The sequence below is a fragment of the Heloderma suspectum genome, chromosome 7 (genome assembly GCF_057233095.1).
Source record: "Heloderma suspectum isolate Gila_16-S chromosome 7, 16-S_ref, whole genome shotgun sequence".
Classification (NCBI taxonomy): domain Eukaryota; kingdom Metazoa; phylum Chordata; class Lepidosauria; order Squamata; family Helodermatidae; genus Heloderma; species Heloderma suspectum.
In genome coordinates this window covers 14,104,974-14,356,635 of record NC_139464.1, presented here as the reverse complement: position 1 = coordinate 14,356,635, position 251,662 = coordinate 14,104,974, and the positions used below count along the sequence as shown (strand labels likewise).

At 45.9% G+C, this 251,662-nt stretch overlaps 5 protein-coding genes and 1 long non-coding RNA gene across 18 annotated transcripts; 3 read left to right on the top strand and 3 right to left on the bottom strand.

Annotated features, from left to right (window-relative positions):
• Positions 1-11,320: 11,320 nt before the first annotated feature.
• Positions 11,321-26,209, bottom strand: SPX (spexin hormone). 3 transcript variants are annotated; one of them, XM_084811690.1, is made up of 6 exons: positions 26,018-26,209; positions 19,572-19,652; positions 17,641-17,698; positions 16,779-16,841; positions 14,276-14,368; positions 12,054-12,302 (listed from the first exon to the last, which is right to left on the bottom strand). In XM_084811690.1, exons 3-6 carry the CDS (start codon positions 17,660-17,662, stop codon positions 12,241-12,243), a joined length of 240 nt encoding a protein of 79 aa, XP_084667816.1. In that variant the 5' UTR covers positions 17,663-17,698; positions 19,572-19,652; positions 26,018-26,209; the 3' UTR covers positions 12,054-12,240. The 3 variants fall into 3 exon arrangements, with proteins under 3 accessions (XP_084667815.1, XP_084667816.1, XP_084667817.1); XM_084811691.1 differs by lacking the exon at positions 26,018-26,209 and adding an exon at positions 19,830-19,908; XM_084811689.1 differs by lacking the exons at positions 19,572-19,652; positions 26,018-26,209 and adding an exon at positions 18,277-18,444 and having other exon boundaries at positions 11,321-12,302.
• A 24,598-nt stretch (positions 26,210-50,807) lies between these two features.
• Positions 50,808-124,874, top strand: IRAG2 (inositol 1,4,5-triphosphate receptor associated 2). Its single transcript, XM_084811870.1, has 39 exons — positions 50,808-51,401; positions 52,635-52,641; positions 52,788-52,898; positions 55,250-55,430; positions 57,044-57,090; positions 57,900-58,028; positions 58,667-58,745; positions 59,399-59,557; positions 61,084-61,201; positions 62,455-62,505; positions 62,615-62,692; positions 64,232-64,288; positions 72,538-72,597; positions 72,706-72,770; positions 72,868-72,970; positions 74,571-74,684; positions 77,100-77,201; positions 77,817-77,980; positions 80,975-81,089; positions 85,145-85,307; positions 88,064-88,125; positions 90,536-90,607; positions 92,691-92,796; positions 95,006-95,147; positions 98,324-98,402; positions 101,076-101,113; positions 101,200-101,416; positions 104,042-104,282; positions 104,656-104,722; positions 105,750-105,777; positions 107,235-107,375; positions 109,086-109,217; positions 112,627-112,774; positions 114,505-114,542; positions 119,400-119,474; positions 119,568-119,629; positions 121,187-121,288; positions 122,278-122,379; positions 124,134-124,874. The coding sequence occupies exons 1-39, from the start codon at positions 50,808-50,810 to the stop codon at positions 124,375-124,377; spliced, it is 4,593 nt and encodes a 1,530-aa protein (XP_084667996.1). The 3' UTR covers positions 124,378-124,874.
• Positions 123,916-155,011, bottom strand: DNAI7 (dynein axonemal intermediate chain 7). Its single transcript, XM_084809131.1, has 16 exons — positions 154,856-155,011; positions 151,192-151,209; positions 147,704-147,788; positions 147,350-147,441; positions 144,496-144,597; positions 143,641-143,778; positions 141,358-141,504; positions 138,866-138,969; positions 137,238-137,523; positions 136,480-136,588; positions 135,187-135,350; positions 133,315-133,465; positions 130,339-130,553; positions 128,397-128,567; positions 127,315-127,428; positions 123,916-125,160 (listed from the first exon to the last, which is right to left on the bottom strand). Exons 1-16 carry the CDS (start codon positions 154,856-154,858, stop codon positions 124,885-124,887), a joined length of 2,175 nt encoding a protein of 724 aa, XP_084665257.1. The 5' UTR covers positions 154,859-155,011; the 3' UTR covers positions 123,916-124,884.
• A 2,058-nt stretch (positions 155,012-157,069) lies between these two features.
• ETFRF1 (electron transfer flavoprotein regulatory factor 1) lies at positions 157,070-175,190 on the top strand. 3 transcript variants are annotated; one of them, XM_084809143.1, is made up of 5 exons: positions 157,070-157,127; positions 158,090-158,182; positions 158,274-158,482; positions 162,242-162,354; positions 174,829-175,190. In XM_084809143.1, exons 2-4 carry the CDS (start codon positions 158,138-158,140, stop codon positions 162,351-162,353), a joined length of 366 nt encoding a protein of 121 aa, XP_084665269.1. In that variant the 5' UTR covers positions 157,070-157,127; positions 158,090-158,137; the 3' UTR covers position 162,354; positions 174,829-175,190. The 3 variants fall into 3 exon arrangements, with proteins under 3 accessions (XP_084665269.1, XP_084665268.1, XP_084665270.1); XM_084809142.1 differs by having other exon boundaries at positions 157,113-157,170; XM_084809144.1 differs by lacking the exons at positions 162,242-162,354; positions 174,829-175,190 and having other exon boundaries at positions 157,113-157,170; positions 158,274-159,560.
• On the bottom strand, positions 166,702-224,946 carry KRAS (KRAS proto-oncogene, GTPase). Of its 9 annotated transcripts, none has more exons than XM_084809134.1 (6): positions 224,863-224,916; positions 210,544-210,665; positions 192,462-192,640; positions 184,249-184,408; positions 175,147-175,232; positions 166,702-168,494 (listed from the first exon to the last, which is right to left on the bottom strand). In XM_084809134.1, the coding sequence occupies exons 1-6, from the start codon at positions 224,912-224,914 to the stop codon at positions 168,467-168,469; spliced, it is 627 nt and encodes a 208-aa protein (XP_084665260.1). In that variant the 5' UTR covers positions 224,915-224,916; the 3' UTR covers positions 166,702-168,466. The 9 variants fall into 9 exon arrangements, with proteins under 9 accessions (XP_084665260.1, XP_084665258.1, XP_084665263.1 ...); XM_084809132.1 differs by having other exon boundaries at positions 175,109-175,232; positions 224,863-224,915; XM_084809137.1 differs by lacking the exon at positions 224,863-224,916 and adding an exon at positions 223,405-223,508 and having other exon boundaries at positions 175,109-175,232.
• LOC146339345 (uncharacterized) lies at positions 197,321-209,354 on the top strand. The gene is made up of 3 exons (XR_014784231.1): positions 197,321-197,517; positions 200,260-200,349; positions 208,609-209,354. It is a non-coding gene; the product is annotated as an uncharacterized LOC146339345 (long non-coding RNA).
• Positions 224,947-251,662: the final 26,716 nt, after the last annotated feature.

Sequence of the window (251,662 nt, the reverse complement as noted above, 5' to 3'; positions counted from 1 at the left end):
AGATCCGCCCAGGTAAGTCTCGTCCCGGGGGAGCGGGGGGGGCAGACTGTTCTGCCACCGATTTCGGGGGGCCGAATGCGCTGGCATTCGGCCTCCCCAACATCCGTGGCGGAATTCTCTGACATCCCTACCTGATTCCCAGGCGGTCGCCCATCCAACTACTGACCGGGGCCGACCCCGCTTAGCCAAGATCAGACAAGCGTGTGCACATCCAGCCCTTTGCTTGTTTCTGAGGAAACTAGGGATGTATGAAAGTGACTTACCTTTCCGCGGATTATGTTGATGGTGGGGGGGAGGCGTTCCGTCCCTCCACCCGGAATCCTGGCCGGGGGGGAGGCGCTCCATTCCTCCCCCCGGAATCCTGGCCGGCTGGCTGTGGTCCGCAGCAATTCTGCGGAGCCGCCGGCCAGCTCCGCCAGCAGCCGGACATCCAGCCGCTGGCTAGCAGGGACACAAATGGCGGCGGCTGTAGCCGCTGCTGTTTGCATCCCTGCAGTCAGCCATGATAGGCTACGTAAATGTTTACGTAGCCTATCACGGCTGATTAAAAAAAAAAAAGCGCGTACGCAAATGGCGGCAGCCATGGGCGCCGCCATTTGCGTTCCTTATTTTGGCACGTCTTAGTCTACGTAAACATTTACGTAGACTAAGACGGCGAAAATAAGGGGAACGCAAATAGTGTAGCGTCTACGCTATTTGCGTTCCCCTTATTTTCGCCGTCTTAGTTGTTTACGTAAATGTTTACGTAGACTAAGACGTGCCAAAATAAGGAACGCAAATGGCAGCGGCCATGGCCGCCGCCATTTGCGTACGTCTGTTTTTGGTCTTTTTTAAGTCAGCCATGATAGGCTACGTAAAGATTTACGTAGCCTATCACAGTGTTTTTTTAAAATCTAGCTGTGATAGGCTACGTAAATCTTTACGTAGCCTATCACATTTTTTTGTTTTTTTTAACCTGGAAATGGCGGTGGTGGCAGCCGGTCAGAAGACTGGCCGCCGCCGCCGCCAGGAAGATCCGCCCAAGGTAAGTCTCATCCCGGGGGGGGCAGGGGGGCAGGCCGTTCCGCCACCGATTTTGGTGGGCCGAATGCGCTGGCATTCGGCATCCCCGAGATCCGTGGCGGAACTTTCGTAGATCCCTAGAGGAAACAGGGGCTGCTGAGGAAGCTATGTGATCAGTAGCTGGAAGAAGACATGGGGCCGTCGAGAGCTGTGATTGGACAGGAGGGAAATACCAACATCGCTGTATATGGACAGGCAGGGGAGCGGACTACGACCGGATACGGTAGCGAAGATGGAAAATCAGAGCACATTAAGGGGAAATACCGGGATATTAGGGTATTGAAAGTGAGAGCACGGAAGTGGGAAATTCCGGTTCCAATTCGAGGTGGGTACTGCGTAGTGTGAAAGGCGGGCAGTGAAACCTCATTCGAAGCGAAAAAAGGGGGTAAGTGTAGATCCAGCCTCTCTCTCTCTCTCTGTCTCTCTCTCTCACACACAGCCCTCTCTAAAAATAGGTGATATTCATTTTAATGTTAAATTTGAATTTTGTGTTGCTTTCCATTTGCCTAACTCAAGATTTGAGAATTGAATTTGAGGAAGAATGTTTTTCCCCCTCAGATAAATTGTGATTCATTAGACAGGATCTTATCCACTCACTTCTGCCCAAACAATTTCTGCATGGTGTGTGAGGTGCTAAGGGTAGGAACATAGGAAGCTGCCTGATCCTGAGTCAGAACACTGCAGCGGCTTTCCAGGTTTTCAGGCAATATTTTTTCCTGTCCCACTTGGAGATGCCGGGGATCAAACCTGGGACCTTCTGCATTCAAAACATGTGCAAGACATGAAGGCTCTTGAATCAGGCCTCTGGTAGCCAGCCCCAAGCACTGTATTTTCTGCACTAACATGGCAGCTTGCCAAAAAGAGGGAGCCATGGTTAGGTGTCACTGTAGCAGATGGTGGTACTGTAGCTATTAGCTCAGTGATGTTCAGGTGACACAAGGAACCAACGGAATTCCACCTGGCCCTATAAAGCCTCTGATTGTGGGGTCTGGCTCTTCAGGCTAAGCGCGCTGACTTCAGTTATAAAGCCTTGAGGGAAAACCTGATGATTTGGGAAGTACATGAAGAAATGCACTTAATGCACACAAAACCTGTTTGTATAGAAATGCCTACTCACTGATTTGAAATCGGTGAGCACCATTGACTCGTTCATCCCAACTGTAAATATACTGTAATTTTCCCCCGCAGAACTTCTGAAAGTTCTGAGACAAAATATTTACAATTGAGATGACCAAGTGCTCGCTTGCAAATTCTTTGTTACCTGATACAGGTATCCTGGCAGCCCTCCTTCCCCAAAACTAATTGCTTGAGCCTCTGTGATGTCATGGAATACATACAATCATTCCGATTGGTCAGGGTAAAAGCAGTTAGAGTGTTGTCAAACAGTGCAGTTTCTGTGAAATGTGAAAGGTCACTTTGGAAGGAAGGGACATGTTATATGTGGCCTAGGGACAGGAGGAGCTGTGTGCTGTGACCAGGGATGGGGAACAGAGAAAGGGGTGCTGGGGAGGCCAAGGGTGAGAAAGCTGAGTAGTAAGATGGCTCAGGAGGAAGGGGAGCTAAGGAACAGTAAGTGCCATTGCAGAATAGCTAAGGGAAGGAGGCAGAGTAAAGAAAGCCCAGTCTATACATGTAGTAGAATGAGGTGACAGAGTTTTGAGGTGGTAGAATGGACTGTACCACATCAGACTGCAGGTAGGAAATACCATTTTTGAAAGCTCTCTGCAAGTAGAAAACATCCCTGCAAGTAGAAAACTAGCACAGCACTAGGTGAAAACATTTCTCCCTGATGTGCTAGTTTTCTACTCATAGGGAGTGTACTTTTCCTCTTTTTACTCAAAACTATGGCACCTCCTGCCTGCTACCTGTTCACCCTACTCCTTCAGGATTCTACCACCTTGTTCTGCCATATGTTTAGACCAGGCCTAAGTTGGTTGATAAGCAGAAACCAGAGGAAACAACTGCTGACAAAAAGAGACAGAGCCTGACCGGAAAGGGAAAGGAGAGGATAAAGGGATTCGAGGAAAGGAAGGGCCATCGAGAAGGGGGCTGCCTGGGCAGCAACCTCACACAAGGATGAGACATTGTATGCTGTCGGCAGAAAGGTAGGAGGAGAACAGTACAGCAGTGGGCAGATAGGGAGATTTCAGTTTGGAAGCAAGGTAGGAAGAGAAAGCTAGGAGCCTGTGTGATGTAGTGGTTAGAGGGCTGGAATGGGACTCGGGAGACCCGGGTTCAAGTTCGCACTCAGCCATGAAGCTCACTGGGTGACTTTGAGCCAGTCATGGACCCTCAGCCTAAGCTACCTCACAGGGTTCTTGTTGTTGTGAGGATAAAATGGAGAGGAGGAAGACTATAAGCCACCCTGGGTTCCTACCTCCATTATCAGAAGCAGTATGCCTATGTACACCAGTTGCTGGGGAACATGGGTGGGAGGGTGCTGTTGCACTTGTGTCTTGCTTGTGGGTTCCCGGTCAACAGCTGGTTGGCCACTGTGTGAACAGAATGCTGGACTGGATGGCCCCTTGGTGTGATCCAGCACAGCTCTTCTTATGTTCTTATGTTCCTTACAGAGGAAAAAAGACAAGATATAAATGCAATAATAATGAAAATAAGAGGCAAACAAATGCTACCCAGGCATTCAGTGAACGTGTGAGGGGGGCAGGACTGTCTGTAACTCTGCTCTAATGATGTACCCACTAGACGTCCCTACAGCAGACAGGTACAGGTACAGCATTCATCTGAAGGGGTCTTACTCGCAGACACGTCTGTGTACGTAGGGCTCTTTCAGACCGATGCTGGACGCACAGCCTCAGGAGGGGCATGTCTAGTAGGTTCACCTGCACTACAGGTGTGACTAATGGGCGCAGTTCCGCCCCCCCCATGAGTGTTCACTGAACAGGAGGGAGGCTTTCCTCTGGACAGCCCAAGGCCCTACAGTGAAGGGGACAGAAAAGGGGCAAGCAGTAGGCTGAGAAGCTAGGACTTGGGAAACGTTTGAGGAGGCAGAGACTGGATGGATGGATGGATGGATGGATGGATGGATGGATGGATGGTAGAAGCAAGAAGTTGTGGTAAAAAGGGACCGAACAGGAAACAGGGCAAGTGGAAATCCCTCTGACAGAGCCTAGGAGAGGGGTGGGGTGGCCAAGTGTTCAATTTTACAGAGGACAGTCTTCTATTTTAAAGGCATCCTCTGAAGGGCTGGCCAGTCCAAGTCTGGTTTAATGGTGAAGACTCATAAGAAGAGGCCTTGAAGTTGCCCATCGAAAGTTCACATCTGGACAGCAGACTGAGCAGGCAAATAGGTCACCTGTTTGCCGTCGTCCCCACTACGGTGAGATGTGCTTCTATGTCAATTGTAGTCATTATTTTTAAATTTGCATCTATGCATATACATGAGCATATACAAAGTTTATGCAAAGCTGTGTCCTTGTTTGTCCTCCTTTTTTGATCATGCCTTTCCTCTTCTTTAGTGATGTATTGAGCACAGCATGTTGAGAGCAGGAAGAGAATTGTTCAGTGCGTTAGGAAGGCCAGAGGTTCCTGGTCGGGGAGGATGAACCTGACAAAACTTTGGCTGCTCATAATCATTTGGAAATAACTATAACTGTCCACTTCTATGAATTACTTTGAAATGAAACACAGAATCCTAAGAGAGCTCTTTAAGAAGCATCTTGATTTTTTCATACTTCCATATATGGCCATTTTTTCCCACAGCTTCTCCATCTCTGGAAACATAAACTAGAAATATCTGAAGAAACTATTCCATGTAAGAAACCCTTTAAAAGGTGATGTAAGCTAAAATGCTGAAGGAAAACTCCCAGCCTCACACTTCTTACCTTTTATTCCAAAACCACCACTACCTAGTATATAACTTCCCTGGATATTTTGTGGTAATCCAGCAGACTACAGAATGTATGATTGTTAACTGGCGACATCCAGTTTCAGGCAGTATTTATCCGTCTGAGCTTCTCCAGGTCACAATAAGTCTCAAACTATTATTTCTTTCTGATTTGTGTGAAAGGAGTGAATTAAAGTGTCAGAGGAACAGTTACGGTTGTTCTAGATCTTGTTAGGATGTTCAGAGCTGTCACAAAAGGGCCATTGCCTCTTTAACACTGAAATCCTAAAATACAGTTAGGGTGCAATCCTGTGGGGATAGGTGGCCACCTCTGAACTTGGAGGTGTCCACCTATCCAATGCAGGGCAGGAGAAGCACAGAGGGGATCGTTCCCTCTGCACGTCTTCTTTCCTGCATTTGCGGCTAGACAACCGATTTCAGCTATCTAGCCGCAGAAAGGCAGAGCGGGGGAGGAGGCTGCCAGAAGACACATAGGATGTGTCGTGCACGCATTCCCGCCTTCCCCACCCTGGAACGCCCCTCCAGAACACCCTGTTTTGGTCGCTCCGCATTCCTCTTCCGAGCGTGGAGCTCAGAGCCATTCCGCACTGCCTGTGAGGCAGCGCAGAAGGGGGGGAAGGTCGGTTCTCCGGGAACCGACCTTGGAGCACAGGATCCAAGGCCGGTTCCTGGAAAACCACATATCTTATGGCTGTCTAGCAGCTGTCTAGCAGCCATAGGATTGCTCCCTCACTAAGGCAGTAAGTTCCATTGAACACAGTGCGACTTTCTTCTAAATCAACATTTATAGGATTGTGCTGTAATCAAGAAATATCCCTAATGTACAGCATCCCTGAGAACAGGCCATCCAGCCCTTGCTTAAATGGTTCCAGCAGAGGAGAGTCCACCACCTCCTCAGTTGTCAAGACTGTGCTGGGTTTCTACTGGGGGCCAAAACCAAACATGCATGTTCCTATTAAACGTGTGTGACCCTTGGGTCAGCGGCCAGGGCCAGGTTCAGTATCTAGGCCAGGGGTGTTGAATTCCATTTTGGAGAAGCTCTCAGGGGCTGCATTCCAGTGGCGAGCAGCACCAAAGGCAAAAACAGCAGGGCCAAACTATCAAAAAATGCCAGCATAGTTTAGCTTCAGGTCCTTGCTGCCAGTCCTAAGCCTTAGGAGAGGCATTTCAACTAGCGCTGTGCCAAGCATTTCTCCCACACATTTTTCGACCTTTTTCGTTCAATTCGATAGAAGAAAATTTGTTTTAGAAAAGAAGTTCAATGGTGAAGAGATTTTGGAGAAATTCTCATGGGTTGGGTTGGGGTTTCTTGGGCTTAGCTTACTTAGGAGGTGGCCAAGGAGTGAGCACAGGTGTCCTGCTTTTCATTGTACAGTCCTCTCTCTGGCAGCCTGTAGCCTCCAGGTAATTCTTCTCATCAGGTTTTTCAGGAGGTGCAGGCAGCCTGGGAGGCTGGCTGTGATTAGGTATGCTCAAAAACACCACAAAAAGATATTATATAACATCCTGGATGAGGCAGAACAATGGAAGCTTCTTTCATGGGGGGAGAAAACTTTCTGGAAATTGGAGGACAGATTTTGGCAGAGCACGAACTCCACCTCATCTTTGGAGCTAGACACAACACTGCCCCCACCTACATTGCGGTGGATGCTAACTGGGGGCCAGCCTGCCAAGACAGTGGATGCTGTTGCAGCACGAAGACCCCCAAACCTCTTACCATAAAAGAAAGAAGCTGTGCTACAAGCCCTGCCAATGGGAGCCCCACCTGGGAGAAACTGTGGAGAACTTCTCCACCTCCTGGAGAAATTTGGTGAAATTGTCTCCCAAATTTCTCTGTCCATGAGTAAAGTGGAGAATTACAAGAGGCCACTTGTGCACTGCTCTAGTTTCAACCTTTTAGAAGGGCGAAGAATGGCACAAAAGCCGAGAAAAACCAAATGATTGGTGATTGAGGGGGAAGGGGTGAGGCCAGTGGAAGAGGGTGTGGCCTTCTGGGGAACCCCAGGAGGGCCAGATTTTGCTCCCAGCCCTGAGGTTTTGCACCGTGGTCTAGGGCTTGCTCTACTTTTATGTTAAGCTTTAAACATGCACCCTGGTTCAGCAATAAAAACGCTGTGGGAAGATTTACTTTTAACAACCAAAGGAAGAATGCAGTGGATGGGAGCAAACCCCACCCCTTGTCTTGTCTCCCTACAGCTCCTGGAGAGAAAGCATGCTTGTTTTAGTTATCCCCACTTTATAGATCAACCAGCAAGTGTAACCCCCTGGTATATTTTTTGTTAAGAATTCTGAAGAAATATTTATGCTCAGTAAAGGAGTGAGATAGGGAGCGGCCACCATTTTAGGCAGTAACCAAAACTGCAGTGTAGAAGAAGCTTGTTTTCTCCTCCCTGTAAGACCCGGAACCCTTAAGGCAGGGCTGTTTAACAACGTTCCTGTATTGCTGGATCCTGATCAACCATGAGAAGATTGCTGGGGAGCTGGAGTGACTGGAATACAGGCTGTTTTCCTTCTTCGGCCTCAGAGAGAAGTTTTATTTATATTTTTGTTGTGGACTCGAGTGGAAAAAAAAGACAGAACTTGGAGAGGGCTGTGCTCTGTTTTATTGTTTTGGTGGGCTATGCATGTAAAATTATTGTATGTGCATTATTATTGCTTTAATTAAGATATTGAAATATATGTTAATTGTCCCTGTACAATGCTTTTGCTGTGAGTCCCTTCAGAGACCCTGAAGAAAAGTATTACACGAGCACATACGTGTGCATTTGGTCTGGCCCTTAGAAGGTTTATTTTTAAAAAATCATCCATGCATAATTTGAGTTTATACTTTTGGCTTTTGAGCTGTTTCGAGCTGTGCTTGACTGTTCTGGTTAGGGTGGAATGCAAGTCCAGTGAAACAGAAGCAGTTGTTTCCAAACTTTTTATTGAATTACTCATCAGTGGAGGTGTCACCCTAAAGCTTTCACTTAGGTGTAATAAGAATAATAATTTCCCCTGGTCTGAAGGCCATGGTACAACTCATGCTTAACCAAAATCGATAATACCAAGACAATGACAGAGCGGATAAGTAACAAAGGCAAAATAGAAACCCAGAAATGCAGGAGCATCAGTCATATAGAATGAGACTGCAGAGTAAAAAGCAAAGTAAAAAAACAAAACAAAATCAAAACAGAATAAACACAAGTTTAAATGCATAGAAATGCAAGAGGTTGAGACTTAAAATTTGCAAAGGAGTGCTCGTTAAAGTCTCTTAACTGTTTGCCAAACCATGACCTGCAAGGTTAGACAAGAAGAAGAACCATTTGACCACTTCCAGATGCATCAAAGTTATCTTTGATGGGGGGTTGGACTCTATGGTCTTATAGGCTCCTTCCAACCCTACTATTCTATGATACCTGCATCCACCCAGCCCATTTTGTTTAAAGAGGCTCCACACTGAAAGAAGCCTATCAGTGCTTGTAGTGGCTGCTGGTTTCCAAGTAGCTGTACTCAGCGACACCTCTAGATCCTCCCTCCATCTACCTCCTTGCCCACGCTCTGCTCAGAGAGAGGGCCTCACTGTTTCTGGCCAGAGGGAACAAGGAAACTGCTATCCCAATTTCTTCCCCCTTGTTCTCTGATGCATCAGCTACTCTTACCAGCATTTAAACAATAGGAAAAATCAGCCAACCCAACCAGAAAGGCAGGAAAAGTCCTGGAGCAAGAATTTCCTCCCATCAGCAAAGCTAACTGAGTGGAGGCCAGGATGCTCTCCTGACCTCGAGTATAGGCTTAAGAGAGACTAAGGAGGGTTACTCTAGGCACAGATTCCTGTAGTGGCTCTGGGAACCAGCAACAATTACAAGAGCTGGCAGGCATTGTTCCAAGTAGTTGCTCATTCAGAGGCACACATATGAACCACTCCTGTAGGTACTGCTTACACTGTTCAAATTTCAACTATAATTCCAGTAAAACCAGTAGAGGGTGGTGGCTCTGATTTCGGTGGGGCTGTGAATCCATTTTGGGTTTTAGTCAGAACCAGCCAGAACTATAAAAGTGGTGAGCCCTAGCCCCAAAATAGGTTCAGCACCTTGGATAGCTCCTTTAGAGTTCTTCTGGCTGGTTCTGACTAAAACCCAGAATGGATTCACAGCCCCACCGAAATCAGAACTACCAGCCTCTACTGAGTAAAATGCATGCACTCTTAATTAGAGTTATGGATCCTCTTAAACAAGATTCTGAATTCTGCATCAAAGAAGTCCAGATTCTGAATGCAGAATAAATTATGCACATGATAAGCAACTTTGTATTTCTTTGCTTAGGGCCATAGTAGAAATGGGAACAGCAGACCCAAACTCACATCTGGTCCAATCAGCTATAAAGTGTGTGTGTGTGTGTGTGTGTTTGTGTGTAGGTTGAGCAAAGAGTAGGGATGGGAGACTTTGAACACTTGAAGCACTTTGAAGCTCACTTTGGCTCCTTCCTTCGTTTTCAACATGTTTTTCATATCGTTCAAAAACGTTCATTTCGAATGGGAAAAAAATCACTTTTCTGTGCACATTTTTCAAACGTGCACTCTTCCACCATTGACTAAAGCATGAAAATGTGTATTTTTGAGAAAAACATGCATTTCAAACTGCACATTTTTTTTTAAAGCATTTTTCAAACAATCACAAGTTCGAGAATGTGCAAACATGTTCTGGAAAAATGCACTTCTGTTAACCTTCAGGGTTGTGAATAGGTCAAGTCTGGATGATTTGCAAACTCAAATGAAATTTTCATGCATCCCTAGCAAATGGAGTACTGGGCTGAGGGAAACTGAACCCATCTACCCTTGTCAGCCATTTAGCTCCTCTTAGGCTCTCCAGGTCAGATGCTCCCCCACCCTCAGCTGATCTTACATCAGGTTTTAGAAAGAAGCAAGCAGGGTGGGCCTCTTGTAAGAAAAATGTACGATGACTAAAGAGACTGAGAATAGGTGTAGTGACAGAAGCCACTAATAACTATGGGGAAGGAAGAAGTGATATGCAGGGCAGGAATACTTCAACCACTAAACACAAGCAGCAGTTTCTTGCATCTCTCCGGCTTTAGTGCCACTTAAAATTTTTATCTGTTTTTCTTCAGGACTAGATACTTAGTTTGCAGTCCTGAACATGCTAGGGAACAAACCCCTTTGAACACAGTGGCCCAATCTGCACCATAATGCTGAGCCATGGACCTGGTTTGCACATCATGGCCACCCAGAGTTTTGTTTTTTAAACCCTGGCTAGATGTGAATGAGCAGGAGCAAGTGAGCATGCTGGCTGCCACCTGCCTGATCTCTCCTACTGAGCTAAACAACCCAGGGATGCTGTGTTCCTGGGTTGTTTATCATAGGAGCATAGAAAGCTGTCCATCTAAGCCCAGTATTGCTGACACTGGCTGGCAGCATCTCTTCAGGGTTTCAGGCAGGATTCTTTTCTTGCCCTACCTGGAGTTGCTGGGGATCGAACCTGGGATTTTCCCACTGAGCTATGGCCCCTATGGTGACATCTGAATGTGGAGCACTGAGTTGTTGGGGAGAGACAAACCAGAGTCCTGTGTTCAGACGTCATGATAAACAACTCAGGGATGGGGTGCCTCTGGGTTGTTTAGATGCTCCCCCACCCTCAGCTGGGAGCGATCGGGCAGACAGGATCTAGCACACTCCCTCCTGCTCATTCATGACTATTCAGGGTTTGTGCTGCTGTCTACCCTGAAACAGAGGCACCCAGCCAGAGCAGTCTGAAAACAAAACTGCTCTGCAGGTTGGCAAAATGTGTGGCAGAGAAACAAGCCACAGTTTGTTTGCTTGTCCGCAAGAAAATTTATGGTTAAAGCAACAATCCATGGTTAACATAAACCATGGCTTCATGTTGTGTGTGAACGCAGCCTGTAGGAGTTCTGAGTAAACATGCGAAGGACCATACTGTTGTTGTTTAAACCCTTCTGTTTTTGTGAAAAAAACAAACAAGTAACACTTTATTAATCTGCTATTTGGTTCAAACAGATCCTAATTTTATATTTTTTAACAACCAATGAGATATATTTGCCTGTTTAAAGAGAGCCAGTGTAGTGTAGTGGCGAGAGTGACGGACTGGAAGCCGGGAGATCCGGGTTCTAGTCCCCACTTGGCCATGGAAGCTCACTGGGTGACTTTGGGCCAGTCACAGACTCTCAGCCCAACCTACCTCACAGGGTTGTTGTTGTGAGGATACAACGGAGAGGAGGAGGATAATGTAAGCCGCCTTGGGTTCCTTGCAAGAGGAAAAAAGGCGGGATGTAAATGCAATAATAAATAAATAAATAAGAAAGAAAGAAAGAAAGAAAGAAAGAAAGAAAGAAAGAAAGAAAGAAAGAACAGGGGTGCAACAATACAGGGATGGTGTCTGGAGTCTGTAACGAATCCACAATGTCAATTTATTTGCATGTTCTCCTTCAGTCCAATGCCTCCTGGAGATATGAATAAAGTTTAATACTGAACGATTAGCAACTCCTCATTTTAACTGCTGCATCAACATGAAGTATCTATTTTATGTTGCTAAATTAGACTTTTCAACAGGCTGGGGTCAACATTTGGCGAGAAATTCATTTGGGTTAACAGTCATTCTCTCACCCCAGAAAACCTTGGAAGCTCTATTTTTGTAAGAGGGACTAGGGAGCTCTTATAGAGAGCTCTCAGTGCCCACACCAAACTACATATCCCACCATTCCTTGGGAGAAGCCATGGCAATTAAGGGCACAAGCCAGCAAAGCTGGCTGGGGAATGCTGGGAGTTATAGGCCTTTTCTCTGTCTAAACATGCATAGGACTGTGCCCTAAAGTTGAATAAAACTTGTATATGCATACCATGTAACTAAAATATGCCTTATGGCATCCAGAATTGGCTATTGCTGGAGAAAGGATAAAGAGCTAACTGGGGAACTGACCCAGAACTGACGTCTTACGGTGAAAATACTATTTCATTACAAATTTTCAGTTTTCATAGGTTCAGAAACAGCTTACTTACCTAGGCATGTATGGTTGTTGTTGTTTTTCCAAAGGCACAGAAAAACGTAAAGGTCCGTGATATACAATATGAGTGCAAGCTGAACATTATAATAATAATAACTTCATGGAAGAATAGGTTCCTAAGCTGGAAAATGGCCTTTAATTGTTTAGTGTTGATACTGTGGGGTGATTTGCATTAAGACAACACAGAGGGGCCACTGAGGTGGGAAGACTGAACAGATGAGTGGTAAATGTTTTCTCATACAGAACATGTTTTCTTTTCAAGTGCATGCCATAGGATGTTTCCACCCAAGGTCGAAAATCTTTCACCAGTTTAATAGGCCATCAGCAACATATCCAGGTTTCTCATCGGCTTCTTCTTCATTTGCTAAAATAAAACAAGAGGAAGTATTCATGATAGTTGCAGCACAAACTGGAGAAGGCTTGGCACTATCATACACATACACACACACATACACACCCTTTTAAACTATCAATGGGCCCTCTCATTCAGTGACTTTACCCTCTCACCACCATTGTCACCAGCTTCTATTGCTCCTCATCCTCTTTCTCATCATTACTACCATTTGCTTGCTTCATAGGCAGAGAGCCAGTGAGCATTGCAAGGAGGCTGTGGCATCTCCTGCTCCTCCTTTCACCAAAAACATTGCCTGAGCCAGAGCAAGAGGCAGGGGAACAAGCAGGCTGCAATGATGATGAAGAGGAGCAGGTCCAGGGGACTCTTATCAGTGAGGCCCCTGTTGGGGTGTGGGCCCTTAGCAGGAGCCCAACTAAGTCTACCCTTGATGCTGACCCTACCAAGGCAGAGTGAAATGGCCACCTGAAATAGTGGATGCTGGGGCGTGTGCGGACCACCCGTTCCTCATGAATCATGATACTCGTAGAATCGTATAGTGGGAAGGGGCCATTTAGGCCATCGAGTCCAACCCAACTGTGCAGTGTTCCTGATTCCAAGCATGTTCAGCTGAACATGTGAAGAATCCCCCTTCAGACTTTCGTGCTCAATGCAAAAAGCTCATGGATGGAGACCATAGACACAGGGATGTTGGGAATGGGGTGAGAGGTCCCCAACATTTTTGGGTTGGCAGACACATTGGGAATTTTAAGAGGTTGTCATGGGCACTCTCACAAAACGGCTGCCGTGAAGGGCTCGCTCATTCATAAAATGGCTGCCATGGTGGACACGGCCGGTCACAAAACACTCATTCCCAGAAGGCGAATGGGTAAGACTAAAAAGAAAATAACTTGCCCAAGAACATAAGAAGAAGGCAGAGTTGAGGTCTGAGCTCCAAAAACACAAAAATATTCTTTTGAACTGAAATACAGATGGTGCTGGAGGGCAGAACTTTGTTTTGCAGCATGCTGGCCTCCCAGTTAAAAATATTATTTAAACAAATCTTAAGAAATAACGGTACTATCAGAAGGGGCAGGGAGCCTGGTGGGCTCTGAGAGAGGGGTCTGTGGGCACATTGGAGCCCACAGGCACCATGTGGGAGACCCCAGGGATAGTGTGTTGAGGTAGAATCATAGAATAGTAGAGTTGGAAGGGGCCTATATGACCATCAAATTCAACCCCCTGCTCAGTGCAGGAATCCAAGTCAAAGCATCCCTGACAGATGGCTGTCCAGCCTCATCTTGAATGCCTCCAGCATGGGAGAGCCCCCCACCTCCCTAGGTAATTGGTTCCATTGTCGTATGGCTCTTACAGTCAGGACATTTTTCCTGATGTTCAGCCAGAATCTGGCTTCCTGTAACTTGAGCGCATTAGTCCGTGTCCTGCACTTTGGGCAGATCGAGAAGAGATCCTGGCCTTCCTCTCCGTGACAACCTTTCAAGTACTTGAAGAGTGCTATCCTATCTCCCCTCAGTCTTCTCTTCTCAAGGCTAAACATGCCCAGTTCTTTCAGTCTCTCCTCATAGGGCTTTGTTTCCAGTCCCCTGATCATCACTGTTGCCCTCCTCTAAACCTTTTCCAATTTGGAAAAGGTACATAGGTTCACTCCATGCACATTCACTCCATCAGGTCAGACAAGAATGCCTGAATAGGGTGTATCAGTCCTTCACTATGACTCTCGCAATAGCTCCAATCCAGCCTTCCCCAACTTGGTGCTTTTAAGATATTCAGGACAATCTCCATTCAGCTCCAGCCAGCGCAGTGGGTAGTCACCTGGGGGTTGTAGTCCAAAACATTTGGAGGGCACCAGGTTGTGGGAAGGCTGCTTGAATCAATGCCATAAATGAGACCCCAAATATTACAAATATAATAAATGAATATGATGAAACTACAATGGGTTTTGCATTTGCAATAAGTTGCAAAGAAACTATAGGAGCAAAACAAACCTTTGCCTTCCTCTTGCACTTTTCGCAGGGTGGAAAGGAACAATGCCGCAGCTTCGGAAAGGGTTAAAGGGTTCACATTTTGGCTGCGTGTTTCTGAAAAGAAAAGAAAGGTCCAAACGTATTTTTCTGATTTCAAACATCAGGGGAATATCTCTTTGAAGGTTAACTAAGAAATGAATGAAGCTAGTTTATGCTTGCAACAGGAAGACGGTCATTCAAAAGGGGGGGGGAAATGAAAGACTTGCCTACGCTATGTTAACTTTCAGCATGATGATCTGTAAAATAGTTCTTGGCTATGTTATTTTAGAGCAGTATTGGAGAACCTTTGATCTCTCATGGGCCACATTCCCTCAGAAGTAATCTTTTGGGGGCCACATGCTGTCGGCGGGCGGGGTCAGAGCCAGCAGTGGGTGGAGTTTGCAGCATTGCAGAATTACATAACTCTGTCTTGCTCCTTCCCTCTATGTCACCCCATCACACACACACACACCATCACCATCACTCCACCTCTCTCTCTCTCTCTCTCTCTTAAATCCCTGTAGGTTTCATAAAAATAAAGTGACATGCCAAGAGCCATAGCTTTGCCACCCGTCTTTCAGAGGGCAGTGATGCACAATAGCTTGCTACAAAATCTGTCTCCAACTTCCACTATAGGGGTTTTCTTAGCATGTAAACAGTCCAGCTCCACCCTCACGGTCCTGACCTTTAAAACCCGTCATGGCTTGGGAATGGCTCTTCCTTTATAATCCCCCATCCCAGCTGTTTAAGATTTGCTATCTGGCCCCACTGCAAATTCCTACAAGAAAGATAGTCCAGAAAAGCTCAAACAAAATTATCAGGGAGCTGGAGCAACTCCCCTATGGAGAAAGGTTACAACATTTGCGGCTTTTTAGGTGATTAGAGCAATTCATGGAGGAGAAGGCTATCAATGGCTACTAGTCCTGATTGCTATATGCCACCTCCAGGGTCAGAGGGAGCATGCCTCTGAATACCAGTCACTGGGGGGGGGGAAAGAGTGGGTGAGGGCTATTGCCCTCATGTCTGGCTTATGGGGTTCTCATCAGGATCTGGTTGGCCACTGTAGGAAACAGGACACTGGACTAGATGGATTTTTGGTCTGATGTTCTTAATATCCACAGAAAGAAGCAGGGTCTTTACTACGGTTATCCTGTGATGTACTTAGGGATGTATGAGAAATTCATTTCAGTTTGTTTTTGATCAGGATTTACCCAGTTTGCACCTTCCAGACCAAACATGAACTTGGACGGAATCTGTGGTCGAAGTCCGTCCATTTCTGAACTTCCAATGTGATTCATGGACCCAAAAAATTGCATTCAACTACATGCATACATTTGAAAAATGTGCATGAAAATTGCATACTTTTGAAAAATGCACACAAACACACTTTAATCAAAGAGAGAAGAACGTGTCCATTTCAAAGATGCGCACAATGGATGCGAACATTTGGAGAAATACGCACGAAAATACGCATGGATTTTCATGTGAAAAGGAAAAAAACAGGATCCGCAATACGATACAGACTCAAGTCAGAACGAACTTCAAGATGGAATTTGGAGAACTTGGGTGAGCTCAGGTTTTGCTGATTTGCACGTTCTTAGATGTACTGGAGGAGGCCAGCCTGCGGCTTTTTTCATATGTGAGATGCATATAGCATGACCACATGTCAGAGGCACCAGGCTTCGCATCCTGACTGACTTCCATTCATTTAAAATTACTGGGCAGAGCCCTCATGTATTCAGGCATTCTCATGAATATGTGCAAGTCAGGGGAGAAAGCTGTCCCTCTCTGCAATGTCAACCCTGCTGCTATGCACATTCCTTCTATGAGCATAAAATATAGCCTTCCCCAACCTGGTACCCACAAGACTTGTTAGACTTCAACTCCCATCATTCCCAGCCAGAATGGCCATTGGCTGGAAATGATGGGAGTTGTAGTCCAACACATCTGGAGGGCACCATAAGAAGAGCCCTGCTGGATCAGACCAAGGGTCCGTCTAGTCCAGCATTCTGGTCCCACAGTGGACAACCAGCTGCTTCTCTGTGGCCAACCCACTAGCAGGACTTGAGTGCAACAGCACCCTCCTCCCACCCATGTTCCCCAGCAACTGGTATCCATAGACATACTGCCTCTGATGCTGGAGGCAGCATAGAGCTATCAGGACTAGTAGCCACTGCTAGCCTTCTCCTCCATTAATTTGTCTAATCTCTCTTTAAGGCCATTCAAGCTGGTGGCCATCAGGCTGATATAATCCATAGAAAGAGCTCTCTTTCTTCCAGAAGTAAATGTAATAAGCTGTTTTCCCTGGTTCCACCATGACAACGGTTTTTAATATCAGTTTAACAGAAAGATTTTAAAGTTAAGCTTTGAAGATGTTTATTTTTAGCATGGACAGTTAACCGACTAGATCTTTTAGAGCGGCTTCTTATACCTTTGCAAAAGATGGCGCCCCATCTCCATCCATTTCACACCTAGAACGGCTTACCTAGCTGCAACCTATCGTAAAGATCCTTCCTCTGGTTCTCCTCTGAGATGAACCGACGACCCTCTGAAATGCAAGGACACAAAAGCTGAAAGAGCTGGGCCATCTTGGGCAACATTCACGGCCCTAAAGAATGTTGACTGCATTTTCACACAGAGGGGTTTAAAAATGAGTCAGCAAAGCTAACATAAAACCTATACAGAGTGGAGGCTGGTGGCTCCGATGTCAGTGGGGCAGTGAATCCACTCCAGGTTTCAGTCTGCACCTTGGATAGCTCTTTTAGAGTTCTGACTGAAACCCGGAGTGGATTCACTGACATCGGAGCCACCAGCCTCCACTGAAGTACGGAGCAGGTGAAGAGTGGAATTGCCTTCCATTGTTTCCAGTGCCTGCAGGCCTGGGGCCGGCACCTGGCATCCTGGGGCAGCTGCCAGGGTCCCAGCACCCCTATAGGGCCCACAGCTGATGTTTGATTCAGGCCCCCTTTTTCTTCTGGCCTGGCACTCTGAGCAGCTAGACCGAGCCATGGTTTTACTTTCCCACAATGCCCCTGGCCTAGTGTCATATTGAGGCATTATGGGAAATTAAAAGGGTGGCTTGACCCGGTTGCCCAAGACTGCTTAGCATGCTGCCACCACAGCCAGGTAAGCCCACCCGGGCCCATGAATAGTGGAGGGGGGCCGCCGTTTGGCCGAGGGTCCCCTCAACTCTGGAGTGCCACACATTTTCCTCTGAAGTGGATTGATATGTTGGCCTGGCAAAAACAGAGACAGAGGGCCCGCAAAGAGGGCGGGTCCACTCCTCACGTGCTCTCCTCCAGAAAGAGAGGATTTCTCCTCAGAAAGAAGTGGGTGTGGAGACTTACGTGCACCCTTTAAATAGAGCATAGCCTGTGGAGTCCAGTTTCTTCTTTGGAAGCGACCCTTTTGAACCCAAAATGAGAAGAAAAACAACAACAATGAATACAGCTAAAGAGAGCCCAGGCACAGAGAACAGCGGGGCTCTTCCTTCTGCCCAATGGCAAGCCCAGGGCCAAAACAGACATGACTTTAAAAGTGCATTTAGGGTGGCCAGGTATCCTAATTTACAAAGGATGGTCCTCTGTTTTTGAGAGCTGCCAGAGGACAGTCCCAGATTTGATATTGTCCTCTATTTGATGGACTGTGCAGTCCAAGTCTGGCTTAAAGTCCAAGAGCCGTAAGGAGAGGGCCTTGAAGTCTGGGCAGCAGACTGAGCAAGTACAGAGTTCACCTAGCCAGTCTTCTCCACTATGGTGAGATGTATTGCATTCCCATTAAAACTATAGGTATTATTTCTAAGTTTGCATCTATTGTTGTTGTTGTTGTTATTGTTATTCTGACAAAACACAAACATTACATAGGAAATCCAATTAGAGTCAACTGGGATCACAGGAGTTTCAATATATTAATAACCTCATATTTATCCACAGAAGTTCTCTAGGGGTTTAAGATTCAGTTATAATTATTGAAATGTATCTCACCATATCTGTCCATGACGGTCCCCAATTTCTCTTTCCAAGAAAACTTCTTTCCTTCCTCCTTTTAACCACTTTGTATATCTTTCCCTATGAGCCTCTTTCTCTCTCTCTCTCTCTCTCTCTCTCTCTCACCAACCAGTCTTCCTCCCTCTCTCCCTCCCTGCCTCCCTCCCTCTTTCCAACTATTTTGCAAATATATTTGCCTACCTACCTCCTATCCCCACTCAGTTTGCATCTATACATATACAATTGCATATGCAAATTTTATTTATTTATTTATTTCATTGCTATACCACCCAACAGCTGAAGCTCTCTGGGCAGTTCACAAAAATGAAAACCACAAAGTACAACGTAAAACAATATAAAATAGAAAAGCTTAAAACTACAATATAAAAGTGCAACCAGAATAAAACCTAGCAGCAATGCAGAGATTTAAAACACAAGAGCTAAAAGATTAAGAAGCTAAAATGCTAAAATGTTGGGGAAATAAAAAGGTCTTTCCTTGGCGCCGAAAGAAGTACAATGCAGGTGCCAGGCGAACCTCTCAGGTGAACCTTTTGTCCTCTTTTGGGGTTATGCATTTCCTCTTTTGTGGCAATGCATAAGTGGCCAACTTATAGGTACATCTCTCTCTCCCCCACCCCCCATTTTTAACCTAGAGCAGGCACAGGGAACCCAATCTAGATCTGAACCCAAGCATGATGGGGTGTGTGAAATAGCGGGGTGCTTTTAAGATCTAGATTGGCCCCTTGCGTCCACTCTGGAGTAAAAATAGAAAGAAGACATAGCTGCTAGACACACATTTAGGGCACAATCCTATGGGGACAGGTGGCTGCCTCCAAACTTGGAGGCCACTGCCTATCCAATGCAGGGCAGGAGAAGCATGGAAGGGATTGTCCTTTCTGCACTTCTCCTGCCCTGCATTTGCAGCTAGACAGCCAATTTCATCTGTCTAGCTGCAGGATGGCAGAGCGGGGGAGGAGGCTGCTGGACGACACATAGGATGTGCCATACCAGCATTTCCACACTCCCTGCCCCAGAACATCCCCCGGAACTCCCTGTTTTGGCCACTCTGTGCTCCTCTTCCGAGCGGGGAGCGTGGGGTCATTCGATGCTGCCTCGCAGGCAGTGCGGAAGTGGGAGAAGGTCAGCTCTGAGGTCAGTACCTGGGAAACCACATCTCCTATGGCCGTCTAGCCACTGACTAGAGGCCATAGGATTGCTCCCTTAAAGTAACGTCTCTTTTGGCTCTCAGTCTACACAAGCTGAGCAAATAACAAACCCAAATCTGTGCTTACCTGAGGAACGCTCCAGGAAGAAATTATGAGCGAAGCTGAAAGCAACAAGGCCAGGGCAGCGGCCGTCCCCCCGTGGAGTCCCTGAAAGGCGAAAAGCAGCCAAGAGGACATAGCAACATTGTCTCCATTACCAACAATTCTCCCTGCTCACCCCATCCTAGGAGCATGGAAAAACCTGCAGTGCTTTCCAGAACTGTTTGGCTCCTTAATCCGCCTGCCCCACTCCTACCCTTCTATCACGGACAGCATCTGACGTACCCACTTTTTCACAGGCCTTATGTAGCCTCACCTGGCAGGGCTCTTTCATGAGTCTGCCTCTTCTCCTCCCTTCATTCTTGCCCCCCCCCTTTCTCTGGAAGGTAAGAAGAGGTGATCCGGCTAGCATAGCTGTTGCTCATGTGAGGCTGCACCAGGCTTCCCCAACCTGGCACTCTCCAGATGTGTTGGACTCCAACTCCCAGCATCCCCAGCCAGGATGCTGGGAGTTGTAGTCCAACACATCTGGAGAGCGCCAGGTTGAGGAAGGCTGGGCTGGTGGATTCCACCACTTTCCACAGTCCCACTGCAAACTTCATGGACATTTCTAGAATTGACATGGAACTGGTTGCCTCACTAACTGCCCGTCTAAGGTATCTAGGGCTTTTGCTACTGAGACAAAGGAAGGGACAGAGGAAATGCCAGTCTATTTTCCCATAGAGGATCTTGGACAATGCTGGTGTTGACTTTAATAGTAGAAATTCAGGCAGTGTGTAACTCTCGTCTTTCTTTCTCTGTGACAGCTCTAATAACATCTGGAAAGAGGTTCCACGTGGCTCAAGCAAATTATTCCGACCCCTCCTACACCTTTAGCTCAACTACTGTAGTTCTATTTTGCAAATAGTACTGGAGTAGTATGGGTATCAGTACTCAGTGTTCTATGAATGGTGTTCTGAGAACACTTCAGTGTTCTATAATTGTTGTAACTGTCATCATAATCAACAACATGGTATCTCTTGCTTGCATACACACACACACACACAGTATAATGTTTAGTCCAGGGGTTAGGGATGTTGGAGAAATCCATTTGGGGGTGGAGTTCAATGGGTTTTCCTAGGCTTGGATCCCTGGGCTTTTTTTTTAGTTCCCGCTGCCACACCCAGGTCAATCTGCAGCTAGTTGGGCACTGTACAAGCTTTTCCAGGAATTTTGCACGGAGGGGGGGGGGAGCTGCCATTTGCAAACATTTCTGAGCAATTTGCACAAATTACAACCAAATTGTGCACATTATGGCTGAATTAGTGTAAAGATTGATGTAATCTTTTGCAAATGGCAGAACACTGCCCCACACTCAATGCACATAAAGTTCCTGGAGTTCAGGGAACACCCCCAGCTCGGCTCACTGATATTTAGTGAGTCATACACACCGCAGAACTTCGTCGAGCCAAAAAAGAAACAGATTCCCAGCAACGGGCATCCTTACTTTGGCCTTCTATATCTGGGTGGACTTCAAGGTCCTTCATCGCTGACTATTGACTCTGCTAGCTGGGGTTGATGAGAGCTGAAATCCAACCCTTGGAAAGCCACAAGTTTCCTGCCTCTGGTTTAGTCAATTATAAAATTGAAGCTGCAATCCTATACATGCAAATCTAGGGATAAGCTCCATTGAACAGAATGGGACTTAGAAGTAAGTCCCATTATGTTCAATGGCGCTTATCCCCAGATTCATGTTTTTCCCAGATGCATGTTTACTCAGAAGTAACATGCACAGGACTGCATGTGTAACAATTAACAATGTAACCCTGTGCAAGTTAAACTCAGGAGTAAAGTTGCCAGATGCAAAACAGGAGAGGGGATTTCAGCAGGTGTAGCTAGTAGAGGATCCTCAGAAGTAAATCCCACTGTGTTCAGTGGGACTTACTCCCAGGTAGGTGTGTGTAGGACTGCAGCCTAGGAATCCTTGATTTCTTTCAAAGAGGGTTGGGGAATCTTAGTGGACTGCAGCTCCCATCAGCCCTGGCCAGCATAGCCAATGGACAGGGGTGATAGGAGCTGAAGTCCAACAATATCTGGAGGTCACCAGGTTCCCCAGCCCTGATTGAAAAGGTAGGGTTCATAAGGCAGGAGGTTCTTGATTTGTTTTTTAATAAAAGATAATTAATAGTACAACATTCATGGGTGGTAGGTGTAGCTCATAAGAGGCATTCTCCCTTCCCCGGAACAGCATGGAAAACCTCTTAGATGGCACTTACCGTGCACAGCCACAGATGGCCTCTCAAAATTCTCTACCTTGTGGACAGAGAAATTTGGGAGATAATTTCCCCAAATTTCTCAAGGGATAGGAGAAATTCTCAACCGTTTTTCCCAGGTGGGGCTCCCCATTGGCAGGGCTTGTAGCACAGCTTCTTTTGGTTTTAGTAAGGATTCTGGGGGTCTTCATACTGCAACAGCATCAACTGTCTTGGCAGGCTGGCCCCCAGTTTGCATCCACCGCAAACTCTGCCAAAATCTGTTCTCCAGTTTCCAGAAAGTTGTCTTCCCCCATGAAGACAATGTTCTGCCTCATTCAGGATGTTTTGTAATGTATTTCTGTGGTGTTTTTGAGCTTGCCTAAGCCCTAATCCCAGCCAGCCTCCCAGGCTGCGTGCACATCCTGATCTGAAAAAGCCCCATGGGAGGAATTAGCTCATGATGCCTTAAACTGGGCTTTAATTGAAGTGGAGGGACCTGAGGAGGCTGCCGGCTGCCAGAGAGACGACTGTACAGTGAAAAACAGGACATATTTGCTCACTCCCCAGCCACCTCCTAAGTAGGCTAAGCCCAAGAAACCCAAACCCAGCCCATGAGAATTTCTCCAAAGTTTCTTCACCATTGAATTTCTTTTCAAAAGCAACTTCTCTTCTATCAAATTGAATGAGAATGGCAGAAAAACACATGGGAGAAAATTTTGGCACAGCAGTGACAGCACTAGTATATATACATCATTTAGTAGCTTTATAACCAGGTGCTCTACCACTGAAATGAAAAGGCTGAAATCTTATACACATTTGCCTGGGAGTAAGTCCACTTGAGCCCAAGGAGGTTATTTCTTAGTACACATGTATAGGATATCATTGCATGGCTGCAATCCTAAACACACTTACTAAGCCCTACTGGACACAGTGAGACTTACTTCTGGCTGAACATGGATATGACTGAATGCTTAAAAGTGACCAACTGTGGCTGGATCATGCCTCATTTAAATAAGTATACATCATATATAAGTGCTCATCCGCAGGGATGTCTTCTTACAGAGTAACAAAGTAACATAAATAACACACACACGTGCTACTGGCCCCTACTGATCAACGATTAAATTATGTTTAACTGCTAATTGGTTAAGTGCAGAGTTATTAATGTAGGGGGCTTTTTTTAAGAGCTACATCTCCCTCAGTCCCTTCAAATGACAGCAATTACACTGAAGGATACAATCTAGGTACACAGTTGATTCAGGCAAAATGTTTAGGCTGACTTTCAAATCTGTGAATAATTAAGCATTTATTTCAAACCATAGCCTTCATTAAATTCTTTTCAACATCTTCCTTGTATATATATTTTAGCCAATCTTAATTTTTAAAAAGAGTCAGTTTCAAAAGCTTTGATTCAGTTAATAACTGAATAATATAGAATTATTATTAGTTTATTATTTCAGAGGTTTAGCTTTAGATTGAGGGACGTAATAGAGTTGCCTGCATCAACTCCTGTAGAGATCAGAGGAAATCCTCCTTTGGATTTTGTATTTTCTATACTGAAAATCATTGATCAATTGGAGAACAAATGATTTATTTAAATGTGGCTGCTGAGGAAATTTTTGGACCCATTTTATGGGCACCGCAACACTCACATCTATCACATGGAAAGCAAATGATTTTTGCTCATTTCAGTGGGGCTTCTAAACACAGCCTTCGTTCTCACTAGACTTTTGATTTAATCTAAGAGTTTACTATATATTAACAATTACTGCTACATTTCTAGTTAAACTGTTAGAAAAAAGCATGACACCCTTTGCAATTCTTAGCAATAATACAGAGTCTAGAAATTGAGAATAAATGTTATTCTCACGTACCTTCATTCTTCTCTCTCCTGCTGATCCAGTCTTTTGTAGGTATAGGCTGCCTGATATACAATATGTAATGTCGTGTAGGAATCCCTATTTAAGTCTTCCAGGTGGAGCTGCCCTCCCCCTTGGAGGCAAGAATGGAGTGTTCTAAAGGGACCTCTTGTCAAGCACGGACATGGAACAGCTGACATCTTCTGGACATGGGGGAGGATGTTCACAAAGCTTGAGGGGAAGTCACCAAAACTTCTGACATATACACTCACCATATTAGATGAATGTATCAGCTACAGTTCCTGGCAATAAAGCTTTTGCCCTAACGCTGAAAGATCAAGTCTCACCACCATGGCAGGTCTAAAGGAGCAACGTTATCTTAGGAATTATCTTGTTGTTGATGGCGGCAATCAAATAATGTGGCCCCGAGGAAAAGGTAGCACATTATCCTGACCAGGACCCCAACCATACAGAGGGAAATATGATTCAAAGCTAATTGGGAATGAGCACCACAAATATCTCAACCAATTTTTCTGGGGCTTTTCTTTCTCTGCCTTTCTATATGTTCCATTACAGAACTACTAGGTGGTGCTGTGGTATAGTGGAATTGCGCAAATACAGTATAACGCCATTCAGAAAAATACCAGACTTGCTTTGTTAGGGGAAAAAAACCCATGATAATGCTTGCAAAGCATGGGACAGGCTCTGGAGGATGACGATGTCGTGTAAAGGACCCGCAAATTACCATGAGTGAAGAATCATGAGCATGCAATAAAAGTCTCGTGTAGAAAGGCTCTTTGTCACTTATGTGGCTCATTCTGAATGCTGGCACACTTCTCGCAGCCACTGGAGAGCTTCCCTTCCTTGAAAAGAGGTTGGTTCAGATTAGAACTGTGCACAAGTGGCCTCTTGAAATTCTCCACCTGACTTGTGGGCAGAGAAATTTGGGAGACAATTTCACCAAATTTTCCTAGGGGATGAGAAATTCTGCACAGTTTCTCCCAGCTGTGCTACAAGCCCTCCCCATTGGCAGAGCTTGTAGCACAGCTTCTTTCATTTTTGGTCAGGGGTCTGGGGGTCTTCGTGCTGCAACAGCATCAACTATGTTGGCAGGCTGGCCCCCAGTTTGCATCCACCATAATGCAGGTGGGGGCAGTGCTGTGTCCAGCTCCAGGCATGAGGTAGAGTTAGTGTTCTGCCAAAATCTGTCCTCCAATTCCCAGAAAGTTTTCTCCCTCCATGAAAGAGGCTTCCATTGTTCTGCCTCATTCAGGATGTTTTATAATGTATTTCTGTGGTGTTTTTGAGTGTTCCTAATCACAGCCAGCCTCCCAGGCTGCCTCCACGTCCTGATCTGAAAAAGCCCTAAGAGAGGAATTACCTCGTGGTACCTTAAACTGGGCTTTAATTGAAGTGTAGGGAGCTGAGGAGGCTACAGGCTGTCAGAGAGTGGATTGTACAATGGAAAACAGGACCCATGTGCTCACTCCTCAGCCACCTCCTAAGTAAGCTAAGCCCAAGAAACCCAATCCCAGCCCATGAGAATTTCTCCAAAATTTCTTTGCCACTGAATTTCTTTTTGGAAGTAATTTCTCTTCTATCAAATTGAATGAGAATAGTCGGGAAAAAAAAACTGGGAGAAATTTTCAGCACAGCGCTAGTTCAAATGTGGGATGATGAATTCCCACACCATTCTGGTTCCTCTGACATGTGATTTGGCTTGGTCAGAACTAAAACACTGCTAGCATGAGGGAGAGTCTGCGCTGTGCGTCTCGAAGATGGACAAATCTGTCAGTTCCACTTTTTCCCACACTTGAGATTTTTAAATCTCAAGTTCTTTCCATCCCATAAATCAGGGGTGTCGAACCTCTTTCAGCCCAAGGGCAAAATTACTTTTTCAAAAAGAGCCAAAATGCCAGCATGTTTTTAGCTTAAAGGAGCAATCTTATGGTCCCTTGATATTGTCCTGGGGGCTGTACGATATTGGGGATTCCCTTCTCTGAGGTCGGAGGCAGCGCTCCGACCTCGGAAGGGGGGTCGGTGATCCAATCCCAGAGGGGCCCCCCCCCCGAAGCTGATGCAGAAAGAACTGAGCTGGCTGCCTCCCCAAGGTTGGAAAACCAACCTCGGAGAGGGGGGAAAGGGGGCATTCTGGTGGGCAGGGAGAGGACAAGACTAGAAAGGCCAGGATGTGAGTTATCCTGAGCCTCCCCCAGCCTCCTTCCCTCCCCCCCTGAAGCTCCCTTGCTCGATGGGCTGAAAAGCAAAAACAAAGGAGATATGGCTCCCAGGCCTGAAGTGCTGCAGCCCTGCCACATATGAAGACATGTGTGGGTTTGGGGAAATTCTTATCAAAAGCAAACTGAAATGAATGTCTCACCCAGCTGCACCAGCCAAATCCAATAGCTACAGCTGTTCTCAGTGTGGAGAGGACCGTGTTCCATCACAAACAGGTTTGAAGAAATACACGGGGATTCAAGCCCAGCATTTCAAGAGCCATGCACTCAAAGTCCTGCTGGGCCTGGCCCTGGATGGATGGATCAATTGGTCAGTTTCACTTTCTTCCATGTTCAAAGTTTTGAAATCTCAAGTTCTCTCTGCCCTATTTACGAACAATTTCGCCAACGTTGGCACGTTCTTAACAAAAGAATTGAACAAAATTCTTACCCATCCCTAGTTAGACAAAACTGCCAGTCTCCCAACACCCTCGCATTAAAGACTTACCAGCTGGTGGCAGAGGGAATGAACAGAGGTTTGTCTCTTCCCCCTCCGTCCTCAGTGCCCGGTGCACTTCGTAGCAGCAGAGGATGACAAGCCCAGTATTTCATGGGAGATTTATTATTATTATTAGCAGCAGCATTTATTACATTTATATCCCACTTTTTTTCATCTTGCAAGGAACGCAAGGCACCTTACATGGTCCTCCCCCTCTCCATTTAATCCTCACAACGACCCTGTGAGGTGGGTTAGCCTGGGAGTCAGAGACTGGGCTAAAGTGAGCTTCATGGTGAGCTTCATGGCTGAGAGGGGACTCGAACCCAGATCTCCTGAGTCCCAGTCCAACACTCTAACCACTACACCACACTGTCTGTAGTCACCACACCAGAAATGGGGAACCTCCATCCCACGGGCGAAATACAGACTGTAGAGATCTTCATCAGAGATCAGAGTTAAAGGAATTTCTCCTCCTTCCTCCCATGCTGCAAAGTGAGGCTTTAAAAACCTAATTACACCCTGGGGACATTTTTTTGTGGGGAGGGGGTTGTTCCCAGGGAGGAAAGAGCCTACCCTGTCATCCTCCTGAAAAAGCTCTGTGACTTTCCCCCACTGCATTTAGCTTTTAAAAGAGTCTCCATTGGCACCATTTAAAAACAGTAAACAGTAGCCATGGGAGGAACAGGAAAGAGGAAAAAAAAAAAGGATTAGCTCCAGACTTAGTCATGCCTAGAGTAGACCCATTGAAATCAATGGGACAAGTTAGCCGGGACTAACATAAATCCCATTGATTTACTATCTAACTTTAGGAGCCATTGAAATCAATGGGATTTACGTTAGTCCTGGCTAACTTGTCCCATTGATTTCAATGGGTCTACTCTAGGCATGACTAAGTCTGGAGCTAATCCTTTTTTCCCCCTCTTTCCTGTTCCTCCCATGGCTACTGTTGATGAGTTCCGAGAAAAAAAGAAAAAATGAAAGAAAAGAAAAGAAAAGAAAAAAGGCAAAGGACATCAAACATGCCATTTCCTATTAGATACAATGCCGACGAGACGTCAGCTTTGTCACATAATCAATAATTCCAAAGCCAGCCTTGAGAAGAGAAGATCACCAGAGCAGCAGGACCCCTTGTTAAGGCCAACTCCACGCACGCTTTGTTCTGACTGAAAGCCCTCTGAAAGGGCAGTAGCACATCTGCCTCTTCATGGCCCATCACATCCTCTCAACGGCTGGAGTGATCTGTTTGGGTGAGCTCATTCTGGCTTCCTCTAACGAAGGCCAACCTTTTTGGCAAAGAGGCCCCAAGCCGAATCAAAGGAATGAATCAGTATCCTTCTGATACAGATGCAACCTTTCCCCCAATGCTTTGGTGCAGCTTTGCCTCTTGTTTATTGAGCCAGGTGGGGTGGCCACATGTTCTCTTTTACAGAGGTCCGTCCTCTCTTGGAAGGGCTGCCAGAGGATTGCCTTCTATCGCCTCTCTGCACTGAGAGCCAGTGTGGTGTAGTGGCGAGAGTGTTGGGCTGGGACTCAAGAGATCCGGGTTCTAGTCCCCACTCGGCCATGGAAGCTTACTGGGTGATTTGGGGCCAGTCACAGACTCTCAGCCTAGCCTGCCTCACAGCAGGATTGTCGTTGTGAGGATCAAATGGAGAGGAGGTTCTGTACGCTGCCTTGGATTCTTTAAGGAGGAAAAAAGGCAGGATATAAATGTAATTAATTAATTAATTAATAATTGGCGGCGTCTTCTACTTGAAGGGCCATCCTGTCCAATTCTGGTTTAATGATAAAGAACCATCAGACTTGCTGCCCATCAACTTGCTGCCCATCAACTTGCTGCCCTGTACAGCAGGCCAAACAGGCAGGCATAGAGGTCACTTGGTCACTCTGGTGAGATGTATTGCATTTCTATTTCTATTATAATAATTATTTCTGTGTTTGGACATGCAAATTTTATGCAGATCACTGTCCTCTTTTTTAGTGATGCATTTCGCCTTTGGGGGCAATTCATACATGGGCAATTCCCTACAAGGGAGTGGGCAGCAGTGCATTGTGGGAGGATGGAAGTAGCAATACAGGCCTGACTGTGGCGTTCTTATAGCATTTGCATCCCCGTCCTTCCTCCAAAGGACTCAGGATTGTGTAGATGGATTTTATCCTCACAACAACCCTATGAGGTAGGGTAGGCTGAGAAAGTGACTGGTTCAAGATCGCCCAAGGAGCTTAATGGTTGAATGGGAAGAAATCTCCAAAAGCCATGCATTATGCCCACTCTCCTAGCTTATGGTTTATTTATGTTAGAGCTGCACGCAAATGGCCTCTCAAAATTCTCCAGCCTATTTGTGGGAAGAGAAATTGGGGGGACAATTTCACCACATTTCTCTTCAGGGAGAAGACATTCTCCAACTGTTTCTCACAGATAGGGCTCACTATTGGCAGGGGTTGTAGCACAGCTTCTTTCTTTTTTCCTAAGGGTTTTTTTTTATTTATCGCACTGCTCCTGCAAGTGGCAACAGCATCAACTGTGTTGAGGCTTCCACTTTTCTGAGGCAGAATTTTGAATTTCTTTTGGTTTTTGAGCTTACCTAATCACTGTGAGGTGACGGAGGGTGCTATGTGTGTTTTCTCGATACACATCTCTCCATCACTCTGCAGCCTCCCAGGCCACCTGCACTTCCAGAGCCGAAAAAGCGCCATGGGAAGAATCACCTCATGACATGATGTCTTCCTCACGATGGCTTTAACTGAAGTGTGGGAAGCCGAGGAGGCTGCTGGCTGCCACAGAGATTATTGTATGATGACAGACAGGATACTCATGCGCACTCCTCAGCCACCTCATAAGTAAGGTAAGCCCAAGAAACCCAAGCCCAACCCATGAGAATTTCTCTGAAATTTCTTCACCATTGAATTTCTTTTTGGAAGCCATTTCTTTTCTATTAAATTGAATGAGAATGGTCAAAAGATGTGGGAGAAATTCTCGGCACCGCACTAATTTATGTGGCTATCATTTAAATACCTTCTAAGAACAATTCAAGGTTCTGGTTTTGACCTTAATGGCATGGGCCCTCAGGTACTTTGTGCCTTCTGGGCTTTGTGCCACCAGAGCTATTAATATCAACTGAGACTTTTTACTCCACTATTAGAACCACAAAGGAAAGAATGGAACAGAAGTGCTCAGGTATTATGCCCCTTGCTTGTATACAACGTTTTGATATGCATCTAGATGTCTCTCTGTGTGTGTTTTAATAAATGCAATCCACTGCCAGCAATGTAAGTCAGGTGGAGTGGAAAGAAAGGGTTTTATTTAAGGTGCAGTCCTATGCATATTTAGACAGGAAAAAAATCCTACAGCTGGTTAGGGAATACTGGGAGTTGTAGGGCTTTTTCTGTCTAAACATGCAAAGGATTGCACCCTAAGCCAATTTAAATATTCCACTGTTAACATCAACTGTTCATAAAACATAGCACTCTGTTTGAAAGAAAATTGGACTGACTTTTTGAAAGAGCTATTAAAAATGAATGAATATCCTATGGCCCTTTTGAAAAAAAACAAAATAAAAATGAATCTGAAATTGTGGGGCAATTTAATCGCAGCTCTACTTAAAATATTCCAGGTCAGTTTGGCTGACATTCTATTGCTGTGATCCCACAATGTTCTGTGGACATGGGAGAACCTAGATGATGAAGATGGAGCTCCTGCAAGTGCTAAAATGTCCCCCATTGACTGCAGTGTGACTTGTGTGCTCTTGATGTAGAGATCCCCATATATGCAGGAGCTCCATGTGTGCACTGGAACACATGTGAAGCTCCAGATCAGTGGATATTTCTCTCTCCTCTTTCCCATTCGACTTCATTCCTACAATGGCAGATCTCCTTAAGGCCAGACATCATTTGACCTTTTCTGCCGCCTCAGTGAACCTGGCAGAACCAAGAGTTTCCCTCTTCAAGGAAGACACAGCCACCTCAAGGGACACGGATGAGGCTCAGCACTACAGACAACATGGTTCCCCCCTCCTCAGTTAAGTCATGCCTATGTCATGTGGCCTCATCCACTGAGCCTGTCAAGAAAAGAGCAGTGCCACTGGGCGAGGTGCTATAGATGCTTGAGAATAAACAGTGAAGCCAAGCTAAGGTGAGTTCTACAAACCCCACCATTTCACTGAAAGGCAGAGTTTTGTTTTGGAAAACTTCAGGCATCCTCACCATTGTATTGTTATGTGTGTGCACCTGTATTGCCCCAGCCGTGGGCTGCTAAGGTTTGGAGGTGCTGAGATAACGATAAGCCAGATCCAAGTTTGCTTACAAGGAGACTTTATTGAGTACTTACAGCACAGAGGCAGACCCAATGGTTGGCTCACACAGCTTCTCTGAACTCAGAGCCATGGGTATAATGGGGTTTATGCCATACATGTTAGCAGTGAGGCAGCATGACAGCAGCAAGCGTTAATTAGTGTTCATCTGCAACTTTCCCAGCATAGACTTGTTCAGAGGGAAAACAATCGAACTTTCCCAGCACAGACACCTGTAACTGACATAACACAACATAGCCTCACTTCTCAGGTACATCCTAGGCCCTGATAAGATACTAGCCTTCATTAGCATGGAATGTGCTGAGGCTGCGCTCTTGACCTTTGACTCATCTCACATGCTCGGAGGCCCGCTGGTAAGGAAATTGCACTTATAATGAACCTAAGCCAAGCATTATGGATCTCTAGGCCCCTCTAAAACTACAGGTGACTTGGTTACACTCCTGGGGCCATTACAGCACCCCACTTCTGAGTTAGAAGTTTCAGGGGTTCCAGCACCCACTCAGGGTTCAGGGTCATTAACAACAACAACAACAACAACAACAACATTTCTATGCCACCCCATAATTTAAGCTATCTGGGCAGTTTACAAAGGTTAAAAACATAAAAATGCAATATGCAATTTTTAAAAAACATACACACATATAGTATACAGAGAAACAGCATATATTTAAAAACAACTTTGAGCAATGAGCCAAGCCATAAAACAAATATAGGATCAATTAAAACTCATCACATGCTGCCAAATGCCTGGGAAAAGAGAAAGGTCTTGACCTGGCTCTGAAAAGATAACAATGTTAGTGCTAGGTGAGCCTTGTTGGGGAGATCATTCTACAATTGGGGGGCCACCACGGAGAAGGTCCTCTCTCTTATTGCTGTCTTCCAAGCCTTCCTTGGTGTACATACCACTAGGTAGCAGAAGTAGGTCCCAGTAATAACCCAATAGGTCCCAGTAGGGGAGGGAAGGTCCCAGTAGAGGATGTCCCAATAGGTCCCAGTAGTAACCCAGTAGGCCCCAGTAGGTCCCCTCAGAGTAGGTACCAGTAGGTACCTCTCCCTTGTTGCCATCTTCCAAGCCTCCCTTGGAGTAGGTACCCAGAGGAGGACCTTAGATGTTGAGTGTAGCATACAGGTATGTTCGAGCCAGGAGAGGCACTCTGTCAGTTATTGTGGTCCCAAACCGTGTATGGCTTTATAAGTTAAAATCAGCACCTTAAATCAGGCTTGGAAACATATAGGCAGCCAATGCAAGTGGGCCAGAGTTGGTCTGATATGTTCGGACCTTCTGGTCCCCATAATCAATCTGGCTGCCTTAGAAGGAGGTCACTAGAGACGTACTGTATGGCGTTTCTGTGACACAAGGTTTATTATTCGCACATCTGTACAGGCTGAGCATAAGATGGGGGTTCATAGCATTAACACTCCCACAGATTCCTCCTCCTCCTCAGATTTTTAGGGGGACCCATTGTGCAGAGGTACAGAACCTCTTTCAGCCTGGGGGCTGAATTTCATTTTGGAGAAGCTCTCAGGAACACATTCTAGTGGTGGGTGAGGCAAAGGAGATTCCCCAGCCCTTCCCTAAAAACTAGTAGTTTGATTGTGGCAGGCATATTTTGTAGGCAACCTTTAGGGCACAACCCTATGCATGTTTAGACAGGAAAAGGTTGTACAACTCCCAGCATTCCCCAGCTGGGAGTTGTACAACTTTTCCCTATCTAAACATGCATAGGGTTGTGCCTTCATTTAGTCAATTCACAGTGCAATCCTATGCATGTTTAGACAGAAAAAAAAGTCCTACAACTCTCAGCATTCCCCAGGCATCTTAGCTGCCTGGGGAATGCTGAGAGTTGTAGGACTTTTTTCTTTCTAAACATGCATAGCATTGCACCCTTAATCTAGTGATTTAATCCAATGAATCTAGAGTTGCCAGCTGACCAGAAGGAGAAAAATGGCCTAGCCTGTTCTTATGCTTTTAACCCCAGAAAGGAGCAAGCAAACTTCTTTAGAGTAGGGGGATAAATATGACCACCTGCTAATGTCTGCACATCTGACCACTGTTAGAGGCACAGCTACAGAGATCGATGGAATAACTGTCAACACTTGATGTGAGAGACAGAGACAGTCTAGGGACCACCTGAAATGGTGCCGTCTCCAGGTTTTTGAGGTCCATTAGGCAAGACATCCCTCAGTGGTCCCCCTCCCTCAGTGAGTCAACCTTCTCACCACCATTGTCATGAGCTGCTATTGCGCCTCATCCTCTTTCTCATCATTGCTGCCACTTGCTTGCTCAACAGGCAGACAGCCAGTGAGCAAGGAGGCCGTGGCATCTCCTCCTCCTCCGTTGTCTTGGGTCAGAACTACAGGCAGGTGAACAAGCAGGTTGAAATAGTGACAAGGACAAGCAAGTCCAGGCAGCTCTTGTCAGTGGGCTTCTGCTGGAGTGTAGGCCCTAGGCAGGTGCCCAACCATGCCTACCCGTGATGCGAGCCCTGACCTGCTAAATAGGGATCCCATTTTAAGAACCACTGAAACAACACGCTGTAATCTTATGTATTTTATTTATTTATTTAAAATGTTTCCTAGCCACCTTTCAGGGCAGAAGCCCTCCCAAAACAGCTTACAACAATAAAATACATAAAAACAATTAAAGTATTAAAAGTGGTAAAAATATAAAAACAATAAAACCAACAATAAAACCAACAATGATCTTAAAAGCAGCAACAGTGATGTTAGCAGCAGCAGCAGCAACAATAACAGTCATATCAATAGAAGGCCAAAGTAAAATAGTATGTTTTCAAGGCCTTCTTAAAAGGCCTTGACAGAGCATGGCAGACCTCTGATGGCACCTTGTTCCAAAGGTATGGGGCCACTGCAGAGAAGGCCCTCTCACGTGTGGTCACCCACCTGACTGCTCTCACGGGTGGGCAAATGAGAAGGGCCTCCCTTTTTGATCTTAAAGTGTGGCCAGGCTGATATGGGTGAAGGAGGTCTTTCAAATAACTTGGTCCCAAACCATTTGAGGCTTTAAAGGTCAAAACCAGCACTTTGAATTGGGCTCAGAAACACACTGGTAACCAGTGCAGCCGGTGCAGTATAGGCGTTATATGATCGAATCGAATTGCCTCCATCAATACTCGGGCAGACACATTCTACACAAGCTGGAGTTTCTGAATCGTCTTCAAAGGCAGCCCCATGTATAGCACATTACAGTAGTCCAGCCTGGATGTGACTAGCATGTAGATAACTGAGGCAAGGTCTGCTCTCTCCAGATAGGGTAGTTGGTGTACCAGCCAAAGCTGGTGAAAAACACTCCTGGACACCGCAGCCACCTGGGCGTCCCCAGTTAGCTCAGAGTCCAGGAGGACTCCCACACTGCGCACTTGGTCTTTCAGGGGGAGTGCAACCCCATCTAAGACCAGTTGTAAACTTCCATCCGAAGTAGTTGGTTTCCCAACCCACAGTACCTCCATCTTGTCTAGATTAAGTTTCAGCTTGTTCACCCTCATCCATCCCAAAACAGCCTCCAGACACTGGTTCAAGAGTTCCACAGCTTCCCTCAGATGTGCAGATGGAAACAAGAGGTAGAGCTGGTACCTTATGTACAGAGTGACTGGCTGATAGCATAAACCATTTTAAGTTGCTTTATTGCTGGCTTATTGATTTGCTGCTGTTTTATGGATTGTTGTTTTCATTGCCGTTCTTGTTTGCTACCTTGAACTATATTTGAAGGCAGGGAATAAATGGAATAAATAAATAATACAATCATGGCGTCAAAATGGGGTCTTGGAGGTCATCTAGTCCAACCTCCTGCTTAATGCAGGATCTGCAGTGCAGGATGCAACTTCAGTGCCCCTGACAGATGGCTGTCCAGCATCTGCTTAAATACCTCCAGTAAAACTAGCCACTCCTGACGCAGACCTCTCCACTACCCAACAGCCTTTACCATTAGTAAGTTCCTCCTGTTGTTTCGCTGAAATCTGCTTCCCTGCCATTTCCAACCATTGGTTCTAGTTCTGCCCAGTGGAGTAACAAAGGTCTGCTCCATCTTCTGCATGGCAGTCCTTCAGATCTTTGAAGACCGCTACCATGTCTCCCCTTACCCTGTTCTTCTCCAGGCTACACCTACCCAGCTCTGCTTTCCACCATTCCTCATAGGATGTAGTTTCCAGATTCCTCACCATTCTGGTCATCTTCCTCGGGACACGCTCCACTTTTTCAAGGTCCTTATTAAAAGGTGGTCTCCAGAACTGGACACAGAGGCAAATGTCACCATTACAGGTTTGGACACCCATATTTGAACCAGGCCCTCAAATCCCAAGTTTGAGAAGGAACCAAAGATGAACACCCTGCTCAAAGGCAAGATCATTTATTGTTCAACTTCTCTCCCCCTGCTATCAACCTACATAATTCACCCCACAATGCACCAGGGGCAGAGAAAAGATGCACTGTAGGAGAGGCTTACATAGCAAATAGTTCTAGATCAGCCCTCCCGAACCTGTTGAACTACAACTCCCATAATCCCTGACCCCGCATGGTCACTCCTGGCCTGGGGATGATAGAATTTGTAGACATCTGGAAGGCACTAGGTTGCGGAAGGATGTTCTTGATTATTCTTGCAGGGGAATGCAAAAATCAAACAAACCCAACAACAGCAACCACTGTGACTAATATTATTTCTGTCTGGGGGCAGAGGGGGCGCTTCCCAATCCTTAATGTTGTTGTTGTTCAGTCGTTAAGTCGTGTCCAACTCTTCATGACCCCATGGACCATAGCGCGCCAGGCTTTCCTGTCCTCCGCTCTCTCCCAGAGTGTGCGCAAGTTCATATTCACTGCATCGGTGATGCTATCTAGCCATCTCATCCTCTGCCGTCCCCTTCTTCTGCCTTCAATCTTTCCCAGTGAGTAATCCCTAATATAGCAACCAGCTAAACCTTCACAAACATCATTTTGGTACACTTCTTGCCCTTCCAATAAAAATAAGGTTCCCTCCATATTCCTGGCAAGGCTCCTGCACTTTTTAACAAGGCTTATCACAATCAGAAGCAGAAAGTCAACAGGTGAAGCCTTTCCCCAAGCAGTAATTCCGAAAGCGTCTCCTGCTGAATTCCAGCCTGATGTGAGGCTGTTACAAGGACAGGAAACTTGCTTGGGGGAAAATATGTGGCTGCCTAATTTGCCCCCTAGTTGGCTTGATAACAGGTATTTTAACCACAGGGCGCCTTTGAAAGGGTGGCTTCAGAATTACGCTATGGCAATGAGGGCTGGTGGCTCTGATTTTGGTGGGGCTGCGAATCCATTCTGGGTTTCAGTCAGAACCAGCTAGAGCCTAATGGAGCTATCCAAGGCACTGAACCTATTTTGGTGATAGGGTTCAGGACCTTGGATGGCTCCTTTAGAGTTCTGGATGGTTCTGACTGAAACCCAGAATGGATGTATAGCCCCACCAGAATCAGAGCCACCAGCCTCCACTGGGCTATGGACAATTTGAAATGTGCACATATTCTAATTAAGGAACCTAAACAAATAAGTGTTTCCCCCACTTTATGAGAGAAGCAGAAATCCTACTAGGGGATCATAGCAGGAAGTAGAAATACTTTTACTGCCTCCCCACCACCACCCGGCTTCAACAGTTGTGTGGCAGGCAGAAATGCAATAGATGCAGTTTTCCCAGTTGCCTAAAAATCCATTGATGGAATTTTTTTACAGATCTGACAGATGTTAAAAGCACAGGAACAGCGCCGGAAAAGGGGGCCTGTTATAATAAAGAAAAATGTGCTTCTGGGCACCTAATGCAATTAATCTTGAAATGCAAAGAATCAAGGTACTGCAAAGATTTTCCATTGTGTGGTCAGAAGTCTTGCTAACTTGTGAATAGACATGGAGAGCCTTGGTATTTGGGATGTTATTTGAAAGTGCTGCTGAGTGATCCAGTCCTGCTTACTTCTGAGTAGAAACACAGAAGCCCGGCCCTCATTACTCCTGAGTAGACTTAAAATGGTAATAATCACATTTGGCCCTGCCCACAGATGTAGCCTCTGAGACTTTTCCAATTTTGGAATTTGGCCCTCAGGCTGAAAAAGGTTCATGCAAAGAGGACTTAGGGCACAATCTCCTGCATGTTTAGACAGTAAAAATTCCTACAACTCCCACTTTCTCCTGTGTAAACATGCATAGGATTGCACCCTTAAAGCACTTTTTCCAAAGCAGTCCTACTGAAACAAGCAATTACTCTGAAATAAGAAGAGTGAACAAGATTTGTTTAGAAGTAAATAAACTGACTGATGCACTTTAATATATCCTTCTTTCCTTTCTCTTTTTTTTTTTAAAGCAAAAGCTAAACAATGCCAGAAAACCCTCTGTGCAAAGCTAACAACTGAAGACAGGAATTTGCAGGCAGAAATGGAGGAAATGGTAATTTAGCAAGCATAAAACAAACTGCAGGTGCTTTAAGTCATTGATTTTCCACAGCTGGGGCTGCAGTTACCTCAGGCCCCCAAGAAACTGCTGCCAGAAATGAGATATAGGCCTCATCATCTTCTTCGGTGAAAGAGATTAAAGTGGTTTTTCTACAGTGGTTTTAGTTAGGGGTAGGGGTTTTTTTTTTTTAAGAAGAAGAAAGTTAGACGAAGGGCTTCCTTTTCATGTCATTCCAGGTATGGTACTGAGAAGTTTCAAAAAGGTCTCATTTTCATATCATATTTCTTGGAGAAAATGGGAAGGTCTGTTTTCCTTTGTTGTTCTGGCCTTGATATGCTGTAAGCAAGTTGTGTTGTTTGAGCAACTGAACCTCTTTAGAATATACTAACCTATTTGTTACTTATTTGATTTTGTTGTAGCTGTAATTGTTTCTTAATTGAGTACTTTTAACAGTGATTTTTAATACTTTGTGTTGCAAACTGCTTACAGTTTTTGTTGTATAAAGTAGTATACAAGTATTATTAATACATTTGTTGTTGTTCAGTCTTCAGTTGTGTCCAACTCTTCGTGACCCCATGGATCACAGCACGCCAGGCCTTCCTGTCCTGCGCTCTCTCCCGGAGCGTGCTCAAGTTCATATTCTTTGCATCGGTGATGCTATCTAGCCATCTCATCCTCTGCCGTCCCCTTCTCCTTTTGCCTTCAATCTTTCCCAGCATCAGGGTCTTTTCCAGGGAGTTTTATCTTCGCAATTATTAATACATAAATAATATTTATTCTTCTTAAAATATTTATATTGCTACAAGCAGACGCTTTGGATCAGGTTTATTTTCTTTCTTTCTTTTTCTTTTTTACTTCAACTGTCCCATACTTGCAGGGGTCATCCCTATTTATTTATTTGGGCCCTATCCCTGGCAAATAATTCCTTCTGCTTTTTCCCTATTTTATATTTTTGGTGAGACCTTGGTAAAATGTGAATAAGATGCGTTGGCTGTTAGAGCTGTCATTCCTCTTCTTCTCTTTCTTCTTGCTACTTTTGTATCCTGCCTTTCCACTGAATGGTGCTCAAGGCCACCCACTCAGCAAGATAATTTGGAGGGGCCACAAATCCAGCAGGGCCTAGTTTTCCACATTTTGAAGTAAGTGAAGTAATACACATTTATCATCTGAAGAGTGGGGTGTGTAAGACCATGAAGTCTGGAGCCTAAAATTGCCTAACTCTACCACTGGTGTGGGATGGATCTAGCTTCTTTCTAATACACATATGTGTAAGTGTACATGTATGAATACTGAGATGTCCTAGTGAACATAGGAAGTTGCTTCAGACTATCTCAGATTCTTTATTCTTCTAGCATAGTCTGGGAGTGACTTTGCAGGGTCTGCAGCAGAGCTCCCTTTGCCATCACCTGCTACCCAAGATACTTTTTTTTAAAAAACCTGGAAATGCCAAGGGATTGAACCTGGGACTTTCTGCAGGCAAAGTATAGAATCATAGAGTAGTAGGGTTGGAAGCGGCCTATAAGACCATCAAGTCCAACCCCCTGCTCAGTGCAGGAATCCAAGTCAGAACATCCCTGACAGGTGGCTGTCCAGCCTCATCTTGCATGCCTCCAGTGTGGGAGAGCCCACCACCTCCCTAGGGAATTGATTCCATTGCCGTATTGCTCTAATAGTCAGGAGGTTTCTCCTGATGTTCAGCCAGAATCTGGCTTCCTGTACCTTGAGCCCATTATTCCGTGTCCTGCACTCTGGGATGATCGAGAAGAGTCCTTGGCCTTCCTCTCTGTGAGAACCTTTCAAGTACAGGAAGAGCGCTATCATATCTCCCCTCAGTCTTCTCTTCTCAAGGCGAAACATGCCCAGTTCTTTCAGTCTCTCCTCATAGGGCTTTGTTTCCAGTCCCTGATCATCTTCGTTGCCCTCCTCTGAACCCTCTCCAGCTTGTCTGCATCCTTCTTCAAGTGTGGTGCCCAGAACTGGACACGTACTCCAGATGAGGCCTAACCAGTGCTGCGTAAAGGGGAACTAGTACTTCACATGATTTGGAAGCTATACTTCTATCAGTGCAGCCCAAAATAGCATTTGCTTTTTTTGCAGCCCCATCACATTGTTGGCTCATATTCAACTTGTGATCTACAACAATTCCAAGATCCTTCTTGCGTGTAGTATTGTTGTGCCAAATATCCCCTATCTTGTAACTGTGCATTCAGTTTCTTTTTCCTAAGTGTAGAACTTGGCATTTTTCCCTATTACATTTCATTCTGTTGTTTTCAGCCCAGCACTCCAGCCTATCAAGATCACTTTGAATTGTGTTGCTGTCTTCCAAAGTATTAGCTATCCCGCCCAATTCTGTGTAGTCTGCAAATCTGATAAGCATTCCCTGCACCTCCTCCTCCAAGTCATTAATAAAAATGTTGAAGAGCACTGGGCCCTGGACTGAGCCCTACAGTACCCCACTCATTACAAGGTGTGACTCCCCCCATGCAGTGCACAACCTGCCATCTCATGCCATATGCAGCTGAACCTCACTTTGAATTGTTATTGCTGTCCTATGACCCATTCTTATTTTTCTCTAGCATCTCTCTAACCCGGGTGGACCTGCAGTCTGTTTGGAGAGGAGAGCCTTTAGTGCAGGTGTCCCTAACAGTTTTGGAACCATGCGCACATTTGGGAATTTGAGAAACTGCTGTGGGCACCACCACAAAATGGCTCTAATGGAGGATGTGGCTAGTCACATAAAGGCTGCTGTGGGGGCCTGGCTAGTCAAAAGTGAGCTTAAGAGGGGCTGGGGAGAGAAATAGTGAGTCTGGGAGCGAGGGAATAGCAAGGCAGAGAGGAGTGGAAGAGCAAGGCTAAAGGCTAGAAAGGGAGAGAAAGAAGACTGCCCCATCATTTTCCAAGGCTTTTCTTAAAACAATCTTTTTGAAGGGGGCAGGGAGCTTTGTGGGCACCATTAGAGATTCCTGCTTTAGTGTATTGGCTTCTTCTCTATGGAACTCCCTGCCTCTTGATGTCAGGCAGACACCAACATTGTTGCATTTTCGGTGCCTGCTGAAGACATTTTTCTTGAAACAGGCCTTCCCTGACTAACCAGCCACAGTTTTATTGTTACCATCTGATTTTTAAGTTTTTAACCCTGAATCGCTGTTGTTATTTTCTTCCCTTTTAATTTTTCACCACTGGGATATTTTACTGGATGTAGAGTGGCAAAAATGGGTATGATCAAAAACAAAGATGGCAAGGACCTAACAGAAGGAGAAGAGATCAAGAAAAGGTGGCAAGAATATACGGAAGATCTGTATAGGAAGGATAATAATATCGGGGATAGATTTGACGGTGTGGTCCGTGAGTTAGAGCCAGACATCCTGAAGAGTGAGGTTGAATGGGCCTTAAGAAGCATTGCTAATAACAAGGCAGCAGGAGACGACGGTATCCCAGCTGAACTGTTTAAAATCTTCCAAGATGATGCTGTCAAGGTGATGCATGCCATATGCCAGCAAATTTTGAAAATACAAGAATGGCCACCAGATTAGAAAAAATCAACTTATATCCCCATACCAAAAAAGGGAAACCCTAAAGAATGTTCAAACTATCGAACAGTGGCACTTATTTCACATGCCAATAAGGTAATGCTCAAGATCTTGCAAGGTAGACTCCAGCAATTCATGGAACGAGAATTGCCAGATGTACAAGCTGGGTTTCGAAAAGGCAGAGGAACTAGAGACCAAATTGCCAATATCCGTTGGATAATGGAGAAAGCCAGGGAGTTTCAGAAAAACATCTATTTCTGTTTTATTGACTATTCTAAAGCCTTTGACTGTGTGGATCATAACAAACTGTGGCAGGTTCTTGGGGGTATGGGGATACCAAGTCATCTTGTCTGCCTCCTGAGGAATCTGTATAATGACCAAGTAGCAACGGTAAGAACAGACCACAGAACAACAGACTGGTTTAAGATTGGGAAAGGAGTACGGCAGGATTGTATACTCTCACCGTACCTATTCAAACTGTATGCAGAACACATCATGCAATGTGCTGGGCTTGATGAATCCAAGGCAGGAGTTAAAATTGCTGGAAGAAACATTAACAATCTCCGATATGCAGATGATACCACTTTGATGGCTGAAAGCGAGGAGGAGCTGAGGAACCTCATGACGAAGGTGAAAGAAGAAAGTGCAAAAGCTGGGTTGCAGTTAAACCTCAAAAAAACCAAGATTATGGCAACCAGCTTGTTTGATAACTGGCAAATAGAGGGAGGAAACGTGGAGGCAGTGACAGACTTTGTCTTTCTAGGCACAAAGATTACTGCAGACGCTGAGTGCAGCCAGGAAATCAGAAGACGTTTACTTCTTGGGAGGAGAGCAATGACAAATCTTGATAAAATAGTTAAGAGCAGAGAAATCAAACTGAGAACAAAGGTCTGCATAGTTAAAGCAATGGTATTCCCCGTAGTAACCTATGGCTGCGAGAGCTGGACCATGAGTAAGGCTGAGTGAAGGAAGATAGATGCTTTTGAACTGTGGTGTTGGAGGAAAATTCTGAGAGTGCCTTGGGCTGCAAGAAGATCAAACCAGTCCATCCTCCAGGAAAGAAAGCCAGACTGCTCACTTGAGGGAATGATATTAAAGGCAAAACTGAAGTACTTTGGCCACATCATGAGAAGACAGGATACCCTGGGGAAGACGCTGATGCTAGGGCAAGTGGAAGGCAAAAGGAAGAGGGGCTGACCAAGGGCAAGATGGATGGATGATATTCTGGAGGTGACGGACTCGACCTCGGGGGAGCTGGGGGTGGTGACGGCCGACAGGAAGCTCTGGCGTGGGCTGGTCCATGAAGTCATGAAGAGTCGGAAGCAACTGAACGAATAAACAACTAAGAGTGGCATATAAATCTTTTCAATAAAATAAAAATAGAGACATAAAGAACAAATTCCTCCTTGGCTTTTAAAATGATGCAAGACCTGTTATCAAAGCATGAATGAACTCGGAGTACAGTAGCCTTTCCCAACCTGGTGCCCTCCGGATGACTTGTACTGTTGCTGTCATCATCCCCAGCGAGCATTGACCATACTGGCTGGGTGTTATGGGAATTACAGTCCTTCATATCTGGAGGGTGCTCAGCTGGGGGAGGTTGGAGTTTTCATCCATTATCATCTTTAGAGCTTTCTATAGGTTGATAGCCTGCCGAGTACCCTTGGTATAGGTTGATAGCCTGCTCAGTGACCATCCGTTATTCCTAGAATTGTGGCTCTAACTACTTGCAAAGTTTGTGTTTGAAAGCAGTTACCTCTGTATGTGTGGTAGGAGAGGAGAAACATTTCAGTGCAGTCATACAATCCATGTTCTACTGCATCTTTACCCCCACATTGCTACTCAGTGTCTTGTGACAGAACACTTGCTTTTTGGAAGAGTTTGTGGGGCTCAGCTAGGCTTGATTCCTTATTTAGCATTTCTAAACTAAGCCACTGTTCCTTAAAATGAGGACCAAGTGACAAGCTTTTTAGGACTCTCAGTTCTTACAAGGAAGGGAGCAAAAGTGGCAAGATCAGTTCTGATACCCAACGTAGAATAGGCTAAAACAATCTCTTGCCTGTGAGAGGGCTCATAGAATCATAGAATATTAGAGTTGGAAGGGGGCTACAAGGCCATCAAGTCCAACCCCCTGCACAATGCAGGAATCCAGGTAAGAGCATCCCTGACAGATGGCTGTCCAGCCTTGTCTTGAACGCCACCAGTGTGGGAGAGCCCACTACCTCCCTAGGTAATTGGTTCCATTGTCGTATTGCTCTAACAGTCAGGAAGTTTTTCCTGAGGTTCAGCCGGAATCTGGCTTCCTGTAACTTGAGCCCATTATTCCGTTTCCTGCACCCTGGGATGATCGAGAAGAGATCCTGGCCTTCCTGTCTGTGAGAACCTTTCAAGTACTTGAAGAGCGCTATCATATCTCCCCTCAGTCTTCTCTTCTCAAGGCTAAACATGCCCAGTTCTTTCAGTCCCCTGATCATCTTTGTTGCCCTCCTCTACCCTCTTCAGCTTGTCTGCATCCTTCTTCAAGTGTGATGCCCAGAAGTGTGTCAAGTGTGGACACAGTACTCCAGATGAGGCCTAACCAGTGCTGAGTAGAGGGGAACTAGTACTTCCCTGGATTTGGAAGCTATGCTTCTATTGTTGTTCAGTCGTTCAGTCGTGTCTGACTCTTCGTGACCCCATGGACCATAGCACACCAGGCCTTCCTGTCCTGCGCTCTCTCCCGGAGCGTGCTCAAGTCCATATTCATTGCATCAGTGATGCTATTTAGCCATCTCATCCTCTGCCGTCCCCTTCTCCTTTTGCCTTCAGTCTTTCCCAGCATCAGGGTCTTTTCCAGAGAGTTTTCTCTTCGCATTAGGTGGCCAAAATATTTGAGCTTCAACTTCAGTATCTATCCTTCCAATGAGCACTCAGGGTTGATTTCCTTTAGGATTGACTGATTTGACCTCCTTGCAGTCCAGGGGACTTGTAAGAGTCTTCTCCAGCACCACAGTTTGAAAGCATCCATTCTTCGGCGCTCAGCCTTCCTTACAGTCCAGCTCTCACAGCCGTACGTTACTACTGAGAAAACCATAGCTTTGATTAGACGGACCTTTGTCGGCAAGGTGATGTCTCTGCTTCTTACTATGCTGTCTAGCTTTGCCATAGCTTTCCTCCCAAGGAGCAAGCATCTTTTAATTTCATGGCTACATTCACCATCTGCAGTGATCTTGGAGCCCAAGAAAATATGTCACTGCTTCCATTTCTTCCCCTTCTATATGCCAGGAAGTGATGGGGCCAGATGCCATGATCTTAGTTTTTTTTAATGTTGAGTTTCAAACCAGCTTTTGCACTCTCCTCTTTCACCCTCAACAAGAGGTTCTTTAGATCCTCTTCGCTTTCTGCCATTAGGGTGGTATCGTCTGCATATCAGAGGTTGTTGATAATTCTCCTGGCAATCTTAATTCCGACCTGTGATTTATCCAACCCGGCGTTTCTCATGATGTACTCTGCATATAAGTTAAATAAGCAGGGCGACAATATGCAGCCTTGTCGTACTCATTCCCAATTTGGAACCACTCGGTTGTTCCATGTCTGGTTCTTACTGTTGCTTCTTGACCCTCGTACAGGTTTCTCAGGAGACAGGTAAGGTGGTCTGGTACTCCCATCTCTTTCAGAATTTGCCACAGTTTGTTGTGATCCACACAATCAAAGGCTTAAGCGAAGTCAATGAAGCAGAAATAGACGTTTTCCTGGAATTCTCTTGCTTTCTCCATAATCCAGTGAAAGTTGGCGATTTGCTCTCTAGTTCCTCTGCCTCTTTGGAACCCAGCTTCTACTTCCATAGATTCATAGATTCATAGATTCATAGAATAGTAGGGTTGGAAGGGGCCTACAAGGCCATCGAGTCCAACCCCCTGCTCAGTGCAGGAATCCAAGTCAGAGCATCCCTGACAAATGGCTGTCCAGCCTCGTCTTGAAGGCCTCCAGTGTGGGAGAGCCCACCACCTCCCCAGGTAATTGGTTCCATTGTCGTATTGCTCTTACAGTCAGGAAGTTTTTCCTGATGTTCAGCCGGAATCTGGCTTCCTGTAACTTGAGCCCATTATTCCGTGTCCTGCACTCTGGGATGATCAAGAAGAGATCCTGGCCTTCTTCTCTGTGACAAGCTTTCAAATACTTGAAGAGTGCTATCATATCTCCCCTCAGTCTTCTCTTCTCAAGGCTAAACATGCCCAGTTCTTTCAGTCTCTCTTCATAGGGCTTTGTTTCCAGTCCCCTGATCATCTTTGTTGCCCTCCTCTGAACCCTCTCCAGTTTGTCTGCATCCTTCTTAAAGTGTGGTGCCCAGAACTGGACACAGTACTCCAGATGATGCCTAACCAGTGCTGAGTAGAGGGGAACTAGTACTTCCCGGGATTTGGAAGTGATGCTTCTATGAATGCAGCCCAAAAGAGCATTTGCCTTTTTTGCAGCCACATCACATTGTTGGCTCATATTCAGCTTGTGATCGACAACAATTCCAAGATCCTTCTCACTTGTAATGTGGTTGAGCCATGTATCCTCCATCTTGTAACTGTGCATTTGATTTCTTTTTCCTAGGTGCAGAACTTGGCATTTGTCCCTATTAAATGTCATTCTGTTGTTTTCTGCCCAGCGCTCCAGTCTATCCAGATCACTTTGAATTTTGTTTCTGTCTTCCAAAGTATTAGCTATCCCTCCCGAATTTGTGTCATCTGCAAATTTGATCAGCATTCCCTGCACCACCTCCTCCAAGTCATTAATAAAAATGTTGAAGAGCACTGGGCCCAGGACTGAGCCCTGCAGTACCCCACTCGTTACCTCTCCCCAGCTTGAGAAGGTCCCATTGATAAGCACTCTTTGAGTCCGATTCTGTAGCCAACTGTGGCTCCACCGGACCGTTGTTTCATCTAGCCCACTTTGAGCTAGTTTGCTCATCAGGATATCATGGGGCACTTTGTCGAAAGCTTTGCTGAAGTCGAGGTATATGATGTCTACAGCATTCCCACGGTCTACAAGGGAGGTGACTTGATCAAAAAATGAGATCAGATTTGTCTGGCAGGACTTGTTTTTGACAAATCCATGTTGGCTTCGAGTAATCACGGCATTGTTGTCAAGGTGCTTCCAGCTGGATTGCTTTATGATCTGCTCCAGAATTTTCCCAGGGATTGATGTCAGACTGACTGGTCTGTAGTTCCCAGGTTCCTCCTTTTTACCCTTTTTGAAGATAGGGCAACGTTAGCCCTCCTCCAGTCATCTGGCACTTCCCCCGTCCTCCATGATTTCTCAAAGAGAATAGACAGTGGTTCTGAGAGTTCTTCTGCCAGTTCCTTTATTACTCTAGGATGCAGTTCATCTGGCCCTGGAGATTTGAACTCATTCAAAGTAATGAGGTGTTCCTTGACCATATGCCTGTCAATCTCAAGCTGCAATCCTGCCCCTTCAGCCTGTACTTCGCCTTTGCCAGGGGGGTTATAGACCCTCTTTTGGGAGAAGACTGAGCCAAAGTAGGAATTGAGCACCTCTGCCTTTTCTTTGTCATCTGTTATTGTTTTGCCATCCTTATTTAATAGCTGAACCACCATTTCTTTCCTCTGCCTTTTACTATGCACGTAGCTGAAGAAAGCCTTTTTGTTGTTTTTAACATCCCTTGCTAACCTCAGCTCATTCTCAGCTTTCGTCTTCCTGACGCCATCCCTGCAATTCTGTGCTATCTGCCTGTACTCTTCCTTTGTTACTTGGCCTTCTTTCCACTTCCTATATGTGTCCTTTTTTGTTTTCAGGTCTGTGAAGCCACATTGGCTTCTTCTGTTGTCTTCCACCTTTTCTTCTTGTTGGAATTGCTTGTGATTGTGCCTTGAGAATTTCCTTTTTTAAAAGCTCCCACCCATCTTGGACTCCTTTTCTCGCTAGCATCGCTTGCCATGGGACCTTACTGATCATTGTTCTGAGTTTATGAAAATCAGCTTTCCTAAAATCCAGGGTACGCGTTTGACTACACTCGGCTTTTGCTTCCCTTAGAACCAAGAACTCAAGTACAACATGGTCGCTTTCCCCCAGAGTTCCTGTAACTGCTACTTTATCCACTAAGTCATCTCTGTTGGTTAGGATCAAGTCAAGGATAGCCGATCCTCTAGTTCCTTCCTCTACTTTCTGTAGGAGGAAGTTATCCACCACACAAGTCAGGAATTTCCTGGAGGGGCCATGTTTTGCAGAATTTGTCTCCCAACAAATATTGGGGAAATTGCAGTCCCCCATTACTACTACATCATGCTTCCTTAAAACATTGGCTATTTGCTTTTCCAAAGTTTCATCCTTGTCTTCTCCTTGATTGGGTGGCCGGTAGTAGACTGCGACCACCAGGTTCCTTTTATTCTTTGCTCCATTTATTTCAACCCAGATGCTCTCGATGGGGCTACCAAGCTCCTCCTCCTGTATTTCTGTGCAGAGATATGTATTTTTCACATACAGTGCAACCCCACCTCCCTTTCTGTTCCTCCTGTTCTTTTTGAACAAGTTATATCCTTCCATTGCTGTATTCCAGTCATGAGAGTCATCCCACCAAGTCTCAGTTATACCTATCAGGTCATAATTTCCCTCTTGTATTAAGAGTTCAAGTTCGTTCTGTTTGTTTCCCATACTCTGGGCATTAGTATATAGACATCGAAGACCATGTGCTTCATAGTCTGGCTTTCTTCCGGTAGTTCTTGGTTCGCAAGTTCAGTGACCGCACTATCATGGCTATCAGGGACATTCAGATCTTTCCTGTATAGTTCTTCTGTGTATTCTTTCCACCTCTTCTTAATCTCATCTGCTTCTGTTAGGTCCCTGCCTTCTTTGTCTTTTATCATGCCTGTCTTTGCACAAAAAGTTCCCTTGAGATCTCCAATTTTCTTGAAGAGATCTCTAGTCTTTCCCATTCTGTTGTTTTCCTCGATTTCTTTGCATTGTTCATTTAAGAAGGCCTTCTTGTCTCTCCTTGCTATTCTCTGGAACTCTGCATTCAGTTGGATATATCTTCCCCTTTCTCCTTTGCTTTTCGCTTCCCTTCTTTCCTCAGCGACTTGTAAAGCCTCCTCAGACAGCCACTTTGCTTTCTTGCATTTCTTTTTCTTTGGGATGGATTGAGTTGTTGCCTCCTGAACAATGTTACGGACCTCCGTCCATAGTTCCTCAGGCATTCTGTCTATCAGGTCTAATCCCTTAAATCTATTCCTCACCTCCACTGTATTTTCATAAGGGATATGATTTAGGTCATACCTGAATGGTTTAGTGGTTTTCCTGACGTTCTTCAATTTAAGCCGAAATTTTGCAAGAAGCTCATGATCTGAGCCACAGTCAGCTCCAGGTCTTGATTTTACTGAGTGTATAGAGCTTCTCCATCTTTGGCTGCAAAGGACATAATCAATCTGATTTCGATATTGACCATCTGGTGATGTCCATGTGTAGAGTCGCCTCTTGTGCTGTTGGAAAAGAGTGTTTGATATGATCGGCGTGTTCTCTTGGCAAAACTCTATTAGCCTTTGTCCTGCTTCATTTTGTACACCAAGGCCATGCTTGCCTGTTATCCAGGTTATTTCTTGACTTCCTACTTTAGCATTCCAATCCTCTATGATGAAGAGGACATCTTTTTTTGGTGTTAGTTCTAGAAGGTGTTGTAGGTCTTCATAGAACCGATCAACCTCAGCTTCTTCGGCCTCAGTGGTTGGGGCATAGACTTGAATTACTGTGATGTTGAATGGTTTGCCTTGGATTCGTACTGAGATCATTCTATCATTTTTAAGATTGTACCCCAGTACTGCTTTTCCCACCCTTATGTTGACTATGAGTGCTACTCCGTTTCTTCTAAGGGATTCTTGCCCACAGTAGTAGATATGATGGTCACCTGAATTAAATTCACCCATGCCTGTCCATTTTAGTTCACTGATTCCAAGATGTCGATGTTCAATCTTGCCATCTCATGTTTGACCACCTCCAGCTTACCTTGATTCATTGATCTGACATTCCAGGTTCCTAAACAATATTGTTCTTTACAGCATCGGATTTTCTTTTCACCACCAGATGCATCCACAGCTGAGTGTCCTTTTGGCTTTGGCCCAGCCGCTTCACTCTTTCTGGCGCTACTTGGAAATACCCTCTGCTCTTCCCCAGTAGTATATTGGACACCTTCCGACCTGAGGGGCTCATCTTCCAGCGTCATGTCTTGTGATACGTTCCATGGGGTTTTCTTGGCAAGAATACTGGAGTGGGTTGCCATTTCCTTCTCCAGTGGACCACATTTTGTCAGAACTCTCTGCCATGACCTGTCTGTCTTGGGTGGTCCTGCACAGCATAGCTTATGGCTTCACTGAGTTACGCAAGCCCCTTCGCCACAACAAGGCAGTGATCCATGAAGGGGATGCTTCTATTAATGCAGCCCAAAAGAGCATTTGCCTTTTTTGCAGCCACATCACATTGTTGGCTCATATTCAGCTTGTGATCGACAACAATTCCAAGATCCTTCTCGCTTGTAGTGTTGTTGAGCCACGTATCCCCCATCTTGTAACTGTGCATTTGGTTTCTTTTTCCTAGGTGCAGAACTTGGCATTTCTCCCTATGAAATGTCATTCTGTTGTTTTCTGCCCAGCGCTCCAGTCTATCAAGATCACTTTGAATTTTGTTTCTGTCTTCCAAAGTATTAGCTATCCCGCCCAATTTTGTGTCATCTGCAAATTTGATCAGCATTCCCTGCACCACCTCCTCCAAGTCATTAATAAAAATGTTGAAAAGCATTGGGCCCAGGACAGAGCCCTGCGGTACCCCACTCGTTACCTCTCCCCAGTTTGAAAAGGTCCCATCGATAAGCACTCTTTGAGTCCGATTCTGTAGCCAACTGTGGATCCACATGATCGTTGTTTCATCTAGCCCACTTTGAGCTAGTTTGCTCATCAGGATATCATGGGGCACTTTGTTGCTGAATGGCCTTTAGCCATTGGCTGGGCTGCCCTGTTGTCATGGAATGTTCAAACACCCTCACTGCTCCAGGTGAAGGTGTCTTCAAACGAACGTGCACAAATTGTGCAGGTTTTTGTGAGGGAAGTAAAGTGTTAATTTCAGTTGTAGTAAAAGCCTTGTACAGGGGACTGGAGACAGTGTGTGATGTTGAACTGACAAGAGAGTTTTGAAGGCTGGAGGACTAGGTCAGTGAGCTAAGAAGGTAGGGAGGATGAACTGGCTGTGGTAGAACGTCACATTGACTTGAATTGGCCAAATCTTTGATTTGAGGTAACATAAGAACATAGGAAGCTGCCTTATACTGAGTCAGAGCCTTGGTCCATCTAGCCCAGTATGGTCAACACTGGCTGGCAGCAGCTCTCCAGGGTCTGAAGCAAGAGTTGTTCCACTGTGTTTTTTAATTCAGACTTCAAAAGAATTGTGGAGAGTGCTCAAATAAAGTGCTGGGGTCGAAGAGACCCCTCAGGGATCTAATGTTAGGGGTGGTGTGGTAACTTCAGACAACTTTCTTGTAGAGTTGTACCCTTCTACTATAAAGAATCACTGCTTTATTTTAAAGAATGAGCTGCCCAAAGAGCTTCAGCTATGGGGCGGTATAGAAATATAATGACCGAATGAATGAAAGAAAGAATTCTTCTTAACATTGGCAAATGCATCTCTTTTTTTCTTCTTTTTTTGAACTAAGAGTTTCTTTGGGTACAGTTGGCCATAGTATCAGACTATTAAAAGTGCATAGGATGGGGGTCCCCAACATGGTGCCTGTGGACATCTGAGTGCCCACAGAGACTTCCAATGGCACCCCTGAAGATCTCCCCTCCCTGCCCCCTTAAAAAAAATGTTTAAGAAAAAACATGGAAAATGTTAGGGGAGTCTTCTTTCGCTCCCTTTCTAGCCTCTAGACTGGCTCTTCCTCTCCCCTTTGCCTTGCTATTTCCCTCTCCCTCCCAGCCTCCAGCCTTGCTATTTCTCCCCACTCCACCATTTGGCTCACTTTTGACTAGCCAGGCCTCCATGGCAACCATTATGTGACTAGCCACATCCACCATGGAAGCCATTTTGTGGTGGCACCCATGGCAGTTTCTCAAATTCCCAAATGTGCCCATGGGACCAAAAAGGTTGGAGACCCCTGGCATCGAATTCACATTTCCCTTTCTCTCTCTCTCTCTCTCTCTTTTTTTCCAGATAACTTTCAGAAAAAAGGGGCAAGATGTCCTCCAACAGCAGTCATGGCAAACGCCATCATCACCCAGTGGACAGCCTTTGCCGGAAGCTCCAGACGATCAGCATGATGGATCAGGCTTCAAATCCTGCACTGCAGATTCCAAAGTTCCAATCAAAGAACTTTGACAGCCCACAGAGCAACGTGAAGAAAAATCTGGAGGAGATCTTGAAGAAAAGGACCCTGAAAACGAGCAACAACAGCAATCCGCTGGGCAGTGACGCCGGTCTGCTAAGCCCTTTCAGTGACAATGTCTTCTCCCCATGTCCGCCAATGGCAACGCCAGGTCACAGGCGCATCTCCGATATCCGCTCGGAGACTTTCTCAGTTAGCAGAAATAAAGAGAAGGCCAGCAAACCGTGGCTCCTGATAGGCCAGGCTGGGAGCTCTTCGCCATATCTCTTCAAATATGGGGACTTGGCCACCGGTCAGCTCTGCAGCACCTCCAGTGCAGAACAGAAGGGTACACCTTCTCAGGAATGTAGCTATTTGACATCGAGCCCTGATTTGTTGACCCGGGAAGTGAAACCTGCACAGCATGTGTTCCACTCTCCTGTGAGCAAAAGGCTCTCTTTGGGTAAGGCTGGTTAACTTAAGACCTGAGAAATGGCCTGGATCTTTCTAATAGGTTGGGCAAAACCAGTTGTTGGCCAAGTCTTGAGCTCAAAATATAAGACTGCAGAAATAAAATACTGATGTGTAATAGACTGTTACAAGTGGGACCTGTGACAAAATGTTGCAGTGTGGAGTGCTCCTGTTTAGGTTTCCAGCCAGCCATCCCCTCTTCCATGATATTCCATTCCCCTCCCCCTAGTTTTCTTCTCTCCAACAATCTGTCACCATCTCTAGCCACTGAACATACTCAATACTCATTGTGCTGTTTGGGAGTTTTATCCCCCATCCCTTAGGGCTTTTCCCCCCAAAATACTTTTTTTCTGTACTTCAGCAAATGCTAGGGTTCTCCCAAGCCTCCTGATAGCTTTTTTTTGTGCTTGGATGGTGCTGTTCTGCCTACATAAGGACTGGCACTTGGAGAATGGATTTGCTGTTAGTATATAGTATGGATCTGTTGCTGTAGCAGCTTCAATCCTACGATGCTTTAGAAAGCAAAAAGTATAGCAATAACTGTTTGGGACCAGGTTATTTGAAGGACTGCAAACCTTGTCTGGGCCTCAGAAGCTATGTTCTCCAGTCTGCCAGGAAAGATCAAGTTGACGGCTATATGAGGTGGTCTTTTTCGTGGTGGTCTCCCAACTTTGGATCTCAGTCTGCAAAGATCTTCATTAAGCCCTCTCTTTGGTTGCTTGTAAAAGGGCTCTAAAGACTCATTTGTTTCACTTAGCCTTTCGTGAAGGATTTCATTTATGCTGGCTTTATACCTTGTGTTTTGTATTTTTATTTTATCTATTACCAGAATCTGCCTTATGAGGATGTTTGTTTGTGTGTTTAAAAGTAATTTTAGGATAAACCCTCTCAAAGCAGTGTACAATGTTAAACTCATCCAAAACATGCCACCCTTAAATTCAGGGTACAAATATTTAAAATAAAAATATAGGTCACAGAGCCATGGAACTTACAATCTAAATAGAAAGAAGAGGGGGTGAACTTGGGAGAAGGCACGGGTACTTTTTAAAATATCCCTCAAAGGTGTTCTGTTCTTTATAATTCAAACAATGTAAAACCCTGCTGGATATGTCACTTTTGTTTCAGGTCTAGTGTACAAACCGTGTAGAAAACTTGATAAAAATGTATGCTGAGGCCAAACTCCTTTGTGTCAATTCCTATAAGGGCACAATCCTATGCAGGTTTAGACAGGAAAAAAGTCCTACAACACCTAGCATTCTCCAGCCAGCAGTACTGGCTGGGGAATGCTGGGGGTTGTAGGACTTTTTTCCTGTCTACACATGTGTAAGATTACACCCTAAGTGCATGTGGAAAGCCAGCCACCAATATCCTTTCCCGTTGTAGGATGGAGACTGTCAACGGAGGCCAAAGATGATGAAAGCTCTGAAGTAAGCCTGATCTGTGAGGAAGACCTGTTGACGACTATGTTCTCTGCATGTGACGTGGAAAGAAGAGGTAAACAATCTCTCTTCCCCTTCCGTAACTGTCCGGGCCAGTCCTACCCTTAGGCAGAGTGGGACAGCTTTCTCAAGTGGCAGATGCTTGCATCTGGGTAAGGGGCCCTGGCAGTTCCCCTCTGTGGGAAGACATAGCTGATGTGCAATATAGCCGAAGGTAACCTTCTGCCCTTACGTGCTGCAGAGGATGCTCTCCCGTTGCCACGGTTTCAGTAAGATTCAACTGCCAGTCCAGTCGGCTTGGAATGGGGAGGGGGTGCCATCTTGTCCTGCACCTCAGGTAGAAAAATGCCGTGGGCTGGCCCTCGTAATGGTTGGAAACATTCAAAAGAAATGCTGAGTGCCATTTAATACTAGGCATTTATATAAATTCTAGCGCAGGGTCCCCAACGCAGCACCCACGGATGCCCCCAACAGCACCCACAAAGCCCTCCCATTTCTGCCCCCTTAAAAAAAAAAGTTTTCAAAAAACTTTGCAAAATGTTAGAGCAATTTTTTAAAACAACAACAACACCTAATTAAATGAATAAATGAAAGCACAATTAAAAGACAACAATAAAATAAATCTATGATTCAGGGGGTAGTATCCAACGTTAGTCCTATGTAGAAAAGAACCATTGAAATGAATAAAACTTAAGTTAGTCATGACTACGTTAAGACCCATTTCTTTCAGTGGCTCTACTCTATGTAGGACTAACATTGGATACTACTCTATGAAACAGCAGCCGATAGACCAGCTTCAGCAACAGCAACACATCAGCTCACATGCCAAGGGCCTACCTGAATAAAGTTCCGCAGCCTGGGAGTAGCCACCAGGAAGGCCCTGTCTTGCATCTCCTACCCACTGATGGTGGCAGAACCAAGAGAAGAGCCTCCTCAGAACATCTTCAAATAATGCTCATATTATTATAATATTGTATTAAAATACTATACAATAATTCAGAGAGACATTGCTGTTAATGGTGCAATAGACTGTAAAAAGGACATAATAAAATATAAAAATGCTTATACCAGAAGTTCAGCTTTAGTCACCAGTTCCATATTCCATACTACAGGCTTAAAATGCATACTGGTGCTGAAACTCAGCATATATTTGAGAAAAATATTTTTAAGTTCCTAGCCCTCTTGATTGGAATCTTGAAGCAGGGTTTAAAGTCAGCATAGGATGGACAGGTCTTCTATGAAGGAGAACATCAGTGTTTTATATCGTTCTACATTGCACTTCAATGGGTAGTATTTTCTGTCCCCTCTGCTTACTGCTCACCTCTCTACAATATCTGAATTAATAAATGGTTGCTCCATTCCACTGCTTAGCCCAATCAAGATGTATTTTTACATGAAGCTAACCAGGAGCTTGACTTTCTGTTGATGTTTCCTTAGTGAGGTCTGCCATCTCCCCTGATAGATGTAAGCTGATGGATGTAAGCAGCCTTCTCCTACCAGGTGCCTTCTATTTTGGACTTCAGTTCCCATAGCTAATGGTCAGGAATTCTGGGAGTTGTAGTCCAAGACATCTGGAAGTCACCAGGCTGGGGAAACCTACCTTAAGAGCAAAATATATCAACCTTAACGTATATCTCTTTATAAACACTCATAACTGGTGTTGAGCCAAAAATTTCTCCCAGAATTTTTTTCAACTATTCTCATTCGATTTGATAGAAACAAAATTGATTTTGCAAAGAAATTTAAAGGAGAAGAAATTTTGGAGCAATTCTCATGGGTTGGGTTTGGGGTTCTTGGGCTTACCTTACTTATGAGGTGGCTCAGGGGTGTACATGAGTGTCATTGTACATTAATTTCTGTGGCGGCCTGTAGCCTCTTTGGCTTCCCACACTCCAGTCAAAGCCATCATGAGGAAGACGACATGGGGCAATTCCTCCCATGGGGCTTTTTCAGTTCAGGAAGTGCAGGTAGCCTGGGAGGCTGCAGAGTGATGGAGAGATGGGTAATAGAGAAAACACACCCAGCACCCTCAGCTACCTCACAGTGATTAGGTAAGCTCAAAAATACCACTCAAAAGAAATTCAAAATACTGCCTCGGAAAAGTGGAAGCCTCAACACAGTTGATGCTGTTGCCTCTTACAGCAGCAGAGCAATAAACCAAAAACCCTTAGGAAAAAAGAAAGAACTTGGGCTACAACCCCTGCCAACAGTGAGCCCTATCTGTGAGAAATGGTTGGAGAATTTCTCCTCCTCTAGGAGAAATTCAGTGAAATTGTCCCCCAACCCCCAATTTCTCTACCCACTACCAGGGGTAGAGAATTTTGAGAGTCCATTTGTGCACAGCTCTACTCATAACTCTAAACCCTGGTACTTTGACTATATGTTAGCTGTCCCTGTTACCTTTAGGCAAAGTGGCTGTTTCCAAATTAGTTGACTTCCTGAGGTTTACAACAAGCCGGAGTTCAGAAGACAGCAGTCTCGAAGAGTTATGTAACATGCTTGATCCTGATCAAAGGGATATCTCCATGGACTTGGAAACCTATCATGCCATCATGAAAGAGTGGATTGAAGATTGCAGAAGAAACTGGTAGCTGACAAATTTTGCCTTCTTTTTATGGTGCAAGTAGCATTGGTGTACATCTTACGCATGCTTCCACTATATGCTTTATGTGACCTCATTTCCTTGGGACAATAATTTCCTGTGTTTTGTAGCTTGTCTCATGTTTTGCTATACCTTCTGAATTATCTGAAGGCTGTCTTGGAGTACTTTAAAAATAGCTTGTCAGGCAACGCATGTATTCCCTTGATCTTGTATTTAGCCATAAGCATATTTGGGGAGGAGGTGAGGGCCTTAGAGTGGAGAGATGGTGTAAAGCATGTATTCAAGAACTGGATTTTCTCAGTTTCGGAATCTCATCTCATTGGCAGGCTTAGCTCCAAAGGAGAGTGTAAAGCCAGGTTTCCTCCGTACACTTGGGTCAAAGGTTCTCAACTTTGGGTTGTATTTGATGTTGGTTCTGCTTAGAGTAGACTTGTTGAAATGAATAGGACTTAAATAAGACTAACACTGGATACATCCCTTGGTGTGATGTATGTGTAAGCAGGATTATGATAACAGAAATGTTCAAAGCAGGGAAGGGGAGATATTTGAGTAAAGTACTCAGCACAAAGTTGCTGTCTCCCATTTTGTATCTTGGTATTAGGCCAAATGTAATTCTGAACTGGGCTTCATTTTTATTTATATTTGTTAGTCAAATAGGACACAATCCTATGGTCCCTGGAGAACATCTTGGGGATTATAGGATTTTTCAGATTCCCCTCCCAAAGCTGTAGATACTGTTATGACTTTATGCGGGTGACTTAAAGATCTGATCTCTCACTCTAGCCTGCCCCCTCACAGGCTCCACAGAAATAACCACAGTGCCTAATTACTGAGGTTGCAAAAGCAGCATTGGATGACCCTGTAGAAGTCAAAAAGGCAGAGTTCCAGTGGGCAGGGCAGGGAGAGGAAAGGATATGCAATATCCTATGCAATATCCTCACCAGCCCCATCCTCACTCTCAGCAGCACAACTCCTCTAGATGGGTACAGAGGGCTGTCGGGGGGGGGGGGGACAGAGTGACAAAAACTGCCTCCATCATTCCTTCTGCCTTATTATCTACTTCCAGTTTTTGGATTGAAACCAAAAGCATCTAGATGGTGCCAATATTCATTTTTTAAAAAAAATCCTGCTTGGTGTAATTAGTGATCTCAACCAAAAAGGGAACATCTAATCAATGGGACGATGTCATGATGCTACACAGCTACATTGGCTAACACAGCTCTTTGATTAGCTTCCGTCGGGCTTTAAAAACCTGGCTGTTCAGGCGGGCGTTTGGGGTGGGTTAGGGTTTTTTAGAGCAGTGTTGTTTTGTTATCTTTTTTGTTCAGTTGATTATGTAAATTTGTTATTCGTATTGTATGCTGCCTAGAGTGGCCTGGTAGCCGGCCAGATGGGTGTCTTATAATCAAATAAATAAAGGCATGGGGACTGATTTTTACAAGCCGTGCCAAACATTATACAAAATGGGAAAGTCTTTCAATACCGTTGAAATCCATTTGCAAAAGAAGTGCAGAGGTTTGCCTCACCATAATAAAAAAAACACCAATTTCTGTTAATATTCCAAATTCTGAACACAGGGAATTGAATCTTTTTTTCAGGAATGAGCAGTCATCTTGGGACACAACCAGAGAAGGCATTCTAGCAGGTATCGGACACCTTTTGTATTAAAGAAGACTTAATTTAATGAAAGGCCTACTAGAACGTGCATAGAACTTAAGCCATGTGGATCTTTTCCAGTGGGGTTAGTCCCACATGGTGATAGTGGAAAGACACAACAAACTGTGAACTGGGAAATGCATACCTTGTGGTCTGGAACATGTAGGTATATCGCTAGGCAACGCAACAAGGCGATAGAGCACATGATTTGCATGCTGAAAGTCCCAACTTCAGTTCCTGGCATCTCCAGGTAGGGCTGGGAAATACTCCTGCCTGAAAGCCTGGAGAGCCACTGGCAGTCAATGTGGACAATACCGAGCTACATGGACCAATGGTTTATCTTGGTCTAAAGTAGCTTCTGATGTTCATTCTATGTTGGCTGAGATGAACTGCTGAAGTGGTGAAGCCGCTATACCAGAGTTGCAGAACCCAAGGGCTGAATCCCATTTTGAAGAAGCTCTGGGGGCCACATTCCAGCAATGGGTGGGGCTGAAGGTCAAAGAGAATGGGGGCAAAAAACCCCAAAATGCCAGCATACTTCAGCTTAAAGCTCTTCCTGTCAGTAACTAAGCCTTAGGAGAAGCATTTCAGCCTTTCAGACTGAGGGAAAAACTGCATAAAAGCAGGGAAACCATCAAACAAGTGGTGGCTGAGGAAAATGGCTGGGGCCAGAGGAAGGGGAGTGGCCTTCTGGGGAACCCCATTGGGCCAGATTTGGCTTCCAGGCCTGAGCTTCTGCACTGTGAAGTGGCGTATGGCTTTCATGACATTTTGAGTGCTCTTACCTCTTGTCCACAGCACAACGTATCAGGCTTTATGAAGCCAGCGGTGCTGAGCTGACTTCTTGCCATGTGTCAGATATTCGCACCATTAGACTCACTCTCAAGCATCCCCTCATGGCCTTACCGTATCAGGATCCACCCGCTAGTAGATCAAAACCCACTCCTATGAGACTTTTTCTCATAGCCAATTAGATTTGGCTGCTTGACATCACTGAGGGCAGCAAAGAAAATACTTTGCAAGACGTGATGAAAAATTGTTTAAAAGAGGAGATGTCTTTTGACATTGTTGAAAAACAGGGCCGGCCCTACCATTGAGCAGAGTGAGGCCATCACCTCAGCTGGCAGTTGCTTGGACGTGGGAGCAAGGTGTTGGAGGAGAGAACCACCCAGCCTTCCCTGCACACCCTAAGCTAGCCTGCTGGAAGATGTTGCTCCTGGCTAGTGTTGAGGAAAGATTCAACTGCCAGTCCAGTCAACTTTTGTATATGGAGGGGGAGAGGTGCCATCTTGTTCTTCACCTCAGGCAGCAAAATGTTTTGGGCTAGCTCTTCTTGAAAAGGTTCGCAAACAACCAGTGCATAGGCAGAAAGTAAAGAGAATTAGTGAAGGGGATATAAAGAAAACGTGCTAAGAAGAAGGGATGAAGGAACCTTCACTCACAGTGCTGGAGAAGTGATTGGGAGAGGATGTAACGACTACCACTAGGAAAACTTAAAATACTGTGTACACCCATAATAAGACTTGTCTGTCCCTTGGCCTCTAACTGAAAACCTCTCTTTGCAGCCAAAAGGGCTCCTGTGAGGATGAATGTAACATCTGGAAGCCTAGAGGCCCTTGGTGGAGATGTGTCTAGAGGAGACTTGTGAGTCCCTTTTTAAATATTTCAAACAGAAAAAGAAAAGCTTAGCTACAAGATGCTAAATGGTCACTTTCAGGAGCATGTCTGTGGGGAAGCTTCTAGAATTAGCTATGTGGGCACCGTGTTGGGAACCCCTCCTATACAGGGCTAGGTAGGGCAATGGCAGTGTACTGTAGCTGCTCGCCACATCATATGCTGCTTCTCCATTCCATTTAAATCAGTAGCGCAGGTATCAAAGAGTGTGCAATATGCAGTTTGCTGGTATTTGTAGCCAAGACAGGAGCATGCATGTAAGATGGTCCTTTGCTGATGGGGAAAGGAGGCTTTAGGGGATGTTCATTCTGGCAGGAGGGTCAACTGTTTTAGCTTCTGAGAAGATTTTGGAGGTCAAGCAGTAACATATGGGGAGGGGACTAGGATGGAAGAGGAGAAGCATTTGGGTGCTCAGGGGCCGGGGGAAGCTGGCATTTGGGGACGGGGTGCTGGTGAAGGGACTGGGGCAGGAAAGATGCAGAAGGGTGATACACAGGATTTGGATGGTGGACGGTATTCTGTGAAGCCAACGGCCAGTCCTACGTCTGAGCTTCCCTTCCATCAAAACACAGAAGGTGCAGAAAGGGCAGCTAATAAGGTCCTTGTATTCCTTGTACACCCAGAGAAACCTCAGACTTGATCTCTTGCATAGCGGATCTTCAGTTCAACCATCAAAAACTTCAAGAGGAGAACAACCAGCTGAAGCTGGCACTGGATGCCATGGAGGAGGCCAATAACAGACTGACAGAAGAGAGTGTGGAACTTCACAATCAGATAAAAAGGTTGAACGCTTTGAATTTAAGTTAAGTTTTTTGGCTGCTTGGAATTGGGAAGGGATGGTTGTGCCCTTCTTTCTGCTTAATTCCACGACATGGGGATTTAGTGGCCTTGGTTTAATGCTGAAATCTCAGACTATGAAATCTACTGAATTTGGGTATCTTGAGAATTCTACCTCTTTCCCCCAAATCATTTCACTTTCTCTCTCCCAAAAAACAAACCCAGCAACACTCAAAGTAGATAGCAAATCATGCCAGAGCCCATGACTATGCTACTTCAGTTCATGCCATTCAAGGTACTGAAAAGGAGCTATTGGATGCGATAGGGAGCCCACAAATGGGGCTGGAAGGCAATACTCCTGCCATTGATCCCTGCAGCTGGTATTCAGTGGGATACGGCTTCCAAGCATGGATTCTCCATCTAGCCATCCTGAATAGTCACCACTGATAGAATCTCCCATGAATTTAGTCCTATTCATGTGTTATAATAAGCAGTGAAACTCACCATGTGAGCTGGGATGGGGTCATGCTGAGCAGCCCTGCCCCCGACATCATGGCCTCACCCATAGGCACCTCGTGTACAGCAGAAATGCCTGCAGTGGGGAGGCCTCAGCTGCTCATGCATAGGCTTGCATGAGATTCAGAACCCTGCACAATTGGGTGGGGCTGCAGTAAGTCATGACGTTGGGGGGCAGAGCTACTTGGCACCACCCAGTTCCAGCTCATGTGGTGAGTTTCACTGCTTACTACAACGCATGAGTTGGGCATCTGTCTGACCTTGTGAATGTCTATTGGAGAGGGAGAGGTCACAGGAAGAACTGCAAGGCTGGAGAAGAGTCCTGGGCACCTGCAAGCGAAGGGGGTGTTCTTAAAAAAAATAAATTAAAAAAAATAGAAAGAAGATCCCCTCAAGAATTGCCTAAACTTAAAAAGGTATGTGGAAATCCTGTCCAACCCCCCGCCCCAAGGAGAAAATTCTCCGAAATTCTCACCTCTCCCAGCCTCTTTCACCAGAGCTTTTGTTTTGCCCCCACCCCTGAAATGCCAAAAATGAAAGAATCTAAATTTTCGGCACAGCACTAGGCGAGACTTCTCCTGCCAGAGTTGATGCCATTGCTCTAAATCAGGGGTGCAGAACCTCTTTCATCCTGAGAACCAAATTCCTTTTTGGAGAAGCTTTCAAGGGCTACATTCCAGTGGTGGGCGGGGCCAAAGGCAAGTGGGGGTGAGCCATAATTACCAAAATGAGCAGCATATTTTAGTGCAAAGCTCTTACTTTTGGTAAATAAGCCTTCGGAGAGGCATTTCAACCTTTTTGAATGGGGAAAATAGGCGAGAGCCAGGAAGCTACCAGATGACTGATGGTTGGGGGAAAGGGGGGATGTCCATCTGGGGACCCCCAGAGGGCTGGATTGGGACCCTGTTGGTCTAAATAATAAAATCCTGTCAACTGTTTTGTTTTTTAAATGACGTATGACGCAACCCGGTGTTGCTCGTAACACTGTTGGTGGTGTGGCTTTGGCTCTCCTCAGCTTCCAGCAGTCTGTGGGTCAGGTGAAAACATTAAAAGAGGAATTGGAAGAATCAAAGAATAACCTCAGTACTGCTGAAGAAAAGAGGCTAAAGGTGGCAGCCCAGAATAAACAGCTAGTAGGTGGACTCTACCCATTCCAGTTCCTGATCTTCATTATACAGGCCTGAGGCATGTCAGTAGATTATAATCCTGTAGTTCTCCAGGGTCCTGTTTCCATGACAACGGAAGGAGGAGTGGCTCACCCGCATTTTTGTAGAAGCCGCTTTTGGTCCAGGCAGGGCACCACGAGGGTGTACATCGCACCAATATAAGTGGGTTTCACATAACTTACTTCCGGGTAGTGGGGTGGGGTTGGAGTGAACATCATCTGAGTGGCAGAGGCTGCTCAACCAATAAGAGAGTCTCCCCCCCCCTTCCAGGCCCCATAAGGGAAGTGCAAAGTAGTTACTTCCTCTTGTGCACATTTGTAAGACAAGACTCCCAACGAGCCCCCTTTGTAGCCCGTTGCTGCGCTTGATCATGGTGTGGTGAAAGACATCCCCCGCTCCCCCGATGTGCGCATTTGGAAGACAAGCCTCCCAATGAGCCCCAAGCATCATTGAACACAGTGGGTGTTACTTCTGAGTAGACACTATTTCGTTTGTGCTGGGAAACAAAGGGATGGGAGACAGGAAACACTCCTTGACCGGAGTTATACCTGAGCTAAATGCAGGGGCTGGGGCACACAGCAACTATACCGCAGAGAACCCGACTTCAGGAAAAGAATTGGACTTTAAGCAGTCTCAGGAAATCCAGTTTTTCCCTGATAAGTTCCGGGGTGCCTGCTGGATGGACGTCATGTATCCCTAACGACTGCGACACGCAGCCGGCTCAGAGTAAATTGCTGGTGGAAACACCACCCTGGAGTGTCAAACAAATGCAGAATGTGATGATGAGTATGCAGTGCGATTTCTGGAGAAACTCTGCTTTTATTATTTTGGGGTTTTTTAAGTGTCCAGCCTTCATGGCTGAAAGCATATATGCTTTTAAAAAATGTAGACAATACCTGCTGAAATTTCAGAAGGCAGAATAATGTTTTCAAATGGAGGTACATTGAATAGTGCCTTGCCCATCCCCAAATTACTAGCAGAATTTGCAGAATAAATTGTAGAACGTGCCACAAATTCAGCTGTTCAGGTTGCCAGCCGCCCCTGCCTGCTTCCAGTATACTCCATTCCATGATCGCTTCCAGTTTTTCATTATACCCATCAACAAATAAAGCAGTTGATATTCCCACGGTACTTGTATAGTTGACCCTAAGTAACTCTGTGTGTGCTGGCAACATCTCTTCAAACAATCTCCCCACCATCACCTTTACGTTTTTCATCAGGAAAAAGAGAACCAGTCCCTCATTCTCAAGATCTCATCTCTACAAGAAGAGGTAAGTGTGTAATTAATTGTGTCTGAAATGTTTGTACCAGTTTTGTACACTGACAAGGTTTGCTAGCGAGTTTTGCTTTGCATAATAAATAGTATGTGCTTTAATGCAGAACATTAGGAATGCTCTGGATTCAGATGGCCTCCAGAAGAAGATCTCAGAGTTGTCCAGGAATACGGCTGAATTCCAAGTAAGTGGCTTCTCCAACTTGCTTCAGTGTCATAAAGGAAGGGCTCAACACAGTGCTTTAAATGCCAAATGTATCCACAAACATCCATCATCTAGGCAGCAGCAGGCCTGAGGTCTCCCTGCCAAGCATAAAGGCAGTGGTGCCCAAACTTGGATCCCCAGATGTTATTGGACTACAATTCCCATCATCCCTGACCATTGGCCAAGCTGACTGGAGATGGTAGATTGCAACATCTGGGGACGCCAAGGGAAACCCCTGGATTAAGGGGATGTGTGCCTGCTAGTGTCTAAACATCTGCATGGCTGAGGTGGGGTCTCAGCTCAACATCTTTCATGCAAACTTGAAACCTGTGACACTGCAAAACCATGTTTTATTTTACACGGTGGTCTTTAAGAGGCACTTTAATAACACAATCTTAAATAAACTGCAACTGCAACTGCTGTTTTTAAGATCTAATTTGCCAAATTTAATGGGTCAGAATCATAAATGTAAGCCTTATAGGATATGGCAATGTTGTACCACAACACAAAGATATATACTTTGGAAAGAAAGGTAGTGGAATGTCCTATAACGTCCCATGAGTTCATAGGGGTCTTTCAACTAGAGCTGCTCCCCCAAACTCCTCTTTGTCAATTGTGATGTAAAATCTTCTGACTGCGTGATTATTTGGGGTTTTTTTTTAATTTATTTTGGTATTTTTTATCCTGCCTTTCTATGCAAAATTGCTAACAGCATGATATATGATTGCGATTATTTGTTATTAATAATGATGATAATAATAATAGTTATATGTTGTCTGTGTGTATGCTATCTGTTTGTATGTTTTTATGTAAATGGTTTTTGTACTTTGTGTAATGTATTTTAATGTGTTTTTTTTTTTAAATTGTGAACTCCCCAGAGAGCTTTGGCTATGGGGCAGTATAGAAATACAATAAATGAAATGAATGGAATAATAATAATATAATAATGTTACAAAAATTTATAAAAATGTAGCCTAAGGCAACAGTAAAAAAAATCAAGATCAGAATAAAAATGGCAACAATTGGATAAACAATTTAAAGAAGCAACAACAGGAAAAAAAACATGTTGGAGGTGTTCCTTCACTGCTTGTTGAAAGGCGAGTAGTGCCAAGTGGACTTCCTCTGGCAAGACACACCACTGTCTTGGCCCCACATCAGAGAAGGCCCTGAGATAAGACACCTTGCAATATTTGATTTCAGTTACTCTGTGACAGTTGATAGCTAATTATCAATGGCCGTTTGATGGTGGCCAGCTTGAGCCTTCTTATTTCAGGTCTTTCAAAATCCAGAGAGGCTAACACAAGCATTCGAATTTCATAGCGTTTGAAGCAAACTTGCAAAAGTGGGAAATAACTTGTTTCAGCTCACTCACTTGGCCTTTAACTCCTGCTCTAGACATGAGCATATTCTTGTTGTTGTTGGCTTTGCCGCCATTCATTGGTGCTTCTCCTTTAGATGTGGCTGGTGTTGTGCCAAGGTAGGAAATGCCTCTTGTTGTTGTTTTGTTCTCCCCTCCCAGATGCAAGTGCACCTATATGAGAACATGGTGGGGAATAAAGACGCATCCCTCCTTAAGGTTAGTGGCTATTCTGCTGCTGCAGAAACATTCTTATTAAGGCAAATCTTTAACAGGCTGAAGGTGAGAACAAAGGTTTTACAAATCTCTATGCTGGGTGGGGCAGTATGGGTTTATGATTTATCTACATATCATACTCCCACCCTGACAGCCATTATCCCCATCAAAATGTTTGTGTTTTTGTTTGTTTGTGTGTGACAGGGGGGACAACAACACACATTGAACCAGAAGAGGGATATGGGTGCTTAACTCTTCATCTGCCAGACACTTCCTTTGAAACTCTTCCCCAAACTTGCTTTTGCTTCCCAAAACAGGTCTGGAACATTGATGAGGTGAAAGAAGCAGGGGCAGGGGGGAGCTTCAGGGTGAAAATACAGAGGGAGGGGGATAACATCCCTCCGTCCATGGTCCAGACCATGTATGATCACATTTCAGGAATGCTAAGTGTGGCCTGCAGATGGGCTCTACATAAAGAGTGGCTGAACCCTGCACTTCTCCCTACTGTCTGAAATCATGTACCTGGCTATAAATAGTAGGGTGTAGTTTTGGCTGTGATCTACAAGAATTGGGTCAAGGTCCCACCTTGGCCCAAGAGAGAACAGAATGAGTGCATGGCAAAGCACACAGAGTCTCCCTCTCCCTCTGTGCGTGCGTGCGTGCGTGTGTGTGAGTTTCCCTTAAGTAAAAGGGGTGAGAGAATCTTACCCAACAGGGTTGTGTTGAAGCAATCAAAGCACTTTGAATGAGCAGGTATGATTTAACAGGTGCAAAATGAACGTTGCTGGCTAGCATTTGAACAGAATCACTTTACAGGTGGAATTGTGGTTCCCTCTCTCACTCTCCCACACTCACAGCCCAGGCCAGTGAAATCTCAGGCAAGATGGTGGTTAGAAATGTTCCCTAAAGTCCAATCCTTTCTTCCATACGTTCTGCACTAGTTGTTTGTGGCTGTGGTTATGGTGTGATTCCACTGAGAGACAAAAGGCCTTGATGGTGGCACAGACTTCCCCAAAATTCCTGTTGATGTATGTTCCTGGTTGATTTTGATCAACCAGCTCCCAGAAGGGAACACAATTATCCCAACATGTTGACATCATGTGCCCCATTTTAACAAAGGTGTGCTAAAGTTGGCAATTTTTTTTTAGAATTCTGGTACGTTGGTCAGAGACATGAGGCCTATGCATGGCATGTTTTCCTGTCTGACACAAAGCATGAACAAAAAGGTAACGTTAGTTCCTTTAAGCATGTACAGAGTGCCCTCTCACCACATCCACTTAATGTTTATATATAGGAAGTAAGGTAATTACCCAGAAAAACATTTGGGATCCCTAATTTTAGAAAGCTTGTTCTAGCAACTGGCCCTGAGGACAAAATTCTGGCTGTTCAGCAACCTTCCCTAAGGCTACGAACCTACAGCTTATCCAAAGCCACCCCGGGTGCAATCCTATGCATGCTTAAACAGAATTAAGTCCTACAATTCCCAGCATCCCCCAGCCAACCATGCTCTGAACGATAGGACTTCTTTCTGTCCAAACATGCAAAGGATTATGCCTTTGTGTGGCCAGCTAGGGTAGCAATTTATATCTTGCAATGTTACCCCCTAAACTTGTAACAGAGCAGATTTTGGTGAATACCAATATCTCCCTCTTAGCTGTACTTGGATGGGAATGGGAGCTGATTGATTGCAGAGGATTACACGCAAGCCTCGTTTAGCTGGGGTCGCGTGTTATTAGGAAGATGCTGTACTGTCGGCAGCAATGGCTATATTAACAGTTGGAACAAAAGGTTCTTAGATACGCATCACGCACACTTCATTTGTCTTTTAGTTTCTAGGGAAAAATTGTATTTAAAATATTTAAACCCTGCCTATCGACCATATCTTCCAAGACAGCTCACAGTTGTTTTGTGGTAGTGCTTTTCTTTTAAAGAAAGAAGTTTTTCATAATTTAAGTAAACAGAATACGTAATAACAAAACAAAACTCACAGCCGTCAACACAATAAATGGCAACAAGGTTGCATCCTAGGCCATCGAATGCCAAGTTGATAAAAACAAGCTGACCTGGTTCGGACATCAAGCTCCAATTCCTGGGTTATTTAACCCAAGCATTGCCATGGGCAAGCAAAGTGACAAGTGCACTGCCTTCTGCATGCTCGTTACTTGTGCTTTCAATTAACAACCCACAAATCCTGGGCTGTTCTGTGAAATGCAGACCTGGAAACTGTGGGTTCTTTATGGGTTAAACAGCCCAGAACTAACCCAACAATTGCCCATAGTTTGTTGGTGGGGTGTGAATTGAAAGCGGAAACCATGGTGCACAGGAGGCAGCATGCTCATCACTTTACTTGCCCCTGGCAATTGCTGGGTTAAACAACCCAGGAATTGCAGCATGTCATGGGAACTGAGTCACTGCCTTCTTACCTGGTGCCTGAATACCACCAAGACAAGGCATTGGTTCCACAAACATGATGCTACCACCAAAAAGGTGCTGCCTCTGGTACCCGTCCCCCTCACCACTTGAAAGTGGGGGCACTTGGAGCTGGGGCTCTGGCATGGATCTTAACAATTGGGCAGTTCTCTATGGTAGCATAGCTGTGACCTCCAAAGCAGACAATTAGGCAGGGTGCATTCTACCAGAGTTAATGCTTGAATTTGGATGTACCAAACGGGTCTTGTGAATGCTTCAATTAGTGATAGGTCAACACATTTTGCTTCCTGAATTAGACCCCTTCTTCTTTAACATTACTTCACATTATCATAAATTCCACAAGTGGCTTTTTACAAGGCAGTGGAGTTTTCTTCCTTTTTCAGGGTGGGGCACTATATGCCAAGGAATCTGATTTAATGTAGAAGTGCTGGGGCTCAAAGTTTTGCAGGACCCCCTGTCTGGATGTGATGGAAAGGCACCCTGCTTATGCTCAGGAACACTCTGTCCAGGCAATTTTCAAATAAAATACTCAACTGATTGTGATTGGAAGCCAGAGCAGGGGAGAGGGAAGAAAGAGGAGGAATCCCAAGGATTTATCTGCGGAACGACACTGGGAACTCAGTGACCTGATTCAGACGACATGACAGCCCATTGTGGGTAAATTAACCCTCTGGGTGCTGCAGCACATGTTGTCTGCCTTTTACTTTATTTATTACATTTCTATACTGCCCAGAAACTCTCTGGGCAATTATGAATATACAGGCCTTTGCTGGGCATTGCCATGGCTTGTTGTGTCGACCAAACCCAGGTGGTAGGAGTTATTTGAGGGTTACACAACCCTTACATAAGCCATAGTCTGTTTTAGGGTTATGTGAGGGTTGTTAACTCTCAAATCACTCGCGCTGCCTGGGTTTGGACAGTAAGTAACGGTAACCCCCATCCAGGGCTTGCATTGGCCGGCACATGCCACAGTTCCTTGGGGGTAAATTAACCCACGATGGGCTGTCATGTTGTGCAAACTGGCCCACACTCTGTGTGTGTGTGTGTGTGTGTGTGTGTATATATGTAACTCATTTAACATATCAATTATGGAAGTTATTTAAAAGCAAACCAAAATTATTTAAAAACGAGAAAGAAAAAAAAGGAAAGAGATGCCTCTGATTGTTGGTCTCTGCTGAAAATGTCAATCTGCTGAATTTCTCCACACCTCCTGAGAATGTGGAGAAAGTGTCCCCTACCACCACCACTTTCACAACCCTGAGAATGGGTCAGAGAAAGTAGAAAGGCGCTCTCTGATCAGCCCTACGTTGGGTTGCATCTCCTACATGTCCTTGCCCTGTGTGGCGTCTATGCTTGGCCCACGCTATGAATTGAGTTGGGAGCTGACCATAGCCACTGCAATCCCTGTGGAGGAAGGGGCCAGGTTGGTGCAGGAAACCACAAGCAATGTGTTTTGCTTTTCTGTCTTGGTTACGGATTCCTGTGAAAAGCGCTGAGTGGGGAAATGCAGGGAGCGTCCGTGCAAAGTTGGTCTTGGAGTAGTCAACTTGCTGACATCAACAGTTTTCAGAAGCCTTTCTCTGGTTGACTGTTTTGCATTGGTTTGCCTCACTTCTGCTCCAAACTCCTGCAGCTAATTTGCATTTATGTAAACAGGAAAAGAACAAATGAGCAACCTTGTCACTGAAGACATGGTATTTACTGCTGCACCCTGTTTTGCGGTAACGAACTTTTTATTGATCATGCAAGTTAGGGTTCAGCCATATGCTCACACTCGCCTCTGGCTTGTTTTGTCCCTTGCTGTTCTTGTATTGATGGATGCATTTCCTGCATTGTGGAGGGTATGTTGGAGAAGGCTCTTGAGCCGCCATAGCTAAATGGAACCTTCATGTTCAGGAGCAGTTTACATCTGAATACCAAATGCTGGTTTCAAAGAAGGGTGGGTTGTGGCCTTATCTTGCTTCTGAACTTCCCAGAGCAGTAGCCCTTTGGATCCAGATGGATCTCTCTGATCTGTGGTACATTGGAAAGAGCCACATCTCATTAGAAGGGCACATGCTTCGCCCATGTATTATTTATTTATTTACTTATTTCATTTATATCCCTCCTTTTTTCCTCCTTAAGGAACCCAAGGTGGCATACGTAGTCCTTCTCCTCCATTTTATCCTCACAACAACAATCCTGTGTGGTGGGTTGGGATGAGAGTCTGTGACTGGCCCAAATTACCCAGTGAGCTTCCATGGCCGAGTGGGGACTAGAACCCGGATCTCCCAGCTCCCAGTCCAACATTCTAGCCACTACACCACGCTGGCTCCCTGAAATGTAGCCAATTCTGGTTTCTTTTTGCCAAAGGTTTCAAGTAGCAAGACTGGGTAGGATGTTTGCCTGAGACCTTACAGAAATTCTGCCCATTGAGGGTGGAGAGATAGTATGCTAGGTGGATCATTGGTACTAGGGGTCCTCCCGGATTTAATTTTGTCCGCAGTTTTAAGCAAACAGTCCTGATTCGCTTAACACAGATCGGAACATGGTTATGATTTGTTATTTCGCATTTCTACCATTTTTTAAAATATATTTTTATTTATTTTATCGTTATAAATGAAATAAACAATACCAAAAATACCAACAACCTGATCAATACTACAATTTCCCAACAATACAATATTCTGATAAGGACACTACAATAACAAAAAGAAGGAAAAAGAAAGAAAAATGGAAAAGGGAGGAGGAAAGGAAGTGAAGAAGAAAAAAAGGAAGATTCTTTCCCCTCCCCTCCCCCTCCCCTTTAAAGAATTAAGTTTAAACTCCAATACCCCCTGGCCTCCGATGCCATTCTATTTTAAAAACTATATCTATAACCTTAACAATCTTACAGTGAATAAACAACCTTACATTTCAATATTATATCATCAATCTTATATCAAAGAAACAGGTCTACAGTTCATTCCCTGTAGCCTATATTATTATTATTATTATTATTAATAATAATAAAATAAAAATATAGGGTTATATAATAATAGAACTTAAAATAAAGCTTCAACAGTCAGTAAAGTATTTTATACTAGATATATAAGTGCACAATATACCCTTAAGCAATAAATTTAAATACAGAATATCATATCTATTTTGAAATAAAAAATATAAAGAAAAGCAAGAAAAAAATGAAAGATGAAAGAGAATAAACAAATATATGTATAGTCATTTATCTTCTGGCCTAGCCTGGATCATGTAGACTTAACACAAACAGTTAACAAAGCTTGTTTGAAGATTCCAGTTCATGGGGTTGTAACAGAAATCTCACGCATTTTTACGTTCAGCCATTCCTCCGCCATTTCATGATTTAGAAACTTCTTCATCTGACCTTCAGACACAATACAAAGTGTAGCAGGATATTTTAAGTAATATTGTAAGTTCATTTGTTTTGCCATATTTTTTGCTTTGATAAATTGCCTTCTTTTATTCGCCACCTCTTTGATGTAATCTGGAAATAACATAACTTTATCTTGTTTCCAGGAAAGACTTCCACCTTCTTTTGCCAAACGCAGGATATAATAATTTGTGGAGACTTTTGCAAACTGGACTATGATCATATAGTCAGTCCCTTTCACATTTGGCACATGAAATGCCTGCTCAATATCGATTAAATAATCAGATGTGATAGGGATTATCTCATGCAAAAGTTTATCCACAAAAATAGGCAATTTTACATCATTAGACAGATTTTTAATCCCAATAATACGTACATTGGATCTTCTTGTGAAGGCCTCCAATTGAGAAATTCTGTCAGAGGCATTTTTAAAACAAATTTGTGTCGTAGTTTCTTTCCCTGCCACTCAGTCTTGTAGCTCGTTAATTTCCGTCTCCATTTTTTTGCCATGATGCATTAATTGTTTTGGCTTGTTCCATAAATTGCAAAGATAAAGTCTTTATCAGAGTATATAATTCCCCTGTATCTTCTGTTTTTGAAACTTTTGACACAGGAGGTACAGGGGGAGTTGGTGGTCATGCCAGCCCCTTTCTTCTCCTCGGTGTAGTCATGTTTCTCTCAAACAGATCTTGCAGGTCCTCAGATGTTCTCAAATATTGTTAATATTTCTTAAATCATCCCTCAGGAGTAGGGGTGCACGAAAGTCACTTACCTGGTCTCGCAGCTTTTCGCGGTGGGGGGAGGCGCTTTGCTGCTCTCCCCGCGAAGTTCAGGCCGGGGGGGGAGGCTTCCCGCCTCGCCCAGCCGAAATTCAGGCCGGGGAGGAGGCTTCCTGCCTCACCCGGCCGAAATTCAGGCCGGGGAGGAGGCGCCTCGCCTCGCCCGGCCACGAAATAAAAAGTTTTTTTAAAAAAACGCCCCCGTGATAGGCTACGTGACGATTAATGTAGCCTATCACGGCTAGATCTGCAAAGTCAGCCGTGATAGGCTACGTAAATCATCACGTAGCCTATCACGGGTGACTTTAAAAAAAAAAAGTGCGTACACAAATGGCGGCCCCCATAGGGAGCCGCCATTCGCGTTCCTTATTTGGTCGCTGGAGTCTACGTAAATCTTTACGTAGACTACAGCGACCAAATAAGGAACGTGAATGGCGGCTCCCTATGGGGGCCGCCATTAGCCGTACGCGCTTTTTTTTTTTTTTAAAGTCACCCGTGATAGGCTACGTGACGATTTACGTAGCCTATCACGGCTGACTTTGCAAATCTAGCCGTGATAGGCTACGTTAATCGTCACGTAGCCTATCACGGAGGCGTTTTTTTTTTCTTTTATTGGAATGGCGGTGGCGGTGGCAGCTGGTCGAAAGACCGGCTGCCGCTCCCGCCCCTGACGAAGACCCGACGAACCGCCGGCTGGACCCGCCGCCGGGAGGGACATTCGGGAAAGGTAAGTCCCCTCCTGGGGGGGGGCGGGGGCGGGGGGGCAGAGAATTTCTCCCCGAAACTTCTTCGGGGGGCCGAACACATTGGCGCTTGACCCCCCGAAGTTTCGGGGAGAAATTCTCCGCCATCCCTACTCAGGAGATGTTGATATTTCTTAAAGCATATATTATTATGGAACACGTCAGCCCTGTTTTCTCCTATGAAATAGGAGTCTCAGAACAGCTTTTTGCGTTGGTAAAGGTCTGGGGAGATAATCCTGGAATCCAGCCCCCCTCACTATCTTGAGGGGGGTACTTTTCTCCAAGATGTTATCCAGATGCTGCCTTGCCCCCCCTTTTAATTCCAGGGGGGAGTGAAAAGGTTTTTCAACCTTTTAAAAAGCTGTTTGAGAAAGCTCCTATGGAGAGCCCGTGGGATGCTGCCAGAGTGACATTGGTTCCAACTGGAAGTCCACATTTCTACCATTTTTGTAATGAAGTTCTCAGCTCAAAACAGTGCACCAAAATTATTCTGGTAATGCGGATTTTAGGATAAAATACATTAAAAATGTGCAAGTTAAGGAAAATGAGTACAAAAATGCATATTTTATGAAAAATGTGTTTTAAATGTGAATTTTCATGCACTTAAAAAAAATCATTCATTGATGTGATGTAGCAAAAAGACAGAACAAACCTATGAATCTACACATACAAAAGTGACCCAGACTGGAAATCGACTGATTGGCCCATCTCTGCTCTGAACATGGAAGGTCTTGTCCTATGCAGACTGCTTTTAACCATCCAAATTACATTTCAGGGAGAGTGTTCCTCTGGGCAGATGTGCCCCAAATGTGCTGGCCATGTTCCAGCCCAAGTGAATTGGGAATGTTTTGTATGTGGGTTAGGTCAGCTTCAGAAAATGGACTAGGTGACTGCTCTTTGGGTCCTGTATTTCTAACACTTCATCCTTTGCAGAAGGACTTGGATATCCAGGAACTGAAGTCTACCCTTAAGGAATACACCTCAGTAATAGAGGTATACTTCTAATGCTTTGTGGGAGGGGGGTAGGAGGAAGGAGGAGCTGCATTTTCTTTGCCTGTAGATCTTGTGTTCAGAGGGATTTGTCTTGGACGTGAATTCTAGGCTCTGCGTGTAGAGAAGAATAAATTGGTGAACAACATTCAACAGATGCAGCAGGAGCTGATCTCGTGAGTATTTCTGGGCTACAGAGGGGAAAGTTTCAATACCCTTAATGGCAATTCTTTTTGAGCAACAAAGATTCTAACTCCAAATATTTCTTGTTAGGAATGGCATAAACTTTCCTTTAATGTACAAGTTCAACAGCAGCATCCTTGAAAGGACCAATTCATTGCATTTTGAACTGGAACTTGCTGAACAACAGCTGGAGGTGAGAGGTGGCATTCAGAAGACAGGGAAACTTGAAACGCAAATATAACCTTATGTTCACTTTTTTAATGGGTGATGCTAACAGAGTTCTTTCTTTCACAACTTCTCTTGCTACTCCAGAGCTGGTTTCTTTTATGGGAATGGGGAGGGGCCATGCTCTTGCAGTGTTCCTGTCTTTGGGTGTGTTTCTTGTGTGGATCTTTGGGCAAAGGTGGATACCAGTGGAGGATGGTGGCTCCAATGTCAGTGGAGCAGTGAATCTGCCCTGGGTTTCAGTCGGAACTCTTAAGGAGCTATCCAAGATGCTGAAGCAACCTTTCTCCTTCTCATATCATATGAGAAAGCAGGATCATCCCATGAAAGGTGGGAGATTCAGGACAGATAAAAGGAAGTACTTCACAAAGCGCCGCTGGAATTCACAACCATGAGATCTAGCGATGGCCATCAACTTGGATGGCTTTAAAGGGGGATTAGACAAATTCATGGAGGAGAAGGCTATCAATGGCCACTCACTGTGATGGCTATATAATGCTTCCAGGATCAGAAGCAGAATGCTCTGAATACTCGTTGCTGGGGAACACTTGAGTGACTGCTGTGGGAACAGAATGTTGGACTAGACAGGTCTTTGGTCTGATCCAGCAGGGTGCTTCTTATGTTCTTATTGTCTGTGCTCTTAACCTCCTTGGGTCAGGGACCTATCCTCTTGTCCCCTTTAAAACATGTTGTGCACTTATGGTGTCTCCCTCTAGGGTGCCTTCTGCCATAGCATAAAACAGCCTGTAAGAGATGAATATATTCTTGTATTGACAACTTCCAGAGGGATAGCCCTGTTACTCTGTTGCAGCAAGAATGAGTGTTCTGGGCACATGAAAGACGAACACATGTATTATGGTAGAAGTTTATTTATTTATTTAAAAATATTTTTAGGGAGTGTTTAAGGGTGGAACCCGCTCAGAGTGCACTTGAGAATGTGAGCTGTAGTCTGCAAAACCTTATGCCATAATGAACATGTTGACCTTTTCAGATGCCACAAGACCTCTGTTCTTACAGTGTCCTAGATTAAAACTGGTTGTTCGGGATCAAAAATCTACTGAAGGCAACACTAAAAGCTTCTGAAGATTCTTGTTTAATGTTCTTTGATGCCTGGCCAAATTGTTTCAGATAAAGCTTCTGCCTTTGTTTTAGCATGGGTGGACAGTAGCTCTTTGAGAAACAACCCATCAGGGTGTGGAAACTTGTTACGTGGTTTTCTGGATCCTGGCCTATGTTATACTTTTCTTCCCCATAACACTCCCCCATCCCAGCTCAGGAAATGTGTGGGATGGAGCATTGGCAGCTTGGGGAGTGTGGCAGGACCATGTACCATGATTGTCCAAGGCAATGCCAGTTATCAGTTTACATCTAGATGGCACTTTAGAGAGGGAGGGAGGGAGGGAGGGAGGGAGGGAGGGAGGGAGGGAGGATGTGTATGTTAGCTCCCACTTTTTCAGCACCACTGGAAAGCCAACATTTTAAGTCCAGGGTAGCCTTCGGCCAGTGCCTGTAGTCTATAGTGAATTGTGCCACGTGGCTCTTTTTTTTTTCTGTCTTTTGTTTTGAAGATCCCAGGAATTGAATGGACTTTGCTGGATGAATCACTGGATAAGGAGGTCTTGCTGCTCCTACAAGGGCCAGAGCGAGTGGGAGAAAAGTTTAAGGCTACCCTCCAAAAACTGGTATGGAAAAGGCTGATGTTGGCAGTGGGGAATTGAATGAAACAGACCTTGAAATCTTTTCTAAGCTTTTGCCCACTTCCAAACTTGAGCAAGATGCTTCCTCTTCTTTCTTCTCTTCCCATTTTATAGCTATTGATGGTGTTTATTCTGTTGGTAGTGTTTTAATGTTCTTAAATTGGTGTTGAAGTTTATAAAATAGTTTGACAGTTTTTATATCGGTTTTAAAGTTTTAATTTAAGTTGCCTAGGGGGGCCGTATTGGGGCCAAAAGGCAAGTAATACATTCTCAGTTTTCATTGGATGGGCGGCTGGTTTATTAGGAGCTGGACAGTAATGAAATCAACAGGGATCAGATTTGTTTTAATTCAGATGGGCAAACTTCATCACTTCCTGGAATAGCTATCCTGGATTTGCTCAACATATCCAGCGAATTATATTGTATATTATTTTTTTCTCTAATTTAACATTGGCGGGGGGGGGGGATACTGGAGCTTTGCATGCTTACAAAACAAAACTGGCACACTCTATGCCCAGAGTGGTTATGGTCACAACAGATGTGCAAGAAGGATAGAACACTAGGTGGGTGCAAAATAGAGTTCTAACAGGAGAGTTGCCATGTCTGCCTTAGGATCATAGGAAGCTGCTTTACACCCAGTCAGTTCATTGGTCCATCTGGTTCAGTATTGTCGACATTGACCAGCAGTGGCTCTCCAGGGTTTCAGGCAGGAGTTTTTCCTGCCCTACCTGGAGATGCTGGGGATCAGACCTGAGACCTTCTGCAGGCAAATTAGGTGCTCTACCACTGAGCTACAGGCCCACCCTGTCCCTCACCCATCTCAGTGAGGGCTGGATAGCTGGTAGGAGTTCAAGGAAAGCCTTGAATGGCTTAGGAGCCAGGTTCTTAAAGAAGCCCCTGATCCCAACAGTGGGGGGCTGGTGGCTCCAATGTCAGTGGGATGGTAAATCTGCTCTGGCTTTCAGACCAAACCAGTCAGAACGCTAAATGAGCTATTCAAGGTGCTCTTTTAGAGTTCTGACTGAAAGCCGGAGCGGATTCACTGCCCCACTGACATCGGAGCCTCCAGCCTCCACTGCCCTGGTTCTGTGGCCTGTGTTCTCCCAAACAGAAGATGAGGTAGCACTCCTGTTTCCAGATTGTACTGCTTTAGACCTCCACTGGCTTTGATACCAGCCTGCCCATGTGTTGAGGTAAGCCTCAGAGGCTCTCCTCCAGGTGCTGCCTCCATCTGAGGTAAAGTCAGCAGCAACCAGGTGCCCTGTCTGTGGAATTCTCTCCTCAGAGAGGTCCACCTGGCACTGACACCATTATCCTTCTGGCACGCAGGCAAAGACTTTTTTTTAAATTCTCTCAGGCTTTTTAACGTACTTTAAAAGCATTTTTAATTATGTGTTTTGTTTTCATAAGCTCTGTGGAGGGGCGGTGTGGAAATCTTTTAAATAGTCTCCCCATCACTAAATCTCTATGGCAATGGTGCTGCGCCTGTTGATTCCTGCCTGTCATGCAAGGCCCAGAGAGCTAGGGCATGGGGTCAGGGAGCAACTCTTATTATTGCAGGGGAAAAGGAATGGCAGTCCCGCAGGCAAAATGGCCTGACCCTTTCCTGTTCACCCCACAACATACATGGAAGCGGCAGCCGTTTAAATGTGCATGAGCCACTCGCAGCTCAGGGGACCACGCATGCATGCATGTGCGAGTGAATTAAGACCACTTACAACTGGGTGCTTCTCAAGTTCTAAAAGTTAAAATGTGATTTGCCTCCTTCTTTAAAATTATTATTACATTTTTCAAAAATTTCCAACCCACTGTAGAGCACAATATAACCAGGTAGCATTTCAGTGAGAATTTTTTAAAAAAATGATCAGATGATGTTGCCTCGAACGTCTCTCCAAAGTTTGAGGGGGTTGCATATCCCCTCTTTTTTTTAATGAAATTTTATTTTATTTCGAAACAAGATTAACAAAATAAAGGCAAAAAAAGAAGAACGTACATAATAATAAATCAAAATCACTAAAGAAACAAAGGCATTCCCTAATTATATATCTAATGAAATTAAAAATGTAAACCACACGTAAAAGGAGCATGCATAAGTGCATATCATTTTGTGCATTGTGCATATTAATCAGAAAAAAATATAGGCAACTGTATTTTGTTGGAACTTTATCAAAAGTTTGAAATGCGTCAACATGGGAAATGATTGAATGGAAACCATGGTGCCATAATATCATTCTTCAGGTTAGGATTCCTTGCTCGCTGTACCTACTGAGTAAGTTTATACGTTCTCATAAGTCTCCCAAATTTTATTAATCCACACTTCTTTAGTTGGTTGCTTTGGGGATCCCTTCTGTGAGTGCTGGTGAATCTGATGGGTTGACTCCTCCCCCTTTTTTTCCCCAGCAAGAAGAACTTTTTCAAGTGGAGGAGTTAGCAGGTCTGTCTCTGCTGTGGGGAGTGGGCTCTGAGACAAATATACCAGAAGCCTATGAGAAGAAGCTGGTGGTAAATATACTGGAGTGGCAGGCTCTGTAGGATGGCTTATTTGAAAGGACCAGGCTGTTTCCTCCTCTGATCTCTGCGCATGGTATATTCAGATGACTAGCTAATTCAGAGGCTGGCCTTATTTTATGCATCTCCTGTTCCTTCTCATCCAGACACTGCTGTAAGGAAAACAAGAGAGAGTGACAAGCAGGCAAAGTGTGGGTGGAGGGATGGATGGGGTGTGTGGGAGGGAGGGTGGGCTGGGGAGAGGGTAACCTTAACTTAATAACATTACTCCACACTATTTCTTTCTCTCTTTCTGCCTTGAGATTCTGAGAGAGAGAGAGAGAGAGAGAGAGAGAATGAGAGAATGAATATGGGATGGAGATGATCTTAAGAGAAAATGTGTGGGGTGGCCCTGTTCCCACCACCAGCATATCCCCCCACCATGAGATTACCTCTTAGGGAACATGGTCCTTGATAGAACAAAGGTTGACCACTCCTAAACTAACTGAATGAGTGTGTTTGTGTGTGTGTGTGTGTGTGTGTCTGTGTGCTGCTGGATGAAAAGGATATTGGTCTAAGCAAGGGAAGCAATTACTGTGTTCTTCACCCCGGGTTCAAATGTCAATACAGGATCTCCAGCAAGACCTGGGGAATAAAAGAACTCTCTGGATTCAGAATCTTGATCTCTTGGAAGCTCAGAAGGAATCCCTGGACAAAGAGCTTATTAAAATGGCAGGCAACTTGAGGAGAATGAGAACTGAACAGTTACACTTGAAGAAAACGCTGTCGTCCAGGTATCCTCCTCTCCCATTTGTGTGTATGTAGGAATATTTAGTATCTATCCATATCCGGGGTAGACGACAGGTGGTCCACGGACTGTGCGCAGGCTCCCTCCCACCCCCTGGTACCACCAAATTCGGTGGAGGCAGGGAAATTTTTTCAACATAAAATGGCACTTTTAGTGGTACAAAGCATTAAAGGGGGCACATTTAGCTTGAGAACAAGCTAAATTTAACCCTTTTAGCACTATGGAGTGCAAGGGAGCGGTTTGCCACCACATTTCATCAGTAAACCATCATCCCCGCTCCCCTCCCAGTACCTTGTGGAGTGCCCAGTGGAGTGCGGTCCATGGAAGAGACCGGGGGGGCAGGCAAAAATGGTCCCTGGATCTCTTGTAGTTGCCCAGCTCTGATCTATGTTGTTATTTATATTGTTTCCTATCAGAGTTCTGTGAGTATATTCTTAAGACTTGTCAAAAGGCTGTTTTTGACCTCTAATACTCAGATGATGTGTCTCAGTGGGAGCTAAGATGGCCCAAAAAGGTGGAGAAAATGCAAAGCGAGGAGGGGGGAAATGAGAGATGTTAGTGCTGGAGGAAAGTGTGTTTAACACACGCCCCCCCCCCGCCCCCGCTATTAACCATGGAGGGGAAAAAGAGGGTTACAATGTGTGCAATAGCATTTTTTTTCTCTTTCCCCCATTCTATGGTGAATAGCTGATCTTGGCGATATTTAAAGTTGGAGAAAGGATTAAACACTCCTTTCCTCCAATACTTGGCAGTCCCTGCCTCTCCTGCAGCTGCTTTTAACGGAAGGAAACAAACGTCAGATCTGATCACAGATATCTCATGTCTAGTAAGATGCTGAAACTTCACCTGACTTATTCACTTCTTCAGTTTATTGAAAGGGCATGTTTTTGCTATAGACTTATGCTTGGCTTCCTACCAACTGAACCATTGTGGCTTCCCCCAAAGAATTCATGGAGTTGCAGATTTGTTGTGGGTGTTGAGAGAGATCCTTATCCTCTCTCCAAATTATTACATCTGACAGGCCAGCCTGAGGTGGTTGCATGGCTGTCAAAGCAATTCAGGTCTGTAGCCCAGATATTACCAATGGAAGATAATGCTTGGCCAGATCATAAGCAGTAGTGTAAAGATAGGCATAAAGGAGTTTTCTTTGAACATTTGTACATGAATAGGCACTTCTTAACAATCTTTTTCCCCCATATTCCATAAACTACCCTTCCCCAACCTGATGCCCTCCAGATATGTTGGACTACATCTCCCAGCATTCCCCAGTCAGCCATGCTGGCTGGGGGATGCTAGGTCCAGGGGCAGTATCCAACTGTGTCATTCTGTTAGTGCAAATGATGTTGTGCTAATGGAAAGTAGGTTATGAACTATGAGGAATCCAACTAAAGTTACATCTTCACAAGCGCATTTGCGCAAGCAGTTGGGTACTATGCTTGTGCAACTCGTTATGCAACCCGTTGCACATAACCCTTATGCAACCTGTTGTGTGACCAGTTGGCATGACTCTTGTGCTACCTGTTGCACAACAGGTCGCACAAGACGTACGTGCAACAGGTTGCGCAATGGGTTATACAAGCATAATGCACAACTGCTTGCACAACCGTGCTTGTACAAATGTTACTTTAGATGTTGCACAACTGGTTGTGCAAGTGTAATGGGCAACTGCTTGCACAATGAAAAGATTCAGCAGAGCTCCACTACCACTATCCAAGTTTTCAGCATGACACTGTCAGATACTGCCCATGGAGTCCAGCATGTCTGGATTGCACATGGTTGGGGATGGCTGCCTCTAACAGTGAACATTTAAAACAAGGCAAGGTACCCAATTTACTAGTCTTTCCCCCTACACCCCAGCTAGGATGCCCACTATGCCTCACCAAAAAAAGAAGACACATTTGCATATGCTGTTTTATGTATAGATGCAAATTTAGAAATGATTCCTAGGATTTAAGTAGACATGCAATACATCTCATCAGAGACATGAAGACTGTGACCAGGTGACCCATGTGCCTTGCTCAGTCTGCAGCCCAGGAGGTGCTGATGGGCCACTTCAAGGCCCTGCTCTTCCTTCTGATGGTTCTTTATCTTCAAACTAGACTTATCCTGGGCAGATCTTCCAATGGAGGACACCTTCAAAGAGAGCAACTGAAATGATCAAGGGGCTGGAGAAACTCCCGTATGAGGGAAGGTTACAACTGCTGGGATAGTTTAGTTTAGAAAAGAGGAAAGATATGGGGGAGATGATAGACGTGTACAAAATAACACATGGTGTGGAGAATGTGGATATGGAGACATTCTTCTCCTTCTGTCATAATACTAGAACTTGGGGTTATCCCGTGAAGCTGATTGGTGGGAGATTCAGGACCGATAAAAGGAAAGACTTCTTCATATGGCGCATAGTTAAACTATGGGATTCACTACCACAGGATGTAGTGATGGCCACCAATTTGGATGTTTTTAAAAGGGGCTTGGACAAATTCCTGGAGGAAAAGGCTATCAATGGCTACTAGTCCTGATGGCTATGTGCTACCTCCAGTACCAACGGCAGTGAGCCTATGTACACCAGTTGCTGGGGAACATGGGTGGGAAGGTGCAGTTGCACTCAGGTTTGGATTGCGGGTTTCCCATGGGCAGCTGGTTGGCCACTGTGTGAACAGTGCTAGACTCGATGGACCCTTGGTCTGATCCAGCAGGGCTCTTCTTATATTCTTAAGACAGCCCCCCAAAGAGAGGACTGCCCTCTGAAAAGTAGAACACAGATGGCCACCCTAGACGAGGGGTTAGGTGGGAGGAGAGAGGCATTTGATCTGAAGGAAAGAAGGTAGATCTTCACATGGAGGTATAGGAGAGGGTACCTCACAATGTTTCTAGGTCTGGGGTGTGTGTGCATATCATCTCATTAATAGAAGAAGAAGCACCTGAAAGTTGGAACAATGGTGGTCTGTATGCCTCAACCTCTTGCCGTAATGTCTCTCAGGCAGTACGAGCTAGCATCAGTCAAAGAGCTAAAAGAAGATGCTCTGGCAGAAGCTGACATCTTGAGATCGGCACTTCAAGAGGCCACCAACCAGCTAGAGGATGCCAGCAAGAGAGTAAGTGTAGTATGTTGTATAACCGTGTCAGTTTTTGGGATGGAGCATGGATGATAGGCCTTTGGAGGCTGTGAGCTAGCAATGGATGTTGTTGTCTTGTCTGGAGTCTCAAAAAAGGAAGGCCTGATGATTAGGCAAGAAGCAAAACTGCCGTCCTGTTCGCTGAGGTCGAAGGGGGTATGTGTGGCCTGTTTTCAGTGCCTAGTTCCAGGAGCTCTGCTCTGATTCCCTCAAAAGAGTTTTGGATGGGAGAGGGCTTACTGTGGCAGCGATGGGTCTGTATTTCCTCCTTTCCCCTTTACTTTTACAATACTTAAATGTTGCTGGCTCTAGAGCAGGGATGAGATGACTAACCTCTGGCCTGCAGAGCCTCTGAGGTCTCCAAGTCCCACCCACCTGGACAAATCTTTTCTCTTACCTCCAATCAGTGATCAGAGATAACAGGGGGTATTTGGCATTGCATGCTGCTTGGCATCCCAGTTGGGATGATGAAGGGTGTGTGAAGCCAGGGACTCACCTGGTGATCAGAGGAGCAGCTCCTCCAACTGCTCGCCAAGTCCTTTTCTCCAGGCAGAGAGAGCTTCAGAGCTCTATGCCCCTCTCTGCATGAAGAAAAGCAAAATGGGCTGGGTGGCCAGACTAGATGTTGTTGGGCCCCACCCCCTGACATAAGCTGGTCCGTGGGAGGGTTCTGGGGGGCAATTCAGCTGCCGACTCAGCCATGGCCACTTTGGCTGCACACACCCCATCCCCATCGAGGAAAGCTCTGTGCAGGCAAAGCACAATCTGTTATCTCCAATATGTGATCAGAGATAACACTGGGGATTCCCCAAGGAGGTCTCCATGATGGCTCCATAGGCCAGACAGGGAACCTCTGCAGGCCAGAGGTTCCCCTTGCCTGATCTAGTTCCCTCCAGATGTTCTGGACTACACTTTCCATGAGCCCCAGCCAGTATGGCAGTGGTCAGGGATGCTAGGAGTTGTAGTTCAAAACACATGGAGGGCTCCAGGTTGGAGAAGGCTGATCTAGCTTAATTTTGTCTACTCTTCTGGCAGCGGCTGTCTAAGGTTTCAGGTAGGAGTTTTTCCTAGCCCTTTCTGGAGATGCCAAAGGTTGAATCTGGGGCCCTTTGTATGCAAGCAGGAGCTCTGCCCTTCCTTGTCATTGAGATCCAACTGTGCATCACCAGCACCTTGCCTGGTTTTGATCCTGAGTAATGATGGCAGAGAGATTTGTTTGGTTCACATCTGAATGCAAACTTATCTAATTTCACACTTTTGAACCAAGACACAAACTGAAACTCAGCTACCCTTTGGAATTTTCATTTCTCCAAATTTTCCAGTGGAATTCCCTGATCAAAAAATTCATACCAAATGCATATATTAGGGGAATATGCACACAAAAGTGCATATATTAGGGTAAATAACATTCAAAATGTTTTGCACAAGGCAAATTGCTTGCAAGAAGTTGTGTATATTAGGCAAAATTGCATACAAACACGCATGTATCAGGAGAAATGCGCACAAAAATGTGTGTGAATTTTCATGCAAGCTTTTAAAAAAAGTTCTCAACGTTCGGGATGAATTGAACATCAGGCTGGGAAAATGAGAAACAGAGAAACTGGAACTGACAGATTCACCCTTCCCTAGTCCTGAACTAGTGGGGGAGGGGGAATGCATCCCAACTCCAGTATGTTTAGTCAGACCCTTTGGAGCATGTACTACTCAAGTCTGTCATTTCAGAAAATTTGGGAGCATGTAGTACTCCCATGTAGTATGTAGTAGTAGAGCATGTAGTACTCCCTTTGGGAGCATGAAGTACTCAGTCTGTCATTTCCGAAAATTTGGGAGCATGTAGTACTCCCATGTAGTATGTAGTAGTAGAGCATGTAGTACTCGCTTTGGAGCATGTAGTACTCAGTCTGTCATTTCAGAAAATTTGGGAGCATGTAGTACTCCCATGCAGTATGTAGTAGTAGAGCATGTAGTACTCCCTTTGGGAACATGAAGTACTCAGTCTGTCATTTCAGAAAATTTGAGAGCATGTAGTACTCCCATGTAGCATGTAGTAGTAGAGCATGTAGTACTCCCTTTGGAGCATGTACTACTCAAGTCTGTCATTTCAGAAAATTTGGGAGCATGTAGTACTCCCATGTAGTATGTAGTAGTAGAGCATGTAGTACTCCCTTTGGGAGCATGAAGTACTCAGTCTGTCATTTCAGAAAATTTGGGAGCATGTAGTACTCCCATGTAGTATGTAGTAGTAGAGCATGTAGTACTCCCTTTGGCGCATGTAGTACTCAGTCTGTCATTTCAGAAAATTTGGGAGCATGTAGTACTCCCATGTAGTATGTAGTAGTAGAGCATGTAGTACTCCCTTTGGGAGCATGAAGTACTCAGCCTGTCATTTCAGAAAATTTGGGAGCATGTAGTACTCCCATGTAGTATGTAGTAGTAGAGCATGTAGTACTCCCTTTGGGAGCATGAATTACTCAGTCTGTCATTTCAGAAAATGCAGCTGCTGAGATATTTTGATGTGTCGATAATTGTAGAGGCTTCAGCATGTTATGGTGGTGGGGTTTCTGGTGGTGATTTAAGGCACAATCCTATGCATGTTTAGACAGAAAATATCCTACAACTCCCAGCATTCCCCAGCCAGCCATGCTAGCTGCGGAATGCTGGGCATTGTAGGACTGTTTTCTGTCTAAACATACAATAGGATTGTGCCCTTATTTATTTATTCGTTCCATTTCTATACCACCCAATAGCCAAAGCTCTCTGGGCAGTTCACAACAATTACAACTGTAAAATACAGCACGATCAAACATAATATAAAAGTTTAAATACAGTATAAAAGCAAAATGAAAAGTAAAAACCCAAATAAAGGTTTAAAATGCAGTAATGTCTTTAAAAACAACAGAAACTGAAAGACTAAAATGCCTGGGAACATAAGAAGGTTTTCACCTGGCACCAAAAAGAGCACAGCGTAGGCACCATGCGAGTCTCTGAGGAGCTCATTCTACAACTGGGGTGCCACAACAGGAAAGGCCCTCTTCTTAATAGCCAGCCACCACACTTCTTGTGGTGGGGGCTGCCAGAGAAGGACCTGTGAAGATGATCGTAGAGTCTGGGCAGGTATATATGGGAGGTGATGATCCTTTGGGTAACCTGGCCCAAGCCTTAATTGTTATATCAAGGCTATTACCCATGGGAAGGATGGACAAGTCTGTCAATTTCAGTTTCTCTCAGTTTCTCATTTTTCCAGTCTGAACTTCAGTTTGTCTTGAGTTTCGGGAATTCCTCCAGTTTTAAGTTTGGTTTGTGCCAAACACTGAGATATTTTTTTTTTAAGTTTATGGGAAAATTCATAAGCATTTTTGTTTCCATTTCTCCTAATGCTTGTGTTTTTGTATGCATTTTGCCTAATATACACATTTTCTACAAGCAATTTTCCTAACACAAAGCATTTTTGAATGTTATTTCCTCTAATATATGCATATTTGTATGGATTTTTTGATTGGAGAACTCCATTGCAAAATTCAGAGAAGTGCAAATTTTGAATGATAACCGAGTTTCAGTTCACATAGTGGTTTGAAAGTACCAAATTAGCTAAGTTCACTTTAAAATGAGACCTGAATCTTCCCCCATCCTTACCTGTGGGTCTTTCTTTCCATTTCTGAATTGCTGGGGCGGGGGGTGAATTTTGTGCCCGTCGGCAAGGTAGCCTTGGTGTAGTGCATCCTGTCTTAGCAAAAGCAGAACTTTTGTGTTTATCGGTCCCTTGCAAACATCTGACTGCAGAGGAAGTCTAAGCTGAGGAGTGGGGGTGGCAGCTTTAAGTGCTTTGCACAGGAAAGAAACTGCTACACACATACACACACATCCGACTTGAGAAACGAACAGAACCTGTGAGTGTAAAAATGCAGAAGCACATCAGGAGCTGACAGCTTCCGGAAAGAGAAGGATGTGTGTTTTGGTTTTGTCGGTGAGAAGTCTACAGAGAGCTTCAGAAGGAGCCGCTTGAAACATTTGTTGACCTGGTGCTGTTCCCTCAGGTAAAGGATCGGGAGGACGACTTTCATGCTGCCCGGGAGGAAGCAAATTCTTTTCAAAAGAAGCTAGAAGAGAGCATCACCGAGCAAGGAAACCTCTGGGGTATAAACCTAAATTTAACACAAACTTGCCAGCTGCTGGAACTGAAAGTTAAAGAACAGAGCAGTAAGTACTGCAGATGCTTTTGTTATCTCTCTCATTCAAGTTAGCATCTCCCTGACTTGGGACAGCTGACATGTCTGAATTCTTTTAATCCAAATTAAAATCACACGTGCCCTTCACTCATTTCCGGGGGGGGGGGGGTGACTTCATAGAGGATAAGACTATTGATAGCTACTAATCACAATGGCTATCTTTTTCCTCTACGCTCAGATGCCTCTGAATACCAGTTCCTGGGGATCAAAAGTGGGGAAGGGGACTGCCTTTCATGTCTTGTTTGGGGCTCTTCAGAGGCATCTGGGAAATGGAATGCTAAGAACGTAAGAAGAGCCATGCTGGATCAGAGCAAAGGCCTACTTAGTCCAGCCTTCTTTTTCCACAGTGGCCAGCCGGCTGCCTGTGGGAACCCCACAAGTAAGACATGAGTACAGTAGCACCCTCACGCTCATGTTCTCCAGCAACTGGTGTGTATAGGCATACTGCCTCTGCTGGAGGTGGTAGCATAAAGCCACCAGGACTAGTATCCAAAGCTGAACTAGATAGCTCCATGTGTGTGTGTGTGCGTGCGTGCGCGCGCGTGCGCGTGTGCACACACCCCTACACAACTCACTTTTGCCTAGGACGAGACTTGCTGTATCAGAACAGCAGTCTATCATAGAATCATAGAACAGTAGGGTTGGAAGAGGCCTACAAGGCCATCGAGTCCAACCCCCTGCTCAATGCAGGAGTCCAAGTCAGAGCATCCCTGACAGATGGCTGTCCAGCCTAGTCTTGAATGCCTCCAGTGTGGGAGAGCCCACCACCGCCTTAGGTAATTGGTTCCATTGTCGTATTGCTCTATTGGTCTATCTTGTTTCCAGCAGTTCCCCACCCCATCTCCAGGTTCCTCCAGGTAGCCCACAAGCAGCATATGAAGGTAATAGCCCTCCCCTATTGTTGCTCCTCAGCGACTGGCGCTTGGAGTCATACTTCCTCTGAAACCTGGAGGCTGCTTATACAGTAGGTCTCATGATTAGTAGCCATTGACAGGTTTTGGTAGCTTCACTACATCTCTGTACTGGAAGTGGCTGTGTGATCCAATCACCCCCAGCAGAATTGCCCACCTGCAGCAGAGGAATATTGGAGGGGGACAAGGCCAAAGTAGCCACTTTTTCAGAGAGAGGCTGCCGAGAGCGGGTAGAAATTGTCGAGTGTCCCTGTGTTGGGAGTGATTTGAAAGCTCTAACCATACCCCAACGTAGAGACAAGGAAGAATTACCTGGCACCCTTCATACACCCAGCAGATTGCTTTGACCTTGTCTCAGTACAGTGATGCATGCAGAGGGGCAGTGGCTAGACTCCCTTGTGGATGGTCACTTGGGGCTCACAGGAGACTCTAATTTTGTTTGTTGGTGTAATTGTTCTCTTATGTTACACAAGGAATTCACGTGGCATACACCTGAGGGGAACTAGTGGCTTAAATGCGGTTTCTTGGGAGGTGACAACATTTTTGTGCTACCTTCCCACATTGTCCAAATGTGTGTGTTTTGTAAAATCTTTTCTCCTGCCTCTAGGAGAGCTTGATGCAGCCTTCCTGGCACAATGTAAATGAAATAGTGCCATATCTTTGGGTGCTTATTCCGAATCTCAGTCTCAAGTCCAAGCTTGTCTGTTCTTGTGTTTTGACATGCACGTTGTCTTTCGGTAGGGCAGGACGTTCCCCCAAACACTACCGCTGATAGGGCTGGCGTCAAGGGTCAGCATGGTGATGAGTCCTCTGGACCTGCTCCTCCTCTTCACTATTGCAGCCTGCTTCTTCATCCTCTGCTCACTCAGCAGCGGCCATGTGAAGAAGGAGCAATAGACGCCCTTGTCTGTTTGCTCCTTGGCTCTCAGCCTGGCAAGCAAGCAGGTGGCAGCAATAATGAGGAGCAGTAGCAGCTGGCAGTGATGTTGGTAAGAACATAGACCCACTGAGGGAGGGGGGCCCATCAAAGGTGCCTCGCCCAAGAGCCCTCCAAAACCTGGAGCTGCCACTGACCACTGAGAACATTGGCCTCCCTCCACCTGATCCCTGCCACGGCCCCCCAGTTCCTCTGTTCCTTTGGCAAGGTTTCCATCTCCATCCAGCTGGGGATCACACAGTGAATGACATGATGCCATGTTTAGCCAACTGGATTTGGCTGTGTGTGAAAGTCTCAAGAGGCAAATGAAGGGCATGTCGAGTGGAAACAATGTGCTTCCTGGGCTGCCATTATACATGGTCCTATCCAATCAGGAATGTGAGGGTAGATGAAACCTACTGAGGACAATGCTTCCTGGACAGGCGTTCCCTTTTTTTTCACTTGTCACTTCTGCAGCAAATCCTGTCCCCCAAATTGTGCTTCTTGATGATGATGAAATTGTTTGTGGAAACCACACACACACTACATTCTATCTCCCTCCCTCTCTGTCTCTCCCAGATCAGCCTTGGTTTCATGCTTTTTAATTTAATTTAATTTTTCAGCCATAATAATGGCGCTCCACATTTTTTAGCGTTCATAGCACAAGTAACTGCATTTAAAATACACACAACATAATTGAGCTCCTTGTCATTGTTTGTTTTGTTTTTGCTCCAGGTATCTTGGCTATCAGAACACAAAATCTCCCATGGAGAGCAGTCTTAGGTTTTGTAGGGCTTGTCGCTTTTGCGCAGGTTTGATTGGCTTTACTTTGGCTAAGGAAGACAAACTCTTCTATAATGTGGACAGTTGTGACTAATGCTTTCAATGTCTTTTTCTTAGCTGCTCTTCACTTGCTCAGAGAGAAGTATTTTAACGGGCTGTTGTGTGGAGTTCTTTGTCAGGTATGTTATCCATTTTTATCATTAAAGAAAACTAGTCCCTCAATTTTTAGGTGGGTTTGTGGAGATACAGAATAACTAAGCAGCATTTACACTGCAGATCTGAATGGGTTTAACAAGCCTTCCCTCTTCCCGAAGAATACTGGGAAATATAGTTCTGGGGTGAGACTAGGCATGTCCTAGAGAATTCCCAACACCATCAAATTACATTTTCCAGGATTCCTTTGAGGAAGCCCTGATGCTTAGATGGGTGTAAAACCAATGTGTTTGTGTAAAGCGGTCTTTGTTGTGAAATGGATTTTACACATAGTAAGCTTGCCTTACACGAAAGGCACACTGGCCCATATAGTTCAGTGTTGTGTACTCTACACTGATTGGCAGCAGATTTCCAGGGTCTTAGATGGGGTCTATTCCAGCCCTACCTGGAAATCTCAGGGATTAGGGATAGACAAATCTGTCAAGCTCAATCTTGTTAAGGGTGCAATCCTATGCATGTCTGGACAGAAAAGGTCTACAATTCCCATTCTCTGTTTAAACATGCATAGGATTGCGCCCTAAGGTTCTCATTATTCTACCGCCAAGCCAATTCCAACTTGAGTCTGTATTGGATTGGGAGCCTCTCTTTTTCCCCCAGATGGAAACTTGTATGTAGTTCTGTACATATGGTTCTAAATGTGCTCATTATTTGTATGTATTAAATTTACACATTTTTCCCATTTTATTTTTAAAATTTCTTGGCCGCCGTTCAGGGCAGAAACCCTCCCAAGGCAGCTCACAGCAATAAAGAAAAGCACTTCTATGAGCATTTTTTAAGTGTGTGCATTCTTTGTGTGCACACTTCAAATATGTGCATTGTTGGATTTGTGTTTGTTTTTTCTCCGAAACTCATCGCAAGCCTTGAAAAATGTATGGATTGCGTTAGCGAGATGCATTCTGTTCTATGTTCAGTTTGGGAGATATGAATTGTGTATTCCCACATAAAAAGAAATATGAACGCAACAAATTTCTTGCCCATCCCTACCATTCTGCATTCAAACGATGTACTCTACCGATGAGCTACCAATGCCCCTCCTCTGTGGGAATTGGTATCTTTCTTCCTCCTTGCTCCAAGCGGTGGCTCTTAACATGTATGTATGTATGTATTTATTTCAGAAACGTGTATACCACTTTCCAATAAAATTATCAAAGCAGTTAGCATAATAATAAAAAAATAATCGAATAAATAATCGAATAATGCAACAAAATAATCAGTGTTCAACAACAGAACTAGAACTATACTGGCTAGGTCACACCTCAGAGAAAGCCTGCATGAAGTGAAAGGCCTTGAGCAAATGTGTAAAAGTCAAAACTGTAGATCCCTGACTAATCTCAGTGGGGAGCACGTTCCAGAAGAGAGGTGCTACAACACTAAGGGTGCAATCCTATGCATGTTTATAGACAGAAAACTGTTAGAAAGGCAATTAGTAGAGAAGAAAACAAAATGGCAAAACAGAATGAGCATGGCTAGCTTGGGAATGCTGGGAATTATAGGGCATTTTTCTGTCTAAAGTTGCCCAGCATGGCTGGCTGGGGAATGCTGGGAATTACAGGAAATTCTTCTGTCTAAAGTTGCCCAGCATGGCTGGCTGGGGAATGCTGGGAATTACAGGACATTCTTCTTTCTAAAGTTGCCCAGAGTGGCTGGCTGGGGAATGCTGGGACTTACAGGACATTCTTCTGTTTAAAAATGCAGAGGATTACACCCGGAAGGAGCAATCCTATGGCCGCTAGATAGTGGCTAGACGGCCATAGGATATCTGGTTTTCTAGGAACCGACCTCGAAGCCCATGCTCTGAAGTTGGTTCCCGGAGGACCAACCTTCCCCCACTTCCCACTGCCTTGGAGGTAGCACAGAACAGCCCCGTCCTCTGCACTCGCAAGAGGAGCATGGCTGGTCAAAAAGGGGCATGTCTGGGCGTTCCAGAGAGGGCGGAAATGCCTGTATGACACCTCCAGTGTGTTGTACAGCAGCCTCCTCCCCCACTTCACCCTCCCATGGCTAGACAGCCACAATCAGCTGTCTAGCTGCAAATGCAGGGCAGGAGAAGCACAGAGGGAATGATCCCCTCCATTCTTCTCCTGCCCTGCATTGGATAGGCGGTCACTTCCGAGTTTGGAGATAGCCGCCTATCTGCATAGGATTGCGCCCTTAATGTCCTACTGCTAGTACACCTGAAGTGAACCTCAGGAGCATGTGATACCATGAGATGTGCCCCTTCTGAGGATCACAAAGACCGGGCAGAGATACACAGGGTGAGGCAATCCCTACTTTTAGCCCTGTACCGAAACCACACTTCCAAAATACTGCTTGCTTTTGCCTGTGATGCTAGGACCAATGGGCCAGATTACTAACTTGCTGTTAAATTTGAAACAGAGCTGTGTAGATTGTGATGGGAGGCCTTTGTCCACCTCAAATGTAAATGAAGAGATAAGAACACAAGAGAAGGTAAGCATAGACAAGTTCGAACTCTTCGCCCAGGACAATGTATGCTGTAGGAGAAATGGAACAGGAACACATAACTTCCTCTTATTTTACTTACATTTTTCACACTTGCCGTTGCAACGTCCCTTGGCCATGATGGTAAATTACTGAACATCTGTGTACAAAGACGTTGGGCTCTAGACACCTGTCTCAGTGATGGTGAGTCAAGGGTTGCTTCTGATGGGATTATTTAGTAGTTACTTAATTATTTAGTTAGTAGCCTCCTGTTAGAAAGGCAATTAGCAGAGAGAAAAACAAAAAGGCAACGCAGAATGAGCATTTACCAGTCCCGCATGCACACAAACTATCTTAGAACAGTAAAATGAGACCACACCCTTTTTCAGTGAAGGAAAGAGAACAGTTTTGCTCACAAATCTTCCTGCATATACAATGCAGGTACAGTGTAGAGTTTTAAAAAGAGTTTGTTCAGTCCACTTTGTGTTCCATTACACTGCCAGGAGTGAGGGAGCAAACACGTGTGTTCCTAGCAATGGTGGAGGTTCGAGACAGAGGTGGGGTAGAAGGAAGGAAGGGGAGGAGCAAAAGGAAGAATTCACAGGAAACCACATTGTAGGCTATAGAGATTCTAAGGCTAGCTGTGGCCAAAATTCCCATGAACTAACTAACTAACTGCAACACTGTCCCCTTCCAGTAACTTCCAGATGAGGTTGCAATATTCCCAGCAGTTTCCACAATGGGGCCCTTTAGCACTGCTGAGGTGTTGATTTTCTGCAGTTAGCCAGAACTGGAACTAAAACAATGGTTCTGCACAACACTTAATATACTGCTATATCAGCCTTCCCTAACCTGGTGCTTTCCAGTTGTGTTGGACTACAACTCCCACCATTCCCAGCTGTGGCCATCAGATAAAATCTCACAGTTTGGGGGTATGAGTGCAGTCCTGTGCATCGTCCTGTGAGAATAAGCTCCGTTGAACCCAGTGGTGGTTACTTCTGAAAGCAGAGGCTGAACTTGTAAAATACATTGATCTTTAACTAGGGGTGTCCATCACCAGGAAATTCAGCCCTTTCGGGGCTCACTAGATTTCCATGGCACCCCTGACTCAGCTTGCATTGTGAGCTGAGCCGTGGGTTTCTTCCCAAAATCTGGGAACTTTTTCAGTGTTTTTTTAATTTGCGTACATAGCAATTTGCACAAATTGCAGCTGCAATTTGGGTAATTTGTGTAAATTTAAGCCTCAATTTCTGTAATTTGCACAAATTGCAGCTACAATTTGCACAGATTACCCAAATTAAAGCCCAGATTCATGCGAATTACTCAAAACATCTACAGACTGCTGAAATTTAACCTTTAGCTTTTAGTTGAGAATGCAAACAACATCCTTGAAAAGAAGTGTTACCTTTTAACTGCTAGCATGAAGTAGGAACCCAATCAAAAAATTAAACAAGGATAAAGAATCCAGCCTCACTATGATTATGTTCCTCATTCTCTCACTTCCTCTATGCTAATCTGTCACCAACTCTGCTAAAACTTGAAAGCCTCATTATCACCTCATTCATTTGCCAGAGCAAGGAGGATCCATCAATTAGGCTGTCACTTTGGCACATGACATCACTTCTCCTGTTCTGAAAAGAGTCCTGGAGCAGTGCTCCACTGTGTTCCTCCTCTACTACACCACTGATTATGAGAGAGAGACAAATGTCCCCTTCTCCCCTTTCTCCACTCCATGCATAATATTATAAACCTCTATGTCCTCTCTTACTTACCTTTTTTCCTAAACTAAGTAGCCCCAAAATGTTTTAACCTTTTCTGCTAAGGGAGATGCTTCCTCCCTGGGGCTTACACACCATTCCCATTTCCTTGAGAGAAATGGAAACCTCACAACACCCCATTCTGAGACTAGTGATGTCCTTGAATTAATGCCCTGTTATTAAAATATAGGTGGGGATGGCAAACAGCTCTGAAAATCAATTCAGTAGCCAAGTCCTTGATTGGCCTCTGGTGAACAAAGGTCTATAAATTGAGGATGGCACTGAGAGTTCCAGGGCGACAGACTGTATGACTTGAGTTTCTTTTCTCTAATTAGGAAACCTGCTGCTATCAAAGATTGGGAGCCCAAGACAGTCGGCCCCCTGGCTCGCCCTGGTCTCCCATCTTAAGATGCTGGTTCTCGCAATATACTTCACTACTAGGTAAGACTGAAGTACGACAGCCCTTCTGAAATGGTGCAGGGATGGTGCAGGCTTTGCAGCTGGAGATCTGACAAGAACGCCGGAAGCTGCCTTATACCGAGTCAGACCGTCGGTCCATCCAGCCCAGTATTGTCAACACTGACTGGCAGCAGCTCTCCAGGAGTTCGGGCACGAGTTTTTCCAGTTTGCCAGACCTAGCTCCTCTGGTGCCACTGTGGGCCCTACAGTTTTGGAATCGGACTCTTATTCAGACTTAGTGCAGAATGATTTAGAGTCCGGCCCAGTTGTGGGAAGCTTGGGGCCAGAGAACCTGGCTCTGCCTGGCTTCCCTTCTGATTGCAGGCCGAAAGAGGGTGATGCTCTCTGTCAGCCACAGCTGCAAGAGTCAGCCTTGAATGAGGCCTCTGATTTACAGTCTGGGATTGTGAGAACTGAGCAGGAGGAAGAGGGTGGCTCAGGGGTGTCACCCTGAGGGCAGAACAGAGATGCCTACTTGTTTATGGGCTGTCGGGATAGATTGTCAAAGGGGGGGGAGCGCCCCTCCCACATATGTAAGGAGGTGGTCTGGCTGAAGAGCCTTTGCCGAGAACGTCTTGAATGCCTGAAATGCTTTCTTGACTAGAATTATTGTGAATCTTGGACTCTTGTCTGCCTGAAACCTATATTATAGAGCCTTTATCTGGGGATACATTGCAGTATGCCTATGTACACCAGTTGCTCTGCAACATGGGCAGGTGGGTGCTGTTGCACTCATGTTCAGTTTGCGGGTTTCCCGTGGGCAGCTGGTTGGCCACTGTGGGAACTGAATGCTGGACCAGATGGACCCTTGGTCTGATCCAGCATGGTTCTTCTGGTGTTGCTGTGCTAGACTTTGGACTCCAGCTGTGACTCTGTGACTTCTAGCCTTGGGAGTTGGGACTGTCTCTTGAACAAAGTAATGTGCCGATAGCCTTTTGCCTATCCTATCTGGTTTATTGGGGCTGTAACTGTGTAACCATGGCTGCAATCCCTGGAAAGCTGGTCTCTGTAACCTGATCTGCTGTAATACGGGGTTTTGCTGTTCTTAGTGACCTGTGTCAGCATGCCAGATGGCTGGGGCCTGATGCAGTCCTACCTGGAGATGCCAGGGATTGAATCTGGCACCTTCTGTATGCAGTGCTCTACCACTGAGCCATAGGCCCAAAGATTTAAAGTCCTTACTTGGCCATGAGTTCTCTGCATGGCCTTTTGAAATTCTATGCTCTCCTATCTGATGAGGAGGAAAATCTTGAGGTTGGCTACACTGAATCCAGCAGCGAGGTCCAAATGACAGTTCACTATAAAACAAACTTTTTTTCTTTTCTTATTTTAAAGGCGTGCTCAAGAGCCACTTCTTACTTTGAAGTCAAAACATTTGTGGGCCCTGATCCAGAATGTGCTCCCAAGCCAGATCAGGGCTACGCAGCAGTTTCCTGATGAAACTCACCCCCTCCCCTAAAAGTTGCTCTTAACCTATGTGTAGTTTCTAACTCTGAGTGAAACTCTCATAAGTGAATAGTTAGTTCAATCCCATGCACTTTGGGAGGCCTCTAAAAATTGGGGATGTCTGAGAATGTTGTTTTTGCTCACAAAATACGCGAGCATGCCCTGTTCAAAGCTCCGAGTGCAAGTGCATGTCTGCCGAAATTATTCACAGATCGTTGAACATATGCCCGTGTTCATCTTGTTCCCGATTCCCAGTTTAATTCGTGCAAATTTCCTAATTTGCCCAAATTTTCTCAGTAGACTGAATCAGCCCCCCTTTAGTCTATGGAGGAGATTTGCACACATTTTGGGAGATTTGTGCAAATCTCCCATTCAATTGTGGCTCGATTTGCACAAGTTTCCCATTTGCGCAAACCGAGCAGCAACTGCAAACAGGAATTGGGCACGAGACGAGTGGTGAGACAACGTTTGGAGAATCCTAGCTATCTTGAACATTGCTCGCCTGCCCATCTCTCCTAAAAACAGCCTGCCCCTGCAGGGCAGAGAGAAGAAACCCTAACCCACCCCAAATGCCTGCCTGAACAGCCAAGTTTTTAAAGCCCGGCAGAAGCTCATCAAAGAGGGGGCATGGCAGAGGTCACTAGGGAGGGAATTCCATAGAGTGGGGACCACCAAAGAAAATGGCCTCTCCCTAGTTTTCACCAGCCATAACACTGCCAGTTGCTGCTTTGCGTGTTTTTGGCAGATGCGCTGGCGCTTGACACTCTCCAGTTGGTTCGGAGAAGCTCTGTGCCCAGGGCCCCTGAAAATACTAGAACGTGGTCTACTTTTGAGGAGCCACATCTGCGAAATGGATCCCTCTTGGATGTGATGTTGGAGGAGCAAAGGTAAGACTAATGGCCAGATTTTTAAAGCATGGGCGAGGGGAAATAATGGCCTCCTTTCAGGATGGAGGCTACATATCACTCGTGTTGCCTCTCTCCCCTTGCCCCTCAAAAGATGAACTATGTTTCCAGTATCTTCCCATTTGCTCCTCAGAGTTCTTCTTCTCTCCCAGTGGTTCCTGATCAAATAAGTAATAATATACAACTTCTTCAAGGCCTTACTTGGTGCTTTTTTGCACTGGTGCAAAACATGGCAGCTGGGTTGCTAGAACCAATCATGCCAGTGCCTCGGTGCCTCTGCTAGCTTCCTGTTATATTCCAGGAGCACTCTTCAAGGTGCTGGATTTGGCCTCTGAAGACCTTGTGGGCTTGTGCCTGACATCTAAAAGCCCACTTTCTCCTCCGTTTCCTTGCGGTCTCTCTGGTTTTTGGAAAAAGCCTCTTGGACTGCTCACGCCATGTCAGAAAAGCAGGCTAATCCATAATTGTGCACCTTTTTCACCCCTGGAAACCCATCAACAGGGCCCCCACAAGACCTCCCACTCCCTGAGATGGGAGAACACACTGCTGTCCTCTGCCTCTCTCCCTACCTGGCCACCACCTGCCTCCCTCTCAATGCCTCACTCTCAGGGCTCCTTCCTCAGTGTGCCATTGGCAGGGAGGGGCTCCTGGAGAGTGCTTGTGCCATGGCAGGACAGGCGATCTCCAGGGCCACCTCACCCACAATGCCTCACTCTGAGGAAGAACCCCTCAGAGTGAGGCATTTGGGTCAGGTGGGCTCCAGGAGAGCTGTGCTGGCGGCTGTCCTACTGCGGCACTCTGGGGTTCCCAGTTGCCCTATGCCTTACACTGTGCTGGCGGCTGTCCTACTGCGGCACTCTGGGGTTCCCAGTTGCCCTATGCCTTACACTGAGAAGTTCTCTGAGTCAGTGAGGCATAGGGGAGGAGTGGTGGCTGCTCCAGAGAGCTGTGCTGTCTGCTTTCCTGCTGCAGCATTTGCCACAGCAGCCAGTGGGGCTGTCCAGAGCAGTTGCCCACCATGTGCCTCTCTCTGAGAGGTCCTCAGAGTGAAGCATAGAGCAGTGGCAGGGCACATGGCATTCCTGGCAGTGGGGGGCACGTGCAATCCACTGCCTGACCTGCGGGTTTCACCCTGTCTCCTGGGAGAGCTGGCCCTGCCCAACGAGCATCTTTTACATGTGTTGCCAGATCTTGTAATGGGGGTGGCTCTCATTATATTTTTATGGGCTGTTCTTTGGAGCCATTGATAGCTTTTTCCTCAATGGCTATCAATGGTTATTAGTCTCAATGGCCATGTGCTGCCTCCAGTACCAGAGGCAGTATGCCTATGTACACCAGTTGCTAGGGAACATGGGTGGGAGGGTGCTGTTGTGCTCATGTCCTGCTTGTGGGTTCCTGGTCGACAGCTGGTTGGCCCCTGTGTGAACAGAATGCTGGACTGGATGGACCCTTGGTCCGATCCAGCAGGGCTCTTCTGGTGTTCTTAACTTCTTATGTAGTAGTATCCACAAATGCTTTTGAGAGATCAGCCGGGATTGAGCACCTCTACTAATTGCAAGGTGATCTCATCTCACAGGATCTATTTTAACAATTCATTATTTCTAGTACCTTACTATTCTGAATGGCTGGCATCTGGCTCCCAGAAGGTCCTATGGGGCCATAGCTGCTTAGCTGCAGCAGCACACTTGTATGGAGCGTCATGCTTAGAGAAGCAGTTGCTTCATGGGCAAAAGTAACAAAGAGGCACCTATGATAGTAGCGTTGCTCCTTCAAGCAGGGCTTGTTGTACTGCTAGGAAAGGTGTGGTAACCTACATAAGAACAGAAGAAGAGCCGCTCTGAAGACCCAGAGTCCACCTAGCCCTAGTCTGTTCACATAGTGGCCTACCAGCTGTCGATAGGAGACCCACAAGCAGGTCATGAGTGGAACAGCACCATCCCACCCATGTTCCCCAGCAACTGGTATATGTAGGCATCCTGCCTCTGATACTGGAGGTAGCATATAGCCATCAGGACACTTTTTTTGTTGTTCTGGTTGTCTTTTAATGTTTTAATATCTTTACAATTCTAATATTGATGATTTAATTATATTTTTAACTTTTATACAGTTGTATTTATATTTCTATTTATAGATTTTAATTGTAGCAGTTTTAACGTTGTAAGGCTACCTGGAGTCCCAGTATTGGGAAAAAGGCGGGATATAAATAAACATAATAATAATAATAATAATAATAATAATAATAATAATAATAATAATCAGGACTAGCAGCCATTAATACCATTGAATTTGTCCAATCCTCTTTTAAAGCTATCCAAAGCCATCACTACATTTTGTGGGACTGAATTCCATAGTTTAACTATGCACTGTGTGGAAAAAGTACTTCCTTTTTCCTGTCCTGTATCTCCCACCAATCAACTTCATGGGATGATCCCAAGTTCTAATATTATGAGGGAGGGAGAAAAATGTCTCCCTATCCACATTCTCCACACCATGCATAATTTTGTACACCTTTGTCATGTCTCCCCTTACTCACCTTTTTTCTAAGCCAAACAATCCCAGCTGTTGCAACCTTTCCTCATAGGGGAGTTACTCCAGCTCTTTGATCATTTTAGTTGCCCGTTTCCACTCTTCTTCCAAATACACAGTGTCCTTTATTAGGTGCGGCAACCAGAACCATACACAGTATTCTAAATGTGGTCGCACCATAGATTTGTATGCCTACCTCGGGTGGCAGAATGTACATTAAATGGCAGCAAACTGTCCTTTATTACTTTTTAACCATTGAGTAGCGCCCATTATTTGGATTTTTCTGGCTCACTCCTGAGATGTCCCACGGCTCTCGCTCTCTAATGTGAGCCTGTGTGTAAATTGCTCTTAAGGTTTTGGCATTTCTTCTCTGAATGAAGCTGCCATCTTGAATATAAGCACCTCCAACTTCACATTTGGTTGTTATGGCACCTGAAAATGGAAGGCCGCCTGGCTGTTTTCCACTCTGGCCTACAGCCATTTTTCTAATGCTTCTTCTGTGCTGCAGCTGGTGAACTGTTCACCTATGTAAATGCTGTGGATAAAAATACCCCAGTGTCTTACTTGAGGGGAAAGGATGGTGAAATGTAATGCTTTGGCTGCCACATGCAAATAAAACTTTCTGCCGTCAGGTGCAATAACCGCTGTGTTGGTAACCAGACTGATGCAGACTTTGCTTCAGGCACAAGGATGGATGCAGACTTTACCAAGGTTAGTTTTCTCTACCTGTTTTACAGTGCAGCCTCTCCGGAAGAAAACTGTCTGGAGCAGTGGCACTTTGTGTTGGCTACGCTTCTGGGCAGTGACTGTTTACCAGGTGGAGAGAGCTTTGCTTCCTCCTGAGCTGTGGCAGAGGCCCTTGCCGCCAATTTTGTCAATGGGGCAGCACTACAGATGCATTCTAAGCCCAGTAGGTGGTCTTAGGTGAGCCTCCCCTCTCAAGCCGCCATTGATTCCTTTCTGCCCTGCTAATTCCCTTCCAGAAGTGATGTGCAACAAAATTGGTGGGACCCAAGTGGGACCCACCACTTTCGCAAGGGAGATTTAGCGCTTCCAAGGGGGAGCCCCGGAATCAGCGGAAGGAGGCAGGTTGGTGGCGTTCCCTTATGTGACCTCTGCCAACCTGCCTCCTTCCAGAAATGAGAATTTCCACTCCTTTCAGGGTGCCCCGGAAGCACTAAATCACCATTGTGAGAGCAGTGAGGGCTGGTTGCACAACGGAATTGGTGGAACGTAAGAGAATCGGCAGGAGAGTAAGCACCCCATTGTATTCTGCCTATTGCTGCCCTGTCTTATAGGGTTGGTGTAAGGATTACGTGTGTGTGTGAGAGAGGGAGAGGGTGAGAGAGGGTGAGACAGAGAGTGACAGACAGACAGAGAGTGACAGACAGACAGAGAGTGACAGACAGACAGAGAGTGAGAGAGAAAGTGAGAGAGTGAGAGAGAAAGTGAGAGAGTGAGTGAGAGAGAGAATCATTTTGACACTGATGTATGGATTTGTCTTGTTTTCTTTTTGTTAGCTGCTTTGATTTTCCTTTGGGAAAGAAAAGCTTATGATGTTGATGTTGATGAGCAGCACCTCAATGTACTAAGAGCACAGTCATGCTGCTGCTGCTGGTGATGATGGAAAGCAGAGTCTACGGGTGGTAGTAGGAACGAAATGTCGCTTTAAACCAGGGGTGTCCAACCTGTAACCTGGGGCTGCACGTGCCCTCCCATGGCCTATAGGGCCCCCCCCCCCGCTGCTATTTTTTGCCCCAAGTTTGCATACTGGGGCAAAAAATCCCAACTTCAAGTATAGCCTGATAGGACCTGAGCTAGTGGTGACTGACCAGGAAAGAGATCTTGGGGTTGTGGTGGACAGCTCAATGAAGATGTCAACCCAGCGTGCAGCTGCTGTAAAAAAAAGACAAACTCCATCTTAGGCATAATTAGAAAAGGGATTGAGAATAAAACTGCCAACATCATACTGCCCCTATACAAATCTATGGTGTGACCACACTTGGAATACTGTGTACAGTTCTGGTCACCACAACTAAAAAAAGATATTGTAGAGCTGGAAAAGGAGCAGAAAAGGGCAACTAAAATGTTCAAGGGGCTGGAGCATCTCCCCTATGAGAGGTTACAACAGCTGGGATTGTTTAGCTTGGAAAAAAGGAGAGTAAGGGGAGACATGATAGAGGTCTAGAAAATTGGAGAATGTGGACACGGAGACATTTTTCTCCCTCTCTCAAAATACTAGAACCCGGGGTCACCCTATGAAACTGATTGGTGGGAGATTCAGGACAGATAAAAGGAAGGACTTCTTCACACAGCACATAGTTAAACTATGGAACTCACTACCACAGGATGTGGCGATGACCACCAATTTGGATGGCTTTAAAAGGGGGTTGGACAAATTCCTGGAGGAGGAGGCTATCAATAGTTACTAGTCCTGATGGCTATGTGCTACCTCCAGTACCAGAGGCAGTGAGCCTATGTACAACAGTTTCTGGGGAACATGGGTGGGAGGGTGCTGTTGCACTCATGTCCTGCTCGTGGGGTTCCCCTGAGCAGCTGATTGGCCACTGTGTGAACAGAATGCTGGACTAGATAGACCCGTGGTCTGATCCAGCATGGCTCTTCTTATGTTCTTATCCCCACACTGCTGAAATTCAGAGGTGCAGTGGCAAGAAATCGGCAGTTTTCCACTCAAGTTCAGCAGCAAACCATTGCAGAGACTCAAAAATGCTAGATTTCAGCAGCAAACCACCAATTTTCTTGCCACCTCCAATTTCCAGCAGGAGTGTGGCTCCTGGGGGAGTCCGGGCTCTGGAAATTGGGCCCTACACTGTCCAAAGCTGCCCACCCCTGCTTTAAGCATTCTCATTTTGAGGGATTTTCTTTGGAGTTACATAATGAAGGCCTGAAGGCCTGGATGATAAATGCTGTGCACAGCTGTGAAAGTGGGAGAGAGAAAGCTAACTGGCTCCTTTTTAAAAAAAATTCTTTTCTTTCTTTCTTTTCTGAGGCTCTCACGGCTTCTTGAGATAACTTGGTGGCCTACTATACAGATCTGTGGTTATTTTTATAACATTTTCTTGGTGCTGTAGGAAACAGCTGCTGCTAAAACGGCTTAAACAAAATAGCATAGTTTCCTCCAAAGCAAAGAGAATGCAAATAAGGAGAGTTTAGCCACTAAAGATTTGCATGTCGAAATGGCATCTTGTCATGCATCTCCCAAATACATAAGCAGCCCTAATGCTGACTTAAAATGCTTCTAGGATTGATCCAGGCAGTGTGTTGATAGTTGGGAGAGTCTGTGTGACTGGAGCTTTCAACTGTTAATGTGTGCACCTTTTTGTGCTTGAATATAAATGCTAAAAGGTTTCTTCTCTTTGCAAGCAGGGTGATCCTGGGCCATTGACAGACATCCTATCCAGGTAGGAACATGTGTGCAGGCGTTTCATAACCCATCTCTGTTTTCTGGTGTTGGATAAGGCACTTAAATGGGTCCTTGTTGTCTCAGCAGTGAACAGACTCAGGAAGTCTCTTCCCCTGCTCCAGAATGCACTAAAGGATGGCATGGTAAGCTGCAGAGTGGTTCTTCTCTTGGATGCTTGAGCATTTTCTCCCTAATCTGTACATGTGGAGTTTGGAGTGGGGAACAGATGTGTGTATTCCATGGCCTGGGAAGACCTTTAGGCTTCTTATCTGGGCTCAAATACAGGGAGCCTGTTTTGCCTTGAATGCACATGCCTGATGCGCCACCATTAGGGATCTGTACCCACAGCTTGGTGGGAGAGCACATGCTTTACATGCATAAAGCCCCAGGCTCAATCCCCAATATATCCAGTTTTTTTTTAAAAAGACCTTGGGTCAGAAGGATGTGAAGGATCTTTGCCGAACACATTGGAGGACCACAGAGAGCTGAAGGAGCCCATATTGGGCCAATGGCCTGATCTGATGTAAAGCAGTTTTTTTCATATGGTAGGCAACTGTATATAATCCTATAATGTCAAAAGGCGGCCCTCTGCAGGAGATTTATAGCATTTGTGGCTCAGCCGTCTATGTTAAGTGGAGAATGCTAACATATTTTGTTTTTTTAATTACTAAAACTAGTGCTGTGCCAAAAATTTATCTGACATTTTTTTTCGACCATTCTCATTCAATTTGATAGAAAACAAATTGCTTTCAAGAAGAAATTCAAAGAAGGAGAAATTCCGGAGAAATTCTCATGGGTTGGGTTTGTGGTTCTTGTGCTTACCTTTCTTATGGGGTGGCCATGAAGCTTAATTTATTTATAGGGGAGCATGGGCCGCGGTGGCTTAGTAGGGCCGCGGTGGCTTAGTGGTTAAGACGCTGAACTGCAGACTGGAAGGTCGGCAGGTCAACAGTTCGAGACCCGAGTGCTGCGTGACGGAGTGAGCTCCCGTCTTCAGTCCCAGCTTCTGCCAACCTAGCAGTTTGAAAGCAAGAAATTGCAAGTAGATAAATAGGTACCGCCTCGGCGGGAAAGGTAACAGTGTTCCGTGCACCTCGGTGTTCAGTCATGCCGGCCACATGACCACGGAAGCGTCTTCGGACAGCGCTGGCTCTTCAGCTTAGAAACGGGGATGAGCACTGCACCCTAGAGTCGGACACGACTGGTTGGGGACACCTTTACCTTTACCTTTTTTTATGGAATGTACAGAGATTCATTGTACAATAATTTCTGTGGCAGCCTGCAGCCTCCTCGGCTTCCTGCACTTCAGTTAAAGCCATCATAAGGAAGATGTCATGAGGTAATTCCTCCAATGGGGCTTTTTAAAGTTCAGGTATGGCAGGTGGCCTGGGAGGCTGCAGAGCAATGGGAAGATGTGTAACAGAGAGAGAAAACACACACAGCACCCTTGGCCACCTCGCAGTGATGAGGTAAACTCAAAAACCAAAAGAAATTCAAAATTCTGCCTCAGAAAAGCGGAAACCTCAAACACAGTTGATGCTGTTGCCACTTACAGAAGCAGAGCAGTAAACCAAAAACCCTGAGGAAAAAAGAAAGAACCTGTGCTACCCCTGCCAATAGTGAGCCCTATCTGTGAGAAACTACTGGAGAATTTCTCCTCTCTTAGGAGAAATTTGGTGAAATTGTCCCTCCAATTTCTCTGCCCATGAATAGGCTGGAGAATTTTGAGGGGCCATTTGCACACAGCTCTGGAGAAGACTCTTACAAGTCCCCTGGACTGCAAGGAGGTCAAATCAGTCCATCCTAAAGGAAATCAACCCTGAGTGCTCATTGGAAGGACAGATACTGAAGCTGAAGCTCAAATATTTTGGCCACCTAATGCGAAGAGAAAACTCCCTGGAAAAGACCCTAATACTGGGAACGATTGAAGGCAAAAGGAGAATGGGAGAGCAGAGGATGAGATGGCTAGATAGCATCACCGATGCAATGAATTTGGACTGGAGCACACTCCGGGAGAGAGCGCAGGACAGGAAGGCCTGGCGTGCTGTGGTCCATGGGGTCACGAAGAGTCGGACACGACTGAACGACTGAACAACAACAACTAACTAAAACCAGCTGGAGCCTGGTGCAGAGGACATATACTTGGATCGAGAGAACTCTGAGCCCAGGAATTCACTTTGAGTACCAGAACTGACCGGCTCTCACAGTTCTGCCACACAAAAATTCACTCCTGGTCACTCCCAAGGTTTCTTCATTTCAGCAAGACAACTTAGAGGAGGGAAGGGAGAGGCAGTTATTGTGTAACTGCTATTGTTAAATAACTGGGAGTTAGAAATACTTGACTATCTACTGCAAATCACACAGGGACTGTAGCTCAGTGGTAGAGCAGCTGTGTTGGATGCAGAAAGTCTCAGCTTCAATCCCTGGCTAGGAAAGTATCCTGCCCGAAACCCTGGGGAGCCTTTGCTGCCGGTCAGTGTCAACAATTCTGGGCAATATGGACCAGTCGTCTGACTCAGTATAAGGCAGCTTCCTATGTACCGTCCACCCACTCCTGCCCTGGAGACCGCATCACCTATGTCTAACTAGCATCTTGTTCCTTCACAGTTCCTGACCAAAGAGTTCTGCAGTTTGGGTCTAGGGTTGGGAGCTCCACTAATATCTGAAGGTCTTCCAGCACAGCATCTTATTGCTCATTTTTGTAACGCTCTGACAGCCTTTTTGCTAGAGGATGGGATTAAAAGTGCTACGAATATATAATGGAGAACTGTGTTTTCCTCTAATGTAATACATATGCAAGCTTTTAGAAGTCTAAGGGTGCAATCCTATGCATGTTTAGACAGACAAAAGTGGCTGGGGAATGCTAGGAATCGTAGGACTTTGTTCTGTCTAAACATGCATAGGATTGTGCCCTAAGGGATGTTAGATGGATACTGCATGTTACTTTTTTCTGTTCTGTTCTGTGTGTGTGTGTGTGTGCGCGTGCGCGCGCGCCCGCGTGTGTGTTCTCTCTCTCCCCCTGCCCCCCCCCCCCCGGTCTTTAGATATGGATTCTACACTACTGCATACCACGGAGGGGAAGGTTTGTGAGGCTACTGTGGTGCCAGTTGAAGAAGCTGCTGCTGTGAAGGAGGAAGCCAAAGAGGAGACTTCATGCAACATGGCTGGTACTGTAGCTGCTGTTTTTCAGATGTGTGAGCTACTCAGAGTCCCTTTGGGAGCAATCTCTTCATGCCCTGTGAGACAGCCAGGCCAGGAGGACAGAAGCATTTGAGTCATTCTTACTCATACTAAACCAGAACAGGCAGAGACTCTAAATAAATAAATAAATAAATATCTATCTATGTAACGAAGATCACTATCGCAAGCCCAAATTCTTAATCCACCTCGGCTTGTAAGTCATTGGCCTTGCATCATAAAGCTAGGTCTCCTGCTATAGACCTGTGGCATTCAAACTATTTTAATGGATGAGGTTGTCTCCTCTGGTTGCATGCATTTTGGCATGTGTATTTTTTAATCCTTCTGTTTCCTAAATTTCAGCAGGAGATTCTTCTTCGACTGAGGATCTGTCTAGCATTGCACTGTGTAGAAACAGGCAGAAGGGCAAGTGAGTACCAGATTCTATGGAAGTCATTGTTACCAGAGAGCACGATGCTTTTGTCAGTATGCTTTCACCTTCTGTCTTGGCTCTCCATTTTGTCTGGAATATTCACTGGCAAAGGCTTTTGAATGAGGACAGAGTATATTTGCAGTTAGCAACATAACAGCCATGCTGGATCGGACCAAGGTCCATCTAGTTCAGCATTCTGTTCACATATTGGCCAACCAGCTGCCCACAGGAAACCCACAAGCAAGACTTGAGTGCAACACCACCCTTCCGTCCATGTTCCCCAGCAACTGGGGTTAATAGGCATCCTGCCTCTGATACTGGAGGTAGCATATAGCCATCAGGGCTAGTAGCCCTTGATAGCCTTCTCCTCCAGGGATTTGTCCAATCCCCTCTTAAAGCCATCCAAATTGGTCACCATCACTACATTCTATGGTGGTGAATTCCATAGTTTAACTATGCACTGTGTGAAGAACTCCTTCCTTTTATCTGCCATGAATCTCTCACCAATTCCACCTCCCATCCAACAGAGGATGTTCCAGTCAACATCCCCTACTACAGCCTTCCCCAACGTGGTGTTGTTGAGATGTATTGGACTGCAACTCCCATCCTTGTTAGCCAGCCTATCCTCTGGCTGCAGGAGAAAATGGTTCCTGTAGCACTAGACTAATCCCCCCACCCACCCACCAGCTTATTCTTGTTTCATAAGACTGTAGGAAGCTGCTTTAAGAGTGAGATCATTGGTCCATTGAGCCCAGTATTATCAACACAGGGTTTCAGGCAGGGGTCTTTCCTAGCCCTACCTGGAGATGCTGGGGATCGAATCTGGGACCTTATGCATGCAAAGCAGGTTCTCTGCCACTGAGCCATGGCCCTTCTACTCCATTCTCCCCTTCCCATTTCAGAAGGGCATATTCTCTAAAAATGGAAAAGTAGATTTTGGTCACAGAGACCTATGCCCTGAACAAGCATGGTAGCATCTTCTGTATAGTGGTGTGCTAATATGTTTGTTTGTTTCTGGTTTCAGTGTGTCTCCCAGTGAGAAGGAAGTGGAGGTAAGCGGTGAAGTATTCAGTATTCCTTTGTCTTCTTCACCCCACTCCACCCCACCCAATGCTATCATCTTTCTTGATATCCCATCATGCATATCTCTGTTCCTTAACCTGCATATTTGTGAGAAAATTGCCTTGCAAAGCTGCCATAAGCCTATCTTGGACTTTCTCTTGGGAGGAAAACTCACCTTGTTGAGGCTGTGCTAAACTTTCTATCCACTCAGGAAAAGGGCAGCAAGACTTGCCCTGTGAATGTCAAGCAGACGTGAAACAAAAATGGTGGGCCTGTCATTCTCCTTATCCATATGCAAATTCCCGTGTATGTGTTCATCGCTCTAAGATCTGCTGTAGAGAATCTTTGGCTGATCCCACAATCTGCTAAACTGGTGGCCATTGCTGAACAGGCATCCATGCTAGCACTTCCTCAGTTGTAGAACCAGCTACTGGCTGAACCTTTGCCAGGTTCAGGATTTTGGCCCTTTCAAATGGGCATCAAAGACTCGCTCACGTGGATTTCCTCTGGCTCATTTTGTCTCATCTTACTCTAGGCTACAATTTTATTTCCTTCTCTGCCATGACTGCATTGATTTTCGCATTGCACTTTTCTCCCAGACATTTTAGAGATCTAGTTCTAGGATATTATGACTGTTAATAAAACAGTCCTGTGCTGTTTATTGTTTTATTGTTTTATTTATTAAATTTTTATACCACCCCATAACCAAAGCTCTCTGGGTGGTTTACAAAGGTTAAAAACATTTAAAAAATACAATATGCAAAATTCAGAAACATAAAAAACATTATATTATGTTGTATTTTATTCTTTTCAATACTTGTATTGTATTTTGTATTTTTAACTGTGCTTTTAAATGAAATTTTAGTTTTTAACTTGTTATAATCTGCCCAGGGAACATGAGTTCCTGGGTGGATTAGAAATGTACTAAAGAAATAAATTATACTTTTGACTGCAGTGTTCCCCACTTTGAGAATTTAGTTGAAAAGTGGATGATAAATTCCATATATACAAACATAATTGATTTAAGGGGTGTCTAAGAACTCTAAACATATCTCAAGAGCCATTTGACCATTGTTGCCTTTGTGGTAAGAGCTTCTCCCCTACCCCTCTTTGGCAGCGGCGGGGGCAAGGGGAACCTGCTGTGACTCTGTCCAGCTGGGCAGGATTCAGATACAGAATGTGGCTTTTTATAAATTAACTTTTGAGTGTTTTTGACATCCACCGTAACTTTAGGACACAACGTTACCCCCTCCAGACTGCATTACTATTGCATATTGATAAAGGAGGTTACCTTTTAAGGGAAACCCTGATTTGCTTGGTTTCTCTCTCTTCACGGGGAGTGGCTATAGCCTTGGTGAAAGCCATTAACAGTGAAAGGCTTTTGATCAAGAAATCCGGTTCAGTGGTAGTCTGCTTAGGGGACATGTGCATTTCTTCCCTTCACCAGGCAGAATTTCTACGTCTGTCTCTGGGGTTCAAATGTGACCTCTTTACTTTGGAGAAGAGAGTCAGGCTGGAAGAGAGGTCCCGGGATCTGGCTGAAGGAAACCTGAGGAAGGAGATTGCCAGCGCCTTGAAACTGCTTGACGTAAGAAGGGGGAGGATGGGCTACGTCATGTCTCCTCACTGCTCACTGTTTTCTTGGCTTTGTCTTCAAAGAGTGAAGACAGATCAAACATTTTTAGCGGGTCGGGTCTATTTGTTTATTTACTATGTATGTTTATTTGTGATACTTCTGTACTGCTTAATATAATAACATCCCTGAGCTCTTCACATATGAATATTAAAATCACATTTAAAAAACAGAGAAATCCCACTGCGACCAGGTACCTTTGTTCCAACACCCAGCCTGCAGCTGCCAATTGTCTTGCATGATCTTCTACTGCTCTCCTCCGACAACCTCAGTAGAATATTGTGTATCTGCCCTGTCCTTTGCCCCATCAGCCGCAATGGGCACCAGCTGCCACTGGCTTTAAGCCAAAATATGGTGGTATGAGGGAGGGGGGAAGAGATTTTGCCCCTTTGCCTTTGGCTCCACCCCTTTTGCCTTCAGCCTCATCCACTCCTAGAATGCAGCTCCTATGAAATGGAAATAGGCCATAAAGCTACAAAAGGTCCTGCAGTCTTGCCCTAGATGCTGCTCTGCTATAACATCTCTACTCTGCATCTCTACTTACCACTACCAGTGTCTAGGGAGCCTTTCCCAACTTGGTGCCCTCCAGATGTGTTGGATTGCAATGCCCATCGTTCCTAGCCAGCATGGCCAATGTGTTCCACCTTTTTAGAGGTGAAGCTAACCTTCCTGGGAACATGTCTGAGCTGAAGGTGCAGGCTAAAAAACGGAATACATTGGTAACTAAATAAAGTGAGATGTTGATGATGAACACAGGCTTGCTGCTGAGAAGTACAGCCCTGAGTTGAGTTTTCATAAGTACAAGTTTGGGGGAGAGGAGGAAGAGCTTGGCAAGGGGTTGCTCGCTGGCCCACCAATACGCTCAATAAGGTTAGCAGGCACTAGAGAGGGGGTCTTCTCGACGGTGGCCCCTCCCTTATGGAATTCCCTCCCAAGAGATAAACGGCTGAGATATATTCCCTCCCAAGAGGCACGCTGCCCCTGTGGTTAATTTTAAGAGGGCTTTAAAAGCATATCTCTTTCCTCTGGCTTTTAATTGATAAGGTATTATTATGTTTGCTGTTGCTACATGTTTGGACATTTTTCTGTTTCATTATATTTTATTTTATTATGTTTGATTTTTACTGGCTTATTTTTAAATTGTCCACATTTAAGGTGGTTTTATCATTAGTTGATATTGACTTTTGCTGTTGTATATGGTAAGCTGCCTTGGGAAGACTACAGTTTTGAGAGGCTGCTAAGAAATCTATCAAATAATAATAATTGTCCCACTGATGGCATCCCATATGATCCTAAGTACCTTGTATTTCATCTTCATTTGTAATAACTGCAGTTTTCGTCTCTTTCTCTGTGTGTGTTTGGGGGCAGGATGGGGGATGTGGTCTTTTTATTTTAATCATGTTTTGAAACAAGGTTAACAAAATAAAGGCAACATAAAGAAAAAGAATGTGCATAATAATAAATCACAATCAATAAAGAAACAAAGGAATTCACTAAAACTAAGTAGGAGCTCAATTTTTAATGAAAGTAAAAAATGCAAGTTCTATACATATGAAAGGAATATATGCAGGTGTATGCCATTTTGTGTGTTTGTGCATGTTGTTGTTGTTCAGTCGTGTCCGTTTTTGTGCATAGTAATCAGAAAAAATATGGGTCCTTTTCCAGTCTCTGGCCTCTCTAAGTGAAGACAACCAGGTACAGGAGATAGCGAAGAAACTGCAGAAAAGTCTGGAGCTCCTGAACCAGCATGCTACCAGGGTTGCCAGCAAGGCAGAAATGCTGGGAGCCATTCATCAAGTAAGTTGCCTCATTGCAGAAAACATCAAAGTTGGCTTCTTTTAAATATATTAGCTGAAAACCATTGCTAAAAATGGGTTGTTCCCTTACTGCTGGCTGACTTGGTGTGATGCTTGTACCAATCCATGGATGTTTGAACTGCTGAGGAGGAAGGATCATTTATAGAATGATGAAAACTGGTGCGGTTGCAAAAGAAGAAGGAGGTCCATTTGGGGCGCGGGGGGGGGGGAGTTGGCTCTGTCCTGCAAACTCTGTGCTGTAAATGGAGCTGGGAGACTGGAGAGCTGGGGTGGCAGGGCAGTTGATGAGCTAAGTGGAAATGGGGGCCAAGGAGAGGAACCTGAAAGGCAGCACTTACTTAGAGTCCAGTGCCAGGAAGCACTCTGTGTTTCTGGCTTTGCATTGATTAAAAATGAGCAGTTGAATAAGACCATAAGAGCCCTGCTGGTTCAGACCAAAGGCGTCTCTAGTCCAGCATTTTGTTTCAACAGCGGCCAGTCAGCTGCCTATGGAAATCCCACAAGCAGGACATGAGTGCAACAGCACCCTCCCACTTGTGTTCCCCAGCGACTGGTATACAGAGGCAAGCTGGCTCTAATTCTGGAGGCAATGTATAGCCGTCATGACTAGGAGCTTGTAGGTTTCTAATGAATCCACAAATACATTTTGGGGTACAACCTCTATGTTACAACTTTATCTAGAAGTTTATCTTTGTCATGCTGCTTCATACAATCTGCCAAAAAGCTTGCGAGAATAAAAGATGGTGCCATCCTTTTATTCTGAAGTTCCATGTATTGCTGCTAATGTTGCTTGCCCTGATAGTCATCCATTCTCTTCCCCTCCTTAAGCCAGTGTGTCTTGGTCCAGGTGGTAGGTCGGTCTCTCTCTCTTTCTCTCTCCCAGGGATAGTCCCAGTTATTTGGTACCTGTGTATGAAGTTGGAATTGTTGTTGTTCAGTCGTTCAGTCGTGTCCGACTCTTCGTGACCCCATGGACCATAGCACGCCAGGCCTTCCTGTCCTGCGCTCTCTCCCGGAGCGTGCTCAAGTTCATATTCATTGCATCCGTGATGCTATCTAGCCATCTCATCCTCTGCCGTCCCCTTCTCCTTTTGCCTTCAGTCTTTCCCAGCATCAGGGTCTTTTCCAGGGAGTTTTCTCTTCGCATTAGGTGGCCAAAATATTGGAGCTTCAGCTTCATTATCTGTCCTTCCAATGAGCAGTCAGGGTTGATTTCCTTTAGGATGGACTGATTTGACCTCCTTGCAGTCCAGGGCACTCGTAAGAGTCTTCTCCAGCACCACAGTTTGAAAGCATCAATTCTTCGGCGCTCAGCCTTCCTTATAGTCCAGCTCTCACAGCCATACATTACTACTGGGAAAACCATAGCTTTGATTAGACGGACCTTTGTCGGCAAGGTAATGTCTCTGCTTCTTACTATGCTGTCTAGGTTTGCCATAGCTTTCCTCCCAAGGAGCAAGCATCTTTTAATTTCATGGCTACAGTCACCGTCTGTGGTGATCTTGGAGCCCAAGAAAGTAAAATCTGTCACTGCTTCCATTTCTTCCCCTTCTATATGCCAGGAAGTGATGGGGCCGGATGCCATGATCTTAGTTTTTTTAATGTTGAGTTTCAAACCAGCTTTTGCACTCTCCTCTTTCACCCTCAACAAGAGGCTCTTTAGATCCTCTTCACTTTCTGCCATTAGGGTGGTATCGTCTGCGTATCTGAGGTTGTTGATAATTCTCCCGGCAATCTTAATTCCGACCTCTGATTCATCCAACCCGGCATTTCTCATTATGAACTCTGCATATAAGTTAAATAAGCAGGGTGACAATATGCAGCCTTGTCGTACTCCTTTCCCAATTTTGAACCAATCGGTTGTTCCATGTCTGGTTCTTACTGTTGCTTCTTGACCCTCTTTGTATTTTGCTTTTGGAGGAGTTGTTGATGTCATCTTAAACTTTAGCATTTAAGTTTAGCATCTTAAACTGAAATTGTGAGGATTTGGGGTCCTTCCTTGGGGTTTCCAGAAGTTACATTTGAGGGTGGAGAGAAGATGCATTTGACTCCTTTGCATGGGTGCAAGTGGATACAAAACGTCATGCACTGCTTCCCTTCCCACCTCCCATGCCGCTAACACTGTACTATATGTCAGGCCACTGGGCCATGTAGGATCTTGTTTCCTTTTGGCCGGCAGTGGCTCTCCAAGGCCTGCCAGCCTTCCCCAACCTGGTGCCCTCCAGATGTGCTGGACTACAATGCTCAGCATGGGGGAATGCTGGGAATTGTAGTCGAACACATCTGGAGGGCCCCAAGTTGGGAAGGCTGCCCTAGACAGAAGGCTTTCCTAGCCTTAGGAGAAGTTAACAGTGGAGTGGGGGAGAGAAGTTTGTAGAGGCTAATTGATTAAATCCTTTGCTGGGCTGTAGCTGCTGAACTTCTGCGGAAGCCAAACGTTCCAGTTTGGGGTGGTAAAATCAGATGCTGCATGAAATATCAATTCTGGTATTTTAAAAGGAGCTCTTCCTGACCTTCCTGCTCCCTCTTGAGCTGTTCATTGCAGGCAAGCTCCCAGCAGTGGGCATGTAAGAGTAGAAAGATAGGGAGAGAGAAAAACTATGAGCAGACTAGAAGGAAAGGTGCCAGTGTCTCCTATAGTGTAGAGGGCTTCTGCCTTTGTGCTACACCCCGTACTGCTCTGCTAAGGGAGTGAGCCTTAAGGTCTGCTAGGCAATGCAAGTCTACTGAGCTCAGAGGGAAAAGGCATGTTTATATTAAGGCAAATAATGTCACTGGGCCATCAAAAACAACGCCCATGCCTCCTTATGTAAAACTTCCTCCCTCCCCCCTGAAAATAGAAAGCTAACACAGCAGAGGACAGACCAAATAGAACCTCTGATATGCAAGATTTTTATTTGCATGGAGACTTTGTAGATGGGTATCTTTTTCAATGCCCCACACTATGGTGTCCGAGGTTGTGCAATCCACTTTACCATCATAGAATATTGTCTCTTGTTGCATGTGTAGACCATGTTGTAGAATCCAATGGTTGCTGGAGAAGGCTGCGGGTATCTCTTATAGTGCAGAGGGCTTCTGCCTTTGTGCTACACCCCGTCCTGCTCTAAGGGAGTGAGCCCTAAGGTCTGCCAGGCAATGTACATCTACTGAGCTCAGAGGGAAACGGCTCTCTCTTTCTTTTCCAACCCCTTAGGGTGATTGCTGATCCCACACGATTTAGCCAGTTCAAACTGTATGGACAATACCTTCTCCAAAGTCCCAGCTTACTCTGAGCATTAAAAAAACAAATGAGAGAGTGCTCAGAATGGCTTTGGTGCCACCCTTTGAATCCTTCTGCACTGATGGAGTCACCAGCTGGTCTCGGCCCATCCCTGACTTTTCTTTCTTAGGAGAGCCGGGTCAGTAAGGCAGTAGAGGTGATGGTTCAGCATGTGGAAAACCTGAAACGCACGTATGCAAGAGAGCACGCGGAGCTGGCGGAGCTGAAGGAGGTGCTGCTCCGGAACGAAAAGTCCTTCAGCTCTCTTGGCGACCGAGGTAACAGCTGAGGAGATGCTGACAGAGTCCTGGTGGCGGCAGCAGTGATGGCCGCTGCTTTCTTGCTTCCCTACAGTGTAGAGATGGCTTCCTAACATCCGTCAGTTGCTGAGCATTTTGGTGGTGCTTAAATCGGGGTGGTGGTGGTAGGGCGTGATTAGTGACATGCATCCCGGTTTGTTTGCTGTGCGTGACTTTATGTTCAAGCATGGTTCCCCGGGCAATTCCTGGCACTGGGGAATAATGGTGGGGAGTCCCTCCCATGATGTGAAGGTAAGCTTCCTCCCCCTCTCTGATAGATTGCTATAACTATGCTAACCATCTGGGAATGAAGAATTGTTCCCTTCATTTATTTAAAATATTTCTAGGCCACCTTTCAGGGCAGGAGCCCTTCCAAGGCAGTTTACAGCAATAAAATAGATACATGATTTAGATGGTTAAAACAACCATCTAAAATACAACAACAACACACACGCACATACACGCACGCACGCACGCACGCACACACACACAGTCAAGGGAAGGCCAGAGTGAACAAGTAGGTTTTCAGAGCCTTCCTCAAACCCTGCACTGTTGGGATCTGATGGATGCTGAATGGCAACCCATTCCAGAGGTGTGTGGCCACTGCAGAAAAGGCTCTCTCTCATGTACTTGCCCACCCAACTGCCCTCAAAGGTGGGCAAATGAGAAGGGCCTCTGTTGCTGTTCTTCAAGTGTGGGCAGGCTGATATGGGGGAGGGCGATCTTTCAAATAATTTGGCCCCAAACTGTTTAAGGCTTTAAAGGCCAAAACCAGCATTCTAAATTGGGCTTAGAAGTGCACTGGATTGGGACCATGGCTAGGGAAGCAGGAGCGGGGGGGGGGGATTAACTCTTCCTAATAGGGTTTCTGATTTTTATTCTCCCTCCACCCATCCCCAAGCTACAGTTTGCCCCGCAAAGAAGTACCCTAGCAGTAGGACAGGTGTCTGAGGTGGCATCGTCGGGCACCTGCCAAGGCCCACTCCTGACTTCCAAAGTTCTCTGGGCCGCCGCCTCCTCGCTGTTGCAGCCTTCTCAACTTAGGGATGTGCAAATCCACCCCTGTCCAGGCTCTCTGGGTGCCCGCCCAGCCCCTGCCCCCGCTCGCTGCTCCCCAGCCCATGCTCAAGCCCCTCTCATGCTCGGCGAGTGGCCTGCACTCACATTTTCATGCATATGCAAATATGCACATTTTTGCAATCACCGTTTTATTTTTCAAAACTGGCAACCACGGGGCATGGTGAGGCTGCCGGGGTGAGCGTGGGCCACTCTCCGAGTGTGGGCAGGGGGCGAGTGGGAGCAAGGGCTTGGCGAACGGGGCTTGGGGGTGCGGGTGGGGGGGTCCGCCATATTCCCAGATGGAATCAGGCACCCGCACATTCCCTTTTTCACCTTCCCTGTCTTAAGCATGTAAGGAGTGACAAGGAGAAGGAGCAGCTCCTTTTAACTGGGCAGGGGCGACTGGAGGAAGAGGGCAAGCCAATGACAGTGGCAGGGAGTGGGCCCAGCCAGGGCATCTTCCCCCAGCTCCCTGCCCCCACCAAATGCCAAGCAGACAGTGCACGCTGGTACTTCAGAGGTATCTCGGCATCTCGTCTAGTTGCACCCTTCTCACAGGCATGGCAGGGGCAGGCTTGCCAGAGTCTGAGGCCGTTGCTCCCTTCACTGTGCCATAGAATCTTATTTTCCCCCTTCTGTTGCTCTTACAGATGAATCTTCAATTAAAAAGCTCTCTGGGTCTCTAAAGGTACAAGTACTGCTGCTACTGCCCCTCTAAGAGTTCCGCCTTCTGCATACTTTAGCCCTTGGTGTGCCCTTCTGTGTGCTGTGTGCCACTGTGATCTTGAACTCAGCTCTTATTGAAGCCCCTGCCTCCCTGCACTTCCTTCCCTCCTCTGCTCTCCCTCCCACCCCTGCCAGTGCTGCGAACGATCCAGATACAAACGCTCCAGTGATGTGACTGATAACTGGCATGGTTTCCTTCAAGGGTGTGTTGAAGTCCAGTTCTTGTGTGGTGGTGTCTCTTGATCAAGGAACTCTGTGCATTCTTTCATTGCCCTGTGCAGACTCCCAGATTGGTGACTTTCGTGCTGTACGTTCTGGCTCTTAAGGCAGTTTCGAAATTGGAGGCAATGGATGGTTAAAACCGGTGGATGCTGGTAGCTGTGAAGCCAGTGGAGTGGTGAATCTGCTCCGGGTTTCAGTCAGAACCAGTCAGAACTCCAAAGGAGCTATCCAAAGTGGATCTCACTGAAACCCAGAGCAGATTCACCGCCCCACAGACCTTGGAGCCACCAGCCTCCACTGGTTGTTCATAAACAGTGGCTGAACATAGCCAGGACTCTAAAGGGGCTATCCAAAGTGCTGAACCCTATCCCCAAAATGGGTTCAGCACCTTGGAGAGCTCCTTTAGAGTTCTAACTGGTTCTGACTGAAACCCGGAGCGGAATCACTGCCCATTGGCATTGGAGCCACCAGCCTCCACCGGTTAAATGATGATTAAATCTCAGAAGCAAGGAAGGCATGATCAGGAATTGCAGTGATCAAGGCTGGGGGAGGATCAGTGCCTTGCATTTTTCCCCTCTCTTTGCCATCATGCCCCCCACCCCACAAAAAAAACTGATTGAAGCAAAATAGAGCTGATGCATATGAAGTCGTGTGCAAGTAGGATATACAGAACAGAACATTATCAGCTCCAGTACTGGATTCAAGAGCTAAAACATAGCCCACGGCCACGGGTTCTGATGAGCATATGCAGAAACATACAGCACGCTGGTCTAGAACAGAATGCTGGCTCCTGCAGTGATTTCATTTTTTCTAGTCCTTGTGGTTCAAGAGAAATGTGAAAATTGTACAAATGGTTGGTGGAATCCAGAAAAGACTGGTGCTATTGACACCGCTGGGAGTTGAAACACCACAGGGGGTTGGAGTGACACACCTGGTGTTAAAATAGACCTTGAAATCTATTTTATTTATTCAGTGCATTTCTTTGCATAATAGAGGACTTGCAAATAAACCTAGTTAGGTATAGGCAGAAAAAAGTCAAGTGAATGCTATGCAGGAGCTGTTGATCAACAGGTAAAGCTGCTGTGCCTTGCTTGAACTTCCCTCTGTGCTTCTTCTCCATCTGCCACCCAATTCCTTGTTTAAAGATCTTTCTGGGGAGGGGGGGCACCCTTAACTATGGACAAAATTATGGAAACTTAGCACATCTAATCACAAATATCAAGCACTTGGGTTTCTGAAGTGCAGAATGTAGGACTGTTCTTCTCACGTGTAACTCTAAATGGATGGGGGGGGGGTGCTTTTTAAGAATGAATCCTTCAAAGGTGGCTAGATGGTAGCCAGCACATTTCAAGGACCTCTGTAGTGGAATTTACAGTTGGGCAGCATCTTGAAGTTGCTAATCTTCAAGGCAGACCTTTCAAGGAACTGGGTGGAAGAGATGCTCTTTGAACTGGCGACAGCATAGATGTGTTCTTCCTTATATGTTCACGTGAACAGTTATTCTGTGTTGGTTGGGTGGCTTTAACTTGATTTTTAATATTCTGCTAGTGTTTGCACATAATAAAGCCCAAAATAGTGGCACATTTGCTGGTCCAAAAACACAGCCACGTGTGCCTTTCCCTCTCTTTAATGTCTAGTAGTACTTACTTACTTGTGTCATGACATCACAGTGATGTCTTGATATGGATAAATGCTACTATGGAGAAGGGAGCATGACCCATGATGAGCATCTTATCTACTTTGGTCTTATGTGGATTTCTGTTGCTTTTTGTTGAGCAGGACATATCATCTACCTATTTATACACTTTTGTGACGTCATGTGCTCCTGCACATCTAAAGAGTTGCAAGTGTGGTGTTGGAGGAACCCAGGATGGTGGTTCTGGGTGACTTCAACTTCCATGCTGAGGCTGTCTCCAGAGTTCCAGCTCAGGACTTCATGGCCTCCATGACAACCATGGGGCTGTCTCAGTATGTCATCGGCCCAACACATGAAGCAGGGCACACCCTTGATTTGGTTTTTGCTCCAAGTTGTGAGATGGGTAGTCTGAAGATTGGGGGGCTCCAAGTAACCCCATTGTCATGGTCAGACCATTTTCTGGTGAGATTTGAGCTTACGGCATTACTCTCCTCCGGCAGGGGTGGGGGGCCTATTCAGATGGTCCGCCCTAGGAGACTGATGGAATCTAATGGATTTCTGAATGCTCTTGGGGATTTTCCAGTGGAGAGAGCTGGTGATCCAGCCGAGACCCTAGCCTCACTGTGGAATAGTGAGATGCGGAGGGCCGTTGACATGATCGCACCTGAGTGCCCTCTCTGGCACTGTGGAGCCCATTCTGCTCCCTGGTATACTGGGGAGCTGTGGTCAATGAAACAGGCTGGACATCGGCTGGAGTGCAAATGGCACAAGACTCGAAGTGAAGACGACCGAGCACGCTCTAGAGTGCATAATCGTGCCTATTGCGTGGCAGTGCGGGCAGCAAAGAAGATTTATTTTGCTGCCTCCATTGCGTCCTCAAGTAGCTGTCCAGCGGAGCTCTTCCGGGTGGTCCGGCGGTTGTTAACATCTTCCCCAGTAAATGGGGCCCTGGCCCCATCGAGGACCTGCTGTGACCTTTTTGCATCGCACTTTGAGAACAAAATCGCTTGTCTCCGCAGCGACCTTGATGCTGTTGTTAGTGCAGCACCAGTCGAGGTGTCTGATGCCACCATCTGCCCGATTTTGTGGGTTCAGTTCCAGTTGTTACGGCCTGATGATGTGGACAAGATGCTTGCAATAATGCGACCGACCACATGCCCTCTTGATCCCTGTCCCTCCTGGCTAATAAAAGCTAGCCGAAGGGGTATGACTGGGTGGGTCCAGGGAGTGATAAATGCTTCCCTATGGGAAGGGGTGGTCCCTGCTGTCCTTAAGGAGGCAATAGTGCAGCCACTCCTGAAGAAGCCCACCCTGGACCCAACGGTATTAGACAACTACCGCCCAGTCACAAATACCCCTTTTCTAGGGAAGGTACTTGAGAGGGTTGTGACGAACCAATTGCAGGCACTCTTGGAGGACACTGATCATCTAGACCCATTTCAGTCTGGGTTTCGTTCTGGTTATGGGACTGAATCAGCCTTGGTCGCCCTGATGGATGACCTTCATCGAGAGAGGGACAGGGGGAATGCAACCCTGTTAATTCTGCTCGATCTCTCATCCGCTTTTGATACCATTGACCATGATATCCTCCTGGATTGACTCCGTGGGATAGGTATTGGAGGCACTGTGCTACAGTGGTTCCAGTCCTACCTATGGGGCCAATTTCAGAGAGTAACATTGGATGACTATTCCTCGGCCCCTTGGCAATTGAGCTATGAGGTGCTGCAGGGTACCATCCTGTCCACCATGTTGTTTAACATCTGAAGCCGCTGGGAGCGGTCATTAGGGGATTTGGAGCTAAATGCCATCAGTATGCTGATGACATGCAGCTCTGTCTCCCTGTGACATCTGAATCAGGAGAGGCTGTGCAAGTCCTGAATCAGTGCCTAGACTCAGTGATGGGCTGGATGAGGGCCAATAAACTCAAGCTGAATCCTGGCAAGACGGAAGCCCTGTGGGTGAGTGGTTCCCGGGTCCGGGAGATAGGCTCATTGCCTGTTCTGGATGGGGTTGCACTCCCTCTGAAAGATCAGGTCCGTAGTCTGGGGTACTCCTAGATCCATCATTGTCGCTGGAGGCCCAAGTGGTCGCGGCGGCTTGGAGTGCCTTTTACCAGCTTCGGCTGGTTCGCCAGCTACGGCCTCTCCTGGACAGGGATAGCTTGACCACGGTGGTACAGGCATTAGTAACCTCAAGACTGGATTACTGCAATGCGCTCTATGTGGGGCTGCCCTTAAGGCTGGTCCAGAAGCTGCAGCTAGTGCAGAATACAGCAGCTCGGCTGTTGTCGGGAGCTGCCCCTTTTCAGCGTGTAACTCCTTTGCTGAGGGAACTGCACTGGCTGCCTATTCGCTACCAGGCCAGGCTTAAGGTATTAGTACTAGTGTACAAAGCCCTAAACAACTTGAGACCAGGATACCTGAGAGAGCGCCTCCTTCCCTACCAACCTGCCCGGTCACTGAGGTCATCAGAGGGCATGTTCCTGGTGGTTCCACATGGACCTATGGCCCAGTTGGAGTCCACCAGGAGAAGAGCCTTCAGTGTGGTGGCCCCCTTCCTATGAAATTCCCTGCCTTTAGAGGTTAGGCAGGCGCCAACATTGTGTTCTTTCCGGCGCCTCCTGAAGACGTTGTTCTTTCAAGAGGCCTTCCTTGCATGACCAGCCGTGGGTTGTTGAATTCCACTTCGTTGGGATTTGTCTTTTTAAAAATGTTTTAACTTTTAAAACTCTTTTAACCATTGTTTTATTCTTATGTTGTTCACCGCTCCGAAATCTTCTGATGAGGAGCGGCATATAAATATTGTAAATAAATACATAAAATATGGTTGGTCCTCTTGAGTGATTGTTTAGATAGCTGCATACATTTTGTTCAGATGAGTGCCACCTTTTGCTGAGAAACTCCAGGACTTGTAAGCTGTCAAATGCATAACCCACCAAGCAGTATCTCTTATTTTATCTAGCAATCATCCCTACGCAGAGTTAGCATTGCAACCTTGCCTAGGAATACTGGAAATGCTGTCACTCTTTTGCCATTGGTATGTACGTGTTTTCCAGTACTGATGGTTTATTAGCCTCATTGTATCGGGTAAATATATGCTGAACTCTTCGTCTCCCTCCTCTCTTCAAAGGCCCAGTCAAACGAAACTGATGGAAGCGAGAGGAATGACAAATTCAACAGACGCTCGAGTTGGTAAGGACGATACACGTGTGTGTGTTTGTCTAGACAAGGGAGACATGAGTATAAAGCAGCCTTTCCCCAACTTGGGTCCTCCAGATGTGTTGGGCTACAACTCCAGCACTGGCAATACTGGTTGGGGACAATGGGAGTTTTAGTCCAACACATCTGGAGGGCACCAGGTTGGGGAAGGTTGATAAAAAAGTACATTTTGTTCACTGGCATGTTTATTATTTTTAAGCCACTGTTCAGAATCCAAATGCTCCAGGACTTTAAGAACACCAGAAGTGTCCAGTAGGGTAGTTAGCTCTGTTTGAAATCTATTTCTGGAATGTTGCCCTAGTACCTGTCATCTCCCCTGGTTCTGAGGCTCCGCACTACCCTGAGGAGGACTCAGATTCAGACAGCTCACAGGTTACCCCACTGCATTTTGTAGTGGTGCCCATAGCAGTTTCTCAAATTCCCAAATGTGCCTACAGGTCCAAAAAGGTTGGCAATTCCTTATGTGCCTGATCCAAACTTATTTTTTTTACTTTAGTGTAATTGTGGATTGGGACCATCATGCATGGTTAAGGGGTTAAACCTTCCCACCAAGCCACTTCCCCTGCTCTAAATCCCTCCAATATATGGGGGCTAAAGGAAACCCCCCCACACACAAAATTGGCATCAGTGTTGTTCTTGGCAGGTAACAGAACTGTCTAAACATTCCTAACATGTTTGTACCTTTTTTCTATCCCACAAGCTCAGAGATCATTTAGAACAAGTGAGGACAAATTCTCACCCCAGCTTTAACATCTGCACTTAAAATATTACCTCTCTTCCTACCCCCACCCCTGAAATAGTTGTTTAGGTTTGCAATGTAGTGGCGAGAGTGTTGGGCTGGGAGTCGGGAGATCCGGGTTCTAGTCCCCACTCGGCCATGGAAGCTCACTGGGTGACTTTGGGCCATTCACAGACTCTCAGCCCAACCTACCTCACAGGGTTGTTGTGAGGATAAAATGGAGGGGAGGAGGATAATGTACACAGCCTTGGGTTCCTTGAGGGGGGAAAAAGGTGGGATCTAAATTAAATGAATGAATGAATGAATGAATGAATGAATGAATGAATGAATGAATGAATGAATTATCAATCCTGCCATTCCTCCAAGGAGCTCAGATGGTACACAATGTTCTCTTATCTCTCCCCACCCCCCATTTTTATCCTCACAAAACTCTTGTGATGTTGGCTAGGAAGAGCCAGTGATTGTCCCAAGGTCACCCAGTGAGCTTCGTGACTGAGCAGGGGTTTGAACCCTGGGCCTAGCAAGACACTCCAGCAACTGTATCACACTGCTCTCTTGGTACCAAGTTAAATGTTACGCCCGAGATCTGTGGTTAGCTGCCCTACAATATATTGTTCCGCCCTCATGAGATGGCCCCAGACGTTCTGTGTTAGCATTATGTGATGACCCCAAATGCTTTATATTCTCCACCCCTGCTACCTGAACACATTCCTAAAGGCGTGCTGGGCACGTCCGGTGGCAGTCGGCTCTGCCAAAGCAAAGCAAGCCAGTTCAGCTGTTTCTTCCAACAGGGGCCTAATAGGAGCCAAAGATGGCAAGCAGCGGCCATTGCTACAGCGGTACATTAGCTCTCCTTCCTGGACAGAGTCGGAGGAAGACCAGCCTGAACCGGAGTAAGGGCCCTGTTCACCCGCAGATGGGGGAGGGAGGTTAGGGTAACTATGGAGGGGGTGGTTGGCAAGACAACAGACTGGGAACCATGTGGCACCAGCTAACCCCCACTCCCCCAGTGACCTGGCGATCTTACCGGAGTGGTTAGCGTGTGTCCTGACATCCTCCGCGGCGCAAACGGGCTTCCGGCGGCTGCTCCAGCATCCCAGATGGCCACGCAACCACAGAGAGAGTCTGTGGCAGCTAGAGCCATCCCAGGGCCCCTTAACCCTTTCGCAGGAGGTGGATAGTCAGGGTGGCTTATTAACCACAAGCAATGTGGTTTTCCCCACACACACAACACGCTAAGCCACCATGGTTAGCAGAAATTCCCTAATAACCATGGCTTAGCGTGATGTCTGAATAGGCCCAATGTCTCTCAGTCTGCTGCTTGTGTGACATCTATGCAGGCATCTAGCCCTAAATGGAAGCTAGCACCAGACCTCCAGCTGATACCGTTTCTCCTGGGTGTTGCCCACTGATGAATAGTGGTAATTCAGGGTTAACGTTTTCCTCCCAAGTTTCTTCCCAACACTCTACCTTTCTACCAGCATGCCTCTAAATACCAGTTGCTGGGGACCAACACTGAAAGAAGGCTATTGCCCTCAAATCCTGCTTGTGGCCTTCCCCAACCTCATGCCCTCCAGATATTTTAGATGTTAACTCCCAGCCACCAGAGCCCATGGTTGGGTATCCTGGGAGTTGTAGTCCAAAACATCTGGAGGGCACTAGGTTGGGGAAGGGCAGCCATGGGCATCTGGTTGGCCAGTGTGGAAAACAGGATTCTGGACTCAATAGGTCCTTGATCTGATCTTGCAGCGCTCTTCTGATGTCCTTACGTGGAGAACGCTTGAGAGGGGTTGCGGGACAAACCCCTTTCCAAAACATTGGTGTATGTGCACATCAGCTGACCGTGGGTTTCTCCGGCCTTAAATCAAACTCTCCCTCACAGAAACACCCCTTTGGACCTGCCAGCTCCAGAGATGGGAGGAAGCAAGGCACGGAAGCTGAGCGAAAAGGAAAGCAGTTCACCAAAATGGCGGCTGCTGTCACTGTAAGTGGTGAAACAAAGTGCATGCTTTGAATGGGGAAAAGCAATTGGATTTTTTAATTCTCGAAATTGAGCTGGCAGCAACAAATCAGAGGCAGCTCGTGAATTGCATGTGTTTTCCACCATCTGGTGCAAGCGGTCTTGTGAACAACAGCAAAGATCTGCTAGAGTGGGGCTGGCGGATTACAATTCTATAGAGAAATAATAATCGGGGTCCTGTGAATGAGCCAATGGACGCTGGGATCCAAAAGTGACATGCATGTACCGAGAGTTCACTTCCTGGGTTTTCTTTTCCAAAGCTTGCTGCACAACGTCTCCACCCCAGCCCCGTGCAAAACTGCTCTTTTCAGTTCAGAAAGCGGTGTGGGAGTTTGGGCCACAGACAAGCTTAAGAGGAGAAGGAGAACTTTTTCTCTCTCATAATACCAGGACTCAGGGTCTTCATGTGGAACTGACTTGGCAGGAGATCCAGGACCAACAAAAGGTAGTTCTTCATGCCACACAGAGTCAGCCTGTGGAATTCGCTGCTGTGAGGTGTGGTGATGGCCACTAGCGTACAGGTGGCTTTAAAAGGGGATTAGACAAATTCATGGAAAATAAGCTATCAGTGGCTACTCATCATGACGGCTATATATTCCTTCCAAGATCAGAGGCAGTGACCTGGTTTGCATGACGCACTGGCATCATCAAGAGTTGTTTTACCCATGATGAGCAAGGGTGAGTGCCGGGTGACATTTTGAATATGCAACTCCCAATTGGGAGGGCTGCCATGTTGTGTGAGTGACTGTTATTCATGGGCTGTTTAACCCTCAAATAACCCACGGTGGCTGGGTTCGCAAGACACAGTAAACCCCCAATTGGGGTTGCATAAGCGAAATGTTGCCTGACTCATGTTGCAGCTCAGCATGGGTTAAATAACCCTGGATGAGCCCAGCGTTTTGTGTGAACGAGGATCAGTATTTGACTGAATAGTAGCCACTGGAGAGCAACACACCAGAAGAGGGCTGTTGCCTTCATGTCCTGCTTCTGGGCATCCCGGGGGCATCTGGTTGGCCTTTGTGGGAAATGAGATACTGGACTTATGGACCCTTGGTCTGATCCAGCATGACTTTTCTGATGTTAGGCAGTGGCATTAGGACACATGCAGAAATAGGCAGGGTGACTTCTTGGTGGCTGGCCCTGACTATGGAACTGCCTCCCCCAGGAAGTACATGTTTAAAACTGTACGTGGAGTTGAGGAAGGTGAGTCAGAAATGTTTTATTGTAAATGGAACCCCCTTTTCTTGCAAACTTATGGAGTGGGTGAGTTATCCAAAGGTTCTGGGCATGCATGTTTAGATTGAAAGATGTTCTACAGCTCCCAGCATTCCCCATACAGCATTGTGCCCTTAGACATGTTTAAATTGCTAAATTGTGGGACTTCAGTGCTATACACAGAGCCAGGTCCATCTTCCTTGAGCTTCTGTTCCCTGTCAATCTACCACTGCAGCCCTTCTCTTCCAACCCTCTAGGACTTGAAAAAAATGACAACTGAATGAAAACTTTCAAAACCCAAAATTTTAGAAATGGAAATAAAGCACATTTTGGCAGGTTTTCATTGTGTGGTTTGTCGTAATTCTGGTGAAGTAATTTCGATGTTGCTACAAGTCTCTGTTGAATATCCTGTTGGCATCTGTGTTGCCAGTAAAAGTGAATCATAAGAGTCGTAGAGCTGAGCACCAAATGTCCACTTCTTCCATGCCTTTTCTTTCCTACAGGTGTACCAGAGTTTTTTCTTGGGCCTCGTCTGTTAGGACTTCCTTCTGCAGGGCTAGCAAAGCTCTCTACATTTCCGTCATTGCAGTTGTGTTCCTCGCCGTTCTTTCGACGTTCATCATGGGCTTGTCATTCCACAGATCTGCAGAAGCGGCTCCTGTTGGAACTGGGGATGCTTGGACTTCAGTACAGCAGCTGCTGTGGCCATATACTGGTCTTCAGCACCAAGGTCCACCACCTGTATAATTAACTGGTAGAGTGGAAAATGGGTTTCTCTGGACCCGTACCTGGGGAACCAGCTTGGTGTAGGTTCTTAAAGGGCTGGTGGCAAAGAGGTTCAAGCATCTTACCTTCAACATGATTCAAGGTCCTGTATGTCGAAGAATGCAAGTTTGGGACACAACATCTTAGCATTTTTGAGACTTTGCCATGAGCAGTTAGTTTTGGGAAATGCAGTTCAAAATGAAGTGCAGTTCAATTCTTCCTGGCACAGCAAGTGTATCTTCCAAATTACTACTTTTTAAAAATGTCCTTTTGCCCCCATCTTGCTGAAACTCTTGGAAAATATATTTGAAGAAATATTTGGGAGTGAATATAGTGGGTCCATACATGGCCTAAGAGTAAGGTATTTATTTTGTTTTATTTTTTTAAAAAAAATCTCTGAAATGTGAACCTATTGCAGACTTCAACCTCTTTATTTTACTGATGGGAGTGTCTTCGACTCAATAAAGTTCTTAAGTGGCACATGACGTCTTAAGCATATGTTAGCACCCTGGTAGCAAGGAGCAGCTGGTACACCGCATCTATGAAAAGGTAGTGGGTGTGACTAACTCTCTCCATCCCTGCATCACTACTAGCATCTCGGATCAGGTGGTAAAGAGTGGAGTGGAATTCTGTGTCTTCTGCTATGTTCTTGGAGAAGGCATCACTGTCTTCTGTGATCTCGAGCCTCTGAGCTCTTAGCCCGTTGAACATATAAAGGGCCCAGGTTTCATTCCTTACCGGTTCTTGTGTCAGGTGTTCACAGCCCTGCAACAGGATGGGAGAAAGTTAGTCACAGCTAACCCCCAAACGGTAATGCTGATAAAGCACACAACTGGGAAATGATCAGAATTACAAAACAGAGCGTTTATAATTAGGGGACACTCAAAAGAAACAAAAAGCAATTATTGAACTAATGCATAACAGGACATGAGATACAAAAATATAGATGTGGTGTACAAAGATACAAACACCAAACTTGATGGAATAATAATATGTGAATCATGGTATAAACGTAGATCTTGATACCATGATTCACATATTATTGTAACATCAAGTTTGATGAATATGTGTTTGTATACCACATCTGTATTTTTGTATCTAATATCCTTATGGTTGTTATGCATTAGTTCAGTAATTGTGTTTTGTTTCTTTTGAGTGTTCCCTAATTATCAGCTCATGGTTTTTGTGATTCTAATTTTCCAGTTGTGTGCTTTATTAGCATTGCTGTTTGGGGGTTTTGTACAGCTGGTGCCTTATTTTGCTGTGTAGTAACAGCTAACAGCCTGCTGGGCTTTGAAACATAGTTTAGTTTTTTAAAAGGGGGGTACCTAAACCTGCTGTTTTCACCCCATTTTTACCAGGACTGTCTCGCAGGCAGGTGAAGCCAGGGGTCTGCTAAGAACCCCAACCCTGAAAGTTCCACTTTCCAATAAGCATCACCATTCTTGCATTGACCTTCCTGGATGATCTGTGCAGAGTTCCGTGCACATTCTTCTTCCAGGTTGTGGGAACCTTCCCTGAGCTCCCCCTTCCACAGTCCCCTAACAGTGTGTATGGCACACTGTCGAGAAGTTACTCTTTTCCCCTATCCCCCACTCAGTTCAGGTGGTCATGGTTCTGGGGCAGTTCTCTCTGGCCTGGCCCAGCCCATTGCAGAATGAGCATGGTTCTTGCATGGCAAAACAGTTGCTCTGCAACCTTCTTGCCAGGCTGCTCCTGGCTTATGGCAGCACCCTAGTATGGATTGCATAGAGTGATAAGTGGGGAAGTGTCTCTCAGCCTCCCCCAAACTGCATCCTGCACAGAGCTTCTAACGGATTTGACCCACCTAGCCGTTACCGAGAAGTTCTGCCACGACTGCTTGTTAGCGTCACCCTCATGCTTCAACAAAGCCATTGTATTGTCTCCGAAGGCTGTGAGAGCAAGAGGTTTGAAGGCAGCCAGGGGGTGAAGAGCTGTTCATATGCAAGTTCCAGAAGTACCTAAAGTACTTGAACTTCACAACCTGGGTTTCCTCTATCCAAGATGAATTAAGAGGAGTTGCCCTTCTGCGGATTTGAGATAGCAGTGGGGGTGGGGGACACTTGGACTTGCCTGTGCTGGGCAGAGCGACCGCTCTCCAACACATGAGTGAGTCCCACCGTCTCTCATCCTTGCTGCTATCTCAGGTTGGCCTGGGCCTGGATTTGTTTCTCTGTGCTAGAAGGAAGCACAGTTCTGTGCCTCCTTCCAGCATGAAGAAAAAAATGAAAAAAGGGGGGGGGTGATGTCAGGGGGCAGGGCAGTGGCCCCTGATGTCATCTGGCCCATGGTGGGCCTGATGGGGGACAATCTCTCCCCCAACCCCTAAACAGTTCTGCACCCCGGGGTAAAGTATGGGAACTCCGGATAAAAAGCAGATGCCTTCCGGGCCACCACCCAAGTCAAGCAACCCACTGTGGGTAGTGCTGATGCAGGCGCAATGCTACACTATGGTTGAAGCAATCCGAGGCAGGGAGAGGAGGGGACAGTGCAACCCCACAGAGCCGTTCCAATCCCTTAAGCAGCGTCAGAGGCTGGAAATTTGGCATCAACACCAGAATCCCGCTCCTTGTGTGCTCCAGAGTTTGGGAGGGCACAATACCCACAGTGAACCCCTTTCACTATGTGGGCCTGTCCTCTTTGCCACTTTTTGCTTGCTCAGACGAAGAGGACAAGGCAAGTGGAGATTGCAAGTCCTTCTTGTTCTTGTCGCTGCTTGCATGTATGCGGTGGGAGCAGGTTGCGATGCCGCGACAGACAAGGAGGATCAGGGCCAGGGGATCATTGGTGGGCTTCCTGGGAAGGTGGGGAGGCCTTGGCAGATGCCTGATGACACTGGCACCAGCCCCAGTTACATTTGGCCCACAGAGACAGGATTTTGGAACAATCCACTCGCACCTTAAAGACCACGTTGTCTTCTCCACTCTGCGAGTTCCACTTGCTCCAGCTGAAGGCAAAAGTAGATGCAACGAGAGCCATTTGCTGGTAAGCAGTAACTTCTGCTAGAAGTGTCTAGATAAGTAAGATGATAAAACAGAAGGCTGAGAGTGAATAAATCTCTGCACCTGAAAACAGCATGATCCCAATCGGAAGATTCGCTCTGTTATGGCGGATGTCCCCAAACCAAGGAAAATTACTGCGGGTGCATCAGCCCATATAAGATGAAACGGGCCTTCAATGTTTATGCTGATCCCTGGCTTAAGAGCAAGCAAATCCAAAGGCAAAGAGGGGGGGACAGCTTGATCCTATACAACCTTTCTCAGATGTGAGACCCACTGAATTCAGTGGGGCTTACTTCCTTGAAAGTATGTATAGGATTTATTTATTTATTGCATTTATATCCCACTTATTTACCTCTTGCAAGGAACCCAGGGAGGCTTACGTGGTCCTCCTCCTCTCCATTTTATCCTCACAGCAACAACCCTGTGAGGTAGGTTGGGCTGAGAGTGTGTGACTGGCCCAAAGTCACCCAGTGAGCTTCCATGGCTGAGGGGGGACTAGAACCCGGATCTCCCAGCTCCCAGTCCAGCACTCTCGCCACTACACCATGCTGGCCTTAGAGGGGGTCAGAACTTCTTTTCGGTATCCTGGTGCAAGGGGCACAAAAAGGAAATGCTTTGGAGAAAACCCAGATGGTTAAACCACGGTCTTTCAAGGGGTGAGGCTAAAAGCAACTTGACCCTTAAGTCTCCTTGGGTTGGACTAAAGGTCCAGCCAATCCCGCATTGTTTCCAACAACAGCCAGAATGCAGGATGCCTTGACAATGGAGGGGATGACTTCCAATTATTTCACAATGCTGCACTGAATTTAGTTCTTGCAAACTGGGCATAGGATTGTTCTCTCCTGGGCCCAGTAAAACAGCACTGGGCCCCTTTCTCCCACCCCATCCTTAAGGTCATGGGTAAATAGGCTGTTGTCTTGCTCAAGGGCTGAAACAGACAATATGGAAATGACTGAAGATTTTCCATGGGTCTCATACCTTTTTGTTCACGCTGACATACTTTGGAGAGTACTCAGCTGGAAATATGTTCATTCCAGCCCGCTTCAGAGCCATCATAAGGGCCAGTGGAGTCAACCATATCCCCCTCATCTCAGAAAGGTGAGCAACATCTTCCATGGTGGTGACTCTTTCTAGCATGCACTGATTGGCCTGTTTCCAAGAGCAATAGACGGACAGGTGAGCTGCTAAACATCCATTTCATGGTTTCCTAAACTCCTGACACCCGAGGTACACTTCTACCCCTAAATTAAAGCTGGAGGGACATTTCAGCTTTACATCTGAGGAGGGTTACATTTTTGGAAGGTGTGAAAATAAAGATTAGCTACCCATAGAGGCACTCAGGCCCTGTGCTTCTCCAAGAGTCGTTTGGGGGGCATGTCTGCTGATTGGAAAGGTGCAAGCCCGCAACAGTGAGTCTCAGAACAGATTGTGCTGTGGCATCTCTGTATAAGCAGTAGCTGAATGATAATATGCAAATTCATGTGATGTCCTTTTCACTGAAATGTGAACCCTAAGAACTTAATTTTTAAATATATATATATATATATGTGTGTGTGTGTGTGTGTATTTATTTAATTACTCTTAATTACTCTTGACTTGGTAGGTAGTACAATGCATCCTACTTATTTATTTATTTATTTATTTAATGAATTTTTATACCGCCCAATAGCTGAAAGATCTCTGGGCAGTTCACAACCATTTAAATGATAAAATACGAAACAATACAATATAGATGATAAAATACAATACAAACGTTTAAAACCACAATGTTTTTAAAAAATCAGAGCTATCAGCAAGAAATTTAAAATACAGCACCAGATAAAAACCAAGTAAAAAACTAAAATGCCTGTGAGAATAAAAAGGACTTCTAACCTGGCGCCAAAACGAACACAATGTGGGTGCCAGGTGAGCCTCTCTGGGAAGTTCATTCCACAACTGGGGTGCCATTATAGCAAATGAAAATGGTGACTTAATTGTTGTTTGTCATTCCAAAATTGTTTAAGCCATTTATTTTATTTTATTTTAATTTTATTTCTTGCATTTATATCCTGCCTTTTTTCCTCTTGCAAGGAACCCAAGGCAGCTTACATTATCCTCTTCCTCCTCTCCATTTTATCCTCACAAAAACAACAACCCTGTGAGGTAGGCTGGGCTGAGAGTCTGTGGCTGGTCCAAAGTCACCCAGTGAGCTTCCATGGCCAAGTGGGGACTAGAACCCGGATCTCCCGGCTCCCAGTCCGTCACTCTCACCACTACACCACACTGGCTCTCCATTCTTGTTTCCATTCTTGTTTGAAACTATGAGCACTTACTCCTTGACTGGCTGGGATAACCCAAGTTAATTCGTTTAGAGTTCTCATATTCAAAAATGTAATGTATTTTATTTTGGTATTTGATTAGATTTCAAGTGTGCTGCATATATTGTTCAATATGCTACAGTCCTATGAAAAAGGGATTTATTTTGCCCTGTGCTTTTGAGGAAACATATAGTATGTTTAATATATATTATTATACAGCTTTCCCCAGCCTGGCACTCTCCAAATGTCTTGGACTACAGCTCCTATTATCCTGATCCAGCATGGCAAACATGCTGTTTTAGGATGATAGGATTTGTAGTCCAACACATTTGGAGGGTGCCAGTTTGAGGAAGGCCAATGTAGCACATAGTTAAAGAAACTGTTTGACCATATTGTTTAGCTAAGTAATTTGGTAGAATTCGCCCTGCCCATTTCACTTTGTTTTTTCACTAGTGAAGGGGCTAAAGACACACTTTAAAAAAAATGAAAGCTAAAAAGCCGAGGGGCCTGGCGAATCCTTAAACAGAGGCCACCCACACACCCCTTGCAGTGGCTGCAGCCACCACACTGAGTGGGACCTACTTTCAAGTGACCACACTCAGGACTGGGCTGTAGCAGCATACCTTGATGTGAATCTGCACCTCAGCAAAGGTAGTGAGGATGCTAAGAATGGCTTCGTCGGTGGCATTGGGCCGGAGCTCCCATGACTGGTAGGGCATGTTGAGGTGGGCATCCTGTAACAGCGTTACAGTGAAGAAGCCGTTCATTTTGAAGGAGATCTCCTTCTCTTTCATGTTGTAGACCACTTCCCCAATCTCATCCGTTCTCCAGTATTTGCCTTTTACATGGAGGAATGAAAAGGATTTAATTTGGTGTACGTAAGGACAAGTAGGAGCAGTAGGGCCATGCGAAGCTGCCATATTTGTCCATCTGGTTCATTACTGTCTGCTCTGACTGGCAGCAGCTTTCCGGGCTCTCAGGTGGAGAAAGGTCTTTCCCAGCACCTGTTAATTCCCCCTTTTTAACAGGAGAGGCCAGGGACTGAATGTAGCTCAGTGGTGGAGGTTTGCACGCAGAAGGTCCCAGCTTCAATCCGTGGCATCTCCAGGTAGGGCTGGAAATATTCCTGTCTGAAACCCTGAAGAGCCACTGCCAGTCAGTGTTGACAATACTGGGCTAGATGGCCTGACTTGGTATAAGGCATCTTCCTTTGTTCCTAACCTAAGATCTTCTGCATGCAAAGCAAGTACTTCACCACTGGGGGTAGGGTACATTTCTAACCTGCCTGACTCCAGGATGCACTGGCTATGGTACATAACATGCCCCCCGTCCCCTTATCCTATGTGAGATGGTGTAATGTTGTTAGAGGGAGAAAAGCCCCATCACATGTTGTAATAATAATTTCCAATCATGGGAGCCCAGAGTGGCTTACATCAATATTAACTATAGATCCTTGAACATTCTAAAATCCTAATACAAGAAAAGGCTAAAGTGATATACTGCACATCTGTAACAATGACAACAAACAAAAATGAGTGGCATTTAAAATAAACACACCTCAAAAATCCCTCTGAAATAAGGTCTGACTTAAGTATTTTAGGTATCTAGGTGATCAGAGGCATCTGCTACTAATGATAGTCTCTTTGATTATTTGAAGCAGAATCTATTGAACCTTCTGTTCTAATTCTACAACCCTACAAGTATGATTGCCTTCCTCTCCTGAACTGCTCTGGCAGTGTGAGCAGGAGAGGTGCTATCAGGAAAGCAAGGGGGAAAAGGTATGTAACAGACTCTGTCTGCAGAAACTGCAACTATTCACATGGGAGAGCCCCAAGAATTGCATAGGAAAATATCCCTGCTGGAGGGAGCAATCCTATGGCCGCTAGACAGCGGCTAGATGGCCATAAGATATGCTGTTTTCCGGGAGCTGACCTTGGAGCCCACACTCCGAGGTCAGTTCCTGGAGAACCGACATGCCATCATGTACACGGTGCCTCCAAGGCAGTGCGGAGAAGCCTCGTTCTCCGCGCTTGGAAGAGCAGCGTGGAGCAGCTGAAAAGGGGGTAGGGCTGGGGGCGTTCCGGGGCGGGGAGAGGGGATCTGCCTGTACAACACATTCTATGTACAGCAGCCTCCTCTCCCGTTCCCCCCCCCCCACGGCTAGACAGCTGAAAACGGCTGTCTAGCAGAAAAAGCAGGGCAGGAGAGGCACAGAGGGAACGATCCCCCCCGCCCCCCGTGCTTCTCCTGCCTTGCTTTGGATAGGCTGTCACCTCCAAGTTCGGAGGCGGCCACCTATCTAGATAGGATTGCGTCCTCAGGGAACCACTGGTCCCTTTGTGACATCAGTAGCCATTGCACCAATCCCTGCCCTCATCTCAGACTTATTTGCATGCTTAGTAACAAAAGCACAAAGACAACCATGCTTAAAATCTGGGAAGCAAGTTTTTAAGAACTAATGTGGACGAAAAGAGTTGATGAACACTCAGCACTCATGCCCTTCGATATACCCCTCCCTGAGCCAGCTGCAGTCAACATTAAGACCAAAGTTCCATTACTGTTGCTCTAATTACTATTAATTACTTCTACCCCACTGTTCTATTCAAATAAATACACAAAGGATGACAAAGGAGATGTGTGGGAATTTCTATTTTAAGCACCTCTAGCTGCCAGGTAAACTCTATCCTGTTTAATGGGGCAGGGGGTAATTTTGAAGTGTTTATCAACTACTTTTAATTTGGTTTGGTTTTGTGTTCTGGCTCTGGAGGTACAATGACCAATCCATTGTATTCATGGCTCTGATCTTTGATTTGGTGTGTTTTAGTATGGCTGTTATGTATAGGTAATTTTGTACTTTTATGCTAACCTGGTCATATTGTGGCTAATTTGCAGAAAGGTGGCATATTATTTTGTAAAGTAAAAACGTAAATATAAAAAAACATGGGAGCGCTATCATTTTATGCTCACACTTCTTCCTGATAGATCAGGGCCTGTGATAGAGCAGAACTAATACTGGTAAACAATACAAAGGTGCGTTTGTATTTTGGAAGAGCACATCTGTCATGACACACCAGAAGTTACAAACTGTCTTCTGGAACTGAACTGTCTGTAAAGGAAATAATTTTGTTTTATGTCACATCAATAAAAATAAATTAAAAAATCACACAGATGATACCACTGGATTGGACTGATGTTAGAAAAGTAGCCAACTTTCTAGTTACTCAAAATTGTAACTTGGGGTGGGCCTGTGTGTTACTTGGACAAACGCATGCTTGCTGGGTAAGTGTAATATGGTGCCGGGGAAGATTTGCAGGGGAAATTTGGTGGGCAGGTGCTTTGCTCTGATCCTGCCTGACGTTTCCTCCTCCCAGGGCTTTGTTTCCCCCAGCTGGCCTTATTTCTGGTCTTGGAGCTGACTGGGGGAAGTAATGATCAGGGAAGGCATGTCTGGGGAGAACTGATGAGCAGGGGAAAGGTTAAGTCATCCTCCTGCCCATCTGTCAACTCCCCCACACAAATCCCCTGCCCTGCCCTGCCCTCCCCTCCCATTAGCATCAGAAGGCCAACAAGCATGAATCAAGTCAAGCAACTTGTTGTACCTTCAGGATCCCATCTTGCAATCAGAGGTTCTTCAAAATAGATCACACTGTCAAGAAGCCGGGCAGTGATTCCTACAGTCATGGCCAAGGGATCCTCATTTTCTTCACACAATGCAATGTAGGGGTAGATCTCTAAGCCCGTATCCAGCACCTTTTGGCAAAGAGTAGAGAAAAATGTGACATTGTGGGTTTTTTTATAGAAATGACTCGGTTCATTGCTTTAGTCTTTGATTTGTCAAGGTCAAGCATCACACTCTGAAAGTAGAATGAACCTATTTCACCCAACGATGCGGACCCATTTCTGCTTCTCACACACACGTAGCAACGTTGCTGAATTTTGAGCATCTCTACACCAGCCTAAAATCCCACATTTAAAACAGGGCTTTCTGCTTCCATTTTAAATACAGAATCACAGTGGACTCCTTTTACACACGCTTCCCTTTCCCCCTCCTCCTTCCACTTATCAGAGTCTTATTATTATTATTATTATTATTAATATTTGATACATTTCATTATACAGCCGCTAGATGGCGCTGAGGTCCAGCACCTCTTATTGTGGCTTTTCATGAAGGAGCTCAAGTGGAACTCAAGCGCTGTAATTTGATAGCTCATTATCTCTGATCTTTTAAAAAATGGAATAAATGTCATTTAGTGCAGGATATGCCCTGGAGCTTGAGGACGTCATCTACAGGACCCACAAACGTCCGTGAGTAACCAATCTCAATAGCAGGATTAAAGCTCCGTGTGGAGAAGCCCTTCATATTTCCTGTCTTGGATATACTCATTCCAGCAGCTCGCAATGCTCACTTCAAATGCGGGGTGAACATTATAGCCCCAAACATTCTTCTCCAGCTCAGATTTTCATCCAAGTCAGAGAAGAACTGGAGTCCTCCCTACCTGTCACCTCTCTGCCCAATTCTCTCCTCCCACCTGCACACTTGCTGGGCTTGCTGCTCCAATGGCAGGAGATACGTGCTATCATCAATGCCTGGCTCACAGGCACATGAGCGTGCCTGCCGCATGCCAGAGAGGGAAGTGGGGAGAGAGACCTCTCTCTACTCCAGCACGGGTAGATGTTTTAAAATATTTGGGGGGTTACTCCTTCTCCCAGTGGGAAGGGGGGAAAGGAAGGTTGCTGTCTACTTGCATGAGGGCATGAGCATCTTTCAAATGGCCCAGTGACTTGTGCTCAGAGGAATTTATCCTGACTAGATGCTCTTGTGGCTACAAGCCAGTCACTGACTACAGAGCTGCTGGACTGCCAACAAAGCAGTACTTTCAATCACTACTTTGCTAAGCTAACTTTAAAGTACATTTTTTGGAAAACTTCAACAGGGAGGATTCTTGCTCCATGCTTATTTAGTATGTAACTGGATGCAGTTGTGAGACTGACACCGAAATCTGATTGCTAGGGGAAATCTCCCTCTACCCCTAACACATGTTGCAGTTGTGGAATCACACTTTTACATACATGCATGGAATCGCAGCATAAACTCTCTGAGCCCCACCCAGACCACTTTTGTTTTCCGAACTGTTCAACAGAGATGGCATGTACCACTTTAAACTTTTCTTGGCAAGCATGAGGACTGGAAGCTTCCATTTTTGCTGAATAATTCAGCATTACTTTGCCCATCCATAGATCTGTAGCTTTCTAGACCAGGGAGGTCTAGACAATCTCTCTTGGTATATTTTATTTATGTATGGATTCTAGAGCGACAGATATAGGATTTTTTCTTAATATTACACATACTTTGTGCCTCTCAGCCTGCTTCCCTGTCCCTTCCATGCAAAAAAAGGAAATGCCTGGGAAGACCAGCCCACTGGGCAAGTAAAATACATTTTTCTCAACGTTCTGTTTAAGATGAAAATTACTTCCACCATGGTCCATCCTTTGACCTGCTTGGCTTGAGGTGGGAGCTTCAGCGCATCGAAGTGGTACACGCCACCCACTGGCATGAACTGGTGCAAATCCACCACATATTCCTGAAGTGGCTCCCATTCTTGCGCATCAACGTTCCTCAACGATGCAACGTGAGCTAAAAAAACACACAAACAACCAAATGTGATGTGTTACGTTGTTTCTCGGTGCTGGTTCCAGGTTTCGGAAGGCTCTTGGGCAAGACTTCCCGCCCCCAGTGGACCCCACCCACAGTGAGTCTACCTTCTCGCAGCCATTGTCACCAGCTGCTCCTGCTCTTTCTCACCAGTGCTACCACTTGCTTGCTTGATCATCCAGAGAGCAAGGAGGCCATGGCATCTACTGCTCCTCCTCACCACCACCACTGTTGACTGGGCCAGAGCGAGAGGCAGGTGAACAAGCCGGTTGCAGTGGTGAAGAGGAGGGGCAACTCCAGGGGCCTCTTGTCAGTGGGCCCCTGCTGGGCTGCGGGCCCTCAGCAGGTGCCGGACCAGGCCTACCCTTGATGCTGGCCCTGCTGTTTCTCATTTAAAACAGTCAGGCATAACTCATTGCTCCCAACTCCAAACAGCCCAGGGTGATATGGCGCATGGTTCCAGGCTATTGCTCATTGTTTCCTTTTTGTTTAAAAAAAGGATCAGGCTAAGCAAGGCAATTACAAATCACTCCCAATTCGAAATGCCCATCTTCCCACTGGGCATAGTACTGGCCTATTGCTTGCACTTCCCAGGGCAAAACACTTCACTAGCTAATGGCCGTGGTGCCAAGTTATTGCCCATCACTGCCAGTTCAAAACAGCCACCTATTATCGAGTATACTACTGAGCAACTGGCTCAGTATACTCTTGCGCAACAGGTCACCATTTTGCTCTCATGGATCGTTTGGGCTTCAGGACCAGCCAGCATGGGAGTTGTAGTCCAAAATATCTGGACAGCACCAGGTTCAGGACAGCTGCTCCAGGGGAGACAGGGAGAGGTTTCCCATTCACCATAAGGGCAGGGTATGCCTGTTTACCATGGCCGAGAGGCAGCACGAGAAGCGGATGGGGCAAGGGAACAGAGCTGCATAATACCCTTTGAGGATACCCTTGCATGCACATGGGAGGAGATGGTTTGTAGCCCAAGATTACCCATTTTGTAGCCCAAGGTTTATGCTTGCACGCACATGGGAGGCGACAGTTTGTAGCCCAAGATTTTAGATGGATGCCATTATTCAACCATCAGCGCACAGAAAGTTGGGCTGGGTACCTCTGGAAATGGATCGAATGATGAGGGAACTCTTGCTGCAGGGCTGTTTTGCATTTTCAACCTCATGTATGATGATTTTCACTTCGTGGTTGGACAAGGGAGCACTGTCCTAGAAACAGAGATGGGGGAAGCATCCTGTCATGAATGCTGGCCAGGCATATTCTTTTATTTATGCGTTCATGTATTATAAGTCTTTATATGCCACCTTGAAGGGCTACACAGCCCTCCCAAGGTGGTTTACACATGCAAATCATGGGGGGAAAAACAGACAAAATACAGAATCAACACAATATCCACAATTCACCAATGCCATCTAAAACTCACAATAAAATATAAAAAAAATATATAGGAAAGCAGCAACAATTGAACATATTTCATTTAAAAAGCCTGGAAACTTCAAATCAATAAGATAAAAGATGTGGAAGATGAGGTCTTTAAAGCCCATTTAAAACACACACACAATGAGGGGATGCATGGGGCCATTAACAAAAAGGCCCTGTCTCTTGTGCCCACCAGCCTGACAAACCATACTGGTGGGCCTGAGAGCAAAGCCCCCAAGGCTGATTTTAATGACCGGGCAGTTTTGTATGGGTATAGGTGATCCCTCAAGTAACCTGGCATGGCCACCTGGGGAACCCTGGAGGCCTGGATTGGAACCCCAGCTGGCCTGGATTTGGCCCACGGGCCTGAGGTTCAACACCCCTGCTTTACAACTTTGCTTGGCTATGATGCTGCCCTTTTCCTCTACCCTGCCTTACCGCTGATGTGTCGGTGGTTTGCTCAGTCTTATGTCCCAGTCCACTCTCTTCTGAAGGCTTTTGAACCTTTCGCCCTCTCTTCTCCGCACTGCTTTCAGGGCACACCACTTTGAGTGCCGAGATGTCCAGCTTGGGTGGCTCCTTGGGAAGAGTCCGAAAGGGGGATACATGATCGTAATGAGTATGCAAGATGCGTACTGCAACATCGCAAATGGCCAGGGGTTTGGGGAGTTCAAACCCATGGCACGGCTGCTTCTCTTCATCATAAAAGACTTGGCTGCGGAACCTGGTTGTGAAGAATTAAAACAAAATGATGTTCTAGGGAAAGCAACACTACTGGTGGTATATGTATTTATGCATTTAAAATCTGAATAACCCTTCCCATTCCCAAGAGCTTTATATACCTTATAGGCCCCTTTCAATCCTACTATTCTATGATTCTTTCTAAAGACGAATAAGCTGCCTTTTAGGGAAAAAGCTTTGCATGGCTGCATACAAAATTTAAATGTGTCAGGAAGAAGAGGAAACAATGCCTCAAACCAGCAAATCAGAAAGGAGAAGATGACTCCAGTGGAAACGTTTAGGGTGGAATCCTATGCATATTTAGACAGAATAAGGTCCTAGAACTCTCAGCATCCCCTATGATGGGAGGTGTGGGACTGTTTTCTGTCTAAACTTGCATGGGAGTGCATCCTAAATGTAGTAAAACTCCTTCCTCAGGAGCTTGGGAGAAAAATGCAAAAAAATTCAGACTTAAGAAACTGCCTTGCTTGTTTTCTAGGTATGCAGAAAATCTTGCAAAACCAAAGGAGCACAGCTGTCTTCTCTGCACTTCTGTGTGGTGGTTCTTCACAGGTGCAGGGAACAATAAAGCTTTGCTCCTTTGGTTTTGTAATATTTTCTGTGTACCTAGAGAGGAAGCCAGTTTCTTACGTCCAAAATTTAAAACAACAAAATACAATACACCTATGATAAAAATAATATAATAATAAAATCAAAAGTAACAATTATAACCAGAATTAATAATTAAAGCCAGGTAACATCATATACACAATGGCAGCCCGAAAAAGTCCTGACTCAATTATAGGCCAAGGTAAATAGATAGATCTTTAGGGTTTGGTAGGCATCAGTTGGAGCAGAATTTGACAAGTGGGGGGCCACTACTGAGAAGGTCTTATCCCTCATGCCCACCAGCCTACTTGCTTTGACAGGTGGGCACACAAGTAGGGCCTCTGATGTTGATCTCAGAGTACAGGCAATTGTGGGGATCAGTTAGGGAATTGGGGTGGAGCACAAAAGCTGGAGGCTTGGTCCCAGTGTATCCCCAGGGACAGTGTTAGGACTGGTGAAGAAATAATAAGTTCTGAATTAGTGGTGGGGAAATGCCTTCCAGCACAATGAGGTGATAGCATGCAGCCTTAAAGAAAAGGGTTGGACTGCAAAACGCAAGGCTGGAATTATTTCCCATGTCACCATCATCTAGCAAATGTTGCACTCCCCTTCTTCTTGGCTTTAGTATAAACATCATCTGATCGTCCCACGGAACCAGATTATGTTACAGTGGTTCCCATGCCACAAGAATGATGCTTCGACAGGCCCCAAGACAACCACCTCTTCAAACACCATACCTTGGGTTCTTCTTGAGATTTGCCCAAATGCACAAGGTGGCCTTCTTCTCTTTAATGACCACCTCCATGTTTCCACTTTCGGATTCGGCATAACTACTAGCTTGCTATATATAAAGAGCATTGAAAGAGAGGTGAAAATGTGTTAAGCTAAAAGTAGCACAAATCTGGTTTATTTGCAGACTGGTGGTAAACATGGGTTAGAATTAAATGTTGCTCTCAACAAGGGTCCGCCACTGAAAAGTACATCCCTGTTTCAAATTCTTCCCAACACCCATAACATTTAGGCATAGTTACATGTATTACATCAACCCTGAGTGCTCATTGGAAGGAGAGATACTGAAGCTGAAGCTCAAATATTTTGGCCACCTAATGTGAAGAGAAAACTCTCTGGAAAAGAGCCTGATGCTGGGAAAGACTGAAGGCAAAAGGAGAAGGGGACGGCAGAGGATGAGGTGGCTAGATAGCATCACTGATGCAATGAATATGGACTTGAGGACGCTCCGGGAGAGAGTGCAGGACAGGAAGGCCTGGCATGCTATGGTAAATGGGGTCACGAAGAGTCAGACACGACTGAACAACAACAAACATGTATTACAATGCCATCGTGCTCTTTGTCCGTGCCCCACCACCAGCGGCACTCAGTGATACGGAGGGTGGGCCGGGGGGAAAATCATACAGTGACCAGAAGATCCTCTGGCCCACTTGCACTGGCTCCCTATATGTTTCCGATCCTGATTCAAGGTGCTGGTTTTAACCTATAAAGCTTTACACAGCTTGGGACCACAATCCCTGACAGAGCGCCTCTCCCAACACAAACCTACCCGTATACTACACTCAACATCTAAGGCCCCCCTACGGCTGCCTACATCAAGGGAAGCTTGGAACACGGCGACAAGGGAGAGGGCCTTTTTGGTGGTGGCCCCCAAATTATGGCATGATCTCCCCGACGAGGCCTGCCTGGCACTAACATTGTTTTCTTTTCGGTGCCAGGTTAAGACCTTTCTATTCTCCCAGGCATTCGGCAGTATATGGTGAGTGTTTAATTGATCCTGGAATGTCTTATGGTTATGGTTGTTTGTTTTTGAAATTGTTTGTTTGAAGTTGTTTTAGATATATGTTTCTTTTGTTTATATTGTCTGTTCATGTGTTTTTTTATGTATATGGTTTAATCTCTGTATATTGTATTTAATGTTTTTAATCTCTGTAAACCACCCAGAGAACTCCGGCTATTGGGTGGTATAGAAATGTTAATAATAACAACAACAACAACAACAACAACAATGCATTGATGGCCCAACTACGGATAGGCAAGTAAACACTTTTTGTGATGGCCCAGGTTCTCCAAAATCCAGTTTGAAGCTCGTCTCGCCACATTTCCCATGCTCATTTGCGCGCTTTCCCCATTTTCGTGAATGGGAGAAGTGCACATTTCGAACATGGAAAATGCACATTTTTTAAAGCATGCAAAACATGAGCACTTTCCCCCCATAGAGTAAAGTGTAAAACAAAGCGAGTTTGGGAATTTGCAAGCATTTTTGGAGAACATGCTCCCCTGCTCATGTGCACAGTTGTGATCAGGGCATGTTCGCGTGATTTGCAAACATTAATGAAATTCTAGTACATCCCTACTCACAACACGGGTCAGTAAGAGGAAGAGAGCAGGGAGAACTCTATACAGGGCTGCTGTATTTAGCTGTAACATGTAAGCCCTCCCACTAACTATTGCATCTGAACAAATAATGACATTAGAACATAAGAACATCAGAAGAGCCATGCTGGGTCCATCTAGTTCACCATTCTGGGCACACAGTGGCCAACCAGCTTCCCACAGGAAACCCACAAGCAGGTCATGAGTGCCACAGCACCCTCCTCCCCATGTTCCCCACAACTGGTGTACATAGGCTCACTGCCTCTGGTACTGGAGGTAGCATGTAGCCATCACGGCTAGTAGCCATTGATAGCCTTCTCCTCCACGAAATTGACAACCCTTAACAACTTGAGACAAAATTTTATTTAACCAGATCTATGCATAGATAGCCAACAGAAAGCACAGAATGGTCGTACTCTCTCTGGCCCCGTCTAAACAGGGGATTTACTCCGGTTCTACTGCACCTCACAGGCGTTCATGGCACATGACATTCCCTCCTGGTCTGGTGCTATTCAAGGTGCTGAATCCGTTTGGGTTCCAGCACCTTGGATACCATCTTTAGAGCTTTGGCTGGTTGTAACTAAAACCTAGAATGGAAGCACAGTCCTCTGCAACTGGAGTCACCAGCTGCCCCTGCCATACGATAACACGGGTTTGTGAATTCATGTGTATATTTAGTGTAATTACTAATTAAAACCAAACGATCATGTGGTGGGCAACTTGTGATCCTCCGGAGATTTGGTCCTATAGCTCCCATCAGCTCTAGCCAGCATAGCCAATGGCAATACATTAATCAATCCTCAATATAATCTGAGGACTAGAAACAATACCGGTGTCTGGTTACCTTCAGCAGTAGTTCTGTTGCTTCATTATATTTGTGATGAAGAAGAGCCTGCAGTTTCAGAATAGTTTCTTGGTACTGAGCGACCTCATTTGAAGATACCTCATAGAAAGGCGTGTCCAGAATGCAGAACTCCAACTTCTCAATTAACTAGAAGACATCAAACTTTCTCTGTTAGTTGATAAACGAAACCTGAGGAATTCAATAGTCTATCTGCTAGGGATTAAGGGCGTAATCCTATGCATGTTAGGCAGAAAAAAATTCGTACAACTCCCAGCATGCCCCAGCCAGCTGTGCTGGCTGGGGCATGCTGGGAGTTGTAGGACTTAAAAAAAAACATGCATAGGATTGCACCCTAAAAGAGATGAGGTAGTTTTGCTCTCTTCTTGCTTCTAAAATGAGCAATGCCATTCAACCAGGAGCTTGACACTGTGAGAATATTATACCTATTATTCAAGGAACTTGATTCGCTTCCCGGCTGCTTCTGGGCACAATTTAAAGCCCTGCTCAGTGGTTTGGGAGCAGGGTACATGAAGGGCAGCCATCTCCCTCATGAATCTGCCCCTACAGCTGGGACCGTCGCTGGAGATGGGTCTCCAGAACCCACACCTGCAGAGGTTGTGTGAGTGGCTACTGGAGAGAGGGCAGGCCTTTTCTGTGTTCGTGCCCCAACTGTGGAACTCCCTACCATGGTATCTTCACTCACCTGGTACCATCATTACTGTCCTTCAGGGACTTACAAAGAATATCCTGCTTACTCGGGCTTTTAGTAGTTGATTTTGGAGGCTGAATTAAGCATAGCTGGCTGGGGCATACTGGGAATTGTAAGACTTGTTTTCTGTCTAAATATGCATAGGATTGCACCCTTAATTTATTATAGTACTTGATTTGCCTCACTTGCCTGCCCAATTTGGTCTCCAGATGGTTTGCAGGATGATTCCTGCTTTTATCTATTATTTTGTATACAATGATGCGGTTTTATTCTGTTTGGTGTTCTCTTTTATAATGATTTTAGGTTTTTTATGGAATCTTGTTAAAGCGCCTTGAATGCCTTTTGGCAGAAAGGCAGCATACATATCTTTTTTATAAAATAAACAAATAAATAAATAATATAATTATGAATGAAGAAGTAGATTCCAATTAAAATGGGAAATGCCATAAACAAAATGCCTGTTTATTCAGTCAGTCAGTCAATCAATCAATCAGGATTTATTAGTCAACTAGCCATAATACAGAGCAAACATAGGACAAGTCAATGGAAAACAATTAATTCAACATAACATTTATATCCTGCCTCTCCATCCCACAAAGGCAGCTCCCAACCAAAATTTAAAAGCATAACAAATAAAATTACATTCAAATAAAACAAAAGCAGCAAGAAAATAAACATCAGTGAGCCAGCAAATAACTAAGATCTTGTTTTGGTGTTACTCTTTATACCAAAAGCACAACTCAACAAAAAGGGCCTTACTGGGATGTGTAACTCAGGCCTAGTGTCAGCAGCACTGCTCACTCTGAGGCATTGTGGGAAATTTAAATGGCAGTTCTCAGCTGCCCAACACGGATCGCAGCAATGGTGCTGCCCACCACCATGTTGCAAGCCAGGGTCCATCAGTGTAGGGGCAGGGCACCAGAGGGCTCTTTGTCAAGGGCCCCCTCAAACCTGGATCCAGAACTTCTCTAAATGTCAGTGGAGAGGGGTCCAAATGAGTCCTTCTAAGATAACAAGTTCCATAGTCCTGGTGCCACAACTGAGAAGCTCCTGCCCCATGTATTCACCAACCACACCTCTTCCAGTAGTGGAACGAATTGGTTTGCTCCAAGCCTTGTAAAACACCACGTATCTCTTTGGTCACAGGTTCCTTCTTAGAAGGTGGTGGCGGCATCTGGCCACTGCTAGACCAAAGGTCCAGCCACAACAATGGTCCTAGAAACAGGCCTAAGACTCTGCCCCTGACCTCAGCAACCAGGGGAACCAGAACCCCTTTACAATTCCCTTCCCCACCCCCTAATCACAAGGTTTGCCAACCACTCTTAAAGTTTCGATTTCAATTGTGCCTGGATCTCCCTTCAGTCATGCCAGCCACATCTAGTCACCCACCGGTGGCCCCACCATCAATGGTATATGTATGTACAAGCAGTGCCTTTTCTTTCAAATAACACCTTCCTTGGGTGCACAACAAGTTGCTTTTCACATTCCTTTTGATTGTCTTCTATTCCACTTGCTATCTGGCAAAGGACTAGCAAAGTGCATGAATACTACGGAAAACCATTACAGAGACTTACTTCTAGTACTCTGTTGCTCTTCTCAGCTACAGTCTGGATACTGTTATTTTTTTCTTCTTGCCACAAACTCATGAAAGTATTAATTTCTTGGGGGACTGTGGGGTCTGGACTCCCATCACAGCCAGTGTAATGTTCCCACTAGGAAGAAACAAGACACAGAATACTCACTGCAGTATTAGAAAGAAGGGAGGTAAATTTGATCAATATGGTTTATGCTCTTTCTGACCTCATATGACCACTTACTTCCACCCCTATAATCTTATAGTAGCCTTCTCCAACCTGGTGCCCTCCAGAGGTGTTGGCCAATGGCCATAGTGGCTGGGAATTATGGGAGCTGCAGTCTGGAGGGCACCAGATTGGGGAAGGCTGTCCTATAGGGCTTTTCAACACAAGGCATTTATCATGAGCTTGTCATTCCCTACTCATGATTGTTTACAGGTTCTTTAGATGATGTCATGACCCTCCAGTTTCATTTCTGGGTCTAACGAGCACTTTTGGTGAGGGTTTTTTTTTAGAGCAGGGAAAATGCAGCATTTCATCATGAAAGCGAAAGAAACCGCTTGATTCACTTGTGTATTTATGCTATTCTGCCATACCACAGTGCCACCTAGAGGTTATGTAGTGGAAAAGCTGGAAAGGAAACACTCTTCATGTAGTGCTCGGATCTCCATTCTCTGACGAAACCAAAAGGAGATACAGCAGATTAACAGCCTTGTGTAGAAAGGCTCATCGTCTTGGGAAGCTGCACGAGATTTCCAGCACTTAAAAATACATTTTCCATTTTTTCCCTTAAGGAAACCAAAGCATAAGCATTTTATGGCTATGTATATAAGATGACTTGAAAACAAAGTGTACCTTAGCAAGGGCTCTAGATTTCATCTTCCATCGGCTCGCGGTCAAAAAGTTTTCTTCTAGCACATGAAGATCGGCAAGTTCAACCCCTCTGCGTTCTTGATCCTGTGTAGGACAAAAGTGGGTAGCTTGGTTTTGTTTTGTTTTAATATGGACAGTAAATAGCAGCAGTTGAAAGATTAAGGTGTAATTTATGGTGCTGTAAACAACCTGCTTACTCCAGAATGCTCCTGCTGTCTTAAATTAGCATATTTTCTGTAACAGGATTAACAATTCCACCCAATAGCTGCCTTTATTTCTTTATATGTCATCTCTGTCAATGGTCAGTGTAGTTTATGGCGCAATCCTATGCATGTTTAGACAGAAAAGAAGTCCCACAAGTCCCTGCGTTCAATGCTGGGAGTTGTAGGACTTTTTTCTGTCTAACCATGCATAGGATGTGCCCTTAAAGACTTAAAAAACAACAACAAATGCATTAAGGAGTGAAACAAAATGCATGCTACATTCACCGCCCCATTTTTGTGTGGCAAACATGGAAGGATTTCAGTGATGTGAGGGGGGACAACAACATTTTTTCAAACGTTTTGGGGGATTACCGGTGGAGGAGGCAGGAGCAGGCCCCTTCTTGTTGCTACTCCCTGTGGTGACAGCAGAGCGATTTCTAGTAGCTGCCATTTTGCCCCACCCACCCAAATGCCTCTGGAATCATGACCTACTAGCATCATTTTAAGGCAGGGGTAGGTAGACATCTTGCTGCCCTCCAGATGTTTTGGAGTCCAACATGCAACAGTCCCAGCCAGCATGGCAAATGCTCAGGAATTATGGGACTTGTAGTCCAAAACATCTGGAGGGCACCAGGTTGCCTATACCTGTTCTAAGGGGCTTCTAAGAGGGGAAATGCCCTCCCCACCTCCCCCCATGGATAGCCACCATGTCTCCCCAGAAGCCTGCTTGTAACTACACTAGATGAAGATGTAAAGTCTTCAGCTACAGGGCAGTATCGAAATGTAAATAATAATAATAACACAGTCATGCCAGGGGCATCTGGGCGGGACAGGCGGGGCGGGGAGATAGTGGCCGCTGAAAGATGCTTCACTATCACCACAGGGAGCGACAAAAATAAGGTTAAAAATTAAAAGGAACTGCTACCACCATCAATATGCATTTTAAAACAGACTAAGGGTGCAATCCTATGGCTGCTAGTCAGTGGCTAGATGGCCATAGGATAGGTCGGTTCCTGGGAAACGACCTCGGAGCCCACGCCCCGAGGTTGGTTCCCACAGAACCGACCTCCACCCCCTCCTGCACTGCCTCATAGGCAGCACAGATCAGCCCCATCCTGGTAAGAGGAGTGTGGAGCAGTGAAAACAGGGCGGTCCTGGGGACAGGGAGGGAGGAAGTGCCATTCCGACACTTCCTCTGCATTGTCCGGCGTCCGTCCCCCACTCCAACTTCCCGCAGCTAGACAAAGTCGGCTGTCTAGCCGCGAATGCTGGGCTTCTGCCCTGCGTTGGATAGGTGGTCACCTCTGAGTTCAGAGGTGGCCACCTATCCCAATAGGATTGCGCCCTAGGAACATAAAAAGAAATCCACCGGATGGACCAGATTAAAGTGCCATTTCATTCAGCAGCCAGTTTACAACACTGGCTTCTCTGATGGCTCCAAGAAGTGGAAATGACGCAAAAGCCTTTCACCCATCGTTTGTCCTCAGCATCTGGTATACGCACTCTTACTAGGGAGTAAGGTCTACTGGAATCAATAGGAGTTACTTCTGAGTAGATCTGCTTAAGACTGCACTGTTAAGCACTCTGATGTTGTTGAGAAGTATCCAATGGTGTCATTCTGCAAACTGAAATAGAGCTAGGGGAGCTCTGCCTAATCATTCAGTTGCACAAGTGGTTGCGCAAGTATGGTGTGCAACTGGCTGCACAACCAATTGTGCAAGAGTACGGTGCAACCGGTTGCACAACTATGCTTGCGCAAATGTAAGTTTTCATTAGATTCTCCTCTCGTGCTTGGTCCGGAACCTAGGTTCCGCTAGTGCATTGCCATTTGCACTAGCAGAATGACACAGTCGCATACTACCCAGTGTTCATTTTGTAGGATTTTTTTCCTGGTGCAGTTCAAGACACACTGGACTCTTTAGTATCATTCTCCACAATAAATTTGCTTTTGCTCTGTCATATACTTAGCATCATTTCTGTCTACCCAAGAGACCTTTCATTTCGGAATCACCCAGCTAATTGTCTGAGCTGCTAGCAGTGTTCAATCAAAATGAATTTTGAACTGAACTGAATACTGAAGCTAAGAAAAATGAGAGGACACTGTTCTCACAGCAAGCTGACAATGGGTTATAAGGCTAGTTCAGATGTAACAAGAAACCATGGTTTTCCATTAAAAGAGTGAACTTGCACAAGCTTTGGCTTCACACACTCCAGCATCCTCGCCTTCAACTTGCGTGGCTCTGAGAAGGACATCAGAAGTTTCCCCTTCTGCTTTTAAACAAAACACAGCTCCCCACTACATCTGAACTTGGGGAACTGCAGTTTGCCTGATTTCAGGATAAGGCATGATTTGAAACCACAGTTTGATCCGGTCTTGTTCTAACAAACCACAGTTTCCCCAAGTTCAGACATGGCAGGGAACTGTGGTTTGTTTAAATGTGGAAGTGAAGCCTTCCAATTTTCTCCTTGTTGTTGCACAAGAGAAGAATGGAGGGGAAACATGCAAACCTGAGGCTTGTGCAGCTCATATATGTAGCAGGAAACCATGACTTCCCATTTCGTCTGAATCGGCCCATTTTGAAATAGGGCCACTAATTTGCAGTAACTGTTTGGCAAGGTGCGTGTGAACTAACTTTGGCCTCCAGACGTTCTCTCTTCTCTCTTTCAGCCCTCTCCTTTTCGAGCCTTATAGCTTCTTCTTGCTCAGCGCGTAATCGGGCTTGCTCTGGAAAAGTGAGACATTGTCACCAGGGCAGCTAAAATAATCTAAATAATGTGGGCAAATTGTTGCAATGACTAGCTCACCATTATTATCATTTTGTAGCTAGCAAAACCAAGGTGATTGGACAAGGGAAACGTGATCAATTTGGCATTTCTGTGTTTATGTCAGAAGATCTGCAAACAGTGACCAATTCACATGCAGTCCAATAAAAATAGACTGTAAATCTGTCTATTTGATAAGGGGTATAGCATGAAATGTACCCTACCTTCCTCTAGCAGCCTTCTCTCTTCCTCTTCTCTCTGCAACCTCAGCCTTTCAGCTTTGCTAATTTTCTTTTTACCACCAGCAGACTGAACGCAGGTAATAAATATAAAAGGAAATAAATATTACACGCACGCACACACACACACAAATATTCATAGCAAATCTGGGACTCAACACATTTATTCCCAGAATAACAATGTTGGAATAAGGACATTCATTACATATAGTCAGACTGCACATTTTTCAGTATGAAATTGAAGAAGGTAAAGTAATAGCCACGATTTATTTATTTTTAAATGATGCATTTATCACTTTGGTACTCTTGTCTTTTATGCCAAGGCACTATATTTGATTTTAATCATGTCAGCATTGATTTGAACCCTCATGCCTAATAGTTGTCTATTTTTCTAGACATAGGAGATAAAATGTACTCTCAATTTTAGAGGGTTCGGTGGGGAAATATAAATACAGTTGTACTGAGCCTCCAAGCTGAGGTCTCTCTCTCTTTTGCTCACTCTCTACAGTATGAGAATTTTCTTTCTTGATATACACTAACATGCAAGCAAAAGTTCTTGTAATATTTATATATATACACACACACACACACACATACACAAGACATATTTATATATGGTCACATGGAGGTAAAATGAGAGGCTGAATCTTGCCCACCAGAGGCTACCGCTGAACTTGTCTCTTAGAACCCACTTCCCACTCAAGTGTTCCCAACAATAAACTCAAGATAAAATCTACCACCTGCAAAGTTCAAGTCACTCACTCTACGATTGTCCCAAGGAACCCCAAGTGATTATTCTGGCATTGTGTATGTCTGAACCAACCCCTGCTCTAAATTCCTGGAGTCTTCTCCTGCAAGCTGGTATTTTCAGCTGCATTAACGCAGAGGAGCAGGGAAGGCAGTAGCTGAACAGCTTAGTCCAACCCACAGTCTAAAGCCTTGTTCAAATAAACAAGCGAAGAATAGTAAGCCTACTTCTGGGCTGTACTTCTCCAGGTGGGAGCCCACAGGACTGAATGCTCCACCATACAAAAACAACCCTCCAATAATGTTATGTATTCCTCTCATCCATTCCTTCATTCAGGGTTTCACCACATCAGGCTTTTTATTCTGAAATTTACCAGGACGTATGCTTCCGGATTCTTTGCAGGACAGATCGGCTCCTTTACATGGGCGAACACATGCTTTGAATCAAAGACTTCTTCTCTTGGTAAATTCTATATGTTTCATTAAACAGCCCCTAGATGGCGCTGCTGATATATCGCATTAACGTCTCCTATAGCTTTATCTCCAATCCTTTTGAAAGTGGGATAAAGGTGGAAAGTGCGAGAGACATCCTGCATGTTGACGACATTGTGTAAAGGACCCACAAACTTCCGTGAGTGGCCAGTCATGAGTGTGCAATAAATCACTGGTGTAGAAATGCTCTCAGTCCTGGTATTACCAAGGGCCCAGTGCCCCAGCAGGGCCTACTGCCATGCTGCACTAGGTGGATAGGTCTTTTAATTTCCCACAGTGCTCCCAAGGTAGCGTCTCTCTGGGGCACTATGGGAATTTAAAATGGCAGCTCAGATCCAGCCTGACTATACCAGTGCTACCACCAGCACCCAACAGCATTGGCGGAGACTCATCAGAGGGCACTTTGCCTTGCACCTCCCCCCTACACACATACACACAAACTTGGAGCCAGCCCTGCCCTTACTCATGGGCCAACAACCACAGTGACACTGAGAGAGCACCTCGCTTAGGGAAAACAACAAAGCGTCTTGTGGCACCTGAAAGACTAACACATTTATCTAGTGTAAGTCTTCGTGGACCCTGTCCACTTCACTTCTGCACTAGGCTCTCTAGGCATTGGAAGACGTTATTTAGAAGTTGCCCTATACCCAAAGCTCTAGCCAGGGCTTGGGGACAGGGATGCATACATAATAAAAACAAACATAATAAAACCAGAGCCCGTCTGAGCATTAATGCTGCTGCTTCCATCACATAGGCTAAGTGGGGAGAAGAGTCTTTCCCCATAGAAGAGTCATTCTATGGGGCAGTGGCAACAGCATCAAGAGGTCCCAGTTCCAGTCATGATGCAGTTCTATTCAAATGTCTTGTTTCCAACTGAGTGAGACCATATGGGTGGCAACCCATGTCAGGCGAATAGGGCTTACCCAGATGCAGGGGAAAAGCAACTCCCTGCTCTGTGTCATGGTTCCGCCACTGAAATGGCAGCTTTCAAATGAGATCAGGGAGTGAGGGCTGTGTGTCTCTTTATATTTTCTTAGCTCTGCAAGTGGCAGGGAAAAGATCCTGCAAAAGCCTTGCCTAAAAAAATGTCCCTCACAGCATCAGCTAGAGCAGAGACAGGGAACCTGTGGCTCTCCAGATGCTGTTGGACCACAACTCCCATCAACCCTGCTGGCTGGGGCTGATAGGAGTTGGAGTCCCTCCACATCTGGAGGGCGACAACTTTCCCACTCCTGATCCAGCACTTCCATACAGGTCAGAGGGAGCCCTTTCCCTCTCCACCTGCCCCATGCTGTGGAAGAATTCACAGCTTAGGTCAAAAGGAAGGAGCTGGAGGAAAAGCAATGGGGCTGAAACAATGCTGAAGTTGGCTGCTAGTTCCCAGTTCTATCATTTATCTTGTATCATTGTTGATCTCGAAGGAGACAGTCTACAGATCCCAGAGGTATATGATATAGGGTAGTCCTAAGTATATTTTGGGGTGCAGGGGCATATAAACTGTTGGTCCTTCTTCAGTTTATTGATGGAGATCTGTTTCAAACTTTCATGCAGATAAGGAACTGGGAACCAGTAACCAATTTCAGCATCATGGGGGGTGGAAGATATAGAATACAAGGTAATGGGGAGGAAGGAGCTTGACCTTGCAGAAGGAAGTGGGGAAGGGAAGAAAAACAGACAACACACGTCTTAGAGCAAATGAAAGCAACCCTTCCAAGTCTTCAACCCTCACATACCTTTCAAAATGGAAAGCTCTGAAAAGCAGAGAAAAAAACAGGTGCAGGAAAATGTAGAAGAAACACACAGCCCATTATCACTTCTGGCTGTAATCTGAGTATCACCAGACCCCAAATTACCACAATATCCACCTAGGAAGGAACCGCAGGATTGAGGATCTACCCTCACCAGGTGGAGGTAAAACAAAGATTTTTGGCCAGGTGTTTAGGGACAGGCTGATGGGAGCTGGGACAGCAGCAACAATCGTCTATGCTTGGAATAAGTCCCACCCTATCAGTAATAACCATAATATTTACCCTAATGGTTCTTGGACTGAAATATATTGTTCACCAATATCTAGGCTACTTTTAATACAATTCCTTATAGAAAATCAGGATTCCAGTTCAAGTAAGAATATTAATAACACTATTTAGCATTTGAACCAGTGTACAAAGTTATGACAAATATACAGCTGATCCACTGGTCTATCTACCTACGTACTAACCTACCAACCTACCTACCTTTTTCTTTTTTGGACCCTAAATGTTGAAAGGAAAAAGAACACAGAAAGTCAGAAAAGTGCAATAGTTATAATTAAATCATCAAGGCTGGGGGGTGGGGGGAATCAAATGCCAAGGTGCCACTGCAAAAATATCAGGCATCTCGATTTTTTAAGCTAAACTTCTGTCTCTCCAGAGGTTTTGGCCCACAACCCCTATCATCCCTTACCATTGGCTATGCTGGCCAGGGCTCATGGGAGTCATAGGCCAAAACATCTGGAGGGCCACAAGTGGCCCACCCCTGTTTTAAGCTTTGAAAAAAAAGCTTATTTTAAAATTTTGCTATAGAAATTCAGGCAGTCCTAAGGACTTTGAAACAGACAAAAGAGATGATAGGCTGATTCTTTGACATATGAAATAATTGTTTTGTTCCACTCTTTAACACTTGCTGTGCCAGAACACAGATAATTTGGGTGGGATGCTAATTGCTAGATGAGACATAAGCCACATATCCAGAAAGGGGCATGGCAAGAATTGGGCATGCAGATTTTTGCTGCCTTTCTGCGATCAGGGGCTCCTGTGGATCATGCTGGAAACAGTTTCTACAAGGAGGATGGGGGCGGGAGTACCGAAGCAGAGGCCTTGCAGCGAGTGATGCTCAACTGACCAATGAGATCCACATCTCAGCACAAATTAGTTGAGCGCTAATCGCACATCAGTGCAGAATTAAGCCACAGACCCAAGAGAGTGGTTTGCATTGCTGGCGTGTTCATGCCGCTGGGATCTGCAATGAGTCTGAGCGGGCAACTAGGGATGTACGAAAGCCACTTACCTTTTCAAAGGGTGACATTGGCGGTGGGGGGGAGGCGCTCCGTCCCTCCACCCGAAATTCTCTCTGGCCAGCTCCGCTCCGCAGACATTCCGCAGAGCTGCCGGCCGGGGCCACCCACCGCTGGACATCCAGCCACTGGGCAGCCTGCAGGGACGCAAATGGCGGCTGCCATAGCTGCCACCATTTGCGTCCCTGTATTTTGTATACAGGTATAAAATAAATAAAAACTGTATAAAAACAAAAACAAACAGCAAACGCAAATGGCGGCCACTACGCCATTTGCGCCCCTCTCTTTTGCCGTAATAGCCTACGTAAATATTTACGTAGGCTATCACAGCAGAACAAAAACAAAACGGGAACGCAAATGGCGGCCACCGTAGCCGCCGCCATTTGCGTCCCCTTTTTTTTTGTTGCCGTGATAGGCTACGTAAATACTTACGCAGCCTATCATGGCTTCCGCAGGGACGCAAATGGCGTCCCTGCGTTAGCCATGATAGGCTACGTAAGTATTTACATAGCCTATCATGGCTATAGTGATGAAGCAAATGGCGGCCGCAGACGCGGACGCAGCCACCATTCACAAGTCAGCGTGAACAGCAGCAGCTAGGTGTCCCGTTTCGCATGCCTTTCGCAGGGTGGGGGGGTGGGGGCGCTTCATTCCGCCACGGATTTCGGGGGGCCAAATGCAGTGGCATTTGGCCTCACCGAGATCCATGGCGGAATTCTCTGACATCCCTAGGCAACACCCTCACACTTCACATATGGATTCTGTCAGAGCAGGGGCAAGCAAAGTTTTTAGGTCCATGGGCACATTTGGTAATTTGATAAACTGTCCTGGGCACCACCACAACATGGCTGCCACATGAGGCGTGGCTAGCCACGAGGGACAAATAACCTGCCTAAAAGACTGAGTACAAGGCAGAGAAGAGTTGTGAACCCCAGCACACTAAAGAAGCGGTTTGAACCCATATTTTTCAGTGCCAACAGAAACCTATTTTACAGAAAGCAAACTCTTTTTCTTTCCCCCTGCTTGCCAGCCAACACATTCCCTCATCTCCTTTTCTCTCTCACTCCAGCTCACTACCCATAGAATGTTTCTTTTCTTTTCTTTTCTTTTCTTTTCTTTTCCTTTCTCTTTTCTTTTCTTTTCTTTCTCTCTCTCTCTCTCACACACACACACACACAGAATGTCTCGGCGACCCATGTGTGGCTCAGAGGCGTTCATGGGGAAAGAAGACGGCAGCAACTGGAGGACTTCACTTTGCTTTGAAGTGATCCCAGCTGCTGGTAAGAAAATGGGTTCTTAAAAAAAAGATTTTTTCTTAATCTAATAAAAAGTGGGAGGGGGAAAGTACCTCACTGAGCACCGACAAAGGTGACCAGGGGTGCACTGGAGCCCATGGGCATCACAGTGCCTACCTGTGTCAGAAGTAACATTCACTTGATTCCTGGAGGGGTAATTCTGCTTGGAAACAAGGAACGAGCTCCCCACAGACCTCCTTTCTCTGCAAAATTGCTTTAAATTTTGCTGCTGCAGCAAATTGGGCAGCGCTGGAGGGTCGCCTCCGGTGGGGTCAAGGATGTGTGTGCAATACAGCTCCCTGACCCCTAGAAGTTGCCACCCCTGGTCTAAAATCTCAGGATAAAGTAGGGGTGGGGAACCCGTAGCCATCCAGATGTTGTTGGACTCTTGTTCCCATCTTCCCTGAGCATTGGCCATGCCAGCTGGGGATGATGGGAGTTGGAGTCCAACACCATCTGGATGGCTGCAGGTTCCCAACCCCTGGGGTAAAGGGACAGACCAAAGGCAACAGACTATTTTCTGCTTGGCTTTTGCTATTATGCTTAGAGGCTCCATCCTGATCCACCTGTCTCTGCTTCCTGATAAAAGCCATTCATTCTGGTCCACCCCAGCTCTGATAGATTCTCAGTCTCTATGCCTGATATACATTAGCAACCCAAACAGTACAGAGGTTGGAGTACTGGAGGAAGGCTGGAGAGTCCCAGGTACCTTAGGGCCAGTAAACCTCTCTCTCTCTCTCTCTCTCTCTCTCTCTCTCCCCCTCTCTGTCTAATCTACCTCACAGGGTTGTTGTGATGAAAAAATGGGGGGGAGCCATGTGGTGTAATGGTTAGTGTTGGATCAGGAGCTCTATGTGCTAGTCCCCACTCTGCCATGAAGCTCAGTGGGTGACTAGGCCAGTCACTGACTCTCAGCCTAATCTACCTCACAGGGCTGTTGTGAGGATAAAATGGAGAGGAGGAGGAGGAGAATGTAAGCCTCCTTGGGCTCCTTGCAAGATGGAAAAAGGCAGGATATAAATGTAATAATAAATATATTCTGCTTTGAGCCTCTTGGGAGGAAGGGCAGGATGAAAAGATAATAATAATACATAATATATTATTTGGATTTATAGCCTGCCTCCATCTCAAGGGCACAGGCCAGTCAACAATATGTCAATTATCCCACTGTGACCTAATTAATGCATTTCTTACATTTGATGAAATAAAAACCTAAAATTAAAATTACGTATTGCACATAAAAGACATACAATTCCAATTTTAAATAAGTATTTGATTTAACGCGCTTATAATTTAAAATATGTGGAATTATGTATTTCATATAAAATTTAAAAAAAAACAGCAGTTGTCCTTTGAAAGCAGTTTGGGTAGTGTGGGCGTGGGAGGGGGTGTGGAGGTGACCAAGCAAATGACATTTAACCCACCAAACAAAATGGATAGTTTGCATATGCAGATTTATGCTAATCAACCCCGCCCCTTTCCACTTTGCGGGAGGCAGGGGGGGAAAACCCCCAGGGGAGTTGCGGAGCACGTTGCAACCGCGCAGCTCACCATGACGCCTCTTCCCTCGGAGCTCCAGGCTGCAAAGTTGTTTACAGACCCCGCCCCCCGGTTTCCTAGGCAACGAGCCCCGCCCCCGGCTCCAGAACTCCCCCCGCCCCTACAGGCTCTGTTCACATTTCGCCCAGAAGAAAGAATTCTCCCAAGGGGAGCGGGTGGAGCTGCACCGGCACTTCCGGGCGCGAAATGAAGCATGCGGGGGAACGTAGCCATAACGACACTTCAGGGAGGCATTCTATGCCTGTTTGGACAGAAGAAAGTCCTACAATTCCCAGAAACCCCCAGCCAGTCATGCCGGCTGGTGAATGCCGGGAATTGTAGTCCTTTTTTTTTTCTTTCTTTCTTTCTGTCTGAACAGGCATAGACTTGCACCCGCAGATCAAGGAAGGCTGGTGGCTCGGATTTCTGCGGGGCTGTGAAGCCATTCTGGGTTGCATTCTGCAACCCAGAATGGCTTCACAGCCCCGCAGAAATCCGAGCCACCAGCCCCGCCACTGCTTCAGATCTAGCTGAACTGCAGACCTCGTGGCTGCAACATCTGGCCGAGGTTTTGGGCTGTGCTGTTTCTCCTCTCCGCCTGCTTTTTGTACCACCGAGCCTCATGAAGAGTTCTGGAGAACACACTATTTTGTAGCAGTCTATTTATAGTATATATATATATATATATATATATATAATATACTAAAGTATATATATATATATATATATATATATTTATATACATATATAAATATATAACATCTGTGGCAACCTATGCACAGAAACACGGCAGGACTGCCTAACGGTTTGGGAGGGGACGGGGGCACAAAACGACCTCCCTCCCATTCAGCAATATGTTCCCGATGCCCCGCATATCGGAGCGCTTCAAATGGAATCCGGAAGTGATTGCAGGCTGTAGCGCGTTGATTTCATTCCCATCTCTATGATTTCATCCACTTGCTCCAACCCCGGGCTTCCAACCCACGTTTTCGGCGTGTTTGCGCGAGGCTCTCCCTGTGCGCAGGCGCACTGGCCCCCTCCGGTAGCCTGCTGTAAATAGGTCCTTCCCCCTTGCCTAAGTCTACGGTTAGACCAATGCGGCAGGGTTCTTTTGTCTGCAGCCCAGATTTCCGAGTTGCTTTTGAAGGCTTGGCTCCCTCTCCTTTAGAGGAGAGGAAACGCGGGCGTTGGAGACATCCGAGACTTCGATAACTGCAAGCGGCTTGGCAGCTTCGCGTCCTTCTCCCCCGACTCCGCCCCAGAATGTAAAAACCAAGACAGACGTTTCTGCTCTTTCAAACTCAGGTGTATTGCGGGGCGGGGTTGAGATATGTTCTCACATTGGAACTACAAATGCTTCCTGTGATAATAGGGGACAACTAAAATGTTCGGTATTATTATCTCCATAATGCCAAGGGGCGGCGCGAGGCTAAGAGATATCACGCTCGTTTTGGAGGGGAGTTCTCAGAACGACAGCCCTGCAATGCAGCCCAGTGTTCCTTCTGCAAGCAGCTGTGGAACTTAGAGCCACTCTGCTCCAACGACTTGCATGCAGGCATTTTTTGGATTTCATTTTTTATTGTGCAATTTCAACAAAGCAGAACGAAAAAGAGGAAAAGAAAAAAAAAAATCTGGCTACATAAATATGAATATAACAGTTTCAATGCATGCATGTGAAACGTCTCTGTGTGTATATATAATGCGGTTTGCATGAAGACAGGTGGTGATCTGAATCTGACCACTCTAAAACTGCAATGGGACACCCACTTACCTGGGAGTAAGTCCCCAGTGAACTCAGTGGGACTTACTTCTGAGTAGACACGTATAGGATTGTGCTGCAGTGCTGTACCCTGGAAGGCTGCAATACGTGGGAGCAGGCAAGTAGATAACAGTATTGCACTGCAACGGTTGCAATCCTAGACATCATACACACTTCCTTTGGAGCAAATCCCCTTTTAACACAATGGTTAATCCTGCGCCCACTGTCTAGGAAATAAATCCCACTGAACACCGTGGGACTTCTTCCGAGTAAACACGCATCGGATTGCGCTGTTAAGAGGGGCCGAGAGGTCCGAACAAGAATTCAATAAGAACTCGGAAGTCAGCGGGCGCATGCCACTCTATTTTTCCTATCTCTACATGCCCTGCTCCCTGCCTTCAATCCTGCGCAGCCGCACTAAGGGCCTTTGAGGAACCAGGAGTCCTCTGTCCCCCCCCCCCGCCGCCGATCTGATCCCGCGCAGCCGCAGTAGTCATTCACGCCCCCTGCCTCTCCAAACAGCTGGTGAGCAGGTTGGGGAGCTGTGGGCAAGTCATGCACTCTGGAGGTACTAAATCTTTACCCCAGGCTTCTGTAGGGGTGGGCTGGTACAGCCCTGCTTGGCTGGGGCAGAGAGAGGGGACTGGGGTTTCCAGTGGGTCTCCCAGACTCGGAGGTCCTTTGGGTCATTTTTTGTCGCACTTCCCAGAAGTTATGGGGAGAGCAGCAGAGTGGGTGCTCTGAAAGTTTCCACTTCTTCAGCAGCCTCTCTCAGCCTGGTGCACTCCAGCTGTGTTGGACTACAACTCCCAGTGCTGTACTGGCTGTGGGTGATGGGAATTGTAGTCCGACAGATTTGGAGGACACTACACTAGTCTGGGGAAGGAGTGCAAAAGGGTTCCTGCACCTTTAAGATTGAGGTGTGGGGCGGGACTTCGCTTGCTTATTTGTGTTTTTTTTATTTATTTTTACATGCATACAATTTTATAGGCCGTCCTGTCACCAAAGTTCTCTGCATGGTGTACAGGGATCCTATGCACGTTTGGACAGAAAAAAAAGCCCTACAGCTCCCAGCGTTTCCCAGCCAGTGCCAATACAAGAGCACTGTAAAGTCATAACATCACTTTAAAACAGAACAGAGGAAATAAACCTCACATTAACAAATCAGTTTAAAACTGAGGATGGCGTAATAGAAAAAAATTATGGAGTAATAGAAACTTAGGGAAGTTTCTATTCTCCCATTGAAAAATATAGTCATGGAAAAATGTCCACTCTGTAACACTGGAAAACACTGCTTTATTCAACGGGGGGCGAGGGGGCTCATCGATGACTTCAAAATAATTGCTAATGCTGAAGGAAGAATGACAAGAAATGAATAGGAATCTAAGCAGGCCTGGTAAGCAATTGCTACCTGGTAAATGAAGAACAGGTAGCTGTTTTAAGTCAGGCCTACTCTTGCAGCTAACATTAAAATGATTGTTCTTCAGGTAAATACCAGTACGTATGAACAAGGCATATGTACACGAACTGTGAACATGGCCAGCCCTTTAAGATATGAAGTGCTGAATCTTTACAAAAACGTAAGTTCTAAGGAGTAACCAGAAACAAACAAAACTCTTTGCCGTCTTCCGTGGCATGTGTGACACTCAGTTTTTTGTGTGTGTTTTGAAGCTGCTGTATCTCGGAAAGGAATATCCCAAAGGTGCAGACTACTTTCGAATCCGACTGAAAGCAGCTTTCTTAAAAAACAAGGACGAGAAGGATCCTGAACAAATCAGACAGCTCATTGCCCGAGGAGAGTTTGTAATGAAAGAGCTGGAGGCTTTATACTTCCTCCGAAAATATCGAGCTCTGAAACGTTACTATGAGGACGACAGCAAGTGAGCTACAGTAGTTTGAAAGGCTTGCCCAGGAGTAATTAATTAAAGTGTTGGTGATCCATCTGTAATAATAATAAAACCCTGCCTGTGGAATGAAAGTAACTTTTCTTTTTAACTGGAGATCAGCATCTCTGCTGTAGGGAGATCAGGGGCAACATCTTGTTTCCCAGTGGCCAGCCAAATGCCTCTGGATAGCCCATAAGCAAGGCTAGCAGTCAATAGGCCTCTCCCTCTGATGTACTCCAGTAAGTGGTATAAAATAGCAGATAGCCTTTGGACACAGAAGTTCATCTTGCCCACAGATGAACTTCTAGATGATAGACCTGTCCTTTTTTGAAGCCATCTAAGCAAATAGCCATCATGTCAGACCTAGCCTGCAGTAGGGCTGGTGGAAGACGACCTTGCCTCCTCCTCCCTATACGCCCTCCAGACCCCTGAAAATGCTACACAGACGGTCAGGCCAACCTGCTGAATGGGTTGGGTTGTGGTGCAGGGGGAAGGGAGGGATTTCTGAAAATCAGATGGAAGCACCTTCCGTGAGCCTCCGCCCCTATCCCGTTCAGGTTCCCCCCTCTGTGTAGCATTTGGGGAAGGGGGACTGGAAGGGCGGTTCTTGAGGAAGGAAGGTGGGGAAGTCTTCTACAAGATGAATGCCTAAAGCTGGATCTAACCCAGTATCTTGTGGCAGCAAATTCCATATATTAACTATGGGCTGTGCAAAGCCCTTTGTGACTGTCCTGAATCTGCCCTTCGGCTTCACTTGATGACACAGCGTTCCAGTGCTATGAAGTGTACTGGAAAAAAGGCAAACTCCATGTTAGGCATAATTAGAAAAGGAATTGAGAATAAAATTGCCATTCTCATACTGCCCTTATACAAATCTATGATGTGATCACACTTGGAATACTGTGTGCAGTTCTGGTCACAACTAAAAAAAGATATCGTAGAGCTGGAAAAAGTGCAGAGAAGGGCAACTAAAATGATCAAGGGGCTGGAGCATCTTCCCTATGGGAGACGGTTACAACACCTGGGATTGTTTAGCTTGGAAAAAAGGAGGGTAAGGCAAGACATGGAAGGAGTACAAATTATGCATGGTGTGGAGAATGCAAATAGGGAGACGTTTTTCTCCCTCTCTCGTACTAGAACCCGGGGTCACCCTATGAAGTTGATTGGTGGGAGATTCAGGACAGGTAAAAGTAAGTCCTTCACACAGCACATGGTTAAACTATGGAACTCACTACCACATGATATAGTGATGGCTGCCAACTTGAATGGCTTTAAAAGGTTGGACAAATTCCTGGAGAAGTCTATCAATGACTACTAGTTCTGATAGCTATGTGCTACCTTCAGTATCAGAGGCAGTATGTCTATGTACACCCGTTGTTAGGCAACATGGGCAGAAGGGTGTTGTTGCACTCATGTCTTGCTTGTGGGTCTCCAGTTGACAGCTGGCTGGCCACTGCGTGAACAGAATGCTGGACTAGATGGACCCTTGGGCTGATCCAGCATGGCTCTTATGATGTTCTTAAGTGGGGGTGGAACAGATATGTCCCTCTACATCATCCACACCATGCATAGTTTCATAAATATCTATTATATCTCCACCCGGGAGCATGTGGAAGGGTAATGGCATATTTGAAAGATTGTCACAGAGGAAGGCCAGGATCTCCTCGATCATCCCAGAGTACAGGACACAGAATAATGGGCTCAAGTTACAGGAAGCCAGATTCTGGCTGAACCTCAGGAAAAACTTCCTGTTAGAGCAATATGACAACGGAACCAAATTACCTAAGGAGGTGGTGGGCTCTCCCACACTGGAGGCATTCAATATGAGGCTGGACAGCCATCTGTCAGGGATGCTTTGACTTGGATTCCTGCATTGAGCTGGGGATTGGATTCGATGGCCTTGTGGGCCCCTTCCAACTCTACTATTCTATGATTCTATGGCACCCTTGTGATTATTTCGGAGGATCTCCTTGGCCAGTTCACCAGCTGTACACACTAGGCATCCATTGTGATAAGCCTCTGCATCAGAGGCATGCCAAAGGCACACAAACCTTTCTTTAAAAGGGGAATGGCAATGACCTTTGATCAGTTCCAGTAACGTTTCTACAATCATATTTGCTGTTACACTTTTTTTTACAATTCAATTTTAAATTTATGAACAGCAAGCATTTAAACCAGGGCTGCACAACCTCAGGCTGGTATTTTTGGCCCCACTGGCCACTGGAATGCAGCCCCCAAGCGCTTCTCCAAAATGGAATTCAGCCCTGGAGCTGAAAGAGGTTCAACACCCCCACTTTAATCCATGGTGGAAATCTTCCCCCCCACACACACACAGCATGGTTTTGTTCTGGGAAGGAATAGGGTGGCCAAAAAATGTAGTAACCAGGAAGCGAACTAAGGGGGACAGAATGAGAGAATAGCATCTGAGGCAAGGAAATGTATGTGGAGTGTGGAGAGCAGGTATTTGACTGACTGTAAATTATGCAGTGTAATCCTATGCATGTCTACTCAGACATCATTCCATTGAATTAAAGTGTGCGTAAGATTGCAGTTTTCAGATACCTTGAAGGGACTTAGGAAAAGGATGGGGCTCTGGGCTAGGGTTGTGTGTCAAACTAAAGAAAATACCACATTCTGGGCCAAACAAAGCTGAACGTATGTATGTGCTTATATTATTTTCAACCTTACTCTTACAGAAAGCCCACCTTCAAAATATTGTAAGCAGCTATGAGCCTAGAGTGTAGGAAACCAATTTCTGCTTTTGAGGACAAACAAAACAGCAGAAACACACAAACTTTTTTTATTAATTACAACAGGAGCAGTATTGTTTGTGACAAATAGATTTCATGTCACTTCACAGCACGTGCTGCTAATAAAACATTTGTAAAGGCTTAAATGAACAGTGGTCATTCTTCAAATGTTCGTGTCAGTAACCAACATCCCGAGGTCACTTGACTGAAATAAAATGAGCCCCCCACCCCCCAAATCAATCTCCTGGATCATTGCATATGTTCTGCCTCAAACAATAAAAACAAAAAGCACAATGTACAAAACATGTATGTTTAGTTTATACTATACAAAAATAGTTAAAATACATTCTAGGTAAACACATTGCATTTTAAGAAATAGTCCTAGTAAGAGATTTGGCACTCGAGAGGGAGGGAAAAAACGACTTAGTTTCAATAGAAAAATTCAGGAGTAGAATTTAATTATTAAAAGGTACAACAGAGGGGTACAGTTCACTAAACACTAAGGCTAAGTAACTGCTGTTCATTTTGATGTTGTCTTCTACAAGGCAAAGTGAAGAGGAAGTCATTATCACCTCGGTGCTTTGTGAATTTCTCCCTATTGAGGTTATATGTTTGTGCTCTTTCCATTAAACCTTCTTCCCAAATGGGTCTTCATTAAAAAAAAAAAAAAAAAAAACTTTTGAAGGTAATGGGTACTGGTGTGTGGGGGAGTAAGTGTACACGTACACGTACACACACAAACACACACACCCTGCAGAGCCAAATCTGAAGCATGAGAATGGATTAGCCAATGTTTGCTACTTCCAGCTGGGTTTCCACATGCCAGCTTTTGATGTGGTGAAGTCACCACCACGTATGTTTTACCTGACATCTCCATATGCTGATAAAAGACATCTTGAGATGACCTTACCACCTCAAAAATGCATGTGGGATGGAAGGGAATCCAGGCTGAGGTAAACTATTCTAATGTTTTCTATTCTAATGTAAACTATTCTAATACTAGGCCTGTACAACCTGTGACCCAGAAAACACAACCCAGCAGCCATGGATGGTGGAGTATATTAGTCTTTCTTGAGCAGAAATGTTCAGAACCTACTTTATACTATGGAACATAAGGTAGGTACCTGTAATGTATCATATATAAAATACAGTTCATTTAGTAATTAACTTTTCACTGTTTAAAAAATACGGATGTGAAATAAGCAAAGCTACTATAAGGCATTGCTATCTGCTACATGGAAAATTGAAGGATCTACATTTAGCTGTAATGAGTTTAGTTTTTTTTACTGCCCTGTCCACCACAGAGTTAAATCAGAATTTAAGCAAAAAGGAACCCTACACCTAAGTGTTTGCGGTTATAAATTACTGCAGCCTAATCATAACACTATATTTGGGGCATCATAATACAACAGTTGATGTGTCAACCTTCCAAGAACTTTATTTTTTTATTTGGTAGCACCAGCTTTGGGGTGGGTTGTTTCTCCTGTTTGCCTCAGTGGGAGTGACTTCCTCTTCCTGCAGCCACACCAGGGTTTGCTGGTATTATTGGCACAGCATCATAACTGGATGAGATCTGTGGAAAGTTTCATCCACCCAGTACAGCTTTGCAGTGTGGACTATTTTGACTGCTCATTGCCAGCGCCAATTGGTAACAAGCTTCCTTTCATACAAATCCTGTTAAAGTCACTTCTTCACTTATCTAAGCTCACTTCAGATTGACTCTTTCATATTCAACAAATCAAATTTAAGTGACAGCATTATCAACAGGAAAAGGCTTTGGGAAAATAAAAAGTCAGCCGAGGCCCCATTCTCAGATGCATTCTTGATAAGGCCTCTTGTGAACAATTCAAAGTGTGAGAGCGCCTGACATTTTGGAGGACTTTGGCTTGCAGCGGATCTCTAGGTCTAAGATCTAACCAACTGGGGCTCTAACCTTCAAAAGAAATGCCTGCCACATAATGACTTTTTAAATGACCAATAGACAAGACATAAAATGATTGAGAAATAACGCCTCAACCCATTTGCAGCCCTCCAAATTATTACAGAACTGGAAACTGAATATCAGTATTAGTAAGAAGGGTGGAGAGCTTAGGGGAGAAAAGTCCATCTGTATGTGATTCAGGGCAAAGGAGATCGTTACCTTGTCGTGGTGCTGGAGCTTGAGCACCTCAATGACATCGTGAGCTAAACCGTGAAGGGACACCCAAGCCGGGACGGTCATGGCAGAGAGGTCAGACTAAATACGATCCCTGGGGAAGGAAACGGCAACCCACCCCAGTATTCTTGCCATGAAAACTAAATGGATCAGTACAACCAGAGATATGTCAGTATACCATCGGAAGATGGGACTCCCAGGTTGGAAGATGGTCAAAATGCTACTAGGGAGGAACAGAAGATAAGTTCAACTAGCCCCACATGTGATGACGCAGCTAGCTCAAAGCCGAAAGGACGGCTAGTAGCCGATGGTGCTGGTGGTGAACAACGAATCCGATGTTCTAAAGATCAACACACCATAGGAATCTGGAATGTAAGATCTATGAGCCAGGGCAAATTGGATGTGGTTATTGGGGAGATGTCAAGATTAAATATAGACATTTTGGGTGTCAGTGAACTGAAATGGACTGGAATGGGCCACTTCACATCAAATGACCACCAGATCTACTACTGTGGACAAGAGGACCACAGAAGAAATGGAGTAGCCCTCATAATTAATAATAAAGTGGCTAAAGCAGTGCTTGGATACAATCCAAAAAATTACAGAATGATCTCAATTCGAATTTAGGGTAAGCCATTTAACATCACAGTGATCCAAATATACGCCCCAACCACAGATGCTGCAAAAGCAGAAGTAGATCAGTTCTATGAGGAACTGCAGCACCTACTGGATAGTACGCCAAAAAAAAAGATGTTATTTTCATTACAGGAGACTGGAATGCTAAGGTGGGTAATCAAATGACACCTGGAATTACAGGCAAGCATGGTCTGGGAGAACAAAATGAAGCAGGACATAGGCTGATAGAATTTTGCCAAGACAACTCACTATGCATAACAAACACTCTCTTCCAACAACCTAAGAGACGACTTTATACATGGACTTCACCAGACAGTCGACACCGAAATCAGATTGACTACATCCTTTGTAGCCAAAGGTGGCAGACATCTATGCAGTTGGTAAAAACAAGACCTGGAGCTGATTGTAGTTCAGATCACAAACTTCTTATTGCACAATTTAGAATCAGACTCAAGAGAATAGGGAAGACCCACAGATCAGTTAGATATGAGCTCATGAATATTCCTCATGAATGTGCAGTGGAGGTGAAGAATAGATTTAAGGGACTAGATTTAGTAGATAGGGTCCCGGAAGAACTATGGACAGAAGTTCGCAACACTGTTCAGGAGGCGACAACAAAAAACGTCCCAAAGAAAAAGAAAACCAAGAAGGCAAGATGGCTGTCTGCTGAGACACCGGAAGCAGCCCAAGAAAGAAGGAAAGCAAAAGGCAACAGTGATAGGGGGAGATATGCCCAATTAAATGCACAATTCCAGAGGTTAGCCAGAAGAGATAAGGAATTATTTTTAAACAAGCAATGCGCGGAAGCGGAAGAAGATAATAGAACAGGAAGGACAAGAGACCTCTTCCAGAAAATTAGAAACATTGGAGGTAAATTCCAGGCAAAAATGGGTATTGAACAAAGATGGAAAGGAACTAACAGAAGTAGAAGAGATCAAGAAAAGGTGGCAAGAATATACGGAAGATCTGTATAGGAAGGATAATAATATTGGGGATAGATTTGATGGTGTAGTCAGTGAGCTAGAGCCAGACATCCTGAAGAGTAAGGTTGAATGGGCCTTAAGAAGCATTGCTAATAACAAGGCAGCAGGAGATGACGGTATCCCAGCTGAACTGTTTAAAATCTTGCAAGATGATGCTGTCAAGGTGATGCATGCCATATGCCAGCAAATTTTGAAAACATAAGAATGGCCAACAGATTGGAAAAAATCAACCTATATCCCCATACCAAAAAAGGGAAGCACCAAAGAATGTTGAAACTATCGAACAGTGGCACTTATTTCACATGCCAATAAGGTAACGCTCAAGATCTTGCAAGGTAGACTCCAGCAATTCATGGAACGAGAATTGCCAGATGTACAAGCTGGGTTTAGAAAAGGCAGAGCAACTAGAGACCAAATTGCCAATATCCGCTGGATAATGGAGACAGCCAGGGAGTTTCAGAAAAACATCTATTTCTGTTTTATTGACTATTCTAAAGCCTTTGACTGTGTGGATCATAACAAATTGTGGCAAGTTCTGGGTGGGATGGGGATACCAAGTCATCTTGTCTGCCTCCTGAGGAATCTGTATAATGACCAAGTAGCAACGGTAAGAATACAATGGAACAACGGACTGGTTTAAGTTTGGGAAAGGAGTACAGCAGGATTGTATACTCTCATCCTACCTATTCAACCTGTATGCAGAACACATCATGCGACGTGTTGGGCTTGATGAAGCCAAGGCTGGAGTTAAAATAGTTGGAAGAAACATTAACAATCTCCGATATGCAGATGATACCACTTTGATGGCTGAAAGCGAGGAGGAGCTGAGGAACCTCCTGACGAAGGTGAAAGAAGAAAGTGCAAAAGCTGGGTTGCAGTTAAACCTCAAAAAAACCAAGATTATGGCAACCAGCTTGATTGAGAACTGGCAAATAGAGGGAGAAAACGTGGAGGCAGTGACAGACTTTGTCTTTCTAGGCGCAAAGATTACTGCAGACGCTGACTGCAGCCAGGAAATCAGAAGATGTTTACTTCTTGGGAGGACAGCAATGACAAATCTTGATAAAACAGTGAAGAGCAGAGACCTCACACTGACAACAAAGGTCCGCATAGTGAACGCAATGGTATTCCCCGTAGTAACCTATGGCTGCGAGAGCTGGACCATAAGGAAGGCTGAGCGAAGGAAGATAGATGCTTTTGAACTGTGGTGCTGGAGGGAAATTCTGAGAGTGCCTTGGACTGCAAGAAGATCGAACCAGTCCATATACTCCAGGAAATAAAGCCAGACTGCTCACTTGAGGGAAGGATATTAAAGGCAAAACTGAAGTACTTTGGCCACATCATGAGAAGACAGGATACCCTGGGGAAGATGCTGATGCTAGGGAAAGTGGAAGGCAAAAGGAAGAGGGGCCGACCAAGGGCAAGATGGATGGATGATATTCTGGAGGTGACGGGCTCGACCTTGGGGGAGCTGGGGGTGGCGACGGCCGACAGGAAGCTCTGGTGTGGGCTGGTCTATGAAGTCACGAAGAGTCGGAAGCGACTGACCGAATAAACAACGACATGTGATTCAGTTACAAGAAATCATAACCAGCCTTCAAAGCTTTCTTTGAATGACACAGTAAAGCTATACAGCACTGTCTGGCCTTCAGTTACTTCTTCACCCTCCAACAAAAGCAAAAGTATTTTCCATAATGATGGGGAGTGGGATTAACTGGGACAGCAACAGACATGTTTCCCCCTCTTAACAAAATGGGTGTCAAAATATACCATATGGGACTGAAGGATGAAAGTCTTCCAGAAATGATAAAATGATGAAGTCTTCATCCATGGAGGAATGAACCTTTTTGAGAGCGACAAAGGGCATAATCCCCAAGGAATCTCTCCCTTGCATGTCCCATTGAAATGAACAGACCTGCACAAGAGTAGCATGCTCCAGTGCATCTCTGACTTCTCCCTGTCGGGTTTGTCCTAACTGGATTATCCCCTCCCCGCCCGCATGGCTTCCCTTGCATACAATCAATCACCAATCCAATTAGAAATTTTGCTTTTGCCTCTTTTTTTTTACATTTTCGTTTTTAATAGAAAAAATAGTTACTTTGTGTGATCCAGGACAAACTGCTATGGAAAAAAAAAGTCTTTGTGAAAAGTCTTTTTTTTTTTTTTTTTACATTCATTCAAGTTGACTGGAAATGCTACAAGAAAAGGTGCCTAAGAGCAGAAATTATAGGAAGGCTAAAAAGGCTTCTGGTATATCAATATTGCAATCATCAGAACCAAAACTTTTTCAAAAGTGTCTCCGAAACCAGGATCTCTGTGCTGACCAGTCCTTTTAACCGAACCACATCACAAACATGGAAGCAGGAATTGGAGATATTAGTTTACCTTTATACAAAGATTCAGGCCCAGCTTTAGGCAGTGTGGGGTCCTAGACATGTCACATTCAGCTGTGGCCCTAACGCTTGTCCTGCCCTCTTCTTGCTGGGGTCCTGGGCTCTTTACCTGATCTGCAGCAGGTCTCCCACAATCCTCAAAACCACCCTCCTGCCTCTCAGCTATGCTGCTCAACTCTAGTCCCTACCCCTTCCCCAGCCCCCCGGTTTGGTCCCCACATGCTCAGGATGCCCTGGTCCTGTGAGTTACCTGGATCTCATGAATGCTGTACTTCAAAGGATCCCAACACAAGATCTCCACTATGTCTCTGAACAAAGCACAAACACTGTTGCCTGTTGGTCTAGCCCACACCAAACTCTATATAACTCAAGTGGGATACCTCCTCATTCTCCTCCAAGCTCTACTCAGGTGTATGGGATTGCAAGTTCCTCTTGACCTGACGAAGGGCAGGGGAGTTCCACCATAAGCATAAAGCCCTCCATTCCTCCCTCCTGCTCCTGGATGAAGGAACATATGCACCAAAGCACTGCCAAAAAGGGGAAAAAATCCATCTGCAACTACAGCTGAAGTGCCACCCCACCTTGGGAAAGAGGTGCCCAGGTAGCATCACCTAGTAGAAAGGCTGGTCCTGCAGAAGACAGTCACAACTTTTAAAGAAAAAAACCCAGAAGACATTAGCAAGTTTTGCATGCACCAAAATAACCCTGAAGAAAAAGTTTTCAGGTATTTTTGTTTTTCACAGGCATTGCTAGGTTCAAAAACCAACACTCAAAGATTACTGGCACTTAAGAGGAATAGCTTCCACTGTCATTTAAAGCAAGCATCCAGAAAAGAAGGCTGACAGGTTCAAAAAGCAGAGAGGAAGCTTTAACATAATGCTTAAAAACATGTGTGATAATAATTTAGTGTAATGGTACAAAAATTAATCACGTTTACCAACGTACACCTTAAGGATAAAAGCTAAATTGCATTTACATAATTATACACTTTGTCTTCGACTTCTTTTTCTTCTTTTTTCCATCTTTGCTCATCTTCTCTTTGTGCTTTCGGATTTCCCGAACTAACGTGTAGAAGGCATCGTCAACACCCTGCAAAGCAATGTGGCACCTTTAATATCAAGTGAGACAATTTAATTAAATAGGCTGGATTTTTTCCAGTGATGTTAGCTAGCTCACTGTGCAGTCTCCTGATAAGGCAACCATCTTTTATTAGCTCTGGGACATTTACCAACAGCAGTCACATAGGTCATATCTGCACTTTCGGCATGTAAACTGTTTTATGTTCTTCTCGTTATACTCATTTTCTGAAAAATGTAGAGAAGACACGTTCATTTTGCAGATAGTTCCGGGGGGGAGGGGGGGGGAGTGAGTGTTGCTCAATAGGTCTGCTTCTCTCTGAGGATTTACATAGCCAATAGCCCTTCTCACTTTAGGATAAAATGTTAACAGCATGATTTCCTGCCATTTGGTCAGGATGCCGTTTTAGAAAGGCCACAAACAAATGTTTGCATTTTTGAGAATCCGGGGCTATACCTTCCATAATCTTTAGCTAATTTGGAACTAAGAACTTCAAAATGATGAGAAGAAATCCATGATATATTCAAATAATTAGTGGAAATATTGCACCTACAAAACGCTAAGTAACCAGTGCAAAATGTGCATAATGTGCAATTGGGAGTATTTTTATTCAGATTTTGCTTATGGATAAAAGTGTTCATTGAGCTCAGTCTTTTGGTTTGTCCACTATACATTTTAAACCAATGTTATTTCTTCCTCTGTAACAATCAGCCACCTCTCTACTGAAGTAACATTTCTGCATCAACACATTAGCCATTTTGTATGTGCGAGTGCAAATACTGTACAACCCAAGATAAGCATTACCACCTTGGATTGTTTGGTTGGTCCCAGATGGTGGAAGAACTTTGGTCCCATGAATGCATACTGCTGGCATGTACAGAAATTACACTGCTCATGTATAACACAAAACATGGCAGCATCAAAGAAACTTTCAAATCGGTCATAATTACATGTGTAAACCTGCCTAGAGGCCTCAGATGTTTTTTTCTAGGCAAAATCACTTTAAAAAAAAAATAAACAAATTATCAAAGGAGCAATTCATTCCACCAGTCTAGCAATTTGTTAAGAAAACTGCAGAAATTCTGTATTTGACCTGGTTTTTAACTAGATGAAAGGAGATAAAAGTTGTAAGGCTGGAAATTACACTAAAGACTATCCAATTTAACCCTTGGCAGTGGAGTAGGATCCTCTGTATCCAAGCAATCCTGCTATCCTATTCCATAAACCTAATCAGAATAGTGTCTTGCAAGTAAAGAGCAAGCAAAAATCAAAGAATATAGAATCAAAGAATAGTAGGGTTGGAAGGGGCCTACAAGGCCCTCGAGTCCAACCCCCTGCTCAATGCAGGAATCCAAGTCAGAGCATCCCTGACAGATGGCTGTCCAGCTTCATCTTGAATGCCTCCAGCGTGTGAGAGCCCACTACCTCCCTAGGGAATTGGTTCCATTGTCACATTGCTCTAACAGTCAGGAAGTTTTTCCTGATGTTCATCCGGAATCTGGCTTCCTGTAACTTGAGCCCATTATTCCGTGTCTTATAGACAAATATATGTCTATAAGACAAAAAACATATTTAATTTACAGTGATGGAGCAAACGAGCAAATGAAAGGAAGGCTAACAATAAAAAGTGAAAGAACCAGTGAGTGGGAAAGGCACTATCCAAAAACAGAAAAGAAAGTGTTCTCAAGTGCCTCAAAACACTGTAATAAGCTCAATGCGTTTCAAATATTTCCTTCCTCAAGGGCTGCAAATAAAATTTGATTGTAAGACATTATTAACATTTTAAAAACCATACTAAAACTATTAAAATATATACAAGGTTCTAACGATTAATTCTAACAACTCCATCTAAAGTTCCTATTTTTAAAAAACTGTTATGGTTTATCACTGGTAGGAAGTTTGGATGCAGTTGTTAAAATTAACTGTTGCAACTTTCTTACAATGAAGTTTTATTTGCACTCCTTGAGGAAGGAAATATCTTTCTGAAACACGTTGGGCTTATTAGAGCTTTTTCTGGCACTTGAAAATGTTTTCTTTTCTATTTAACAATAAAAAATGACACTCCTCCCCCACTTAGAGCTAAAAACAAAAACCCACACGATATCATTTGTCTTCTAATATATCAATGTAATTGTGCCACCAAGAGCTTTCCATTAAGTATAACCCCTTCTTGAACCTGTTCCACAAACTAGTTTTTAGCACTTTCCAAGTCCACCCCTTCCAATATCCCATTCTTCTGATGTTACCATTTCTGATACCTCAAACAAAAATTATGAAAGGGCAGGGAATACTTTTTCACTGCCTCATTAATCCCATTACCAGCTAACCAACCAAAAAATCACTAGCCAATAATGATTCTCACAAATTGTCCAGTACTGATTACAGCAAAGAACAGGGATCATACATACACGTTTCTATCAATTTGTTCTTCAGCTTCTAAATTAGCCTCTTACTCACCTGATCTTATCATCTCAAGCGACACCTAAATTATTAGGCTAAATTATTTCCCTCCATGCAATGGCTGCTCTAACTATCTGACCATCCCAATAGCCTTCCTTGTATTTGCTCCTTTCTTCAGCTTCCCAGAACATGGATGACCAGATATGAGCACAAACTGGGGTCCTGTTGTAGAGTGAGGTTAATAGTGCCCACCTTCCTAGGAAATGCCTCATCCGATGTATCATGCAAACTATATTTGCCTTCCTTGCAAGTGGGCAATACTAGTGGCTCACACAGCATAAACCTATGCAGGTTTACTAAGAAGCAAGCTTCACCAGTCCAGTTCATGAGTTCAGTGGGCCTTTCTTAGCAGGAAGCAAGCAAAAAAGATGGCAGACGTACAGTGCAATCCCATACATGTCTACTCAAAAGTAAGTCTCAGTGAGTTTAATGGGGTTTACTCCCAGGAAACTGGATACAGGCTGCAATCCTATGCACACTTAACCTGGCAGTAAGCCCCACTGAACTTAGTGGGATTTACTTCTGAGTAAGCAGACATAGGATTGCATATATTATTTGGTTCACATAATAAACATAATAAACAAAATACACAGTACATTGAAATGTAGAGTTTGCCAGCAAGCATCGCTTGCATCATTAACCCATCCCACCCGCTGTCGTGACATGCTATGTCTCTACTTTATCTAGCTGATTGCAAAACTGGTTACATTTGGAGTCACATATACACTTAAGATACATTCACAGAATCATAGAATAGTAGGGTTGGAAGGGGCCTATAAGACCATCGAGCCCAACCCCCTGCTCAATGCAGGAATCCAAGTCAAAGCATCCCTGACAAACGGCTGTCCAGCCTCATCTTGATTGCCTCCAGTGTGGGGGAGCCCACTACCTCCCTAAGTTATTGGTTCCATTGTCGTATTGCTCTAACAGTCAGGAAGTTTTTCCTGATGTCAGCTCATTTCTTGGGGCGGGGGGGGGGATATATATATAACTATACCTATCTGACTTTCACTGTCCCTTTGACCAACTCTCACAGGTGTTACTCCTTGATTTGATCACTATATTCCCCTTTCAAAGGCAATCAGTCAGCAGTTACTTCACAGTTTTTTCCCTGGCTGACAGAGATAAAACAGGGAAAAGAACTATGTACACCACTTGCAAGAAATAGGGAAATGAAGAGCAAAGGATTCTAATAGTTTTACCCACACAGGCTCTGGCTACCATTTTCTGACTTTTATTCAACCTGAAACTGTCAGAAGAATAAAGGTGTTACATACTAGGACAGCAGTATGATTTGGGTCTCATTCTCTGGAGCTGATTCTTCTCCATAAGCCTTACGGGAGCATCTCTCTAGGTGCCATTAACATATTTTTACCCATTATGTATGCCTGCCTTGAATTATCTGAGAGGTTGAGAGCTTGCATTCCTTTGGATTAGAAATGTCCTTCTACAGGCAGTCCTCCAGAAAAAAACACTTGACTACTATTGTGTTGGATTGGTTAATGGTGCTAATTAGTAAATAGTCAGCAAAAGTTGGATGGATACACACATATCTATTGTAATATGATAGGCTTAAAAAGTTATTTCTTCTTTGAATCCGAGATAAATAAAGCTTTTCCAGAATTGCCAGGAGCACCACTTAGGCTTACTCCAACCCATGTATAAGTAACTAGGGACGTCAGAGATTTCCGCCATGGATCTTGGTGAGGCCGAATGCCAGTGCATTCGGCCCCCCGAAATCCGTGGCGGAACGAAGCCCCACCCCACCCTGCGAAAGGCACGCAAAACGGGACACCTACCTACTGCCGTTCACGCTGCTTTGCAAATGGTGGCCACGGCCGCCATTCGCTTCTTCACTATAGCCGTGATAGGCTACGTAAATACTTACGTAGCCTATCACGGCTAACGCAGGGACACCATTTGCGTCCCTGCGGAAGCCGTGATAGGCTGCGTAAGTATTTATGTAGCCTATCATGGCAAAAAAAAGGGAACGCAAATGGCGGCGGCTACGGCGGCCGCCATTTGCGTTCCCTTTTTTTTTTTTGGCCATGATAGCCTACATAAATATTTATGTAGGCTATTACAGCAAAAGAGAGGGGCGCAAATGGTGTAGTGGCCGCCATTTGCACCCATCTCTTTTGCCGTAATAGGCTACGTAAATATTTACATAGCCTATAATGGCCAAAAAAAAAAAAAGGGAACGCAAATGGTGGCCGCCGTAGCCACCGCCATTTGCGTTCCCTTTTTTTTGCTATGATAGGCTACGTAAATATTTACGTAGCCTATCACAGCAAAATACAGGGATGCAAATGGCCGCAGCTACGGCAGCTGCCATTTGCTTCCCTGCAGGCTGCTCAGCGGCCAGATGTCCGGTTGCGGGTGGCCCCGGCCAGTGGCTCCGCGGAATTGCCGCGGAATGGAGCCAGCCGGAGAGAATTTTGGGGGGAGGGACGGAGCGCCTCCCCCCACCGCCAATATCACCCTTCGAAAAGGTAAGTGACTTTTGTACATCCCTATAAGTAACCCATTAACTGCACATCTCAACGTACTCCTTTCTTCAAGCAATTCAGTAAAGAGAACAGAGGTGGGGCATTCCAGCGCATCCCAAAGTCTTTCCCAATCCCAAATCTCAACAGAATGGAGTGGAACCATAACATCATTCTGTGCCCAGACTGAAGCCCCATTCCTGCATTGTTGCTCGTTGCTTGATGACTGCCAAATCAAACAGGAATGTCTGCATGCGAAAGAGCCACAGAGAGAAATTCTGTGTTGCCTGAAGTAAAACACATGAAGGCTGTTCGCACATCCAGCTGCGAGTCGTCAAGTGTCAAGAAATCAAGTATCAAAGGATGTGCAGCTTTCTGTGAAATGACTCAGAGAGAAGTCCTTCAAATCATTTCACAAGTGCTTTGTCAGGAACACAAAGACTAACACTGCAGCTACTTATTAACAAATGCTAGTTACTCAAAACTGATTTCATCTTAGTGGGGAAGGCAGCATTTGAACTGCGGAAATACAGCAGCCACGATCACAAGGGCAAGTCCGCTGGTGCCTTCACTATATAGCTAGAGGGAACCTTGTAGAACAGAAACACCAATAAATCTGACCATAATATGAGAGAGAGAGAGAGACAGAGAGAGAGAGAGAGAGAGAGAGCAGCTCAACCATGAGAGAGCCTTTTACATGAAGAGAGCATTTGCATGCGCTGGAAACAAAACTTCCACAGGTGTAGCTGTAAGAGTCTGCTGCAGCAAAACACCCAGGAGCGTTGGAGCATCTTAAGGTCTGATACATTGCTATAGCATAAGCTTTTGTGAACTGGCCTATTGCTTCTAATGAAGCAGACTCCAGTCCAAGAAAGGTTATAATATAATAAATGTATTAGTCATTAAGGGCACAATCCTATGGCTGCTAGCCAGCGCCTAAATGGCCCTGGGATAGGTCAGTTCCCTGAGAACCGACCCCCACCCCCTCCCACGCCGCGTCACAGGCAGTGCAGAGCAGTCCCGCACTCTGCACTTGGAAAAGCAGCATTGAGTGGCTATAACAGGGTGTTCCCAGGGGCAGGGAGGATGGAAATGCCAGTACAACACATCGTATGTGTCATCCGGCCACCACTTCCCGCGTTCCGAGGTCCCGCAGCTAGACAGCCGAAACCAAAATCAGCTGTCTAGCCGCAAAAGCAGGGCAGGGGGAACGAGGAGGAGATCCGCTCCTCACCACTCCTCCCACCCTGCACTGGATAGGCAGTCGCCCCCAGGCTCAGAGGCAACCGTCAATCCAGATAGGATTGCTCCCTAAGAATCTGCAAGACTCTCTGATGTTCTGGAGAGCACCCTCACCAAACAATCACCTGCCACAATAACTGGCTGTTTTGCCTTTACAGATTTTCATGAAATTTTCTTGCACAGGAGGGGAGGATGGGGAGAAGAGAGAGATACAATCTCAATGAACCGGTACATACAATGTTATCCGCTACAGCGACCACAGCAAAACCTGTACGTTCTGAAAGGAGGACGCTGGCAGTACAATGGATTAGTTCGTACTTACAATCATTGTGAAATTATTGGAATCACCATGGAGAAGTTGCAAGTTACATTTGATTCGTATTGGTGATCAGATTTTTCCGCCAAACGCTTTTTTTTCTTAAACAAAAACAAACTTACCCTGTTACATTAAAAGGCATTTTTTTATTTTCACGCACCCAGGAGTCTTTTCTTCTGTGCTGATTTTTCTCAGTCTGTACTGATGGATCTCTCGCACCAATGTATAAAAAGCATCCTCCACTCTCTGCATTGTAAAACACAACTCCTTTAAAGTCGGCTTTTGTAAACTAGGATGGTGAAGAGGGGGCCCTGATAAGAAAGCTGAAATTAGCCACTACACTTTTGAGAAAAGCAGCTAATGGTGGGGCACAGGAGGGTGCCTAACCTCACATGGAGGAAGGCTTTGGGTACAGTCCCATATTAACTATTGTCAATGGCAAAAGATGGCAATGCTTAAGGTCTAATCTTTTATATACACACTTCTTTAGAAGATACACATTTATTCATTTACAAAGACTTAGAGCTTCACCTGTGCCCAATGTTCGGAGCAAATGGCAACCAATGTCCAGTCTCACAAACACCATATGAGCGAGTGAACTGGTTTTAAACTTTTTCCCTTCAGGGAACGCTTTCAAATCAAATCATCTGCTGAAGAACCTGAGTGAATGGCGAGGATTCTGGGACATGTTCTCAAGAAGTCTTACCCAACCTGGCACCCTCCTGACGTGTTGGAATGCAACTTCCATCTTCCTCAGCCATGCTGGCTGACGATGATAGGAGCCATAGTCCAACACCTCTAGAGGACACCAGGTTGGGGAAGGCTGTTCTAGGGGCAAACACACACAGCTAATTCAGGACACTCACCCGAGTTGTTGGGTCTTCTGCATCACATGAATCCAAAATGTGCCCTAGAATAGGTCCAATTTTCTCTTGTGGCTGCACAATGGGGGTGGGGGGACAGGGTGGATTGGTACCAGTGGACAAGCTATCTTTCAGGGACGGTCATCTACTGTCTCGTATTGAAGAACCCAAGGGCACCTCAGAAAACCATCTGAAAGCCACTAAGCTAAAATTACTCTTATTCCCAAGGTACCAGACGTTTTCCATTAACATTGCTATGGCAGAAATGCTGCCCACTTGATGCATCACAATCATGATCTGAGATGCTCTTTCATTCACTTTCTAAAGGGGCACAACACCTGGGAATATCTCCTTCCCGAGCCCCCACTGAAAAAATGGGGGGGGGGCTCATTTACTGTGTACCCTTCAACTCATCTGAACGGCTTCACTTCAAGACAGCCAATCACAAAGAGGAGTTTCACAACATTTGTTTCAGCAATGCAGACAGATGGAGAAAGATATACTGTTATCAGCACCGCCACCGCAAAAAGCCAAAGAACTACCAGAGAAGAGCCCATTTTGGGGCAAAGCCATCCACCACAAGAAGCAGGAGGGTTTGGGGAAATGCTTTTAAAGAGCCAGCCCCCACAGGGAGGCATTTACAGAAATTGTTGAAACCTTGCTCATCTTTGTATGAGACTCCTCAGGAACCGCAGATGTTGCTATAGGTAAGCAATGGGTGGCCACCCTGTAGCCCTAGGACTGCAGACAGCCTTTGTCCTAATTTCAAAAGCCCTCTGCAAAGGATCAGTTCAGACCACTGGCAAGAGCAACCTGCACAGGGAGGAAGAAAAAAGTGGGTGGCGGAATGCCCAGAGATTTGACATTTTTTACGAGCCCAAAAGCCTCTTTTCAGAGGAGATGCTACGGAAGGGGGAGTTTACCTTCTACTGTGCTGCTTCCATGTAGGCTGAGCTCATTTAGGATGGGCCAAGAACGGGATTCACTTCAATACACAAAGCTGATTTTGACTTTCCTTTACAGAAAGACATCACTCTCTCAAGCAAGGCAACACTTCAGCAGATTTAAAGGGGATTATGACCTAGGGGAGGTTAGCAGGTACGCTCAGAATTCACCAGCCAGGCCTTATCATCTGGGATTCACAGTACTAGTGTGCGTTCCCCGCTAAGTGGCAAAAGTGAGCAGAGTTGTAGAGGCACGCAGCACTTGCAGATCATTTCATCCTTGTTTGTCAATGGAGTTTAGGGCTGCAAAATTTTATTATGGGAATTCTTTAGTAATTTTTTTAAAACTCAATTCTTCTTTCCAGCTGCGCATACTTGCATTATCCCCCCTTTTAGCCCCTTCATCCACCCACAAAAAAAAACTGGACTCTCAAATTTGCTTACATAAGAAGGCAATCCAAAAATAAAACCCATTGCAAATTAAAGTTTCAAAATAACAATGCCACATCCTAAAAGCTGCAGAGCACTCTTGCCATACTATAAAACAAGAGGTGGCTTTATATATGAGAAAGCCATTTAAATATTTTGTTATGCCTTATCTAGCTATGCTTTGCTGCCTCCTGTCCTATGAGTCTATTCTTCGGCACAGGGCGTGTCTGTCTTACCCCTTCCAGCTGGTAGATGAACACAGACCAGGCCTTCAGGTTTTTTAAATGCTCTGCAGGAAGTCAACAGACAGACATTCTACTGGATTCCTCAAAGCCATGCCTGCTTACAAGTTTTTCCTGCTACGGTAACTTCCAGGTTTCTCCACATGAGGGCTCTTTCACACAAAACACCTTACCATGTAAACACACACACACCGCCACCGCCCCACAAAAGAGCAGAAGTCATCCTACTGAGGACTTCAGCATCAGTATGAGTTCTTGCTGTACAAGACGCAGGCGGAAATGACACCTGAACCAAATTCTCTCCCTTTCCTCTCCCAAAAATATTGGGACTGCTGGATTGTTGCGACATCATTACATGTCTGCTTTCAGCAGCATCTCTGTGCCCAATGTTGTTTCAGCCACAGAGTAAGATAACTACTACCATCTGATGTTAGACACCTTAAAACAGAAATTGTACTTCAGAAGAATGGTTTCTTAGCCATACCACTGCTAAAATAATAGGGAGAGATACAGGCTGGGGCCCAACAAGCAAATGGACAAGAGCTTGCATATCCCCAGTAAAAGTTTGTTTTAAAATATTTTTTTTAAAAAACAAGTGCCACCGCCCCCCTGACTTTGCCATGCCGGGGGGGAGGGGGCTGTCTGAGAAAAAAACCAAATCTCAATCTCCCTTTGACTCAAAGACTACTGGCATGACAATTTGATCTTTGCCATAGAAGAGAGTAATTAATACACATATCAGGGAATGGGGTGCCAGGGAGAAGAAGAATCTTTCACATGTGTTCTGTCTCCTCAAGTCCAACTGGTGTAAGTCACTGGAAACCTTAATAGGGATCAATGTTTTGTTCCAGTAGTGCACAGAATAGCAAAGGAGGACCAATGAAATAATGTTTCTGACCCGTGGTGAACTCTGCCACCAGAACAGGAGCCAGTGTGCACATTTCATGCCCACCAATGCCCCTGCATTCTGAACCACACATTTCCCCTGGCTGGCTTTCACTCATAGTTAAAACATTACCTCAGCACAGACATTAACCACAGTTAAGAATAACCAGGCTCCCCTCTTGGTTTCAAACCCACATAAAGAGGGAATCCTGATTCGCCTTAACTGTGGTTAACAGTGGTACCACTGAAATACTCAAGTGCAGTTAAAGCTGGGGGTGGGGGGCGATTTGTGTTCCAAAAGGCAAGGGGAACTGGAGGGAGTGTGCGATCACACAGCCTGTGCCTTACTGCTTCACCATGATTAAGCAATCAGGAATATTACATGCATTAGTTATAGCCAACAGCATAACTGGCATGGTTGTGTATGTGGTTTAGTTCTTTATTTATTTATTAAATTTATTAATCGCCCATCTGACTGGTCACCCAGTAGTTCTTTTTAACAGGTTAGACAAATTCAGGCATAGCACTGCCAACATGCTTTTGGCACCATGCCCAGGACATTCCTTGTCGGCTTAAAGTAATTCTAAACGCTAGAAAGCAGGAGAGGATGACAAGTAAACGGTCTCTTCAAGATCTCAGGATCTAGCCACCACTGGAGACGGAATATTAGGCTCTAAGGGTTGTTAGTCTGATCCAATAATAATAATAATTAGTCTGCCCCCTTACAACTAAAAGCACCAGAAATCCAAGATATGAGAATGTATAATGGGTGCAGGAAATGGCTGAATTGCACACAGCAAAGGACCCACCACACTTCAACAGGGGTGGAGGACCCATTAAAATGGTCCTCCCCAGGCGTCTTATGGATCCAAATGGATTCCTGAACGCGCTTGGGGATTCTCTGGGGCACGCCAACGGCCACTCGGTCGAGACCCTGGTGGGTGGCTGGAATGCCGCAATCACTGGGGCATTAGATTAGGTGGCTCCGAAATGCCCTCTCCCCCTGAACAGGGCTCGGACTGCACCATGGTTCAATCTGCAGTTACGAGCTCTGAAACAGGAGGTGAGACGGCTAGAGCACCGGTGGCGGAAGTCTCGCTCCAAAGACAGTCAGACACAGGCTAGAGCTGTATCTTCAGCCTATCACGTGGTGGTGAAGGCAGCAAAAAAAGGAATATTATGCTGCCTCTATCGCGTCTGCAGAGTGCTGTCCCAGGAGGCTGTTCCAAGTGGTCCATGAGCCTGGTCGGTTCTGTGGCTCCTGAACCACTGGAGCATTCTAAGGCCTCCTGTGAGGCCTTGGCAAGGCACTTTGCAGATAAAATTGATCGGATTAGGAGTGTTACTCCGCACGCTGTGGATAGTTAGTGAGCAAGAGGCGGCCTGTGGCAAACTGGTTTTGTCGGATAGGTTCCAGCTTCTTCCTCCTGATGAAGTGGACAAGCTGCTTTCATCTGTAAGGCCGACCACCTGCTTACTTGATCCTTGCCCATCTTGGCTCATTATGGGCTGCAGAGAGAGACTGGGTGAGGGGATCAGGGCGGTGGTGAACGCTTCCCTTGAGGAGGGAGTGATGCCATCAGCCCTCAAGGTGGCAGTGATAAGACCGCTCTTAAAGAAGCCCTCCTTGGATCCTCAAGTTCTGAACAACTTTCGCCCAGTCTCAAATCTGGCATTTTTGGGCAAGGTGATTGAGCGGGTGGTGGCGATGCAGTTGAAGGCACACTTGGAAGAAACTGATTATCTAGACCCATTTCAGTCGGGCTTCAGGCTTGGGCATGGGACAGAAACGGCCTTGGTCGCCTTGGTGGATGATTTGAGGAGGGCTCTGGATAGGGGCAAATGCTCCTTCCTTGTTCTCCTCGACCTCTCAGCAGCTTTTGATACCGTTGACGACGGTATCCTCCTGGACCGCCTGGAGGGGTTGGGCATTGGAGACACCGTATTGCGGTGGTTCTGGTCCTTCCTCTCCGGCAGGTACCAGAGGGTAGCACTGGGAGAGGAGGTTTCGGACCCGTGGCCACTCACTTGTGGGGTGCCACAGGGTTCCATCCAATCCCTGATGCTATTTAACATCTATGTGAAGCCGCTGGGGGCTATCATCAGGAGGTTTGGGGTGCGGTGTCATCAATATGCAGATGACACGCAGCTCTACCTCTCGTTCAAATCTTCACCAAGGTTGGCCGTAGAATCCCTGTCCAAATGTCTGGAGACGGTGAGTGGCTGGATGGGGAGGAATAAGCTGAAGCTGAACCCTGACAAGACCGAGGTACTTTTGGTGGGAGACAAGAGGAGGCTGGGGGATGTTGACCAGGTGTTGAATGGGGTACGGCTACCCTTGAAAGACCAGGTCCTCAACCTGGGGGTCATTTTGGACTCCCAGCTGTCCATGGAGGCTCAGGTGACAGCTGTGAGCCGGACAGCGCTGTATCAACTCCATCTGATACGGCGGCTGCGCCCCTTCCTTCCTGACCATCTGCTCCCATCGGTAGTACATGCCCTGGTCCCCTCTCATTTAGACTACTGTAATGCACTCTACGTGGGGTTATCCTTGAAGATGGTTCGGAAGCTGCAGCTGGTACAGAACGTGGCGGCTCGCCTGATTAAAGGCAGCCGCCGGCGAGATCACATCACTCCAGTGCTGAAGAAGTTGCACTGGTTACCAGTTGTTTTCCAGGCCAAATTCAAGGTGTTGGTTTTGACCTTTAAAACCCTATATGGTTCCGGGCCAGCCTATCTTAAGGAGCGCCTCCAGCAACACCAGACAGGCCGCTTAACAAGATCAGCCTCGGATGGCCTTCTCTCTGTCCCATCAGCCCCAACAGCTAGACTGGTGGGGACGAGGGAGAGGGCCTTTTCAGTGGTGGCCCCCACTCTGTGGAACTCCCTCCCTAGGGAACTCCGCCATGCCTCCTCTTTAATGAGCTTCCATCGTGCATTAAAAACGTGGTTGTTCAGGCAGGCATTTGGGGTGGGTTAGGGTATTTAAGAAAACGTTTTTATTGTAGAATTTTATTGTTTTAAACTGTTTTGTTATATGCTGTACATCGCCCAGAGTGGCTGGGTGACCAGCCAGATGCGCGATTAATAAATTTAATAATAAATAATAATAAATAACAGAATGTCTTCCTTAGGCACTCCAGGGCATTGTGGGAGATTTTAAATGGTGGATGATGATAATGATGATGATAGCAAAAGCAGCCTGTGGTCTGGCAAGGGGGACCCAAGGCGAACATCAGCACCTGGCAGTTGCCTAAGGATACGAAGAGCTGGCAACAGCCCTCGGGAATCTCTTCTTGTGCTAGTCCCAAACGACAAGCAACTTCACCCACATACCACTGAGCTGGTAAAGTGCTATTTGAAGAGATTAAATGTTTGGTGTAGCTCTTTAAAAGGCCTAAAGGAAATGAAACATCTAACAGTGTGAAGGTGGGAAGGGAAAAATCACACATTCTTAGAAGAGCAGAGCAAATGATTCTAATACTGAGCAAAATCAAGTGACCATTTTTCAGCAAGCAGCGCTTTACGTTAAGCTCCACGATGATGGAGGAAACAGAATATACATAGGAGGCTAGGCAGCCATAGTCATATGAAATATAGTCAGGGCTGGTTTCTACACTGCAAACAAATCTGAAAATGATGAATTCAGCACAGATGATGCCAAGTAAGGAAGCATAGATGTCAAACTTTAGATTGTAAGCCCCTTTGGGCAGGGCTCTGTCCTTTTGTTTTCTGTAAAGTGCCATCCACATTACACTAATGCAGATGACATTATATTATTATTATTATAACTACAGCAAAAATTCATTTATTTATAAGTTTGTGTTTTATTTACCAGAACTTGGAGGAAGGAGGGTAAAGAAAGAGGAGAGGAGTGGAGTGGACATTCAAGGAGCAAAGGATGTGTGCCCTGAACCAGAGTCCTGTATGTCAGGAGCACCTGAGCAAATGGAATTCCCCCATCCATTCCATACCAATATCCCTTTGTCTCCTCCCACTGTAGTGAATATGAAAACCCTTGGGGGAGGTGAGCTCTCTGCCCATCAGAACCCTGGACAGAAGTCAGAGCAACTATTGCAATCCATCCCCATTTTATTTTATTTTTTTACATGGGCATTTGCAGCATCTCAATGCCACACTGCAGACTGTTCCTGGGCTTCCTAGTTGGTATGGAAGTGTGGAGAAGGGACTCACTATGTGCAGGAATCTAGCCCTGTGCTTCTCTGGAACATGGGCATGCAATTATGCAAGGCAAAAAAGGCCCACTTTTGATTTCCAAGACTTAGGCACTGCCCACAGCTTTTCAGGTCTTCTCCGAAAACCACAAGGTCTAGATGCTTCTGCAAGTTCTCACACTTCCAATCCTGTACTCACAGATCAAACTCAGCATTTGTGCAGTGTGTATATGCAGCCTTGGACACATTCCCAATATGCCGTAGTTGAATACACCATTTGACAGTTTAGTTTCAGTGAAAAGGAATACAGGAACAGAAATGAAAGTGATTTCTGTATCAAGGTCAGGTAATTACAGAGTCAAGGAAGTGAAAACAATTAAGCACAGTTTCAAAGTGGCTCTTGTTACTGTTCTCTCTTTCCCATTTCCAATTTTACCTTCATATCTTATGAACGGTGAACATCAGAGGAGCCCACACAGGCAGTTGGCAATACCAATATTACTCAGCATGTTCTTATACTTGTCCAGTGATGTTGCTAATCTAAAACACTTTTCCCTACAATCCACTATGTATGCAGCTGCAGAGAAACATTGAGCTTACTCTTGCTGTTATGAAAATTCCTAAAAATAACTCAGACAAAGCTGCAGCTGTGACATCCTGCCACTTGAAATGTGCCAGATGTTCTTATGACTCGACGCCAGACAATGATTTCAGGGATTTAAAACAAAACAAAAAAAGCTCATGAAGGTTGCGAAGTCAGACCTCTGAACCCAACACACTTCTGATTTTGTAGAGAAGACAGAATGCAACCCAGCAAGCACTGTTTGGGTACTGGCTATTAAATAATTTCTGCTTGTGGGGTTAGATTGTGCATGCACACACCCTGCCCCAAATTCTACTCATAGGGCTAAGGTTCAGGGGTGTGTATCTGAGGTGGTAAAGTCCATGTGCACGGCTGTTACTGCCTCCATTTCCCATAAGGAATTTGTGTGAAGTCACCCCCTGCCCCCCATGCAACAGTCCAATGCATGTGGAAAGTGCAATTTTAGAAGACAGGAGCCATGTAGGTTACATGACACTGAAATTGGACCGAGGAGAGCAGCTGTGAGATGTGGTCTACACAAAAGCAAATCAGGTGCCAAAACTGATACTGCATGTGGCTGCGGGGGGGGGGGGGGACGGGACACAAGATGTGTCATGTCTAACTACTCCCCCACTTGGAAAAAAATATCACTACACATAGAAAACTAACAGGTTAGGGAGAAAGCTAAGCTTAGAACCCTTTCCTCCCAGCATCTAGTTCTCTGGGTGCAAGTATCTTTTTCTTTTTTAAAAAAAACCCTGGTGGAAGTATTCAGTTATGAGATCTCCCACCTGAAGTGGGGCAGTCCAAGAAAAGCTTTACCATCTCTTCTGCTGTTTGTGTGGGCCAGGCCTTGGGCAGTAAAGTGGCTGCACAAGGACTTTGGTCACCTCAGATATATAAACTGGCTCTCAAAGTCAAATAAAATGGAACCTGTCTCTACCCATCTTCGAGCACTCAGTTGCATCTCAACAACCTCAGAGAATGACTATCTCTGAGAATTAGAAGTTGCTGCTACTAAAATCCTACAAACACCAGTTATTCAAGCAGAAAATTCTGTTCTGTGCCTCAGGCGAAATAATTCATTCTCATTCTCTCTCTCTCTCTCTCTTTTACACAGACACACCACAACCAGTGTTACCTGTCTTGTTTTTGCAGAAGTTTCGATGAAAGGAATTCCATAACTTCTTGCTAAGTCCTGAGCTTGTTTTGTGTCTACAGTCCTGGAAGGCAAGTCACATTTGTTTCCTACTAGCACCATGGGGACATCTTCAGAATCTTTCACTCTTTTTATTTGTTCCCTGAAAAAGAAGAAAGGAGTGAGAGAACAACTTTGGCGCAAGAGAATTTTCATGGGAGCCATAAGGTTTCATATTTTAAAAACAAAGGGAAAGGAAGAGATTCTAAAAAGCAAAAGATACAGGCCCTTTTAATTCCATCTGTTTTGTCTACTGCAAAAATTCTCAACCACGTCCCATGACAAGGCCAGTAAACAGCACAGCAGAGCTCAGTGGCAGAACACATGCGTTGTACATGCTGGAAGTAGGGATGTCAGAGAATTCCGCCACGAATCTCAAGGAGGCCGAATGCCAGCACATTTGGCCCCCCGAAATCGGTAGCGGAACGGTCTGCCCCCCCCCGCCCCCCCGGGACGGGACTTACCTTGGGCAGATCTTCCTGATGGCGGCAGCTCCGGCGGCAGCGGCTGGTCTTCCGACCGGCTGCCGCCACCACCATTTCCAGTTAAAAAAAAACACCAAAAAATGTGATAGGCTACGTAAAGATTTACGTAGCCTATCACAGCTAGATTTTTAAAAAACACCGTGACAGGAAAAAAACATGCGCGTACACAAATGGCGGCGCCCATGGGCGCCGCCATTTGCATACGCTTTTTTTTTTCTTTTAAATCAGCCGTGATAGGCTACGTAAACATTTACGTAGCCTATCACGGCTGACTGCAGGGATGCAAACGGCGGCGGCTACGGCCTCCGCCATTTGTGTCCCTGCTAGCCAGCAGCCGGATGTCCGGCCGCTGGTGGAGCCGGCCGGCGGCTCCACAGAATCCCTGCGGAGTGGAGCTGACCGGCCAGAATTTCGGGGGGGGGGGAGGGACGGAGCGCCTCCCCCCCCAGCCAGAATTTCGGGGGGAGGGACGGAGCGCCTCCCCCCCACGACGAATGTCACCCTTCGAAAAGGTAAGTGACTTTCGTACATCCCTAGCTGGAAGTCCCGGGGTCAGTCTGTCATCTCCAATTAAAAAGGGTGTCAAGTAGCAAGGCTGAGACTTCCATCACGCAAGCCCCCAAATGAAGGGGTACATTCAAGAACAGCTTTATCCTCTCATCTGCTTGGAGACTCTCAGAAAGCAGCCTCTCCCTGTCAAAGTAGACAGGACTGGGCTAGATGGACTCCGTTATCAGGCAACTTCACACGTTCATAAGCCCCCCTGAAAGTAACAGCTTCTTTCCCGCTTGCAATCTTCCCCAGTAAGTGAGTAGCCAGAGGACAGTTATGGAATGCGAGTCTGCCACAGTCTTGACTGGCCTTGCTCCTGTGCCTTTCGGTTTGACATGCCGGAATTAACCTGGTAAAGCTTTTCTCAGTATGTTTTTGTCTCCATGATAGGAAAAGCTTTACCTCCTTAATTTCTGCATATTGAAGTGCAAGAAGCAGAAACAGTTAAAAAGGTGGCAAGCCGTTCCAGGCCAAGATGCACAGTCTGTTCAGACAAGGCACCGATGAAGCTTAATGGACCCCACTGGTACCTAGTGCCATCTGAACATGCCTTCTGGAACAGGAGTTAACTCTGAAAGGCACAGGAGTTGTTCTGAGGGCAAAAACAGGGTTTTTGAGACAGGGTTCCTTGGAAGGGGTCAAAACCACCAGCCTAAACCTAAGTCACCTACACAGATTACCGCACTTTCTCATTAGCGAGCACTGAAAGGCTGCTATCCCTGATTCCACGCTTAGGTCAAATTTGTGTGGTGCTGGTCAGGTGCGGTTGCCGCTTCACAGGGTCTACAGCGAACATTTCACTTCGTCATGGTTGCATGACAAAACCAGAGAACTCACATAAGAAGAGACATGCCGAATCAAACCAAGGGTCCATCTAGTCCAGCATGCTTGTTCACACAGCAGCCAACCAGCTACCCAGTGTACATAGCAACTTGTGTACATAGGCATACTGCCTATGATACTGGAGGTAGCATATGGGAAATTAGGAAGCTCCTGCCCTATAGCAGATCCGGCTATTCATCTGTCTTATTTATTTATAGTAAGTAGTAGTACCTTACTATATTATACGGTTACAGACCATTTGGGTAACTTATTTATAACATTTTTATACCACCCAATAGCTAAAGCTCTCTCAGCAGTTTATAAAACATTAAAATCTTAAAAATACAATATAAAACATATTTTAAAAACATTAAAAAAATTATTAAACACTTAACATTAAAAATCCCAGAACCAGTTAAAACCTTATCATATACTGTCAAATGTCTAGGAGTAGAGTCTTCCCCAGTCGTGCCTCCTTTGACTGTCCATAGCTCTCCAGGATCACCCTTCATGGATCACTGCCTTGTTGTGGCAAAGGGGCTTGCGTAACTCAGTGAAGCCATAAGCTATGCCGTGCAGGGCCACCCAAGACAGACAGGTCATGGCAGAGAGTTCTGACAAAATGTGGTCCACTGGAGAAGGAAATGGCAACCCACTCCAGTATTCTTGCCAAGAAAACCCCATGGAACGTATCACAAGGCTAAAAGATAAGACGCCGGAAGATGAGCCCCTCAGGTCGGAAGGTGTCCAATATACTACTGGGGAAGAGCAGAGGGAATTTCCGAGTACCGCCAGAAAGAGTGAAGCGGCTGGGCCAAAGCCGAAAGGACACTCAACTCTGGATGTGTCTGGTGGTGAAAAGAAAATCCGATGCTGTAAGGAACAATATTGTTTAGGAACCTGGAATGTAAGATCAATGAATCAAGGTAAGCTGGAGGTGGTCAAACATGAGATGGCAAGATTGAACATCAACATCTTGGGAATCAGCGAACTAAAATGGACATGCATGGGCGAATTTAATTCAGGTGACCATTATATCTACTACTGTGGGCAAGAATCCCTTAGAAGAAATGGAGTAGCACTCATAGTCAACAAAAGGGTGGGAAAAGCAGTACTGGGGTACAATCTCAAAAACAACAGAATGATCTCAGTACGAATCCAAGGCAAACCAGTCAGCATCACAGTAATTCAAGTCTATGCCCCAACCACTGAGGCCGAAAAAGCTGAGGTTGATCGGTTCTATGAAGACCTACAACACCTTCTAGAACTAACACCAAAAAAAGATGTCCTTTTCATCATAGGGGATTGGAATGCCAAAGTAGGAAGTCAAGAAATCACCGGGATAACAGGCAGGCATGGCCTTGGTGTACAAAATGAGGCAGGACAAAGGCTAATAGAGTTTTGCCAAGAGAACACGCTGATCACAGCGAACACTCTTTTCCAACAGCACAAGAGGCGACTCTACACATGGACATCACCAGATGGTCAATATCGAAACCAGATTGATTATGTCCTTTGCAGCCAAAGATGGAGAAGCTCTATACAGTCAGTAAAAACAAGACCTGGAGCTGACAGTGGCTCAGATCACGAGCTTCTTGTTGCAAAATTTCAGCTTAAATTGAAGAACGTAGGGAAAACCACTAAACCATTCAGGTATGACCTAAATAATCTCCCTTATGAATATACAGTGGAGGTGAGGAATAGATTTCAGGGATTAGACCTGATAGACAGAGTGCCTGAGGAACTATGGACGGAGGTCCATAACATTGTTCAGGAGGCAGCAACGAAATCCATCCCAAAGAAAAAGAAATGCAAGAAAGCAAAGTGGCTGTCTGAGGAGGCTTTACAAGTAGCTGAGGAAAGAAGGGAAGTGAAAAGCAAGGGAGAAAGGGGAAGATATATCCAACTGAATGCAGAGTTCCAGAGAATAGCAAGGAGAGACAAGAAGGCCTTCTTAAATGAACAATGCAAAGAAATCGAGGAAAACAATAGAATGGGAAAGACTAGAGATCTTTTCAAGAAAATCGGAGATCTCAAGGTAACGTTTTGTGCAAAGACGGGCATGATAAAGGACAAAGAAGGCAGGGACCTAACAGAAGCAGATGAGATTAAGAAGAGGTGGAAAGAATACACAGAAGAACTATACAGGAAAGATCTGAATGTCCCTGATAGCCATGATAGTGCGCTCACTGAACTTGAGCTGGACATCCTAGACAGTGAAGTCAAGTGGGCTTTAGGAAGCATTACTAACAACAAAGCTAGCGGAGATAACAGTATTCCAGCTGAGCTATTTAAAATCCTAAAAGATGATGCTGTTAAAGTGCTGCACTCAATATGCCAACAAATTTGGAACACTCAACAGTGGCCACAAGACTGGAAAAGGTCAGTTTACATTCCAATTCCAAAGAAGGGCAATGCCAAAGAGTGTTCAAGCTACTGTACAATTGCACTCATTTCACATGCCAGCAAGGTGATGCTCAAAATCCTACAAGTATGTGAACCAAGAACTACCGGAAGAACAAGCGGGGTTTCGAAGAGGCCGAGGAACTAGAGATCAAATTGCCAACATTCGCTGGATCATGGAGAAAGCAAGAGAATTCCAGAAAAAGTCTATTTCTGCTTCATTGACTACGCTAAAGCCTTTGATTGTGTGGATCACAACAAACTCTGGCAAATTCTTAAGAGATGGGAGTACCAGACCACCTTACCTGTCTCCTGAGAAACCTGTATGAGGGTCAAGAAGCAACAGTAAGAACCAGACATGGAACAACCGATTGGTTCAAAATTGAGGAAGGAGTACGACAAGGCTGCATATTGTCGCCCTGCTTATTTAACTTATATGCAGAGTACATCATGAGAAACGCCGGGTTGGATGAATCACAGGTCAGAATTAAGATTGTTGGGAGAATTATCAACAACCTCCGATATGCAGACGATACCACCCTAATGGCAGAAAGCGAGGAGGATCTAAAGAGCCTCTTGTTGAGGGTGAAAGAGGAGAGTGCAGAAGCTGCTTTGAAACTCAACATTAAAAAAACTAAGATCACGGCATCTGGCCCCATCACTTCCTGGTATATAGAATGGGAAGAAATGGAAGCAGTGACAGATTTTATTTTCTTGGGCTCCAAGATCACCGGAGACGGTGACTGTAGCCATGAAATTAAAAGACGCTTGCTCCTTGGGAGGAAAGCTATGGCAAACCTAGACAGCATAGTAAGAAGCAGAGACATCACCTTGGCACAAAGGTCCATATATTCAAAGCTATGGTTTTCCCAGTAGCAATGTATGGCTTTGAGAGCTGGACTATAAGGAAGGCTGAGCATCTAAGAATTGATGCTTTCGAACTGTGGTGCTGGAGAAGACTCTTATGAGTCCCCTGGACTGCAAGGAGGTCCAATCAGTCCATCCTAAAGGAAATCAACCCTGACTGCTCATTGGAAGGACGGATACTGAAGTTGAAGCTCAAATATTTTGGCCACCTAATGCGAACAGAAAAGTCACTGGAAAAGACCCTAATGCTGGGAAAGACTGAAGGCAAAAGGAGAAGGTGATGGCAGAGGATGAGATGGCTAGATAGCATCACCGATGCAATGAATATGAACTTGAGCACACTCCGGGAGAGAGCGCAGGACAGGAGGGCCTGGCGTGCTATGGTCCATGGGGTCACGAAGAGTCGGACACGACTGAACGACTGAACAACAAAGCTCTCCAGGGTCCTTCTCCTCACCTCCTGCCTTATCTCAGTTGCTGGAGATTGAACCTGAGACGCTGCATGCAAAGCACACGCTCAGCTACTGAGCTACGGCCCTTCCCCTAGAGTTGCTGTAGAGCTTGCCCCTTTTGAGTGGCAAATTTGGTCACAGTTGGGTTAACCACTTAGAGATATTTTTAAATAAATGGCCACTTGCTTGCCAGAATCATTTCAAGGGAATCAGGCAGGGAGGCTCCAAAAAGCGAGAGACAGCTGGTGGGGAGACGGTTGCTTTTCGGGTGCAACTCTGCTCCCCAAGCATGTGTTTACAAGGCAAGTTGTGCAATGGCTTACCACAGGAACCAAGAAGAACCCTGCCCCTCTCTGCTGTGGTGAGCGCTGTGGTGAGCTCTGGCTTCTGTCGAAAGCAGCCTGCACATGAAGGGCCCAAGAATACATGAAGCCTGAAGATGAGCAGGCTGCTGAGTCATTGTGTGCAGCTGAGAATGACCTGCTCGAGGTAAAGGACAAGGCTGCAGCGGAGCACACTGCTCTACAGGTGCAACCTGCATGGCAGCGGGAGGGGTGGGCTCTGCCGGGCTCCAATGGGGAACCCATCCCACTAGCTGCACTCTATCTGCACACAAACACCGGGGAACAGAATTGCAGCACGTGGCTGGTCATATTGCAGCATGAATGCCTAACAGGTATTTGCAGTTAGGCAGGGACATATTTGCAGTTTGGCAGTGACTTTTGTGGACATATTTGCATGGGCAAACTACATTGTACTTCTTGGATCTTTCTACATCACCAGAACAAATGCAAGTTTATTGGCCACACCATAGAAAGAGCCAGGAACCCTGTGAGCCAAGTCGTCCCCTTTGCAGAATCTTATTTTAAATAGCAGAGAGACAGGTGGCAAGTTGACCACGCTGCTGATAAGAAGAGCTGCTCCTTAAGGTACCCGTTGCCTTAAGGCTATTCAGGCTGGCAACCCTTTTGTCTCAGGCCACAACTTTGCACAGCAAGCTGGCATGTCCCCATGCTGTGGCCCTCTGCCCGCCGTCTTCCTTGGGGAGGGGCTGGGGTAATTGGAGAGATGGTTACACAACTAGAATCACATCGCCTTCCCATTATCTCTTTGTGTGGCTTTTAACAGCACACGAATCCTGTGACCTGTCGGTTCTGGAGCCCAGATAAAAATAACTCAAAGGCTGCTCCTGACTGAACAGTTAAAGAGGGGTTTGCTGCAATCACATGGCTAGCCTTTATGGGCTTGCTGATTTTTATGTGACGCAAATCACAACTGAAGTAAATTTCTAGTCTCAACAGCCTCCTAATTAACATGTATTCAAGGCAGCTTGTAGCTTTGGGGGGGGGGGGGGGGGAAGGGGGATAGAAAGCATTTGCTTAGAGCCAATCCACATATTATGCAAAGTGAGGTGGTAAAAACATAAGAATTTAGATCTGTACCATTTCAGATTGCAGCTGGGGAAAGCTTTAAAAAAAAACCCTCCACCACATTAAAAAAAACCCCTAAACACACAACCCTCTCTGCATGTAGTAAACTAGTACATCAGTGTAAATCACTCTCTCCATAGTGCACTACTTTTCCATATGCAGGGAGATTTTTATGTGGGAGATGGGAGATCATGCAAAGATTCTGCATAGTACCTCTGCAGGTAGAAGGAAATATTTTTGCATGCTTACTTCATTCTGCCTAGAATGGCTCTGAGGAGAGATAGGTCACTTGGCGCCTCCCAGATATTTTGGACTACAATTTCCATAATACCTGACCATTGCTCATGCTGGCTGAGGCTTATGGGAGTTGTAATCCAAAACATCTGGAGGACACCAGGTTACCTACCTGGATAAGAGGGTAAAGTAAGTGTCCAAGACGCAATTCACGAACTACGATTTTAATCAAAACATGCTATAAGCCCACATTGTGCGCCCACTAGAACTGTAATGTTTTCAGCAGCTCTACACCTTTTCACTGGTGAGAGTGGAATCCATAGTATTTGTATCCATCCGCCCTTTCTCTCCTTCACATGCAAGATGGAAGAGAGAGGCTGAGTCTTCTGCTTTTGAACTACCATGGCTCCATTATACTGGAACTTGAGGAACTGAGGTTTGTTCTAACTGTGGGGAGTTAACAAGCCAGGATTATTAAACCATGGTTTGATATCCTATTTTGTTTTAAATGGCCCTAGTTAGGTCAGACAGAATGGACTGTACCTCTTCAGCCTGAAGGTATGGAATGCCATTTTTGAATGCTCCCCTGCATTAAAACAAAAAACTGCACTGTAAATAGAAAACCAACAGAACAGACTAGGCTAGAACCACTGTCCCTGATGTACTAGGTTTTGGGTTTTATTTGCAGAAACTCGTTTTTAATGTGGGAGGACATTAAAACGAAGATGACACCTTCAGCTGCAGCTTGAAGTGGCACGGTCCACCCTTACCATCTCAGGTTTGTACCCTCTTGTTCTGCTACATGCGTAGACTAGGATTTAGTCAGGACTATTAGAAGCAACCATTTCCTGTGGTTGCAGAATGGTACCAGTCACAAAGTCCACTTCGAACATTAACCATGTGAAGCTTACCTATAATGATGAATATCTTCAAAAGATTTCGTGTTATTTATAGCAAATACACATAAAAAGCCCTCGCCCGTCCTCATGTACTGGTCCCGCATTGCACTATATTCTTCTTGTCCGGCTGTATCCAGAATGTCCAAGAGACAGGTTTCGCCATCAATTACTACTTGCTTCCTGTATGAATCCTGGAACAAGTGAGGGGGGTGGGGGAAAAAGACTGTTGATTACACATGTGCACAAAATTTCCCATTACTGGCACCAATACTAGAAAAACACTAAGGATCCTTCCCATAAGCAGCACTTCAGATGGCTTGGGGTGGTACAGCAGCGTTCAGTTCAACAGGGATCATGTGACAGCATGAGCCTGTAAGGTTCCATCTGGCTCTAAAAATCTGCTGACAGCAACACCCACACCCACCCACACACACCCATACAGACTGTACATCACTTCTCTTGCCTCTTGAGTTGACAACTAGGGGAGCTACTACTGCACGAGGGGCTGATTTGGCTGGGGGGGGGGACGCCCATTGCTGTTTCCTATTTTAAGAGACCTCACAAGCCTCATTATCCTTACACATCCCTGATTCCCCACCCCACCCCACCCCACCCCCCACATTTCATTCTAGATTTGCCTACAGGCTTGTCTAATCTCCTCCTGAACTACTGTAGAGCTCGCCAAACTGTAAACTCGCTATCAGTTATCCATTTTGTGAATGTTCATCTTTAAATTTAAAAAAGTTAAATCTTTGTTCATCCTGGGGACCAATCAGCAGTGCACACAACAGAATTCTGGTGGCCCTTAGCCGAAACACCCCAGTGAACCCCTTGACGGGGGGGGGGGGGTCAAAGGATCTCACTCACACACAGGGGATGGAGACTTCTATTTTGCTGCTAGACTGAAGAAGATCAGAAGGAGCTAGAGAAACTCCCACTGTTTCCAATCATCTTCAAAGGATGGGAGTGAGAGCGGAGACTCTGCCACTCCCATCCTCTTCGAGTTCTCTGCGTGGCGCAGAAGTTGAAGACTCGTGCAGCTCCCTCCGTGAAGGGAGAGATTGGTTCTATCCCCGCCACATCCTCCAGAATATGCAGAAGATTTAAGGGAAGAGAGTGTCTTTCACCTTCACAGCAGCCCCAGGAAGATCAGAAGCAGCATGAGGGGACTCCCACGGCTTCCTGACCTTCTTGGGCGCGCCAGACAAAAACAAAAGCCAGCTTTGCTGGTTGCAAGGGCCCCGGCAAATGCAAACCCTCACTGACCCCTGACCCTGGCCATAAGAGCCACTTGAAAGCAGCATTCAGAAAAGTAGAAGCCGCGCCTCAACGCACTGCATATCTATGAAAGACAGGACACTACAGACAGGTTGAAGTGCTACGGCATACTTGCGGTGGGATGGCACTGAGCCTCAGGACCATGCATCCCCAACACTGCAAGACTTGGGCAGGCAGGCAAAAAGGCCTATTTGCCTACCCTCAGTGCTCCTATGGAGAGTGGGAGCTGGGCAAATTGCATGCACAGACCAACATGTGTCCACCCAGGTCTCACTTTATTTATTTATTTATTTATGCCCCGCCTTTCTACCAAATACTGGGCCTGTCTATACTAGAACTGGCCCTATGTTTGGAGGATATAAAATTGGGCTGGATCCAAAGACCAGCAAACAGAAGGAAAACAACTACTAATGCCATTCTGGAAACACAAGTTTACTGGGTGCTCTCATAGACAGGTTCTACAGCAGTTCTCATGCTTGTGCAAGAAGTTGCACAAACAAAACAACTTATCTGGATTTAATTTCACTTCTCTTGCACAACACACTATTGCAAGGTGTTAAACAGCCCATTGTCTCTGTGCACTTCATTTTTTAAAAAGTGTATCTGAATGTCATCATGTCCTATAGGATCTGTGGAATTCCAGCCACTCCTCTTCTCACAGTCTCACCAAAGGAAGCAGTATTTTTAATCTTGGTTTCTTAGTACTGAAAGTATCTTGCTTACATAATCAGAACAGAGGAGCAATTATATAAAACTATAGAACAAACGGATCGGTACAGCAACGCCAAGATTTTCGAGTCCTTTCAACCATGACACACCTACAAGAATTCTTTGCACATTTCATGGGTATGACATAATCGGTCTTATTTAGACTATTCCATTGCATGCAGTTATATTTCTAAAGCTATAGGTTTTGCAGACACGGATAAACGTGAGGGAGCAGGAGACAAGAAAGTGGTGGAGACCAAGTGTTCCTGAAAGGATATTTCAAGTACAGAAATTAAAGGGGGGAAAAACACACTGCAGGTGTCACTCTGAACCGAGGTGCATATAAGAACATTGCTAGATCAGACTATCTAGTTCAGCATTCTGCTGCCAACAATTGCAAGCCAGATGCCTCTGGAAAGCCCAGAAGCAGGACACAACAGCAACAATCTTCCTATATTGTTTGGCTGCAGTACCTGATATTCAGAAGTACACTGCCTCTGAACACAGAGGTTCTATCATAGCTAATAGCCACTGAGAGGTCTACCTTCCCTTCATTTGTTTAAACTCTTTTAAAAACACCACCAAAGCTAGTGGCCACAACCACATTTACAGCAGTGAATTCCATGTGTTCATTATGTGTTGTGAGAAGGATTACTTTCTTGATCTGTCCTGAATCTACTGCCATTCAATTTTATTGGGTGGTTCTGAGGTCTATATTATGGGTGAGGGCAAGAAAAAAAATCTCCATCCACACCATGTATACATTTTCAGTTTTCTATTGTTTTATTGTTTTTATGCATTGTTGTTGTTTTTATGGTTTATTGTTTTAGTTTAGATTTGTTGTGCATCGCCTTGGTGGCTTTTTGGCAAAAAGGGTGGTACAGAAATAATAATTATAACCTTAATCATGTCTCATCATTCCATCCCCCCCCCCCATCTTCTTTCCAAACTAAAAGGCCCTCAAACATTTTAGCCTTTTCTTGTGGAGAGGGTGCTCCAAACCCAAGATCATGTTGGTTTCCCTTTTCTATCATTTTTCTAGGTTTTTTTTGCTTCCTGGACACCTGGACGGCCTAAGTAGAGAGCTTGTTTTCACCTCTGTTCCCCTTATACCTGCCCAATGTGCCTTGCCTGTGTTCACAGAATCATAGAGCTGGGAAGGCCATCAAACATCATTTAGCCCAACCCCTGCCATTGCAGGATGGTGGTGGTCTCATGGGAGAGGAAGCCCATTATGCCATTATGAAGATGAACTGCTTCAACTTAGTTTTTCCAGCACCTCCACCCAACTGCAATACTGGGTCTCTTACAATCTGCTCACCTCTCCTCCAGTCAGGAGTGGCCAATCAGAAACTGGGGTATGGAAAGCCCTACAGGCTTCCAAGTGACACATCACGTCAGCTGCCCAGTGATAGATGGAAGATGCTCAGAGGTTCCCTGAGGCCAAGAACATTCTGGTCACACAAGGAATGAAGTGAAAGATGGAGGCAGTTTCCATCGCACAGCACTGTGCCAGATTTTACTCATGTTCTTGAGCAACTTCCATCACTCAGCTCTATGGAACATACATAGGATAAGTTCCTGCTAAATTGTGCCCACATTGGGTGGTGGTGGGTTGAGGGCGGGGGGGCTGTTCTGTTTTGTTTTGAAGAAGTAGACAGATGAAATTTTCAGGATACCAAGAAAAAACTTTTGTTGAGCTCATCAACTCATGGAACAAGTCATATCCTGCAGCTTGAGAAACGTGGTCCTCTCTCCAGACATATATGCTTTGACCAGCAGAGGGCACTCCTCTGACTTCAGCTGTACCATCCTAGTTGCAACACCATCTTTTTAAAATTTCAGCCTAAGGTTGAAGTGTGGACACTAAACTCAATTTCTAGAAACTTTCATCATCATGTCAATCACTCACCTTAATAAAGATGAAGTTTATTTTATCATTTATTTATTTACAATATTTGTATACCGCTCCACATACAAAGATCTCAGAGCAGTGAATAGTGGACAGGATAAAAAAATAAAAACACCATGTTAAAATAATTAATATTTTTAAAAGAACAGAGTTCTGACAAACCAAGTTTTGAAAAACTGTGATAGGTCACTCAAGGAAGGCCTCCCGAAATAACGGTGTCTTCAGGAGGCCCTGGAAGCAACATAATGTTGATGCCTGCCTGACCTCCAAAGGCAGAGAATTCCACAGAAAGGGGGCCACCACACGGAAGGCTCGTCTCTGGGTGGGCTCCAGTCAGGCCATGGGTCCATATGGAACCACTAGGAACATGCCCTCTGATGACTTCAGTGACCAGGCAGGTTGGTAAGGGAGAAGGCATTCTCTCAGGTATCCTGATCCCAAAGGAAGATTGCTATCTGAAGCACGCAACACACACGCGCACTTCTGAAGGCTCTACCTCTCCACCAGCTTTGTGTTGTATTCATTAACAGTGAAACAGCCTACCCTTCAAGAGGGGCTGTGTTCTTGCGGATAAAATTATACCAGGAAAAGGCAATTATCCTATAACACTTATCAACAGTTCAAGATAAACCTCACCAGCTGCAGTGCATAATATGACAGGCTTTGCTCTAGCAATCATACAAATACATGTGCATTAGAACCCAGATGCAGCTGCTCCCTGCTTGGAGTTTTAACTTCTGGAGACCTGGGGGAAATGACAAACCTGAAGAATGACAAACTAGTTGTAACACAGCATCATTTAAACAAACAAGAAAACAAACAAACAAACAGGGACAGGTACCAGAAAATCAGAACTGACCCACTAAATAGCAGCTATTGGAGCATATGATCAATGAAAGCAAGCCACACCATTAACTATGCAATGCAAACACAGAGCAAGCGTTGTCAGAGCAACAGTCCTCCAGACTTGTTTGAGTGCTCAGTCCACTCACCCAAGCAAAGAACACACTAGAAGGGCATGCGCTGATGCAGAACTCCTAATAGACAAACATGACAATTCCATTGGGGCACATGATGCTACAGAGCTTGACCAAAGATCAAAAGGGGGGCAGGGGAGCTTTGCAAATAATTTGCCAGCTGAGACACCAGTTTGATATATTACTGGACATGGTAAGTTATACCATTTATATATATTATCTGCACTATGATAGCATTCAAAAAAAATCAGGCTTCAATAACCTTGTTGGTCTATAACTGATAGTTCTCTGATTTTAAATGTTTTAATTGAGGGTGTTGTGTATCTTCGGATTTTAAATGGTTTTAACTGAGATGTTTTGTAGCTTGCTTTCAAATGTTTTAACTGTGATTGCTTTGTATTTTAACTCTTATGTTGTAAACCGCTTCAAGGTGTCTTTTGAATACGGTTAAGGGCAAAATCCTATACAGGTTTAGAAAGAAAAACATGGCTGACTGGGGAATGCTGGGAGTGTAGGACTTTTTCCTGTCTAAACCTGTATAGGGTTGTGCCTTAAGGGGTCTATACATTGATTTACTAATAATAAATTCCCTTCCTACACTCGCTATGGCACCACCCCGAGCTGTGGCCAGCCTTCCTCCCAGCTTTGAAAATGGAGAGGTGGGAATTGCCCGCGCAGTTATCCCTGCCCCCTCCCCAGCTGCAGATCCATCTCTCTCCTTCTTCACCACCCTTAATGGTGCCCAAAGTCCTCTGCCTGAGTGGCCATCTCACCTTGCCTCTGATTATACATCAGACTGGGTCCCTGCCTCCAACACAGGCTGCCTCCAGTTCAACTATCTATTGTGTGACAGGAAGAACAGATTTTCTAAAACTTTCTGTACAGGGCACCCCTGTAGAGAAGGGAATGTCCAACCTGGCATGACCCTGCTGATGAATGCCACGTGTGACAGCAATTTCACAAGCATGGCAATGAAATGTACAATGGGTCATTGCACTCAAAACTGTCAGCACTAAGCGGCACCTGTCAGTGTGGTTGCACCAGGGCAGGCATTACTTCCTCCATGTGTAGTGCTTTTAGAGCATCTGAACAGAACTGAGTCATACAGCGTAAAGGCCCCTGGTTCTCACCTCAGCCACAAGCCCACTAGCTCAGAGGCCTTAAGCAAGCTGCTGTTCTCTCAGCTTGTTGTAGAGTAAGGGATGACACTTTTAACCCTACTTCTGAGATGCCCAGATCATAAGAGGAAATGGGAGGAGATTACAATAGGAAGTGTGAGCAGGTTTTCAGAAAGTCAAACTACTGCAGGTTCCCGGAATGCGCACAGCCCTGCCTATATAGGATTTTTTCCCATGCAGACACAGGCCTTGCTTTGTATCCAATTACACAAGCTTTGTTCACAATCCCCCTTGCAAAAAGGGCATAGAGGTCAGAGTTAAATCGATGCCTTGACGGATGAGCGACACTATTGGCTTATTTTCAACTGTTTTATCAAATGGACATGACGAGGGCAGGGTTTCCGCCCTGATTGACTTTAAAGTCTGATAGAGTACTGCATGGGGAAAGCAGAATTTCAGCAAGGAGAAGAGAGATACAAAGCAAACAGGAGGGCTGTTATCATGGCAACAGCTATGAGATGCCTCCCAAGAGTCCCAAGTCAAATGACTGAAGCGCCATCCCAACGGGATTTTACTTGGAGACTGGGCCACAGAGTATGTTTCCCAAGCTTTCCCTGATTTTAACAGCCTGCCAGGGAGCACCGCCCTCTATGGCACTGTTGTCCCCCGCTATGATTTGAAACCATGGTTTGAAGCAGCTCTGGAAAACCATGGTTTGGAGTTTAATGCTAACCAACATTTGCCCAATGTGGATGACATGGCAAACTATGATTAGAGGAAACCTGGAAAAGGAGTGGGGAATCACCTCCTGAGAGGGGAGGAGTAAGTGTGCAAATCTGCAGCACATTCACAATCCTTCAAACCATCGTAGAATTTTATTATTGTAGAATTTTATTGTTTTAAACTGTTTTTATTGTATGTTGTACATCGCCCAGAGTGGCTGGGTGACCAGCCAGATGGGCGATTAATAAATTTAATAATAAATAAATAAATAAAATCGTTCCTTCTAACCATGGTTTGGCGGATCATCTAACCAGGAGTGGGCAACTTGTGGCCCTCCAGATGTTTTGGCCTACAACTCCCATGTTCCCTCACCACTGTCTATGGTAGCTAGGGCTGATGGGAGTTTAAGCCAAAACATTTGGAGGGCCACAGCTTGCCCACCCCTGCCAGTGACTTATAGCACTGAAATTAATAACTCAAAATAAAGCCAATATTACAATAGCCTGGTTTGCACATAACACCAACGCATCATTTATTTAAACCATGGTTTGTTGCCCTACCCAGGACGTGTCTAGCAGACCATCAAACAAACTATGGTTTGTTTTCTCAGTCCCTGGGTTCTTTGTTTCCCTCCTCCTTTGCCTGCTCCCTCCCTGTATCCCAAATGCCTTTGTGGCACTGTGGTACTGGCATGTAAAGAGGCGGGGGGGGGGGGGGTTACCACTCTTTCCCATTGCTTCTGTGGCCTGGTGAACCAACCATGAACAACCCACAATTCTGGGTTTGCATGTAACGATGACCCATGATTTAAAGAACCCAACGGCAAACCATGGGTTCTCTCCATGGGTTGTTCATGGTTAACAACTCATGGTTTACCCATAGTTCTGGGCTCACACGCAACAAAAACCCATAATTCAACAAACCATGGTTAATTAAACCATGGTTTGTTGTTATGTGCGAATCAGGTCAATACCGCTGGTATAAGGAAGAACCTCTATGACTAGTCCTTCATTGTTACTAGTAGTAATATCACCAGTAGTAATCATACTATTATACCAGAAGTGAAATTATAGCTCCTTTAACTTTTCTTCTAGATGGGTACACATGGCCAATAAAGGAAGAAAAAAATATTTAGTACCAGGACTATTTGTAAGCTGTCTTGGGAGAGTTTTTCCCCCTGAAAGGTGGAGTATAAATGCATTAATTAAGAAATACATAAATATTTTCTTATCACTGGTTTTTACTTATGTATATAAGGACTCAAGATATTTTCATTCACATATTAGTGGGATGTGATGAACCCAGATTTGGATCGTTGTCAAATCTCCACATATTGAATGACTGGGGCCAGCCACTGTCTCTTAGCACTGATCTACCTTGAGTGGTTGTTGTGAGAATAAAAATGGGATATAAACCCCATGCATGTCACCTTGAGCTCCTTGGAAGAACAGTGGGATACAAATGAAAGGAAGAAAATGGGAAGGCCCTGTTCAGCGAAGAAGCTCTCAGTTTGAAGCCAAACGTCATATTCCTGGCTAACTTACTTGCTGAATTAATGCAGACACCCCTGCCGCCCAAGACAAGTCTTGAAGTGACAAGGAAGAGTGAGGTAGGAGGATTACCTAGAAGTCCCACGATACTTAAGTTATCAAGACCACATTGTTTAATCTTCCAGCTCAAGGCTATTTGGAAGATTATAAAGTCTGTGGTATCAGATAAAAGAAAGCATCAACGCAATTGCATTTGTTCACAGCCTTGTCTTTATCTCAAGGCAAACGTGCATGAGTTTGGTTAGCAGGCCTTAGAACTACATGGGTATCAGTCACATGATCAGCCATTAGCCCACGATGCCGTGATGGCGACTATCATAAATGGCTTAAAAAAGGAAAGAAAAAAGAAGTAGGATAGGTTTATCACTCCCTATTAACCAGGATAGCCAGACGTGCAGCCTCTCTTTTCTGAGCAAATACACATTTAACTACCAAATGTAGACCTTTGCTGGCGATGCAGCCAGTATGCCCTACTTATGAACAGCCTTGAAGCAGCCATCTGGCTACTGTGGGTAGGCTGAGTGCTGGTCTAACCTAGCAAGGCAACTTCTATATCCTCCTCCTCCATTTATTTGTATCTCTAGATACACTTTATAAATGGCTATTCAAGAGGCAATCTTATATTTACCCAGCCAGTTGTTTTGCTCACCTGCCAACCTCACAAGTGGCTGTTTCAAAATCATGCAAAACAAACTAGGATGGTAGAAAGGCAACTCTGCTTGTCTGGTAGGGTGGCCACCTACATTATCACCAAAAGATATGACAAAGAGGACACAAGTTTGTATAAGGTTTGCATATGCTAACTTACATGTATAGATGCAAGTTTAGACATCAATGCTGTAATTTAAATAGAAACCCACCTCACCATAGTGGAGAAGGCGGTGACCAGCTGACCATGTGCCTGCAGTCCAGGAGGTAATTGTTGATCGTCAAATTCAACTTTTCTCCTCTCCCTTCTTATGGTTCTTTATCTTTAAACCAGAGGTGAACTGGGCAGCCAGTGGAGGCTGGTGGCTCCAGTGTCAGTGTGGTGGTGAATCCACTCCAGGTTTCAGTCAGAACTCTAAAGGGGCTAGCCAAGGTGGTTCTGACTAAAGCCCGGAGTGGATTCACCACCCCATGGACATCGGAGCCACCAGCCTCCACTGTGGACAGCCCTGTCTTCTGTAAAGTAGAAAACATGGCCACCGTATTGTAGGATATGGAGTCCATTCTATCATCACATTTCCCTGCATTTGAAGATCAGGCTAAGCATGCCTGTCTTGCCTGAGGCTACATAATGAGTGGGCCTGGATGGAGACTTGAACTTAGGACTTCCTGGTTCACAGCTCCATCTCTTAAGAACTACATACACCAACCTTCCCCAACCTGGTGCTGTGCAGATGCTTTGAACTTCATCTCCCATCAGCTCCAGCCAGCATGACCACTGGTCAAGAATGCTGGGAGTTGCAGCCCAAAACATCCAGAGGCACCAGGTTGGGGAAGGCTGACATACATTATCAGAATCAGATGTGGCTCATCAAGGAAGCATATCTACTGACAAATAAGCAGAACAAGCCTCCGCGTGTCTATTCAGAAGGAGAACTGAATCACTCAAACAGCATTCCAAATATAAAGACTTTGCATGTCCATTCAAAAGTAAGGATGAGCAGCATATCTACTAACAAGTAAGCAGGGCACACATCTGCATGTCTACTCAGAAGTAAACAGGGGAAGAGTCTGCATGACTACTCAGAAGGAAGCTCGACTGAATGACTTTTTTAACGCTGTTTTAATATGTTGTTCAGTCGTTCAGTCGTGTCCGACTCTTCGTGACCCCATGGACCACAGCACGCCAGGCCCTCCTGTCCTGCGCTCTCTCCCGGAGCGTGCTCAAGTTCATATTCATTGCATCCGTGATGCTATCTAGCCATCTCATCCTCTGCCGTCCCCTTCTCCTTTTGCCTTCAGTCTTTCCCAGCATCAGGGTCTTTTCCAGGGAGTTTTCTCTTCGCATTAGGTGACCAAAATATTGGAGCTTCAGCTTCATTATCTGTCCTTCCAATGAGCACTCAGGGTTGATTTCCTTTAGGATGGACTGATTTGACCTCCTTGCAGTCCAGGGGACTCGTAAGAGTCTTCTCCAGCACCACAGTTCAAAAGCATCAATTCTTCGGTGCTCAGCCTTCCTTATAGTCCAGCTCTCACAGCCATACATTACTACTGGGAAAACCATAGCTTTGATTAGACGGACCTTTGTCGGCAAGGTGATGTCTCTGCTTCTGACTATGCTGTCTAGGTTGGCCATAGCTTTCCTCCCAAGGAGCAAGCGTCTTTTAATTTCATGGCTACAGTCACCGTCTGCGGTGATCTTGGAGCCCAAGAAAGTAAAATCTGTCACTGCTTCCATTTCTTCCCCTTCTATATGCCAGGAAGTGATGGGGCCAGATGCCATGATCTTAGTTTTTTTAATGTTGAGTTTCAAACCAGCTTTTGCACTCTCCTCTTTCACCCTCAACAAGAGGCTCTTTAGATCCTCTTCGCTTTCTGCCATTAGGGTGGTATCATCTGCATATCGGAGGTTGTTGATAATTCTCCCAGCAATCTTAATTCCGACCTCTGATTCATCCAACCCAGCATTTCTCATGATGTACTCTGCATATAAGTTAAATAAGCAGGGTGATAATATGCAGCCTTGTCGTACTCCTTTCCCAATTTTGAACCAATCGGTTGTTCCATGTCTGGTTCTTACTGTTGCTTCTTGACCCTCGTACAGGTTTCTCAGGAGACAGGTAAGGTGGTCTGGTACTCCCATCTGTTTAAGAATTTGCCACAGTTTGTTGTGATCCACACAATCAAAGGCTTTAGCGTAGTCAATGAAGCAGAAGTAGACGTTTTTCTGGAATTCTCTTGCTTTCTCCATGATGCAGCGAATGTTGGCGATTTGATCTCTAGTTCCTCTGCCTCTTCTAAATCCAGCTTGTACTTCTGGTAGTTCTCGGTTCGCATACTGCTGAAGCCTAGCTTGTAGGATTTTGAGCATCACCTTGCTGGCATGTGAAATGAGTGCAATGGCGCGGTAGTTTGAACACTCTTTGGCGTTGCCCTTCTTTGGAATTGGAATGTAAACTCACCTTTTCCAGTCTTGTGGCCACTGTTGAGTGTTCCAGATTTGTTGGCATATTGAATGCAGCACTTTAACAGCATCATCTTTTAGGATTTTAAATAGCTCGGCTGGAATACTGTCATCTCCGCTAGCTTTGTTGTTACTAATGCTTCCTAAGGCCCACTTGACTTCACTCTCGAGGATGTCCAGCTCAAGTTCAGTGACTGCACTATCATGGCTATCAGGGACATTCAGATCTTTCCTGTATAGTTCTTCTGTGTATTCTTGCCACCTCTTCTTAATCTCATCTGCTTCTGTTAGGTCCCTGCCTTCTTTGTCCTTTATCATGCCCGTCTTTGCACAAAACGTTCCCTTGAGATCTCCAATTTTCTTGAAGAGATCTCTAGTCTTTCCCATTCTGTTGTTTTCCTCGATTTCTTTGCATTGTTCATTTAAGAAGGCCTTCTTGTCTCTCCTTGCTATTCTCTGGAACTCTGCATTCAGTTGGGTATATCTTCCCCTTTCTCCCTTGCTTTTCGCTTCCCTTCTTTCGTCAGCTACTTGTAAAGCCTCATCAGACAGCCACTTTGCTTTCTTGCATTTCTTTTTCTTTGGGATGGATTTCGTTGCTGCCTCCTGAACAATGTTACGGACCTCCGTCCATAGTTCCTCAGGCACTCTGTCTATCAGGTCTAATCCCTTAAATCTATTCCTCACCTCCACTGTATATTCATCAGGGATATGATTTAGGTCATACCTGAACGGTTTAGTGGTTTTCCCGACGTTCTTCAATTTAAGCCGAAATTTTGCAAGAAGCAGCTCATGATCTGAGCCACAGTCAGCTCCAGGTCTTGTTTTTACTGACTGTATGGAGCTTCTCCATCTTTGGCTGCAAAGGACATAATCAATCTGATTTCGATATTGACCATCTGGTGACGTCCATGTGTAGAGTCGCCTCTTGTGCTGTTGGAAAAGAGTGTTTGCTACGGTCAGCGTGTTCTCTTGGCAAAACTCTATTAGCCTTTGTCCTGCTTCATTTTGTACACCAAGGCCATGCCTGCCTGTTATCCCGGTGATTTCTTGACTTCCTACTTTAGCATTCCAATCCCCTATGATGAAGAGGACATCTTTTTTTGGTGGTAGTTCTAGAAAGTGTTGTAGGTCTTCATAGAACCTATCAACCTCAGCTTCTTCGGCCTCAGTGGTTGGGGCATAGACTTGAATTACTGTGATGTTGAATGGTTTGCCTTGGATTCGTACTGAGATCATTCTATCATTTTTAAGATTGTACCCCAGTACTGCTTTTCCCACCCTTTTGTTGACTATGAGTGCTACTCCATTTCTTCTAAGGGATTCTTGCCCACAATAGTAGATATGATGGTCACCTGAATTAAATTCGCCCATGCCTGTCCATTTTAGTTCGCTGATTCCCAAGATGTCGATGTTCAATCTTGCCATCTCATGTTTGACCACCTCCAGCTTACTTTGATTCATTGATCTGACATTCCAGGTTCCTAAACAATATTGTTCTTTACAGCATCGGATTTTCTTTTCACCACCAGACACATCCACAGCTGAGTGTCCTTTCGGGTTTGGCCCAGCCGCTTCACTCTTTCTGGCGCTACTTGGAGATACCCTCTGCTCTTCCCCAGTAGCATATTGGACACCTTCCGACCTGAGGGGCTCATCTTCCGGCGTCATCTCTTTTAGCCTTGTGATACGTTCCATGGGGTTTTCTTGGCAAGAATACTGGAGTGGGTTGCCATTTCCTTCTCCAGTGGACCACATTTTGTCAGAACTCTCTGCCATGACCTGTCCGTCTTGGGTGGCCCTGCACGGCATAGCTTATGGCTTCACTGAGTTACGCAAGCCCCTTCGCCACAACAAGGCAGTGATCCATGAAGGGGAGTTTTAATATATATGTTTTAATATACATACATGAATTTGCATATATTCATAGCAATGAATACATATGAAATGCATATATATATGATTGGAAGACTTTTTCAGTACTAAGCAGGGGAAAGCACTACTCTCTGATCAGCTGCTGATTGGAGATAAGAGCTTTTCTGGACAGAGGGGGCAAGGCCGGGGGGGCGGGGAGCAGATAAGGAACACCCATCCTTGGGTTAAATAAATGCTTCAGTTCCTGCAATGTATGAAAAGGCAAGCTTTGTGCTCCACAATGCCGTCGTGTTTATTGGCATGCATTTACATGCATGTGCGCTGGAGTCCAGAGGCATCTGCACACACTCAGAGATTTCACTTTTAAATATTTGGAGAAAGGATCTAAGCCCTGAAGAATGACAATGCTAGCAAATGATGCTAACAAATTTAAAAGGCAAGAAGACAGGCAGTGATTTACCAGGGACATGGCTGAGAAAACGGTGACTGTCCCTGGTAAATAGGAACAGTCAGCATATACAGAAGCCCACAGCAAGTTGCCAAGAATATATGTTGTGCAGGCCTGAACAACATATATTGTGCAGGCTGTGCATAACATGTGACCCATGTCAAATAGAGTCTTTACGTAACATGTGACCCAGCAAGCCAACCACAGCTTCCAACTTTTGCTGCTTGCCTGAGACTGCAAAAATGAGGGAGCTCTCAAGCAGAACACCTGGCTACTAGGGAGGTTAAGTGCAGTAGCATGGATCACAACTTGTGCAGGACTCCTCTATTATCTGCTGCAGTTGTCTATTGCTTCCAGCGAACAAGTACAGGTGCCCATCATGATTGATCAGGGATGATGATTGATCAGGGATGATGACTGATCAGGGAGGCACAAGAAGGATGCAGTTAACACTACCTCAGAGACTACCTGCTCCCTAGGTCCCATTGAAGGCTAGGTCCCATTAAGCTGCCCTACAGGCTGTGCTCTCTGATCTTATAAACAGGAGATGTAGAAAGGTATACTTGGCAGGTGCTTCTTATGCATGGAACACTCTTTCCCCGGGGCCGGCTTCAAGCAACCTTTTGAAAGCTCTACAACTGCTTGTCTTGTTTGGACTTGCACAAAGTCCAAAAAAAGGTGACCTGCATTAAGCCGGCATGGGAACTTTCAGCATGACATTTTTCATTTTTAGAATGGATTTTCATGTTTATTTATTCATTCAATTTATATCCTGCTTTTCTGCCAAAAATGGCACTCAAGATGGCTAACAAAATCCAGATTAAAAACAAAACCTTACATGCCCGAGGCCAGCCTGAATAAAAATGGCTTTCCCTGCCAACAGAAGGACAACAGAGAGGGGGCTAACCTAGCTTCCCTCGGCAGGGATCACCCACTGAAAAAGCCCCCTCTCACGTCCCCACAAAACGTGCCTCTGATGTGGTGGTACCAAGACAAGGGCCTCCTCCAAAGGTCTTAAAACCTGGGCAGGCTCATATGGGAGAAGGCAGTCTTTCAGGTAGCCTGGTCCTAAACCGTATCAGGCTTCATAGGTCACAACCAGCACTTCGAATTCCGCCTGGAAACAGACTGGTAGCCAATGAAGCTGTTGGAACAAGGGAGTCACATGATCCCTGGAACTGGCCCTGATCAATGATCTGGCCACAGCATTCTGGACCAGCTGAAGTGTCCAAACATTTTTCAAAGGCAACCCCATGTGGAATGTCTTACAGTCATCCAAATGGGTTGTAACTAAGGCATGTGTGACCATGATCAGATCAGACATCTTTAAGAACAGGTACAGTTAGTGCACTAGCTTCAGCTGTGCAGACACACTTCTGGCCACCACCGAAACCTGGACACCCAGGTTCGGGACTGAATTCAGGAGTACATACAAACTACAAGTCTGAATCTTCAGAGGAATGTAACTACATCCAGAAAGGTTGAATCCCTATTCCGTGATCTGCCTTTCAACTAACCAGGAGCAACTAACCTGTCTTTTCTGGATTAACCTTCAATTTATTCACCCTCATCCAGTCCATTACCAACATCAGACACTGAGTGAGAACCAGAACAGCTTCCTTAGATTTAAATGGAAAGGACAGATCAAGTTGGGTGTCATCAACATACTGGTGGCACCGAATCCCAAAACTCCAGATAACCTGTCCCAGCAGTTTCATGTACATGTTAGATAGCATGGGGGACGAGACAGAACCCTGAGGGATACTATAGGCCAGTGTCGAACAGGAATCCCCCAATACCAGCTTCTGAAATCATCTCTCCAAGAAGGACCAGAGCCACCACAGAAAACTGCCTCCTAGTTTTGTCTCAGACAGATGCCTCAGAAAGATACCATGGTCAATGGTATGGAAAGCCACCAAGAGGTCTAGCAGAACAAACAGGGGCACACTCCCCCTGTCCAGGTCCTGGTGTAGTTCATCCACCAAGGTGACCAAAGCAGTCTCTGTCTCATAACCAGGGGTTGCACTCTCCCTGAAAGATCAGGTGTGTAGCTTGGGAGTGCTCCTGGATCCATCACTGCACTTGAGGCCCAGATGGCCAGGAGCACCTTTTATCAGCTTAGGTTAATATACCAGTTGTGACCCTATCTGGACAGAGATAGCCTGGCAACAGTTATTCATGCTCTTGTAACCTCCCGGTTGGATTGCTGCAATGTCTTGTACGTGGGGCTACCTTTGAAGACAGTTCAGAAACTTCAGTTAGTTCAAAACACAGCTGCTGGGTTACTACCTAAGACTGGCCAATATGCCCATGTGATGCTGTGCTTCATCAGCTGCACTGGCTTCCAGTCTGTTTCCAAGCCCAATTCAAAGTCTTGGTGTTGATTTTTAAAGCCCTAAATGGCTTGGGACCAGAGTATCTAAAGGACTGTTTCCTTCCATATGTACCTGCTCAGACCCTTAGGTGATCTTCGGAAGTCTTCCTCCAGGTGCCCCTGCTAAAGGAAGCTAGGCAGGTGGATACAAGAGAAGAGGGCCTTCTCAGTTGTGGCACCCCACATGTGGAATTTCTTCCCCAAAGAGGTTTGCCTGGCGCTTATGTTATTATATTTTTGGAGCAAAGCAAAGACTTTTCTTTTCTCCCAAGCATTTTAGAGACCTGCTTCTAGATTTTTATGGCTGTTTTACTGATTCCTGTGCTATCTGTTGTTTTTGTATCATACTGTATTTTATTCTTTTAAATATTTGTATTGTATTTTATACTTTTGTTTGTATGACATTTTAGTCTTTTAGCTGTTTGTAATCCTCCAAGAGAACATTGGTTATTGGGTGGACTAAATATAATTTGTATGTTATATTTTAATGCCAGTATTTTAGCATTTTAGCTTCCTAGTCTTTTAGCTTTGGTGTTTTAAGTCTGTATTTTAAACCACTACATTGCTGCTAGGTTTTACTCTGGTTGTACTGTTATATTGTGGTTTTATGCTTTCATATTTTATATTGTTTTATGCTGCGCTTTGTGGTTTTAATTTTTTTGAACTGCCCTGAGAGCTTCGGCTATTGGGCAGTATAGAAATGAAATAAATAAATATAATAAGTAATAAACAAACAAAATGACAACACTTCTGCACCAAGAAAAGCTGAATTCTACAACCTCTATAGAGGAGGCAAACTCAGCCAACATGCCTATGCTTGCTCGTACTGCATAGCTTACTCTGCTGCAGTATGTCACAGGGAGGGTCAATGAGCTACAGAAGGCACTAAAGCCCCATCCTCCTCACTCCTGGGATTTCTGCTCATTCCCGTACACATCCCATCTCCCAAGACTTCCCGAGGTATTTCCCACACATCTTCAAGCCTACGTCTGGAGCCACAAGGACTAGCCATGTGAAGAACCAAACATGGGAAGAGCCTTGTTGGATCAGACCAAAGTCCATCTAGTTCAATGTGCCATTTCCCACAGTGGTCACTGAGAGGCTTCCAGGAAGCCCAGAAGGAGAACATGAAGGCAGCAACCCTCTCTGTTGCTTGCTACCCCGTATTTGCTAAGCAGGGGTATACTGCCTCTAAATATGGAGATTCCATTTTAGCAGTGGAGTCTGGGTGGCTGTGATGTCAGTGAGGCAGTGAACCCGTGCCAGGTTTCAGTCAGAACTCTAAAGGAGCGATCCAAGGTGCTCCACTGACATCAGAGCCACCAGTCTCCACTGCATTTTAGCTATCATGGCTAATCACCTTTGATAGACCCATCCTTTTCCATAGATTTGTCTAATCCCCTTTTAAAGCCATCTAAACCATCACCACCTTTTGCAGCAGCAAATTCCAAAGCAAGCAAGCAAACGAAGTGCAAGTTTCAGTACTAAATAGTGCACTGGTGTGGTGCAATCGCAGAAGCCTGGAACACCCCTAGCATTTGTGCTCCACACAGAGCTCTGCTTTTCACCAACCCCTGCACTTCCATACACTCAGCACAGCAGCTTCCCTTACCAGGAACCAATACACAGACAGTAATCCATAAATCATTTAAACCAGCGGTTTTCAAACTGACTTCTGCGGAGCCCTGAGGTTCATCCGAAGTTCAGCAGGGGCTCCTCTATGAATAAGTCAGCGGTAGAAAAGCTTCTAATCTCATCTACCTCGACTGATGTTCCAGACATTTTGGACTACAACTCCCAGCATTCCTGATCATTAGCCATGTTGGCTGGTGATGATGGGAGTTAAAGTCCAAAACATCTGGAGGCACCAGGTTGAGGAAGACTGATTTAGACCTTGAACTACTTATTTTGTAAAGAACCCAATCGTTGAAAAATTACTATCAGTACTTAAGAAGAAGTAGCTTCAGTTTCTGGATATCAAAGCCCAACTGTGAAATCACATAGAAAGTCATTTACCTCTATGGTTGGATCATATTCATCTACAAAATGATTCTGAATAAGCTGTATCGTCAACGCGCTCTTGCCTACACCACCAGCTCCAACAACGACAAGCTTGTATTCCGTCATCTTCTGTAGGCCTGTTGAAAATCAAGCAGATACACCAATTTTATCAAACAGAACCTCTGGTGTTTAGTAACTTCTGATTCTCTGAATTTGCACTGTGTCTCCATCTAGTTCCATGACACAGAGACCACAAGTAAAGAATGTGTTAAATAAGCACAGTTCTTATTATCTAGACCATTTATAGTGTCTCCCACATTAGAATAAATTGACCAAATGCTTACTAATTTGAGTCTCAATTTTAACCTTACAAAAACGTTCAACTGACCCAAAATCAAGGAACACTATTCCCACCCTTGCAAGTTCTCACTTTTGCTTCCAAGTCTTGCAAAATGTTTTGAGAAAAGTCAGAAGAAATACATATATGGTGAACTGTCTTCATATGGCTAGCAATATTCAAAATGGTGGTCACCACACTGTCATACTTAGGCCAATTCTCAGCTCCATCTCATTGAAACCAGAAGACACAACTGAACATTCAAAGGCCTCTCAGTGGAGAGGATCAAGGTGACCAGAATAACTGTCACTATATAGCTTTGGCTAATTGCTGTTGTTTTGATGAACCCACAGCCATCAGCCAAGTGCTACAAGTAGTCAAGTTTTGGTCATCTTACTAAGCTACGAGAGCAGCTCAGGGCAACAGCTTATTCCCAAACAGTACGTAGCAGCCTTCAATGGGAACATTGTCAAAATGTAAAAAGCCTTGATTGTGGGACAATGTAAAGACAGTAGTGGCAAGAAAACTGTTCTCCGGGTTAGCATGTGGGGCAAATGGATCCTGTGTGTGGCACTTAAGCCCTTCAAAGAATAGCCTATTCACACAGTCCTTTGAGTCAAGGTTTTCAGTGCTAATTTCCAGCTGTGGCAACATCGGCTGAGCTGGTTGTGCAAATGCCAACCATCACTTGTTCAGTTTAGCCTGAACTGGCTTTTGACACCAGCTGCAAATATAGCTTTTGGAATGGTTGTGAGCTGGCACCAAAAGAAGCAGTAGAGGCTGAGCTCAGGGTGTGGCATTTGGTGCACAAAGACAATCAGCACAGCCCACGACAATGTGACTAGGTCAGGATGAGTTAACTGAAGACCACAGCTGAAAACCACTCTACCACGGCCTCAAAGGATTGTGTTGATAGGCAGAGGATGGTCCAGTATAGTCACCAAAGCAGACTCAAAGAAACTTACTGGAGAGTAACAAGAGAGGGCTATTTACTTACGTCTTACAAATTTACTAAATTTAAATTAGCATCACTCTTTTCACCCAAAAATATATTTCAGAGCAGTATGCAGTAAAATTAATTCAGACCACCACAATTAAACGCAATTTTAAAAAATTGCAACCAAGACAGTGACCTACAAAAACAGGACTGCTATTAAGTTAGGAACATAATAGTTTGAAGGTAATTTGAATGTCACATCATACCTATCAAATGTACTTTCCTCTGATGGAACCATGAATGCTATTTTTACATTTGGGATTTCAAATAATAGTATTGCGTGATTGCTACTGGTTATCTTGTCTCTGTTCCTATTAGAGTCCATTTTTATCTAGGTCGTTTTTGAATTAAAAAGAGCAACACAGAAACTTTTCTTGTACTTTGAACTTAACACATATTACCAGCCTTTACTGAAATTAATAGTACCAGAGTTGCATGTAAAGTATACTGATGTTAGTCTAACAGGGAGGGGGGTAGGCTGAGACAGATTGTGACTTGCCCAAACCCACACTTGGATAAATTGGGATTATAATCTTGGTTTCTCACTTTGAAACCTAATAAACTGGGTCAGGAGTTTTTCAACCTTCAGAGAACACATTCCATATTGACCTATCTGCCACAGAACCTCTGTAAGTCGCAGTGGGTTCTGGAACATGTTCCAGAGTTCACACCAATTCACCTGGGTACTAACCAGACCTGTGGGCTTACCTTGATCTATGTGAGTTGAGAGAATGGCCTAGTATATACCCATATTCCCCTGCATCTACACAATACAAGGGAAGTCTGGTAGGCAAGTTACTTGCAGGGAGAGTTGTCCACCATAACTGATCTTCTCATTAAGAATTTCATGATAAATTTCTAAGGAACCAGTATTTCCCAGAATACAGTGTGAGAGCTACTGTATTAGCTTCCAGATTGTCTATTCGTCAAAGACATTTATTCTGACATATTAAGAATGGGAAACTTGTTTCAGAACACAGCTCAAGTGAAGTCCACAGTACACACATAGTCTAAGAAATTACTGGTCTTGAAATGTTGACCACCAAGAAAGAATGGGGCTGGAGCAACCCCATTTGCTACCACAAGAAATAGTGATGGCCACCAATTTGGATGGCTTTAAAAGGGGGCTAGACAAATCCCTGGATGAGAAGGCTATCAATGGCTACTAGTCCTGATGCCGCTATGCTACCTCCAGTTATCAGAGGGAGTAAGCCTACATACACCAGTTACTGGGGAACATGGGAGGGAGGGTACCACTGCACTCATGTCCTACTTGTGGGTCTCCTATCGACAGCTGGTTGGCCACTGTGTGAACAGAATGCTGGACTAGATGGACCCTTGGTCTGATCCAGCAGGTCTCTTTTATGTTCACATCCAATTCTCAAATATGGGTCATTGGATGCATACAGAGCAGAACAAATGAGACAATCCCTTTTCTTAAATCAGCCAGACTTTTAAAAGCATGAGCTTTAGAGCTGCACTGAATTTTTCACCAGGCTGAGATGCTCAGAGCAGAAAGAGAGAGCGCGAGAAAGACAAAGAAATGTAAAAAAAAAAAAAAGATGCTACTTTGCCAGACTGCTCTTTTTCCTAGCCAAGGGTGTTTGATGGAAGAAAAAGGAAATGGCCATGTCAAGCACACTCTATACTACTTCGATTACAAACCACTTGGCTTTTTGGAGAGAATCTGTGTTAGATAGGCACTATGGAGACAAAACGGTGAATGAGAAACATCTGTTAACCTGATGGGAATTTCACCACTAGTAAGATGGCTATTTCTAAATATCCAGAGCTCAGGATCTTCATCTCCCTGCTTTGAGCCAACTGGCATCAGCTACAGGGACTCCACAGCAATGCTAAGTCTTCACATGCTCTGGTTACAGCAGGTGGCAGCAGTTCCACTAACAACAATAGAGAAATGGCACACTCACACTTATTTAGGGTCATTAGCATTAGTAACAACAAAGCTAGCGGAGATGACAGTATTCCAGCTGAGCTATTTAAAATCCTAAAAGATGATGCTGTTAAAGTGCTGCACTCAATATGCCAACAAATTTGGAACACTCAACAATGGCCGCAAGACTGGAAAAGGTCAGTTTACAATCCAATTCCAAAGAAGGGCAACGCCAAAGAGTGTTCAAACTACTGCACAATTGCGCTCATTTCACATGCCAGCAAGGTGATGCTCAAAATCCTACAAGCTAGGCTTCAGCAGTATGCGAACCGAGAACTACCGGAAGTACAAGCGGGGTTTCGAAGAGGCAGAGGCACTAGAGATCAAATCGCCAACATTCGCTGCATCATGGAGAAAGCAAGAGAATTCCAGAAAAACGTCTATTTCTGCTTCATTGACTACGCTAAAGCCTTTGATTGTGTGGATCACAACAAACTCTGGCAAATTCTTAAAGTGATGGGAGTACCAGACCACCTTACCTGTCTCCTGAGAAACCTGTACGAGGATCAAGAAGCAATAGTAAGAACCAGACATGGAACAACCGAGTGGTTCAAAATTGGGAAAGGAGTACGACAAGGCTGCATATTGTCACCCTGCTTATTTAACTTATATGCAGAGTACATCATGAGAAATGCCGGGTTGGATGAATCAGAGGTTGGAATTAAGATTGCTGGGAGAATTATCAACAACCTCCGATACGCAGATGATACCACCCTAATGGCAGAAAGCGAAGAGGATCTAAAGAGCCTCTTGTTGAGGGTGAAAGAGGAGAGTGCAAAAGCTGGTTTGAAACTCAACATTAAAAAAACAAAGGTCATGGCATCTGGCCCCATCACTTCCTGGCGTATAGAAGGGGAAGAAATGGAAGCTGTGACAGATTTTACTTTCTTGGGCTCCAAGATCACCACAGACGGTGACTGTAGCCATGAAATTAAAAGACGCTTGCTCCTTGGGAGGAAAGCTATGGCAAACCTAGACAGCATAGTAAGAAGCAGAGACATCACCTTGCCGACAAAGGTCCGTCGAATCAAAGCTATGGTTTTCCCAGTAGTAATGTATGGTTGTGAGAGCTGGACTATAAGGAAGGCTGAGCGCCGAAGAATTGATGCTTTTGAACTGTGGTGCTGGAGAAGACTCTTACGAGTCCTCTGGACTGCAAGGAGGTCAAATCAGTCCATCCTAAAGGAAATCAACCCTGACTGCTCATTGGAAGGACAGGTATTGAAGCTGAAGCTCCAATATTTTGGCCACCTAATGCGAAGAGAAAACTCTCTGGAAAAGACCCTGATGCTGGGAAAGACTGAAGGCAAAAGGAGAAGGGGACGGCAGAGGATGAGATCGCTAGATAGCATCACCGATGCAATGAATATGAACTTGAGCACGCTCCGGGAAAGAGCGCAGGACAGGAAGGCCTGGCGTGCTATGGTCCATGGGGTCACGAAGAGTCGGACACGACTGAACGACTGAACAACAACAACAAAAGCACTACACTGTTAGATACAGAAAGGAAAGTTTCCTTTGATTTGAACCACATGAGGGTAGTCCACAGCACGCGGGCCACATGGGTTCTCAAGTGGATCCCCATCGAGGTATCGACTAAATCTAGACCTCTTTGGCTTCAGCAAAGTTGCTACATCATGTACCTCCAGCCCATACCCTGGGGCCACAATAATAACAACAGAATAAACATGACTGTTCATCTGCACATATGTAATATTCACACGTAGAGAAATCCAGGGCCATTATAGGGGTGTTCTTTATAACAGGCTGAATAGAATCTCACAGCCCAAGGTATTGCAGTATGGTCGCAGGAACAAAAAAGGTTTCCTAGAAGGCTGTGCTCAAAAGGGAGATACATAACTGACAAAGGTGGAGGCCAAGATATTTCTCTAAATAGCTTTATTCACTTTTTTAACCACATTTCCATGACTAAACCCTGCTAAGGATCCAACAGCCTCACTGACTGCAGTGCTGGTTAGCTGTTCTCACGCTCACTGGAACAATCCAGCCAAAGTTAAGCATTGTATGTCTACTGACTTAGAATGAAATAGTTAAGCATGTGACTCAATATCTCCCACTGAAATCAGTAAGACTGAAAGTGCTAAACTTTGGTTGGATCATGCCACCCAGTCACATCATTTATGATCTACTTTGTAATCTGTTACATTTACACCCTGCATTTCCATTAAAACATGCCCAAGGTGGCTACTATTTTTATAGCACCATCAAGGTGCTATAAATCCTGCCCCAAAGGCGGCTGCAATCTAAAATTTCACATAGAGGAAAGAAAAGAGGAGGGGGTGGGGCAAAAAAAAAAAGGAGTCAGGGTAGACAGGAAAGAATGTGCATTTATTTAAATTATACATAACTTGAGCTTAGTTACGATAGGATACGAGGCTATGTGATATACACCACATCAGCACAACTCCCCCTACCTCCATCTCTCCCTCCTTCCATCCTCTCCTGTGTCAAATTTTAGAATGTAAGCTCCTTGTGGCAGAGACCTACTCTTATATTTTGCAAAGCATCATGTGCAGCGTAAGCTGTACACCGCTGGTTGCTATGCAAGTACACCCATTACAAGAAATATTAAAAAGATTAAAGTTCGTTCCATAGCAGTCAGAGCAGGTGAGTCTCACACAAAAAGTGGAAGGCAGGATTTACAGCAAGGGGAATATGAAGCAAACAATGTCTAGAGAGACAAAGAGGAAGTGGGGCTCATCTGGGATATAAGTATATAGAGGTTCCCCCCCCCCCCGAAAAAAGCAGCCCAGCAGCAACTCTACAAGGGTGAGCAGCAGGAGCCCGAATGAACCTCAGGGTGGGATTGCTCAAGGAGGGAAAACTTGGCAGGGAGGAGGAGGGAACAGAGGGGAGGAAATGGAGAAAGCTCCCCCGCCCCACTTCGTTTATTTCTGTAAAGAAACTTTTTGGGGGAAATGCTACCCTGAAACAGCCAGAAAAAGAAAAAAAGATGATATCCTCGTATGCCACTTCCACGAACTCATTGCCTTTTCGTTACTTCCTTCCAGGAGCCCCAGAAATAAGCGGAGTAGAATCGGTCACGTGTGGAAGGAAAGTGAAGAGAAATAAAGTTTGGGAGGAGTTCAAGGATCGCAGACAGCCGCTGGCGTCTTAGGTGATGATGCCACTAGGTCCCGGGGCCGAGGAGGCTGGGCTTATTATGGGATACATACCACTAAATCCCCAGCAGGCAGAGTCGGCTGGGCTGCCATTAGGTCCCAGGGCCTGAGGTGACTGGGCTTTGGGGATCCATGCCACTAGGTCCTGGGGCTGAGGTGGCTGGGCTTATTATGGGAGTCACACCACTAGGTCCCGGGGCTGAGGTGGCTGGGCTGCCACTAGGTCCCGGGGCTGAGGTGGCCGGGCTTATTATGGGAGTCACACCACTAGGTCCTGGGCTGAGGTGGCTGGGCCGCCACTAGGTCCCGGGGCTGAGGTGGCCAGGCTTATTATGGGAGTCACACCACTAGGTCCTGGGCTGAGGTGGCTGGGCCGCCACTAGGTCCCGGGGCTGAGGTGGCCAGGCTTATTATGGGAGTCACACCACTAGGTCCCGGGACTAAGGTGGCTGGGCTTATTATGGGAGTCACACCACTAGGTCCTGGGGCTGAGGTGGCTGGGCTTATTATGGGAGTCACACCACTAGGTCCTGGGCTGAGGTGGCTGGGCCGCCACTAGGTCCCGGGGCTGAGGTGGCCAGGCTTATTATGGGAGTCACACCACTAGGTCCTGGGCTGAGGTGGCTGGGCCGCCACTAGGTCCCGGGGCTGAGGTGGCCAGGCTTATTATGGGAGTCACACCACTAGGTCCCGGGACTAAGGTGGCTGGGCTTATTATGGGAGTCACACCACTAGGTCCTGGGCTGAGGTGGCTGGGCCGCCACTAGGTCCCGGGGCTGAGGTGGCCAGGCTTATTATGGGAGTCACACCACTAGGTCCTGGGCTGAGGTGGCTGGGCCGCCACTAGGTCCCGGGGCTGAGGTGGCCAGGCTTATTATGGGAGTCACACCACTAGGTCCCGGGACTAAGGTGGCTGGGCTTATTATGGGAGTCACACCACTAGGTCCTGGGGCTGAGGTGGCTGGGCTTATTATGGGAGTCACACCACTAGGTCCTGGGCTGAGGTGGCTGGGCCGCCACTAGGTCCCGGGGCTGAGGTGGCCAGGCTTATTATGGGAGTCACACCACTAGGTCCTGGGGCTGAGGTGGCTGGGCTTATTATGGGAGTCACACCACTAGGTGCTGGGCTGAGGTGGCTGGGCTGCCACTAGGTCCCGGGGCTGAGGTGGCTGGGCCGCCACTAGGTCCCGGGGCTGAGGTGGCCAGGCTTATTATGGGAGTCACACCACTAGGTGCTGGGCTGAGGTGGCTGGGCCGCCACTAGGTCCCGGGGCTGAGGTGGCCAGGCTTATTATGGGAGTCACACCACTAGGTCCCGGGACTAAGGTGGCTGGGCTTATTATGGGAGTCACACCACTAGGTCCTGGGGCTGAGGTGGCTGGGCTTATTATGGGAGTCACACCACTAGGTCCTGGGCTGAGGTGGCTGGGCCGCCACTAGGTCCCGGGGCTGAGGTGGCCAGGCTTATTATGGGAGTCACACCACTAGGTCCTGGGGCTGAGGTGGCTGGGCTTATTATGGGAGTCACACCACTAGGTGCTGGGCTGAGGTGGCTGGGCTGCCACTAGGTCCCGGGGCTGAGGTGGCTGGGCCGCCACTAGGTCCCGGGGCTGAGGTGGCCAGGCTTATTATGGGAGTCACACCACTAGGTGCTGGGCTGAGGTGGCTGGGCTGCCACTAGGTCCCGGGGCTGAGGTGGCCGGGCTGCCACTAGGTCCCGGGGCTGAGGCGGCCGGGCTTATTATGGGAGTCACACCACCAGGTCCCGGGGCTGAGGCGGCCGGGCTTATTATGGGAGTCACACCACCAGGTCCCGGGGCTGAGGTGGCTGGGCCGCCACTAGGTCCCGGGGCTGAGGCGGCCGGGCTTATTATGGGAGTCACACCACCAGGTCCCGGGGCTGAGGTGGCTGGGCCGCCACTAGGTCCCGGGGCTGAGGCGGCCGGGCTTATTATGGGAGTCACACCACTAGGTCCCGGGGCTGAAGCAGCCGGGCTTGTTATGGGAGTCACACTAACAGGTCCCGGGGCTGAGGTGGCCGGGCTTATTATGGGAGTCACACCACTAGGTCCTGGGGCTGAGGTGGCTGGGCCGCCACTAGGTCCCGGGGCTGAGGCAGCCGGGCTTATTATGGGAGTCACACCACTAGGTCCCGGGGCTGAGGCAGCCGGGCTTGTTATGGGAGTCACACCACTAGGTCCCGGGGCTGAAGTGGCTGGGCTTATTATGGGAGTCACACCACCAGGTCCCGGGGCTGAGGTGGCTGGGCCGCCACTAGGTCCCGGGGCTGAGGCGGCCGGGCTTATTATGGGAGTCACACCACTAGGTCCCGGGGCTGAAGCAGCCGGGCTTGTTATGGGAGTCACACTAACAGGTCCCGGGGCTGAGGTGGCCGGGCTTATTATGGGAGTCACACCACTAGGTCCTGGGGCTGAGGTGGCTGGGCCGCCACTAGGTCCCGGGGCTGAGGCGGCCGGGCTTATTATGGGAGTCACACCACTAGGTCCCGGGGCTGAGGCAGCCGGGCTTGTTATGGGAGTCACACCACTAGGTCCCGGGGCTGAAGTGGCTGGGCTTATTATGGGAGTCACACCACCAGGTCCCGGGGCTGAGGTGGCTGGGCCGCCACTAGGTCCCGGGGCTGAGGCGGCCGGGCTTATTATGGGAGTCACACCACTAGGTCCCGGGGCTGAGGCGGCCGGGCTTATTATGGGAGTCACACCACTAGGTCCCGGGGCTGAGGCGGCCGGGCTTATTATGGGAGTCACACCACTAGGTCCCGGGGCTGAGGCGGCCGGGCTTATTATGGGAGTCACACCACTAGGTCCCGGGGCTGAGGCGGCCGGGCTTATTATGGGAGTCACACCACTAGGTCCCGGGGCTGAGGCGGCCGGGCTTATTATGGGAGTCACACCACTAGGTCCCGGGGCTGAGGCGGCCGGGCTTATTATGGGAGTCACACCACTAGGTCCCGGGGCTGAGGCGGCCGGGCTTATTATGGGAGTCACACCACTAGGTCCCGGGGCTGAGGCGGCCGGGCTTATTATGGGAGTCACACCACTAGGTCCCGGGGCTGAGGCAGCCGGGCGTGTTATGGGAGTCACACCACCAGGTCCCGGGGCTGAGGTGGCTGGGCCGCCACTAGGTCCCGGGGCTGAGGTGGCCGGGCTTATTATGGGAGTCACACCACTAGGTCCCGGGGCTGAGGCGGCCGGGCTTATTATGGGAGTCACACCACTAGGTCCCGGGGCTGAGGTGGCCGGGCTTATTATGGGAGTCACACCACTAGGTCCCGGGGCTGAGGCGGCCGGGCTTATTATGGGAGTCACACCACCAGGTCCCGGGGCTGAGGCGGCTGGGCTTATTATGGGAGTCACACCACTAGGTCCCGGGGCTGAGGCGGCCGGGCTTATTATGGGAGTCACTCCACTAGGTCCCGGGGCTGAGGCGGCCGGGCGTGTTATGGGAGTCACACCACCAGGTCCCGGGGCTGAGGTGGCTGGGCCGCCACTAGGTCCCGGGGCTGAGGTGGCCGGGCTTATTATGGGAGTCACACCACTAGGTCCCGGGGCTGAGGCGGCCGGGCTTATTATGGGAGTCACACCACTAGGTCCCGGGGCTGAGGCGGCCGGGCTTATTATGGGAGTCACACCACTAGGTCCCGGGGCTGAGGCGGCCGGGCTTATTATGGGAGTCACACCACTAGGTCCCGGGGCTGAGGCAGTCGGGCGTGTTATGGGAGTCACACCACCAGGTCCCGGGGCTGAGGTGGCTGGGCCGCCACTAGGTCCCGGGGCTGAGGTGGCCGGGCTTATTATGGGAATCACACCACTAGGTCCCGGGGCTGAGGCGGCCGGGCTTATTATGGGAGTTACACCACTAGGTCCCGGGCCTGAGGCGGCCGGGCTTATTATGGGAGTCACACCACTAGGTCCCGGGGCTGAGGCGGCCGGGCTTATTATGGGAGTCACACCACTAGGTCCCGGGGCTGAGGCGGCCGGGCTTATTATGGGAGTCACACCACTAGGTCCCGGGGCTGAGGCGGCCGGGCTTATTATGGGAGTCACACCACCAGGTCCCGGGGCTGAGGCGGCTGGGCCGCCACTAGGTCCCGGGGCTGAGGCGGCTGGGCTTATTATGGGAGTCACACCACTAGGTCCTGGGGCTGAGGCAGCCGGGCTTGTTATGGGAGTCACACCACTAGGTCCCGGGGCTGAGGTGGCCGGGCTGCGACTAGGTCCCGGGGCTGTGGCAGCTGGGCTTATTATGGGAGTCACACCACCAGGTCCCGGGGCTGAGGCAGCCGAGCTTATTATGGGAGTCACACCACTAGGTCCCGGGGCTAAGGTGGCTGGGCCGCCACTAGGTCCTGGGGCTGTGGCGGCCGGGCTTATTATGGGAGTCACACCACCAGGTCCCGGGGCTGAGGTGGCTGGGCCGCCACTAGGTCCCGGGGCTGAGGTGGCCAGGCTTATTATGGGAGTCACACCAACAGGTCCCGGGGCTGAGGTGGCTGGGCTGCCACTAGATCCCGGGGCTGAGGCGGCCGGGCTTATTATGGGAGTCACACCACCAGGTCCCGGGGCTGAGGTGGCTGGGCCGCCACTAGGTCCCGGGGCTGAGGCGGCCGGCCTTATTATTAGTCACACCAACAGGTCCCGGGGCTGAGGTGGCTGGGCCGCCACTAGGTCCCGGGGCTGAGGCGGCCGGGCTTATTATGGAACTCACACCACTAGGTCCCGGGGCTGAGGTGGCCGGACTTATTATGGGAGTCACACCACTAGGTCCCGGGGCTGCGGTGGCTGGGCCGCCACTAGATCCCGGGGCTGAGGCGGCCGGGCTTATTATGGGAGTCACACCACCAGGTCCCGGGGCTGAGGTGGCCGGACTTATTATGGGAGTCACACCAACAGGTCCCGGGGCTGAGGTGGCTGGGCTGCCACTAGATCCCGGGGCTGAGGCGGCCGGGCTTATTATGGGAGTCACACCACCAGGTCCCGGGGCTGAGGTGGCTGGGCCGCCACTAGGTCCCGGGGCTGAGGCGGCCGGCCTTATTATTAGTCACACCAACAGGTCCCGGGGCTGAGGTGGCTGGGCCGCCACTAGGTCCCGGGGCTGAGGCGGCCGGGCTTATTATGGAACTCACACCACTAGGTCCCGGGGCTGAGGTGGCCGGACTTATTATGGGAGTCACACCACTAGGTCCCGGGGCTGAGGTGGCCGGACTTATTATGGGAGTCACACCACTAGGTCCCGGGGCTGAGGCGGCCGGGCTTATTATGGGAGTCACACCACTAGGTCCCGGGGCTGAGGCGGCCGGGCTTATTATGGGAGTCACACCACCAGGTCCCGGGGCTGAGGCGGCTGGGCCGCCACTAGGTCCCGGGGCTGAGGCGGCTGGGCTTATTATGGGAGTCACACCACTAGGTCCTGGGGCTGAGGCAGCCGGGCTTGTTATGGGAGTCACACCACTAGGTCCCGGGGCTGAGGTGGCCGGGCTGCGACTAGGTCCCGGGGCTGTGGCAGCTGGGCTTATTATGGGAGTCACACCACCAGGTCCCGGGGCTGAGGCAGCCGGGCTTATTATGGGAGTCACACCACTAGGTCCCGGGGCTAAGGTGGCTGGGCCGCCACTAGGTCCTGGGGCTGTGGCGGCCGGGCTTATTATGGGAGTCACACCACCAGGTCCCGGGGCTGAGGTGGCTGGGCCGCCACTAGGTCCCGGGGCTGAGGTGGCCAGGCTTATTATGGGAGTCACACCAACAGGTCCCGGGGCTGAGGTGGCTGGGCTGCCACTAGATCCCGGGGCTGAGGCGGCCGGGCTTATTATGGGAGTCACACCACCAGGTCCCGGGGCTGAGGTGGCTGGGCCGCCACTAGGTCCCGGGGCTGAGGCGGCCGGCCTTATTATTAGTCACACCAACAGGTCCCGGGGCTGAGGTGGCTGGGCCGCCACTAGGTCCCGGGGCTGAGGCGGCCGGGCTTATTATGGAACTCACACCACTAGGTCCCGGGGCTGAGGCGGCCGGGCTTATTATGGGAGTCACACCACTAGGTCCCGGGGCTGAGGTGGCTGGGCCGCCACTAGGTCCCGGGGCTGAGGCGGCCGGGCTTATTACGGGACTCACACCACGAGGTCCCGGGGCCTGTGGTGGCAGGGCTTATTATGGGAGTCACACCACTAGGTCCCGGGGCTGAGTCGGCCGAGCTGCTGAGGCTCCTGCCACCAGGTACCGGGGCTGAGGCGGCTGAGCTGCTGAGGCTCCTGCCACCAGGTCCCGGGGCTGAGGCGGCTGAGCTGCTGAGGCTCCTGCCACCAGGTCCTGGGGCTGAGGCGGCCGGGCTTACTGCAGGTCCCGGGGCTGAGGCGAACGGGCTTCTCCGGGATCCCCACCCGAAGCCCCGCGGCTGAGGCGCCCCACTCCGCTCGGGGCCACCCACTCACCCACCAGCGCGGCGGCGGCGGCTCCTCTCCCTCCGGCTCGTCCCTCCACCGCTCCCGGGCGCCTCCCCGCGGGCGCCGCCCAAGCGGCCGCCTCGCCCGGGCTCTCCGGAGGCGGCGCCGCGCGCGAGAAAGGGCCGGGCCGGGCCGGGCCGGGGCTGGCGCTGCCGAGCGCCGAGCGGGCGAGGAAGGGCGCCGCCGCCGCCGCCTTCGGCGCGGGCTTTTTAGAGCGCCATCGACGCCATCGGGCGCTCGATTGGCCGGCCTGATGGGGACGGGTGGGGAGTGGGCGGCGGGGGGAGCGGAGCAGAGCGGGCGCCGCAGCAGAGCCGCGGAGCGTTGGCGCGAGGTTCCCCCGCGCGGCGGCAGGGCGGTGCGTGCAAGAGCCGGGTTGCGTAAGACGGGGCGGCGGGCGCTGCGGCCGTCCTCCGCGGGCTTAGTTGGGCGCGGGGCTGCTCGCGCGCGTCGGCGTCGCGCAGGAAGGAAGGAAGGATCCCAGCCGACGAAGGCTGCGCCGGCTCGTCCGCGCTCCCAAGCCCCGTTGAACGCGGCGAGGGGCTTGCTGCCAAGTCAACGCGCACAGGCGATCGGACTGGCGGGTTTTAAAAGGAATCGCTCGCACGCATGCATGCATTGCATGCTTGCTTCGGCGTGAACAACCACCGCACTGGCTCCGATTTACACGACGGGTTAAAACGAGAGCACAAAATGTGGAGGCGTCAGTAATACAGTACGAAGGCGAATGAATCAGCGCCGATGATATCTCCCTCTCCCCCCCCCCCCCCAAATCACACACGGGCGCAGGTTATTCAAATAAAAAATTGTGAAGTACTTTGCACGCGGGAGGAGTGTAACGTAGGAAGCGGGGCAGGATCGTGTAAATGACAAGGATTGCCTTTAGATGCTGTGGAAACGATAGAGATGAGGCTAAGCGCGCGAGAAGGGGTCGCACGAGGTAAGGGGGGCTTTTTAAAGGAGAGGGAGGAAAAATAAATGTCACGGGCAAGCTCGGTTGAAATGAATCCTAGGAGATCCATTATAGATTAGATCATCTTGTAAAGCCTTCTGTACACACTGCCGGGAATATAGATAACAACCGTGGATAAGGAGCCTGCAAAATCACATCAATGAGGTAATGCTTATAAAACATATACTAAAAAACAAAGGGAAGAAAAGTGGTTTACAAAAGGATGAATAAATTGCAACAATGGTATTGTGCTCTTGCAAACACATTACATAAACGAGGAAGGATGACTTTTCAAACTCCAGATTAATATATCCAGAATAACTACCAGCAGCAGCCCGTTTCTACAATCAGTAACATGGGATTCAGGCCTTTAGAGCAACATTTGGTCCCCAGGCTAGATTAGGCAGTGGGGCTGACCCAGCCCTATTCTGGGGATATTCTTGCCCCAGAATATCCCCTTCTCCACCCGATACACAGTTTCCCCACCACCTTACCCCTCTCTCTGTCGCCAGCCCGAGCTCCTTTCGCTGCTTCTAGGACGTACATACAATGCTACTTCTCTGCTCTCGGCAGGTTCCAAAATAACAGGCAGACAATCTGTTATTGGCTGGTGAGGAGAGGGAAGGGCGGGATGCAAAATCTTTATCTGTACCTATGTAATAGGTGCAGTCAATTGTGTTGTGTGTATATTGGGCTGTTATAGGTCACACAGGTGCTTCATAAGTCCGGTATACCTATTTGTGTATGTGTTTGTGTCTGCCTGCAGGTTGCTGGAGTTTGCTGAATTTCCATCTGGTGCCTTATTTGGCTGGTATAGTAACAATGATATCATAATTTCTGGATGATTGTTATTTTTTGGTCATTTTTAAATGGTGAATGGGCTCAAGGTTAGAGCTGAGATGTCTATACAGCCCAATCTCTAACCAATTTTACTTGGAAAAGAAGCCCCCTTGATTCCAATAGCATTTTCTTTGAAGTAGGTATGCTTTTAAGATTGTTACTTTGGGCGGGGGAGTGGTTTTTCCAGCAAATCCTTCTAACATCATGTTGTGTCTTTCTGACATTTACTTTTTCTGTTTCTGTTGGGGAAGGAGATTAGCTGATAGCAACAGCAGCACCCTATGACATTTGATTTATGTTGTTTGTGTATTTGAGGGTTTTGTGTCCCCCCGCCCCTTACAGTAAAATTCTCAGGGTGGCTTACAAAATTCAAAAGCACAATAAAAGACATTTAAAACACACAAATAAAAAAATGCATTGCCATGTTCTTGCTTTATAGTTCACCTGAACAGAAAAGTCATTTACAAGCTTCATAAATACATTGGCTTGGAAAAATTTGTACTGATCTGAGGCTGTCTTCTTCCCCTGTTTCCACTCAGCCCCATTTTCCTCTCCTCCCTCTGTTGTCTGCCTTCTGTGGAATCTGGGATTGTAAGCTCCTCGGGGTAAGGACCTGTTTTGTTTGCAGTTACTCTGTAAAATATCGTTTAATTTATATTTATCATTCCTTTTAATATCAAACTCAGGTGGTGAGTGGCAACAAGATTGTTGCCAAAACAGAGCCAATGAGAAACACTGCATTCTCGGCTGAACTCCACTGTAAAAAACACAGTGTGGCATATGTTTAAAAAACAAATTGTGGCAACCCCCCCCCCCCTCAAAAGAAAACAGCCCAGTGAGGAGTGAGCATGCTCACACACCTCCAGGAAACATGAAATGCTGAGTGCCAGTTGGAATAGAAAACTGAAAATCTGGAGGGCAGCTGGGAAGAATGAATTGGCCAGACTGAGCCTCTTACAGTTTATAGGATCCTTCCCCAATCCCATCAGCCCCAGCCAGCATGGCCAATGACGACAAATGCTGGGAGTTGTACTCCAAAATATCTGGGGGAAACCAGTTTGGGACAGTCTGGCTTATAGTATTCTGGAGGAGAGGGCATGGATGGATAAAACCCTAAAGAGGGGCACTTCTGTTAGGGCAGAAGTGGGCAGTGTTTTGGCTCTTAGTGGCACATACGGTGCCTGGTGGTGGGTAAGGGAACATAGGAAGCTGCCTTGTACTGAGTCAGAACATTGGTCCTTGTCAACACTGACTGGCAGCAGCTAACCAAGGTTTCAGCCAGGAGGCTTTCCTACCCTACCTGGGGATTGAACCTGGGACCTTCTACATGCAAAGCGGGTGCTCTACCACTGAGCTACAGCCCCTTCCTAATGTATGCATGTGTTTGTATCCACACACACACACACACACGCATGCACACAGCCACAGAATGGGATTGTTGGGGAAGGGGGAAACTAAAGCCTCTTCCCCACTCCCCTAGCAATCACAGTTGGGATTGCTGTTTCTCTGCTGCTATGAGTGGCAATCCTAGCTGCATCAGGATCGACTGTGCTGAGGAAGAGGGCACGGAGGGATGATTCTTCATGCATACCCCTTTCTCCAACTCATTTGTGCTCCCAATAGCCTGCCAAACACACCTTCTTCCCTGCAGACCCTCTTACCCAGCACAATTGCTTCAGCTCTGCACAGGGGGGGAGGGGGGGTACCCATATCAGGCTGCACAGCTGCCCTCCAGGTGGCCACATGCGAGCCACAGGCTGCCCACTCCTATGTCAAGAGGTGAAGGTACACTGTGACATTTTGTCACAGGATCCACTTGTATTCTATTATTTTTCAGATCCCCAGTTATGACAGCCACACTTTGGCAACAAAGGGCTTTAATTTTCCAAAGCTTAACACTTATCATAAAGTGTTCATGTTAGCCCTGGCCTTACAATGGCAATTTCCCCCATATGTCACAAATGCTCAATAGGGCTATTATGGAGATTGACTGCACTGGACACACATACACACCCATGCTGCCCGTATGGGTAGCAAGTTCTCCTTTCCAAGCATATTACTGCATAATTTCAAGAGGTCCTCGCCATTAAAGCAGCCAGGAGAACCTGGCTCAGACTGGGCAGACAATTTGATTTTTATCCTTTTTCCTATAGTAAATGACCTCTGTAGACTAATTCTGATTTGAGAATAGCAGAAAGCTGCTCTTTTGGTGTTCCTGGACAGATGCCGGCATTCTGGCCTTCAATCAGTTTTGGATTTCTCTCATATGGAGCATTTAACTCTTAATTGTGACTTTCCCAACCCACCACAGTGGGAATATATTAAAAAAAAACAACTATTGGTGCAGCCATTCTCATATTACAGTGTCTCTGTCCACAAGTATGACCCTCCATATAGAAAAATGATGAGAATAGACCTTGAACACCAGCAATGAACTTTCCCTTGCAGTCCATACTTTAATCATTGATAGATGGAGTAATTTGCTTTACACATCACCACTGATTTGCCAAGTATGCTTTACAAGCACAGATACTGAAACCAGAACAGTCCAAATGGATGGAGAAAACTCCCTCATTTTAGTCACCATTCCCTCTGTTTCTGACATTCAGGTATGAGAGCAGATGTCTATGTAGCCAAAATAGCGCCAGCCATGCCCAAGAGGGAGGGATCAGCTGTGTGATCTCCTTTCCAATGCCTTGTCAGCGTTGGTCATTACTCCTCCCATATAATTTGGTTTTTAGGTCACTGGGTTACTTGCTCATCTTAGAATATGAACTGGGTGTTGGCGGTCATTTCTACAGGCTAAATATATCTGTGTTTGACTGCGGAGACACAGGGCCAATGGCAAGCTGCAATGATGCCACGGCTTGGCCAGTTGCCTCTGAGCAAGCTGGTACTCAATTACTTTATGGAAAAAGACATTATCTGGATCACCGAAAATTTACATGACTTCTTAAATTGTTATTTTGGACTCCTCTCTGGATTGCATTCACTTACTCGGGGCTCGGACCCTTGGGTGAAATCCAACCTAAGTCTTACTTAGAGTAGACCCATTGGAATGAATGGCATTTAAATTAGCCATGACTAACTTATGTTTCATTCATTTCAATGGTTCTACTCTAAGTAGGACTTAGGTTGGATTTTACCCCTTGCTTCCCACGCCAGTTGCACAACTGACTTTAGCCAATTAATTTTGTTTGGAAGAACAGAAATAGCCTTCACTGAATCCTGGAATTGACCTCACGTTTATGTTTAACATTGGCTTCCATTTGATGCTATTATCAAATATGCTCCTCTGGACACGTGTACAAACTTGCACATGTTCGCAACATAGGCATTCGTTAAGGGACCTTTTGACTTAGGCAGTAGGACATCTGGCAGGAGGAACCAAATAACTCTCAATCTCTCTCTCTCTCTCTCTCTCTCTCACACACACACACACACACACACACACACAGGCTTCTTCAAGAATCGGTGAATTTATTAAACACAAGAATTTAAAATGTACCCTTTGGGGGGGAAATTAACTTGGTAGAGCAATCATGGATCAAACAAGCATAATTGTACATAAACATGGAAGAGAATCCCCAGCAGATGTGGAGAGAACCAGATTGTGGGGAAATTACTTGGTTCAGTGACTGAATCAGATTGCTTTGGTGCTTAAAGCTAAGCTGCGGACATCCATGAACAGTCCGGGCTGATCAGGGATGGATTTGTGAGCATGCACAGATTGAGAGGTAGGAATTAAGTAAATTGGTGCCCCTAACACTCTGGAAACAAAAAGAAAGGTTTGGGCTGAGCATTGGAAGAATAGGGAGGAGGAAAAGAATTTGAGGAGGTTTGTCTTAACCAGTGTGGTGTGATCAGCCAGCTAAAATGATCAAGAGGCTGGAGCAACACCCCTAGGAGGGAAGGTTATAACAGCTGGGATTTAGCTTGGAAAAGAGGCGGGTAAGGGGAAACATGATAGAGGTGTACAAAATTATGCATGCTGTGAAGGATGTGGATAGGGAGACATTTTTCTCCCTGTCATAATATTAAAACCTGGGGTCATCCCATGAAGCTGATTGGTGGGAGATTCAGGACAGATAAAAGGAAGTCCTTCCTCACACAGCGCATAGCCAAACTATGGAATTTGCTACCACAAGATGTAGTGATGGCCACCATTTTGGATGGCTTTAAAAGGGGGTTAGACAAATTCCTAGAGGAGCAGGCTATCAACGGCATGATAGTCATGATGGCTATGTGCTACTTCCAGTATCAAGGCCTATGCTTCTGTACACGAGTTGCTGGGGAACATGGGCAGGAGGGTGCTGTTGCACTCCTGTCCTGCTTGTGGGTTTCCCATGGGTAGTTGGTTGGCCACTATGTGATGAAAATGCCGGACTATATGGACCTTGGTCTGATCCAGCATGGCTCTTCTTATGTTCTTATGTCCTGATGCATGATCACAATAACAAAAGCAGATGGGGAAGGAAGGAGGTTACCTAAAGCTTACAACACATTAATTACAGTTTACAGTGCTTGTTACAGTGGAGCAAGGTGCTCCAGCCTTGTTTGCTCCTTCTTACAAGGGACCAAGCCACTGTGCATCAATCCCGCTTCTTTGAAGAAGGGTTGATCACAATGGGGCTGACAGGGAGGTTATAGGGCTCCCACTTGCAATCCCTCCCACTAATTGACCAGGGAAGGCTGCACCATATAGCTGGGGGGCTGACCAAATAGAATACAAAATCAGTGGCCATCTCTCTTGGGTTGCCAGTTCTTTCAGGAGTCTACAGTGCCTGTCCTATACCAAGCAGCCTGCTAATAATGCCCGAAGAATAGCCTCATCTTCCAGCAGTAAACCTGGTGGAATGGAGAGAACCAGTGGGATATGGTCTTCTCTGGATAGAAAATCTAGACGAAGGACAGGGAAGAGTGTACTGGAGGAGGTGTTGCTGTGTACGTCAAAGAGGGCATAGTGCTGAGCAGACTAGAACACCTAAAAGAAGTGCTGTGGGTGAGAATACCAGGCTCCAATTATTATTATTTTATTTTTTACATTTCTATGCTGCCCCATAGCCGAAGCTCTCTGGGCAGTTTACAAAGGTTAGAACATTAAAAGTTGTTGTTGTTGTTCAGTCGTTAAGTCGTGTCCGACTCTTCGTGACCCCATGGACCATAGCACGCCAGGCCTTCCTGTCCTCTGCTCTCTCCTGGAGTGTGCTCACATTAAAAGTACAATATCCAAAATTTTAAATATAAAAAACACATGGACAGTATACACAAAGAAAACATATATCCAAAATTAATTTAGTACTAGGACCATGCTATCGTTCCCCAGACCAGAATGCCCAGGGTGACCTTGAGATGGAAAATGAAATCAGGGAGAACTTGAAATGAGGAAGTGTTGTAATAATGGGTGACTTCAATTACCCCCACATCAGCTGGATAAATGCATATTCCAGTCATGACAAAGAGGTTAAATTTCCAGTTGGTCATGGAACTGACCAGAGGAGAGGCGACCCTGGATTTAATCCTAAGTGGTGTCACCCAGGACGTAGTATGAAATGCAATTCTTGTTGAACCAGTTGGAAACAGTAACCACAGTGCTATGAGTTTTAACATATATTTAAGTGAAAAACTGCCAAGGAAGTCCAACACAGTCACATCTGACTTCAAGAGGAAACTTCACTAAAATGAGGGAACTGGTGAAAAGGAAGATGAAAGGGGAAGTCAAGAGGATTAAATCTCTTCAAAATGCTTGGAGGTTACTCAAAACCACAATAATAGAATCGCAGCTAAAATATATACCACTGGTTAGGAAAGGTAGCACCAAGGCCAAGTGGTCACCAGCATGGTTAACGAACAGTGTCAAGGGAGCTATGAGAAAAAAGAAAGCATCCTTCAGAAAATGGAAGTCCTGCCCAAATGAGGAAACAAGAAGGGTGCAGACAAGCTGGAGAGGGTTCAGAGGAGGGCAACAAATATGAACGGGAGACTGGAAACAAAGCCCTATGAAGAGAGACTGAAAGAACTGGCCATGCTTAGCCTTCAGAAGAGAAGAGGAGAGATATGATAGCGCTTTTCAAGTACTTGAAAGGTTGTTACAGAGAGGAAGGCAGGATCTCTTCTCGATCATCCCAGAATGCAGGAAACGGAATAATGGGCTCAAGTTGCAGGAAGCCAGTTTCCAGCTGAACATCAGGAAAAACCTCCTGACTGTTAGAGCAATACGACAATGGAACCAATTCCCTAGGGAGGTGGTGGGCTCTCCCACACTGGAGGCCTTCAAGACGAGGCTGGACAGCCATCTGTCGGGGATGCTGTGACTTGGATTCCTGCATTGAGCAGGGGGTTGGACTCAGTGGTCTTGTAGGCCCCTTCCAACCCTGCTATTCTATGATTCACAAACTTGCACAAAGGAGATGCAATCAGACAACGAGAGATGGAAAAAACATTTTGAGGAGCATTGGCCCTCTATTTTGGCCTTTCATGTTGGTTTGTTTGGGGCTATTGTCCTAAAGGGCTGGACATCTAAGTGCTCCACAGAGGGCCGGCATCACGGGTAGGCATGGTTGGGCACCTGCTGATGGCCCACATCCCAGCCGGGGCCCACTGACAAGGGCCCCCTGGAGTTCCTCCTCCTCCTCCTCAATATCGCAACCTGCTTGTTCACCTTCCTCTTGTTCTGGCCCAGGCAGTGGTGGTGGCGAGAAAGCAGAGCAGTAGATGCCACAGCCTAGTTGCTCACTGGCTCTCTGCCTGTCAAGCTAGAGAGTGGTAGCGAGGAGGAGGAGGAGGAGGCGCAAGAGCCGCTGGTGACAATGGTGGTGAGAAGGCGGACTCACTCAGGGAGGGGACCTATCGAAGTTGTCTTGCCCCAGTGCCCTTAGAAACCTGGCACTGGCACTGGCTCCACAAAGTCATAAAATGTGTGAGTTGGGGAAAGTGGAGCCACCCCTGTTAGCTCTGCCCCCAACCTGAACATTTTTGCCAGGTCCAAAATTATGTATGGTGTGGAGAAAGTGGAAAAGGAGACATTTTTCTTTCTCTGTCATAATACCAAAAACTGGGGTCATCCCATGAAGCTGATTGGTGGGGGATTCAGGACAGAAAAAAGGAAGTACTTCTTCACACAGCGCGTAGTTAAACTATGGAACTCACTTCTGCAAGATCTGGTGATGGCCACCAATTTGGATGGCTTTGAAAGGGGGTTAAATAAATTCCTGGAGGAGAAGGCTATCAATGGCTACTAGTCCTGATGACTATGTGCTATCTCCAGTACCAGAGGCAGTGAGCCTATGTGCAGCAGTTGCTGGGGAACATGGGTGGGAAGGTACTGTTGCACTCATGTCCTGTTTGTGGGTTTCCCATGGGCGGTTGGTTGGCCACTATGTGAACAGAATGCTGGACTAGGTGGACCCTTGGTCTGATCCAGCATGGCTCTTCTTACGTTTTTATGTTCTTACGTTCACCTCCCAACCTCCCCCTGCCCCCTTCAGCCAAGATCTTAAGGAGGAGTCTACACAAACAAGGCAGCCAGAAGTGTATCTCATGTACTGTCACCACAGTGGGGCTTCTGCCAAATTCTGTAGTCCCTCAACCAATGCAATTCAAGAATAGGATTGTGCCCCTTAGATTAAGAAAATTATGCAGGAGAAAGGAGTTTAAGCTCACCACCCCCAGCACCATGACCCCTGTCCAATTCAGGAGTTCCCCCAATAGCTGTTTTTAACTATGAAAAAAAAATGCAGGAATGAAAGTGCTGATTTTGATCGTCCACATTTTGTGTAATTATACCCTAAATGCAGGGATTTCCCCCCCTCTGGGTGATCATCCCCTGCCTGCACTTCGAAGTGGCACAATTCCCAGAGAGCTGCACCACATGATTTTTCAGAATGCGGAAATCAACTCTCAACTAAACTATGTGCAAACCACGTGGGTGCCACAAGGATTAGCCATAGGAAAGCTAAGTTTTTCTATCAGGGGTGGGAAAGAATAGTCCTTCCATTGAGCAAAGATCAGGGACAAGTTCTCATGAATGTTTCTATTATTTTCCATGATATTTCATGAAGTCATGCCTCTGTCTTATGCATGATAATATTCCATCCAGCAGCAAAATTGTTGCAACAAGAAAACTCAAGCAAGCTTTGAGGTTTGACTGGAGTGGTTATCGGATTTATTGTTTGGGTTAAGAGGCACTGACAAAAAGAGGATACCGTTTCACATAAAGTTTGCATGTTCAAATATGCAAATACAAATTTACAATTTGCAAATACAAATTTAGAAGTGATTACTATAAATTAAATATAAATACAACACAACTTACCACAGAGGGGAAGATTGTGTCCAGGTGACCTGTTCGCCTGCTCCGTCTGCTGTCCAGGTACTAACTGTTGATGGGCAACTCCAAGGCCACTGCCTCCTCTCCCTTCCGATGGATCTTTATCTGGAAACCAGACTTGGACTGGGTAGCTCTTCAAGTAGAGGATGCCTTAAAAAAGAGGACTGTCCTGTGTAAAGTAGGACACATGGATACCCTGTTTGACAGGGAATCAAAATACAGAACGAAACATACTGGGAAGTGAGAGAACAGAGAGAAGCAAATATAAAAAGAATAATCCCATGCATGCCACCTTGAGTCTCTTGGAGAAAGGATGAAATATGCATCTGATATGAAGGTAAGCAATAGAGTGAGGAGATAAAGAGCTTTACAAGAAATTTATACAAGATGCAAAGTGAAACAGACAGCAAAGGAAAGGAAAAGAGAGATTAAATATTACCACACCAGCAAGCCACCTGGATTATTTGAGTGGCAGAGTTCTGGAGAGAAAGGAAGAGGTGAAAATGGGACCAAGGAAGCCACCTCTAATGTTCACACACATTTTTTTTATATTAAGGTGTGCAGTGGTATCATCCTTAACATTGCAGATCATCTGTCTACTATGTGGATTCTACTTCAGGGGTGGGCAGGCTGTGGCCCTCCAGATTTTGGACTACAACACCCATCATCCATTACCATGTGCCTGTGCTGGCAGGGGCTGATGGGAGTTAGAGTCCAACAACTTCCAGTGAGCCGCAGGTTACCCACTCCTGCTCTACTTAATATCAACTCATTCGTGGTAACTGGAGGACAATATCTGGAGCGCTACGACTATGAGCAGTATTTATTTATAGATTCAGCAAGAAAAACTGATTGGAGAGCAAAGGTTCTGTTTTGATTCTCCAGCCTAGTTCTTACAAACAACAGGTCAGATGAGGTGGCAAACTGTGTCTAGACTGCACCACTTCAGACTAAGGATATTGGAGAAATCCGCAACAGATTCAAATGGGTTTGGATTTCTATAAATCTGACCTGTGGATTCTATAGCGGACCAATTTTTCCCAAGTTCCATGCATTCCACGAACATGCAAACTGTTTTTTTACTTTTTGGAAATGTAGGCAAATTTTGTCATTCAAAAATATGAAAAAGACTGACCGAAAATGCTCATTTCCCCCCCATAGGTTGATGGGTGAAAATGTGCATTATGGGTGGGAGGGGGATTTGCACATTTCCAGAAGTGCATATTTGTGCAAGTGCATACGAATGCAAGTTTGGGAAATTTAGAAAAATCTGATTCTGTCAATGAGAGGATGATGGAACAAAAGGCACCTGACAGTCCATGAAATGCAGACAGAATGGATTTAACAAAATCTGTACATCCCTGCTTCAGACTGCTGGGAGTGGGTGTTCTCACATGATGGAAATGCTCCCCCACCAAAAAAGCACAAAAATCCTACACATAAAAATCTAGCACAATATGAAGAAGACTAGGGGCTTGCGTGACTCAGCGAAGCCGTAAGCTGTGCCGTGCAGGGCCACCCAAGACGGACAGGTCATGGCGGAGAGTTCTGACAAAATGTGGTCCACTGGAGAAGGAAATGGCAACCCACTCCAGTATTCCTGCCAAGAAAACCCCATGGAACGTATCACAAGGCTAAAAGAGATGACGCCGGAAGATGAGCCCCTCAGGTCGGAAGGTGTCCAATATGCTACTGGGGAAGAGCAGAGGGTATTTCCAAGTAGCGCCAGAAAGAGTGAAGCGGCTGGGCCAAAGCCAAAAGGACATTCAGCTGTGGATGTGTCTGGTGGCGAAAAGAAAATCCGATGCTGTAAAGAACAATATTGTTTAGGAACCTGGAATCTAAGATCAATGAATCAAAGTAAGCTGGAGGTGGTCAAACATGAGATGGCAAGATTGAACATCGACATCTTGGAATCAGCGAACTAAAATGGACAAGCATGGGCGAATTTAATTCAGGTGACCATTATATCTACTACTGTGGGCAAGAATCCCTTAGAAGAAATGGAGTAGCACTCATAGTCAATACAAGGGTGGGAAAAGCAGTACTGGGGTACAATCTCAAAAACAATAGAATGATCTCAGTATGAATCCAAGGCAAATCATTCAACATCACAGTAATTCAAGTCTATGCCCCAACCACTGAGGCCGAAGAAGCTGAGGTTGATCGGTTCTATGAAGACCTACAACACCTTCTAGAACTAACACCAAAAAAAGATGTCCTCTTCATCATAGGGGATTGGAATGCTAAAGTAGGAAGTCAAGAAATCACCGGGATAACAGACAAGCATGGCCTTGGTGTACAAAATGAAGCAGGACAAAGGCTAATAGAGTTTGGCAAAGAGAACACTCTGATCATAGCAAACACTCTTTTCCAACAGCACAAGAGGCGACTCTAGACATGGACATCACCAGATGGTCAATATCAAAATCAGATTGATTATGTCCTTTGCAGTCAAAGAAGGAGAAGCTCTATACACTCAGTAAAATCAAGACCTGGAGCTGACTGTGGTTCAGATCATGAGCTTCTTGTTGCAAAATTTCAGCTTAAATTGAAGAACGTAGGGAAAACCACTAAACCATTCAGGTATGACCTAAATCATATCCCTTATAATATACAGTGGAGGTGATGAATAGATTTAAGGGATTAGACCTGATAGACAGAGTGCCTGAGGAACTATGGACGGAGGTCCGTAACATTGTTCAGGAGGCAGCAACTCAATCCATCCCAGAGAAAAAGAAATGCAAGAAAGCCAAGTGGCTGTCTGATGAGGCTTTACAAGTAGCTGAGGAAAGAAGGGAAGCGAAAAGCAAGGGAGAAAGGGGAAGATATAGCCAACTGAATGCAGAGTTCCAGAGAATAGCAAGGAAAGACAAGAAGGCCTTATTAAATGAACAATGCAAAGAAATTGAGGAAAACAATAGAATGGGAAAGACTAGAGATCTTTTCAAGAAAATCGGAGATATCAAGGGAACATTTTGTGCAAAGACGGGCATGATAAAGGACAAAGAAGGCAGGGACCTAACAGAAGCAGATGAGATTAAGAAGAGATGGAAAGAATACACAGAAGAACTATACAGGAAAGATCTGAATGTCCCTGATAGCCATGATAGTGCGGTCACTGAACTTGAGCCGGACATCCTAGAGAGTGAAGTCAAGTGGGCCTTAGGAAGCATTACTAACAACAAAGCTAGCGGAGATGACAGTATTCCAGCTGATTTACTTAAAATCCTAAAAGATGATGCTGTTAGTGCTGCACTCAATATGCCAACAAATTTGGAACACTCAACAGTGGCCACAAGACTGGAAAAGGTCAGTTTACATTCCGGTTCCAAAGAAAGGCAATGCCAAAGAGTGTTCAAACTACCATAAAATTGCGGTCATTTCATATGCCAGCAAGGTTATGCTCAAAATCCTACAAGCTAGGCTTCAGCAGTATGTGAACCGAGAACTACCAGAAGTACTAGCTGGGTTTCAAAGAGGCAGAGGAACTAGAGATCAAATCGCCAACATTCGCTGCATCATGGAGAAAGCAAGAGAATTCCAGAAAAACGTCTATTTCTGCTTCATTGACTACGCTAAAGCCTTTGATTGTGTGGATCACAACAAACTCTGGCAAATTCTTAAAGAGATGGGAGTACCAGACCACCTTACCTGTCTCCTGAGAAACCTGTACGAGGGTCAAGAAGCAACAGTAAGAACCAGACATGGAACAACCGATTGGTTCAAAATTGGGGAAGGAGTACGTCAAGGCTGCATATTGTCACCCTGCTTATTTAACTTATATGCAGAGTACATCATGAGAAACGCCGGGTTGGATGAATCACAGGTCGGAATTAAGATTGCCAGGAGAATTATCAACAACCTCTGATATGCAGACGATACCACCCTAATGGCAGAAAGCGAAGAGGATCTAAAGAGCCTCTTGTTCAGGGTGAAAGTGGAGAGTGCAAAACTTAAGCTGATTTGAAACTCAACATTAAAAAAACTAAGATCAAGGCGTCTGGCCCCATCACTTCCTGGCATATGGAAGGGGAAGAAATGGAAGCAGTGACAGATTTTACTTTCTTGGGCTCCAAGATCACCACAGACGGTGACTGTAGCCATGAAATTAAAAGACGCTTGCTCCTTGGGAGGAAAGCTATGGCAAACCTAGACAGCATAGTAAGAAGCAGAGACATCACCTTGCCGACAAAGGTCCGTCTAATCAAAGCTATGGTTTTCCCAGTAGTAATGTATGGCTGTGAGAGCTGGACTATAAGGAAGGCTGAGCGCCGAAGAATTGATGCTTTTGAACTGTGGTGCTGGAGAAGACTCTTACGAGTGCCCTGGACTGCAAGGAGGTCAAATCAGTCCATCCTAAAGGAAATCAACCCTGAGTGCTCATTGGAAGGACAGATACTGAAGCTGAAGCTCCAATATTTTGGCCACCTAATGCGAAGAGAAAACTCCCTGGAAAAGACCCTGATGCTGGGAAAGACTGAAGGCAAAAGGAGAAGGGGACGGCAGAGGATGAGATGGCTAGATAGCATCACGGATGCAATGAATATGGACTTGAGCACGCTCCGGGAGAGAGCGCAGGATAGGAAGGCCTGGCGTGCTATGGTCCATGGGGTCACGAAGAGTCGGACACGACTGAACGACTGAAAAACAACAACAGATCAGATCCCTTCTCCCTGACAAATTTTGCATGTACCGAATTTTTTTCTTTATATGTAGGAACCTGCCAGCATATGTATCTCTACCTGCAGCATGCTATTGTATAGTTCATACATGCACAGGGTTACATAGGTTTGAAGCTTGTGTCCGGTGAACACAGGAAGCCGCCTTATTCTGAGTCAGACGACTGGTCCATCAAGCCCAGTTTTGTCAACAGCGACTGGCAGCAAAGGCTCTCCAGGGTTTCAGGCATGATTCTTTCCTAGCCCTGCCTTGGGATGGCAGGGATCAAACCTCTGACCTTTGGCATGCGAAGCACGTACTCCACCACTGAGCTACTTCATTGCAGACAACAGTGGCAGTGGCAGCACACTTGTCCTGGTTTGGCGTTAGCTCCAGGGGAAGCAAACTGCAGCATGGGCACACACTGGTTATGTTCTGGGAGGTGCTGGCTGAAGTCTCCTTCCGCAAAGAGAGCTGTTGTCCCAGCAAAGTCAACGGAGGCCTCAACGGAGGCCTGGTATTCCAGTGGTTCCACACCTGCTGGATGCTAGCTGTAGTTCTTAAAGGCCGGCATCTGTTTCAGCAGTTTTATGCCCCTGCTGTGTGGCTGAGAGATAGGAGAAGTCCCTGCAGGGGAGTTATCCTCAGAGTCAGATGCTGATGGGAGAGCTATGTCCTCAAGCCAAGAAGGGGTGAAGAGGGCTCTCTCGGAAGTGGGGCAACCTGTGAGACCTCCTCAGAGCCTCCAAACCAGAGGACATGACAGAATCAAATGCCTGAGGCAGGCCAAGGGGCCTGCCTGGCTTTGCACTCCAATAACCATGTGATGCTCCCCCCACACGGCTCCTGTGAAGGGGGCTCCAGAGCTTAGCTTGACCAAGAAACTGAAGCCAGGATAGGATTAGGCATATGGAAAGGTTGTTTATTTGGTCAGTTGCTTCCGACCAGCCCACGCCAGAGCTTCCTGTCGGCCGTCACCACCCCCAGCTCCCCCAAGGTCAAGTCCGTCACCTCCAGAATATCATCCATCCACCTTGCCCTTGGTCGGCCCCTCTTCCTTTTGCCTTCCACTTTCCCTAGCATCAGCATCTTCTCCAGGGTATCCTGTCTTCTCATGATGTGGCCAAAGTACTTCAGTTTTGCCTTTAATTTTTATTTATTTATTTATTTATGTATTACATTTATATCCCGCCTTTTTTCCTCCAAGGAACTCAAGGTGGCGTACATAATCCTCCTCCTCTCCATTTTATCCTTACAACAACAACCCTGTGAGGTAGGTTGGGCTGAGAGTATGTGACTGGCCCAACGTCCCCCAGTGAGCTTCCATGGCCGAGTGGGGACTAGAACCCGGATCTCCCGACTCCCAGTCCAGCACTCTAGCCACTACACCATGCTGGCTTTAATATCATTCCCTTAAGTGAGCAGTCTGGCTTTCTTTCCTGGGGTATGGACTTGCAGTCCAAGGCACTCTCAGAATTTTCCTCCAGCACCACAGTTCAAAAGTATCTATCTTCCTTTGCTCAGCCTTCCTTATGGTCCAGCTCTCGCAGCCATAGGTTACTACAGGGAATACCATTGCTTTCACTATGCGGACCTTTGTTGTCAGTGTGATGTCGCTGCTCTTCACTATTTTATCAAGATTTGTCATTGCTCTCCTCCCAAGAAGTAAATGTCTTCTGATTTCCTGGCTGCAGTCAGCATCTGCAGTAATCTTTGCGCCTAGAAAGACAAAGTCTGTCACTGCCTCCACGCTTTCTCCCTCTGGAAAGGTGGGGCTATGCAAATAAGTGCAGGCTTGAGTCTCAATCCCCCCACTGAGACTGGCCAACTGGAGCAGGTTTTGCCCTCACCCCTTTGGCCCACCTGCATCCCTCCCCCCGTAGAAGTGAGTGGTTTCCCATTTACTCCTAAGTCATGAGTAACTGAAGTCCCATTCATTGCGATGGGTCTACTCTAACTAGGTCTGTCATTGGACACAACCCTATGGTGAGATGTACTATACTATATTTCTATTTAACTTATAATAATTATTTATAAATTTGCATCTATGTATGTATGAGCATATTCAAATGTTATGCCAATTGGTGTCTTCTTTTGTTTGCTTTTTTGGTGATTCACACGTGGTCACTCTATGGAGGGCACCTTGCCCAGGGCCACCTCAAACCTAGCACTGGGCCAGTTGAGGAAACTGCTATAGTGATAGCAGAACTGGCCCTCTGGTCCAACTGAGAAGAATTCACTGGGTTAATGTGTCTCTTGTCAAAGCCCACACAGATGAACTCCACCCCATGCGAGCTTGGAATATGCAACCTTTCCCTCCACACCTTTTGATGAGCAATGTGCTCATGAATATACGTGTGTGTGTGTGTGTGTGTGTGTATATATATATATATAGAGAGAGAGACAGACAGACAGACAGACTAACAACAGAGTATTCAAAAAAGGTATTTAAGCTAAATGTTTCGGCTTTCACCCTCATCAGTAGCTTTGCTGTTAAGACACACACACGCACGCACACATGTTACTGTTGTTTTCTTATTCCCCTGCACCTCCTTTAATAAATACCAAATGGAATATTTTCCTCTCTGTGAAATGATTCATTTCCCCTTCCCTTCCTTTAAAATGCACTTTAGCCTACAATTGACAATAAATCTCTCTCCACTTAACTGCAAATCCTTCACATCTCTCATCTCCACCATTCAGTCCGCCATGAGTAAGCTGCTTGCTTACGTCTTTTTTACCCCTTCAACTGGAGGTGCCCTCTTCCTCCAGAGCACTTTTTAACCTTGCTTTTTTCCTTTCTTCCCACCTGCACAAGAGCTGCCTCTCCCTCCTTTCCATTTGTCTGTTTTCTTTTCTGCAAGTTTTCCTATATGCCATATTAATGAAACACAGGGGGGAAATGAACCCTGCATTGTTTCAAAGAGAAAAGTCATTACTATTAACAAGGGGGAAACAGGGAGACATGATTTGGTTAAAACTGGGGAGTCGGGGTGGGGGTTGGATTCCACTAAAGAGCCTCCTGGCTCCCCCCCCCCCAATTCAAACACTGCTTAGGAAGCCAAGAGTGGGGGATCTGTTTTAGGACTTTCCCTTCCCAACCCAGGATATTCCTTGACCCTTCCTTGATTTCTCAGCTTCCATCTTTGCTTGTTAAAGCCTTATGTCTCTAGTCCTTATGTACTTTCAAAGATATAAAGAAAACCATGCATGAAATATTCTATCCCAGCCTTCCCCAATCTGTTGTCCCCCAGGTGTGTTGGACTACAACCCCAGCAACCCCCAACCCACCTGAGATGAAATCCCTCCTCCCTTCACCCAGCCTATGGTCCCTCAAAATGGGAGGGGGGTCTCCTTTGCTTCCGCCTAGGCAGGTTGTTCTATCTAGGTTACGTTCTTCTACCTAGGTTAAGTATAAATAGCGTGATGAAGACTCAAGCACAGACTCAATATAAAAGAATCAAAATAATTTATATAGATTACTATAAAGATTGAACTTTAAAAGATTTATTGAATATGATGTTCTTTTTCTTAGTTACTTTACATGTTATCCTCTTAACCTAACATAAGCTAACCTAAGCCCTAAAACCACTAACTGGGGGATGCTGGGAGTTGCAGTCCAACACATCTGGAGGACAACAGGTCAGGGAAAACTGGTAGAATATTGCTCAGTAAGATGTGAAACTCTGCCCACTGTCCACCGTTTGGGCCAATGACTCAAATGCACTGGGGTGACTGACAAGGCGCAGAAGCAATCATGCCCTTCATTTCATTTCAGTGCATCTACAACTGACCAATGGAAAGAATGGGGAGCGGGGTGCCTGCCTTTCCTTGCCTTGTCTACGAATGGAGCCATTTTGCTATTATTGTTGCCCTTGCTGGCTGGGTAGCCTTGAGATCAAAGTGGTGAATAAAAACAAAGTTAAGTGCCCGATGCTAAACTGACATATTTTAATTCATGTCATTTTAACGTGTGTGTGTTTCATTGATTAAGGGTGCAATCCTATGCAGGTTTAGGTAGGAAAAAGGCCTACAACCCCCAGCTGAAGGTCTTTTTTTCTGTCTGAATGTGCATAGGCTTAAGCCCTTAATTAAGAACATTTTTAAGTTACCCAACTTTAATAAGTGTGCATTCTGACCCTATGCATGTTTACTCAGGAGCAAATCCCACTTTGTTCAATGGGACTTTCTCCCTAGTATATAGATTTCTGCTGCCAAGTGTACTCTTACCATGCATTTTCCAGCTATAGGCCTGTGCAACAAGCAGCTGAACCTTTCAAGGGCTTCCTTTTCTCCTTTCCTTTCCCACATCATCATATTGGCAATGTAATGCCAATATGTTGGTGTGGGGAAGGAACAACTAATTAATTCCCTTCTGATCGTATAATCAGCATCACATTTCTTCCATATGTTGTTCTTTCTGGTGATGGGGATTCTCATAAAATAACATTGTGAAGAGGAGGCTGATAAAAAGGCGCTTATAAAGACCCCTCTCCCCCCGCATCAATTATATCTGCTGATCAAACACCTTACCAAGAGCATCGGATGTCTCACCACCTACTCAAAGCAGCAAGACTTTTTCTTTTCATTAACTTTTCAACTTTCTATTCAGAGAAATTATTTTATCATTTTATTTATTTATTTGTTTGTTTTACTTCATTTTTATACTGCCCAATAGCCAAAGCTCTCTGGGCAGTTCACAACAATTACAACCATAAAATTTGTTGTTCAGTCGTTAAGTCGTGTCCGACTCTTAAAACTACAATATAAAAATAAAAATAATAACCAAACACAAGCTAGCAGTGGTACAAAAATTTAAAATACAGTACTGTCATTTAAAATACATCATGACACAATAAGAGACCAAAAACATCACAGAGGTTTCATTGACTGGAAATGTTTTGGTCCAATGTTTATTTTATTTATTTGCTGTTTTCTTCAGGTAAATGCTGTTTTCTTCAGGTAAAACAAGCTGTAATTCTATGACAGAGTACAGATCTGTCCCAGGCAGTGGTCTCAGCCAGATGGGGTTTTAGTCTGTGCGTGCGTGCGGGCGTGTGTGTGTGTGTGTGTAGCGGGGCGCTAGGCAAACATTCAAGTTCCAGCAAGGGCAGCAAGGCAAAGTCAAGCAAGTCCACATTCAGGCTCCAGTAAGGACCTGTCAAGCAAAGGAATTAGCACCCTGGATAGTTCTATGTCCGGCTCAGGCTGGAGAGCTATACAAGTATTTGTTTGTGTGTTTGTTTGTTTATTAATGACGCAATCCTATGGGGATAGTCAGCCGCCTCCAAACTCAGAGGTCACCCACCAATGCAGGGTGGGTGGCGCATGGAGGGGATCTTCTCCTCTGCTCTCCAGCTGCCCTGCATTTACGGCTAGACAGCCGATTTCAGCTGTCTAACAGGGTCACCTTGGGGAGGGGGGGGAGGCTGGACGGTGCACAGGAAGCATCGTACCGGTGCTTCCGCAGTCCCCTCCCCACCCCCAGGAAGGCCTCCTTTTCGGCCGCTCCGCACTGGTCTTCTGAGCGTGGAGCTGGGGACGAACCGCGGCTCCTACATGCGGGGAGGGGGAGGGGTGTCGGATTTCTGAGAACCGAGCTCAAAGTGCCGGCTCCAAGCTCAGTTCCCATAAACTGAAAAATCCTGTGGCCATCTAGACCCTGTCTAGCAGCCATAGGATTGCACCCTTATTTGTGGCATTTATATGCTGCTGAATGTAATACAATCTCTTAGTGGTTCACAATATTAAAATGCAATATTAAAAACACAACATTAAAACACAGCATTAAAAACACTACCAATTACAGTAAAAATATTTATTTCTAATGAATAATTATTTATGTATTTATTTCTAATAATCAAGGAGCAGTAGGCAAAAATGTTGCTTCAGCAACAACTAAACTGAAACTTAAATGGAGCCGCACCTGCATCTGTGTGGTTCGCTCTGCCTCCAGTGAGCAAAGCCTCTCCAGTTAAAGGAGCTTAGCCTGCTTCTGTAGCCATTTATTCAAAAAGTTCCAAATGTATTCCAAAAGTTCTGCTCGGTCTTTTGAGTTAGATTCCGAGAACAACAGTGCAACCTCCTCAGAACAGACAGATGCTGACAAAATAGGCTCCTCTTGTGCTGGAGCTTCTGGGACCATCTGGAGCTGGTTCTGAGTTCAAATCCCTCTCCCACTCCAATAGTGTCTCTGAATCCATGGCTTCATCCTCCAAAGCTGGCTAGCCAGCCCCTGCAGTCATGACATAGATAGGTTTTGTACGCTTAAATCCCAGGTTCACTCCTGCATGTCGCCAGGTGCTGCTGTGTGGAGTCAGTTTCTGATATGCCACCAGTCAGGGTACCCAACACTTTGCTAGATAGACAGTTGATCTGACTCGGTATAAGGCAGCTTCACACAGGCCTAGGGTTCTAGCAGTGCAGTAGCCATAAAGTTAGGTGAGCTGATTTCAAAAGCTCAGGAGGAACCACAGGAACCTGCCCACTCATTAAGATCTGCTCGGGCGGCTTTCCTTTCCATGCCGCCAGCATCTGAATTGCTTTTGGCCTGAAATGCAGAAGAGAGTAAACTTTTTCTGTAGTTGGGCCTAAACTGTGCAACTCCCTTTCGAGGGAGGCCAACCAACCTCACCCCCCTCCTGATGGCTTTCCACTGGCAAAGCCTCTTTCAGCAGGCTTTTGGCTGGGCAAACTGTTGAAGTTTTACTCTCTCTAGTTTTTGAGTTTTTATCTGCTGTCTCCTGATTTCATTTTATCTTTATTTAGCGCATTTTAATGTGTTCTTAATTAAAAAAAAACCTGTTATAATTCACTATGAGCATTTTAATGGAATGGAGGGTTATAAATGGTTCAATGAACTAGAAGCTCTTTATAAGTGCCCTTTTAAGAAGGACATTGACAATTGCGTCCAGAGAAGAGCGGCCAGGGCCGGTTTCCACAACAACTGAAGGAGAAGTTAATGGAGGAGTACTGGATTTTTTAAAAGGAATCGGCTTTGCTGGGAACAGGGCTCCATGGGCAGATTCTCCGGACCAGTAAAAATGGCTTCACAGAACATACTTCCTCATTGGGGTGGGGGTTGGAGTGAATGTCATCTGACTGGCAGGGGCTGCTCAACCAGTAAGAGAGGCTTCCCCCCCCTTTCCCCTGAAAGTCCAGATGCACCTGCATTTCAGGAGCAAGCTTACTGAGCACAATGGGAGTTACTTCCAAGTAGACACACATATGCTTGTGCTGGGAAAGAAGGGGGGAGAACACAAAGATGGAAACCAGCCCCCATTTTAACCTAGAGGGCCTCATTGTCCAGAATGGGAGTTACTTCTGAGGAGACACTAATGGGTTTGTTGTGGGAAAGAGAGCAGTAAACACAAAGACAGAAACCAGCCCCCATTTTAACCCGTAGGATCTCTATAACAAAGGCTCAAAGTAGTTTCTTCCTAAGGCAATAAACCAAACAAAGGAGAATTGGAGCCTCAAGATTGTGGCTGTGCCATGTCAATTGAGGGGGTTCTCTGTAATTTTTGTGGGCATTCAGGGGGCTAGTGCCATTCAGCACAATGGGAGGAAGCAGCCCTTGACTGGGGTCACAGTGAAAGGCACACCCCTGGGCAGGGCTAGCATGCCCAAGGTAAATGTGGGGGTTGGGGCACACAGCAACTAGACCGGGGAGATTGCAACTTAAGGAAAAGAATTGGACTTTAAGCAGTCTCAGGAAATCCGTTTTTTCCATGATTAGCTCCAGGGTGGCTGCTGGATGGCCACAATGTCATCTATCCCTAAAGACCTCCACACGCAGCTGGCTCAAGTAAATTGCTGGTGGAACACCCCCCCCCCCCAGGATGGTGAGGGGTCTGGAAACCAAGTCCTATGAGGAACGATTGCTGGGTATGTTTAGCCTGGAGAAGTGCAGATTAAGGGGAGACATGACAGTGTTCTTCAAATATCTGAAAGGCTGTCATGCAGGAGATGGAGCAGACTTCTCCTCTGTTGGGCAGGACTAGAACCAATGGGTAGAAATTGCAGGGAAGAAGATTTCAGCTTCAGCAGAAATTTCCTAACAGTGAGAGCTGTTGAGCAGGAGAGCAGCTTGCCTAGGGAGGTGGTAGGTTCTCCTTCCCTGGAGGTGTTTAAGCAGAGGCTGGATGGCCATCTATAAAGGCTGTAGCTGCACCCTGTGGTTCAGAGCCTGCAATGAGCAGGGGGTTGGACTAGATGACCTCCCAGATATCTTCCAAGTCTATGATTCTATGCTGCTATTGAATCCCAGGGGCTCTGTTTGGGGTTCTCCCACACCCAGGGTAGGCACCCTCCTGAGGTTTTGGACTACAGTTCCCAGCACTCCTGACCATTGGCCATGATGGCTGAGGCTTATGGGAGTTGTAGTCCAAAACATCTGGAGGGTGCCTGGTCATGTCCCACACCATTGGGGTATGAAAAGGAAATGCATAGATTCAGCCTCAAATGTTGTAAACGTCTATAGGACGAAGAAGTGTAACTCCTTCTGGCATCCCTCTCCATTCCTCATTTGTTTAGAACATCCAAAACCACTCTCACTTATTGTTGAGTCACTGATGCATTAATTTATTCTTTTTCTCTGCTGGTTGCTAAAATGCAAATGTCACATTACTTTGTGAGTCTGCTGGGAGACTATCATTGATATCAGTTTCATGTATGAAGCAATGCTTCGATTTTCCTTCTTTTTTGAAAAAAATACTGCCACAATACTTCAGAATCAATTAAGCCTCCCTCCTCCCACCTACACAGATGAGTTTATGCCTAAATTGCAGCCAATGTAGAAAATTCTACAGGCAGAAAGCAAACCAGGTGGAGCGAATTTGTCTATTTATAGATGCTACTTTCGGCCACTAGTTTTCAGACTTTCTACCTCCAGAGGAAGCCTTTCCTCATCAGCCTGCCTGCCTGCCTGCCTGCTACTGAGGAATTGCTGCATTGTAGAGGATTCTGGGATATATTGTAAGTACATGTGCAAACCTTGACCTTACAAACAGCAGACCATTCAGTATTTATTGACTGCACTGATTCAGATTGCAGGAGTGCAATTATCCTCTACACAGGAACATCCCTGTATATAGAAATCTAGCATATCATGGAGAATGGTAACCTAATTTCCCCTGCTAGTTTTCTATGTGCAGTTAATTTTTATTTTTTAATTCGGTTTTAAAAATTTGAAAAAATAACACTACACTTAACGACTGAACAACAACGAAAGAACTTGTATTCAAAACATTTGGTCTGTAATAAATTCAAACTTCCCCTTTCCCAACCCATCCAAACCTTTCTCAAAAAATTGAGGATCCCCTTTAAATGTCTTTCTACCTTGAGCCCCAACTGCGGTATGCCCACATCACATAAAATACACAACTGAATGTGCAATCCTATGCATGTTTAGGCAGGAAAAAGTCCTACAGCTCCCAGAACTCCCCAGCCAGCTGTGCTGGGAGTTGTAGGACTTTTTTCTGTCTAAGCATGCATAGGATTGCACCTTAAATTAACAAATAAATAAAAAGAGTGGAGTGAAAGAGAGAGCCAAAGGGGGGGGATTCTCTATCAGCTACCCAAGGTAAGCAGAGGTTCCCCAAAGAAGTTGAGGAAGCCTTGCCAAATATCTTCAAAATTATCCATATTTTTTCTTGTCATTTAGGACATTGGCTGCAAGTGCCAAGAATTCACAAGACCAGTGACCTATTTCTGGTTCCATTCAGGCTTTCCATTTCTGCAAAATCAGTCTCTTTGCCACCAGCTCTGCCATTTGGAACAGGCTACTTGATTTATGCGTAGTCTTCAGAACTGAGAAGTGTAGCCCATACGTCAGGAGACAGAATGTTGTGGGCTCTCAAAGGGGGCTCTGGCATGTGGGAGGGCCCTGCCCTGCCTACTCAAACCAGTGGACTGCCCCTGTCCCCAGTCCTATCCTGAGACTCTAGGCTGACACTGCATCACTCTGGCTCTAACATTTACATTGCAAAGACTCTTGGGAGAGTATTGTTTCTCTCTATGCAGTTTGCACAGAGACACATTGGACCCCATCTCTCTCTCTCTCTCTCTCATACATGTACACACACACACCACTGGACTCGCATCAATAAGGGGCATGCTGTATCAGGGATGGAGGACAGGTTTGGTTTTTTAAAATCTTTTTATTTGCAACCCAACAATAACTACAGCTATTGTATAACTACAATAACAACAACAAAGCAAAAAAAGGGGGAATCATATAAAACATATCAATATACAGTAATCATTAACATCACTCTTGATATAGGGCTTCTCCACATGGGGCTGTTATCCTGCAATCAAGATTGGTTACTCACGGAAGTCTGTGGGCCCTCTACATGACATCGTCAAATTCCAGGACTTCACCCATGCTTTCTGACCTTCATCCTGGATTTTTTTAAGATAGTGGATAATGAGCTATTTAAATATTGCGAGTTAATTTCCTCTGTGAAAAGAGTAAGTGGCACAGTGCCATCTAGTGGCTGTATAATTAAACATATAGAGCTTGTAGATAAAGGAACTCCCCCAGGGGGTGGGGGAGCAGAAGTCCATGGAAAGGGGCGATCTTAATCCTGCAAAGAATATGGAAGCAGAAGCCCTGGTAAAGATGTGGGATAAAAAGCCTGGTGTGGAGAAGCCCATAGAAAGAAAGAAAAACAGGAGAAAAATAAACAATAAGGGGAAAAGAAGGATTGAATACTTCCATTTCATATAGATATAGGTGTGTGTGTGTTGATATTAGCAGTCCAAATATCTAAATAGGCATCTATATGATTTGGACGGTTGTAGCAAGAGCAGTGAGATCTTCAGTCCGTTGAGAGAAAGGTGGTGGGTGTTTTTCCTTCCAAACTTGGAGTCTTTTTGCAACTGAAAGGGCTCCCAGTATCCACTTTTGCTGTCCATCTGTTAATCCCCGCATCACAGGGATGTAATTTAAAAGCATAATTTAAAATGTGCTGTTATCATTGTTTTTCCAGAACAAAAGTTATACCTAGGGATGTACGAAAATCACTTACCTTTCGCGGATTATGCTGATGGTGTGGCGGGGGAGGCGTTCCGTCCCTCCCCCCGGAATCCTGGATGGGGGGGAGGCGCTCCGTTCCTCCCCCCCGGAATCCTCTGCGGCAGGCTGTGCTCCGCGGCAGCTCCGCAGAGCAGCCGGCCAGGCCCAGCCAGGCTAGAGCTGTCCGCAGCCGGATTTCCAGCCGCGGAGGGCTCTGGGTAAAAAAACAAAAACAAAAAACCCACGTACGCAAATGGCGGCGGCTGTGGCTGCCGCCATTTGCGTTCCTTCTTTTTGTCCGTCTTAACCTATGTAAATATTTACGTAGACTATGACGGCGAAAATAAGGGGAACGCAAATAGCATAGCGGACGCTATTTGCGTTCCCCTTATTTTCGCCGTCTTAGTCTACGTAATTATTTATGTAGACTAAGACGGCCCAAAATAAGGAACGCAAATGGCGGCGGCTGTAGCTGCCGCCATTTGCGTACGCCTTTTTTTTTTAACCGACGTTTTAGGCTATGTAAAAATTTACGTAGCCTATCACGTCTGTGTAAAAAACAAACAAAACACCTGTAAATAGCGGCGGCGGCAGCCGGTCAGAAGACCAGCCGCTGCAGCTGCCGCCGCCGCCACCGCCGCCGCCAGGAAGATCTGCCCCAGGTAAGTCTCGTCCCGGGGGGATCCGCGGGGGAGGGGGGGCGGGGGGAATGGCAGGCCATTCTGCCACAGATTTCGGGGGGCCGAATGCACTGGCATTCGGCCTCCCCGAGATCCGTAGCGGAATTCTCTGCCATCCCTAGTTATACCAGCAATAACCTCCAGCTAAAAGGAAGCCATTACAGGACATGCCCACATCATGAGCCTCAATGAGGCATAGATGGACAGGTTTTAACCTCACTCTAGTGCATGGAGTTCCTCAAGTGTAGTGTTTACTTTGCCCCATAGGAATGAATGGCAGCCATTGCCTTATAAAGGATGCTTCCAAAGGAGGCTTTTATGGAATTACTGCCCTGCTTCATACACAGAAGTTTGCAGAGAGTCCAGATGTCATCATCTTCTACTTGTGACCCTCCAGTGTTTTCTTTCCACTTCTTCTATCTTTTTTCTTTCCGCAGAAAATCCATTAAGGAAAAAAGAGGGAAAGGCTGCACAACGCCTTCGGTTTCCTAGTGCTAGGAACCCTCTGTCTGGAAGATCCTGGGAGAAAATCACGGGGCGCAGTTTGGGAATACCGTTAAGGTGGGGTCTGAACTTGCTCCTTGATCTGAGTGACCCAAGCCTTTAAGAAGCACTGCTCTGATCTGCATAGAGACTGGCCGGTATCTAATGAGACTTGGCCCACAGGACCATATGGCCATGAGCCAACAAGCTGAGCCTCAGTCTAGACAAGACAACAGATACACTGTTGGTTAGTAAACAAGTTAATCTGGGATTGGGGGAACAAGCTATTCTGGATAGGGTTGCACTCCCCCGGAAGGATTAGCTGTGCAGTTTTGGGGTGCTTCTGGACCTGGCATCAGTGGTGTAGTGGTGGCAGGTCGCACCGGGGCTTCGCTGCGGCACTTTTTTTGAAGCCAGCCCCCAGCCGGGTCACAGTCTGCTGGGGAAGGAGGAGGGAGCAGAGGGAGTGCGAGCAAGAGAGGGACCCTGAGGGAGCTCTGCAGCTTCTTCCCCTGCCCCCCATTCCCCTCCTCAGCTCTTGGCTTCTCTGCCCATCCCTGCTGTGTGCCTGCCCTGCGCGCCCGGTGTTGCAACACCAGCCACTCATTCAGGGCTGCTGCTGCTGGCCATAGCAGCGGGGGAGGGGGGCTGCCACCATTATGTACGTATGGGGCAGGGCAGGGCAGGTGGCTGGTTTGTGCCAGTTTTTAGGATTTATCACACAATCCTATGCATGCTTACCCAGAAGTCAGTCCTACTATCTTCAATTGCCAATTGGGTTTTCTCCCAGGTAAGTGTGCCTAGGACTGCAGCCTTAGCTGCCTTCCCAAGATCTCTGTAAATTTAATTCGAATAAAGACCCATTGGATTGCACTGTTAATTCTTGAACATTAATTTCTACAGTAGGCAGAATTGCCAAATGCAACTTGCTCTGACAGCTACACTTTTTGGTACACGGTTGGCATGTATCTGGGCAAACAAACGCTGGTGGAGGGAAGGGAAACAGAAGAAAATCAGTTGGGAGAGGAGAAAGGAGTCCTTTCCTGTGTGTGTGTGTGTGTGTGTGTGTGTGCGTGAGAGTGTGTGTGCGTGCACGCGCGTGTGTGTTTCAATCCAGCTGGGTGTGTGGATGTTTCTGTTGTGAGATGGGAGAGATACAATGAAGGAGCTTAGGAAAGGCTAATAGGTAACGTTGGGGCGCTAAGGGAGGATGGAAGGGGACGGTTTAAATGAGAAGGGATCTGTCCATGAGGGCTGAGTTCAGAGGGCGAAGCTTCTAT

Coding starts and splice junctions, on each gene's coding strand:
- DNAI7 (XM_084809131.1), bottom strand. Junction 128,568..130,338: donor AGGTGCAGATTCACATCAAG/GTATGCTGCTAC, acceptor TCTTGGAAACAG/GCCAATCAGTGCATGCTAGA. Junction 125,161..127,314: donor AAGACAACGTGGTCTTTAAG/GTGCGAGTGGAT, acceptor ATCCTGTTGCAG/GGCTGTGAACACCTGACACA.
- SPX (XM_084811689.1), bottom strand. Junction 16,842..17,640: donor GCTCTATTTAAAGGGTGCAC/GTAAGTCTCCAC, acceptor CTTGCATTTCAG/AGGGTCGTCGGTTCATCTCA. Junction 12,303..14,275: donor AGTGCAAGAGGAAGGCAAAG/GTTTGTTTTGCT, acceptor GTTTTATTTTAG/CAAATGAAGAAGAAGCCGAT.
- IRAG2 (XM_084811870.1), top strand. CDS start 50,808: ATGTCCTCCAACAGCAGTCATGGCAAACGCCATCATCACCCAGTGGAC. Junction 62,693..64,231: donor GGAATACGGCTGAATTCCAA/GTAAGTGGCTTC, acceptor CTCCCCTCCCAG/ATGCAAGTGCACCTATATGA. Junction 101,114..101,199: donor TTGACAGACATCCTATCCAG/GTAGGAACATGT, acceptor TTGTTGTCTCAG/CAGTGAACAGACTCAGGAAG.
- ETFRF1 (XM_084809143.1), top strand. CDS start 158,138: ATGGCCAGCCCTTTAAGATATGAAGTGCTGAATCTTTACAAAAAC. Junction 158,183..158,273: donor TGCTGAATCTTTACAAAAAC/GTAAGTTCTAAG, acceptor TGTGTTTTGAAG/CTGCTGTATCTCGGAAAGGA. Junction 158,483..162,241: donor TACTATGAGGACGACAGCAA/GTGAGCTACAGT, acceptor TTCTAATACTAG/GCCTGTACAACCTGTGACCC.
- KRAS (XM_084809132.1), bottom strand. CDS start 224,914: ATGTACGTCCTAGAAGCAGCGAAAGGAGCTCGGGCTGGCGACAGAGAG. Junction 192,641..210,543: donor AATATGATCCAACCATAGAG/GTAAATGACTTT, acceptor CACTTGTTCCAG/GATTCATACAGGAAGCAAGT. Junction 175,233..184,248: donor CTTCTGCAAAAACAAGACAG/GTAACACTGGTT, acceptor TTTACAATGCAG/AGAGTGGAGGATGCTTTTTA.